The sequence below is a fragment of the Paralichthys olivaceus genome, chromosome 14 (genome assembly GCF_024713975.1).
Source record: "Paralichthys olivaceus isolate ysfri-2021 chromosome 14, ASM2471397v2, whole genome shotgun sequence".
Taxonomy (NCBI): domain Eukaryota; kingdom Metazoa; phylum Chordata; class Actinopteri; order Pleuronectiformes; family Paralichthyidae; genus Paralichthys; species Paralichthys olivaceus.
The window spans coordinates 5,202,238-5,440,000 of NC_091106.1; the positions used below are offsets into that span (position 1 = coordinate 5,202,238).

At 41.0% G+C, this 237,763-nt stretch overlaps 12 protein-coding genes across 15 annotated transcripts; 6 read left to right on the top strand and 6 right to left on the bottom strand.

Moving 5' to 3' along the window:
* The first annotated feature begins 817 nt into the window (after positions 1-817).
* On the top strand, positions 818-4,413 carry mcfd2 (multiple coagulation factor deficiency 2, ER cargo receptor complex subunit). The gene is made up of 4 exons (XM_020092140.2): positions 818-955; positions 1,549-1,758; positions 1,876-2,035; positions 2,777-4,413. Exons 2-4 carry the CDS (start codon positions 1,586-1,588, stop codon positions 2,906-2,908), a joined length of 465 nt encoding a protein of 154 aa, XP_019947699.1. The 5' UTR covers positions 818-955; positions 1,549-1,585; the 3' UTR covers positions 2,909-4,413.
* A 500-nt stretch (positions 4,414-4,913) lies between these two features.
* prop1 (PROP paired-like homeobox 1) lies at positions 4,914-6,311 on the bottom strand. The gene is made up of 2 exons (XM_020091260.2): positions 6,079-6,311; positions 4,914-5,376 (listed from the first exon to the last, which is right to left on the bottom strand). Exons 1-2 carry the CDS (start codon positions 6,262-6,264, stop codon positions 5,005-5,007), a joined length of 558 nt encoding a protein of 185 aa, XP_019946819.2. The 5' UTR covers positions 6,265-6,311; the 3' UTR covers positions 4,914-5,004.
* A 26,451-nt stretch (positions 6,312-32,762) lies between these two features.
* Positions 32,763-49,045, bottom strand: socs5b (suppressor of cytokine signaling 5b). Its single transcript, XM_020095720.2, has 2 exons — positions 48,590-49,045; positions 32,763-41,814 (listed from the first exon to the last, which is right to left on the bottom strand). The coding sequence occupies exon 2, from the start codon at positions 41,793-41,795 to the stop codon at positions 40,107-40,109; it is 1,689 nt and encodes a 562-aa protein (XP_019951279.2). The 5' UTR covers positions 41,796-41,814; positions 48,590-49,045; the 3' UTR covers positions 32,763-40,106.
* A 9,324-nt stretch (positions 49,046-58,369) lies between these two features.
* Positions 58,370-60,847, top strand: LOC109631189 (GTP cyclohydrolase 1-like). Its single transcript, XM_020089803.2, has 6 exons — positions 58,370-58,718; positions 58,964-59,073; positions 59,165-59,220; positions 59,323-59,354; positions 59,451-59,535; positions 60,055-60,847. The coding sequence occupies exons 1-6, from the start codon at positions 58,448-58,450 to the stop codon at positions 60,182-60,184; spliced, it is 684 nt and encodes a 227-aa protein (XP_019945362.1). The 5' UTR covers positions 58,370-58,447; the 3' UTR covers positions 60,185-60,847.
* Positions 60,848-61,311: 464 nt separating this feature from the next.
* On the bottom strand, positions 61,312-79,749 carry rhoq (ras homolog family member Q). The gene is made up of 5 exons (XM_020096104.2): positions 79,087-79,749; positions 78,620-78,678; positions 69,356-69,520; positions 66,875-66,970; positions 61,312-64,033 (listed from the first exon to the last, which is right to left on the bottom strand). The coding sequence occupies exons 1-5, from the start codon at positions 79,226-79,228 to the stop codon at positions 63,872-63,874; spliced, it is 624 nt and encodes a 207-aa protein (XP_019951663.1). The 5' UTR covers positions 79,229-79,749; the 3' UTR covers positions 61,312-63,871.
* Positions 79,750-86,763: 7,014 nt separating this feature from the next.
* mxtx1 (mix-type homeobox gene 1) lies at positions 86,764-88,802 on the bottom strand (the record flags this gene model as incomplete). Its single annotated transcript, XM_020088725.2, has 2 exons — positions 86,764-88,102; positions 88,572-88,802. Coding segments are annotated over 2 exons (990 nt in total), but the record flags the coding sequence as incomplete, so codon positions are not given.
* A 3,613-nt stretch (positions 88,803-92,415) lies between these two features.
* On the top strand, positions 92,416-97,638 carry tmem254 (transmembrane protein 254). Its single transcript, XM_020088118.2, has 4 exons — positions 92,416-92,598; positions 95,529-95,632; positions 96,230-96,289; positions 96,874-97,638. Exons 1-4 carry the CDS (start codon positions 92,512-92,514, stop codon positions 96,992-96,994), a joined length of 372 nt encoding a protein of 123 aa, XP_019943677.1. The 5' UTR covers positions 92,416-92,511; the 3' UTR covers positions 96,995-97,638.
* Positions 97,639-98,867: 1,229 nt separating this feature from the next.
* LOC109632013 (L-threonine ammonia-lyase-like) lies at positions 98,868-111,839 on the bottom strand. Its single transcript, XM_020091110.2, has 11 exons — positions 111,540-111,839; positions 107,805-108,132; positions 105,358-105,474; positions 103,788-104,029; positions 103,121-103,286; positions 101,656-101,755; positions 101,448-101,523; positions 101,030-101,155; positions 100,607-100,774; positions 100,450-100,507; positions 98,868-99,396 (listed from the first exon to the last, which is right to left on the bottom strand). Exons 1-11 carry the CDS (start codon positions 111,653-111,655, stop codon positions 99,298-99,300), a joined length of 1,596 nt encoding a protein of 531 aa, XP_019946669.2. The 5' UTR covers positions 111,656-111,839; the 3' UTR covers positions 98,868-99,297.
* A 5,158-nt stretch (positions 111,840-116,997) lies between these two features.
* On the top strand, positions 116,998-122,974 carry LOC109631881 (placenta associated 9). The gene is made up of 3 exons (XM_020090918.2): positions 116,998-117,248; positions 122,219-122,310; positions 122,678-122,974. The coding sequence occupies exons 1-3, from the start codon at positions 117,185-117,187 to the stop codon at positions 122,819-122,821; spliced, it is 300 nt and encodes a 99-aa protein (XP_019946477.1). The 5' UTR covers positions 116,998-117,184; the 3' UTR covers positions 122,822-122,974.
* Positions 122,975-123,367: 393 nt separating this feature from the next.
* On the bottom strand, positions 123,368-205,697 carry LOC109630503 (serine/threonine-protein kinase 32C). The gene is made up of 12 exons (XM_069538718.1): positions 205,240-205,697; positions 177,441-177,496; positions 154,083-154,234; positions 145,586-145,759; positions 140,323-140,360; positions 139,082-139,171; positions 137,353-137,456; positions 137,110-137,226; positions 133,646-133,771; positions 132,964-133,092; positions 129,505-129,572; positions 123,368-128,013 (listed from the first exon to the last, which is right to left on the bottom strand). The coding sequence occupies exons 1-12, from the start codon at positions 205,319-205,321 to the stop codon at positions 127,812-127,814; spliced, it is 1,338 nt and encodes a 445-aa protein (XP_069394819.1). The 5' UTR covers positions 205,322-205,697; the 3' UTR covers positions 123,368-127,811.
* A 1,245-nt stretch (positions 205,698-206,942) lies between these two features.
* On the top strand, positions 206,943-214,013 carry LOC109631793 (leucine-rich repeat-containing protein 27). 3 transcript variants are annotated; one of them, XM_020090780.2, is made up of 11 exons: positions 206,943-207,049; positions 207,790-208,080; positions 208,657-208,787; positions 209,115-209,173; positions 209,489-209,641; positions 210,483-210,672; positions 211,833-211,973; positions 212,428-212,533; positions 213,024-213,106; positions 213,578-213,698; positions 213,799-214,013. In XM_020090780.2, the coding sequence occupies exons 2-11, from the start codon at positions 207,865-207,867 to the stop codon at positions 213,913-213,915; spliced, it is 1,317 nt and encodes a 438-aa protein (XP_019946339.2). In that variant the 5' UTR covers positions 206,943-207,049; positions 207,790-207,864; the 3' UTR covers positions 213,916-214,013. The 3 variants fall into 3 exon arrangements, 2 of the variants coding, with proteins under 2 accessions (XP_019946339.2, XP_019946330.2); XR_011246070.1 differs by lacking the exon at positions 206,943-207,049 and adding an exon at positions 207,420-207,587 and having other exon boundaries at positions 213,024-213,096; XM_020090771.2 differs by lacking the exon at positions 206,943-207,049 and adding an exon at positions 207,421-207,587.
* A 614-nt stretch (positions 214,014-214,627) lies between these two features.
* On the top strand, positions 214,628-223,391 carry pwwp2b (PWWP domain containing 2B). 2 transcript variants are annotated; one of them, XM_069538891.1, is made up of 3 exons: positions 214,628-215,161; positions 217,301-219,028; positions 221,600-223,391. In XM_069538891.1, exons 1-3 carry the CDS (start codon positions 215,022-215,024, stop codon positions 221,604-221,606), a joined length of 1,875 nt encoding a protein of 624 aa, XP_069394992.1. In that variant the 5' UTR covers positions 214,628-215,021; the 3' UTR covers positions 221,607-223,391. The 2 variants fall into 2 exon arrangements, with proteins under 2 accessions (XP_069394992.1, XP_019951927.2); XM_020096368.2 differs by having other exon boundaries at positions 214,633-215,161; positions 217,301-219,032.
* Positions 223,392-237,763: the final 14,372 nt, after the last annotated feature.

The window sequence follows — 237,763 nt, forward strand, 5'->3', positions numbered from 1 at the left end:
TACCAAACCAGGCTGGTACATCAAGCAACAGATCTTAACACATTTCACAAGCAACAATTCTGGCTGACAGTCTGTCTGCAGTGGCAAGAGGAGAGGCCGCGGGGGGGGGGGGGGGGGGGGGCTGGAACCAATCAGCTCCCAGGAAACAAACCAGCACACTCACAGTCAATCATCCACTCAGTGGTCATTGAGTCAAACACACCTGCAACACAACACACACAGGGACCACAGCTGGGGGGGGGGGTATCCACAATATAGACACAGCAGATTCAAGTACATACACTGACGCACAGGACATCTCATACATCCTCAGGGTTGTAACACCCCCATCAGTATGACAAGTCTCAGAAGGTTTTACTGTAGACTTGAAAAACATTTAAGGCAAATTTGAATTCTTTTTATATTATGGCACTAACAACTTGCTCATAATAAATATATTTTTTTTGTCTATATACCAAGTTTCTGAAGATTTTACTGTAGAATTTCTGAGACAATAAATATGCAACTTTGCCTACTTTTTCATTATGGCACTAATTAATATGAAACATTAATTTAAAATAAATTCTGGCGAGACAGTCCAGTTCAGGAGGATTGTGGGTAGTGTAGTACTTCTCCCACACATAAAACTCGTTTTCCTCTAAATGTACTTGATATTATACACACTCGTGATATTATACACACTCGTGTCTTCTACGGGATCATACAACAGAATCATACACATGGAAACAGCGTCATTCTTCCCAGAAAGACAAACACCGGAAGTGTGTGTCTGGCAGTCAGCGCAGTGAACCCTCTCGCTCCCACTGCTTCCTCTCTGATAATATCAACCAATCATAATGAGCTGTCGTGTCCAAGAGGAACTACGGCAAGCGGCTGGGTCCCGAGGAGCTGTGACTCATCGTCATTAAAGCGAAGTAACGGTGTAGAGCCAGGTGGAGACTCGCGGCAGCTCCAGGTAGGTGCCGACATCACTTTAACAAAAACCACGCAAACACTAACGCGCCTCGTGATTTCAGTGCAGCGTTCAATTGCAGCTTCCTCCTCTAAAGTGTTAGCATAGCTGATGAGCTAATGTTTCCGTTCATTGCTGTGGCTGCACAGTGTCGTAAACTCCTGCAGTCTGTTTCTCTGCACATGTTCGTCTCTGGCTCTTTCACGATTCCTCTTCAGTCAGTGTTTACGAACACAATGATGATTTCTCAACGGAACAACACAGGATGTAGGTAGACTGTGTAGATCCATGGTTATTGTTTTAAATATTGGGAAAGTGAGAGAAAAACATACAATGTAAAAGATCAGTATTGTTAGACGAGTGGTTTTATCAGGATATGTGTCCTGCACCTTGATGTAGATTCAAAACGCAGCATTAAAGTTGTATTTGTAATATTTGTCCTGATGTCTTTGTCTCTGTGTGTCTGCCTTTCTGTGTTTGTCTGTCTGTCCTTGTGTGTGTCTTTCTGCCTGTCTGCCTGCCTTTGTGTTTGTGTGTCTGCCTGCCTTCCTGTGTGTTTGTCTGTGTCTCTTTCTACCTGCTTGTCCTCCTGTCAGTCCTCCTGTCTGTCTCTCTGTCTGTGTGTTCAGCAGTATGAGTGTCAGGTCTGCTGTGCACAGTGGGGGCGTGCTCGTCCTCCTGTCCTGCTGTTTGCTGTGTGTTTATTCTCAGGTGGATCAGCAGCCGCCGCCTGTCGTAGTGAGTGCAGCTCACATAACGGGCCACGGTCACGGTCGCCTGGACAAAAACATGGTGCAGGACAAAGAGTGAGTGATATCTCCCCTCATTGAAAAGGCTTATTTACACATGGTAATGGACTTTGGACTCAGCAGCGGCAGCGTTCACACACTGAATTCAAAATCTGTGTTTCTTGTTCTCTTCAGCCACATCATGGAGCATCTGGAGGGAGTGATAGACAAACCGGAGACGGACATGACACCCCAGGAGCTTCAGCTTCACTATTTCAAGATGCACGACTACGATGGAAACAACCTCCTGGACGGGCTGGAGTTAGCCACAGCGATCACACATGTACACAGAGAGGTAGGTGTTAGTGGTTGTGTATATTTGCCTTTATTCTTTTTGAACACATTTAATTGCTTTTGTCATCATTCCCAAAATGCACGTATTAGTTACTTTATTGTGATGCCTTTCTTTCTTTTTTTTACAATCCCACCATGCACCTGTCTTATGTGGAACAGGTTTCCCTCCTCTTATCGGATATCACGCCACCCACTTGTCTAAGTGCAATATCAAATTTCAGATTCCTTTCAATACCTGTTGGATCTGAAGTGTTTAAAAATGCACCTTTTAAATATCTTTATCACCCACATGGTTTGTTCCTTCTTATTTGTTTTGTCTAAATGTGACCTGAGATGAAAAAGACGCTTAAAACCAATGGATGCAGATAGAAACTGCATCAGAACTTTTATCTTTATATGGAAGAAGGAAGCTTTTCACTCCAACTCAGACTCCAAATGTCAGTTTGACAGTATGTGGGGGGAAAAACTACGATGCCCAGAAATCATACAACACACTGTAACATCAGCAAACCATGCATACCATGCTCATATTCCTCAACCTTGCCCGTCACAGTAAATGTAAATCAAGGTTTTGGTCTTCGACCAAAGATTTTCAGTGAAAATATATGAAACACAAAAAGCAGCAAAGCTTCACATGAGTTCCCCATTTTTAACTGATCGTCAAAATGGTTGCCAGTTTATTTTCTGTTGATCAGTTTACCAACACAGACATTTGTGGTTTTATGTTTCTTTCCTCGTCTAGGAGAGAGGGGAAGACAGCCAGCCAATGAAAGAGGAGGACCTCATCACGCTCATTGATGATGTTCTGAGGGACGATGACAAAAACAATGACGGTTACATCGATTACGCAGAGTTTGCGAAATCACTGGAGTAAACTGTCTCCATGTTTCCTCATGTCAACAACAACAGCAAAGGATCTGCAGAGAGGGTGTACGTAAACAGAGAAGCTGCACCGCTACGTGGAAGACCTTCGTTCAATCTGCTCTCTCTCTCACACGGGCAATCAATCAGGATTATTGGTAATTTATCATAGTTTTTTGATATTTTCTGAGCTTCTGACATGTTTTTTTTCTTAGTTGGAAATCAGGAGCAAATTAGTTCCTTTCATACCAGTAATTTAATAAGCAACAAAAAGGTGGAACACGTAATTCCACTTTTTTTGAAATGCACTCTTGGTGTATGCTTATAATTACATTTAAAAGGGCCAGTTCACCCAGTATCAGTAACAAATATTTATTGGATAATCTTATTGTTTTGTTGATCTGACCCTTGTATAGTAGCACTGTTGAGTGTCTACGTGTGTCCTTCTTTTCAGTGGTGCTACTTTAAATTCACTTGTAGCATCTAAACTGAATGTCATCACTTTAAATGAATGAGTTTTTTTTCCAAACTGTGTTGTGTAGATGGCGGACTTAAACTGACGCGCACTCCCTGTTTGGTACTCAACAAAATGGACCAAACGATTCGTCTGTGAATCAATTTCATTCGCTGTTTGTGATGAGGATGATGAGGCGAACAGGTCGTTCCCGTGACAACAGAAAGTGGCCTTAATCAGATTTTCAGTGATGATGTGTGTGTTTGTAGAGTAGAAAACCCTGTTGAGATGATGAGCTGACTTTTTGGTGAGGATCCTGTTAGATGCAGATCAACATGGATGTGAAGGTCTCCAGCAGACTGACACACTGTGTCGCATCAGCACCTCACGTTGAAGTGGTTCTTCATCATCCTCCTGTCGTCGCTCAGCTAGAAGATCCTCAACAATGACCTGTTGTCATAAAGTGAATGTAAATCAGCACGTTACTGTGACGTGCTGGTTCTTTATCACTGGATAAGCAAAGACTTGAAACACACTGGTCGATGCTGCTCCCACAGCAGCTTTTTTAAACTTCACAAGTTTCCAGCTCTGTTGCCGAAGATATAAGCTGCCTTTAAAATATACTGTAACTACGATTGTGCCCATTTAACATGCGCCTGTTGTGGCATTTCTACAGAAAGTAGATGGGTCTAATTTCCAAACTAACAAGGAATCATCATGTGACAGCAAGTTCAGTTTAAAATACACGGGTGGGGGGGGGGGTCCTGAAAACAGCTTGTAAAAAACATTTCACAAGCAACACTGCAGTTCCCATGATCCTCATAAATCCACCTCCTCAATCAGATCAGTCAAAACTCAAAAGAGGGAAGAATGGACAGAAACATCTGTGATTTCTTCATCAGTCTAATTTTCATGAAGATTCATTCTATATTTTTGCCATCCAGTGTTGATTCTTCAATCATCAGGTTGTTGAATGAAAATATTTAAAACCCAAAGTGAAAGCATAACAGATGCAACTGTGTTGTCTCTGGAATGTGAAATATTAAAAATTATATATAATCCAATCTTGTGTCTATTTTGTCTTTGAAGTGAATCATTGTGTAGAATTGGATGAAGATAATGAAATCAACTTTATTCTGCAGATGTACATTCATAAAATACATATTTAGGCTGAAAAGCAGTAAAAATGTTTTCATAGTCAACTAAAAATTAACAAAAAAAGTTCCTAAAACTGACACTGACACATCAACTGGCTTCAACTGATCATTTTTCAGGAAGATAATTAAATTGTCATGACAAAATTAAGTTTGCAACTTCAGTGAAAGCCATGAGATGGCGCTGCAGGCTCCACAACAACAAGTACAATTTAAGTTGATTAGTTAAGACAAAGAAAAACTTAATTGTCGTCTCACAAACTTATTCTTATTCTAAGAATGAAAAATAAGCTTCACACTCACTTAAAGAATATTTTTTTTAATATATGTGAACAAAGATAAATGACATAAACGTCACTACATACTCAAAGTATCAAAGTTGTAAAATGCAGGAGTGAAATCGTGGACTCGTTGTGTATGTGTGTAACAAGGTGTAGATAAGAAGGAAACAATTTCATGTATTTTATTTTGAAATACACAACATGTTTCCCTGGTTACATCTTAGCTCCAGTGACAGGTGGGGTCCAGAGGCTGCATGGAGGCCAGTGAGAACATGGGTGAGGGGAGGTTGCCCCTCAGGGGGCTGTACCAATCGTCATGCTGGCGCTGAGAAGCAGGCTGTGGGGCAACACTGGGACAGGGGCACTGGCTGACCGGGCCCGGGTGGCGGGCATACGCCCCAGAGGGCAACATAGGGGAGAGGCGGGGGATGTGAGCCAGGGGCTGGGTGTAGTACTGTCGAGCCAAGCTGGACGGCTGGACGTGCACGCCTCCCAGCAGAGCCCTGTGACCCGGCATTACACCCACAGGGAGCAGCTTCTGAGAGGCCCGCTCCTGCTTCCGCTGTTTGGCTCTTCTGTTCTGAAACCAAACCTGTGGAGACAAAGGTAAGAGACGAAGACAGATGAGGACATGTCAGGTCCACCTTCTGATATATATGTTATTCCGTTAGAGTCTGTTCAGCTAAAGAGAGACATTGAAGCTTTGCCTTGTTATGTCTTTACACCTAGAATACAGAATACAACAAGGTCATGTTTTCATTCGCTTGTGTGTCTTTAGTAAGATTTCATTACAACCACAGGACAGACTACCATGAAACATCATAGAAGGACGAGCCCACATAGAACCCATTTGCTTTAGGAGATCCAGATGAATGGAGGGATCTAGGATTATTATTTTTCTTTCTTTAACATTGTGAGAGAGACATTTTTTTAACATTTTCACTGATTTCTCAGAATAATTCATGGATGTTGATGAAAAACATCAGGCATTTTTAAGGAACTGATATTTCTAAGTGTGTGCAGTTTGGTGCATAAGGGGAATGTTGGGCCTCGGCCGAGGTATGTGCTCTGCTGAGGGCATTCTAGTCTTTATCCATGAAATCTTGCATCATCAACAATCAGAAGCCATGATGTTTTGAATCGTCAGTATTAGAAGACAGTTAACTGGGACACGTGAACACAGACGAGATGTTCATGTTCGAGGGACGCCTGCTTCTCCTGTTATGACAAGTCTAAACTTCTGTTGTGAAAAGTGAAGTTTATTATCCATAAGATAAATATCCCTTATCTGTACCTGTATGCGAGCCTCGTTGAGTTTGGTGATGCGGGCCAGCTCCTCTCTGTAGTAGATGTCAGGGTACTGGTTTTGTCCGAAGGCCACCTCCAGCTGTTCCAGCTGCTTGTGGCTAAAGGTGGTGCGGTGGCGTCTCCTGGTCGCGGAGGGGTACGCCCTGCTGCGGCGGCTGAGACCAGCAGCCATGGAGGTCCCACACAATGACCCCTTCCTCACAGACTCTCCTATATCTGTTTTCAGGAGGGGAAATAAAGGTTGAGGCTTTGCGTAACTGCTGAAAAGACTTCTACTTTTTTTTGCAGACAATTCTCCAGCTCTTGTTTCTTTTGGTCCTTGTGTTTCCCAGGTTGGCATGATAAAAAAAAAAGCGTCCTAAAATTGCAAGAGCGCATTTCACCAATGACAGTGTGAAAAAGGAGGGATTACACTGACTTAATGGTTCCCACTGCCGTCAGGCAACCTGAGAGCCAGAGAGCTTTAGCTGCCAAAGACAAGCTCGTGAGAAAGAGATACCAGAAACTGGAGGATTTGACCAAGATTAATGACACAATCACTAACAAAGTGACCAATCTGTGTAATTGGTGAACTGAGTTGACCTTGTCTATTCATATCATGGTGCCTGGAAAAGACAATAGACAGACTTGATGGTTGGTGAACATCTGGCACAATTTGTCTTTCCCCACATTTCCCCTCGTTCAAACGGCCTCAGAATGATTTGAAATAAGAGTTTACTTGCATTTCATATTACAAACAACTTTGAATAATGTAAAGAAAAATCATTTTATGTTGCTAACAGGAAACTTCAACAACTAATGCACGAGGGCCAGAAAGTTAAAGTTGAACCTGTTAAGAGACAATGCTGCTATTCAGCTTCTATTCATTGAATAAATCTGTTCTAAGAGACATTTTAAGTTTAAAGTGCGATTTCTCATTTTAGACGATGCAACATTAGAACTCTCATTGAATGGCATGTACAATTAACTACAGATGATAAAACATAGTTTTTGTAATCTAATAGCTTTACATCATATAATGTCTTTGGACTCACCTGCACTGGAGCTGACAGTCGCCATGTCAGAGTAAACCTCTGCACAGTCCTGGTGGCTCCTCGCCACTGCATCCCCTGCTACCTTTACCTGGGCCATAACCTCACCTCTGCTCTGTGACGGGATGGTCCGCACTGTCTGACACCCACCCCCCTCCATGTCCATGCCCATGTCCCACCCATCAGGTTTACCTTTAACAATACAGGTGTGCCTCAGAGACCAGAAGAGATAGATAGATAGATAGATAGATAGATAGATAGATAGATAGATAGATAGACGGATGGATAGATAGATAGATAGATAAATAGATAGATAAACAGATAGACGGATAGACAGATAGATAGATAGACTTTAAACAATTGTCATGTAAATGAACTACTGCCAGCCACCCTGCTGTACTGTATACTGTAAACCCGTAATAACACCATCTACTGAATTACAGTACATAGCTGTATTTTATTATTTTCACAGTAAACTGCAGGCAGCCAGGAATTTACCGTTTTCCTACTGTAACCTTTGTCTTCAGTTAAGTGCTGTTTAAATGCCACATACTAAAACACATGATGGTGCTGTATTTTCTTACATTTACACTATACTATCAGCATCAGCCTGAACAATATTGTTTTAAATGGAATTAAAACATAATCTCAAATACAGTTCAATGTAATCTAATGTAATCGCAGTATGAATGACAGTCAATTCTTGACAGTTTTACCAAACCTTTGGCTATTTTGATGTGTGTGTGTGTGTGTACAACTCAATGATTAAGGTAACTTAAATGCAGCAACCTAAATATTCTATAGAAAAGAAGAGACTTAGAAAATAGTAACCCAACATTTATTTATAACACCAATTGAAATTCTTACAGTTTTTTGTTAGAACAAAGATGTCGATTACAGTTGGAGATTTCAGCATGTATAACAGAACATGGTATAGCTATCAGTATGTTCATTAAACACTTTGACACTGCAAGTATTGCTGCTTTTTCAATAACAATGCACTTTTTTTAGTAGGACAAAAACATGAATCCTTCAAAAATAATCTATAACCAGAGAAACTGAAATACAAAAAGAAAAGATTTATGGTGATCCACTGCAGCATTCTAATGGATGCTTTCCTGACCCATACCACATCCTTCCACCAAGTTTCATGGTGACCCGTCCAGTACAACAAACTAACAAACAGACAGACGTGGGTGAAAACATAACCTCCTTGGTGGAGGTAATAACTTACGCTGCTTTTACTGTTCTCGATAAATTAAAAGTTTGCTTCAAATCTGGTGAGTTGCAGTTGCCTTTGTGACCACCAGGTGACGACAGTGACTCAGGCACAGAGACCGATTGAAAACTGAACTACAAAACCTTACATGTGCAAAAGGATCAATGCTCAGCCTTCGTGGACGCTGTGGAGTGTGGAGACCACCCAGCTGAGTACACACCCCAGTCCTCCAAAAACACAACCCCTCTCAGGTCAGTCCCTGCCTCTGGTTCGCTGCGTGGTGACTGACAGGGCACCCCGTCGGCTGGATTAACTCAGCTGAACTCCTCTGTAACCTCCCAGGACCCCAGCTGCTATCAGCAGTTCCCATGATGCTAAACTCAGTCCAGAGTCAGTGCGGAGGAATGGCCTTCTCACACTGCGCTGGATACTAGGAAGAGACCCGCTAATGTCCTACTCAGCACTGAGTCATGGCGGGCAGCACCGGAGGCCACTACATAGTTGGAGAGCGGCAGTTGGCTCCTTATCAGCGCTCAAACAAGACAGTAATTCATCATGTGCTATATTTGTTGGACAAAGCTGTTTGCCTGTGTGTGTGTGTGTCCATATAGTGGCAGTGATGTGGACTAACCCTGCACATGTTGGCCACATGCATCTTATACAGGGAGGGTGGTCACTATATCAAGTTCTTCTAGTAGTGAGTGTTTGATGGTGCTAAATTCTGAGCTGTCCCTCTCCTTCTTACAACTTGTCTGTCATATCATGAGCCATATGACCCGAGCGATCCATGCACTCCCGAGAACCAGTAAATCAGGGGTTCAAACGCAGACTGATGTTTCACACTGATATAGTAGATTGCAGCCCCCCCCCCCCCCCCCTGCCCCCCCTCCCTTGGCTGCAGGATCCTTGCCAGGAAAGTGCAACAGACAAAAAGCAGTGATTGAGTGATATGCTGTTGAAGCAGGTCTGCATGGTTGTCTGTAACATATGAATTCTCTGCTTGAATTACTCTTGAGATTGTACCAGATTTACAGAGTTATGGTTTGAGAGTCCCTCGCCTGCCTCTGCACTCTCTGCACAGCAACGTCTAATTTAATTCCCTGTGACACATCGTTTACAAGGGCCAAGTCCTCCATGTCCTGGAAGAGCTTCCATCTTCCCTGCATCCTGTGTGTGTGTGTGTGTGTGTGTGGTCTAGGTATTACTCATGCTGTGGGGACCTTAGTCTTTTTACACAGTCACGTTATAGGGACGTGCCCTATTTATTTGGACAAAAAACAAGGCCCCATAGTGTATATTTTAGGTGAAGACATGGTTAAAGGTTGGGGTGAGGTTTAAGTTTAAGGTTCGGGTAAGTATAGGTTTAGGTTGAGGGTGAAGTTAAAGTTAGAGTAAGATAAGTTTAGGTTTAGGTTAGTTAAAATTCAAGTTGAGGTTAAGATTTAAGTAAGTCTCACATAAGTCCGAAAAAGACTCAATGTAATGTCCACTGAGCCACAGACACGTGTGTGTGTGTGTATGTGTGTGTGTGTGTATTTGTGCCCAGCTGCCAAGTTCTCCTCAGATCCCATATTCAGCTCACATGTTTCCCGTCCCAGACAACGACTCAGCCACAAACCTCCCCAGCAAAGCACAGAGTCTGTCTGTGTTTTCTGTCTGAACCTCAAGTCGAGCATTGACTCAAAGTCAAATCACTGACTCCTGTCAAGCAAAACTCAAAGATTTAAGTGGGAATGGCTTCTGATTCTTAACAACAGTTTGGAGGAGGCAGATTTTGGAGAGTTTTTAAACCACTTGAGGTGAAATGAACAACAACCGTTTGTCGGTTTAATCTACAGAACATTTATATCATAAAAATAAAGCCCATATTTCATAAAACCCACAAACCTCCATGTCTCAAAGAGGATGTAACCATTCTCTTCTTTCCCTGTGAAGTCGGTCCACAGGGAGTTGAACTGACAAAAGACAAACTGAACTACATGTCATCAGAGTAGTGGACCTAAAGTAAAAATCTAAACTTGCTGAGCAAAATAAGTTTCTGTTTAATGTCAGAAAGTGTTTTTTTGTGCTATAAATCACAAAGAAAGATTTTTCCTGCCAAAACCTTGTGGTATGATGGAATGCAGAGATGAGCCTGACTTTGTTTTTTAAAGTTTGACTTGTGTTTACAGTTCCTGCTTATGATACATTACTTTGAAACTTCTGTTATCATTGTTTTACTCAACAATGGCTTCAGTTATTACACATCACTATATGAAAGGGGATGTCTGGTGCAAATAAAACACTTATAATAACCTCCTGACTCTGCAGCTTGTAACATTCACTGTCTTACAGCTGAACTGCCAGATATTCTCTGGCTGAGACCAAAAATAGAGCCAAAAACCAAAACAATCACCATATGGTCAGAAACATGATTTTATCAGTAAACACTTTCCCTTTAGAAATCCCTTACGCTCGCTAATGTTGGCAGATCTGGGTTCAGGTATTCTGCACCTTTTAAATGGAATGTGCTGCAATCTGCCCTATAACTGAAGTATTACATTCCCCTTAGTGATTTATAATCTGTATCTAATGTTTTTCATTATTCTCGTAATGGTTATGTTACTTTTATCTATTAACTCCTTGACTTATCTTTGTAAATGTCTCCTGTTACCAGGTCTCTCTTGAAAAAGAGAAAAGTTTAAATGAAAAACGTTTGTTGTTTGTGCGCACTACATGACGTGTGTGTAATGCAGCACAAATCAACAGCAAACAAAGAATTATAATGATTTGCCAATTTTCCTTTCACTGTAAGTTCATCTCTCCATCTGTAGCAAGACCAGATGACCTGGAATCTTCTGGAATCATTGATCAGTTGAATGTTGTTGATGTGTAGTGAGTAAGTGAACAGGGATTGCAGGAGGAGGCCTGCGCGACATGACAATATATATTGTGTGAAAAAAGATTAGCATTTCATATTAATGCTTTATTTTGATGTGTTTTCACTGCAACATTGTGCATCAATGTTAAGGAACTTTGCATTTTCCTACTTTGCAAATTATGCCATTGAATGATCCTGACAACACACTCAATACACCACCGACCGCTTGTACCACCTATGAAAGAATCATGCAAACAGTATATCCACCGATTAGAGCCACATAATTAAAGGAAACTGGCATGGCTGAGCGGTAAACACACACACACACACACACACATGAACACAGACAAACAGAGTTGCAGTGTACAGACAGACCTACACAATTTGATACAACACACACATGTACAACCACACCTCTCCTACAATATACTACTAAGATTATAACATGCAAGTCATACTACATTGGGTGCTCAGTTTCAAACATCACACACACACATACACATGTGCCCTGGGTGCACACAGGCCTCTGTATGTTTGCAGCCGTGTCCAGTATGGACACATTGAGGAAATTCTCCCCTCCCAATTTCCCGGGACTGAACTGGGAGTGACCTGGTTGGCAGACACACAGCCCCGATGGAAGGAATGTAACTTAACTCCCCCCTCATCACCCTCAACTACCCCCCTCCCATCTATCCTGCAGTCTGCTGGTCCAGCTGTGTGAGGAGAGTGAGGGAAACAGGGGTAAAGAGGGATGTATTTTATCTGCAACAAATTCATGAAACTCCTCACTATCGTTTGGTGAGTGTTGATCTGAGGTGAGGTGCTGCCATGTGTTTGTTGTGGCAAAGATTTATGTGTATGTGACTTCTGAACTGTTGTTTTTTTTCTAATTCAAGTCAGTAAATACTCCCAGTCCCCTCAAGACAACAACCATAAGAGCAGCAACAAGAATAACAATAGCAGTGCGACCAATATGTGTCACAACAAGAGCAAAAACAGCAACACGACATGAAAAAGTGAAAACAGAAGCAATAATAACAAGATACAAGAAAGGAGACTCCATAATGAGAACAGCCAAAACAAAGGGAACCAAAAGAAACCAAACATAATCATTCATAAGTCCTAACAGCAATAAACAGGAGCAGATACAGTAACGGACACCACATGTTAAAACCAAGCTACACCCAAAATAAAGTTCATGTTAATGTTAAAGCTCAAAGTAAAATTAAATGAGAGTTACCATGTAAACCAGCTGGCTTCAAAATACAGCTCACACTGTCAACCACGTGCTGCTGACTATCACAGATTTAGGTGACTATTTCATTTGCTTTGAATTTGGTGCCTGTTCCCTCATTTGAATTTAAATTTCTTTATTCACACGTCTCACAAGTCAGAGCTTGATCACTAGTTATGAATTGTATTATTACTTGCATACATCAGGAGGCCAGAATTATAACTAGTGAATGCTAATGTTTGTTGATCTGTCAATGAATTTGCTTGTTAGCATGTAACACCAATGACTGTAGATAAAAATGGACGACACAACAGAAAAAACATCTTGATCTCCCAGTGACTGGGGGTGAAAACCCTGCCTCTCCATGTTAGTGGTTTGGACATAAACCCAAATAAAAACACAAAGTGTTCATCAAATAAACCAAAAAGTTTTTAAAAAAAAATCATTTTAGGTACTTGTTATCACACTGATGCATGTGATCAAGTGTTCACTTTTCTGATAAGCTTGGTTTTCATTTCCTCCACAGAGGAGGTTATGTTCTCACTTTGTTCATCCGTCTGTTAGTTAGCAGGATTACACATAAACTATGGGACAGATTGCCATGAAATTCGGTGGAGGAATGTGTTGTGGGTCAGGAAAGAACCCCCACAAAATGCGTGGATCCAGGAATTTGTTTCACTTTCTTTGCAGCATTTCTCACCGAATTAATCTAATCTATTGTGGTAGCGGGGGTGCACATGTATGCACAAGAACTGCATTGAATGCCACTTGCAGGTACATGCACAACAGCAGCTGATACTATGAGGTCTGACTATCTGAGACCTCCTGATTCACACCTGAGACTAACTCGTGATAGCTGGGGTGGGTGTTCCCTTGGCTCCACTCCACGATCACTTCTGTGCAGGCTCTGGCTCCTAAACACATCATTAGCACAAGATGGCAGCGCCCGTGTCCTGAATGTTTTGGCTTCATTTTTGTACATTGGTTGGAAGAGGAGAAAGGTCGCCAACTGTTCTATTCAGTCATTGTGCATCACGGGCTACAGCCAAGGAGTGTGCTGTTTGAACCCTCATCACTGCTTATCATGCCATGTGACACAAATGCATCATAAGTTGGAAAAACAGCTGATTGATTAAAGTATAAAGATTAACAACATGGCTTTTCTGTTTGGCACCACTCTCGCTGTCCTTCATGTGTTTTCTGATCATTACAGTATCTTTGATGTGAGCTTTTTACTGCTTACATCTTTGAAATCTTCTTATCTTACATTGTAGTGTCTTTTCATCTTATTAACACTGATTTACAGTTTGTCAAACTTGGACAATACATATGTTTATTGAAGCAAGCATGCCTCTTCATCTCATTAAATCCTTTGGTAAATGATTTGTATTTATATAGCACTTTTCTAGTCTTGATGACCACTCAAAGCACTTTACACTACAATTTCCCATTCACCCACACATTCATACAGTGCATCTATTAGCAGCACTTTTTGTTCTATGAGGGGCAATTTGGGGTTCAGCATCTTGCCCAAGGACACTTCAGCATGCAGATGGGGAAGACTGGGGATTTATCTGCCAACCTTCTAGTTAGAGGATGACCATTCTACCCTTCAGCCACAGCCGCCCATTACTATTACAACCCAAATCATTCTGACCACTAGGCCAGTGTGCTGGCTGAAGTGGGAACCACTGCACCCACTATGACTCAGCAGATGGTGCGGTATGCAACACCACCCTCCCAGTGCCGTGTGCCTGCAGGAGCACTCTGTGCTCTCTAATGACATTTTACCCATCTAGGCCGTCATATTACCCTGCGCCTTGGGAATCTCATCTTTCCCAGACACAGATACAAAGCCAAGAATGCCAGGTTTGAACTGAACAGGTTGTCCTCGCTGCAAAGATGTCCTTTTCAGCGAGTAACACAATGCAGCTTTGAGTCAAACTCTAAAAATAAAGAACCTTTATGGCTGTAGCTGTAAATGTCGTTTCTACGCACACACATATATGTATATATTTTGCTGTTTCTGTCGCACTTCCACGAAAACGTCAGCTTTATTATAGAGTGATTGAGATAATGGTGGCGTGTGGCAGCTTGCCCTGCGTGAGGTTTTTGAGGTTCAGCTGTTTGGCAGGGAGGGCCGGTGGATTTGCAGAGCTGTTGTCTGGATGCCTGCTCCTGCTCCAGACTCCCTCAGTGGTGTCCTCTTTCCCCCCACCGTCAGCCTTTTATTGGCTCCACGGGCCTCCTGTGGTCCTCAAAGGCACTCCCCGAACTTATGCGTGATACTCTGCCCTCAAAACTGCCACCCCACACCTGACCTCGTGGACTGCCACAAGGGAAGGAAATAACCTGGAGGAGGTACAGAGTTGCATGGTATGATTATCGTCTTTCTACATCTCCCTCCTCACCTTGGTTTATTTACAACACATCGCATGCTACCTCTATGGCTGGACTCTGCACCTTAAACAGGGTGAGAATACTTAACAGGGGCAGAAACTCATTCAACTGTAAGCAAAGATGTACTGCAGTTTACCACCACTAAACCTGCTTATATCAAATGATCCACAGACAAATTAAAGCAGCAACTGACTGGCAGGATATTATTACTTAGGTGTAACTCCCACTACTAAGCTGTATTTGCCACACCTGTCATGCTCTATCCTTACTGTCACAATTTATCAAGCAACGAGTCCTTAATTTCAGACACAGGTGATCTCTATATGGAGACTCTGCGTGTGAATCCGTAGGTGACAGACACGATTATGAGGCTGGGATAGATTTAGGTTTCAGGCTCTGGTTGCCCTGCATGTAAACAGTCTGTTTGGAGAGCAAAATCGTCTGAACCCATTGACCAAAACACGTCGAATACATGCAGATAGCTGTTACTAGAGATTGGCCAAAATGTTGTTAGGACCTAAACATCTACAAACAGTATCACTGTTAGTTAACAATTTAATTTAAGCTTGATTTTAAGATCTTGATCAACCTTCTACAGAACCAAGATACTATAGCTCGTTATCCACAAAAGCTAATGTTTGTGGCTCACACAACCGCAGATTCAGTGAAAATGCTGTGGAATTATTTTCTTTTGCTCTTATTTTAGTTTTGGAAAGGCTAAAACAGACACCACCTCCCAAACGTTTTAAAAAAGGAACTTTTATTTTTCCCACAGTCCCATCATGCACACCACACAAACACAAGGAGACATCCACAAGTTGACAGGCCTGCTGTGCATTGTGATGGCTGCTGAGTTATGATGGGAGGGTTTAACAAATTATCTTTTAGACATAATCCACAACTGTAGCAGCCGAACTGGTTTATCAAAAATATTTTTGGCCTGCCACAAGGGCCGTTCCTTACAAGATACATTTTAGGCTCACCATGTCTTAAATAACATTCCTCCACAACCATCATTGTTATTCCTTTGTTGATTGTGCAACTTTGTTTATGAGCATCTATTTGATTGTGAAGTCTTTCTTCTTCTTGTGCAACAACTTTTCACAGACAGGGTGTGCCAGCATCTTGGTGGTTGTATCCATGGTGACTGCAGCTGGTCTCAAGGGGCTGCCTCCCCTGTATGCCTGTATTACACTATGCTTTATCATGGTCATTGGATCTAAGCCTGTTCTGACCCCCTGGCACACTACACTAACCTTGCTGGGCAGATGGCTGTTCATCACCAGCCTATCGTATACTGTAAGCCCCCCCCCCCCCCCCCCCCACACACACACACACTCAGACACACGTAGACATGCTTCCTGACTTAACACACGTGTAGGCTATATTTTACCTTGCAAACTCATGTGCTCTCTTATACCCAGCAGCACTTGCATGCACACTGCGTAACCTCTAAACTTACATGGGATAACTGCTGCTAATACGGCACATATTGTGGTCGAGTCTGCAGGCTATTCTTAGCACTGCAAGAGGATAAAACATGAGGAGCATAGTTGAAAGGTTTTTAAAGGCTGCATATGATATACACTTAAAACATCAATATATCAACAACTGAAATATGTGATGTAACAAGACAGAGGTACTCTTTATGCTGTCTCAGTCTGTTTCCGTTTTTGTCAAATACTTTCATGGTTTGCAGATTCTGACTGAAGTAATTCCAAGTCAGGGCGATATAACTGATTCCAACAATGCATAGTCTCCTATACTGTCATCATATTGCTGGGAGCTATAGCTCTCAAGCCACAGATGAGTGACAAATTAAAGGAAAACTTGAAACCGATGGGGTCACTGAATGGTTTGATGTTCATGAAAATGATGTGAATCATGTGTTGTTGTTGTCACAGTTGACTCAATCCAGTGAATCATCTACGGGAGATTTTAGAGTGATGTATCAGACCGCTCTTTCCACCGCCACCATCAAAACACAACATGATGGGTGTTGTGACGTGATGGTGTTCCGTCCCTCCACTAGAGTCTGGAGACTTGTAGGATTAATATCGAGGCACAGTGTTCTGGTGGCACATGGTGGCCCAGCACCTGAGACGCTTCATGCTAGTTTTTCCATTGATTTGGCACCTGTGTATATCATTGACATCATAACACAATCAAAAACAACAGGCTCCATTTGCAACTGAGTAAGCAGGAAGTAAAAGTATAAAAGTAGTGGCTGTGGAAGAGAGTGAATGTGTCTGAGGCAAATGGCCGATCCCAAGCTGAGAGCCATAAAGGTGAACCTAAAAATAAAAGAACAGATGTTAATCCAATGTATTAATGCCATTTATATGACCTGTATCTATACTGACTGCAAACAATGGAACTATTCTTTTGCACTGTAACTTTCACTCTGGCAGAGGAGAATCATATAAAACTGAATGAGCTGGATAGCTTCTGGCATTTTGGACTCTACAGTCTGACCACCCATTACGAGGTAGTCTTAAAGCAGTCAAAAGTATGAATTTGCATGAACAATGTTCACTGAAGCTGAGTTCAACATGAAAGCAGTGGTAGTTTCATTCAAATGACTGAATCTGATGTGAGGCATTGATGTCATAAATGCATGATGGGTCCTAAATAAAATCTGCGGTCCCTACGTGACTCTGCAGCTACATGTGTTTGAAATACACATGAATAAATATCACCATTCAAACGCCCCCCCTTTTTTGGTTGAAAACCAAAATGTCTGTAGAACTGAGAACAATCTGTTGAGTACAAAAAATTGGCAATGTCAGAATATATTTATCAGACCTTTATTGAGTCAATGCAAGCTTTCACATTAACAGCGGTATTTTGGCTTTTCATTTTTCAGACCAATGTTGATTTTTCCAAGGTTTTTCTTTCTACATGTGTTCATCTAACCAAGCAAACCCTGGGCTGTTGTCAATGTCACATTTTGAAACAGCAGTCGTTGCCAAATAAGCACAACTTCCTCCTCTATCCAGTCTGATATCAAGTATATCTGTCCATTTATTTAATACATTTGTCTTGAGCCATTGTTCACAGTTAGTTTAGTTTTTAAAATGATATGATAAAGGCTACTTGAAGCTTGGATCAAGCAGCAGGCGACAGAACTCCTACTTCATCAATATTGTCTAATATTTCTTTTTTTTCTTAAAGTAAAAGGAGCACCTGCTGGATGTCAATTCCATCTTTCTTTTCAAGAGGCACAATTTGAGTTTGTTGAGAGTTGCATCCAAATGATTTCCTATTTAGTGTTTTTTGTGTCACTGTTGATGTGCAAGGGCCTTTAGTCTAGTCATTTTTATTGTACTGTATATATTGTTTATTATTTCGGCAAATTCTCGAGCGAACAATTATCTGCAAACAGTTTCTTTGTTTAAAAAAAAAGGCTTCATGCTAATATGTTAGCAAACAACTGCCCATTAACACATCCACGGCAAAATAAAAGAACACTCTATTGCTACTTCATTCTTCTCCAAACTAGCTGCCAACTTTGTCTGTTGTCTTGTGGTGCTCAGTGGGGGTTGATAGCAGCAGCCTTGTTGATATTAACAGAATGATGAGTGAGGTTAAAACATTATATTCAAGTTTCTTGGTACTTCAATTTCTATATCATTACCCGACACCTACCTACAGTGGATTCGAATCCAAAACTAGGGTGTAATTTACAAGGGGGCTTTACAAATCGGCCTGCACAGCCTCCCAATAATGATGCTGTCGCGCTGAAGGAAAAAGTGTTACAGTTAGAGTTATATCAAACATAATGAAAGTGATTCGTTTTCTCGATTCAATTTATTCAGCAGCACAAACAAAGAATAACTTTTTTCTACTGTGTTTTCTATTTGTCTATCCCTGCCTCTCGATTTGCAGCCTCCTCTCTAGCAAGTTCCTCATGGTGCCAGCAGCGGCAACCACGCCCGAACAGCTGGAACGAGGACAGAAGCACACAGCTGGGAGGGAGGGAGGGAGGGAGAGGAACGAGTGTCATTGAAACCTAACGCTGTGAACGCCACCAGCACAAAAGGGCAGGGAGAGGGGCTAGAAAACATACAGCATATAGGCAGAGCAGCTAAAATGCACTGCTGATGTGGCTGAGTTTGGACTTTTAATACAGATTTGAGAGCACATTACGGGTGATTCAGAATAGTTATGGCATAAAAAGCCTTAGTGTGTGCACAAGTGTGTGTGTGAACAGGAACAATGCGACCATTTATATGAAGGGGGAGACGACTGCAGGGTTTAACAAGGGCCCTTAACACATTAACCATGTGACCTGCTCAAGCTCAGAAAATGTCTTGCAATAACCCCGGCTCTGCTCTGCTGTGATACTCCCATATCCCCAAATACAGACACACACGCACAAAGAAGCTTTGCATTTAGTGTTTTTACTCTGAAAGATTCTTTCTTTCGAAAATCAAGTTCTTAACCTTTAATGACTTTATCTGCCAACCCGTGACTCAAGCTAATTTCATTACGCATGCAAAAGTTTCATAATATTACAACAGGTCTAACGCAGTGTAAAATAGTTTGGATGCGCATGTGTGGACAGGCGGGGGAGCAGCCCTGACCTCTGACCTGCGGAGCAACCCGGCCGCCTTTGCCCCACTGAGGCTGTGATGTCACCCTCAAGTACAGGACAGGCAGTGCTGGAAACGAGGAGCCTGAAAAAAGAACCGAGAAACACGGTCCAGCAGAATAATTATATGAGAGAGGGAGTGAATCAGGAAATAGCTCTCGGTTTGGGAAACTCAAGAGCTTGAGGGAGCGCTGCCATGTGCTAAATGAAAACAGCATTTGAAAAAAAAAAGGAAAGAGCGAGAACGAGAAGAGTGAGAGGGAATGCAAAAGAAGCCAAATGTGCTTTTTTCTAACAGAGGGGTGACAGGGTAGCCAGTGGTCAGCACAGAGAATATCCCTCCACCTCCCGTTCCCTGATCTGTCTCTTCCCTGCAAGTTTTTTCAATCTCCCCCACTCCTCACCCCTTCATCCATCAAACACCTCCTCCTTTTCTCTGCTCTCTCTTTCTTCACTGGCTGCCAGGCTCCCCGGCTCGTTCCTCCTTCCTCACACATTTTAATGGGTATCTTCCCAATCACGTTTTTTATTGCAGGAAATTTCAGCACACCACATTGCGTGAGCCGAAGGAGTGCTCCATTCTTAGCTCGGCACCGCTGAGTGCTAGGGTGTGTTGAGCTTGCCAGTGTGTGCATATGCGTGTGTGCATGTGGCTGTGGGGTTAGAAAAAGGGGGAGGTGAAGTGGCGTTAGTGTCAGTTTGAAGCCAGTGTTATAGCCTCCACGCCCCCTCTCGCTCAACAATAGTGAAGTCAGGGTGGGAGGCGGAGGAAGCCGTTGGGAAAAGACGGGAAAAAACCACGCTGGTGTCTCTGAGTCAGAGCAGAGTGGCATAACATAAAAATATTACTCAGAATCAACTCACCCACCCACCCGTCACCACTAACACCCAACATTTAACTCCCATTTGTACAAGCTTCAACTCCTCACCTCTCCCTCTCCTCACTTTAGTTTCTCCCCTGGCAGCCACCTGGGTTTTTCTCTGAAAAGAAGGCCGTGGTTTTGGGCCTGCGGTTTAATTGAAATAATATTTGCTGTACTCCGCTGCCTCCCCGGCTCTGTTCTCCCTTAACAACGGGCATTATTTTTAGCCGCTGTGCCGAGTTCTGTCATTTCCTGTTGCAGGGCTCGCTGTACTCGCGACCACAAGCAGACTCAAACACTCGGTGCCTCTGTGCTTGGCTTCCAGCATCGCGCCATTATTCCTCACACTCCCAAAGCGCCCCGCGTCTCCAGTGACCTGTCCTCGTCTTTGTGCAACAGCCGCCACAGAGATATACCAAAGGCCACATGGTCTGTGGTTCGCAGCTGCATTTCATTGAGGATGACACCTAAAATCGTCAAAACAAGCAAAGTCAAGAGGCGGGTTAAATAATGTTCTTGTTGTAAATCAGCTAACAAAACAACACTGTTTTGATTTATTTTAACACAGAATTTCGCAGGGATCTAGCAAATCTTTTTTCTTTCAACAAATAAAGTACACATCATTCTCATTCATCAACTCTGTAACTTAGATCTTTTTAGACATTTTTTCCTTTCTACATTCAGAACAACACTAATAAATGTACAACAATCTGTCAACACTGTACAGAGACTTAACACAGAAGACACTATTCTGACTCAGGACCTCACACACAGTGCAAAGGCACAGTAGAGCTAAGACAAAATGTGGACAGTAGACTATACAGATCATTCCACAAATATACATTCTACAGGGAGCAGAATGGCTGCGTGCATTGAAGCAGCATGTTTAACAGCTCGGCTGCAGCTGCGGAGGGAAGTTCACTCACTGACCTGTGAATTGATCCACCAGATCCTCCGGGACTGAACACATCCTACAACACAATGAATACAGTGAAGTGAATGGAGAGTGTCCATGTTCGAGTGAAAGGCCACCTCTGGAATATTCTGTGAGGAGAACTGGAGCCTCTCAGCTCAGCCAAATGAAAACCGCATCACTAATGTCCTGCAATCAGTTAAATATGTATAAAAAAAAGAGAATAAATTGAAAATACAAAGGCAATACAATGTTCAACATCGTTCAACATCATAGATAATTTAGAGTTTAAATATTGCACAATAATAGATTAAATCTAAGTCTCAAACTTAGTTAGAAATGAATGCCTGTGAGAAGAAGTGGGTCTTTAGCAGAGATAAGATGCAGCTACTGTTAAGGCCCGGGCACCACTATTACTGAGCCTGGATCTCAGGTCATGAGAGGCAAGAGGTTGGTCGCCCTCAATGCTCAGGATGGTGAATGAATATGCAGTTCAGTTTAAAAAAGTGGTGCCGGTCCATTTAACATCTTATAAACAAACAATAATTGTCTGATTTGTTTGGATTAAATAGCGAATGGGTGATAAGTCGCATGAGCGCTGATGCAGCTGAACAGAAAAAGAAACAGCCCTTCACAAACTTCAAAAAAGTAATTAAAAGAAGGTGGAGACAGAATAAAATGACAAAGTTTTATTTTTATTGTTAAAATTAATTTTCCTTTTGGAACATGGGTCTTATTTCTTATTGTTTTGGTCATCAGTTGCCAACAGTTCTATCCTGTTTACCTTAACCATTTCTTTCTGAGGGTAGACAACAGTAACTCCTGTAATTATCCCTCACTGCTCTGGACTGTGACTAACTGTAAGTATGCAGCATTATTTTGAGTACAGAAGGTCAACGTGGACCCATAAAGTGTATTTGAATATATTGAGGGTTTAAAGGATACATCTGGCAATATTCTTCATATGTATTACTATCAACAAATCCTATGAAAAGACAAACTAATGCCCAACATTGTCTGAGTTCATGTCTCAGTACTTTCCAGTTTCCCCTGTTTGTGGCTCTCAGCCCGCTTGCTCTCTCACAAACCTTTAATAACAAAACATCACAAATAAACAGTTTCAACTTAAGAAAAGAAGAAACAGTTTCTTGCAGCTAGAGACTGTATCTTTTAGCAAGCATTACTCAGAGAGGCGCAAGGGCCACAGCACCGCAGTATACATGATACTGACTCAAAATACTTGGGTGTGTGTGTTTGTGTGTGTGAGTTCTTGGTACTAAAGGAACATGTCACTGATGTGTTAATAAAATCTGAACTCATATCAGGTTTTGGACACACACACACACACACACACACACACACACACACATAAACAGGTTTAAGCAGCTATCCTTATTAGGATTTGCCTTTCACTGTTTTGTTCTGTCAAACTTGACCATGACCAATTCATGCCTAACCTTAACCTACCCACAATTCACACCTGACCTCTAACCTTAACCAGGAGCTCAAACATGCTGTTTCTGCCTCATTAAGACTGAGCTTTGGTTCTCCTGACGTCCACTGGCTCTAACAAGTCAGTGTTTATGATGGAAAAGGCCATCAGGCAGTAACTCTCAGACTGAATGAAATGATTGGCTGCGTACCTGTCTGTCACTACCTGTCCTTCCTGCCTGTGTTCACCCTGTCCGTGCCCTCACATGACCAGAGTCTTCACAAGCCGGAGAGACACATAACTGAGGCAGAGACGATAGTTGCGAAGCTACCGAAAGTTTAGGCTATTTTTTCAATATCTTCTTGGATTACAAACCCGAGCTTTAATTTGTACAACTTCTCCCATGCTTGAGTAAGAATACTTTGGAATCGCTGTGCAGGTGGAGAAGTTGGAAGCAAGAGTTACAGGTTCACATCTGAAGACACCCTTGAGAAAGTTACCCAAAATGCAGCAGCTCCAGTGAAGCTGCTAAATGGCCTGTGTTGGTTTGGGAAGCTCACATTCAGCAGAGAGCTCCAAAACCCTTTTTCTCCAGGAACAAAGACTAGAAGAAAAATAGCAACTAAAATGATTGTTCTGAACTCAACGGAAATCCGATGCATAGGTACAGAACCGGAAGATCACAGGTTACAAAACTGATATGAATAAGGTAGTGTACAGATAATGGAGTCAAAGACTGAATAGACTCGTGAAGAAGGCCTATACCACAACTGTAGTTAGACACAGCATCAGCATCAACAACATCCACAGCCCATATGCAAATATTCAACAGCAGAGAAGCTCGTATATCAAGTCCATGTCCCAGGAGCAGAGAAACATGTGTCATAGTTGCAGAATCAGACGTGTCAGCATCATGTAAACAGCATACAGGGAGCTGTGAGTCATCCTGCCAGAGACAACATGTCATCACACTGACAACAATTGATCCTTCTACAGCCTGGGTGGGTTGTGGTCATATATACAGCCGGTGCCCAGTGGTGTGACAACAGCTGTGTGATTCACTGGAAAACAGAGAGAGAGGGGCCGGTGTGCTGCCGCCGCACCCCCCTCCGGACCCATTCTAGAAGAGATCGTGGGGACTTGATGAAAAGCTCTGTGGTCGCCCTGAGCTGATTCACTCTTCTGGGAAAGCCGGCTCACAGAGGAAACCGCAGAAGAGCCTTGTTTCTCTCTGTCCTCCTCATCTCTCCTCCTTCTCTTTGTCTTTTTTTCTCTCTCTTGCTGTTTGCTCCACGCCTTGAAGACATCAGAATAGTGAAGTGCTGCTGGTGCTTTGTGTTGTCATGGCTGAACACAATCTCTCTGCATTTTTTCACTGCGGTTACAGTTATTAAACTAGAATTGGCAAGAGCACATACCTCCGCCAAGGCCCCACAGTCCCCTTTGGAAACCACACTTAAATTCAATGCAGCCAGATTTTTATTTGGATCTGCACCAAATTGTAAACACTCATAAATATCAGTGATCCAGATCAACACCAAAATCGAATGGGTTCTTTACTGACTCATACCACGTCTTCCACCAGGTTTCTTGGAAATCCGTCTACTGGTTTTTAATTACATTGAAAAACCAACAAACAGAAAGACAGACAGAGACAGAGGAGTAAATCTCCTTTGCGGAGGTAAAAAATATTTTATTATGTTTTTCAGCACAGTCGGAAGAAGCAAGGCCTTAAATAATGTTTATTCAGTATGTTTAAAGCTGCTCTATACTTTATATTTGCTCTACAGAGCATTTTAGTGTCTTTCAGCTCAATGTTTTGGTTACATGGCTTTTCTATTTACTCTCACAGCTTTCTTCGATCGTACATATATGTGCTTGCTAGCCTGTGAGTTAGCAAGTTTGCGAGTTTGACCTTCTTGGCTAGAAGGGCAAGGATCAGAAACTCTAGAGGGGAATATCTCCGCGCTGCTGTCAGGCTCTTCAAAAAGTCTGGGTTTTTGACAGCACTTCTTCACATTAAGACATGTGATGTATATTCGCAGAAAGTGATTTTTAATTCTGGATTCTAAAAATCTGCTTTTCTGAAAAAACAGTAATTCTGTTATGACTACGCCTGATGTCTACACCACTCTGAAGTTTTAGAGCCACTAAACTGAGAACTTTGTCTTGTGTGGGTGCAGTTGACACCAAAACTTCGACTATATCATCATCACTGAGCTTTGTTTCTCATCACCTGAAAACCAGTGGCTGGAATGTCAAACGAGAACAAACAAACAGGGATCTAAATGTCAGAGCATTGCTTCATGGTCGTGGTCAAACACTCCCCAGGGTAGCTTAATGGGCGTACTTGAGGATTGTTCATTTTGAAAAGTGCTTTGCACTTTGCTGAGGCAGCTATGTGTGATTCTGATTGAAAAAGGAAGTTTCAGACAATTAAACAAACACTCATGGCATTTGTCCGAGTCATAAAGGTTTATTCACAATCATCAAATCAAGTAAATTTCATTTATTTTGCTGCATTTCAGAAATCATGTGACCTCTCCTAACATCTCCTCAACCTCATGTGGTAAACTACCTCCACCTAGGAGGTTATATTTTAATGCTGTCTATTAGTTTATTTGTTAGCAAGACCTGATTCAAGGATGGGGACTTGGCCTGGGAAGAACCAGTTCCATTTTGGTGCGATTGCGGATTTAGGGATGGAGACAGAAGTTTCTTTTCACTTTTTCAGATAGGGTACTTTTCAATATTTTTAAATTTAAGGGGATGGATGCAGATATTTTTAATTTTATATTTCTAATGTAATAACTAAATGATTGTGTGAAGGATTATTTGGCCTTGGCGGAGGTATTCACTCTACTCAATGTCATTCTAGTTACAATTGCAAATTGACCCCAGGTGTGTACAAACAAGTTTGTTACTGGACTGATTCATACTTCTAGCACTGTATGTGGTGTACCATTATGTGGGGTAACTTTTCAATGTATTTTTACCATGATGTGGGATGAGTCTAGATGACATAAAAGCAAACTCAGCCCCAGTTATTATTCTAACCTCTCCAGGAGACTGTAATACCCAGTGGAGAGGAGTAGATTCATCATAATTCAATTAATTACAAAGTGTCTGGTATTCCCAGTGCCAATGACCCAGCCAATACTCTGCCATAAGAAAATATAAACTCTACCACATATTCCAGAGCTCTACCACAAGGCCAATCTGAACCCATCGCTTTCCTGTCCTGCTGCCTCCATAATAGTGCACCCACCACCACAGAGGCCGTGGCTCCAGCTCCAAGCCCAGTCGCTCCTCCACCACACTAACTCTGCCTGCACGGGCAATGAGGGATTAAATATAATGCTTGCATGTCAAGTCTGCAATGCAAGAGAGGGAGCAAGGAGGAAGGAATTTGTCAGAACTCCCTAAACACATACATGGATCGGGTCTCGATGCCAGCGCTCAGCACAGGGAGAACTTTCCAGAGGCTGGCTGAGTGACGGAGAGGCCGAGGGTGAGAGCAAGCAGGGCTGCTGTACGGGCCCAGGGTTTATGCAGAGGCCAGCCAAGCAGCAATGATACACTGCAGTGGAGAAGAAGGACAGGGGAGAAAAGTGATGAAAAAAACGAGAGCAGAGAAGCAGAATGAAAGGGAAAGAAGAGGGTAGATAGGAAACTAAACCCCTGTACTCTGGGCTGGATATATTCAGACACAAAATATTCCCTTGATATGGATGCATGGACATACATAGAGAGACTGATATCAGAAAGGGAGACCGTCATGGAGAATGAGAAAGAGCAAAAAACAAAGGAGCGGGGGGGGGGGAGATGGAGGAATTAACAGGACATGCCCACTGAAATTTTCCAGTGTCTCTGCCAGAGAACAAAAAAAGAGGTCAGTCCAGATGCTGTTCACCAACTGTCCAACTTCTCTGGAGCAGAGGGGTGGAGGGATGTTTGAAGAAAACGGGGGTGTCGAAGCAGGAGGGTAAGTGTGGTTTGGATGGGGGGGGGGGTGGCTTTAATCAGATTATGTGAGGCAGAAACTGGACGTCTTCTTGTGAGCAGATGTTGAACAGGTGGGGAGTCAACTTTCTAAGAAACCGTGAGGAGAAAAGCTCCAAAGGAGAAGCTGCCACAAACTGCAACCTGCTCGGCTTTTGTAATAAAGGTCAAGCTGTGCCAGATCCAGTCAAAGCTAAGTTACTGGTCAGTAAATAAGCAAAGGAAGATAGAAAAAACTGAATTGATGAATCATCCTCGTTAAGCCCTCGTAGCTACCTCAGCTCTTGTGCACCAGATGATCGTGCGACTGGCCCTGTGTTGCTCTTGGCTCGGAAGAGGAGCAGCAGCCTACTGGCCGGGCCCTCCTCGGCCACGGGGAGGTGAGCCCTGCAGTGGGTGTAAAATACTGTCGGGCGGTTATATTTCTGCTATGAAATATGGATGCAAGCCTTGTGTGAGCGTGTGCCTGTCTGTGTATGTGCATCTGCATAAGGTTAACTGGAGGTCAACGCTCGCTCTGCCGCCACAGGCTTGGCAGAACTCCAGCGCTGGGAAAAGAAGCAGCAGTGTCTCTTTACTCTCCTCTCTGTCCGTACCCCTCTCTGTGCTCTTCCTCCTCATCCTCCTCTTCTTGCCACTGTGTCTGTAGTCTGTGTGCAGGCAACACACAGGGAGCCATGTGGTGTGTATCTGTGCTGAGCTCTGGGCTTAGCACTGTGTATGTGTGTGTAGGGGGGGGGGTGAAGGCAATGAAAAAGCCTAACTAGTTCTCAAGTGAGTCAGGAGTCAGATGAGCCAGAGTTTAACAGGAGGAAAGTTTTTCCCTGCAGTCTGCTGCTGATCTCAGAAAATAGCTGTAAAAGTGGTCTCACAGGCATCTCGGCCATAGTAAAAGCTAAAAATACTAAATAATACTCCATTACCAGAAATGCTGCAACTTAAAGAAATAGTTAAGCATGTTTTTGTAAATATGCTTATTTGCCTTCTTTGATGAGAGTTAGGTAAGAAGATTATTTGGCACCGTACTAATATTCGTATGATACAGTAGCAGACAAAAGCAAACACTCAGCAATGGTGTTTGCGGTTTTGTCTCATTTCTGCAGGCTGTGTGTTTATTTTGGCCTCACATTGCATGTTTTTTTATTTGCATTTGTTACCATTGTTGTATTTGGTTTGTGTTTTCATGTTTTTTTTGAATTAGCATTGTTTCTGAAATTGGAGCCTGTTTCTCTTTGCAGAAATGCATTGGGTCGTTGCAGCACAATCGCTCTTGTCAGTCATTATTACTGGATTATGCTAAACCAGAGCTGTGTCTCAATTCAGGGGTCGCATCATGTCATCATTTCGAAGGGTCCTTCAAATGCAGATAAACTTGTCCTGTCATCCATAAGAAACAAAGGATCCAATGGATGGATCTCTACCAGCCCAACCTATCCCAGGATTCACTGTGCTTTGGTTATTAACCGAGTTAATGGCCCCAGCAAGCAACGGAACATCCAATGCTTAAGTAACACACTTAAACTCAACAGCTAACGCTACACATGTTATAAAATGTAAACCATGTTTGAATTATTGTATTTGATGTCCTTGATTTTTTAGTTTGGTCCATGACCTATCCACTAATGCAGCAGAGTTGGGATTTATGACCTATACTGCAGCCAGTGGCGATTGATAAAATTTGGCTTTACTTTCGGGCAGCAGTCCCATAGTCCATCTTTATAGTCTATGGAGCTAAGCCTACACACTTGCTCATGAACTGAACTTTATAACCATGTCTCTTTATCTGTGCTGTTCTTGGGCTCAGGGGAATGTGGGCCTGGATTTAGAAGTGGGCAGGGGTGGGCAATGCCAACCCAAATTTCTATTCTGCCCATCAAACTGATCAACTCTATTCTGTTCCATTTGAATCTGCCAATCACGTTTATTATCAGAATTCCCTGAGTTCGGAATTGCTGGTTGGACATAGGACTGGGATTCAATAAACAAGAATTGATCTTCATTTGAATGATCTGATATAGTAAAAGCAGACCTGGCATTTTTGTAACATATTTTTAATTAATTTAACCTGTATCATTAGAAAAGAACCTTCAGTTTTTAATTGCATCGTCGTTTCTTCACAGCTTCCTTAATGGAACTCATCACCTGCATGTGGGTTTCAGCACAGATGTAATAAAGTTAAAAAGGGATGGTCTGTGTAAAAAAAATATAATAATAATAATTACTAGTATTATACCACAGCTTGGTTCATTTTCCTATTGTGAAACATTCCTTAAAACTTGGAAAAACTCTCAATGCTAAGTCTACTGTGTTAAAAGGTGCCCACCCTGAATTTCTAATTGCCGCCCCAATCTGAACAGTCAAGATCCAGGTCTGCTTAAATGATACTATAAAAACATACTGTGGCAATTGACCATGCCACTGGGCTCTCCCCCACACAGCCAGAGACGGTTCTGCTACTTTGCAACATATGAGCAAACATAAATTAAACTCAGCATAAAGTCCCAACACTTCCTGCTGGGGTCTGTCTTTGCAGCTCAGTGTCTCTCATGTCTCTGGTGTCTTCCAAGTGTCTTGTGTCCTGTGTGACTCCGCTCTGCTGCTGCCTATAAAGCTGAGGGTCAATCAGCTAACAGCTCTCACCTGCACTGATTGATCCTCTTGTACATGTGGGGGTGCTCTACCAGCCACCTCCACACATACATGCACATACGCAACTATTCGTTCAATTACTGCAGTATGTGATGTTCTTGAAATATTCTACCAAACCAAACCCCACTTTCCCACGCACCACAGCATAAAGTAAAGCATGGAGAGTGCTTCACATGTGACAACACTTGGAACCAGGCAGTTTAAGAGCATTATTATATACAGCTTACCCCAAAACGTCCTGTATTTTCAAGCGAACCCTGATTATAAAATGACATTAAAATACATAATGACGTTCTTGGCAAGGAACAGCAGATGAAAAACTTTTATCTTGATAGCAGCGTGATGGTTCTTACCCCCGACTTGTCTTTTGATGTAGCTGCCAACATCAACCGCTCGTTGCAGCTCAATGTGCAAACCAGAGATAGAGCCGTGTGCACAGTGGCGGCCGCATGGCACGCTGGGCCGATAAGGAGGCGTCTAGGACAGAGCTGAATGGGCTACGCAGAGATGAAATCTGCTGGGTTTGGCCGGCTGATAAGCTGACAAGACCTTCATCATATGCACTTTCCTCCTCCTCCTCCTCCTTTTGTCAGTGACCCACATCCAACTCCAGATTCCTCAACTTATTGCTGGAGAGCTGTTGCTCGGTTTCTATTCGGGCTGTGCCAGTAGGTTGAGCAGGGACTTGAGGCCATGTTTGGAGAGCATGGATATGAATGTACAGTCATAAGTTTTTATGAATTTATTTCTTTTTTGTCGGTTTCTTGTCCTCTGAGCCGACAGACAGTTTCCTACCCTGTGCGGTAGCTCACCCTCCTCCTGGGTGAGCGTCAATTATTCATAAGCCTTGGGTAGCTAACTTGAAACCGATAACCCACATGCTATTTATACTTCATTTCAAATGAACAAATACTTAACTGTGAAGTTCCAGGCAGCTTGGCCATGTCTGTCTGCAGAGCCACTGCTGCTGGGCACAGTGAGGGGAGTTTGGACTGTGAGCACGGCTGAGCGGTCAGGAGGGGTGAGGGGTGTGGGGGTTGTTGGTCTATTGGGGAGAACTGTTGAATCAGCAGCTGCATACTAAAGGTGAGACTACAGGGTGGAGCTCAGAATACTGCAGCACGTGTGAGTCTTTTCATTTGTTTTTCATGCTTCCTACTCGATTTGAATTGTCATCACCAATATCAGTCCAAATAAAGACTTAATCTTTAGATTAAATAAGTAAAGTGAGTATTAATCAATGTATTAAAAAATATAGGCTATTTTCATATTTTAGCATGCTCATAGTTCATTTAGACTCGTTTGAACTTTGCACCCAGAGAAACATCTGTTATCTGTATCAGTTTTTCTTTGCTCTCTGTGCTCTCCAGTAGACAGGTGGAGGCCCCCCACTGGTGAAGCTGTTCTTGCTTTTTTAGGGGGGGTCCAGACACATCACCCACTTCCATGTTGCTTTCCTTGTAGGACCTACGGTCCAGGTAACATTCCATTGACTCAAACAGTCTCTGCATGAGGTTTCATATCGGTAACCTTGGTTAGAAAAACAGCATCATGGCTTCCAAACTGCAACTGAGGCTTGCAGTACTGAATAGTGATGTTTTATGTATCGTAAAAGATAGGGCTGGTAAGTTGTTTCTGAATCACTTTTTATCTTATTTGTTGAAATCCTTTGTCTCGATAGCCATCATTAAATTAAGTTGTCTAGAAAAAAAAAGAAAGCTGATGTCTGTGGCCTTCACAGAACTGTAATAAACTGGTGTAGCTGGGGTCTAGCTTTAACTACAAAATAATTGTCTCGTGCAAGTGTAAACTCATGTTAAATTTGTGGAAGCAAGTAAAGAAAAATATTTGCATCCTTTAGGTATCTGAACTGAAAATAGACTATACTCTATGTGGTGACACTCAGCCGAAGGGAAGAGAACTTCATTGTTGGATTAGTGTTTCACAGCTTCTTGTGGCTCTTCACGCTTTGCTCTTCTCCTGAGGAGGTTGATTTTGTCACTCTGGAATCTTATGCAATATTTGATTTTGACTTATCATCTTATTAGTTTGTACATTGCCTCCAGCTGAACACTTAGAGTTGTCTAAAACTGAAACAGTCAACAGGGATGTTGTTGGACGTGACCTCTCAATAATTGTGTTTGTGTCATCCGGAGGAACAGCAATTTGAAATTAAATCAGGAAATCTTAAGCCTGTTATTCAATTTATTGTCAAGAGTAAAAAGGCCCTAAAAAGATTCAAATGTGTGGCCTGTCACACCAATGAACTACACCTCGCAGTCTGTCCTCAACCTAAGTCAGAGGTCACAACTGTAAATATGGTGCATGTTAAATGATTACCAATTAAGGTTTTGGATGTTTTAAGTGAATCTTTCTTTCTGAAATCATTCGTGATTTTCCCCACATGCCTCATGTACAACCTGCTACTTATGTGTATGAACCAGTACGGCTCCTCTGGTACGAATCCGTTAATCAGTCAGTGTCAGACATGAACCTTTGGTGAGGCAACCTTTAGCATTTATGCCTAATGCCGCTGGATGTTTCAACACAAGCTTTAAAACCTCTTTTTAAGGCTAGCTTTTTATTAATGGTTAATAGATTTTACTGCATCTTTGTTTAGAATTTCAGTAAATGTAATCTGTTAATAGTATGTTTTTAATTCCATTTTATTAACTTTTATTTCTTCTATTTATTGTACTTACCTTTACAGGTGCAAAGACGACAGTAATAAGTACTAAAATATAGTAATAAGGTAATAAGGAAACATTCAATATAACCACAAGGAAATATATAAATAGAACAGAAATAACATACATATGGTGTAAACAGAATATATAGTGTGAAAAGTTTTTAAAACAGTGTAAAATATATTTGATCTACTATCATTGTAAAGCACTTTGAACAGCACTAGCCTGTTTGAAAAAAAATTATACAAATAAAATTGATTGATTGGTTTATTAAGTGAATAACTTTAAAGGTCCAGTGTGTAAGTTTTAGGTGAAAGGGAACTATTGGCAGTAATTTAATGTAGAATAATCCTCATGATGTTTTCACTAGTTCATTTCATCTAAATTGTATGAATTGTAGTTTTCTTTACCCATTTATATTTAAATACTTTATATTTACATCAAGGGTGTCCTCTCTACGGAGGCCGCCGTGTTTTAGTCCAGACTGGACAAACTAAACATCTTTTGAGTTTTTATGAAAATTAACACAGGTTCTTTTTCACTTTTGGAAGGAGAGGGTGAGGTGAGGGGTGTTCAGCTGCAACATGCAATTTCAACACTAGATATCACAAAATTCTACACACTGTACCTTTAAGTGAAACATTTGACCTGATACCTCTACTCAATGAAATCTAGATTTTAGAATGATCTTATCAACACACGATCACACCTCAGTGTATTGGTTGAAGAGTAACACCAGTAGAAAGTGAACTGCAGCACAATGAAGGAAAACAAAAACATCTGTGATACTATATCATGGGCCAGTGTGGATTACACTTAACAGTTTTATTTGGAATATTAAGACAATGAAGCATAAGCCAAGCACCAAGAGTGACAGCTACAAGTGTCGCACCATACGGCTCTTAAAAATGAACAGGTTATACTGGAAAACAACTGTTTTTTTTTTTCATTGAATGGTGAAGCAGATACACAGAACAGACAGTGAGATGTGAACATGATTATGCCATTTACACGCTCCAAATCCTAACTGACAGCAGAAGAAGAGAAAAAGAAAGAAAAGATAAAAAAAAAGAAGAAAGCAAGGGAAAAGCAGAAGAAAATGGAACAGCGATATTCGTCTGACTACGGCTTGGTCAGCCCGTGGCAGTGGCTGCACCCCCTGGTTTTCAAAAAGGGCTCTTGTGAATGGTCAGAGCGAATAAGGCAGTCTGGGAACACGGCGGCGCTGCAGAGTGACAACCATTAGTTCCCATCATTGTCAAGTCCTGTTGCCTCAGCACCCACATCCACACAGCAACCAATGTGCACGTACAGCATTAAAGTGACAGAGGATTGCAACCATTGTTACACTACACTCCATTGCATATTAGGGAGAAGTAATAATGAAAAATAATTCTTTCATACATCTTTTCTGTTTGCATATAGCACTTAACTCAGCTTTCTAAAATATATATGGGAAGATGAAAAGAAATCTTTAAAACATCTTTTTGTCCTCAAAGGTCTGAAACCGTGAGTCGTACCGAGGTGGGTGGGGTAATCCTACATCCAGGGGTGTTGCTGTTGATCGTGACATAAACCAGCCTGTCCCTCATCCGGAGCAGACCCAGTGGTTTCTTGCAACAAACGAGGATCTCTTAGTGCAGCTAAATAGTGTCATGCTAATGACAATGTAAGGTCAAAATAGTTCAATTCATGGCATTTTTTTTTTTTATAACAACATAGAATATACACAGAAACACCCATCTTTGTTGTCCCTTTTTTGAGGGGGGGGGGGTCACTAAGAAAGGTGGTGCTGCTAAATGTGGTCCATACACATCCCTAGCTTAGGGTGGGGTAGTGGGGGTGTGTGTGTGTGTTTAGTGCAGGTGTTAGAAGAAGTGTTATGGTGTGTGACAGACAGCTGATGCACCACAGAAGAATAAAATGTCTTTTTTTTCAGGCTCTTATTACACATTTCTATCATTCATCATACATACAATGTTTTTTTTTCTTCTTCTACTAAAATCTATGGGTTATATGGCAAACATGTGCTACGCTTAATGTCAGATTATTTCCCATGGGGAAAACTGGGTTGAGAGGGTCCTGGGACTCTCCTTTGCGACGCGCCTGCCTGAGAATAAGAGGGGTGAGGGTGGGGGTGAAGGGGACGGGTCAGAGAGGCGTTCATTGGAGTCACTGTCGTCACCCCTCACATCCGACTCTGCATTCCCCTCCACCAGAACCCTCTGTGGCTCTGTCCATTCACTTATATACTACCACGTAACACACACACGCATTGTCTGCAGCGTTATTTCAGGACTGCCGGCTTTTTTCCTCACACTCACACAAGTCTCGCCATCTTGAGCTAAAACACACCCAGTGCCGGCTACAAGTATTTGGACAGTGAGACGATTTGAACTGCAGCGTACTGGTCATGAAACAATGACTATGAGGTTAAAGTGCTAACTCCCAGTTTCTTCCCCTCACGTTTCAGACTGTTCAAATCCATATTGGGTGAGCAGCGTGGGAACACATGGTTCTTTGCAATTTCAAGATAAAGCAGTCTAACAAGGATTATTATCATATGAACAAGGCAGCCAAGGAAACTTTATGTCCTTGACTGGCCAAGTCTTAACCTCAGTGCCATGGAGGACTTTTCACTTGTTGACAATCTGAGTGAAGTCAACAAGCTCCGACAACAAGCCAAAATGAAAATGGCTGCAGTTACATGTCTCACTGAACATCACCACAAAGTGTCTGCTCTTGTATAGCCATTTCAGACATGAATGATCTGTATTTAGATGCACTTTTCTAGTCTTGATGATCTTTCAAAGCGCTTTAGAGTACAGGTTTTTGTTTTTTGCCATTCAACCATTCACATTCATACAGTGCATCCATGGGCAGCACTTTTTCTATGAGAAGGGCACAGGCCAATTTGGGGTTCAGTATCCCGGCCAAATGGGCACAAATTCAGAGGACGGGTGTGCAGCAGGCAGCCAAAAGCATCTTCTACATGTATGGCACTTCATATGAGATATTTGTATTCTTTTTAGTGTGTTTCTTCAGTTTTGCATGTGTCATGTATTAGAAATGTCAACACACCAACTCGCTGGTGAAATCTCCTGCTGTGTTCTCACATGGACTTATTCGGACATTCTCCGAAGGGGCTGGCCAGAGAAACTCAAGAGAAAGTCTGGAGTCTCTCAAATTTGTGTTCCTAAATGCAGCCTCTTCGCAAAATGTCCAGATTATCCGGAGTTCAGTGCAACACAAAAACTGGCACAATTTCTACCATGTTCACCCAATATGATTTCAGTTCAAGCTGCAAGTCACTAAGCCCAACTCATCTCACATCAAACATGATGGAGTGAAGAGCCAACATAACAAAAACGTGTAACTGTCCCAACACTTGCAGACTGCACTGCAGAACACAAATTCACAATTAAAGTGCTATTTACTTCAACAGATCCCTCGCTGTCTCTGTGAGCATGTTGCCACAGCAGTCACCCAGCCCCATGTCTCCTCTTGCTCCTGAAGGTTAACTTGAGCCTAACATAGTCCCGAGCAGGGTTGGAGAAGAGTAGAGGACAGGACAAACAGGCCTTCAGTTCTCTATAAAACAAAGTCACGTCTATACAGTGATGTTAGGGATATGGCCAGATGAGAGTAGTAGGACACAATAAAACATGACATTAATCATACAACAGCCGTGAGGCAACACAGTGGCGCTTATAGCACCCACTTTATATCCAAACTTGGTAAAAACTTGCCTGTGATTAGTGTCTGCAGGTGGGGTGGGGTACAGTCAGAAGTAAATGCTACTGCTAAGCCCCAGCATTATAAGAAAGTGGCAGAGAGCAAGATGGAGGATAGTGTGATGTGTGCTGTTTGGGGTTTAAAACAGATGCAGAGGTCTCAAAGATAATTCAGAACTCTTAACTATTTGCACTTTGTTGTGTTGAAGATTGTATTTTAAATTGACAATGTTTACCCATCAACCTAGACTCAACAGCCCAAAGTCAGTGTTTTAGTCATTTTTGCAAATGAATTAAAATCATTTTATTAAAATACTGAAATGTAGCACTACAAACTGATATCAGGTACATCCTGTTTTAGATTTCTCTAGAACCTCACTGGAGTTCACCTGTGACAAAATGAAATGATTCCGCACTGTTTAAAAAGGCATTAGCTTACACTAAAAGATAAAATTGTGGTGACGCATAGATCAAAACAAGGAAATAAAAACAATTTGTAAAGCTTTGTGTGTTCACAAAAGCGCAGCGGCATTGGTAATTGTAAAATGTGAACTGAGCAGGACTCTTTCTATAGTTGGTCTTCTGGCCAACTTCTCTCCAAACTGAGAGACTGGGCAAGGGTGTCAGGGTGACATTAGTCATTCAAAGATCTCTCAAACAGAGCTTCAGAAATACTCAGAGATGGTAGAACCTGGTTGAAGGACGACCATCTCAGCAGTACTCCAATAGTTTCAAAGGCATATGACAGTCTGCCCTGAGTTTGTCAAAGAGCATTTTAAGAGGAGGGAAAAGAGAGCATAATCCCTTTGGGTAGAATGATGACGGTTCAGCTTTGAGTGAAAAAGCTTCTGAAGCTTTCTGACTGTCCTTGAGGCCCAGACTTGAACCCCGCAGAACATCTGAGAGACGTGAAGCTGCCGCTCACAGTTTCTCATCTAATCTGACAGATTTTGAGATTACAGGATGAACTGCCCAGATCCAGGTGTGCTAAACTGATATCAATTGAATTCAGAAGCTGTATTTGCTGTCAGGATGCTTCAACAAAACCCTAAAGTCAATGAAATAAGTGGCTAATATTTGTAAAATCATTCTCATTTGTCCTTATGGGTTACTGTGTAAATTGATGGGCAATTTTGTCAGTTTATAACACATCTACACCACATTTCTGACAAAGTTTAGGGCAGTGGAAAATGTTCCAGGCTTTATGTGAGGTAATGTTGATCAGTTCACAAAGCAGGTAAAACTTGAGATGGGAAATATGAACCTGCTTAACTACATCTAAATTACCACTTGCATAAAATATGTCTAATTGCTTATAAATATGTGAAAATTCATTTTGAGTTTCAGGGTGTAGATGAGGTGAACATGGCCAGTTATTTGCAAAAATATGTTAATGCAAAGAGGAGCAGCCTGAATTCCAATTAATGCTTCTGCGTCAAAGCTACGGCATAGCATATACGTAGACGTGTACACAGTGCCTGACACCTTACCCTGATGTGCACCTCCCCAAAAAATGTACAGCAAGAGCTGTTCGCCCACATGTGTAGACTACGTGGGTACATATGACGTAGCTTCAACGCAGGAGCATTAATTGGGCTTAAGTCTTACACAACTGTAGTATTAAACTAGCTTTCATTTATTTGTAAAGCTCAGCAGTTAATACACACGGCTGCTTCCAAGAGCTTAGATGGCTCATACTGAAATTTGTTCATGATTCATCCTCATTAATGAAAAAGAATATAACCTTTAACCTGTATATGTGGACTGATTAGACATATGAACACACATACACAGACTAGGAAAAGAACTTGCTTGAAAACATTTAGAGATTAACCTGTCCAGTGAAAATCAGCTTGTGTGTTTCAAAAACAATGTTTTTGTTTTAAACATTACCTGCAGGGTTTCATCTACATACTTTGTAGTTAGTTTGATTTACTTTAGGGAATCTGTTTTCTTCTCTGCACCCATCTCATTCTCCAATAGTCATGTGCACGTGATTTATTAAATTAAACCAGTGTTTCCCATTAATTATATAGACTTCAGCAGCCAACCATATTTAATTTGACCCACCTCATAATAAAAGAGATCTCTTACTTGTGTGCAGCATTATTTGCAGCCTGCTTACTCAGGCTGTCGCACTTCCATATGGTTGTGCGACCGCTTGTTCTCGCTGCAGTCCATAATGTTTTTACTGTTCATGCAGACACAGAACTCATAGTTTCAGCTACAGTTGAGGCATCAATGCAATTCTTTCACTCACGCGAGAACTTATGTTTCACGTACCTTTTACTTGGAATCTGTTAGAGTGACCTTCATGAACGTGAACCTCCTTTACCAACAAAATTGAAATATATCTGTGGGAAACACTGAGATAACTAATGTCAAACAAAAACTGCTGCTGATGGCTAACGTGGGCACTGTCATTAGAAGCTGAATTATTCTGATTAACATGTTCACAGTAAAGATTTGACCTTCTCGCCCTGTCATTGACATTTGTTGGGCAAGTTGTAGCTGAGACCCTACACATGTGAGGACCAGACAAACATGGATATCTATTACAGATATTTGCTACCGTAGGGCTGGCATTGGACCCTCTAGCGACCTAATACTACTTACCACACAAGCCATAATGTGGCGACTAATGCATGCATCTGTGAATGAGATGTAACTAATGTAAAACTTATATTTATAACCTGTCATGTCTTAATCAACATTGCAGTACTAATCTTTTTTCTGTTGCAGAGATTTTAACGAACATCAGAAGTGAGTGAGTTATTCAGTGTGATTCCAGAGCATCCATCTCTCCATGTTTGGACTTCAAAGCAACTGACTATGGAACGGGACAAATGGTTTTCTAAAAAAGGCACGTAGGTTACACGTGTTTCCTCCTTATGCTAAAACACAACTGAAATGACCAGCAGTGTTTTTCCCCCCCCGAGCCGCACAAACTAAAATCATTCTGCTTACATAACTAAAGCTCTCAAGTATATGCTAACCTCTTCCAGTTGAGTGGGGCCTGCACTCAATGCATGACTGTAAATGCAACCAGGCAGGGAGGGGAATTTCTTGGGGTTGAGACCTCATACTAATAAGTTGTGAGGTGGGGGGGAATCAACTCCCAACGAGTTTGAGCAGATTAAGTCAGTCACATTTAAAGGGACACTGGCATTTTGAATTTGTATTGATTGTCCTCACCTACAACTTGTCACACGCACCCTTGACTTCAACACCTGTTAGTATTCCTCACAGTAGTGCACAGCTAGCTGCACCAAGGTTACAAGAGTATGGTGAAAATAAAAGAATAACCAAATTGGATACAACCCTGTAAGGCCAGATTCCACTAAAAACTGTAGATTGAAGGAAACAGGTATAAAACTAAACCTTATAAAGCCTAAGTGCAATTCCATAAAGAAACCAGACTGCTCAAATGTTACACTAGGAGCTAACTTTCATACAGGAAGAAATGAACTGGGACTGGATGAACATGTGCACAGAGAGTTGAAGAGCCTGTGGCCAGGGAAGAACTGATGGACCACTATTGACGTCTGTAACAAGGTTTGAGTATTTCCTCAATCTGCCCATCTAGTTTCAAAAACAAATAGGGAAAAAAGTGGATCTCACTAAATAGAACACAGACTGATTTATTGTTTAAGAAGGAACTAGAGTTTCCAAGGACTTATCTATTATCCTTAGAAAGCACTTCATTTCCCTGATGTGCTGTCCTGAACTCTGTGGACCCCCTCAGAATCTGTTCCTGTCTCTGGCTTAGCTGATCCTCATGCGTGCAAAGAGATGGCAAAGAATGTGCCTAATGTAGCTTTATCCATGGGACAAGCTCTGACTGCAATTTACCAATAGCACCTCCAGATGCCCTGTCAACCCAAACACACCTTAAAACCATCCTGGGAAGGTGCTCCACTAGGTGCTTAAACAAGCTAAGGAAATAAAATAGGGAAAAAAAATAGAGAAAGCACAAAGTGAACTGTACAACGTTGCCATGTAGGCCTAAATAGTAATTTGGGATGAACATGGGAGACATGCAGGCAGGTCTACAGGGTGATGTTGTGGGATCAGGCAGACATTTAGCACAAGCGGAGAGAAATGACACAAAGCACTGATATTTGTGCTTTCCCTCCCTGTCAAAACAACCAGTTCAACACAAAAACATGTGCTTGCCAGACAGCATTATACTGAATATAATCATATGTATTTTCTGTGATGTAAGTAATAACTAAAACAAGGATTAGAATGAATCTTGTATAGCTTGTTACACTTAAATTCCATCCCTCACCAGAAAAAGAAGAGACATCAGTATAGCCTCTAATTGACTGATGAGGAATTTCTCAAGTTCTGTGATCCTCCTGCAGTGTGTGTACAGGCGATGGAGAAGCCCACCCTATTTGACCTTGAGTGGCGGTTCCCTCTCCAGCCAGCGTACTCGTACTTTTTGTTTATAGTGATACTCCTTGAGGAAGTCCTGCAGGGCAGGGGGCAGCGGCAAAGAGCCTACTCCATCGTACGTGGTCCAGCGGCAGATGGCAGCTCGTGCCAGGTGCTGCAGCCCAAAGGGGAAGGTTCGATGGAGAGGTGCTGTGAGCAGCGGTTCAAAAAACATGCAGGTGCTGGGGTCCTTGTAGTGCTCCAGCAGTCCTGTGACGGTGGAAGAGTGGAATACACAAGGGTCGTGAGCGTCAAAGCTGAAGTTGTGGTTCCATTGCTCGATGCGGGCGTGCAGTGAGCGGTTGTAACGGCGGAAGCTAACAGAGAAGAGGTAGTCCTCTTGGGCTGAGTCACGCAGCAGGAAGGTGCCCTCTGGCCGTCCATCCAGCAGCGCCTCAGCCTCATAGCGGTCCATCACACCCCAGTAACAGGGCAGAGCTGTGATCTGCAATAGGTCAGGCACCAGACAGTGGATGTAGTCTATCTGGGTGTGAACCTTCCAGGGCCCAGGTTGCTGCCGGCTCTGGTGACCATCCCCAGAGGCATGCCTCTGCTTGGGCCTCCTGGCCTGCAGACAGAGGGTGGTTGAATCCTCCTCAGAGTCACAGTCCTGAGATGATGCTGAAGCCCCCAGCACTGGCCCACAGGCCCCTGATGATCCAGCACCCAAGGAGCTGCCAGTCCCTGAGGCCCGGCCATCCCCAGAGGCCTCTCCTATGCCAGGAGCCATCTTTGGTCCCAGTTTGTAGAGAGAGGAGCCCGGCACTGAGGCCTCCAGGGTGTGGATCTGCGCATTAGGTGGTGGGTCCACACCTTCCTCAATGCTAAGTCGGCGGCGCTCACGTAGACGTTCCTCTTCATCCTCAGGAGAGGTCTGGGCCGGGTCAAAGGCATCAAGCAGGGCAGTGGAGGAATGCGGGCTGACAGGTGCTGTGTGTTGCTTGATCAAGTGCCACTTGTGAGCAAGGTCTGAGCCTGGTGGGAAGGGGCATGTCTCTAGCATGAGCTCTGTAAGGTGAATCTTACGTTTGGAGCTGACAGGGTTCTTTGATGAACGAGAGCGTCTACGAGCAGGGAGGGGTAAGCACAGTCCCACTGTATCACTTAGCCGTTGACGCAAAGACCGTGAATTTAGACTGCGTCCTCCAGATACAGAGTCGCTTATCTCCTGGAGGGAGCTGACTCCGTAACGCCTGTCCCTACGGTTCCCACTCCCCCGTAAACGCCCAGACCGCCTATCTGCTTCCAGAGAGCTCTGGGTTTTGGTGGAACATGAGTGTTTTTTCTTGCCCCCCCATGGAGCATGACGGGAATAGGAGTCTCTCCTGGCGAGGGGAACACCCCCCGACCCACCTCGCACATCCTCTGTGTCCTTGTCGATACTTATCTCTACTATCTGAGGGATTTCTGACACACAGTTGTGATGGCGGCGTCCTGCTGTTACCATTGGCACTGGTAGAAGGCTCCGTGATGGGCTGGAGGCTCCTGATGCATGCGCATCACCTGAGCTGCCTCCTTGGCCAAGATCCACAACAAAGTGGACAGCATCTGCCTCAACCCTGGTTTCACTGAGTCCTGAACTGTTGTGGAACAGCGTCTGGCATTTGTTCTTCAGGTTGCTCCACATGTTGCCCACTTTATTCATCAACAGGAGCCCCTGGGACCTGCAGGTGACAGCAGAAAAACTTAGTCACAGGTGGAGAAATCTTGCAACAGCGTCTACATTAAATACTGAGGTTCAAGTTATATAAAGAATGTCCTATATTTAAATTCCCCAGACTACTGTGTATCTAGTAATTAGACATGGTGTGAGTATAACGGGGCCAAAGTGTCTGAGAGGTGGGTGAGCTTGAGTAGTTGGAACAGCAGAGTTAGGAGTTGCCAGGCAGACGTGCAGGGACACAAGGCCACAGCTATAAATGAACCCTGGATCTGCTCACAGCTGATCTGCTGGTATGTACTGTATTACAGAGCCAGTCTAGACCTGACCAAAAACCTTCCCTGGAACAGCAGCAGACAGGGCACATGCACACACACTCATATATGCCATTAATTTATTACTCTACCAGAATTTGACAGAGATTTGGAAATAGTAGTACCTAACCTTGTTTGCATTTAACAGTGAGCAAAGTCGCCACAGGTGTGTGACCTGTCAAACGCAAAATCTCAAAGGCTTCAGAAACGCAGCATCTACTTCCCTGTTTCAGACATTTTTTTCTTGACTTCAGGGATTAATTAGGCTTCACATTTTAGTGCTGCTGCCAGAAAATGCAAAACACTGCAACTAACAGCCTGATACATGAAATAAATTGACAATATGGAAAATTTCCAAAACCAAACTCCTCACACTGAGGTTTTACATCTTTGCTGCTATAATCCTTAGTGTGTTTGGTTGTTCACTGTTAAAATATATTTTACTTCATTCTTAAGAAATGTAGGAAAACTGAAATAAACTGTGACTGACAAAATTATCCAACAATAACTTCATCCAGAAAAAAGCTGCAAGCAGTGCAAAGCACTTGTTATGAAAGTTCTCATTGAACATTTTAATTTCTAGCTCTGTCAGCGTTAGCTTCATGTGCTATTCCCTCTGTGACTTGTCTACCTCACATCTTCCCACCTCTAGTCTTTGATAAGCTCACTCAATATGCTTCTGGGCCAAAAGCAGCTGGCCAGCTACCTAGCATCATGTTGACCTGGAAGCAGACTTTGCCTCCTGATATTGATAAAGACATTATGGGTTTTTTTTGGTTCAGCTGTGACAGACAATGGTTCTGTGTTACACAGGAAACCAGACTTCAGCACATGACTGATTAAGTTGATTTGCTGAGGGCAGTTCTAAGGGCATCACTAACAAACTCATGACGTCTCTCCAGATGTGGCCATCTTTATCAAACCACATACAGACTTTCTTTGTACTCCACTTGACAGTCATTACATAGCTGTGATAACTATGAAAAAAATACTCAAACGAATACGTTCCATCATCAAATGTGAAATAACTGAATATGCAGTGATTTAACTCATTCTGTATGAAATGTGCATGCACACAATAACCCTGACAACATGCATTATCTGGTCCATGAGACGTCATCCTCCTATTTTTATAACTCCATAATAATTGGTTAAAACAGAGAATGGATACCTGGCTCTGACCCAGCAGGTTGGACTCAAACATTTTTAAATGATTTGGGTCATGGTGACATTGGCTTATCAGTAAGAAGTGAACACTTGAGTCCTGTGTGTTATAACGATCTACCTATAGTCTGTATAGAACAAAGTCTTTTGATAGTCATTTGACAAGGTTCCCACACATGTACTTGTAAACTGTGACTTTGTGGGAACCATGGTAAGGGCATGACAAGATAACACTAATTCAGTGCTCCTCCTTACATCAACTTAACTACCATCTCACCCATGTCAGTGCCACTGGCTTGAGATTTGCAGATTCAGCAAATGCAAGTTTGTTCAAAGTTTCCCTGACGGATGCCCATGTCATCAATCATCCACAAGACATTACATTTTCTCACATTCATTTCCTGGACCCCCGCCCCAACCACTGACAAAGAATTTACTTTTTCTCAATTGGGAACATGGATTTGTCCCCCATTTGACAAAGTGTCTCCCATTAACAGGTCTCAAGTCTGACATTTGTTCCCAAAAGTACATGGACACATACACACACATTGATTGAAGTGTGATGCTGTGTGTGTGCTGTTGCAGATCTTTATTAATAAATCATGCAGAGCTTCAGATCATTAATCAATAGTTGGCCCTTTTACCTGTTCATTAAAAGCTTGCAAACTATGTTTCTTATTGGAGTCTTAATTCAAGTGACATTGTTCATTTTCTTGCCAAACAACATTTAGATTACAAAACAATCTAAATGTTGTGCTAATTTACTCACCCTAACTCTTAAGAGCAAAACAAAATTAAATAGGGTTTTCTAATTTTCTAACACAATAATTACTTCTTAATGAATATGACTATATATTTATGCTGTGAAATGTGAATCCTTGTACACAGTGGCCACTACCTCATCAAAAATACTCTTCACTGATTCATCATTTCCCAGGGGATATTGAACAACATTAACAACACCGGTCACTAACCTTACACTGTTTTTTCCACATCAGATTGAAATCATTCTGATTGAGGATTAACAGTCAACTTTTTAAATGGGGTGTGATTTCATTCAATGTTATATTTTCGTGTGCCAACGCATCTGATCAGAACATACAGTATGTGCGACATGCACAAACGTGATAAATATGGCACAGATTCATCTTTCAACAGCTATCTTTTCTGTTTGGCATATGATCACGTGACATTAAGAAATGTACATCCCCACACATTTATGCCAAGACAGAAACAAGTGCAGCCAACTAGTGCTACAGTCTGCTCGGGTCCCAAGTAAAAATACATATTGTTAACTGGTTAGACAAAATGCTGCAGGTAAGCAGAGCTGGCTCCAGTTAAGGTGCACTCAAATCTGTGACATGTCACCGAGGCAATAATCACCTTTTAATGCCATTCCCGGTGTATGGTAAACCACTGGCACTTTACCCACAGCACAAGCTCTGGTTATGATTCCTCACAATATGGCAAGTCTTCGCACAGTGCATCATACAGCTGTCCAACAGATGCACAAATAATGACATGCCAACTAAGTAAATCTTGACTAATGATCTAAGCAATCAAAAGAAAATTATTTGCCAGCTATTTTGATAATGGATTCTTGGAAATTTACTTTAAGTTTCGAACAATGCAAATCATTACTTTTGGGCTGTCTGATGGTGTGATGGGCATTTTCTCAGTCAGATGATTAATTGAGAAAATTACTGTCAGTTTAATAAATGATGGAAATGATCATTGGTTGTAGCCCTATTCTTCATAGTAATCATTGATTTATAATAACATTGCTAGCAAAGTCTGTCAATCTATTCATTAGTTAAATTAGTCTGTCTAAAACTTCAAACTAACATTTGATGATTCAGATTTATTTAGCAAAACTAAAATGTGTCAGTAGAGTGGATACATCTGCTAGGGGCAAATAATCACTTTAAATTCTATCAAGCTGCATCAAATTTCACACACTCAAAGAAATCAAAGCCCTAAATATGTCATGCCATCAAGATCCGTAAATACATACATTTAAAAAACAAAGGAAAAATATTTTCAATGTGAAAGAAAGTAATAAAAAAAATTATGGTTCTTCTCTGACCCATACTACATCCTGCCACCAAATTTCGTGGTGTTCTTGCTTACAGACTGACAGTAGTCAAAACATAACCTCCTTGGCAAAGGAAAATATTCCTATAATTTGTGATCCCCGACCCACTACACCTGATTGATTAACACAAATTCTGACTTTCGGCAAGATATGAGTTTCAATAAATAATGTTTCTTTTAGTTTTGTTAAAAATGTGTAAATACAAAGTTTATTTTAGTGTGACTTCTACATGTTGGCTCAATAGTTAATAGCATACTTATAAATATTGACAATTCCTTGTACAACTATCTAGGTGGATAAGAGAAAATGCCTCAAAACTTACTTGAACATTTGTCCAACCAATCCCACTAGCTTTAGAAATCAGAAAATATGCCAACAATTACCCCTGGTTCATAAATTTTTGTGTTGGAGCACAAAGTCTTACTAACCACAGTCTAAATTTGACAGCATTTATCTTAATTCTGTAATTGTACCAGCAGCATGAATGCACTAATTCCTTAAGTACAACTACATGTTCCCACCCTGCTGAACTGGAATTGTGAGGCTCGTATTATATCAGTACCATCTTGAGAGGCTGGATTTTCCATCTGGGTTGGCGTGTTTCATAACTCAGCTAATCACTTGAAAAAATACAAACAATGAAAAGTTCCAGTGACCATTGGACAAGCCTATAAATTAACTATGACTCTCTGCACGATTTAATAGCACAACAGGCTTAGGGACATAAGTCTGGGAGTTTAACCATGAAAATGTTTTGAATCTGCAAGTATGTGCGCAACAATATTAGTTCACTAATCTACTCCATATTCTCTATATCTATAAATCTATAAATGGCTTTATCCTAAACATACAAGTATCAAGAGAGATGCTACACGGATGCTTCAAGTAGTTTTTAATATTCAATTTGTGCTAAAATCCAGAAATCTCAAGGGTGAATTTTAACAAAATGATGAAATCAATGTAATTAGACAATTATAGAAGTGGTGCAAGCCAGCAAAATGTCACAAATGAAAGTAGTGAGGAAAAACAACATGACTGCTTTGTTGTTCTGTTTAAAGACCGCGTGAGATGAATCATACACTTAGTTCATCATGAGAATGTTTGTATTGTGCATTTTATTCATTGTGCAATCAAAGTTCCAACATTTGTCCTCATTTCATCAGCTGTGGAGGAAACCATGTGAATCTTCTGGAGATAGCAGAAGATGTCATCAGTGGGTTTAATCAGGGTTGCTCAAAGGCCTCTTGAGTTATGAACAAAGATGTGATAAGCCATGCCTGCTTGCACCAATCAATAAGGCACTTCAGATTTTAATTAAGACTTGACTTAGAGACGAGGACACCTATTTTTGTGAAATTCTAACCTCTGGGTTTTGAGGTAAATGTAATTGGTATTTGTGGATCAAGATGAAATGCTGTTGGAGGCCTATTCTTAAAAAAAAGAAGATAATCTACAGAAATTTCTAAATGTTTGGACACATTCTCAAAAAGTTAAAGCAGGTTTTGGTTATGGTTTATGCTTTTAAACCATTCTTGGTCATTTACAATAGAAATGTGTGTTTCAGATGCCCATGTCTGTACAACAACAACTGATCTTACCTTTAACCAACTTTCCAATATTAATCCAAACTGGATTAAAACTGCCCGTTGTCGCTGTGACAGCCAGACTCTCGCCAACTAATACACCTGCCTTTACCGCATACTACAGTTGTAATAATGATATTGCACATGTCTGGTCAAACGAAAGTAAAATAACATCAATACCTATCAGGTCAGTGTATTATACTAATGCAAAAATGGTTTTGATGATTTAAACCATTGCATAACACAAAGTCCATGAAGCGACAACTTTACAACCAAGAAATTGAATAGTATGTCTGCAGCAGGATGCTAATGCTAAGGCATCTCATGTAGCTGATTTCTGTCCAGCATCAACTCTGCTCAGCTAATTCACAAGCGTATTACTTAAACCATCATTGTCTTATATAATTCTCTTGGACAGTCGCCACTGATAACAATGGCCACACCAATAGGGCAATTCAGTCCACAACCATTTTAAGTCGCCCTGACACAGAACTAGGCTACTTCTGCTCTCTGGCAGCCCAACACACCCATTCTCCTGGGATCACACGCTGATCTAAGAGAGGGCTGGAGAGAAGACAAGATTATGGGAGGGCGCCTTCTCTGCTGAGATCAGACCAGAGTTAATAAGATATCTGTAGCAACTCACATTTTTGAAGATATCTGGGGGGGGGGGGGTCTGCAGCCACACAGGGTCTGCAAATGACTGATAACACACTTTGATTCTTCCTATTAGATCTCAATGAATATAACTAAAATGTGGATGTGATATTCCTCAAAACAGAGGCAGAAAGTATATGCACATATGAAATGAAGTCCTGCAGCTCACCATTGCACTGTTATTAACATAGTACAAGCATTAGATTTATTCTGCTCTCATGTAGATCTGTTAGCTGTTTTAAAAAAAGCAATTCATGAAGGAAGCATTTAAAGCAGATTAAAAATAACTTGTAGTAAACTGCTATTGTGTAAAAAAAAACGTGTATGTAAATGTCAACCCTGCATCATCTAAGTTGCCTTCGTTACAATGTGATATTTTCATACAGATTTAAATGGGCAGCCCTATGTAATATGTGCATGTATATCAATACAATAACCGATCTATAACGTTACTATAGCTGGTCTATCGAAATGATTGGAAGGCCTTTAGGTTCTGGAGGCCCCACTTTACCCAGGTCCCAGCCAAGTTAGCTGACATGCTAACACGTTAACCATCCAAAGCCAGACCCAGTGCACCGCTAAATGTGGCTTCAGCCTCGGAGAGAACATTAGCCGGGCTGATATGTTCCAATGTAGCTGAGCAGCTTAGCTCGGGTATACATCATTTATTCTTAAGAAAACCAGAAACGGATTTTAAACAGTTTACTAAAAGACGGCTAATTTACAGCTCGGGCTTACGAGCTGTCAAAAAATGCTAACGGTTAGCATTCACCAGAATAGGGGTTTCTGGCGTTTTAGCTAGCTCTGGCTAAGCAGCCAGCTAGCGGGGGTTAGCGTGTTAGCATGTGAAAAAAAGATCGACAGATAAAATGATATGGATGAACCGAGCGGTGCTGTGCTGGTTAAACATGCAGCGCAGACACGTGTCGAACGGGTCGTGGTTAGTTTCCAGAAGTCCGATCTTACCCGGGTGCCTTGTGGAAGCCTATTCAACAGCTCTCTTTGTCTGCAGAAAATGGCTATTAAGAGAAGTCAGGCACATATCCCCTCTGCGGACCACGGTGTCGGATGAAAGCACTAGAGGTACGCGGATACTTGGAGGTACCATCCCGAATATTTCCACTCTAATCAGTTCAATACTAATCCAAAGTATTTCAGAGGATTTAGTTGTTCTTTGAGTGCCGCAAAAGCCCGTTCCTCGCCATGGTGGGGGTCTCTGCTCCTGCCGTGGTCGCAGCTGCCTCTAGCAGCCAATATGACGGAGGTCTCGGCAGACAGAGAGCCGGAGAGGAGGACGGTGTTCAGCGTGAGTGAGCCCGACTGACAGCGGCTCAGTCCAATGGAGGAGAGGGAGAGGGCGGCCACTTCCGACCCAGCACGCGGATGGGGAATAGCCAGGAGTTGGCTCCTCCTGACGGGCGTCCCGCGTCTCCAATGAGCGGCCAGAGGAGGCCGGGGCTCTCCGCTGGCAGCGACTTGGAAACGTGGAGAGGTGAAGTGATGCTGATGGTGTCCCGGCCCAGGCCGAGACAGGCCGGGCCGGGCCGGACTACTGAATCACTGATGTCATCCAGGTAAAAGGCAGAGGCTCTGCCTGAGCTCTGAGCGACAGGAGGGAACAGCTTCATTTCACAATTAAGATTGAAGAGTGTCACAGGTAATGAATGTGTAATAATACCTACACTAATCATATTAGTCCCACTAATATGCCTTCTTCATCATTATCAGCATCATCGTCCACTGAGACTTGGTACCCATCAAAACTTAATCCTGGTTTGTATTCATTTTAATTTCCAGATGTTTTTGGGAATATGCACTTCTATACAACAATATTCACTGATATGACAAAGCAGTTTGGTTTATAAAGCACATTTTATAGACATATTCAAGGGGCTGTACAGAAACATACTGAGGCAAAATGATAAGAAATCAGATACAAATCAGAAAGGACAGTCTAAAAGAATTTACAAGCAAAATAAAACTGATGAAAAAGATTAGAATTAAGGATTAGGTAAAAAAGAGAAAACGTTTCTTCTGTGAAACCTGGATAAAAATGGAAAAGTAAGTTAAAGGAGAAAAATAATACCAATAAAGTAAATAGAAATGTTTAAAATAATACAAATAAGGAATAAAACGTAGTTTTTTTTTTTATCTTGCTTTCAAACCAACCAACCAACCAACAAATGGACAGGCATCCTATGCAGAGGTAATTATTTTGTAATGAATCTAATAACCAGCTAACTGGTGACGAGGCTCAGAAGCTCCAAACCTGGACATACAAGGTTTCCTGGACACATCAGCTGATCTTTAAATATAAAGATATGTATTCATGAAAATGACAGGATGGTGAAAAAACCAACAGTCCCCCTGAGTGACATAAAGTCAAACACTTGTTAAAGCCACCATCTCAAACCTCTAGTGCTGTGGAATTACATGTGGCATTGTATATCCCTCGCCAGTGAAAATGTGTCATAGCTTGTACCAAAGTAAATATTAGAACAATTAGAGCCTCTGAATAGAAGCATTCATAGTCACTCACACCCACACATGAGGTCATCTCCTGGAGTCGGATCATTCATGTGCACATGACACGAGGTGTAATGGGAAGTGGAAGTGGTGTGAGTATTGCAGTAGTGAGCTGGGGCTGAGTTCAGGGGAAATCACCGGCAGCCTGAACACATTAGCGTTTACATCTCCGAGATGCTGATCTAATTTGTGCTCATGAAAGGAAATGAAAGGGGATTGCATTAGCGCCGATTCCTCTGCCAGCAGTGATTCACACGGTTTTAGTCAGCGACGACCTCTCCTACCATGTCTATGCTGTGTCATCTGCAAGCAATCCACAGACTCCCTGCTGTGTCCACGCTGAATGAGTGATACAGATGGATCAAAGAGAGAAATGTCTGATGACAATACCACATTCTCAATTCTACTACAAATGAGAAACTGTAGAAAGTACAGAGACAAAAGTGTCCCAGCCTCTTGACCCTACTATTCATGATATGGATGGTTTGTATTTTTGTACATTTAGACTATTTTCAGATGATAGAGGGAGTAGGAGATGTTTTTTATTATACTGGGATCATTTTAAAAGAATACAGCCATACAGTTGTTAAAGTGTACAGTAAACATTAATTCTCTCCAGCAAGCTACAGGTCTGACATTAACTCATATAAATCACAAGTGCTGACAGTGAATGTTAGTAATAATTGACACTATTAGCCATTGATTGTATAACTATTTAAATTCTTATAATCCTATCCTCTCTGGGGTTTTTGTATCTGACCTTATTGCATCACTTAATATTTTGCATTGTTATTGCACAGAGGTGTAAGGCAACATGTATAAAACTAGGTCAATGTAAAATAAAATATCAACAGACTGTTTATCACGTCACACATGTTGAAACCTGAAAACCCTTGATAATACATTAATATCATATGATGGGGATCAAAGCAGGAAGTGTACTTTAAAAAATCCATATGCATGTATTATACTAAAGCAGATGTATTTCTGTATGGAGTGAAACTGGAATTCTCTGGACAGGGAAAAAATGGAACTTATTCAGGAACATCTATGTTACGAGGATGGCTATTGATAAATGAATTGATTTGTCATGTGATTTGTGAAAAGACAAGGGTAACACTTTAGTTTAGGGAACACAATATTAGTCATTAATACATAACTAATAAGGATATCTATTAGTGCTTAGTAAGGTTTTTATTAAGCATCTGCATACATGTATTAGGTTTTAATTGAACACTTTCTTATTTTTGCTTAAAAACTGGTTTATTCTTGGTAAATCCTTAGAAGGCCACTAGTTGGCCATGATCATAAGTTATTAGTATTTAGTATGGGTCAAAATAAAGAGGCTATAGACTCCTTACACACTGTCTTAATATACTACCAATTGAGACAGAGTATTGCGACAATGTATTAGGAGTCTACTTTGATCCATACTATATATCAGCAACTTAACCTCAAGACTAACTAGCTGCTTATTAAGGGTTTGTCAAGAATAAATGACCTATTCAGTAAGAATAAGAAATTGTTGAATAAATACCTAATAAATATGTAGTGATGCTTAATGCAGATCTTATTGATCATTAACACATACACTTATTACTCATGTATTAGTGGGTAACATTGGGTTCCCTTAACTAAAGTGTTACCAAGACAAGAAATCAAAAAAGGGGCTGCCATCTGTATTTATCTGTATTCATGTTATTTATATGAAAAGGTTAATATACGATTTCTCCTTATATCTCTCTTGCTCCTTTTTCCATTCATGGAATGTGCATATGTGTATTATTTGGTTTGCTAAAATAATTTTGGATAAAATGAATAAACTAAACTCAATCTAACTGTAAATCGATGTTTAGTTTGCCTATTGTTTCATTGTTGTGTAATGACATATACACTAGTTTTTGATCATGTGTTGTCTTATAATTGTAACTGCTTGTATTTGCATTGCTTTGAGTATAACATAAACATAATTCAATAAATTCAAGACAGAACTGATTGACATAAAAAGACGTACATTATATTCAGAGACAAGACATTGTTCAAAGTAAAAGCAATGTGCACGGACTGAAATGAAAACCCACATAAAGCCAATCTGGATTTAAGTATGAATCTTAATGTGGAGTGTATGGGAGTTGTTCATTTGACAGACAGAACAGGGTTGCCATCTTGTGGCAACAGTTGGGAAAAACAAAATTGCATCAACCCTAAAATTCGATTTATTTGATCCCTGGTGAGTGTATTCTCTTTATTTATTATTCTCTTTATAAATTTAGATTGGGGTCAGTCAGTTAAGATTCATTTTACACTTGATGCCTCTAAGATCAAAATGTAGGCTACTCGTTTTGCTGTAGCACTTACTATCAAACACTGCCTAATAGCATCCAGAGATGTTATAAGAATTCAAATCTTTGGAATAGTCTTGCTTGCATCTGCTATATTTATTCAATGCTAAAAACACAAAATCATGAATTCATTTCTGAAATCATTTTATTTTTACATTTCCACAGAGTGATGTCAAATCAATACGGTTATTTGAGTACTATTGCAGTGTTTTAGCATCTACACCTTGAGTGACTGTCATCAGCAATGTGCAGTGACTTTTTAAAAGTTGGTCTTTTTTTATCCAGTACACATGTGTATAAAAATCTATACGAATTGTGAAAAATCAAATGTGAACACCAAGGAAATGTCTGTGGAAACATGGGAATACGACGGCACGCAGAGGAAGGGAAAGTTTAGGACAGACAGTGTTGAATATTTAAAAAGGACATCATTTCCCATATATGAAAAAAAAAAGCTTCCATCTTAAAGCAGCAGCCAGACAGGAGACTTAAGAACCACAGAGCTCCAAGGCTCTGGAAGATCACTGTCTGTGCTTCACCTCATGAATTTGGGCAACTGCTCAGTCGCCAGAGGGAAGAAATGAAAGAATCCGGAAGCGAAGAAGGAGAATTTATGTTCAGATGGTTTAGTGATATGTTAGATGTTCACCGGAGAGTAAAGCACAGACACTAAAAACAGTATATAGTATGGGCAAATATGGGATTGCTGCAACATCTACTGACCAGTGAGCAACTAAAGGAATCCGCTGGATCTAATGAAGATCTTGTGCCTTGTCAAATTCTTATGTTTGTGATGGCAGTCACAGTTCAAAATATGTCAATAAAACACAACAATATATGTCACCAAATGAATTTTTAAGCACCATTTGATAAGCAAAGGCATGCATGAAGTATTTAATGAATTTGCCGCATCATTAGACATGGCAGCATTGTGACAGTCAGCCCTCCATGCTGCCTGCACACTCACGTCTAACAAGATCACTTTGTTAAAAAGCTTCACGATTTAAAAAACAAAACAATTCAAAGCTCAACAATGTTTTCCTTGTGTGAGAGTGTAATTTGTCATAATTTTCTTTTTCCCAGGAAAGTCACAACTCAGGATTAGCTCCAGGGCAGCATCACTACATCACTAATATCAAGAATTATGAAACTTCAGCACGAACTTTTATAAAACTGAGAGGGATTGATTTCACAGTCAATTAGAAGTTTTGGTTATCTCCTATGCAGCATTATATGCTACATAAAAGATAGAGATAAATATTACAGCCAACGTAACATGGGGCATCAAACGCTTCACCAGATGTTGAAAAACCAGAATGTATATACATCACTGGTTAATTATAGATATTATGGCTTTACCAGATTCGTTTGAATGGATGTGCTGTAAGTGAACCCAGATGTAGATTCCATATTCCCTTTGAAGCACAAGAGAGTCAGCTGCGTGAGGTTTGATCTTGTGCTGAAGAGGATGCAAAATCTAAATTTGATGCTCTGGTTTTCACTACCCAGCATCAGCAGGTGAAGGCAGACACACACGGTTGCATATCTGGAGGATGAGGCAATTACTGTTGTTATATGTTCAATAGCTTTAAAACGTACCATGTTTCTATTTGTCATTCACTAAATGCTCTTATGATTTAGAAAGAGTAAAAAAAAAAAGGGGGACAGTGGAAATGTCCCAAACTGACATGCTGTGGGTGTTTTGGTTAATCAGTTAAGGGCTAAACGGTTCTTTGAGGTCTCATTAAAGTGTCCTTTTGTGGAATCAGTTCAGTCTTTTATTCTGTCTGAAAAGTCAAGGGCTCAAAATCCAAAAGGGCAAAATTGTGTGTGTGTGTGTGTGTGTGTGTGTGTGTGTGTGTGTGTGTGTGTGTGTGAGTGTGATGGTGGGGGGAATGTGGAAAAAAACTTTCATGACACAAACCGTGTAAGGTGTGGAAAATGGGTAAATGAAATCTTTCTAGCACACAACTCATGACGTCACGTGGACGACCCAGTCAGGGCTTACGCTGAAAGTCTTTGTTCAGCTGGCTTCACCCCACCAAAGGACGTGTTTCACGTCACATGTTTCAGTGTGATTCGTTTTCATGCTAAATGCTAATTTCAGAGTCCAGACCTGAACGGCTCAATATGTCAGAACTAACTGATTTATTGAGAAATGACCTTAAATTTGACTGAACAAAAGACACTGGTGGATGAAGGTGGATCATATAAGCTAAGACTGCAAGTTAACATTTTGATGACCAATACAACACAGATGACCTGAGACGTCTGTGTTTTGAAGGCAGGGTTTATAGTCATGATTTCCAGGACTTTTTCTCTTTAGGCTATTTTTCTGAATTTTTGTTGATGTCCACGCTCTAATACAGACAATGTTGTTTATTTTAGTTGATGTGGAACCATATTAAACAAGCCTGAACAGCTACATGTGTCAAAATTAAGGCAGGGTCATAGCACCACCTATTGATTCGTCTCAATTGGCCTCAAATTGGTCACGCTTAATTAGAGCCCCAACCTGAATGGATTTATTAGTCTGATGTATTGACAGCCCCACCTGCTGGCAACAGGAAGTAAGCCTTGTTTTACAACTTTAATTCGATTTACCTTGTGGTCTGCACTTGATGGCATGGAATATGATGCGTGATTGGTGGGCGTGGTTTGGCGTTGCTTGAAGGATGCAGGAAGTGAAGCGTTTATACCTTCCCATGGTGCACAACACCTTTCGCCCGGTCCCCAAAGCACCCTCCCCTGCGACTGTATCAGGTCCCGAGTTAGCAAATGCTCAGGCTCGCTCAGTGCTGCCTCGCAGCCCTAGTTTTACTTTATTACCATTCACATGTGTGGTATATATATACATATGTTTAAAGAAATTACTTAACTAGTGTTGTTACCCAAATTCACATCTTTTCAAAATGAAAGCTCTGTAATTCAGCTCAATATTGGCCCACAAGCTGAACGCACAATCAACGTGTCTACTTCCAATGGACTGGTCATACAGGATATGGAGAGATAAATATTCCATCACATGTTATTATTTTGTCAAGCATGAGACACAACACTTGCAATGCAATGGTGTTAACGTAATTAACGATACTTTATTTCATTTGTCTGTTCATGAAAACAAGTCAGTTATGGTCAAGTATACTGTGAGATTCCTTTAATTAGCTGTGTTTACACTAGTTATCAGTCAATTAGTATTCTATAGCTGTGTCTCAATTCAAGGGCTGCATCCTTTGGAGGACGTGGCCTACTACACAAAGTAGTAGAACTGTATTCTTTCATGAGCTTGCCTCGACTAGAAGGCCGAACCAAAATGAAACAACAGATGATGATTTCCGTGGTCGGCATTGCCAGTTCATCGCACTGTAAATGCTGTTGCCTAGCAACAGAGCTGAAGTTGGACAGAATAAGAAAGTTTTCATGCCTCTTGGTTTTTTAATATGTGTAGTTTTAGCTGTTCAGTTGAGTTGAAGCATGATATTCGTGTCACTTGCCAGTCTTTGAAAAGCGCTTCGTCAATGAAGTGCAGTGAATCTTGGAATAGGTTGGGAAGGATCCACTCCATTGGAGTTCTTTGGGGATGGAAAGACGCATTTGACGGCAGCATTTGAAAGAGCCTTGGAAAAGAAACAGCCTAGTTGCGCCGCTGTGGTGTAATCAGTCTCAAAATGTCACCTAAAGGATGCAGCCCCTGAATAGAGACACAGCTAATGTTTTATTGGGAGCCTTAAACTGGAACAGGTTATCGAGAACATCTGTGACACGCTAACTCTTCAACTTGGTTGGACTAAAAAAATCAGGGTATGTCTATATTGCTTGATGTTACTGAGAGGAGTTACCTAATACAGCTTAGCATCTTTTGAAGAGGTTGAGTGTCGGTGTCCACGTTTTCCTATTATTGCTATAAAAACAAAATTTGCCATATTGTTTCTGTTAGCATTAGATTTGGAGTGTATGTATTTTCATCTCTGTTATGTGGATAGTGTCAATCATGCTTCTTTGTGGTTTGTAACTGGTGTAAGTATCTGTACACATTATTGTAACTGGTATATTTCCGCAGTGCACATGTAGTTTGCTCACCTATTGCTCCAGTAGCTATAACACTAGGTCAGAGAAAAGTCCCCTAAAAAGGTTCCAATCACTGGAACAGAGCTAGATGAACCTGCATTTTCCCTTCACTGCAATATTTTGCAGTTTTTAACATGTGCCATTATTTTTCATGATTCTTTTTAGCCCCTGAGTCCTTTATACTTTATGTCAGTCTGGTGTATATTGATGAGTTTCTCTGGTGTTACATGTCCCCATTTCTGCTTTTATTGATTATTTTTTATAGATTTAATGAAACATTTTAACTCAATGGGACCTTCCTGCTTAAATAAATAAGTGAATAAATATTGTCATGTTCATTAAATAATAATAGATTCAGCAAAAACAGAACTATTATAACCTTCATGACCTTAGGGTGCACAGTGAATGCATACATTAAACACTATTAGACTGCAAGTGCTTATTACATAATTCTTGTTTTTTAAACTCAAAGTAATGTCAGTACTCAGGAGATAAACATTTCTTGCTTCTTTCTACATTTCTTGGTAATATAGAAGCTGGACAATGTCTGATTAGATCTGGAGCTGAACAAGTTGTACAGATAATGAGATTCCTCAGAACTGTGCTTTCAATGTGACCCATGCTACTAAAAGACATAATACTTACTTTGATTTCATTACATATATATATTTTTGTAATATAGCGATTGCATTATTTGATGTTAGACCTTTTTGTGCCAGGAAAGTGAAAGTGTCTTTGGAGTGAGAGTTGCTTCCAAATCTTGTCTGCATAGTCCATGGTGACCTTAGCTCAGATCATGAGACCCTCGATTATCTCCACTGATGTCACAGGATCAGCTGGCGCTTGGCATCAGCTGTTAGATAATTTGGAATTGATTTGCATGTTGATCAGATGCTCTGTCAGACATTTAAGGATTTTTCAAATAATTCCACATCTCTGTCTACCAGTAGTTATACAGTCACATGGAGGAGATTAACCACAATACAAGAAACAAAAAACTTAACTTGACAAACTTGACGGCACTTGGAAACACTAAGTGCCAGACTACCAGAGTGAATACCATCGGACATAGCACTCCATTTTGGGCCACTCACACTTTTCTTATGCAAAACCACTTTCTCCACTAATGCAGCTCCACTGCTGCTGATGCACCTATAAAAAACTGAACAATTATACTTTGCTGTGCAACTGTCAATGGTGAAGCTACATTTTATTAGTTGAAGTAAAAGGGAACCTAAAGGAAGTCTGATGAGGAGAAATTCAGGTAGAAAGAACAGAAAACTTCTACTACTATGAGTTCCACGACTACTTTTACAACTACTACTACTACTACTAATAATAATGATAATTATAATAATAATAATTACAAAAAAAACCTGTTTCTGACAAAGTCAATCATAATTTTCTATCAGTTCAATTTCATAAAGTGTGCAATAATGTGACTCTGCATATACTTAATTTCAATTGTACATATTTCAATTTTTTTGTTCCCTTTCTTTTTATTGTATTTTTCACTGATTTATTGTCTTCACTGAATGTGTATTTAGTCCCTCTTTGCTGTTGTAAGACAGTTAATGTCTCCATAGCAAAGGAATATCTTATCTTCTCTTCACACCCCATTTTGACCTCTGTCCAGTGCCATAACATTCATATTTGTGCCGCCCCATGGTGGGCACTGGCCACCCCTACGAAAAAGGTCTGACTCCGCTACTGTCCAATGGGAACGTGTGCTTGATAGTTTGACTGAAAAGGTTTCGACAGTGCCTGAGGGCTTCTCATCGGCTTTAAAAACCAGCAACACTCCCCTCCCCTGACCACTGATCCTACAACTCACAGCAGAGTCTAAACCAACTGTGTCCTGCAGCATCTCTCCTTGCAAGCAGTCAGAATGGAGTTTCACTACGCCACCGAGATGAACGGAAATGTGGCCAAGGTCTCTAGATTGAGCAAGTGCATTGAGTCTAAACAGGGTGATTTAGAGGAGAAAGCCTCAAAAGAATCTGAAGTTTTAACCAAGACGTCTTGCATAGAGAAAGCTTACTGCACGATACTGAGCGAGCTTGGAGAGAACACTGAGCGGGAGGGGCTTTTACGCACACCGTTACGCGCAGCCAAAGCCATGCAGTTCTTCACGACAGGCTACCAGCTGACGATCAAAGGTGAGTACGCAAAGGACAGCGTTCAGTAGCGGTGTACATTTTAGATGTCGATGTAACAAATCGTTGCAATTATATCTTGTTAAGGCGAGTTTAACATGTATGCGCAACTTTACGCAAAGGCTCGACACCATGCCCATAATTAAAAGTGAGAAACATTTAATAGCGAAAGAGAACAGTCCTTGTCTCAGTGAATTTAATCAAGAATTGAAGACATTTCAAGTGTAACGAGTATTTCTATCACACAGATATCTTGAACGACGCAATCTTTGATGAAAACCACGATGAGATGGTGATTGTCAGGGACATCGATTTGTTCTCTCTGTGTGAACATCACCTGGTGCCCTTCTTTGGAAAGGTAACAGAGCTTTTCAGGCTCTTGGGGAAGTGGGGGGATTTTCGTGCTTACTCTTTTTGTTCTTACAGTGCGCTTTGTTTCATTCTGTCAGGCTCACATAGCATATCTCCCAAACAAGAAGGTGGTGGGTCTGAGCAAGCTCGCACGGTGAGTGATGACTAAAAACACACTCTCTCATTCTCTCCCTCTCTCTCTCTCTCACACACACACACAGAAACACATTATTCACTTTGGTTTCTTCATTTCCAGAGTTGTAGAGATCTTCAGCAGGAGGCTTCAAGGTAAAACACATCATGTCTGACTCTACTTTTGTTTTCATGATCTTTCCATGTCTTTTATTTCTGTGTTGCTTAAGCTGTGTTGTTTCCTCTCCACAGTTCAGGAGCGTCTAACCAAACAGATTGCAGCAGCTATACATGAGGCCCTGGAGCCTGCTGGAGTGGCAGTGGTGATTGAAGCCGCGTGAGTTTGAACTCTTTCAGCCCAATACACCTGCTTGTCATTTTCCCCGTCCATACCTTTTGCTAATGTAAAAATGGATTTGGACAGATCCTAATTGTAGTTCATCTCATTTGTTAAAATAGAACCCTGTTTTGAGCCTAACACACTCCACACTTGTTTTCATTTGGAGACAATCCTCCAGAACTTTCATCACACATATAAGGGGGTTTTACTGAATCATTCCTATTCATATTATATGATTATGCAAAAAATCTGTAATTCTGAGTTAATAGCCAAATGAGGACATATAAGTAATGGAATGACCCTTGACAGTTCAGATCTAAAACTACTGTATAATTTTGAGTTTTAGAACAATCTGTTTGAAACTATATACAATACAAAATGTCATATAGCCACTGAGAGGATTAGATTAGATTAGTGACCTACACTCCTGTAAAAGTGTTGCAACACAAAGTCCTTCAGTATAAATCATGTGCTTTGGAATTTAACGCTAAATTAAACTGTCTCTTTCATTTTCAGTCACATGTGCATGGTGATGAGAGGTGTGCAGAAGATGAACGCCAAGACTGTAACAAGTGTCATGCTGGGAGCATTCCAAACAAATGCAGAGACCCGGGAGGAGTTTCTGTCCCTGGCTCTGGGGAAATGAATGCTTCTGATCTCAGAGAGCAAGTCCTCAGGGGATAAGTCCACTTTTATTTTGTTTTACCGTGCAACACCGCTACAGTTAGTTTTAAAAACCTACATTCACTGACCTTAGCTCAGAGACTGACAGATGTACAATCCGTTTTACCATTATGCACGGCAGCTAGCTGTTTTTTTCTTTGGCTCCTCTCTGCACAGAATAACTTGATCCAGTTGGTTTCTGGTTGTGTTCAGGTGCCACTTTTACTGGTCTTTGCAACCCCCATAGACTGAATAGGCAACACCTTGAAGATGGAGGGAGGGGGAGGTGTCTGTGGTGAAACATTTGTTTGGGTCTGTGATGCTAGTGCAACATCTAGTTGCAGTGAATATCATATAAATAACTTTTAAAGTGATGTGTAATTGGTGTTTCAATCATATTTCACACTGTTAGAATTAAGATTTTATTACAATGATTTAAGTTTGAAAAATTTTAATTTGTTTTATGCTGGAATGTGGAATAATATACTTATTATTTGCTGAAGAAACAATATGAACCTATGCTATGGTGCTATATGGTGCTATGTTTGATCACGATGAATTGTATTTTCAAAACATTTTGAGATATTTATCTGTCTGTACAGTCAAATTACACAGATCAATAAAAATGATAACTTTCTGCCTATTACTTTCTATATAGTTTGTTTTTTGATTTGTCTTTTTTCATTGAGTGTTTATGGCTCAGAGTGAATGGTTTTAAACCCAGTTTTAAACCCATGGGCATAAACACGCATCTTATTTTACCTTACTTTAAATAGCTGTGTGGTGTTAAAGTGTTCCTTTTAGTATCCAAGTAAAAGAGGTGAGGGACATTGAATAAACACAAATCTGCCAGCAAGTGGCGCTAATGCTCCACAACTCCCCTGTACATCCTGGGCAGCAGTATAAAGAGTGATTGAAAAAATGTCATTAACTTGAAAAGGCTGAAAATAAAAATAAACCTTCTAAGACCTGCTCAGAGGATAAACAGCATAAATCAACACAGAGGACGAGTGCACTCAAAAACACCTGAGCTGAATTCTGTTGACCTGCTTATCAAGTCAAACCTGTGATGTCTGACCCATTGTCCAAGTTAAACCCTCCGAGCCGACGTATTAACACAGTAAACACATTTATTGAGAGGAGGGGAGCATCAACGGGAGAATGCATTGGTGGCTGCGGCACTTCGGTCCTGGATCCTGAGGGTGGACCTTCACACAACATAAGCAAGCAAAACTGTCTGAGAGGAAGGGAGGGCCGTTCACCCTGCAATCCACTGTTCGGTTCAGAGAGACAGTTACACATCGCAGGCTGGGACAGAGAAGAGGAGCACCATGTACATTAAAGCTTTTAATCAATCATCATGTCTGACTTTGAAAAGAGAATGAACAGAAGTCATTTCGCAAGAGTTGGCACCTTTAATTAATATGTTTTTTAAGTAAAAAAAAAAAGACTAATAGCAAATGCACATACACAAGCAGAACTGATAGTTTGGAAGTGTGGTTTGCAAGAAAAGCTTCATCCTGACCTCAAGTGTGATAAACATGTAGGCCACAAACCTTTGTTGCATAAAACTGATGTTTTAACCTCCTCTCTAAATCTTGTAAAATGTCATACAGTATATCGTCTCCATTTCTGTTTGAAAAGTTGTAGAATGTGACTTTATTCCAAAGATCAATGAATTCTTATGGAATCTACATGTTCCTAAAACTGAATTGGGACATGGGACTTTATAACTCCGAATGTAATTGGTTCAAATGGTTTATACAAACTAAGTTGCATCAGCTGCTCATAAATATATCTTTTTAAGTTGTTAGATAGTTCTTGTTAAGTTCTTTGTAATTACTAGATAGGTTCAGTTGCAAGGCTAAATTACAAACTATATATTATAATGTTATGAAGCTACTGTTACAATGGGAGATATAATGAAGCTGCCAAAGGTTACAGTCTAATGTGACCAAGGGGTTTATTAAAATTGTCCAATTCACTGTAAATGTAGGTGTGTAAAAGGCACGTCAGATTAAAACTTATACAGTTTAGTGACTTTTGATTTATGCTATTATACATTCATCAAATACTCCATCTAGATTATTCTGTGGTGTATTGTGTTGTTTTTGTGCAGTTTGGTTTAAAATCTTCTCAATTTATGTGACTATTTCAAATAAATCAATATTTAAGTATCAGGTCAGATGTCAACCGTATGAAATATTTACAACTTGTACTCCAGAGTAAACATAGTGTAAATATTCAGTGACAACTATTCTGTATGTAAGTATCCACTACAATGGTTTCTGTTCAGATCTAGTGATGTGTAAATGCCCACAGGAAAATTTGAATTCACAAACAGCTGATGCTACCGACTGAAACTGCTCCTTGTTCCCTTTCAAAACTATTTATATGTGTTTTCCAGTTTGCAGGATTTGATGGTGAGGTTGTGTGCTATACTTTACTTTTGCCTGTTGGACCAGTGTGCGGTCATCTGTGCTTCAATCAGTCTTTTTTTTACTGGGAGAGGGACTTTGTGCAAAAGCAGAGGAATGTGCTTCGTTGTGCTGGGAGATTGAGAAGTGGCGTAGCTGTGCTTCATGATGTGCATTCCATTTACAGTACTGGGTCATTTTAGCCACTTGATTTTGATCAAAGTGTGTGCATTTGATTCTTTGGATGTTGGATATGAATAAGTTTCATTTCTAAAACAAGATCTCTCTTCTTCTCTCTTCTGAAATTTCTTAAAGGCGATTAAAGGATAACACATTATTGCAAAATAACAAAAGATAATATTTGCACATACTGGATGATCTCTAGTTTAGAGAGAATCATAAACTCTGGATAATATATGTTTTAGAAATGGATAATAAACCTTTTTCATTTTCTGATGAAGCGCTCAGCCCCAGTCTTATGTTACAGTATGATTTGGCATGCCACACTATAAAATGATGGGCTTTTCATAAGGCAAAAAAACACAAGACTCTTAAACTTTAAAATATTAAAGTTCTAGGTCCAACATCTGTTGTTTGAATAAAACAGAACTTCTGTCCCCTACACACTGCAAAATATGGAGTGGTTTAAATTGCAGGTCCATGAATGACATATAGTTGGAGCCAGACCCCAACATGTAGGAAGATAAAAATGTAGAATCTGGGCCCTTATGTCCAGAAACATTTCCTGGGCACCGTCACAGTGTCAACTCATTTATATCAGCTGCAGTTTTCCTCTCAGATTCTATCTTATCAAATTCACAAATCAATAATCAAACTTTCAAAACGATAAAAATCATATGAACTCAATAAATGTAGCATTTTCACTAAAAACTGAAGAGCCATTTTGTAGTTTTTTTTGTATGACAGCATACAACAATTTTGTACAGGAAAAATGATTAAAAATGGTTATAAAAGAAGGTACTTTAGAGGCTAAAAGTCTTTAAGAAGAGACCGACTTGGGTTTTGTGCTCCTTTGGTTGTAAAACTGCATCCTCAACCCCAGTGGTGGAAAGCAGGAGAGAGAGTTAGGGCCTGCCAAGAGCACTGCAGCTTAAATGTAGCTCTTGCTTTGTCCGTTTCAGTCGTCTCTTATGTCTCACTGTGCTGTCGGTGCATTTTACTTCTGTCTGTCTTTTGCCTTCAGTCCAGGTTTGGTTTGTGGTTGGCTGCTGAATGATCTCTGTGTTTATGCATCACGTGATCAGACAGCAGTTGATGCAGCGAGGTCCCAGTCTTCTCTTCAGAGTTCCCTTCTTTCTCTTGGGAGCCAGAATGGCGATGATAGCCTCGTCGAACACCGTCTTCAGGCCCTTCTGGGTCAGTGCTGAACATTCCACATAGCAACATGCACCGATCTGATGACAGAGGACAGACCATCAGTTAGAAAACAATTTATCATGCAGTGGTCAACTAGCAGCTATTTTAAGTTACTTAAAGGTACAGTGTGTAGAATTTAGTGATATCTAGTGTTGAAGCTGCATATTGCAGCTGAACACCCCTCACCTCACCCTCTCCTTCCAAACATGAAAAAGAACCTGTGGTAGCTTCAGTTGTCATAAAAACTCAAAAGGTGTTTAGTTTGTCCAGTCTGGACTAATGTAAAAAACATGGCGGCCTCCGTAGAGAGGGTCCCCTCCATGTAAATATAAAGTATTTAAATATAAAGGACCTTTTCTGGGGTCAAGAAAACTACAGTTCATACAATTTAGATTAGACGAACTAGTGAAAACATCATGAAGATTATTCTATATTAAATATCTGCCAATAGTTCCCTTTCACCTAAATCTTACACACTGGACATTTAAGTCACGTATGTGTCGGACAAAAACCTGGGAGCAGTTGTCAGGCAACTGTAGTTACTGGTACCTACCAAGAAATAGTCTGACATAACAACACTGCGGCAGTGGACCATGCCACAGGGCTCTCACCGCAGCAGCCAGAGACAAACCACTCTGGTTTAAGCATTTTTATTAAATCAAAACTAAAGTCACAAAACACTTAAAGAGTCCAGCACTTTTCCGCTGGTGTCTGGATTTTCAGCTCAGACTCTCTCCCACGTGTCTCTGTTCTCTGCTCAACTGCTGCCTTTTAAACCTGAGGGTCAATCAGCGAACAGCTCTCACCTGCACTGATTGATCCTCTGCTGCAGGTGAAGGTGCTCTCCCTGCACCCTCACCTCCACAAACTCAAAGTGCACCACAGGTTTTACATTTTATATAGACTAAATAAATATATGTTATTTGGTGAATGTTTCAATCATAGACTCTATATATATAAATGAACTCACTTCCTCCCTCTGTCAGGAAATAAAGTAAAAATGTCCTGAATGCCAACATGTTTTCGCATCAGTGATCAAGTGATGTAGCCGTGGTAGCGAGGTCACATTGATACATGCGCTCGACCAATCCTGAGTTAGTCTCAACTGTCAATCATATAGTTTTACATGAATTCTAATATCAAGTCGAGTTAATTCATAAAGGGCATTTAAAAACAACCACAGCTGACCAGTGTTTAAGATTCCTTAAATATCAGTATGAGTATCAATATGAGAAACAACATCTGTTACCTATCATAACATCAAAGCAGCCACTGGAAAAACTTACAGGAAAATATCTCTGTGATAACTACCTTGATTTTTGAGTTTGGTCCATGTCCCATCCACTAACATGAAGGAGGCAGAGTTTATGACCTATACTGCAGCCAGCCACCAGGGGTCAATCTAGATCCATATTTATCTTAATTTCGGTTCTTATTTTCGTAGTAAGTAACATGTTAATTAAGTTTGTCTCTCTGTTCACTTGTCAGTCAGCAGGATTACACAGAAAAAATTTGATGGATTCCAGGAAACCTGGTGGAACATTTCCTTTTTCTTCAGATTGTGAGATTGGGAATTTTACATTTTTGTTGATTTCACAGAGAATAATTCATGGGTCTATTTCGGGGACCTATATTTATGCCTATATGCAATTGGGTGATATCTAAATAAAAATCTGGATCCAGTGAATTTGAATATTGTTTCATGAGAGGATTACTGGGTCTTGGCCTAACAATGCGGAACAGTTTTCCAGTACATTTGATTAATAAGAAATTAAATCTGATTTGCAGATGCATGTAATTAGCCATCCGATTTTAGGCTTTCCCCATCTGCAGAGTGCAGTTCAATAGATATGACACGTAGACAACATGATAGTTTAGCTCATCTGACGGAAATAGGGGGACTATATTCCTAGGCAAGAAATAGTCTGGGAGTGGTTTTTACATTTTTGGCACAAGTTAAACAGATATAAATCAGATGTGATGTGTAAAATCAGGGAGCTTTAGAAGTGCTTGTACGTGGATTTTCTGTCCTTTGGACAAAGCCAAACTAGCAGTTTCCCCGTTTCTGTTCTTTATGCAAAGCCAAGCTAAAGCGCAACTGGCTCTAGCTACAGTGCACATTTACTTTACAGATCCAACTCACAGCAATCAAGAATAAGCATAAGTGTATCTAAAAAATATAATTCCCTAGAAAAATTTTGAAAAACATTGAAAAACTCCCAATGCTGAGGAAAGTGAAAAAAAACTCCAGTTCTCTATTCCACATGCAAACAAACAAACAAACAAATAGACGGGGTTTAAAATATGACCTCCTGGTGGAGGTATTAATACATGAGAGGCACGAACCTGGGCTTGTATCACTTTCAGGACTTCTAATCTTAATATAGATTTAAATAGAAGACAGTGTCCTCCATGGTGACAACATAAGATGAAATGACACTTGCATTTAATCTAATTACTTTAGGAATTGTCAGATTATTGTACATGGACCCACGTGGCCTTAGAAAACTCAAGACCCTCATGAGACACTAAATCCATCCAAATCCTCTTCTGTGCTTCCAACACTTCATGGATATTTGCCTTGCAATGACTGGACTGTAATTTTTGAAGGGTTGACTCATATATTCATGGTTTCTGTTCTGACAGGAACCATTAATCACACACTGGACTCTGCTGGACATCCCTGTGGACCCAGCATGTATTCCCGGACCATTCCAGGCAGAATAATCTACAACTACAATCTAACATTCCAGCAAAGACAATTCCTGCATCAAGTCAACTAACAAATAACTGGACTTGACACCTCAATTCTACAACACTCACAGTGAAGATAGAAACTTCTCCTCTGTTTCTCTAGCTACGTAAACAAACGTACAAACCTCCTTTGCCAGTTTCTGTCCTTGCTCAGTAGCTATGGGCTTCTCCTTCATGTCGTTCAGTTTGGCAATGGTCTTGGGGTCATCACGAAGGTCAATCTGAAAGAGATCAATCAATCAATCAAAACTTTATTCATAAAGCACCCTTCAAACAAATCAATTTTAGTTCAAAGTGCATTACAAGCGATTGACAAAATGTAATACTAATGTAATAATAATGTACTACATTTAGAGACCAATGCACTCATACATTGTAAAAGATTACAAAGTAACTGATGGTAAACAAATAAAATGTTAATAAAACAAGAGAGAGAGAAACAATAATTCGAAGAAAGAGATTGAAATAGATATTAAAAAGAATAACAAATAAGATCATAATAAATAAAACCAGTGTAAATTCAAAATTTGAAGCAATTACAATTCTACAAATTATAAAATGAGATGAGGGATTAAAGTCAAAACTGCTACAGTTTTAATATGAATTATGATAAAATACTGGTTGTTTCCATGTCTAATGTATTAACATGAAATCAGTTATTGCAAAACACACAAACAACCATGAGTTGAGTCAAAGAGCTTCACTGTATAACTGACATTGCTTCTCATTTTGAAACAAAACCACGTTGGCCCACACTTCCTGCTCTGATGCAAAGCCATTTCACCACACACAAGGTTCCTCACTCTTCTTTTATTCCCTGCAATGCCGAGCAACAAACAACCTTTCAGTAATAACCCGTTGTGCTGAATGCATCCATCTGCTCAGTGCCACCAGGAGGAAACCTGCAGTAAACAGTATCCTAATTGGTGTGATCTGTGTTAGCAAGGCTCACTGTTAGGAAGTAACAGCAGCATCCACCCCGAACAGCGGTGAGTGAGTTATGACCAGAGCTGATAAAAGAGCAGTAAACATCAGCTGACACAAGATAGATCAGACACCCACTGCATCCTCCTCACCACCACTGGGCCTCGCCTGCACTGGCATTTGGTTGCCAGGGAACACAGAACAAAACTCACCCACAAGTCAGCTCTGGTTTTTAAGAGGACGTGTTGCTTTTAAGGCTTCAGAAATCAGCTTTCTCTCTAAGTTTAATAATGCAGCCTTTGAAAACCATTAGGCCATCAGCATTTTTGCACGATTGACTTGCTGGTTTAAAAAAGAGAAGATAAGGGAAAAGCATTCAAAACATTTCAATATATCTCTAATAGAGCCTGACCAATTTATCAATTTATCTTGTCTTGATACAAGTTCTGCATATTTAGATATCAACCCTCAGTTACATTCCTTTGTCTTAAGAGTTTGATAACAACATCTTAAGAATAATTTATTAACCAATATATCAGTATCGAAAATCTTTTATGATCTAATTTCAGTATCGGCAACAGACAATCCATCTTGGTTGGGCTCTGATATTGATATGATGCTCATGCATAGAGAAGGCATGTCTGATTTGACCTTTACTGTGATAATCAATTAATTCAAATTTGTATTGTGACTACATATTTATTACCATATGTCCAAACCCTGTTGTTTATTAAAAACAATTTACTTTAGTAAATCAACTCTTCCTCGCCATGGCTAAGAGGCAAATCTGATTTGTTGCTCTTTCTTAATTGCACAATGAGAGAATGATTCACATTTTTAAATTTGAAATCATAAAAAGTGATCAGGAAATTTGCAACCAGGAAATTGCTGCCTACCTCTACAGTTCCCCTCAGGTCTGGAGCATTTTATCACCTCTCAGGTAATTGCTTTGAGTTTACGGCACATCTGCTCATTGGATTCAGTCTCACAGCTCTGCTCAAACAAGTAGCAGCTGCAGGAAGTTATTTTCAACATAAAACTCCGACGAACCCACTGTACACTATTCCTGCTCAACCCAAAACAACACACAAGGTCTGCAACCAGCCGGTGAGCTTGGTGGAACATTTAGCATCTAAAGAGTCAGATGTTTCCCTCAGGAGTTGCTGGACTGTGAGTGGAAGAAGAGGGAATATTAGACTTATACCCTCCAGGTGGCCAGAAACATGACTTTAAAATAAAGCTAATGTTGCATCCGCATCTGTTGGATGTTATAACAGGCTGTTCACCAATGCATGAGCCATAACAATTTGGAGATGTGCATCAGTGTCACAGTTTGTTCCCAAATAAGCCAACAATCAATCAATGCCTTTTGAATATCAACTTGCCAATACACGGATTATCAATAGTAGTACCATCATCAGCAGTAGCAGTAGTACTGTAGTTTGGGACAATGACAGTAATAAAACCACTTATAAATTGTAGAGATACAAAAATTCAGTACAACATACACACAACATGCAAATGGATGGAATGTTGATGGCTATTTCATCAGTTCAACTTCAAACTAAATTGTTTTCGGACGCTAATGTAAACATGCTCCCACGTACCAATACATACATTGATGCTCACATACCAGCAGCAATTTGAGGACCTGTGTTGCTAACTGTGTGTCAGGGACTAACCTGGGTGCCAATGAGCAGGTAGGGGACACTGGGTGCATACTCCTGCAGCTCGGGCACCCATTCCTCTCGCACATTCTGGAAACTGGCAGGGTTAACCACAGAGAAGCAGATGAGGAAGACATCGGTCATCGGGTAGGACAGCGGCCTGAGGCGGTCGTAGTCCTCCTGCAGGGAAACAGGACACTAATGGTTAACACTGACAGCAGAGAGAGGATGAGAGGTCAGGATGGAGGGGGGGGGGGACAAAAGAGCCAATGAGAAGATATAATTCATTTCCTTTTGTTAACATCTGAGAAATTATTATTCATGAATTATTAAAGCGTATTAAAGAAAATGAGCTCCAAACGCAGCCAGGCTGTTCCTCCTCAGAGGAGCTGAAAGAGCTAACTTTACACTGTGTGCACTTAGGTAGCTCTTTGGTTGTTTAATGCAAATGACCTGGACTACTGTAATATTACACATAAACAAACCGCCCTTGGAAAAGGGTTATGAAGAGGAAGAATGTGAAGATGACCTTCATACTAGCGCTCCATTCCTAACGAAAAGAATTTTTTTCTTACATCTGCAGTCCACTGAGGCGAGCTGAGTACAAGGCATCGCCACAAGACTCTGGCGACACACTGCCATCTCTGATATTTGTGTGGCGTAAATGGATAGTTCACAGTTTCGAGACTGCCCTTTGTGCGTCAGATCAAGCGCGGCCTTGTCCCCGCCAAAGATAAACCCTTCTGACAGAGTCTCCAACTCGCACACATATGAATATTCATGACCCGTCTCACTTCTTCATCTGATGGTGACATAGTTTTCTGCTGCAAGCTGGGAGACATAGGAATCCATGAATCTCAAGTAATCAGACATGACTCAGGCGGACTTACCCGGACCACGAGAATCAATCTCACTCTCATGTCTTGGATATTTATCGTCCACATCCCTGAAAACAAAGCAAAGTGGATACAACGTCCCACTGTGCCAGAGATGCTTGTAATTGGACAGCTCAGAGCTGGCATGGCAGTGTTTCACTCTGATGCCTTCAGCCAAACACACACGTCATCACACTGCTATACCCACAGAGGCCTTCTCACAGAAATGATTCAAGTCAAATAGTCAGAAGATTCTGCAAACAACAGAGGATCAACCAAGTAAAGGTGTCACCTTCTCATTGCACAGCACCAATCTTCACGCCTGTGCTTGTATCGGAGATGACTCAAGTACACCTCACTGGAGTGGGTCAAGTGGATGATGTGGCTAAAAAATGTATGAGTTGCTCATCCTCTTAGTTCCAAATGAGTGAAGTATTCCACAGCGTCCGGAGCGGCCTCATGCACTACAGCTGCTTTCAGGCATGTACTGAACAACTAATCTCCGGAGGGTCTGCATGTGAGTACGCAAAATGTCAGAGTGAGAGACAGACAGACTTTCACCAGAGCTTCTTCAGCCAGCTCCCTTGGAAAAACTCAGAGGAATGTCCTAAAGAGCCAGAGTGAGAAACCTAGTGCTCGTGCGTGTTAATGGTGTTTCGAATACGCGACATACACATAACTGAAAAGAACAAAATGCATACAAATGCCTAAGGATAAAAAAAAAAGATGTAAAGAGAGCTCTTGGTGATAAGGACCAACACCAGTGTTGATGTGCCTTAAAGAGAACTTGCGATCACATGTGATCAGTATTAATATGTTACCTCCTGCCTCTGCCTGCTGCACCACCCCTCACCTGAACACTCTGGAGATTTCTGTGCCGTTGTAAGTGTCAGAGAATCTCCTGCCGATTTCTTCATGCGTGAAAGGCAAACTCCAGGGAAGGTCTACCCCCAATTGTGCAGAAATTCTGCAGAGTTCATGTCTGAAAACAGCTTATCTCTACTTCCTGATGTGATAATGCAGAATCAGAATTAAAAACCGTCTGATGCTTCAAACAAGCTGAGAGGATTTCCATATTCCATGATTACTGTGGTAATTTGGTTTGCACTTTAACAGCATGAGCAGCTAGTGCTGTCGACATACTTTGTTCATCAACATTGTGTCTTTAATATTCACATTTATTTGACCTTTTCACCATTGTTAAAGTTTCACATTTGGTATAGTGTTGGTGCTATATCTATATATATATATAAACATGAACATTTTAAGCACATCATGCCGTGATAATATTGATAGATAATTTATAATTTATAATCATGATACATTTTTCACATTGTTTCATCTCTAGTTTGAAGTGAGCCGATTCCGATTTTGCCATACAATATACCATGTACAATATGATGTCATGGATTTAACTTGAGACATGACTGTAAGAAATGTGGGACTCACCCATAACAGGGAATAAAGTCAAAATATCTCAGCCTCCACTGCACTTCTATTATATTTTCATTTATAATTTCAGAGAGTATAGGTAATCGTAGCCAATGCTGCAAATTGTATGTACTCTGGTTGCCAACAGTGTTACATACTGTAGCTGCCTCATCTGAATTAAAGAGGACCTCTGCTTATAATATAAGATCCATCATTAGGATTATGAAGCTGCAGTGAAACCACAGAGTCGTGTTGCATCACAGAGCAAAGATGGCAGATTGTCTGTGTGATTCAGCTCAGCAGCTGATATTCATCGATCACATTCTACATTTGCGTCACAGTAATGAATTGGAGCGGGGTTAGTGTATGGAAAAACTATATATACATATATATATATATATAGACACAAACACAGGTTTGAACAACTATTCTTATTAGGACTTTTTATTGACCATCATTCATTGTGGACAGCCTAAAAGAAACCTTATCTCCAAGCATAACCATCACCTGTTCATGCCTAACCCAGACCCTGACCTAACCACAACCACAACCGTAACCAGGAGCTCAAAAAGGAAGTTTTGCTTCATTGGGACCAGTCTTTGCAATAACGAATTGCAGTAGAGCTGCAGTTCACATTTGTCCTGCTCAAACATCATTCTCTTCTCAGTATAACATAATACTGACCACCCCTGTCAAATACGAATGCACTTTTTCTCATTACATTTTGTAGTCCAGGCTCACACCTATACTACTGCAACTCCCCCCTGGCTGGTCTACCTGCTAATGCCATCCAACCTCTGCAGCTCACCCAGAATGCAGCAGCTCAACTGGTCTTCAACCCACCTTAGTTCACTCACACTACTCCGCTCCCTTCACTGGTTACCAGTGGCTCTCATCTGTTTCAAAACACTAGTACTTGCCTACCATGCTGTGAACGGATCAGTGCCCAGTGTACATCCAGGACACATAAACCTTACACCCCAGCCCGTCCACTCTGCTCTGCATCTGCCAATCGTCTTGCTGCTCCCTCGCTGCGAGCAAACCACTCAACAAAATCACAACTGTTTGCTGTCCTGGCTCTCAAATCGTGAAACGATCTCCCCACTGACATCAGGAGAGCAGAAAGTCTACACATCTTCCTCCGCAGACTAAAGACACATCTCTTCCGACTACACCTTGGTTGAGAAGATGTCTAACAACTATCGTCAACAATTCTTAACTTTAGTTACTTATATATTGCACCTACATGTAGCACTAGTAGTTTGACTAATTGTACTTACATGATTCGTGTTGTACTGGGTTTGTACCCTCATGGTTGAATACACTTATTGGAAGTCGCTTTGGATAAAAGCATCAGCTAAATTATATGTAATGTAATAATGTATTTCAATTTCTTTGGAAGAGCATGTATGTATCACACCATGCATTTACAAACACAATGTGACTTCCTATGAATATATATATATAAAATTATTATCTGTCACATGGATCAACTCCTCTGTGTGTTAATGTGTCTGAATTCATGACCTTTGCTTGCACAAGTGAATCCTCTGATTCCCCAATGAGCCCCAGACATAAAGGAACACAGTGTAAGCCACTCAGCAGTTTACTGTAAACAGGCCTCTCTGCCTCTCACACTGTTTTCTCAGTGCACCCCTGACACATTACCATAGACAGTAAGCCCGTCAGCCACACAGAGTGGATTCACTGAGGCACAGACTGAGTTTATCCTCCTACGTAGCTCCAGTCTTAAATTTGATTAGCACCCCACAAATGTTTGCACTCTTGCTGTTTCAGTGCTTGGGATGAAAGTTTGCACCAGAAGCACGGCCTGCTATTCAACAGTTTGTGTGCACATCACTGACACATTGCATAACAGTCTCTCCAAGGCAGTCAGGAGTGTAGAGTAAATATTTTGGCCAGTGAAGAAAGGACTGACAGAGACTAAATGAAATGAGAGACGGTGTAGTGTGTGTTTGCTGGAATCCTAAACACTAACCTCTCTACATACATTTACATCATGCAGGGTAAGACTCAGCGTCTTCATTTGGACACTGTGTGCGCTCCACTGTGTGACTGTGTTGACTCAGTGACATATGAGTGCTATAATATCAGTGAGTCATTCCTGACTCCATCACCCCCCCCATCTCTCTCTTTCTTCTATCTCTTTCTCTCTCTCCTTTTCTTCCCCTATCTCGTCCTCAGGGCTCTATAAACTGGCTATGTCAACAGAGTCAGAGACACCGTCTGTAACATGGCCGCCGTTGGGAACGCAGGCTCAGAAATAGACGCTTCATATCTCAAAGGTCTGTCACTGATCTAATATCTGAATTTTGCGAAACTGCATTTAACCACAGGAGTGAAAATATCTATGCATGCTTGTTTCTTCTTTACAGGCTCATTAATGGTAATTGATAATCATTAATGACAGCACCTGCACAGATACAGTGCAATTATTCGTGCCTTAGTTACATCCAGTCATGCTCTATTCAAAAATCAAAAAGTTTAACATTGCCTTTAATGGCAGTGGCATACACATTACAGAAATAAAGAGAGGATCTAGACGTTTCCAAATTTTCAATGATGAATTAATTAAAGCATTTTGAGAAATATTTAAAAGAATAATTTCACTCATTTTACCTGCAAAGCTTCGATTATTCATCATAAAATGTGCCAACAGTCCCTGATTATGTCGTTTGGACTTATTTCAGCTTCAGCTCAGACCACATGTTGTCAAATGATGAGGCTGCGATGTGCTGTATTTCATTTCCTCATGACAAGACTAAAAACCACAATTAACTGATCCCACTAACAAGTATAGTCTGTGTAGCTGAAGCCTGAATCATCATAATCCTCTGTGCCGCAGAGCTCTGTGAAATCAGTGAGTCAGTGTTTCTTCTGATTGTCTTACACACATACGTCCTTTCTCCAAATACTCCAGTTTGAGCAACGTCTGTGAAAAACTAGTACCCACTAGTATATATATATGTGTGTGTGTGTGTGTGTGTGTGTGTGTGTGTGTGTGTGTGTGTGTGTTTTTTATCGGCTAAATGTAAAAACTAAAGAACAAATATTAATGAAACCCATAACATATTTGAGTGGAGGTTGGTGGGAATACAGAATGTGTTCTCCAAGCATCCTTAATAATTTAGAAATATAAACCATATAACCACAATGTTAAATTAAATAATAATGGTATTCAAGTTTTCACACAGAGACTTTTTACAAGAAATGGTTTTAAAAAAAAGGGCAGAAGCCTCTATAAGAGTTTATCTTGTCTTTTGTCTAACTAAGTGCCACAAAATATCCCTGGGGCCAGTGGACCCCTGAGCAATGGGGCAATTGGCCACTTGGCCTTGGTCTCAAAGAGAGTGACATTTTTTCACTGTTCTGAACATTTTTACACAAAAAGATGAATCAATTAACTGAAACACTCATTAACTCATTACATGAGTAAAATACTCACTTGCAGTACTGAAATGGTTCCTACTACCAAACAAACGGACTGAGGGCTGCTCTGAAGTGTAAAGTGTTATGTTGAACGTGTGAGCTGAGGCCTGTTGAAAGTGTTCCTGTTCCTCTGTGTCTGAGTAGCAGAGTGGTGACATGCTGCCAGCTGAGTAAACCCATTTCCAGTCTCCACCTTCCAACCCTCACCCCTAAATCCACCTGCCCACCCTCTCATGCCCACTGGGACATCTGAGGGGTGCTGAGAGATTCTGTACCAAACACAGAAGGGAGAGTGTGACGGTCGAGTGAGAGAATTTGAGGGGCCGAGGAAATGAAGAACAGTCCGGCTACAGAGAGTCTGTACTTAAAGTGTTTCCATGGCTACAACAGATCTGAGCATCCACTTCCTGTTTCCTCCTGCACCTCCTCAGGCAGCCGCGCTGGATTTCCTTGAGTGCAGCAGGAGCAGCAGCAGCAGGAGAATGGATGAATAAGTAAAGACTTTCCCCTCTGTTCCTTCATCAGATTCAGCCAAACAGACTTTGCAGACCTTCCATATGGAATAATTTAATAGGCAGCGGCTGGCGGAGCGACGTGGCAGCGTACAGACAATAGCAGGCGGGGGGAGGCCGTAACTGCGGCAGACAAAGCTGGCTAAATGCAGAGTCGTGATTATGTGGCCTGACATGTAACACCGGCGTGACGGCATGAAGGAGCATCCGATGAGAGCATGACGGCAGCGAGTATCTGTAAAGCTGCTAACGTTCTTGTGGAGCAGCAAAGCACTGTGGGAGATGGTGCAGGGAGATATTTAAATTAAGGAAAGCGAAAGAGATAGTAAAATGAAAGTAAGACGTCTGACTTTATCCAGTTTCTGAGCAATGCCCCCCCCCATCTGTCTCTCCCTCTCTTCCTCTTTCTGTCTTCCTCTCACTCTCTCTCACTCTCTCCCCCCTCTCTCTTTGGGGCGCCAGGTCTTTGATCAGATGCTGCAGCTATAAACATTACCAGCTGGCCTTGTGCTCCACATAAAGAGGTCAGCCGAGTTGGAGGCGGAGGGTGGAGGGGCTGCATTTTCAAGAGCAGTAACTCTACCCTCAGCGGCCGGCAGCACCCGCAGAAGACATCTGGGAGAACTTCTCCATTTCAGAGCCGTTCTGAATCAGCTAAAAACAAACCATGCTCTGACACACACACACACACGGTATCAAACACACCAGAATAGACAATAAGGTTGTGTTCCTCCTTCCTTTTTTTTACAAACGAGTAGTAACACTTCTACCATCTGTTTTCTGCCACAGGTAGCTGCGTGGCTGGGAAAGACGGAGGATAACAGTGATTTGCTATTCATGGACTTTGTGCATTCAGGCTTCATAAATGAACAGACGAGACAAACGGCTGAATATTCCCCAGTTGACCTTCCAGTGCTCGGCTTTCTTTTCCGAGCAGCTGCTAACATTTCAGATTGTGACTCATTCTGACTTCACACAGTTAAACCTGGTCCTGAGGAAAGTGTTAACTATTCAACATGGAGGTTGCTGGAAAGGTTGATGGTCTCGAGGCTGAGAACGGGTGCAGTATAGAGGAGTCCAAACGTAAAGGTGTAAACAAATAAAAGTCATAATTACATTACAGCGTTTCTCGTCAAAACACACTTTTGCATCATGAGGTAAATAAAATGTGCTGAATCCATTTCCTTCCTCATACATTTTTGGGAAAGTTGATTTTTAAAAATATTTTGAGTTGTGCAATGTTTACATCCAGCTCTTTGCTAGCTTGTAGTCTTCTCTCTTTTTGCATGTTACTGCTTTCAAATGTCAATCAGCGAAATCAGCACTACACAGCAGTACAAGTGGCCAAAACTCCACAAAGTGCCTTTAATGTTCATGTTTCAGGTTGAAATACAGGAAAATCTTCTTTTCAGAAGACACCTGATATGGGCATGCAGACTAATGTACCTCTGAAAGTTGTGAATTAATGATTACAAGTTACATCTAATATAGGGCTCCTTAAACCTGCAACTTAAAGTCCTAGACTTAAAGATATTCTATCACGTATGATCATGAAAATCAGCAAATACTCCCATTTGAAAACCTGAAAGTCGTCAATTTTGCAATTTTTGCTTAAAAATGACGTTAAAAAATTTAAAAACTTTACAAAGCTTTGGAACATTTTCATTTTCCACTTGACATTTACATTTTGTGATGGAATCTTCAAGTCTAAAGTGAATCAAAATGTTTCAGTCATTCAGCAGCCAAACACTTGTGACCTTCTCTCAATTAGAATGGAACACTGTCCAGAAAGTTTGTCCCAACACTGTTACACAAGTTCCCATAAATGTGCTGCACTTGTTTTTTGCTTTCTTTGACCTTCAGTCCAGTTCACCCCAAACCAGCTGAGCTTCCCTTCATCATGTGGAGCCTCTGACTATTTGTCTTATGTTTTGGGTCATTTTGCGACTGTAGGACGAAGCTTTGACCAACCATGCGTCTTCCACTGCCTTTTTCTCATCATAGAAAAAGAAACCAAAGTTCTACTTCCTGTTTTTCTGGCTAACAATACATCAGAGAGTGCAGTAACACAGTTTAATCTAACACCGGGGGTTTGCAAGTCATCGACACATGCAGGAATTGTTGCTTTAACTTTCAAGGCTTCATTTAATTCCACTAGTGCAGAAAAGCTTGAATTTAATTCTTAATCCCTGAACAGGCCTGGTTCTTTCAAATTTGCATAATTTGTGAGTTTTTGGTGACTTTTGATTTCACCTTGGCAGATTACCACTGTCATTTTTACCATTCCAGGCTACTCACTGGATTTGAACTGTTCAATTCAAGGACAACTTCTGTTTGTGACCACGCAAAGCTCTTCACATTAATCATTCCTACAGTTTATATAAGTGCACTTTCTCTACTGTCAACTTTTTGACCCAACTTTAATGGGCTGTTTCAGGGTTAACACTTGGTTTTAGGGTTAGTGTTACAGTTAGGTTTAGGTTACGGGCTAGGCAATGCATTATGTCAATGAGTTTCCTCACTAAGATAGATGCACAAACACGTGTGTGTGTGTACATGTATGCAAGGGCTCATCTGCTGAGTGGAAGCACTATTGTGTGAGTGTAGCACAGTGCATATGCAGTTTTAACTCTTGCCCGCTGAATGGCACATTGTAAAGTAAAAGCCCAGGCATTAGCCGGCCCTGTTAACAAACCTGTGACATCACTACTGGACATAGGAGCCCTGTTCTCCACATAATAGAACTATTGAAACCCCTCCACTACCATAACTGTCCATGGCACACCAGACCGTAGCAGCAAAGTCACAAACCATCACCTGTTGCAGCTTAGCGTCTGGCCTGAATGTGAAGCCTGTGGGCGTGTTGGGTAGTTACTGGTCCCAGGAGCACATGGGGAGGCCGGGATAGAGATAGAGTGGGATACGGAGTGTGTGTGCGGGCATGTGCGTGCATGTGTGGTGCGTGTCCTTGACATGCTTGGCACCCGGCCAGAGTAGAAAATAAACTGTACCTGACCGGCTGTGTCATACAGTCCCAGCAAGTACTGTTTTCCACCGACGTTGACGCTCACTGCAGGAGAGAAATGACAAAGAGCAGTTGAGAGGAGGAATGAGAAGGGGTGAGGTTGGGGTGGGGGTGAACAGGGAAGGAAAGAGAAGACGAAGAGAGGGAGAGAGAGAGGAGAGGGGGTGGATCAGGGTCCCCCAACCCCTCTCTCTCTCTCCCTCCCTCCCTCTCTCTGCTGTGAAGAAGGCAAACAAGTGGTTTTGATTATAGCAACAGATGCAAGCCAATGCAGTTGGAGTAAGACACTCAGGCATTTTGTTTATGAATCCTCTGATGAGAATGACTCCAGAGGAAATCATTAGACAACAGCAGCTCAGCACATCACGGTGTTATAATCACCATCATCATCATCATCATCATTATTATTATTATTATTGTACAAGGAGGATCAGAGAAGAAATGAATTCATACCTGCATAATGATCAAACACTGTGGGGACATACTCCTCTGGAAAGGCGTCATTGGCATAGCTCATCAGAAGACACGTTTTGCCCACAGCACCGTCTCCCACCACGACGCATTTCAACATGATAGTGCCGGTTCCGTTTGCCATGATGATCCCGACCTTACCACCACCATCATCATCCCCGGCCCCCTACGCCCTGTTGTCCCGACCTCCTCTTCCTCCTGCTGCTGTTGCTGCTGCTGCTGCTGGGCGGTGATCCCGGCGCGGCGGGCGGGCATCACCAGCTCCGGAGGTGGACTGCGCGGCGCTCGGAGTCGCGCTGGAACCGCATCCTTCTCCCCACCTCCTCCTCCCCGCGGTACTCCCAGAAATTCGCCGTGCAGGAGTTCCCTCTTTTTCACGGCTGGCGAAGCGAGCCGGGGGAGCCCTCGGTCGTAGGAAGGTGTCGATAGGGTTCCCACGAAACAAGGGACAAGTGGCGCTATCTGCGCGTCGTGCCTGCTCCCCGGTGCGTCCCCCGCGCCTGTGCGCTCTCTCTCTCTGGCGCACCGTGCTGCTGCTGCTGCTGGAGGACAAGGTGGGTGCACTTGGTGGAGAGGCGGAGCTTGGGTTTGAAACCAAGGGGCTCTGGATAAAGTACACCCCGCCTGGTGGGGACGTTCTGGACCAAGGACTGAAATTACATCACTGATGCGAGAAAGATGATAGACACACATAAGAATTATGTTAGTCCCTCTATCAACTCATATAAACTCACATTAAGACACAGTGTGATAGCAGAGGAGATACAATCATATTCTTTATATATAAGTATAAACCAATGCATTTACCAGTGAATAGGGCACAACACAGGGCTGATATACTGATGTAATCTGAAGTTGTAATAAATCCATACAGGAATATCCTCGCTAAATTAACAGGAGGTCATTTTAAAGTCATGTCCTAGTAGGAGTAGGAGTAGTAGGAGTAGTAGGCCTACTGCAGTCTCACTCATTCCCCATGTATATTGATTTAACTTTGACTAGATGTGCATCTGTCTCATACAGTCTTGCCTATAAGTATAAACTCCACCTGTTAGTTTAGTGTTGTAACTTAAGTCTAACTCTGATTCTAAAATTAGGGAACTCTGCTTTTCACATGACTTTGTGGTCGAGGAGACGAACAGATGATCCATTCTTACTGTGCAAGTGTTTGTGTGTGTGTGTGTGTGTGTGTGTGTGTGTGTGTGTGTGTGTGTGTACAGGATGGATGGGATATGTGAGATGGGAGCGGGTGGGGAGCTGCAGATGGAGACGCCACAGGAGGAGGGAGGTATGTGTTTATGAAGGAAGGAGGAGGGTGGGGTACGGGGAGTTGACCTCTGCGGAGCTCTGCAGGCCAGGTGTGGGCTGTCTCCTTGAATTAGCACACTCGTAGCCATCTTAATAAAGCACGTCCTTCTGCAAACAGAGGGGGAGCGAGCATGCACATGCCACACGTGGCTATCATTTTTCTCTCTGTCTTAATGGCTCCGCTCTCGAGGCCAAATGTTCCTGAAGTGCGAGTCACGAACTCCGGAAAGCTCCAGGGGATCCCTAAGCCAGCCAACAAGTACTTCATGTAACAAGGAAACAGGGGTAAATCTTACTGAGCATGACTCAGCTTCGTAATACACATCTGCTCATAAGCCCTGTAGTTAAAGTAAGAACATGTAAATCTTCAAGTAAATGCCATCCTTTATTTTTTATCCACCTTTCTAACAAAACGTGGTGATTAAAATACTGTTGAAAAGACAAGTTATAAGATATTCTTGTGTTCATAGATGACTCATACTTATTCACCAGCCATCCATTATAACAATAGCAAAACAAAGAAAAATACAAATGTCAAGTAAATTCACGACCATGAAAATGCCAAATTCGAAACAAGTCTTAGAGGACAAGACATCATAATTATACTCCTGTTTGTGTTTAGTTTTCTTCTCCCTGTCTCAGTGTCTCCTAGTTAAAACTACTCTCTGTGCCCCCCCCCCATACAGATTCTGATGGAGCTCAGGGTTGATGGTCCCTAAACATTTGTGAACTGTCCAATCAGCTACAGGGGGGCGGGGTCGAGGATTCTCCTGCTATCATCACATTTGACAGCTGCTGCAGCAGCTCACATGACCAAACAACAATTACCTCATACATGTAGTACTCCTGCTGAAGGTGTTGCACTGGAGACATGGCTCCCTGTGCTGGGCAGGGATGGGCAGGCGAGCAGCCAGGGGCGGGTGGGTGAATGGTTGGGGGGCTTTGAGCTGAAATGACAAAACTCATTTTCCCTGATGGATGCTATGCACTGTTCTGTCACTCCAGGATTAGTGAAGAGATAAGATATAGGCTTCAATCAATGCTCAGTGCAAAGGAAACAACCACCAGTGTGCTGTATTTATAGCATCACAGAGCTTTATATATAACCACATGTGTGATACTGTTTTTTACATGAGTCAAGACTGGACAAACTAAACACCTTTTGAGGTTTTATGACTGAAGACTACCACAGTTTCTTTTCATGTTCGGAAGGGGAGAGTGAGGTGAGGGGTGTTCAGCTGCAACATGAAAGTTCAACACTAGATATCACAAAAGTCTACACACTGTACCTTGAAATCATCCTAATTTACTGTCTTCAGTCTAATCTATATCTCCATTTAGGAAGTCAATTAAAAAATGTTTCTGAATGATCTCATACTTTTGTGTTAATACTAAAAGTTGTATTTTGTGGTCCTTGATAATAAGTTTCCAATGTCACTTTTACCATCCACACATTTTCCCTCCTATGCTATCTCAAGAACATTCCTGTTAGATTCTTGTGAGAAGTTACACGTCTCAGAACTCTGCTTGTGAAGGGCAGATATTGCATTCACGTGGTGTATCAGGTTTATTATCTTGCTATAGAGTAGGTTAGCTCTGGCAGGTACCAGAAGACGCTGCCGCCCAGGAGTTCATTAATGAGCCGCTGACCTTATTTCCCATGTGGTTGACATTTAATATCAACTGTCTATTTCTGTATGGAGCTGCATTTAAAGGTGGAGCTTCAATAAAATGTAATGGTTTGCAGCATTGTGCATTTCAGCATATTCACATGTAAGCAAGAAATGTAAACACGAGACATCCCTGTTCCCTTTATGTATTCGCAACAGAGACAATGGAGTTTGTTTGAATAATAAATTGGGTTTAGGTGCATTTTATGCATATTGAATGAATGTGAATAAAATTACACATATTCAATAGTATAGTATTACATCAGTCTATTAGTAGGAGGAATGTAGTCTGGCCTGCAAGTGCTTCTATTTTGGGAAAAGCAAACAAATGCAAGAGCCGCTCACTCACATGTCGCCTATCCAGTTTCCAGATACTATCTTCCTGATCGTGTCACATGCACGTACGGTCACACATGTACACACATACGCTTCCTCCTTGTCTCAGACCAACATCAATCACTGTCTTGCAAGCAGGGGATTAGGCTGTGGACGGGAGAGAGTGTCGCAGTGCAATCACAAAGCTCTCAGATGAGCTCCTAAATTAGAGCGTGTGGCTAACGTGGACTCCCAGGGATGGTTTGGTTAAATTACAGGCCATATTTTTAGTGAAGGTCTGGGCTTCATCCCTGTATCTGCCAACAGCTGAGGACCATCACTCACACGCCTGTCTGCCCCCGGTTTGTTCAACACCGGGGCTGTTAACACTTGTGTATGTCTGAGTGTGTTTGGTGAGCAGGGGTAAAATGAAACCATTCCTCAGAAACAGTGGTTTGAGAGCTGTATTTGCATGTAACAACAAATAATAATTGACGAAGGATTGTTATTATTATTCTTTGGATCATTGTGTAACCGTCAGGCTGAAGGATGATAGGAGTGTGTAAATGTTGTCTGCAGCAGAATGTGGGTCATGTCAGGATGTCACGAGACACCTCGGACCACAAACACACACAACCCCTCATTACATGAGCAGCTCAGCTGATTACAAGCGTAAGACAACATGTCCAGAAGAAGGCTAATCGGGGACAAGGATGGCCCCTTATATCATTTTACAGCAATTAGAGACGGCTGATTAGCAGCATGAATATTTCTCTCATGCACATACAGTTTAGAGGAGAAGGTCCCTCTCACACTGACATCTCAAGGTCTGGTGGATAATAACGTTTTCATGGTTACTCTCATGCACACACACTCTTCATTGTGAGCACGTCACACTGGGCTTAGTTTTCTCATAAAGGTAAATAGACTTCATGGCTATTTTTCACTTGTGTTTTCATATGAATCAAGATGGCAACCATTACATCTCGTATGTTTCTAAGAAAGATTGTTCAACAGTATTCCAAGAGTTGTTGACGGCTTGAAGAGGGATTGGGAAACAGATCAGAGTAACAGTGTGTCCCCTCAGACTCTGAGTCATCTGCTTTAGTTTTTTTATGACGTTAGTGTGTGTGTCTAGGGGGTGGGGGTGGGGGTGGGGGGGTTGTTGTTAGTCAACTTGTGTTGTTCACTGTCTTTAATTGAAATTATTCATGTAATTGCCAGAAATGATCACCTGTTGTATCAGATACATATGTGTGTGTGTGTGTGTGTGTGTGTGTTTCCTTCGCTCTGTGGACTCGAGCAGTCAACAATCCAATAAGTATAATGTCCAGGTACATAAAGCCAACCTTTTTTTGTTTGCTGCTATTGGATGAGCTGATAGTGCTCATGTTTTAGTTGAAGTAAATTTGATAAATCATTCAGGTGAGCATGGCAACTAGTTTTCACTTTGGAGAGGCAAGACACGACAGTCTTCCGGAGGCCCTTTCTCATAATTTGATAATAATTTGCTGTACAATATTTTCCCAATGACTTGACTTCAAATATATACCCAAGACATTTTCCTTAGCATGTTAGCATGATGATGGAAACTGTTTACATCTGCAAAACATCTATTTTAGAATTGTAATTGAATGCATGTTGGGTGAGCATTTATCTCAAATTACTACTGTGTTAACCTGCAGCCTCAGAGCTACTGGCCTTTCTATGTAATGTACAGTAACTACTCATTTGGCTTTCAAAGCAGATTTAGCATGAATGTGTGTGTGGCCACAAAACAAATACAAGCCCAATGTTCAACCTGTGTTTAGTTTAGTTTTTGGTCTCTGGGGGTGGAAACTGAGCTGATGAGAGCACACAGATGTGCTGTGGATATCAAAAAACCCAAATCAATGAGTTGAAAGATGCAAAAACCTCTGCAGATCAGGATGAGCTGGAGAGTCCTGTGAAAACTCATGTGGTCCGTTGTTGATAGTTGTTGATACTCATTTATTAAGATTTATGTAAATTCATGTACTAATTCATGATTGAGCATCACTTAATCTTGTCATCAATCTTTAAAAAGTCTGATGCACTCCTCCATACATTTGTTTAAGCATAAAATAATTTATTGCTGTGTTTGGCTTAATTCTGAGACTTTTGCCACTCCACAGAATTTCACCTTGTTGATATAATGATATACATCTCTGGAAGAGACCACTGCAAGATTGTCTCTGATTTTACTATTTACATTAACAGTTTCATAGTTCATTTGTGTTTAAAGAACTGACATCAGTTCTCCCAAAGTCGATGGACAGTAGAATTAAATGGCTGCCAAACATGTTGAGATGAGGATGACAAGACAAAACTGCAGTTGTCTCTTGAGTTTTTCTGGAGCTGTACATAATAATACATTTTATTTATTGACAAGGTTACATTTTGTAGAAAAAAAAGAACAGCAATCGAAACAGAAAGTTGATCAGAGGGGAATAAAACCACTAAATAAAACACAATATGCCAAACATTAATACAAGTTTTGGGGGATACCTTAGTTTGGCAAAACATGTTTGAAGAGGACATTTGAAATACGCTATAGATGTTCTCTGACATATCTCAATAGAAGAAACTGTTTCGGATCTGGAAACATGAAAAAGAACCTGTGGTAAACTTCAGTTGTCATAAAACCTCAAAAGGTGTTTAGTTTGTCCAGTCTGGGCTACTATAAAAAACATGGCGGTGTCACGGTTATGGTTTTATTTGGTCATGGTTATGGTGTTTTCTGTCACTGGTATTGTATTCTGTCACGTTATGGTGTATTTTGTCACGGTTATGTATTTTTCTACGTTCCTCTCATGTTCCCTCCTGTGTTCCTCTCATGTTCCCTTCTGCCTTCCTCTGTGCTCCACCCTGTGATTCTCCTGTGTTGTTCTCTGTGTCCCTCTCCTGTGTTCCCCTCCTTGTCCCTCGCTATGTTTCACCCTGTGCCTCTCCAGTGTTCATCCCTGTCTTGGTTATTGAATTTTGTTCTCGTAGATAAGTTTGTTCAGTGTTTCCTGTTTTATTTTGTAGTCCTTGCTCCCTGTGTGTTTTCACCATTGACTTCCTGCCCTCATCAGGTTCACCTGTTTGTCTTGAGCCACCTGTCCCCAGTTACTCATTAGTTCAAGTGTGTATTTAAGTCTTTGTGTTCCCCCCATGTGATGGTTGGTTCGTCGATTCTTGTCATGTCCTGTTCGTCATCCAATCTAGTCATGTTCATGTGTCCCGTCACGTTTCCCCGTAAATGGTTTCCTGTCCTTACTTGTTCCACTCCTGTTTTTTGAGTGCGTCTTTTGTTTAGTGAAGATTTATTTTGTTACTTTTACCTTTTTTAAATAAAAGACACTTTTTGTTAAACCATATTTAGTTTCTGCGTTTTGGTCCTTCCCTTTTTTCCTACCACGTTCGTCTCCTCCCCACGCACCTCCAAACCTGACAGGCGGCCTCCGTAGAGAGGGTCCCCTCAATGTATGTCAATATAAAGAGCCTTTTCTGGGTTAAAGAAAACTACAATTCATACAATTTAAATGAAACGAACTAGTGAAAACATCATGAGGATTATTCTACATTAAATTTCTGCCAATAGTTCCCTTTCACCTAAATCTTACACACTGGAGCTTGAGAAGAAAACACTTGATCAGTTTTCCCCACAGTTGTCTGCATCTGGTCGATGGAGCATCTTGTTGGCGAACACCTGCCCGACACACGTCAGATGGCGACAGTCTGCGACACATCCTCTGCTGAGCTATCTTTAGTGCATACAGAGAGCTGAAGAGGCTATTGTGTGTGTGTTTTCTGGGGGGCAGGAACCTACGCCAGACACTGACAAAAGGACAACACCCTTCCTTGCTTGCTGAGGATGACGGCAGGAGGCCAAATCATTGTTAACAACATGAGCACATTTCTCTGTTGTGGGAAACAACATGAAGCCTCAGGCCCAACATCCTGTGAACTGTCTTGGGCTTTTTTCCATTGCGTGTTTGATAAAGAAATGTGTGTTGGAGTAACGAGTTCAGGTCAAAACTGTGGGCTGATACACTCCGGGGCTTTGGCAGATCGTGAAAAGATGATGTTGTTCATCTTGAAAGAAAACTTTTACCCTGTGTGTCTTATAGTGGCCAAACTCAAACTAAGTGTGGTAGAGTGAAAAGGGAAAATAAATGAGAGGGGCCTTTTCCATTAAGTGCCAAATTACAGAATAACTCCAGCTCTCCAACAAAACCAGCAATTGAAATAAATACAGAATAATTCATGAAATCTCAAATTTGTGTTTCCCTATTGTCCCTATATTGTTTGTTAAATTAACTATAACATATATTTTCATGAAAACAATGTGACAATCTGAATGGGGGTCACTCGGAATGATGACCCTACATAGAGTCATCACTTCAATCTGCAGCTTCCCTCAACTTAACAAAGTTAAATGATGAGTTTCAGATCATTGTTGAGTTTTGAAAAGCTTTTGCTGTATCTTCCTTCTCTCAACTCACAGGCACCATCTCCTGGTTGTAGTGTGTCATCTACTTTTAAATCCATCACATCTGGACACCAGAGGAATTCACACAATGGATTTGGTTCAGTTGACATCAACAAACAACAGTCAAATCGTATTTTGGCTGTAAAGTGACTCAAAAATATTGGTTGAATAAAAAAAGGAAACATGCTATGCTTTATTACTAATGATTTATTTGTATAAAAGTGCAGAAAATCTTATAATACAAGTTATAAATAGTGAATAGATGAATAAATACATTAACAGTGGTCAGTGTGGAATGAATACAAAGGCATGTTGGGTTGTAGACTTTTGAAAACATGCGTCCAATATTTCGGCTGAGTTTTTGATATATACAAATGGCAGAAGCAATACCCAAATGACTCAAATCAAAATAATACATATGATTTCTCAGTGTCCATTGTAAACAGAGTCATCAGCAGAAAGCCATTTTTTCCACGGAGGCGTGGCTCTCCAGTCCTTCTCCTCCCAGCCAGTCCTCGTGTAACTCGCCCAGGATCTCCTGCAGGGACAACTCAGGCAGGGGGGCGAGCTGACCCACCCCCAGATGTCTGGACTCCCCACAGCCTTCCAGAGCGAGCCCGCTCCACGACTCCTCCAGCTGTGAGTACTGGCCGTCCTGCGGTGGGCTGTTCTCCAGACTGACATCCCAATATCCAGAGTCAGGGGTGTCTGGGGTGGAGGAGTGAGAGGTGGAGGAGGTCATGTACGCCTGCTGATCTGCTGATCCTGGATACATGAAGGCTGCGGCCTGGTTGGAGCTGGAAACATAGTTTCTCATCTCCAGGGGAGAGTGGCACCACAGTGGCGTGGCAGGGGGGGTTTGGCTGCCTGTCTGGGACCAGTAGCCTCTGCCCATGTGGGGGCTTGAGTTGCTGCCCAGCAATCTGCCCTGCTGGAACCCAGGCATGGAGCTGTAATGTCCATGCTCCTCGCTGGTGGAGTACGCCGGAGGACACTGTCCATAGTAGCAGGCTTCCTCCATCTCCTCCTTCACCTGGGTTGTGTAGGCTGGTGGGGGGCCCTGACGTGGCAGAGGGATGGGGCCAACCTGCGGCCTCCTGTTGGCGACAACATGAGGGATAGCATCCTGACCGGGGGGGTCAGTCTGCCACAGCGCTTTCTTGGCCCCTTTGCACTTCAGGGTGCGAGCTCGTCTGTTCTGAAACCACACCTGGACAGGAAGGAGAGAAACAAGGGGCTTAGATTCAAAGCTGGACAGATAAAGTAAAACACACTGTGCTCTGTTAATGATTCGCTGGGCAAAGCACATCTAGTAGTAGTCAGCTGTCAGAGCTTGTTGTACGGTCTATGTGTGCTGTCAAACAAGATGCTGATAAAAGCAGCTTGTGTCATCTCTGTGATAAAGAAATGAAGAGATAGAGTGATAGCGGTATCTACAATTCTGTGCAGGATGAATTTGAAAACAGAGGCTTTGTTTGATAAGAAGCCACAGTGCAATGTGTAAAGCACACATCTGGGAACAACACTAGTATCAAACTTCTTAAATAAAGACTATAAAAACTTATCTGAACTCACAGTTTCCCTTACTCCAAACAACTCAATTTAATTTATTTCATCTTCATATCTATTCCACAGATAAGGCTTTCGGTTGTATACAGTGTTCTGTGGTGACTGCTTACCTGGATGCGTGATTCTGGCAGGCCGGTGGTCTGGGAGAGGCTCTCCCTGAGGCTGATGCCTGGGTACGGGTCGGTTTCGAAGGTGGCGCGCAGCAGCTCCACGTGCTCCTTGGAGAAGCTGGTCCTCTTTCTGCGGCTAGCGCTGCGAGAGGAGCCGCCACTGGAGCCTGCAGGCCTGGCATCATCTGAGGGGAGAGAGGGGAGCAGGTTCCACGTCAGAAAACAAATATTTTGATATTATTATGAATTGATGTTATTGTATAAGAAGCATTGTCTCGTCTCCTCAGGCTTCTCAGTATGGCCACGGCAGAATGTTGAATTTGCACGGTGCAGCGGTACACATTATTAACTGCCTTTCATTTGCTGTTTGCATGGTTCTGTTGCTGTAATACCTGAAGTTGTTTATGTTGAACTTAAATTTTAAGTTTATGGACTAAGCAAAGCGAGGATGGAGGTAGTGTTCAGCCCCTTATCCGAAACATGCTTTTAATGACTAAAGATGCAGTTTCTGGGGTTAGGGTTACTATCATTTCTGCTGTGGGTATTTATTTTCACATCATACCAAACCTAGTTGTAATATTTGCAGATTCTTGAAGATTTTTTATAGCCCACCTAGGGAGTAAGATGGTATGTTTTGCCTTCTGATCCGTGCCAGCATGTCTGCACAATGAATCTAAAATTCTGCCACTGTCTGAAACTAACTACAAGTCTCCCTGGTGCAGGAAAACACATCCACCTGGTGAAGCTCAAATACACACTGAACTATTTCATCTATGATTATAAGATATAAAAAGTTTACATAGTTTACAATGTGGATTAGCAAAACAGATTTAAAGCAGATTTCTTTCTTGTAAAATCCCTTGAGAACAGATTAGAAAACGTCTCTTACCATTGCTGGAGTCCTTCCACATGGCAGCAGTTGAAGGAATGAAGCTCTGGACAGTATGTTCCTTCACTGAGAGTCTGTGGAGTGTGTCTCCTGGCTGGTTCAGGGTACCTTTTATATTGATCACCTGAGGCCTCAGAAGGCCAGGGTGACAGAGGGATGTGGGGTGTGGGTGATGGGTCATTGACAGAGGTGCTCTCACCTGAGCGGGGCCTTTCCAGCCCTGTTGTCACCTAATCACTATCAAAGTAGCAGCAAGGTCAATGGCAAATATAACATAACATGGAGGATTAGGGGTATAACCAAAGAGGGTCTTTCATGAGTCATCGATACCACTTTACTATAAGACAGCAAACATGTGACTAGCTGTGTTTTTGTGCAGATGAATATGTTGCATCAAATTGAAATCCCACAAGACAAGGCCCAAAGACAGACATTTATTTATGAAACTTATTATTTATATATATAAAAATATATACCCTATGAAAAGTGACATACAAAGTCTGATTGATTGATTATTTTGATTATGAAGTTCTGTGTCTGTTAATAAGTCAATTCATTATTATTATTATAACAGTTGCTTATTTTAATGACAAAGATGTTCTCAAATATAAAATGTCAGGTTAAAACGAATGACTCGAGACATATCTTTTAATATTTCAAAGCTTCCCTTTAATTTAAATTTGGGCCCTGGTAGTCATCTGATCAGTGTCAAACACAAACACGGGTCGCTTTGCAAACTGTTGAACATTGATCAACCAACAAAAGCCTCCGAGAAATATTTAACTCACACTTCAGCTAAAACACAAAATAGCCGCCTGAGCTGAAGCCTATCAGCGGCTCCTGTTGTCTTTTCATGTGCAGAGTAGCTCCCTGCAATCACCAGGAGAAAAACAAAGCTGGCTAATTATTCAGTGATTAATTGGAGCAGCTACTCCGTCCCACACATCGGCCTCATTTCAGCCAATGAATGCATCAAAGTGAATGTCAAGCTTGTCAAATGGCTTGACATGTCCAGGCCATGGCCGAGCTGTTGCAATCGCTGTGACTTTTAACCTAAATATGTCTAATTTTTCTTTCAGACGTGCTGCCAGAAAAAAATGAGATTAGCTAAAGAAAAAAGAAAAAATCTTCTTATATCTGTATTTACACATGCAGCATACAATATCTCAACCATGCCTTAATAATCTCTGAGCTCCAGTTATATGTCAAATGCATTGAAAATGTAAATACAAACATAGAGAGGCAGAAGTCAAACAGCCACTACAGGGCAAAGTGCTGCAACAGATTTACAGTGTTATTATGTGCATTACAACACAGTGCAGCTTGAAGTCTAGCAGAGTTATCTGATGCTCCAACCATTTCTTTTTATCTTTATCTGGACAACCAGCACAATCAATGTCTCCATATGTGGAGACGGCTCCTGAAAGTCCACCAACTCTCCCTGTGCTTTATCCAAATCCTATCACACAGCATGTGAATTATTGTGCCTAAAGGACATTGTCACATAATAATGATTTGAATTTTTTTCATATATAAAAAAACGTACACCAAATCTTCACTATCTAAAATTAGTCTGATAATATGATAATATGGGAAGACTCTTATCAATGCAGCATTTCAGCAGATCAAATAGGCGCCTTGGCCAAGTTTACATACAATGATCGAGTGATAAAAGCTGAAGCTGCTGCAGCCCGCAGGCTATTCAGCTGATGCAAAACCACAGTGAAGAGCTTACTTAAGTTTTGTCTTGACTCTATAGAGATGTGTAAGTTAGATAAACAAAATGCCACGTGATCAGCTTATCGCTTCATGTTAATTTAAGAGTATAATCCTCTGAACAGGAAAACAGTGATGCTGTCTGTCTGTGATTGTCAAAGACTTACATTGTGCACAAACAAACTAACTTCGAGGCCACAGTTTGAATATATAATATTTTGTATAATCATGTTTATCATATTTGGTGTTTTTCCTGATTAAATATGCCTTTCACTTGAAATAGACTATATTTTTAATTATGCAAAATTACATAACGAAAGGTAGTCATATTGTTGTAAAACTATCTGTATGAAACCAAAATTAATCACATTACTGCTGAGGATACATTGCAAATAAACATAATATTTTATTTTATTAGTGACAATATTCATCAGTTTTCAATACAAACATGTGGTGATAATATTTGTTTTTAAGTAAAACTCAAACAGTCTGTGATAGATCATCCTTTCCACTTCCTGTTCACAGTTATGCACCCCCACACATCCTTGTCCAAACCTATGTCATGAAGTTTTTTGGAGAAGTTAAAACTGTATGGGTGTTTTTGGACGTTGGAAGTATTGTTAGGTCTCTGTGAATCACTGGCTTTTTAACATATACCAGGAATTTAGAAGTAAAAGTCTAAATTCATATCTCCACATAATGACTCGAGTTAGCCTGTCTTCAAACTGGGGAAAGTACAGGACAAATAAGTAGCTTTAATCAGTATGTGTCAGTATTTGTATTTTCAGCTTGACACATATGAACAAAAACAACCCAAAACTAAACTAGAGGAGCTGCTCACAGAGGGAGATCATGGAGAATAGGTTGTGTGGTGAAACAGCTCCAGATGTGTTACAGAAAAGAACAAACAGACACTGATTTAAGCATTTTGAAACTGGCAATATGTGTCATTAATCACAACTGGACCACTTTATGTAACTTTAATATTCTCACATGTATTTGTAGTCGCAGGTTCACATTTGTTTTCTGTTTCCTCTGTAACACACAGGTAACACAGCACACAGCAGCTGCAGGAGACAGGCCCAGCAAAGAGTCACAAGATGGCAGCATTGTTCGTATTGCTGTCGTCTAATGTTGAGTATATTATTAAACATGCATCTTAAATAGCAAGAAGAAACCCGATCACAGGATTGTTCACGCTACGATTTTCCATTTACGTAACATCCATGAAGACACAGACAGAACGCTCCCTGCTGTCACACTCCTCGCCAGCGTTTCCACACGGTCGCATTAGAGAGCTGGACCAGAGCGGAGCAGCGGCTGACAGCAGCAGTCATGGCTACAAGTGATGGAGGAGACTACTTTAAAAGAACCAGCCTGTTCTGGATCGTCTCGGTGACACTCGCGATGTCGTATTTCACCGTAAGTCAACCGAACGCATGGCATTAGAAGAAATGCGGAATTAAGTTAGATTGAGTGGTTGCCATTTCTTTTTTTTAAATGCCAACGTGTTGTGTTGCGCAAAATGTCCTCCGGGTCGAGTTATTATTCTCTGTTACATCATGTCTTTGGTCTTTATACATTTCTGATGTCTGGGGACATTTAGCTCCATGTTATTCTTTCTTTTTTTCTTTTTTTCACTCAACACGTGATAATAATAATATTCTTGTATCCACAGGGTCTCTGTGGTTTATGTTGAATCTTATCTGGAGTCGATCAGGTCAAACACACTTGTACAAAGTCCACTGGGCAACTTGGATATCCACTGTAGGACACTGTTGTTAGACAACACTAGTGTGTCCGATGTCTTATAAAAGAAGCAGCGTTTTTAATATGTTAGCAGCTGTTTATCAGTGGTTAATATTTACTTATTAACCTCTGTAAATGTCCGCGGGGACCGTGAAGCTAACACCTAGTCAGTCAGTATTGGGACATGGTTGGGACTAATATATTATATATTATATATTTATTTAATTAAGCACCGTTTACAGAAGAGAGTCACAAAGGGCCTCACAGAAGTAAAAAAGAGCTGTTAAAAATAAATATAGAGCCGAAACAAAACTAAAGCACAAACACTAGACGTTGCAAGGTGACACAAAGGTACGTTTGAGAAGTCTTCAGCTGCTTTTTAAAGGCGTCAACGGACACTGCAGAACATATGTCCGAGCTCCGCAATGTCGGAGCTACATCCATCACCTTACGTTCTCAGGCAAGTGCCGGGGACAACCTGTCTTCCTGATCCGATGACCTAAGCGACCTCCTGGTGATGGGAGCAGGTCAGAGATGTATTCAGCTGCCCGATGTCTTGTTATGCTGGTCAAAATTCATGGCCTGTTCAAATATGACTCCGAGATTTCTGATATCAGCTCGAGAAAGGGAGCCAGTACAGTGAGTAACCTTTGGGACCATGCTGTCTGGGGCAAGAACCCACCCACTGCCTGAGCCTTTCAATCAGGATACTATGACCCACAGTAACATACGCTCGGACCAATACAGAACATTCACCCACAACAACTCATCAAAGATGTTATTGACAGACAAGGCAGCAGTGAGCTGTTTGGCAACAACCTTCTCTAAAATCTTTGAAATAAAAGGCAGCTGAGCTATCGGCCTGTAGTCAAGAGGAAGGGATGGATCGAGATTAGTCATTTAATGTCTAATGTTTTGTGGCTGATCAATAAAAACAAATCGAGAAAATATATTTGTAAAATGTCTTTAGAGTAGTCCTGAATGTAATCCATTTCTGTTTTGTGAATTGTCCACATAAATAGTTAGTTATCGTGTACAGGCTCGTTTTAACGTTCACCACCACTTGCCTTGTGTACAGTTGTTTAGACAAACACCAAACATTTGTACAACCTGGTTAAATGTGTCACATGTAATAACTGAAAACATAATAGTTTAGTGTTTGGACGTGTGTTTGACAGTTTAACCAAAGATGACCTGCAGCCTCTGGGCCCTTCCAACAAAAGCCCTTTGTCTCATCCACCATCTATAGTCCAGGGACACATACCTGACATGACACTGTTGGACAGAGGAGGACAATAGCAGCATGACACAATGCAACATGTTTGTTGGACTTCCCTGTGATTCATGGTTTGTTGTATGTAACCATGTGTGTTTGACTCTCATGTTTATTTGTGCTGAAGAATATTAGGTGTGTGTGGTAAATTACTCATTTTTAGGAAAGTCTTATATTACATATTGGTCATACTAACTCACCTGGACCTCCTGGTTCTTAAATACATTAATAAATGAATGGTACCTTGCAACTTTCTCACATAAGGGTTCAAGGAAATTAAAATAATCTTTCAGAAAACTTACAGTCAAAGTCCAAAACGATTTACTTGAATGAATGAATTTGACTACTATTAAAACCTTCAGCATCGCTAATGCATGTTGCAAATCACCTCAAAGATTCTTGGAAGCTCAGTACAAAATTCAATCCAATTAAGCAGCTGGTGAGGCTGAGAACACACAAACAATTTGCTGTAGAGCTATTGGACTTTGCAAAGTCAATTTATTATCCCCATGAATTTCTTGAAGAAAATTACTGACATGAAATTGAAAAAAGTTGTGAATTCTGGCTGATTTGGCCTGAAATGACATTAAAATGAATCTAGCAGGCATTGACCCTTATCTTTTGATATAATACAGAAAATTGACAGAGCAAAATTCAATATAGAAATAAATCAGATTGGTTTCCAAATAAAAATATTGATTTCAGTGGTTTTCAGTTTGCATGACGGTGAAGAAACGTTATGGAGTTCACAGATTTAGAACTGAAAACCTCCTCTGGGTTCACATGATAAAACAAAAATACCAAGCCTCACCAAAAAACCCAACATGATGCAGAAATAATCCTCCTCCAGAACTGTGAAAAATAAATTAAAATGACATTTCACTCAACAAGGATGCCCTTTGCGGCACATACAGCGGCTGCACTTATGATCCAAGCAGCTGTAAAGCTCATTAGTGTCACAGTGGTTTTTTTTCACATGAAGACAATCGCTCATTCTGTAAAGAGCAGACAGATGATAGTTATCATCAGCTAACCATGGACTTTCCCATATTAAAATCTAAATGGACCAGAACCATTAGGGCACCACAGAGTCAGCTGTCATTATTATTATTATAATATCACCACAAAAAGTCCATTCAGGAGACAAGTCTAATGTAGAGAAGCTCTGTGAAGTGTTAAACACTCAGATGTGTGCTTACAAAATGACAAACGCTTTGATTTTTAAAGGTTTTCTCTCAAAATGTTCAGTACACGTGTTTGTTTTATGCTATTTATAGTTAATATTGTTAATGTGGTTTGATGCTGATATACCATGTCTTGTGTTTTGCAGTGCACCGTGTTTGCACCAGAAAAAATCCCATTTGAGAGCCTTGGTGTGTTTGGCAGCTTCTGCAAACACCTTGTGGATAATTATGCGAACATCATGTACAAAGGGTGAGTGATGAAGCTTTCACTGTATTGCTAGTACATAGAACATACATCCAATTCTATCCTGTGAATAATCACAGCCACAGTTTTCCTTCTCTGAAGAGCTTGATGTGGTCGACACTAATTCGGTCGCTCTCATTAGCTCTGCGGAAATGTAAAGATATCCCTCATTAAAAACAAAGACAATCACCTCCTCAGATTCTGTTGAGCAGCATCAGTGACTGTCACATGATGTAAACTCACAGGGGCTGAAATACACAGTTTCACTGACTTAAGCCTTAATGCTCTTCACCGTTAACAGATCGTTACAGCTGGTTGCGAGCTCATTGTTGACTCTTGCAGCGGCGGGGCGTTAAAGACGACATTCACACGAGGATGTTCTGTTGGGGTCTAAGTCATGTGATGCATGGCACGGCCCTGAGTGTTTAAGGAGGATGGTTGAAGTGGAAGTCGTTGAGACTGTGAAACATGTGAAGTGGTTGATCTTTTAGGTTTGTCATGTGACTCCTGTTAATTCAACACTCAGCTGGTGCAGGAGGGAGATTTCAAAACATGGTGAATAATGTGGGTCTGTGGAGATGAACTCATGTTTGTCTGTTACAGGTGGTTGGCATCCTGGGTGATTCATTTATTCGAAGCCATTACTGCTCTGAGGGTGTGCAGGTAAGAATGACAAGAACCTTTTTGTCCACTAGATGGCAGTGTGATTTAAAGGTTTTGAATAAACTGGCTCCCCTCAAACTTCTGTGATCAAACAGGGCCTCTGTTAAAGCTAAACACTCTTAGAGTCTAAACACTCACACACATTCTTCACACCATGTTAGTATAAACAAACATCAGCTGCCTCTCATGGGTTTTTACTAGAATAAAACTATTTAGTTATCATATAAGTGTAAAAATATGAGATTATTATGTCTGGCTTTTGATAAGGTAAGATTCATAGAAATATTTTACTACATCTATGCTTTTATCTGTTTTTAACTTTACCTGTTATTAAAGTTACATTACTTTATTTTTTTTTATCTCAGTTTATTGACTTTCTCTCTTCCATTTATTTAGCTTTTTTTATTTTACCTTTTAAAATCTATTCAATGGTATTTCAGTATCCACATTTGTATGTCTGATCTTATTCTTGGCTCATCAGTCAGTTGTGAAGAGCCTGTTGAACTGCACCAACCTGTATGACAGAGGCTAAGCAAATAAAGATTATTGACTGAGTAAATCATTTCTTCTCCACATCTCTGCAGCAACAAAGGTATCAACAACCCAGCCACTCGCTGCCTGTGGTTCATTCAGACCTTCCTGTTTGGCTTTGCCTCCCTCGGCCTGCTCCTCAAGTACAACCCTGAGCGTCCCAAACAGAACTGAAAGCAGCAACAGGAGCCGACGGGATAACACTGCGTATGCTGAATTTAACAAAACGGTTACTTCCTCTTGTGCCTCTTCTTCTTCCTCCCTGTCCTTTCTCTGCAGAATGAAATCATGCAGAAGGGACAACAATCGGAGGGAGACACCTGAGCCTTGTCTAGTGTTAACACTAACATTCTGAAGTGGAGATATTACTCTGATGAATATGCTGCGTATATTTCTTACTTTCTTGTGATATCATGATCGACAGACATTTTATTCCATAGATTTTCTATACATGGTACCATACAGATAATATTTTTAATGCATTATACTGATCATGTTATTAACAGAATTTATTTAATCATCAGAGATTGTCTTGATGAATCTTCCCTTAGATATTCAGAGATTATATTCGGTGCAATACAAGAGGAATCTTTAAATGCATTTTCTTCCTACTCATGTTGTTTACATCCAGCCTGGATAGATGGTGGCATTAGGGCTATTTTCTTCAGGTTGGCAGCAGATGGTTCTCTACCACCAGCCTCAGACCTGAGAGCTGCTGCATGAAAATTCACATTCCTTACACGGAGGTGCTTGGTTTTTAAAATCAGACTTAAAGTTCTTAATATTAACTGCAAAATTAAAAGTCGACTTACAAACTACTTGAAATGTGTTTTGCTGAGTTTTGTTTACTCATGTGTCTGTTTCCACTGCTGAAGGAGATATGCTCCTTTCCTTATCGTTAAGAGAATTCAAACTGTTCTTATTGTGGCAGCCACTGACGTTCCTCCAGGTCATCTCACTCAGTTAGGAACCTTCCAGAGCCAGATGGCCTATCGAAGGCACCCTATGAACAGCAGCTGCTTGTTAGTTAATGTTGCCCTGGTAAATGCACATGAGTGTGTGAGGAGCAGGAAGACTTTATTTCTAGTTGCTGCTCAGGCCAACAGTGGCTAGCTAATGCTAAAACTACTGTCTCCTCACGTTGATGCAGCATAATAATCAACTAAGGAGTAAGCTAGTTATCTGTCTAGCCCTTAGACTGTCTATAAAGATGGACAACATGTACGCTCCCTTGAAGTGTCTCAATTGCAAGTAAAAATACACAAAGGAAGTTTTCTCAAAGATGTTTTTTAGAATACTCTGTTCAGTACTAATCAAAAGCCTCATTGTTCCAGAAAGTTTGATTGTAATTGGTTATTTAATGATGTAAAAACAGGATGGAACACGATTGATACCTGAGGCTAACTCGCGATTACTGCAGTCCAATTCCCAGACTGCAACTGTGCAGAATCTTGCCCCAAATGACATCATCCATGCAAAATGACAGCATTTGTATCTGGGATATTTTGGCTGCATTTCTTGGCACTGGGAGGAAGTGGAGACACGCTGTCCATATTTATATCCAGTTTCTGGTTTCATCCTGAGCACCACACTGTAGGTGTGTGAACCAAATTTGACGGCAACTCCGCTAATAGCCTTTGAAATGAGTGTTAAGTGATTATTCTCTCTCCATCACTGTAACTACTGTTAAATGACACAGCAATGTTTTGATCCACTGTTCCACTTCCAGCAGATGACGATGTTTGTGTCCCTCCACACGTACAGTGTGACGTCGTCTGACTGAGGCTGAGGCAGTAGCATGGGGTCACGTTGTCCTCTGCTTATGAACTTAAGAGCATTAGCCCTTCTTAAACAGCCCAGTCTAGAGCTGTCTTCAGCCATTAATCAGGGATTGATAGTATAGAAATGGCGTATACTCTCACATCCTGTGTCTCACGGTAGATTCTCTGTACTGATGCCAAACACTTATTTGACCCACTTATGAAACAAAAGCCTCCAGGTTTTTCCCTTTGCTTTCATCCGACCATCAACAAAGAATCACAGTGGGTTGTGGAGTTTGTCTAGTTTTATTTATCATTAACCTGTTTACTTGGATTGACACTATATACCACATCAAGACAGTATAAATACATATGTACAACAGTTTAAAAAGAATATGGATTTGGAAAATGGATTTGTTTAATGCTGCTGTTTTTAGGGAGTGTTATCAGTGTTATATTTGTGATTAATGTTCAACAATGAGAACTTAATTCTATTCACACGGTGCAGAAAGCACAAAGCAGCAGCAGAATTAATAAAAGCAGGACGGGTAATATTCACTATAATCTCAAGGCTTCTTGTATTAGGGTTTGCTGATCAGCTCTTTTCTTATTGTTGTATTTCACACAGTTTAATAATGACGATAGTGTTTGCAAGTGATCTTACGAGTAAGTCATGTCCTTTTCTATCATGAATATAGTTTGTGTTGTTGTGATCAATCACCGGTCCAGCCAGCATATAGAAGGGTAGCGCTCAGTCAGCATCTTACGCAGCTGAGCGCTCTGTGTCTTATCCCTGGTCTCCACCACACACTCCACCTGTGAACACACACACACACACACACACAGTTAGCCCTGTGATGTCACACACACGCCAGAAGTAGGGCAGCGAGTGTGTTGCCAGTTAATTACGCAGCACTTCTCAACTTTTGACACTGCTGGTGAATAAAGCCAATTTGTCAGTGTGGACTGCAGAGGTAATAATGCAGAGCCACAAGATAATGAGACAATTCTATTTATTTCCGATGCAATTTAATAGTTTCATTAAGTTATGATAAGAGTTAAGTTTCTTAAACAAGGTAAGTCAAGGCCATTGTAGTGTCCAAAGAGAAAAACTGTGGGTTCATGAAGTCATGAATCAAGTTTATTTGCATCAGAGACTGAACTTTACAACAAAGTTTAATTCTTTAAAGGGAATAATTCGTTTTTGAATGCAAGTTCAGATGAAATTACATGAATTCATGAATAAATCACCATTCATAAAACTTATGTTACCTTTACCCATGTTTAATATATTTATAAATTGGGCCTTGGTGGAGGTATGTGCTCTACAGAGTGACATTGTAATCGATAAATGGATTTAAGATCATTCTTAAATTTGGTGTCTTCCAGCAGCAGACAGGATAGTACAAATAAGTAGCGTCAGTAAAAAGATAACACAATATAGAAATAGCAAATGTAAAAATGACTGCACATGGAAAGATTGTGAAGTGAGTTAGAAAAATTGAAATCTCTGCTGCTTGTTTCTGTTGATCCGATTCCAACCAGGCAAAGAGAAATTTCACAATCTGGCAACATAATCCATGAAATAAATGATTGAAAAATAATATTTGATTAATAATCAAACCTTAAGTTTAAAGGGTGCCTTATTAAAATATGTTTAATAATCTTTCTTGTTATGTAAGCAAGGTTCTTGCAAATACGTACTGTACAAAAATAATTTTAATTTATTTCCATTTTTAGCTCACTAACATTAGTGTGGATGTAGCCTCCGCATTTCAAAGACCAGAGCTCCATGGTAATGAAGGAAATGTAAGTGAGGGAACTGGAGTGGAGGAGGAAGAATAATGAGGGAAGAGATTAGTCGCCTACCTTTGCATTGAAGAGATCGGACTTGTCACCGTGTCTCCGATGGCAGACGTCCAACAACCTGAAGGAGCAAATAAATTAAAGGTGGCATCAAACATACAGGTTGGATTTATGCACCAACACAACCGAAGATCTGTGAATGGACAGGTGTTGACTCTACCTGACGTCTGCTCTGGACAGGACGTCCAGAAGCTTGGCCATGTCTCCCGGCCACTCGCCCAGCTGCACTGAGAACTTACTGACCCGCTCGTCCAGCACCAGGGCTCGGTCCACACACTGCCTCACCAGCTCCAGCTCCATGTTGGCACTGCTCACCACCACAGCCACCCTGCAGCACAAACACAGAGGAGCGGGAGTCATCCTTCATCTGGAGCACTGCTGAAATCACCTCACAGGCCAGAAGGAAAATGTCTTTACTCTCATAAGAGATTTCAAAAAAATCTGTCTCATGAACAAAAAACAATTTTGGTCAGTAAATACGAGCAGATGAGTTTATCTTATGTTGGCCTCTGTCCCACGTCTCTGTCCTCTTGATATGATAACACTAAATCAATATTATACACTATGATCTAGTGTGCCGTACTTTTTTCCTTTAAGTTCTGGCAGTTGACCGGCCAAGATGGCAGCCAGTCCCATGGCTCCCTCTGTGTCCACAGTGGAGCGTTCAAACTCCTGAAACCGCAGCATAGCCACCAGAGAGTCCTCCTCACTGTGAGTCAGAGGACGAAGGAAGAAGAAAAGGTCGGCCTTGACAAATTAGTTATCATTCCTAATTATTCAGTATTCATAAATACAGAGAGGATTTAACTGTTTTAAAAAGGACATCTCATGAGATTATTTTCAGGCCAAAGTCAATTTATGACATATAATAAAAATACAGCTGTAAATACTTTCAACAGGCAAAACGTTAAGATGGATCATAGCAGAAAATCCTAAATCACACTGTGAATCTCTTCCACACAAATTCTAACAAGGGTAAACATGTCATGATGAAGCGTTACCTGACAGTGATGACTTTATTTACTAGTTTCTTTGCCAGGTGGAAGGTGTTATCACCGAGCGAGTGCTCCACAAGATCTGTGGACACACAGAAGATCAACGTGTATCTTCAGTTACTGCAGGAGGGAAACTAAGAGGCTTCCAACAGGAACCATGTGCAGATAATGATCACTGATGCAACACACCCAGGACACTTTGTTCTGGTCTCACCTCTGTAGAGTTTCTTGTTGGGGCTGCTGTGCATGTCTTTGACTGGACTGTCTGTTTTCAGAGATTGTAACAGCAGAGGGAAACCTTCTGGTTCAATTCCCTGTGGAGGGAGGATACAGCTGGTTTTAAACTAGAGCTCTATACATGACAGAGTTATACAGCCCTGCCAACTTTGTCACAATGGAGCTTTGAATGCTATCATACAAATGTTTAACATATATATACCATGTTCTCAAACATGAAAAAGAACCTGTGGTAGCTTCAGATGTACTAAAAACTCAAAAGGTGTTTAGTTTGTCCAGTCTGGACTACTGTAAAAAACATGGCGGCCTCCCTAAAGAGGGTCCCCTTGATGTAAATATAAAGTATTTAAATATAAAGAGCCTTTTCTGGGGTAAAGAAAACTACAATTCATACAATTTAGATGAAACAAACTAGTGAAATCATCATGAGGATTATTCTACATTCGATTTCTGCCAATAGATCCCTTTCACCTAAATCTTACACACTGGACCTTTAATAGTATTACCATGTTACCATGTGTTATTCTATACTACACACAGGATTCAGCAGGGCCTGATGGGATGCTCATTAGATTTGTTCTGAAGTGACTGAAACTGAATCTCAGGCCTTTATCTGCTAGACTTTAAAATGTTCAGTCTCATTATGTTCATCCGATTCAAGACGTTAAATGTGAAATATTTGCCTCCACTAAGGAGGTCATCTTTCTATCATCATTAGCAGGATCATGCAAAAACTACCTTACAGATTATCATGAAACTTGGTGGAAGGATCCAGTGTGGGTCAGAGAAAATTACATTTTAATGTGGATCCAAATCACACACAGTTTTTCCACTTTCACCGACATTGTGAGAAAGGACGCTTTTTTCAACCTTATCCATGATTTTTCAGAGAATAATTCATGGGTCTTGATGAAAAAAATCAGGATCTAGTGAATTTAAATGTGGTTTTATAAGGGTGGGTATTTATGAGCTCTACTCAGGGTCATTTCATATAATTTGAATTCACCTTGTCGTGCAGATATTTGATATACTCTGTCTACATCATGTCATTCCAATGATAACAGGCTCATCCAAAAGAACTGGTCACCACAATTATCTTCTATGTTGCATTGTGCTCACTACTGGATCCAACTTGACAGTGAATTTGATTGATTGTCTTATTGTGCACAGATATTTCAAGAGGGCAGTCCTTTTCCTCTGGTGTAAATAATAACAGCTATGGGTAGAAAGTGGAACATGGAATAATGCATTTATCCACTGAAGCATAATCAGAAAGCACTTGGATATTCAGAGAGATGTAGGTTTAATGAGATGTGACCTCATTTTAATACACAACACTGATGTGAGACAGAGGCAACAACAAGGTAGGCCTAGTGAAACAGTGTTATGTTTATAAATGCTTCCATTAATCTCTAAAATCAAACATCCCTGCATCAACCTACTATGACAAGAATTTGTGAGTTGAGGTGTTTGATGGCGGCCGCGGTGCCGGCCAGCAGACCGTACTGTCCAGCTGCAGGAACAACCACTGCGTCCAGTTTGGGCACTTGTTCATAGATTTCCATGCCCACGGTGCCCAGTCCTGCCAGGTACGCTGCACTTTCATCTCTGCAAGACAGAAAGTGGGAGAACGACAAGAAGAACTGATGAGGAGGAGAAATGCAGAGCCGATGATCAGGATTCATACATTTTACTTCCACAATTACCCCCCCTCAGCATTCACATGTGACTACAGGAAAAGCACAAGAGTGATTACAGGGACACGGTGCTAAGTGGGAAAAGATTTCATGTCAAAAGTTACTCCTGAGCTTTTTTCTGCCCAGACAAGTCAACATGTCTCCCATGAGAGAGGAGAATCTGAAATATTTCACATGAAGGTTGCATGCTGTGCTGTCTGTGGCTGCTGGACTCTGACCATGAGCCAACTTACTGCAAAATAACTTCTCTTACCACATTTATGAATCATACACCTGTTTAAAGCATGTCTGTAAGTTGTAAATAAACATTTGATCTGATTCCATTCAAAAGGGAGAGATATAAATTTGAGACTATGAATTTTAAACCTCTCTGCTACGTCACATGTCACTGGTTCATATTAGTGGGACTGACTCTTCCATATAGAGGTATCCGTTCTCTTTGGCCAGATGGCGGGCGTGGTTCCGGGAGTCGTGGCCCATGCTGCCGTAGGAGATGACCATGGCGCCGTAGTCTCTGTAGATCCTGAGGCGAGCTGAGGAGCAGCACGACGGCATGATGACGAACACCGGGATCTTCAGCTCCACTGCGTGATGAGCCACAGCCATGGAGAAGTTACAGTCAGTGGCCACGATCACACCCTTCCTCTGCTGCTCCTGCACAGACATCAACACACACTTGATAGATACACTCACATATATCTAACAAGTATGTATGTATGGCAAATATAGAACTCCATCCATCATCTTTACCACTTATCCTTTGAGGGTACCAGGGGGAGCCTGAGTAAATAACTTTATACAAACTAAAAATGATTTGTTCTTATATTTTTCAATCCAAAGTATAAAAATACACATTGTTCTCCAGGTATTCACAGATTTCTCCACAGTACCACAATATGATGCATTGAGCCAGGACGAATCCCTTTAACTTCATCATCATGATTCATTTTTTTACCTCAAGAGCCAAATGAGACTTTCCAACACCATCAATAAATGCTTATAAATAACTAAACAAAAAAATCAATGAATAACAGCAACATAACTCATTTATGTATTGTGAGAGCGTTTGTCTTGAGTCAACATTGTTATAGAGTTTCTAAAAAAATGCTGACATATCCTATACTCCCTGAAGCTTCCTGTCACAAAGAGGATCTCCACATGGCTTCACTGAAGAGGACACACACGTTGAGTGCAAGAGTAATTTTCTTCGCCTGTGCTCAGTCAATCACCACTTGACCTCGACAGCAACTGAAACTAACCATCCATTATCTGTACCACTTATCTTAAGAGGGGTTTCAGGGCAATCTGGAGCATCTCTAATTTAAAACAAATATAATTAAATTAAATGTAATTATTATTATTGCAACATATCTTGCAGTTTGTGCAGTTGATGTTTGTGGTAGTGGGGGGTGGTTAGTGTCGGTGGCAGGAGGGAGAGAGTGGGCAGGTGGCTCAGGGATTGGTTCCAGGGAGAGAGTGATTGTGTACAGGTGTACTGCGTTGGCTAATGACTCTCTCCCCCCTTATATCAGCAGTAGCGTGCTGGGTCACGAGGTCCCACACACACGAGAAGAAGCTGGAGGCAACCCGGAGAAGCCCAGCTGAAGGACATTGAGATGTGTATGTGTGTGCAAAAGCAATAAAAGAAGTTAACCGACTACTGACTTGAATTGTCTGTGACGAGGAACCCGTGGTGGCACGAGCCTGCTGCAATGTTGTTTAATTGAATGTGACTTATCTCATTTGTCTGAGATAAATCACACGTGTACTTGTACACACACAGAACTGTACAGCGTACGTGCAAACGGACACATTCCCACGCTCTTGTGCATTAAAGCTGCACTTTTGTCACCGGTCAGCATTGGTACAGTACGTCTGCACGAACACACACAGAGTAGATCACTGTAGCTGTGACCTGACCGACTTGACAGAGGGGGATCATCCTGTGACACACACCCACACACACACACACACAGTCTTACCTGAGAGAGGGAGGTGAGCAGGTAGAGCACTCCTCTCTCCTTCACAGAGCCTGTGTAGTGCAGATGCTCTTTCTTCAGGTAGATCTCCATCCCGTACTGTTTGGACAGTCTGGAGTACTGAACACACAAAGAAGCAGCATTCTTAGAGCAGTGTTGGATCTAAGGAGTGAATTCAGCTGCACCGTGGGTTCATCCCACAGAGCACATACCGATGTGGGCCACCTCAGGCAACGAAGCAGCACTTCTGTACTTCTTGTGGCCCACAAAAAAGGGATGCAAGTCTATCGTGGCCCACTTGTAAAATAACAAATGTGGGCCTTTTTGGCTTCAAGTGGCCCTTTGCGGTACATGGTAAATATGGCCTAAATAGCACAAAACTAATTTGGGCCACATTTGGCACCTTTGGTTGACATGCATTGTTTCTATGGCTTACTTTTGGACCAGGAGTATCATCCCACGTGGTATGTGGGCTAGATGTGGGGCTTTTGGGATGTGGGTCAAATCTGGGCAGATACAATGAACCCTGTTATCTACCCTGTTCATTTCCCCCTTGTCTGTTTGTTGGTTGGTTTATTTTCCAGCAGGATTATGTAAAACAAAAAAACTTGGTGCAAGGACAGGATATGGGTCAAGATAGTCCCCATTGAATTCTGGTGTAGGTCTGGATAAATTGGCAGATGCAGGGATTCTTTCTGTCACTTCTTTGACAGTGTGAAATAGTGGGGGTTTTGTTTGTTTGTGTGCTTGTTTTATTTGCATTGTCACCAGGGAATAATTCCTGGATCTTTATGAATTATGACATGACATGTTTAGGGTATTGATATCTATACATGTGCGTACAATCTGGTGCAGCTTGATTGAATTTAAGAGGACTGTTGGGACTTGGTGGAGGAATGTTCTCTCTATGCAATTCTACTTTCGTATATCAATCTACATTCTCTGTGGAAATGTTCTACCAAATGTAATTTGAGGAAACTTGCTATCGAGATGTGTTCTCGCATTTTAGAAAAGAACATGAGTGAAAGGAAACATGCAAAGTGATAATCAACATGATCATTAGAAACATACAACAGGATGCTAAAGACTGCATACATGTGGAATGAGTAAATACATATAATATATAGAGAATTAAACAGAATAAAGATCTATTAATATATGTGAAGACTTTCTCTCCCACTCACACACACACACACACACACACTGTGAGGGTGCTGTGAAAACCAGGCCACTGGTTCGTCTTCAAGGTCGAACAAACTATTAAACAGCCTCGCCCGTCACAATGTGATTCAGATAATTAAACCTGGTTAAATAATATTAAACCTGAAGGCCGTTATTCTCCGAGCTCACAAGGCCATTTTCAAATTCTAACAGCTGTGACACAGTACAAACAGCAGGGATGAATGAAAGTGCCACCAGGTTGTTTTACACAAAGGGTCTAGTGGTAGCTGTTCTCAAAGCTGCCGTAGCTGGAATGAATATTTTTTCAAAAGCAAACTCAGGTGATTCACTTCTATTCAAGACTGAAAGGGATTCTTTTTTTGTCAAGAACTAGTCTTAAAAACTTTTTCTCAACTGACCCTTACAGTAAACTTGTGTCATTTACCCTGAGGAATCAAGAAACTCGTGATAAAAGCACAGCTCGGATAATTGCAGCCCAAGTCTGACTGAAACTAAAACAAAGTTCAAGATGAAATAACTTTAACGAGTTACTGAGGCCCTTCCCCTGGCTGCTCAGGTAGGTCAGACAGCAGGTCTACAAAGAATTCTTCTTCTGGGAACCTTTTTATGCAATAGATATTTTAACTTGAAGATCTGTACCTCGACACAACTCTGTCTCTTAGCTCTGCAGGCGGCTCCTTCCACCTCCTGACCTGGTTTTTACTGTGATAAACATGTTCAGCTGTGAGACCATGAACAGACAGATGTGTGTCTTGTCAAATCATGTCGTCAGTGGACTTCACCACAGGCTGACTCTAGTCAAGGTGTAGAAACAAGTCACAGAGTATCAAGAGAAATGGGAGTATCTGAGATGTAGCAATGGATCTGAATACTTATGTTGATGTGACACCACAGACTGGAAAATTGAGGAAAGTGAGGATTGTCTTTTCCTGATGATGGGTGATCGTATGAGACTGTTTGGTATTTGCCTTGATAATGATCAATACAGAAACATCTGTAAATCAACCATTTGTTTTCATCTTCACAATGATGTTATCACCAGCACCTAATTTTTGTCGTCCATTTTCCATGTGACAAATACAGATTCATTATTTTTATTCCAATAAAATAAATAATAAAAATTACATTTAATATAATATAATATAATACATAATAAATCAATGTATGAATACCTAATAGACAAACTTCTAACAGAGGTCAGACGTCACCCACTTCTTTCTCTTCCACCAAATTACTGTATATTTTCTGGTCATGCTATGCTAGCGTACCGTGCAGGGCGTCTTCTGTATCCCTGACTGGATCTTGAACGCTGCCGCACTGATGTCCTCAAAGCGGAGGTAATGGATTGGAGGTCTGGGGACGATACGGAACTCGCTGACTCTTCTGGTTTTTGGTGGCTCCTGGAGGAAGAACTCAGGAGCCCCAACCTCCTTGGTGTCAAAGACCTTCACATCCCCATTGAAAAGCTCCTCCTCACCAAAGTCCTTCAGCCTCTCCGGTTCAATGAGGGTGAGTCTGCGGCATGCGGAGCCATTACTGACAGGGCCGCATTTGTGAGAGGCACCGGGATGACTGGGTCCCAGACGCAGCTCCTCTCTGGGTGATAAAAGGAAAGACAAATGTTTAATTATCCCCTGACTAGACCTTTTAGATTAGAATAGACAAGAAGTAAATGATTACTTTCCTAGCCTAATGCTTTTACATACTAGACATCTTGCATCCTGGGAAACTGTTCTCACAATGAGATCTCGGAACTCAGACGGAGTTCACACAACTCTACTACTTGGTACTTTCCTCACATCATTAATCCACAATGATAAACTACATGTGTGGTTTTATTTAACTTAAACATATGTTTTTGTTTCAAGCTAATGCATGCTATATGAAAAGTTTTTAACTGTATTCTACAGATGTGTGTGTGTCAGTAATTGTTTTTAACCATGTTTTCCAAAAAAACAAGCATTATAATCCAGACCGAAGACATAGAGTTATATGTGCTATGTTGAATTACTAATTTATAACTGGTTTCATGTTGATTTTTACAACCTAATGGAAGAAAGCTTTCCTTGAATGTTAGACATTTTACAATGAAAAAGTTACACTAGACATTGCATAACTATGTTAAAACATTAATATTAATAGCATTCAGAGAGAGAGAAACATTGAAACACAAGTAGATCTGAGCAGAGAGACCAAGGGAGACTCAACTTAACTCAACTAAAAGGTTTATGTAGGTCAATTAACAAATGATTGGAAAATTCTTCATTTTTAATAAGTGTCTGACATCATATAATATTTTCTTCATTTTATTTTCCCCTGTTTTATGCACTAATTATCCCTCCCTCATTTTAGATGCTGTTCTTTCCATTTCTATACACCTGGTGACACACAAAATAATTAACTAGTTTCAAACTGAAGTTAACAATTGTATCAGTTTAGTGTTTGAAATTAAAGTTTAACAAATTTATTTAATTTGGGTGTTACCCCTTGAATTATTTTTGTAATTACAACAATTACAACTTATTTATATGGATAAGATCCAGACTTTAAAGATGTCTTCACTCTTCACACAGCCCATCAGCTGCTTTATTCCCTGGGAATCCGTTTTTGATAAAAACCAACAAGTGTAATCAATGTAGAAATTTACAACGTTGGAGTATAGGAACCATAATCAATCCAAACACACACACAAGTTTTTGAAGAATTCACTAATTGAATTATACACTGACACTGCATTTCAGACCTCACTGTTAGAGCCACCAGCCTCTTTAACATGTGTCTTTCTACAGTGAATTCTACAGTCTAAATCTAGATATATTTCCAGAACTGGGCAAAATGTAATTAAACTGACCTCGACCCTGGTGGTACATGCACGTGCCCACACACCACCCCAATCCTTCATATAAGATGAATCGATTCACCTTTCATGTCAACCCAGCTTCCACTCACTGTGACAGATTACTTCTATTAGTCAACTTATGATTCATTGGGTCGTTCAGCTTCTCTTTTCCAGGGACACAAGCGTTAAAAAGTGGTAACGTAGGCCCAAAGCCAGGACAGGGTGATTTATAACCGCTCTGTAAATGGACATTGTGTAAAATCAAAGCGAATAATTCATTTAAAAGGTTAAATTTCTTCCTGAATCAACAGACTATACTTCCTTTATTTTGATCTCAAATGACTTTGTTCAAAACCAGATTAAACATCAGATTTCTTTCTTCTTTCCATTGGTTGTTTCTCTAAAGGCCTCTGCGCAGTAGAAATATAATAATAGGATTACACCCATTGGAGATTAACCCTGTCCCTTAGCCACTAAAGCAGATCACAAATGGTTAACAGCTAAGTTTGAAACTTTGAATAAGGTTGTTGGTGCAGCCAGGCCAGTTGTATTTGGATCTACAGTGTTAGTAAAAAGTTGCCGTTGACAGACAGGTGGGGTTAGCTGCAGTCCACATGGAGCTGAGCAACTTTTTGACAGAGAATAGTAAAATAAAGAAGTCGGGGAGGAGAGTGCGAAAGTGAGCCAATGGGATCAAAAGGCCACCAGGTGGAGCAGCTTTCTCAAACAACCTCTGAATTCTCCTCAGTGCTGCCAGAGCTCCACACAGAACAGTCTATTTATATCACAATGATCTGCCATAAACATCACCATAACCTTTCACCTCATCCCCTGGGTCCATTAATGCCCTCTGGCCCACTTGTCCGTCACTCTCAGTCCATTATTCAGCCACAGAATGTGCTCTTAACACGACTGTGAGTAGAAAAGCCCAGGGCTGCACCTGTGATTTGGTTCAAAAGCAGTTCAAAAACAAGATCAAAGAGGTAAAAGAGCAACACGACAGCGAGTCTACGAAGCCTCAAGAAGAGGAGATGAAGAGCTGAGACTGTAAAAATAGGCTCTTGTAATTTAAAATGGTGTAACAGAACGACAAGTAAGGAGAAAGCAAAAAGCAAAGGAGACATTTCAGCCCACCAAGCTTTCATCATTGCACCATCTCAGCGTCTTTTAAAGACTAAATGCCCGAATCGGCTGCTTGTACCGCTTCCTTTTCCGACTGAATCAATGTTCATTTGGGAAAAGAAATTGCCTCCTAGCACCGTGTGACCCCAATTGTTGGTGTTGCATCACTGTAAGTGCTATTCTGTATCACTCTGTCATTCAGGTTTTATCTGGTTTGTTTTAGTCTTTTTAAACACCATAAGTAGCGCCTGAGGGGGTTGGATACAAAGAACAAAAATTGACTCTCTTTCATTTGTCTGCGATCGAAGATGTTGCCCAAAATTGTGATGTATTGAATCCCAATAATCATGTTGTTCCATGCAGACAAACAGAGCAAGTACTTGCAACCTCTGTTTGACCCTGGATGTGATGTCATTTCAATATTGCACTAAGCAGTGGTACAGTGTTGTACTAAAATTACAAACACTTTCCCAACAATACAACAATAACTTTTGATTTCTCTTAGTCTTTCTCTTACTCTGTCTCAATTACCTGGGAACAAAGAGGAGAACACGGTAGAGCACCAGGTGAAGAAATAAGTCTACCAGGGCATGGAACAAGAGTAGCTCTCCTCTGAGAGAAGTTCTAATAGAAGGAAGCAAGGAAGAGGAGGAACTAGAAGATGGGGAGATAAAAGATAGAAGAGGGAATTCCAGCTGGGGACCTAGATGGAGTAAAAAAGTTTTGGGGGAAAACTGTTAGAGGAGAAGGAATTGGTGTAGAATTGGTGACTACAGCAGCCAAAGTGTGGTTGGTGTGAGCAATAATGTGGCATATGAAGAAACTGAAGATTTGAGGGTGTGTTTGCTATGGGTACAGGTTGTAAACAGAGTAGATGAAGAGGAGAAGTGGAGGTAATGGATGACAAAGGCACTGTCCACTGAGGAAGTTGGACCTACCTCCAAACGAAGGGCAGAAAGTAAATCTGTCACTACAAGGTTGATCTGGATAGGGAGAGGTCTGGGGGATCCAGGGAGTTACAGTGCATGTTGTGAATTCCCACCTCTGCCAGAAGGGGTCATTCTCCTCGCTGTCTTTAATTGCAGGTCTAGGTGAGTACAACCGCTCAAGTCGCTCGCTCAAGTACCTCGAGTAGAAAAATTGGGCAGCAAAGTTCATCCTGGTTGAAAACCGTCCTCCTATAGTCTAAAAAGTATCTGTCTGTGAATCCCTCTCCTGTTCCAGCCGGTGTGGTGTGTCCAGCAGGACACTGACCAGTGTTTCTCCCACGGTATAACGTCCCCTGACCCAGCTCCCTCTCTTTCTCCCTGCCCACTGGCTATTTAAGAAGGGATTACCCAGGGACACATGCACTGTGGCTCTGGAGCATCTCTCCTGTGGCCTGTCCCCAGCCAGGTCTCTATTCCTGGGCCCAGACTGGGATTACTTCCCCTTTCAGTGACGTAGCGCTAATCAGACGGTCTAAGGAGATAGATGTAGACTTAGGGTTTATCTAGGGAGCAGTGATCTGGAGGCTCAACCACATTGAGGAAACGACTGAAGATGGAGGATCAGAAATTAAGGATTGTGGGGGTGAGCGGAGTTAAGAGGTTAGAGGAGGTTTGAACACAGCCAGACCAGATTTCTGGGTCACTGAAATCTATGAAAAAAAGAGTTTCATCCTTGTTTTCCATAGAGTTGTTTCTTATTGTTTTCTTCTTATTATTATTATATTTCTTAGATGCCAGTGCTTGCATGTGTATATAAACTGAAGGAGGGTGTTGCTGTATAAGTGCAAGGCTACTCTAGATGACCATGACACAACCTGTATGTGTGTATATATATATATAACGATACTGTACAGAGGGGCAGGCTGCCAGACAGACTTTATGGAAAGTGGAGAAGAGGTAAATTGGCTGCTGCCAGCACTCATCACCTCGTCCAGATGCTATTCAGCTCTGATTGGATGTCCAACGTGTCTCACAAATCTGAGCTGAGGAGCGACAGTGATGGCAGTGTTCACTGGACAGAATGTAATGAGTGTGTCCCAACTGTGCTCATGACAGGAATGTGTATAATCAAAGATAATCCTTTCAGCAGACATGGCTCAAAGAGTCCTGCAGGTAAACCTGAGTTTAGAGAATGGAGTGTTGATGGGCAGAGTTAACAGCCTCATCTCAGAGCTGAGAGTCAAGTAAAGTGTTAGTCACACGGGGATAAACTAATGTTCAGAGGTGACTAAAATCTTTAGTCGTGATGTGTTATCTAATTAAAGCTGCTTAGAGACATGCACTGAACTATAGATGTGTTCCTGAAATATTCCAGGCTGTACGTGAGAACTGTCCAAGACAGTTGCCCCCTGGTAAATGTCACAGCGAGTGAGTGGGCATGTTGCTAATGACGCACACGTAAAATGCATTGACAAAGATGTCAAAGTGAAGATTTGAGAGCTTCTGGTGGTAACGACTGACACCAGTGTCGATGTGCTGTAAATAAAAACATTCATGTCTGACAAAGGCTTAATAGAATCCACTACAGACCTGCCAAAGCAGATCTGGTGGCAGCCTGTAGACTTGTTTCCTTTCCCTGCATGATTCTCTAGAGGTTACATGTCAGAGCATAACAGACAGAAATTGAAACCCCAGATTCTTTGCATGTCCACTGACTGATGTCTATGATGAGCAGAAATTGACAATGTCCAACTATTTTTGTCACATTCTGATTATTAAGCCCACAAGCACAGCTGTGTCATAGTTGGCCATGTGTGCAAGGGTGAGGAAAAAAAGCAGAATTTGAACTTTTTCTCTCAAGTTCTATTTTTTGACTATTCACACAACCACTTGCCTCACTGTGTTTGTACAAGAGTGTGAGTGCAGCACCATGAATGCCTTCAAGCAGAGACTGTATGAAAATGTAGGACATTATTTCCATTTGTACAGTTCTTCTACAACAGTCGACTGTATGCAGCACCACATTTCAGCGTGGCCCTTTCATTAGTATTAATCCGCCATAAATAACCATTGCATCACCTCTGTGAAAGCTACAGATATGTAAATGATCAGCAGTGTCGGGCAGCAACACTTAAACATGTATCAGTGTTTTTTTCTTGTTACAATAATGAGTAGCAAGGGATTGAGTTTTGAAATACAGAGATTATCTTCAGCAACAGTTAAACCCAGATAACAGAGAACAATATTCCACTCTCTATCAACACTGAATTAGAGAGGACGAGCGTGAAATCATTGTTTGCATTGCTGCATTCATCCAAAGTCACAGAGGGTTTGCAGTGTCATCACTTTGTTAGATGTTATAGAAAGGAGAGGAATACATTGTGATCACTTCAGTGTTGGCTTCACTCAACAAACGCCACTACATGTGCCACCCTGTAGTTTAAGTTTTAAATTATATGTTTTAAAGGGCTGCATATCAGCTGCAGTAAAGTCTGCAGTAACCCTGGAACCCATTCATATATCTGCCATAGGTACAACAAAGCTTTTTAATAGGAGTTTAACTCTTTGACCTTCCTTCAAACAATCATACATACTGGTTGAATTTCAAGATACTGGACTAAAGAATGGATACAAGACCTAAGCCCTTCAGGACCCGATGGACCAGGCCGGGTTTGGTCAAACATTTTGAAAATACATTCCAGTTTGAGTTGGGTTGTGTCACATGGACTCTACTTGATTTTTTACAAGACAAATGCTTGTTATTGGGGAAAATGTTGGGTTCGGACAAAAAATAAAAGAATGCTTGTTGGGTTCAGGTCAAGCTTGGTTAGTTTTCTCTTGGGTTTGAGCCTGAGCCACACTGGACCCTTTACATGTATTGGTATGGCAGAACCTAAAGCAGGCTAAGTCACAAAGCAGGTACAATGGGAAGCATCTAATGAAAATAGCAAAAAAATAAAAGTCCACATTAAAACAACTACATAGAACAAAATAAAACAAACCAAAAGAAAGAGACCAACCCATCAAAACCAACACACAAGAAAATAAATGGATGTTAAAGAGACAATCGGACAGAGCAGCGTGTCAAGCTCAGAGACTTTATACACAAAAGAGACAATTGAACTCAGATGAGACACATTAGGGAAGGTGCACATAATCACAGGAGAGGGCAAATCAGACAGGAAGTCTAGTGATCTGTAATGAGAAACACAGGGAAGTACAAAATAAAACAGGAAGTAATAAACTGAAAGTACAAATAAGTGACACTGAGGCCAAAGTCCAGATAAATCAAAAAGTCCCACAGTCTCAAAGTAACATTCCAAGGAGACAGAAATAATCAGAAAATTGGATGATATGGATTTAATGTGGAGGTTTTTTCTATTTTTCTCAATGATTTAAAATGAAAGTGTATTTGTGTAGAGATGAACTAAGGTAAGCCAGATAGCTGAGGTTTTATTTAGAGACGTATAAAAAGTCAAGAACATGGAAATAAAACTCAAAACAACATTGAAAAGCTAAAATGTCTATGTTCATACTTTGGAAAATAAAAAGTACATGTGATGTGTGGTTAATTCTACCAGGTTGGCGTCACATTGACTGAATATGTAATGCTGTCCTTTCGGTGAAGCTGCTGATAGTTTGTGTAAGTACAGCAAATCTACAATAGGATTAGGACACAAGAGAAACCAGAGGTCAACTAATGCTTGTCTTAAAAGAAGAGGGAGGAGCTTTGTTTCTCTAATGGAAACACACACACACACACACACACACACACACACACAAATAAATTAGATTCAGCTCCTTAAAAGTGACAGGAAGTCGGTGTGGACAGCAGACAGGTCCAGAGCTGAGTTGCTTCCTGGCAACAACAAGGTTCAGTATAAAACAGTGGGCAGGTGAGGGTCTCCCTGGTCTGTCCATGCTTGTGAGGACATTTGGCTGGTACAGACACTGCACTGAAGGAAGGCAGCGGGCTCACAGACAGCGGAGAGAAGACAACTGGCCAGAAATAGACGAAGGGGTGAGAAGGTGACCCTGCCTCGAGCAGTCTGTCACACCACACACCAGCGTGACGCCATGATCCTTTGGCTCTGTGAACGTGAAGACGCTCTGGGCTTTAGCATGTGCTTGCCGGCAAGACTTGAACCATGAACATAAAGGGTCACGGGATGAACACTCTTACATATAAATTGATATGAATCTTTTAAGGTTCTCTACGGAGATTCCTCTGACTGATTTATATGCTGTTGACATTTGTAGGGTACATTTCTGTGTGATTAAGTTTGAACGCTCCATATGCAAGAGGGCAAGATGATTTAAGGACCGGGAAACAGTAATGTAGAGTAAAAAAATATGATGTTAAGGATTATAATTAGTCAGAATAATACACTCATTATAAAAACAATTAAAAAAAAAACAAGTTATTTATGCAGTAAATTATGGGAAATGTAAGTTATGCTACTGTATGTAAATGTATATTATGTAACATTAATACCCATTAATATCGCCATTTTTAATCTAGCATAATGCTGACTTGATATCTTTACTTATTCATCCCATCCCTTTTTTTTATTGCTCTGCATGATTATAAAAAAATAATTTGATGGATAAAATCTTTGCAGTAAATGTTTCTTTGTATGTAAATAAGTCATAACACACAACGCGACAGTGAAATAGCAGTCTGCATTTTGAATCCTTTCACTGTGGGAAGGTTTAGCGAATCAAATCCATTCTGACAGAATGATAATTTATTATTCTTTTATTTATCTTGTGTCTCCTAAACTATCTTTATTGTAGTTTTTTCACGTCTCATCTCTCCATTGATCCTGTCACTTTTCCTCCAATTTTCTGCTGCTTAACCCATAGATCAGCTTAAGAGGCCAGACGAGCGAGCAGAGCACGAGGCTGAAAGACGGTCTGGCTTAATGCAGATGACCATGTTTACTGCGTAACTGTCTTGGCTGTCTGAGTGTGTGTGTGCGTGTGTGTATTTGTGTGTGTTTGTGTGTGTGTGTGTGAAGGTGTGTGAGTCACTCAGATGTAGAGAGAGAGAGAGAGAGAGCGAGCGAGCAGTGGGAATAACAGGAACCAATCAATACGATTATAAAGGGCATTCTCTGCTGCTGAATTGATTTTGATTTGTCAGACTTCCTGCTGAACAGAAACACCGTCTGATTTTCCCAGAAAATAAGCTTGGCAGCCTCCAGACCTTTTTATTATTCTTCTGACTGGATAGAAAAACACACTCCTCAACAAACGAGAGCTTGTGCATCAGTCCAACCTGAAATAAATTTTCTTTGATGCAGCACAGAATTTCCTCTCTTCTTTGTTGTAAGCCCCAAGATTTTGAGTGTAATGCAGTACAATCTTATCAGTGAAAAGGGAAGAGGCTCCTTATTTCATGTTTTCTCTCTACTACACAAAGCTTGCAGCACATGATAAGCTCAAACCCTCTTAAAAAGTCTGTCTGCAGCTACTCTGAGATCTGAGTCCCCTCCCCAGTACGTCCCTCCCTCCCCTTCCCAGATTCTCAGTTTTTTGTCCTGCATCTAATGTTTTCATTAGGAAACTGGGCGCAACCAAGGGAAGGAGGGAAAGGAGCAGAGAGCGAGAGAGTGAACACAGGAAGAACACAGGGAGATTTGTAGAGGAGAAGAAATCGTTTGGTTTTTCGAGATTCAGGGCTCTCCGTCTTTTTCGTCTCTCACACACTCATCAGTCTCTGTCGTCAGCTGTTCACCAGGTCTCCCTCTTCACCATGATCCAGTCCCCCACGTCCTCGATTGGACTCCTCCTCCTCCTGATTGGCTACGCTGCCGCAGGTAAGGGCGATGACTCGGGTCTGGACAAGGAGGGTAGAGTGGAGGGGTCAGAGGTCAGACAGGGAGGGCCGAGGGACACGCAGTTGAGCGGATCAGTGTGTTGATTGACTAGAAGAGATGATTTAACCATCGGTGTGGTGAAAATATATTTACATGTCTGTCTTACACATTATGTCTTAGTTGCATGGCAGAATACATATTTCACAGAGTGTGTAGATGAGGCTGAGCTGACATCATGGGTGCACACACACACACACACACACACACACACACACACACACACACACACACACACACACACTCATGTAGGTCTGTGTGTGTTCAGGGTTTTGCCAGCACATCTGTTACTAATTTAACTGCAGCTCTGGCAACACTTAATCTAATACACTGTCAGCAGAGTTTCAAACAGTCACTCTTCTCCTCATCTATTACGATCATCTGCTCCACGGCTCTGTGCACAGAGAGCTTTGTTTACCAGCGTTACTACAATCAGTGGAAATTCACAAAAATGTGCGTCAATCCTCCACAGTCAGATCTGTGAGTGACAGCCTCAAGTGTGATCTACACTGACTTCATACTGCAAGAATGACCAACCACAGGAAGTACACACACACAAGCATAACTAAGCAACTACGTAAACGCAGAAAAAGTATTTAGCATTGTTTCATTTTATTTGCACCAGTTTAATTTTGGATTGAATGCTACAGTTTGTAAATGTAATGTATTTTATGTAACATCAGAATTCTGAATTATTTATATATTTACTAACATTACAGTTCTTTTTTATTGCTTAGCAATTCTGGTCATCTTTGTAGTAATACCACAAGTAAATGCAGTTGCTTTAAATAGCAGTATGTGTTTTAAAGTGTTTTGAGGTGTTTATTTTTCCTTTAAATATGATATTTACATTACATCTACATTTTTCATTTTATTGATAGCAATTTTGGATATAAAATATTAAAAAGAAGTGTAAAATTAAAAGATACTCAGTTTGAGTATATTATAATGGGAGGATATGAATCTAAAAACTAATTATGAATCATGTAATCCAAAAAATGGACTTGAATGGAAAGAAAACAAATGAAGAAGAAAAAAAGAAAAGAAAAGATCAGTTATAAAACCCAGTAAATGGGTTTAAATGTTCCTAAACCTGAAATGTTTGCCTGTGCCATGTACCAGAGTGATAGACGAAGAGGAACAGAAGCTGTTGAGCTGTCAGGTGAAATGAAAAAGATAAAATGAGTTGATGTGTCAGCTGAAGGTAAAAGAGCTGAACTGTGAGTGACAGAATCTTTAAAATCGCTCAGTGCAGCTGAATTGTCAGTCAGTGTGTGAACCATTTCAAATGAATGGTAAAGTTGAAGCCCTGGAGAGAGCTGCAGTGTGTGTGCAGGTAATGCGGTTGATGCAGTTGATGTGGGAGGACTCATGCACATATTGCATATGGAGGTTTCGCTATATATTCAGGGATCCATGCAGCACACAGATGTTGATACAAGTTTTTTTTTTAGCTCCATGGGTTCATGGGGATGAAGGAGAGTGAAAAGAGTCCCACATGGAGCTCCAGGGGCTCCTGCTGGGGGTTGACCATGTAACCTTAATGTTTTTCTAAAGCTAAGCAATAAGGGCAAAAAAATAGTCTTGATATAAAAAACTGACATGACAAATGTTCATCATTTTTGTCTTTCAAGCTTAAAGACAGATTTTTGCAATTAAAGCAGACTTGACAGAGCATGTGAGGTGCATTATTACCTCCACCAAGGAGGTTATGTTTTGGTCTGTGTTTGTTTGTGAGCAAGATTACGCAAAAACTAACATGGTTACCATGGAACTCAGTGGAAGGATGTGGTATGCATCAGGGGAAAGCCCATTCAATTTTGGCACAGATACACACCAGGGAATGGATCCAGGAATTTATTTTGAGACAGTGTTTTTCAACATTCCACATTAACTCATGGATGCTGATGATGAAAACAATCAGGCATGTTTAGGGGACTGACCTTTATAAGAGTGTGTGCAATGGAGTGTAGATCCAATTAAAAAATCCAGATCTAGTGAATTTAAATAAGTTTCATTTGAAGACTGTTGGGCCTTGCTGGAGGTATGAGCTCTCCTAGTATCAATACATTTTAAAATGTGTCTGTAATGCTACAGATTAGTTTGTATGAACACATGTTGGGAACTATGTTCTAAATATCTCGACTGAACGCCTACAACTGCACACACACATGCATGTCTCTCTATAGTTGTGAGGACACTCATTTAAATAGTGCCTAACCCGTACCATAACTCTAACATAAACCTAATCCTAACCCTAAAACCAAGTGTTAACCCTCAAACAGCACATTAAATGTCCTCACAATGATGGTATTGAGCCAAAATTGGCCCTAGATAGACATGCACGCGTGCACGCACACACACACACATACACAGTCAGCCGTTCACCTCAGGTGGGGCCGGGGAATCAGATAATCATATCTATGTTTGCTTTCCCTGTGGTGTGTTTTGCCGGATGAGTGCAGAGTGGGGGTTTGGGCTGGGGGTTATTTTATGATTTGTCAATCACCCGGAACAGGTCTGACAGAGGGGAGAAAAAAAAATTCTTCATGTGAGCCAAACACAAACACAAATGTTTTGTCACTGTCAGAAAACACAGTGGAGATCATATAACATGTCAGCCACACATTAGCCCATACTGCGTCAGCCATGTTATTCACATCTGTAGTTTATTACATACAACAAACTTGTCTTTATTTTTTAACTTAACAGCTCTGTTAGACTCACCGGGTGAGACGTTCATCACCAACATCAGTGTGTAACCCTCTGTTGCACAGTTTCTCCTCCTGAAGAGGAGGCCGTGCTGTGTACATGCACTGATCACACAAACACACACCGACACTTGGATGGAAGCACCGCTGTGGTTTTTCTGAAGCAGTTTTATGCTGATCTGGAAACCAGCAGCACGTTCTGTTACAGCTGAAGACTGATGTTGTTGTTGTTAGATGCAACACCAAAAAAATATATAATTATGATTGCTTAAAAATCCAGATCCTGTGGAGGAAAGGGCTCATGTGTTTTGCAGACTCCTGATAATTCATGTGCTGCTGTCAAACCAAAGCAGGGGAGCTCTGCCAGGTCTTCATGTGCACGAGTGATTTCAGCTAAAAAAAGAAAAGAAAGAGGAAGCCTACATCAGTGAGGACACACCGGGGCAGACATCTGCTCCATGAGAAAACCTGATGATGTTGCGGTGCCCTTCTCATTCATCTGTCGCTCATTCTTGGTCTGTATCCTGCATGTTCTGCAGCTGGCACCCCTCCAGCCTGTGTAATGGAGCTCAAAAATGTTTCCATGGGGTATCGTTGCGAAATCAAGGCAGCCTGATGCTCAGGCACGGCCGCACATGCGAGGACAGTGTGCAGAATGAGATATGAGAATCATTTGTGGCTGCTTCTGCTGTTTATTGCTCAAGGAACAAATGGGTCTGAGGTGGACGTAATGACTCATAAAGGTGGATGATGTTTGCAGCAGGAAATCTAAATTATTTTTAGTTCAGATGTGAGTATGGAGAAGTTAAAAAGCTGTGAACTTGAACAAACCTCAGACTGAATACCTGCTGTTTTTTGCTCTAAAATGAATATTTCCATGAGCTTGCCCATGTGAAGCTCCACTTTCCAACAGGAATTGGAAAACACCCTGGAGTGGACAAGCTGAGTAATACAGAGGTATGAGATGGAAGGAAAAGCTTTAAACAGAAATCTTAAAAGTTGATCTTTGTCATTGTGCTCAAACATGAATCTCAAGAAAACCAAAGGAGGCAGTTTGAGGTTAGGTTATAGCTCCTTGTTGAATGTTGTCTATAAAAGAAAACTTCGAGGTGCACATCCTCAAGTGTTTTTGCAAAGATTGAACTCCTGGTCGGTACCTGTATATTGTATTTTTGTATATTATTTTCCAGTAGAAAAGGTGAGAGCACATCTTTGTTTGGTCATTGGCAGGCAGCCACAGTGTGAGTGGAATGATACAGACAGAACCCGCTCTGCAGAGAGCCTGAACATCAGTAATGCTCAGTAACTACACCCCCCAATAACAAGACTCCAAATGTTTAATCTAAATAACAGCGACAGCATCGCCGCCAGCGTTTGTTAAATGAATGAGAAGTCGGCTCGTTTATGAAGTTCAAATGCCATCAATGGGAGCTTGGTCTCTTAGGAGGTGATGGAAAAATGGAAGCCGAGTTTTGTGGGAGAAAGTGGCCTCGCCTCGAAATGACTCGGCTTCAAAGAGAAACAGATAATTGGAAACATAACTGTGTGCATGTGCTGCCCTCCATCCGGCTCCACATCACTGAGGCAGATCACACGCCTGCTGTTGCAAGAAAAATATCGCTTCATTCAAGAAATATAAAATTGAAATGATTGTTTCAAATAGGAGTATTATTCTGATACATAATGTTACTTCTCACATTTGGTCCATTGATGCCACATGCTGTAGCTCAGGGGCGACAGTGATTCTTTCAGAACATCAGCAGTTCGATCCCCGTCTCCCTCAATCAGTATCCTTGGGCAAGTCACTGGACCCAAAATTGCCCCTGACCGCTGCGGCAACAGTGTACGAGTGATGTGTGTGGATGTGTGAACAAAACTGTCATGTAAAGCACTTTAAGTGGACGTCAAGTCTAGAAAAACACTAAATAAAGACAGATCATTGACTGTTTACATGTGTATTTGCCATCTAAAGATGTGAGATGCATTATTGTCTTAACTGTGCTCTGTTTCCACCAAACGTTACATCTTCTGATATAGGAAAGAATAATTCTGGCTATTACAACTGTTTATATGTGGATGTAAAGGGAAATGGAAGTGTTAAAGAAAATATGTTTTTGTTCCTTTTATAGGTGAAATCATGTTGTTTGCTTCTGGCTCTGTTCTCTACCTCCAATCAGATGTATGCATTGATTCTGTTTTCAGGTCCCGAGCCTGACCTGCGGCCCCGGGCGGTGCGTTCAAGTGCCTGTCAGGAGCATACAAACCTTCACAACCGGCTGGATGTAGTGGAGAAGGTGCTGTTTCCAGACCAACCTCACATTCAGCCCTTTTTGGTTTGAAACCATGTGGTTCTTTCCATATATGAAGTTGCTCAGCATTTCCCTAAACCAAACCAACACACTTATAGTGTTCCACTTATTGTGCGTCTGATTTCTAAGTTATTTCCAAATCTCTGGTCAAGTTACTTAACGTCTCCACATTTATCTCATCTGACAAACCCCAGTCTCACGCTGACCTCACCTTACACTAGCTGTTTTGGGCAACTGGAATACTCCCATGAATAAGTGATTGTATTATTCATGAGCAATGGTTCTATTATTCATACTACAACTTATTAATGTATTATTTATATCAACTTGACAAATCTTGTGTCTCCTGTAGAAAGTGGAGGACACCGTGGAGAAGTTGGAGGTTGAGCTTGCTGCTCTTCTGGACACTATTGAAGCACCAAACTGGCACCCCCTGTTGGACAATGCAGGACAGACAACAGTGGACATCCTGGAAGAACCGGTGCAGAGGGGCTAGGCCAAAACTAACCACACATCCACAGGGGAGGGTCTCAACAAGGCTCTTGATTCGGACTTTGAAGGATTTAATCTACTCCCATGACATAATGCAACAAGTTTTATACATTGTGTGGATACATATACTGTATCTGTAAATAAAAATTTTGTTTTTTATCTTAAACGAGGAGGCAGTTCTATACAGAGCCAAGTCTGCATTATTTATTCTCACTAAAGCTTTGACATGCTCATCTCTTTTCCAGGCTAAGGTCCAGTCACAGACTCTAACCTGCTGCAGTCAATAGTATCGGAGATGTTTGCAATCCCATTCAAAGAGATAAGTTCACTTTGGACATCACTGCGCAGTCAACTCCCACCCCTGCTCAATACACTCTACTGTTTCATTAATACATTGTACCTTATAAAGGGATAGTTCACTGTTTTGTGGACAAACACTTCCCCCACCCCTCCATCGGGATAGTGGTGAGTGGATAGTTCGTGAATTAGTGAATTTTCATCTTTTGGGTGAACTATCCCTTTAATTTAGTGAATGACAAATACACAGATGTAAAATTACTGGAAGGAGTTTTATTTCTTTATCAAAGCATTTAAAGCAGCATGTTTTTAAACACACAGAGCATTTTCAGTTGGTACAGTAACAAGGCTTTCACTGACTCCCTGTGAAACAAAATCCTACAGCACAAGAACATTATGCAAAATAGGATCACAAGGAGGAAAAGAGAAGCTTAAATCACGTTTTCTTCTGGATTTGTTTCCTCACCAGGGCACTGAGTTTCAAACTGTATCCACAGAGGTTAAGACATCTACAGTATGGTACGTCTTTAGAGCATCGATCATAGAAGACATGCTGCTGCTGGTCAAACACTAGCACAATGCCTTTTTTTTAAAACACCTAACAGCATCCAGAACATTAACACACAAAGAAACATGTCAGGAGGGTTTGCAAGCACGGTCCAATTAGGAATGATCACTGATATCAAGGAACAAATGTCAAAACCGTAGATTAGGATTGTAACTTAGAGAAAAGCTACACTTAAATTAACCGTCAAAGTCAGTTTTTTAATCCATTTACAAATGACGAACATATAATTACACATCCATTTCACGCCTGTGCCGACTCTGATGGTGTGTATACTCATTTAAAGAGTCTTACAAATGATTGAACTTTGTTTTTCACGAATGGAGAAATTCAGTGATTTTAATAATGCAGCAAATTCTGTATCGGGGTGAAGCGAAATCCTGCCCCAGTTCCAATTTCTTCTTACTGCACAAACAATAACGCAACACTTAACCCACAACAGAGCATCACACAGAGCTGCTGACCTCAACTTACTCATACAGCGAGGGGACGAGCCTGTATGCTCGAACAGAGCATCAAGACAACCTACAGGATGCCAAAGGTACTGCATATCATCTAAAAATATCATGCCGTCCATATAACACTGGGATTACAAGATTTTGTACAGTTTAAAGTTCACAAAACTCACTGTCCGGGAACAGTGACGCAGGTCAGTTACACTCTGATTTGGACTGTGTCGATAATGCGGTGAGTACCAAGGTAAGCTATTACCAAAAGCTTGTGCATGCACGAATCAGCCAGTAAAGGCTCAAGCTCAAGGCTTTGGCAGGAACAGGCTTATACTGTAAAGGTACATGCAAAAATAAAGCACAGGGCTTGATAGTATTAAACTCATCATATATTTTGCCAAACTTGGAGGATGCCACTTTTATCTCCCTTTAAAGAAGCTTCTTAATTTAATCATAATGTATAGTCTTTATAGAAATAGTTCTACATTTGGGAAGTACGCTTATTTGCCTTCTTTGTGAGGGTGAGATGAGAAGATTGTTACCGCTAATGCAAGCAAGCTGATCTGCAATGTTGACTGTTGCTGACCATCACAGCATGGCCTTAATTACTTGGTAGTAATTACTGGTATAGTGTAGAGATCAATAATTTCCCAATCAACTTTTACAAAAATGTTGTAACACAGAGTTCTTGTTAAACAGTTTCAACCTGGAGTCTTCTGCCTCTTTTAGTAAACTGCCTCCACCAGTGGTGCTATGCTAACATAGTGTAGCAGTCTGTCAACTACTACCATTGTTGGGCAAGTACAACAATATATCTATTATAAATCAATTAGTGCTCTTCACAAAAAACGTTAGAAAGAGGATTAAACTGAATGTTGGTTCACCAGTGGCTAACGATAGCAAGCATCAAAGAACATACCACGTTATTTGTAAAATGAAATATCAATCTAGGATTATTTATGTTGTTGATTATCTATAACTATAAAACAAATGTATTTATATTTTACCTTGAAATAAACTTAACTGAACTAAACTTTGAAGAATTAATGAGACGTTCATTGAGAGTTTTAGCCGCTGAGACAATATGTTGTAAAAATGTCACATTTACCTACACTTACAGAAATGTAACAACACATAGTTCTTCATCATGTGCTATGGACTTTTACTCCATGTTAAACCTACCCGACAGGGAGTCCTCTTTTAGTAGAGTTAAACTGTGTCCGCCCATGGTGTAACGTAGCGGCCTTTCAACTGAACCCTGGGACTGATATGAATCCACCTCCTCAAATTACCATCTGGACAACTAACAAGCCACAGCAGTGCTACAGTGTAAAGACAGTTATTCCCTACACTATGAAATGATTGTTAACATCACCCATCCATTACTTTACTGGCCAGCTCTCGTCTTTAACACTGAGTGAAAATGACACTGGATCCAGACATGAAGGCCGTTGAAATGATACATAAATGTGGTTTTTAAAACAGTATAAGGTTTCTCAGTACATGCAGCCAGTTAGAAAAAACACCATGTAAATTTAGCCTCCTGATGTCTTCTGCTGCCTCGTTGTCCCTTGAGAGTCTCCTGAAGGGCTAGACTGGCTCCCTGCAAAATTCAGTCTCTCCACCTACCATATCACTTTAGCTCCAAACTGAACACACTATTTCTCACTTTTAAATATGTACATGCATTTAAAGATATATATATATATTTTGTTGGTTTAAGTAAAATGATCTGGTGTTGCTGCGACTTTTTTTCCAACCAATCAGAACCTCTATGCAACATGTCTGGAATGTCCTGTTCCTGGCTGTAGTACTAACCAAACAGAGCATGTCAATTAACTGTAGTTGATTATTTGGATATTGATTTAACACACACGATACAACATGATAATTTTGGTGCCTGTTAACAGGTTTTTAAACTTTGAACAGAGCCATGTGTCCTACTTTCCCCTGTTTCCAGTCTTTATGTTAAGCTCGGCTAAGCTAAGCCAAGATAAGATAAGTTAGGCTAATTACCTCTCAGCTCTAGTGGTAGCATCAATCTTCTCATTTCATCCTTGTGAAAAAAGCTAATTGACACACTTCCCAAAACTCCCTCACCCCCTTACCTGAAATATATACTTTATACACAATATGATTGTATAAATGATAGTATTTTTTTCACTTGCAGAAGGAACGCTGACTTTATGTTGTACTGGGAAAAAGAGACATACATTCACACACTTTAAGTTCCTTAGAAATGGTTATGCAAATGGTAGAAAAGCTTTGGCATATTTTGCCTACAAGTTGTGCCTGCACACTTGGAAAGAGGAGCAGAATGAAGCAGTACGAAGCTTCACGCAGCTCTTCCTTAAGTTTATATGTCGAGTTCGAAGTCCCACATAAAACTGTGGTGAGTTTAATAACCTACACTGTATGCTATTTACACATTTTATTAGGCCTTAGGGTTTTAAGGTGGACTTTTGCTACATGTTCCCAGGTGTTCAGACTGAGATGGATGGTGCCACCTTAAATGTAACACTATCATGATGACAGTTATAGCATATCTCATCTATACAATTTGAAGTACCAACAGGACACAGCTACACATTTAAGTACAGCCCCAAAATAAACTCTAGACGGACATGATCTTTATACTAACCAAGCACTTAAAGAGATGATGGTGTCAAGTGAAGCAAATAGAGCTTTCTAATTGATTATTAAAGGATGTGACTGTTGCTTGTTTATATTTATTCCCCACAGAACAGTTTCTGGATGCTCTCTGAATGGGAGCATGAGCTAAAATACTACATCATGGGAACCATAGCAGTGACAAGTGAAACCTTTTATTTTGATTGCTGAACTAATTTCCCATAAATTCCTGTGCGACGTCATCCTAAAAAAGCTCGGAGAAACAAGTTGGTTAACACTTAAGGAGGCAAAATCAAACAAGCATTCTTATCCGTAACACTTCCATGGCTACACTGTTATCAACAAATACTGATTATCATCAACAGGCACCACTTTAAACAGGTTTACAACATGAAACCAGCAACACTGTTTGCTCGACTGAAAACAGCCATTAACACTTACTGTGTCTCATAAAGGTGTAACGATAGAAGGAAGGCGCTCCAGGAGAAAAACGACTTTTCTGAATTAGGGCACACGAACAGGGCAGAGGGAAGAAGACACAGGCAATAACATAAACTTGAGTGCCTGCGTGTGCTGAATAATTCAGTCGTCCCCATCAGATTTTGAACAGGAAGGCTGAAGGGGGGGGGGGGGGGGGGGGGGGCAGAACCACCAACCCCACTAAAACTGAGCACTCCTATTGCTCGGGATGTCATCATACTCGTGGGGCTCGCTGCTCCTGAACAACACCGCCCAGTAGGTGATACCTTATTTGTCATGCTATACTGTAACATTGCATAGAAGTTAGAGCTAACTCTAGGGTGGGCGGATACAGAAGGTGGGGACTCTCTGGGACTCTGCTTCATTCATGCCTTACCAAAAGTATGCTACAGAAAAAAAAGATAAGGGAAATGGTGGGGGCCATTTTAGGTCCTGCTGTGCTTCAAGTTGCCCTGCTGTGCGTTTCCTCCACCCCTAGCTACAATAGAGAGGTGAGAGCGTATCTACTGGTATGGCACAAACACTGCAGCGGCCAGAGAGACCTGCAATCGTCACTGTGAGGCGATGTGGTGCTAGCAGCTGCCGGGGGAGGAACACACCGAGCCGCACATGCTCAGCTTGGAGGAGGACTCGGGCTCCGGCTCAGGACCGGGATCAGGTTCAGGCTCAGGCGCATCATCGTCGGTGGCCCCTGCTTCGGCCTCCCTCTCCACATCTCCACTGGCATCATCGCCCCCGGCCTCTGACTGACCCTCGTCCTGACGCCTTTTCAACCTGAGGGGGGGGAACAGAGATAAAAACATATGTAATGTAACAACATGTACATGAATATAAACAGTTATACACCATACATAAGCCTCTTAAATTATTTTTAATGCTTTCTTAATTTCTCAGTTTAGTTAAATCAACCATACACACAGAAACAAGCAGCCTGTAGTTGAATGTAAAGAACGGCCTTGAGCTTATTGTATAGTGCTCTTCTCTGCTCTGTAGTTTCAGATATTACGGCCTCCATTATAAATAGAGGAAGACTGCAATTAATTAGAGCAATAGGATATAATAAGACTTTTCCCACACAGAAGGGTTTCAGTAATGTTGCAGTGGCAGGAGCTGGTCAATAATAAATGAGGCAATAATTCAGAGCAGCGCTGAACTGATATTCCTCCTCTCACACTGCAGATACACACCAGTCTGTGATACATGGACCTCGTGCTCTTTATCTAGGACGTACTGTATATTTGGCTTCACAGCAAGGAGGTTCTGGGTTTGAACCTAACTGCCAAACTTTCTGTGTAGAGTTGGCATGTTCTCATGTCTGCGTGCTACTTTGGCTTTCTCCCAAAACATGCATCTTAGATTAATTTGAGACTGAATTGTGTGTAGGTGTGTGGATGTGTGTGTGAATGGTTGTTTGTCTCTAAATGTTGACCCTTCTCCCCCAATGTCAGCTGGAATTAGCTCCAGCTCCCCCTGTGACTCTTATTAGATAAGTGGTATAGATGATGCATAGCTGGATGATTTATAAACCAATGTCATGGCATGAATGAGTCCTGTTATAAAGTGTAGAGTAATATACATGCTCTCCTCGAGTGACTTCCTATACCAGTAACTTAATTAAAATGTTATGGTTTTGATTTATCATGGTCATAAATTAGTAGTTTGTGCACCTCTTCACAAACTGCAGCTGATATAAGTCAGTGTTCCCTCTTCTATTCTACACAGCAGTGATGCTTCAGGCTATGTTCACTGTTAGCTCCACTTTAATCAATGTTTTAAGTCCCAGTCATGGTTTAAGTGCAGGTGACAGTGAGGCAAATGTTTCCTTTTTCTTCAATTATCAAAGTAGAACTACAGTTTCTTCTACATGTTATGATATGATTTAAATTTATTTAGAAGTTACTATAATATTGTACCTGCCAGGATAATTGCAGTAGTAGAAGTCAGGAAACACAATTGGTCAGACAACTGCATGGGTTGTTATCAAATAATGGAAAATAACATTATTACACAGTCCACAGTAAACCTCCACCTCTGACTTTGACCCAATGTTCTTAGCAGAGTATTGTGTTTGGTACTCATCATTGTGTGGTTCTAAAAGGAGCTGCATATATTTGTTTAAGTGCAAATCAAGCAGAGTAATTTTTCCCTTTGCATTAGGTCTAAAAGGATAATAATGTTCTGGCCTTGATACTGTTAAATGACTGAACAGGGAAGTCTGCATTTAGCCCACGTTATATCTGGTCTGCTGCTCCTCTGCTCTCTTACCTCTCTCGGTTGAAGATCATGAACTCTTGCTGCACCACTTCAAGGCACTCCTGTAAGTAGTCATTCTCCTGCAGGCAGTCAAAACAACAGACATCATCGTCATCCCCACCATCATCTTCTTCCACATCAACATCGACCTCATCGTCCCAAACTACAAATAAAACTCAATCAGTCAACTGTGTAACCTTTGAGGCCTCTGAAATGTCTTCTTACTCATTTCCTTGTTTTTCCTTCCTTCGTTGCTCTTTTTAAACAAGTCATGAATTGTTTGTGAGCCCTCCTCAAATTGGATGTTTGGCCCGAGACAAAAATAGAAGCTCATATTTCCAAAAGCACTTGAGGCCATGACAACAGCACTGAAGGCTTCATAATTTAATAATCTGGGTAATAACGCAGTATGAGCACACACAAAGTTTCATAACCCTGCTATTGTTAGAGGTACACACTCCCTGCACACGCTGATCCATACAGATAACACTCACGCACACACACCACTGACGTTAATAACACTGATGTCATGATGACTGCCAGATGGGAACAGGCTGTTTCTCATAAATACGGAGGGGATATCTCTTGTCTGTGGTAAATAATTTCTCAATCACACATTAGAAATGCAGCAGAGGGACACAAGTTCTGTGTGTGCACAACAATTCTGCTCTTAGCACACACAGGGGATATGAAAACAAGATCTAGATAAATCATGACTTGTCTTTTATTTGATTAGTGTTTTATTTCACAAATCCTTTATTTACGAACTTACTGTCATATTCTTTTTCTCTTTTTCAAGGTTAAAACTAACCATTGTTTCTGTAGCATTTTCGGTCAGATGAAGAGTCCAAAGCACGTTAATAAATCTACATCAAACTGAGTCACTGTGAGTCTAAAAACCAGACTACTTTTTCCACATGGAACAGACAATGTTTGGAAATATGTCTGTTGCTGAGAATCATGTCAGAAACCACTATGTGTCACGGTTATGGTTTTATTTGGTCACGTTTTGGTGTATTTTGTCACGGTTATGTATTTTTCTACGTTCCTCTCATGTTCCCTCCTGCCTTTCTCTGTGCTCCACCCTGTGATTCTCCTGTGTTGTTCTCTGTGTCCCTCTCCTGTGTTCCCCTCCTTGTCCCTCGCTATGTTTCACCCTGTGCCTCTCCCGTGTTCATCCCTGTCTTGGTTATTGTATTGGTGTTCTCGTTGATAAGTTTGTTCAGTGTTTCCTGTTTTATTTTGTAGTCCTTGCTCCCTGTGTGTTTTCACCGTTGACTTCCTGCCCTCATCAGGTTCACCTGTTTGTCTTGTGCCACCTGTCCCCAGTTACTCATTAGTTCCAGTGTGTATTTAAGTCTTTGTGTTCCCCCCATGTGGTTGTTGGTTCGTCATCTTCGTTTCTGGTCAGGTCCTGTTAGTCATCTCGATTCTAGTCCTGTTCATGCGTCCCGTCAGCTCTCGTCACGTTTCCCCGTAAGTTTGTTTCCTGTCCTTCCTGTGTTCCACTCCTCTTTTTGAGTGCGACTTTTGTTTCCTGAAGATTTCTTTTGTTACGTTTACCCCCTGTTAAATAAAATACACTTTTTGTTAAACCATATTTAGTTTCTGCGTTTTGGTCCTTCCCTTCCCTTTTTTCCTACCACGTCCGTTCCCACCTCACGCACCTCCTCAAAAACCTGACACTATGTTGTACACCTGTTGTTGGTGGTGATGCTGGTTGCAGCTTTCTTTCTGAAACTGTAAGAGTGACCCTCAGTAATTGAGCAGAATAGCAATAGCAAGTAAAGAACAGAACCCTGAACAGGAGAATTGGTTGTTTCCATCATTTTGAACGTGGCCATTAATTTGTTCAACAACATCACTTACATTAATGAGTCCAAGCCGCCACTGCTACAGAGCACGGGCTGCCTGATAATTCAACGTTTATTAGTATTAAACATGTCGCGTTCACTTCCTCTGGCTTTTGGCAAAACACATGCAAAGTGTGAATCTGATACTATAAACAGTTCTTGAGATGTGTGAGCCACAGACAGACAGAGATTTCTGGAAATAGTCGATCGATATTAAGTTGGACTCTGCAGGTGGTTAGCTTAGCAAAAGCTTTAAGCATTAAAATGTTGAAATAGTAAACATGGTTCTGTCTAAAGGAACAAATAAGTCAACTACCAGCAACCATCTAAGTTCATTTATTATCACATTACACCATCTGCTATCTGTGGCTAAATATATTTACTGTACAGACATGAGAATGGCATCAATCCTCTCATTTTATTCTCAGCGAAAATAAGGGAATAAGCTTATTTTCAAAACTATTCCTTTAATTTTAAAATCCATTTGTTGTGGTAATAACATGATGCTTCACCTTGTTCTGTGGCCTGTTCAGGATGGAGTTTATTTTTATTTCAAAGGATCACAAATAATCAGGGTACTTGCCAGTTAGCTCACATGAACAGGAAGTCTCTCTTTATGCCCACCACCAAAGTATTATTCACTCTCAGCTGAGATAATTCACTATAGCGGAGGAAAAGCAGATGCTGGGATTTGGCCCACCGCCAAATCTAAAAATATGCAGTTTTGACGAGAAGTGACAGAGCGGAGACCGGGGTAAACCTGAGTTGCATTGTTATCTCCACGTGCGTGGCATCTCTGAGTAATCCTACTGTGCAGCAGGTAATGGTTTGCTCAGACACATGTGCATGTGCTGGTGTCCTCCACATGTTAATTTATTTTGTAGCAGCTAGATGTTAAAAAATTATACACTAATCTGATCTGCACAAGGAGACCAAAGATTAAATAAACAGAGACACAGCAAACCAAGGCATGGCATACAGGCAAATAACCCTTTCACATGTGAGCAAAGCTAAACATAGCCCTTTTTATCATCAAAGGGAATAAAGGGCTTTTAACAGATGCAGCAACATCTTGAATTCTGCCTTCATCCTCACAGCTGCTAAAACCTCCTTCTCAACCCAACATAATGCTTTTCATTCTGAGGTTATGACATATTTCAGTACTTTATCTATTGTATCCAGTGCTAATGTATAAAAGATGGTGCAGGTTAGTAGCTAAACTAAGCAATGAAAGCGTGTCTTTCAAAATAATCCTTTAAAAGACATGCACACAGAGCCTTTGTCTTTTGGAAAACACATTTTCTTTGAATTTCTGCCAACTGATCAGACAAAGCAGGTAATATGTTGGGCTCTGTGGTGACATTTTAAAAATTGTAGTGGGTGTTTTTCCACCATCCTCTTGAACAACTTTCTCTTATATGCAAAACAATTAATGAAAAACAAGACATTTATCTGTTCTATTCATCACTGAAGATACCATATTATGTTTCAGCCACGTTGTTGATATTAGAATTGGAATTTCCATCTCGGTAACAGGTAATGGGTGATGGCAACACCAGGGACAATAAAATAAATTAATCAAGAACTTTAATTTACAAGAGCGTGCCATGTCACTCACAGACTGTGAATCCTTGCTGTTGTCTCGAGACCGGTTCTTGGCCAGCCTCTTCTTTTTCTTGTGAAGGGGACGCGACTCCAGGATCATCTCCTCCAGTTCAAAGGTAGGGTCGCAGTGGAGGCGACCTTTCTGTAGGCGGCAGATGCATGACATAATTATCAGATGATTATAAACGCACACATGCATGAAGGATCATAAATCAGCCTCAGAGCCACAGAGTGCACAAATGTAAAGTTCACACTGAAGTCAATGCACTGAACAACACATTAATACACTTGCATGAACACACAAATGCACAGTGAGTGCATGTGCACACACACTATAGTGAGATTCCATAAAGAAGCCGTATTCAATTTCCTTTGCATTATTTAGTTGCTACACATCCTCATTATGTTCAACAAACACGAGGAAGTGCCTAAGTGTGCTTGTGTTTAATGTGCATGTTGTGTGTGTGTGTGTGTGTGTGTGTGTGTAGCTGTGCTGCGATAGTTAAGGATGGTATAAGGGGATAGGAATGGCAGGTTCTCCACCAATATAGTACGATTTTACATATATATGTAAGATGTATGTATGTGTGTTTCTGTGTGTGTGTGTGTGTGTGTGTGTGTGTGCGTGTGTGTGTGTGTGGGTGTGTGTGCGTGTGTGTGTTTGTGTGTGCACGAGTTGATCTCTACAAACTAACATTAGGGACAAATCCGGCCTCCATCTTCTTCTCATACACAGCGTCCCAGTTGACGTCAGCGAGGTAGGGAGATGTCTGCATGTCGGACACACTGGAGAAACGATGCTCTGGGTTCACTGTCAGTAGCTAGAAGCAAAGGACACACACACACACATGCAGCAATGTCACCTAAATCATGTCACCTCCCAAGTAGCTGTATCACCTTCACAACTTCTCTCCTCAGTCACAGCCAGACTCTTCTCACTGGGAGCTGAAATAAACTCGACTGTGAGTGTAAAATAAAAATCTATTTGTTGGTTTATTTCCCTTTTATTGTGCAGTCTCAAATAGTATGTGCCTGGGCTATTTCAAATGAAAAAGAAAGGGGCTGAAAATATTCTTTTAAATCTTTACTCCTTCCTGGCTTCTCTGAAAGTTTTTTTTTTTTTTACCATATATGAATTCAGAGTTTTTTAGAATGAAGATAGATAGTTCTTGACATTAAATGGACTGACTGGGCTGTATTTATACAACACTTTTCTAGTGTGATCGACTACTCAAAGCAAAACATATTTTTTACCCATTTACCCAAATATTCAGAGCACTTCTATAAACAGCACTTTTTCTATAACACACCATTTACACACTGCCAGCCCAGTTCAGTGGCATCCCTTTTGACACATCATGCAGACTGGAGGAGCTAGAGACTGAATCACCAACCTTATGGTTAGTGGACGACCCACTCTACCTCCTGCGTCAAAGCTGCAATTATGAGTGTTTGTCGTTCAGTTGTTTTTGTTAAGCATCAAGAAAATGAACTAAAAATGATAGAACGAATATTTGACAAAAATTATTTAATTTATACTGTCACTTTTTATTTTGGTCCTGTCCCATCCACTAACATGGAGGATGCAGGATTTATGAGTAATACTGCACGCAGCCACCAGGTGGCGATTGAGATGCTTTGGCCTCACTTTTAAGGAGCGGTCATGCCGTCCATCTTTATATTCAGTCCATGAGCTGCCCATCAAAATCAGGAGACTTTAGTTTTAGCTCTAGAAATACTGTTGCTTTCCACAGAGTTGTTTGTCTTTCTCAGAGGAACATTAACTAGCTGATGCGGTTAATAGTCTCTTTACTTTAAATTCAAGCCCATAACCTTGCCGTGCTAGTTAGCCTGTTAGGGAGACAGCATCTGCAGCGTTCAGCTAGATAAATGAGAGATTAGTCACAGTGCTGTGTCTGCGTACAGGGTTTATTTACAGCTGCGAAAGCACGAGGAGCAAATGGAAACAAACCATGGTTCGTTTCCATGTGTGAGCCCTGTCAGTGGGGCAGCGTACTGGAAACAGCTCACCTAAGTGACATGCAGGGGATTTTAATGCAGTGGATTCTGTCTGAGCTTTTCCTGCCAGAGGAGCAGTCACAGTGTCAGCTGTGAAAAAAGTCCTCAGTCTGACACTGTTGCTGCTCCAGCTGATGGGAGACGTGGACACATTCATGAGCTCGCTCCGTAAAATTGGTCAGCAGTTGTCGGGCACGCTTGCATGTGATTGGCTGAAAGCTGTCACGAAAACTGAAATAAAATGTCACATATATATAAATATATATATATGTATGTATACTTGTGAAATGAAACAAAACACGTTTTTAAAAGACTTGTTTCTATACTTAATAAAATATTTCATATTTTAGGATGAAGTTAAGTTTACACTTTTTATTTACTATAGATTTTTTTTAAATTAATGGTTCTTTAATTAACTTCATAAAACAAACTGCATAATTAAACAGGAAGAAGACTGATACATTCAAAGCCCCTAGTGGTAAACCAACCAACAGGGGGCACTGTTCATCAATCATCTCATCAGGCTTGAAACTAAATTGTTGCACTGATCAAGTTAGATGAATGCCACACATAAGCGGAGCCATTTCATCCTGGCAGGAAAGAAAAGCTGGTGCTTATACAGTTGTGTTTTGAATGGAATAGCATCTGTTTGGTTCTGCACCTCAGGGTAAACACTGGAAATGAAAATAGGACGTGGTGTGGGTTTTGTTGTCGGGCTAATTCTCTTCCTGTGCTTTTATTCCTTCCTTAGGTCACAAGCTGATTCGGTTTTCTCCTGCAGGGCTGGTAAGGTCTGTCTGGGTGGAGTCCAGACGAGGTAATCGATCAGCAGCAGAGCGGAAGAGATCAACGCTCCGTCCAGAACACTCAGACACAGAGCACATGCACGCACTCATGCTCACATGCACACTCTGCCAAACAGAAAAAACAAGCCTTGTGTTCTCTTACCCACTCCAAAATCTTAATATGACTAAAGAAAAAGAGCAAAATAATTTGTTTCCACCACAGTGTCACTTGATAACATTAAGATACAAAGTAGATTTGATTTGAGAAAGTGTTGAGCAGATTTATTTCCATTTTTTACGTAAATGGAATCATCTCATCCAACTGGCACAACATTTGAGCCTCAATATGAGGTCAAATTACTTGTTATGACAGACACACACACACACACCTATCTCCTTTCACCCACTTGCTCTGTTTCAGTGCTTCCATCCCTCAGATTCCCATCTGTCGTTTTTCTTCTCCTTTGCCCCGAGGGGTCTCAGCTCATCCTCCCTCCCTCCAGCTCCAGTCCCCCCACAGTACCTGCATCCTCTGTTCCTGTGGTTTTACTATATATCTCGATACCACCCTTATATCCCAGCCCTCCTTCCCTCCTGCTCCTCTTTCATCTGGGTTCACTTGAAATCAATCAGTTCTTCATGCTCATTGCTATCTCCCTGTCTTGATGAATTTATTGATCATTCAATCAGTAAATTGTCAGAAATGATGGAAATTCACAACACGACTAACCACAGTCCAAAGTTACATCTTCAGATTGTTTCCCTCCACCAACAGAAACCCAAACTACACACTTTGATATCACATGACACCAAGCAAAGCAGTAAACAACTAACTGAAGCTGAGGTTTGGGAGTTTGGACTTTGAATCTTCTATGTGATTAATTTATTATCAAAACTGTTGCAGTTGCTCTGTTTATTGAGTAAGTAATAAAGTTTTAATTTTGGTATTTGAGGTAAATACATCTGGTTTTACCACAGTAACTCAAAAATGATTAGCTTATGAATAAAAAACAGAAAATGTGCACACTTCTACAAACTACTTCTTAAATAAAGCAGGAGCTGGAGGGAAAAAAATGATCTTCATCATCAAACTTCTTCCAAAACCAGATTATTATGAGTCAGAAAAAAAGAGAGAAAGAACATGTCCAATTATTTTCATTAATCTAAGCAGCTTTCCATTATCAGTGACATTTGTATCAGTGATGTAAAACATCAAAATCCCTCATCTCTGCCCCAATTCATGATAATGGAATCTCTCAGCAGGAGAAGATTTCTGAGTTTTGAAACAAGAAGCAAATCCTAGTATTTAACTGACAGAGCTGAAAGTAAATGACGTCCCACTGAGTCCGGCTCACCTTCCTCAAGAGGGAAACCAGGTCCTTGGGCCAGGCCGGGCTGTACTGCACGCTGACTGTGCTGAAGAGCTGAATCAGTGACTCCACTGAGTTACTGGCATGTATATCATAGGGCCTCTGGTGTGGAGACAGGGTGAGACAAAGAGGGAAAGTAGAAAAATCAGGAAAAAGAGGGTCAGATAAGCAAGCTCAGCTTCTGCAATCTTTTGCAACATGAAATATCAAATTGCCATAATTTCTCACCCATCCACGCAACACTTCAAAGATTGTCACCCCTAGTGACCACCAGTCGACTTCAAAGGCGTAGCCCGTCCCTCCGCTTACAAAGGACTGGAAGATCTCTGGGGCTGAAAGCACAGGCAGAGAATCTCTTGTGGAGCAGAACAGGCTTTTGGACCATTGATCAAAAAAAAAACACACATTCTTTTGCCAAATAGGGTGAATTTGGATAATCTGGGACATTTTTGGTAATTTTGATTACTGCGACTAATTCCGACATCTGTTTCACACATTAGATGAACATATTATACCTTTCTGTAATCCATGACAACAGAAGAAAGAATGGAGATATCATATACAAAGCATGACACAGCTCTTAGTGTTCCTCATAAAACTTTGATAATCTGGGACAGGTCCCTTTGTAATCTGGGACACTTGTAATAGTCATTAAAAAAGACTAAATCACCTTGCTTTATGCATGACAAGCTCAATATTAACAATTTTCAAAAAGCCTTATCAAAAAATAACTAAGAAAATGTATTATATTCCTAGAAATGTCATCAATTCATATTGATTAATGAATGTCATATTTTTCATAAAGAACCTTATCCCAAATAAAGAAAATATAATATAAATTTAAAAGATTCTATTAAAGGTGTATCACATTTTAAACAATCAATTCCAATTAAATCAATAGCCAAGCAAACATTATAATAACTTGTCATTTATTATTCATTTGGTAATTCACCATTCTATTGGGACGACTCAGGGAGCAAACAGTCCTTACACGTGAGAGACCCTCATCATCATCATCATCATCATCCATCAGCACATTGTCTTCTCCACAGACTCTTCTGTGCTCTTTAGATCATCTCTATAGAGATCTAACTGATAATGAGCTCGTTAACTAACCAGACAACCAGTTTAAACAGACAGGGACACACTGTATATTCACCATTAACTCCTGTCTGACAATATGCTACTTCTCTTTAGTTTATCATTGTATTACTTCAGGAAGAACCTTAAAGCATATTTCCCCATTTAGAGAACTTAAATGACTGTCCTAGATTACCCACAGCATGGTGTCCCACATTATCAATCATGTCTGATAAAGTGGGACACAGTTAACACATTTTCAACAACTCAATGCAAATTTTGCTTGAGTACATCACAAACATATTTTGATAACAACTAGGTTCATTGTCTTATTTACGATAGATTTACATCCTAAACATTAATCTTGTCAGAACCCTATGACAGTGACTGTGTCATGCAATTCCAAGGGGGAACTTCTGTTTTAAACTTGCCCCGCCCCTTTCTGTGACATCACCCCATGTGATATCAGTCCATGCAAAAGTCCTGTTGACTAGATTTTGTTAGAACAGAAAATAAACAGACTGGAGCTTAGGTGTCCCACATTACCCCAATGTCCCAGATTACCCAAATTCACCCTATCAACAGAAGCTGCTCGTTCTCTCTTCAGCAAATACAAGACAGGACATTACAGTCATGCATGTTTGTCTCAGCTTCCAACAAATAGACAAAGGATCTCCAATGTCTATCACTTAATTCACATAAGTGACGACGAGTGTGCAAGAAATGTAGTCTAGCACCTTCCAGCAGCACTAATTTTAACCTGCTTCTGCTCCTTCTTACAGTATGGATATTTATTTGTAGAAACAAATGAGACCTCCACGATGACACCAGACACATTTGAGGAGATGGCTGTGGTGCAACTGTTAATCAAAGTTACCCATGTAGGGCTTGGTCCCAGCTAAGGCCGTGGCTCTCTCTCCATCCTTTATTATTGTTGCTATGTTGAAGTCCGTCAAGTGAACGTGACCTGAGAAGATGCAAGCACAAAAAACAAAATCCATCTGAACTTGATCATTTTTAAATGACTGTCTCTGATCACATGAAGAGGAAACATGTCGATGTGTAATGTAAAACCTGATATTTCAGTAAACTGGACTAATGTGTCCTCATGGTTTTGTGTGTCAGATAAACATCCCTGGCTCCTCTGACCTTGTTACTGCTGTGATTCATTAGAAGCCTGCAGGGTCATTACTGTTTGTCTTACTTGTCAGGATGGACTCAACCTCGCTGCTGTCTGTATACTATGCATTTTGTTTCGGCATTGTACACTATGAAGAACATATAACAGATGCATTATACATATATCTGTATGAATGAGCTTTTTTAATCTGGTAATCTCACTGAGCTCAGCATCTGTTTTGCACAAAAATCTGATTACAGCAGGGGAAATAAGAAAACATGAAGACACACAGCAAGTCAATAATAAGCACATGCAAACAGCATCAGAAGAAAGGCAATGTCCTTTAAGTCCTTTGTAATTTTCTTTACGTATATGGTGCAATGTACTAGGAGTCAGCCAGTCCATGTTCAGCATCGACTGGCGGCGTATACAGAGGTACGCAGTCCTCAGATCTGCTGTGATGGACAGTAGGTTTAAATCTGACAGATTTGATATATTGAGGTACCTTGAAAAGTTGATTTGCTTACAGAATGCATTATTGGTGATTCATAAATGACACAGTGGTAAACTGCATCAAGCTGGTTGTTGAGAATTGAATACATTTTTATCAGTATTCAGTTTGTGGTTAAACAGAGACACGTGAAGAATGTATACATTTGTTAAAGTACACAAGGCTAGAGGTACAGAACAGACCATTTAAAAAGAAATTAGTTTTATCATCTGCATAGAAATTTATATTTTAGGACGTAAATAATGATGGGCCAAGCACAGAACCTTGAGGTACGCCCTTAGTTATGAAACAAGTGGTCGAACACAGATTCGATTCGCAAGGATTCGATCAGACAAATATGACTGATTAGTAGAGTATATATAAAATTACTGATAATGAATATATATGAAATATGAAAACAGTTCTGACAGAGGGACAGATATGTCTATTATCCCTCCCTGTCCAAAAAAACGCAGACACACACAAAGATAACAGTTAACATCTTTACCTTGCTCATCCAGCAGAATATTGTCTGGCTTGACATCTCTGAAAAAGACAATCAGAAACATGCACACTCATCACCAAATATCACCTTAACAGCCCTGAGAGGAGTATTTCTGTTAAACAGTAAATATGTACAGCAGGTTAACCAACAATTCAAGTTTAACATTTTACGTTTTGTTCATTTAGAAATTCAAACTTAAAAAAACTGTTTATCTGCCTGAGATCAGACTTGGCTGATGACTTCAGGTAACATCCCCACAACTGTCATTAAACTTTGATTAAGATTTATTGTGTCTTGGTGTCTGGAGATGTGTGACACAATATTTTATTTAACAGAGCCCCGCTCACGTCAAACCGGAGACGAGCCTAAACAAAACAGTGCAGACATGAAATCAACAAGAATGTTCTAAGTCGAACATTGTGTTCATGCAGGAGCCTACAGGTCAAAGCAAGAAGCTTAAAATCTGTAATCACAGTTTTTAAAGTACGAAAACAGTAAAATCTTATATTATCATACTGTACTAATAAGCTGTTATTGTAAGTTACACTCAAACACCTAATTGTATTTATGTAATTCTTAGTGAAGTCGGACACAATGACTCAAGCCATTATAGTTTGTGGGAAGACAGGGATATGATGTGTACTGTATGGATGTGAAAGTCAGTAGGAGGTGTTTGTAGACTGATGCATGTGTGAATAACATGTTGGAGCAACATGTTGTTTGTGTGTGTGTGTGAGAGAGAGAGAGAGAGAGAGAAAGATAGAGGGGGAGAAAGTACTAATTCCCTATTTCAAACGTTGCCTGAGCACATGAGAACACAAGCATCACCAATCCCCCTGGAGGCTCTATCTTTGTCTTCACACACTTTTACACTGGGCATCCATGCAACATATATTCAGGTACACACTCACACCCGTGCACACACATCTCAACATTTCCCAGCCCCTCCACAGGCAATTAACGGAGTGCACACAGCTTATTTAATTATGCTGCACGTCACACTGGTGTGGAGAATACCCAGGGTCCGCAGAGAGCATCGGTACACCCCATAGACACACGTGTTCGCTGCCGCTCTGCAACGCTGAGCTGATGCTCATATTGTCTGCCAAAACTCTTGCAGGGAAGTGGTGGAGGTGGAGGTGGCGGGGAGGACGGATCAGGCAGCACAGGGCTGGAGGGAAATGCATACATGTTCACAGGAGGAATCCTGATTCAACTGCCAGCTACAGCTCCGTGCCATTCTGTTTGAAGTACAAAATTCACTTAACGTTTAATTCATTTTGCAGCGAGCACGGAAACACTAATCCAACATGAAACAGCATGTAAAGTGAATTCTTATTTTGTACAGGAACAAACCTCCTGTGTGAGGTGATCTCACAAGTAAAGCTTTTAACATGTTAAGTGTAGAAGAGAAGAGATGAGAAGAGATGAGAAGAGATGAGAAGACGAGAAGAGAAGATAAGAAGAGGGACTCCACTTTACTCTTCTCGTAGGACTAATTTTACCTCCTTGGGCATGGTGGCAGCTGACTGTTGCTAGGAGACCAGAGACCTTTCTTCCTTCAGTTGGTGCAACAAAATAATTGTATAGTATTCTCCTGCCAAAAACTTACAGGGTGGAACTAAATTGTAGAGAAGGGGATGACCATGGATACCCAGGGATTACATCACACAACTGTGTCAAAGGCTCAACAGTCGATGTCAAGGAGAGGATGAAAAAACACAAAAAGGCAGAGACACAGTAATTATCTATCACTAAACTCTAAATTATGAACATATTGAAAAAAAAGATAGACAATAGCTGCTTGTTGTGTGGTAAAACAAGGGTGAGTCATTTGTTTAACCTTATTTATCTGTAAAGTTATATACTATACTGAAGCCTATATGAGAATTATTATATACATGAATCTTTATGCAGCACACAAACCTTTATATGGATAAACACTTGTTCTGCAATAATGCTACAATCTTGCTTTTAGTTAAAGAAACAGTGTAACATTTTGGAACTTGCACAATAAATTTAATAAGAAGAACAACAACATTAATTATCAGTGAATCTTGATGTCTGAGCATCACCCTCTGGTTGCTAGGCAACCACAAGAGGCTCTGAATACACTGCTCTAAAATTGTGAAGAAATTGTTGGTAGATAATCCTGTGTCAAAAAATGGGACTCGTCATCTTTACACTTGTCCTTTTTGCTTTAGCTCTGAACTGAGCATGGCTAGCTGTTTCTTCCTGTTTTCAGTCTTTATGCTAAGCTAAGTTAACCATCTCCTGGACCCAGCTTTATGTTGAACACACACATAAACAAGATTTTGTCCTTTAACAAGCTTAGCAAAAAGGCATGTGTATTCATGTCCTATAATGTCTGACTAGTTATTAGGTTTGAAAGCTAAGCTTATTTATGTAGTCCTGATTTATTCCGGTTTTTTTTGTATTTCTTGCAGGGTAAATCAGAAAATACAGGAATGATTCACATTCCACAGACGCACAAGTTGGCAGAGCGACAATCAAACGCTCTCTCTCTCTCTCTCTGTTGTTTGAGGGATGAAATGTAGCCCAAAGGAGGTTTTGAACAAGGTTCAAACAGTTTTTTAGCCATCTGTGGCACTAAATCTGCAGTCTGCAGGGATCCGGCTCTTTCACTTAGTGGACTGCACAGACACTTACTGCTGCACTCAGCATATTTGGACAAAAAGCAAGTACACCGTGGTTGCAGATGATGGATGGAAACAATTACGGGAACACACATGAGGGCTATGTTTAGATATGTAAAGTAGCATAAATAAAAGCCTTAAGTAAGGCGATAACTTCAGGCCACAACAAGACTAGACGAGAAACTGAATTCATACCAAAAGACAATTTGCTAACTTTTGCTTATTTTTTTAGATCTACTTAATTATAAGAGCAGCATAATTAATAAAATTAAGAATTCAAAATAGGAGATAACAAAATCATTCTTTCCAATACAGTGGCCATGATTTTATGGATATAGAAGTAAGCCAGATACAGAGAAAGTAAAGGGTACAGTTTGGAGTTCTGTTTGCATCCCTCTGGAAGAATAATGTTGTGTCAGCTGATTGCGTATGATCCTGACCGGTCAGGTCAAAGCGAGAGCAGGTGAGATTTGTCGACAGGACATGATAAAGGTGGGAATAAAAAGGATATATTTATAAATAGACACATGAATTATGACTATAGCTGTAAGAACTGCATATAGAGCAAAGTTAGAAAGACATTGTGACTTTGTGGTTCTGATAAACAAAGTGTGCTCGCACAAAGATTACAAAGTTCCGCCCCTCTGGAAAAGAGAGGAGATAATGCACTTGCTAAAGTTTCTGCACAGAAAAGATATTTGACTTTGCTGAAATGTATTTTGTTGTTTTGAGTTAATCATTGCATTCATATATCACCAATAATGTTGCTGCAGGCTGCAGGAGCTGAATACAGAAGCAACCTTGAGCTGATCGTCACAGTTATTTCAATGCAGGAAAACTTCAGTGGTTAAAGTTGAAAACTGAGGCTTTTCGATGAAACCAAATGTAATAATACTGTAATGATGCTGATGCTGATACTGATGCTTTGTCTTGCTCATTTGCTGATTAGAAGGTTGAATTGCTGGCCTGCACTCAGGTATTTTGTTGCCTGGAAAGATTTGTTTCTTTTTCCCTGTGTACTTTATGGGAACAGGATCAAGAAGCAAAAGTAAACAGTTACACAATAGAGTGAAAAGGCAAATTCAACTAACACACCTACACCTGGCATTCTATTCTTGGGAAATGTTGACAGACTTGTTGTACAAATAATTAGACCAGAGGAGAAATCCAAGAGCAGATGTTTCACGAAGAGAACAAAATATCTGAGTGCAAGCACAGGTCGAGCACAATATGAGCAAATATAAGCACAAGCAGGGGCTATTTGAGTGCATTCCAAAAAAGTGGAAAGTGAAATCTAGTCTCTCTCTTAAACTGAAAGTTCACATTCTTGAATAACCATAAGAACTAAATTCCATAATCACTACTAGGAAAATGAGACATCTAATCAAACATTGGGTTGAGGTTGTTTTATTCAGTATGTAAACAGGGCAACTAATATAATTCTTGCTACAATGCACTGTTTGATGGTGAAGAATTTTCTGGTTTTCAATTTGTGTATTTATTCATATTGGACAAATTACTGCAAGTATAATGAGACAATGCGTAGCTTGTGTTTTACCCTTTTTTCAGCCAAATGCAAAAGAAGAGTGATCCATCAGACTTATGTTTCTCAGTTGGACAGAAACAGGATACAAAGGAATTCTTCAATCTAAAATATCATCAAAGGGCTGATATATGTTAATGTCGAGCATTTTCTGCTGCCCAAAATCAACCAGCGCTGCTTTAATATCTGCTTTACAAAATGGCATCAACTTGTTCTTCATATTTTAGAAATACTCATTCAAATCTAAGTTTATTGTACAGTACAATAACATGGCAGCTTCTGTAGAGAGCAGCTCCCGATATAAAGTAGTGAAATATAAAGGGCCCATTCTAGGCTGGCGAAAACAACAATTTGTACGATTTAGAGGATTGCACATTCATGAAAATATCACTAGAATTATGTTATATTCTAATTCTGACAATAGATCCCTTTCACCTAAATCTTACACACTGGACCTTTAAGATTCATTTAAAAAGTCATTACAATTTTACGGTTTACACACACACACACACACACAAATAGACAAACACACAAATAGACCAAATATAAATAATTAGAAGCTACATAAATGAGTGGTTTGTTATTCTTGATATAATAAATGACCCAATGGATACCAGTATATTGAATTTTGAAATATGTTTATACCACCATAATTCTGTGGTAAATAATTATGCAATAGTGTATAACCATCATAAATCTGAGGGAGGCATGATGAGCAGAATCCAAGGGCTTAAGAATGGAGGCAGCAGCATATCTGTAGATTACATCTCCATAATCCAAGACAGACATGAAAACTGCCTCAATAACCCACTTTCTGCTAATCATTGAAAATCTGGATGTGTTCCTACACAGTCACCAGTTTGTTTTTGTTTTTCATCAAATCAGACACAATCATTTATCTCAGTTATTTCCCTATTGAAGATATGTTCCCTGTGGTAATATGCAATTCATTGTATGAATTAATTCATATTATTAAATGAGTAAATAAATGTACCTAAGGCAAATGCATTCTTTACACAATTCAAGTAAAAATGACAAAGAAAAGGAGAAAAGGCTGAATTTGTACCTATGGATGATGTGCTGGCTCTGCAGGTAGTCCAGCGCCAGTGTCATCTCACAGAGGTAGAGTTTGACAGCGTCCTCGCTGAACTGAACGCTCTGCTGCAGGTGGTAGCGCAGGTCTCCTCCCAGCAGGAGGTCCACCACCATGAACATGTCCTCCTCATCCTGAAACGAGTACCTGGGACCAATGGGGAGGGGGCACACACACAGCACTAAGTCACTGTCCAGTGTGGAAAGGAAACACTACAAAACAAAAGCAAAGACTGAGCACACAAACAACACATTATAGTCCAGAGGCAGCTTGTATGCTAATGCATGCAGTGCACACAATACATCACACGACACACATGGACGAACATGGTAGAATGCCATAGACCATAGGAAAACACCATATTCATGCATTTTTCTCTGCCTTGTAAAAAATCTGCAACCTTGATGCATAATGCATGTTTATGTACATCAATCCATACTTAAGTGGATGTACAGCTGCTGCTGCTGGCAGGCTCTGAACATAAACACTGTATTGTAATTGTAATATTGTTATCTTGATAACATATTTAAAGGATGCTAGAAAAGAGGACGTGAATTAAGATTAAAGCTTGAATCTGCTCAATGCGATTCAACTGGAGGCTGCTCGTGGTCCGCTAAACATTTTTTGTCAATCAGGCTTACAAATCATGCGCATCAAATTAAAACACAGCCTCTCAGTGATCTGGGAGGGGATTTGTAGCACTCAACTCCACAGACGCAGAACAAAACATTAAGCCACACGGGCAAACAAACTGTTTTTGTACAACAGAATCCAATTTTTCATCTAAAAGAAATTAATGCAGAATAATATCTTAATAGGCCCCCCATGTCAATGTTACAGCAGAGGAGGGAAACAAACTTAGCCTTGATGAGTTCCTCTATTTAACGTGGTTTACATGTGGCTGCTGCTGAGCCAGTTCTTTACTCTCCCATCAAAGCTCTGATGTTGTGGTGGTATTGCTTCTTTTTATAGCTGCAGGTTCTCTCTGTATCCTCACGCTTGGCCCTAAACACTCAGGGGGACATTCTGATTGGTCCTCTTTAGGTGCAATTTCCTTTCTCTCTGTAAGTGAGAAATGGGGCCTGTGTTCGCTGCGGAGCGAAAATCATTCCATCTCATCCACAGATTGGTGGCTCTGCCACAGAGAATAAAGCCCATTTGTAGAAGTGTTGGGTCTTCTGCTTCTGCTAAAATGCTGCGTAGATTGGTTGATGAACGGACCTCGCCTTTAACGTGATAGGATGAATGATGGGCTGAAAGCACACTCGTGACTCAATGAACACAAAAGAAACACATGAAGTAGTTTCCTTAAGAGCATCACCATTTAATTAAGAAAAATACTTCAATGTTAACACCAAAGTGTAGCTGTGTCTATCTATTAAAAAAGTAATTCTTTAAGTTTTAGGCTGATGCGATTTTGAGAATAATAATATTACAACAATTATGTCCTAATTTTAAGAAAATAAAGTTGTAATTTTAGGAGAATTAAGTCATAATGTTAGGCTACCTCGTTGGTTGGTTTGGATTCAGAGGGACTGAAAGTGATACTTTATTATTACGACTTAACTCTTGTAATACTATGACTTTATTCTGATAAAAATGATCAGTTCCATCTCAATTACAACTTAATTCTCTTAATATTACAACTTTATTCTCCAGATTTTTATTTGATCTTTAACATGGCTCTAATTCTCCGTCCTACTCATTACACACCCTGCCTCCACCACAACACTGCACTCAACAGAAAATGACAGAAGAGCCACCTCCATTAGATATAGTGAAGCAACCCGTCCTGACCCTTCACAGCTCAGACACAACACTGAAACACATGGTGGCCTCGGCAGATGGCCGGCCCCAGGTTGTTGTTTGCTGTTGGCAGGGAATCCTCGCTGTCACCTTTTTATCACCTCATTGTCACAGTCTGATTCCTGGGACCCAGTTGACGGATGAGCTTCCTCTGAGGCCACACTTGCTATCTCGGCGTTCCACAGAACACTTCCCAATCCAACACCAAAATATCTGGGCTCTTAAAAGGGGAGGACTGCAGCGGCTCTGGCTGTCACTACCCCCCCCCCCCCCCCCCCGGCCACCTTTATTGAGGTGACAAGGAGATGTCAGATACGGGCCGACAACTGGAGCATATGAAAACTCCAGCGCTGACAAGACCTGTCACCTTGAAGTCTCGCGCTAAGCATGGGACAAAAGAGATCCAAACAATTTTACTCTCCACTTATTTTAGAGCACTTCACTCTGAATAAACACGATGTGAAGTCCACAAATTTGACAGTCCTAAAAAACAATTGAAGGTGTTTTCTGTTGGGAGTGGGAAAGGAAATGAAAAGTGACAAGTATTAAGCTCTTTTCAGCATGAACTCCGGGAAAACGTCCCCACGATGGGGTTCAGACATTGTCTGGAGTTTGCCCTTTTGATATGAAGAATGCAAAGGAGATTTTATGGTCAGACGAGTTCACAACAGAAAGATAATCAGGTAATAATCAAGGTGTTTTTGTTTACAGCACATCAACACAGGAGTTGGCCCATATCTCTAAAAGCTCTTGAATCTCACAGCTTTATTAGATGGACTTCCCCTTGCTTTCTCTAGGACTCGCTGAACTAAAAGGACAGGGGAAGTTCATCTAATAAAGCCTTGGACGGTGGAGAGCAGGAGTGGATGAACCCGGTTAGAGATTAACCGCCCGCAAATCGTTCATTTCATTGGTTGACCAGTGGTCAACACCTCACCTGGCATTCTATGGGTTGGGGAATTTTGACAAGGTTGTAACTCAAAAAGAGCTGAGGAGAAATCTGAGAGCAGACGATTCACGTGCACACAGAAAGCAGCCAGAGTGCAGAGAAGGGCTGAAGCTGGAGAGCAGGAAATCCATGCAAGCAACAATATATCTGAGTGCACACAGTTTGAACAGAAGCGAAGCAATTTAAGTACAAACAGGAGCTATTTTAGTGCAAGGGCAGGGTTTGGATGAAAAGTAATACACAATCTAAATTCAACAAGTCATGCGCTCGACCTGAAAGACCACGCGCTCGAATAAAGATAGGAAAAAACCTCCATAGTTATAAACGTCATCAATATGCCCACTCACTCACTGTGAATCCTCCGGATAATCTCCTGTGTATTCTCACATGGGCTCACTCCACAGTTTTTCGTGGGAGCTGGCAGGAAAATTCGAGAATGTCCAGAGTGTCTGACTTGACAACCCATCCAGCTTGGTCTACCCCTGGTCTCCTCAAAGGACAGCATGTCCAGAATACTTTCAATAACAAAGGATGTATTTATGTAGAAACTTTACATAGAGCCCGGTCTGGATGTCCAAACTCATCGTCTTGCAACTAAGGGTATGGAAACATACATTGAGACTGAATAAAACAGCAAAGCTGTGCAAAACTTACAAAGATCTGAAAGAAGCTGTAGTGGGTGAATTTCTTTCTGTGAGTTTCTCAAAGCCCTGCACATTCCAAACTGCCATTTCATCGATTGTCGCCATATAAAAATATTGATTAGTACAGAGAGAGTTTATATCACTGGGACAATGGAATGGGTCAAAATAATGTTTTACCACAAATCTCATTCAATGTGCCCTCTGCTTCACTTCATATAATTTATTATGTCGCTCTTTATAATGAGCACAAAGGAGTCTCGGGTCAGACCCTCAAGTCTGAACGAGTGCCTGGCAGTAATCTGGGGGCCTGGGGAGAGCTGTTACTGTCCAAGACCAGGAGGAGGCCATGTGGAAAGGCCAGGACAGGACAAGGCTGCGACAGTCACAGTGACTATACGAGAGGAAGGTTAGCCGGCTGGAAGGAGTACAAGGAACAGGCTGAAATAATCAGGCCACAATGACAAATGAGCCCGGGGAGGCAGGGAGGAGAGAGGAAAATAAAGGGACAGCGGAAGAGGAGAACAGTTTTTAGGAAAAGGCGAGAGAGAGAAACATGAGTTTGTGATTCTGTTGGCTCGAGTTGCTCTGCAAAGTTTCAGTGGCCTACATAAAGTTGATGATCGAGATGGGCTAGCAGGAGCTGGCTGCATGACTCAATCACAAGACACTTGCTTGCTCCGCTGAGGATTCCTGCAACAATGGTTTGAGTGAACGCTGCCTCTCCTGTCCGCCGTAAGACACAGCACCTCCCGATTTCCCCAAAAGCACATTGAAAACCTTGTCCTACAAAAAAGTTATTCTTTAAAAAGTAGTGTACGGGACAGTTTTACTAAAAGCCCTTCAAGACTGCAAGTCCAGGGGAAAATAATCTGTGGATGCTCGATGCTGTATTACAGAAACAGACTCCTGAGTCTTTTGGGACTGATCCCATATTTCGCCTTTTATGAGGATGATTTAAAGCTAAGCCCCCTCATAGGGCTTGTTATAACTGCTGACTCGGGGTGTAGCGGCTAATTTGCTCCAGTCTCCAAAGGCCTTGTTCCATCCCGCCTGAAATCAATATTGCTAATGGAGGCTGAACAGGACGCGGCACATCCATCCTCACAACTGTGCTTGCTTTGCTTTCCGACTCTGATGAAAGGATGGACTGGAAGAGGGCCGCACCGCACAACGCTTCCTCGGATGACTCACCCCTGTTTTGGTTTGAAATCCTTTAAGATGAGACCGTGCTTAAAGCTTCAACTCTATGATGACAGTTGTTCCCACAATCCCGGCTGCCCCTTGCCACTCTGTTTTCAGCAGCACAGTGGTTGTGTCCATTTGGTCATGATTCACTGCCATGTCTCTGAGCCCTAAGGGAGAGTTGTGTTGGAGAGTGATTTGTTGTGATGTAACACTTTACAATGATGTTCTATACCCCATAAAACAGGGGATCAAATTCAACGCTTAGCACTGGTTATTCGCTGCCTCTGGATGGGGAGAGGTAACCCCAGCACTTAGCTTTTTTTTAAAATATGCAAGGGAAAGAGGCAGTCAGCGTCTTCTCATGTGTCACAAATCCGTACAAGGATTTGTGTGCATTTGCCGTGTGCAGCAAATGATAGTTCATTTTTCCTCCTCCAAGGTAATCCATTCAGTGTAGCCTGGACTCCTACACATCATATCCGTGCAGCAAGGGAATGGTCGCAGCGATTGCTGTGAGCTGAAAACTTGACATCCGACCGGCTTAAAGCAGCCTTTTCCCGGCTGATGGGATTCAGTGTGGGCTTTCACAAGGTTGCTTCCTAATGAATTTCCTCTGAAGCTGCGGACGGAGCCATTCAAAAGAACAGCACAACTCAGGATTTCTCAGTGAAAGCAAAACTGCTTTCTGCTTCAAGACAGAACGTGTTTGTGTCTTTGTGTGTGTGTGTGTGTATGCGTACGTTTGCGTGTGTGTGCAGGTAAAAGGTGAAGGAGACCTATCCTCTTACTCTGCACATTTTTTTTTTTGACAAAACAATTCAAGGCCAAATACTTCCTTTATGCTGTCTCGTGCACCTCTCCTCTCCCACTTGATTCGCCCCCCCCTCCTCAAGATGATTGCAGGAATCTTGACTTCCTCTGACAGCTATTTGGTGTGTTTTCCTGCATTCTCTCTGACTGTGGCTGACTGTCTCTTTGGCTCCCTACTGGCACTGTATCAATAAAACACTCCTACGAAGCCCTATCAAAGCAGGCAATTCTTGTGAACTGCATTTTTTTTGTGTTTGCTTTTGAGAATAGGCAATTCCGACAAATCCCAGCTGGTGTATTGCACATAAGCAATAACGCTCCAGTTTGGTCTGATTGAAAAGTCTAGGGATACTGTCTGATCTACAGGGAATTGGTTAAACAGCATAACCACGTAGTTAACCAATTAGGCAATGAGTTGTTATACAGTAAGAAAGAAGATGGAGAGATGAAGCAGAATTCTCATCTGTCCTGTCTCATTACCTGCCCGGCTGAGAATCCGTCTCCAGCAGCAGCTAAATGAAGCAGACAGTTTATGCGATGCATACAGGTGCAACACATAACAATGCTGTCACGCACAGATGCTCGTAAAGTGTCGGCGTAAACTGGGGCAGAAATAAAAAGCACACCATAGACTTGAGCTATAAATTGATTTCCTTCATCTCTCGCAGAGAAAGCTTCACACAACACAAGAGGATGATGATTTATAACAGCAGTTCTATATGAATCCAGATATTTGATGAGGATGGAACCAATCACACAAGTTCCGTCACTACCAAAAGTAGTATTCAAGAGCGAAATCAAAAAACACTTTTCATTACTCTTTCTTGTGGCTCTACATGGACAATTTCAGAAACATCAATGTAGCTGCAGGGTCAGTGAGTGTGTGTGTGTTATGCCAACAGACTCATGTGGTACCAGCTGCATCCAGACGCTATCACACAGCTGGTTTTATGTGCCGTCTCTCTCTCTGCGACACATTCTGATGGTAACGGCTCATTGAGAACGCACCATATGATGCCTCGTACGTTATGCAGATTTGACAGCTTCCCTGTGCTTTTCGATTGGGCCAGTCAGGTTCAAGCAGGAAAAAGGAAATGATGGATAAGGACAATTTTTCCCTCCTACAGTACACTCCTCAATAACTTTTGCTAGATTTATATAAACAACAGGAGCTCAAGAATTCACACATTTGGCATTTTCTCTACACATACTGGGCAGCTGTGGCTCAGGAGTTAGAGTGGGTCGTCCACTAACCAGAAGGTCTGTTGTTCGATCCCCTGCTCCTCCAGTCTGCATTCTGAAGTGTCCTTGGGTAAGATCCTGTCCCTGACAGCTGTGCCAGAAGTACATGAATGGTGGGCGAATGTGTGAATGCGACTTTAAAGTGCTTTGAGTGTTTGATAAGAATTGAACATCTCCATATAAATGTAGTCCACTTACTGTTCTAAAGAAATCAACTTTCCTTCTTTAAAGAGTTGGTTTATCTTAAATATCAAAACTTGGGCCCAAGTAGCGAAAAATATTGCTAAAAAAAATTGTATTAGCTATGATTCTATGCACAAAAATGACTAGATCCCTATGCAAAATGAACTGTTACTGAATTTTTTCGATTACATTTTTCAATAATGTAAGCAAGTGATCCCCTTAAATTCAATCTAGCTGCACCAAATTACACTTATTCATAGATGCAGTCCCCTAAGTCCAGGCAGAACAAATGCAGATGAAAACATAACCTCCTTGGCTGAGGTAATTAGATCCATTGTATGAGGCAGGTAGATATTTCAAATCCTTGGCAAATAAAACCAACCTCTCTGCATTCTTGGATATCAATAGAAGCTTTGTAATTAGTGGGAACTGCCCATTTAATGTTTATGGAATTTCCGTTCCTCATTGTTATTCTGGTACATGAAGATGAGCCTGAGAGCTATACATACGTTGGGTAATATACCGTTATACATATGGTATAATGGTCCTATCCAAGTGCATATGGATTATCCAGATTAAAGGTAATTGCTGAGAATAGGACGAAGAATGGAAACACTGAGACGGCCGGGCCCTGTTAGGAGCTTCTCTTTGAGGCTGAAGTAGAAGGTGTGGAACTACTCATTCCCACATAGATGCAACAATACAGTTTAGCATCTTTGTCTCTAATTGGCATTTGAAACAGTGCAGGATGCAGAGTCAGAGATAGAGAGAGAACAGCAAAGCAGTAGGAAAACTAGAACACAGAAAAGCTTTGGCAGCCATATACTCCTGCAGGGAATTATTCTATAAAAAATACACAGGCCAGCTACTGTACGCTCATTAAAATACCCTCAGTTTGTTCTAGAGTGGCTTCTCTGGCAGGAAAAAAAAAAAACTTGTAGATTCAACTTAAATCATTCACAACTTGAAGAGGGAACGAGCCCAGGACATGACTTTGTTGTGAATCATCTACTCACTGCCGTCACATAATCGATCTATATCGTGGAATGGGTGAAAAGCTTAATATTCTGGCAGCGATCGCTTAGAGAAGATAGGCACGTGCACTATCATTCTACCAATTACAGAGGAGTAAAGTGCTTTGTGTAATATGCCGTGAATGCCGTGCCAGGTCCCCAATTACATTTAGAAATGTGTCCCACTCGGAGATGAGCGTTGAATAATGAAAGCAGCCTCCATTCACCCACATATCAGACTCAAGGGAAGAGTAAGGTCATTTCAAACCACAGTAATTATCAAATGTGTGCTTCATGGGCTCAGAGTCAAAATTAATATCCCAAAAATATCTCTCCTGTGCAAATGCTTTCTTAAGCTAATAGCTGTTGGTTTCTGGAGGAAGACTTGTTTCAAACCTTAATGAAAGTAAGACTTTCTTCCCACTAAGTGAACAAATGCAGAATATGAAGTTCATGCAACACTGGGGACGTAATATCTAAAGAGCACATCTATTTTAGGGGCTGCAGCAGTTCTTAGAGTGCATGCACTATTAAGGATCACTTCGGGTAAACACACAAAACAAAGAGACAAGGCAAAGCAGATGAGAGACACAGGCAGAGCCGAGCACATATAAAGTGTAAAAACGTGGAATAGTCACCAGAGATTTACTAAAAAAACATGTTCAATTTCCTGTAGGATCTCAAGCTCTCTAAAGACGTTTCGGACCTCATCTCTCTCTATGCACTGCTGCTTGTTCATGTATTTCATGGCGTACATCTTCTCCGTGTCCCTCTTTTGCACAATGCATACCTGCAGCAGGAAAGAGCAGAAAGGGGAGAGAGAAACAAATGTAAGCACATTAGTATGAGATAAACATGTATTCAGGCAGTTTGTATTTTTAATCTGAACGTGAATTTATAAAAACACATGTACTGATGATGATCTATGACCCTTTTCAAACCTGTTTTTAACATCTGTTCTGACAGAACTGATCAAAGTGTATAGTGTTAAGTTGAATGTGTCTCCTGTGATCGCTTGTAATCAGGTCTCACTGCAAATGAACATGTATGTCATTTGTGTTAGTTTGGACCAAACAATGTTGTTTTGAGTCGGCACGAGCGAGCGAAAGAGAGGTAGTCAGGAGAGTCTGAATTACTCTTGTGCTGATGTGAATATAGATTTTACCAATTTATTGAAAGTACCGATCTATATGTGGTGATTAATGTTGATATTGTGGCGGTGGTTACAAACAAATGGACAAGAAGAAAATAAATATGCTTGATTCATAGTGAAACTGCAGCAGGTCAGAGGACGTCAGCTGAGAAGGACGTCCTTCATATGTGGCCCAGGATGGATTTGCGTTCACACTGTTAAAAACCACCTCTGAATGTGGTCTGGTGATCAGACCGCTATCCGATCAGAGTGTGTTCACACCTGTACTTAGTTGACCATTTATGATAAGATCACTCAGGACGGATGATTCCAGGTCTGAACTCAGAGATGTGAAAAAAAATTACATCAATGCTAACGTTTCTAGGTCACAGCTTCACAAATGTGCCTGGCCGCCATGCAAATACTGTTTTCAAAATAGCACTGAGAATCTTTTTAGCTCTTGATGAATGTGATTGTTGTGACCTACACCGAAGAATGACAAGCTGTGACGCTGAGCAGCTCTAATGAACTTCATTTCCAAACAGAAGTTTGTGGCAGAGACCACTTCCCAACAAATCACCTCGTTACTTATTCATCATAGGTTCGTGGTTTTGTCAGGAAGTGACTGCAAAAGATCAGAGGCGGGATTTGACTCCAGAGGTCAGAGTCATTACAGTAACATTAGTGTCCGACCACAGTCATTAAACAGATCATGGATCCTGAAGACAAACATTGTATTCAATTCTTAAAGTTGCGCCTCTGTCTTCACTTAGTCTTTTTTTTTCTTTCAGTGTGTTACTTTTAGAGTAAATACTTGTGCATTTTTAATCATGATAACATAGTGTGGACATATACTAATATGAAGATGGTTGAAGCCTCTCCACTTCTTCCCACTATCCTGAAGTGAAGTTACTGGAGTCTGCAGAGAGGCAATCAAGGGATGGAGCTGTAGTTGCGAGGTCCCATCAATTCATGTTCTCATCCAATCTTATTAAAACTCAAATATCTTATTAAAACCAAAAAAAAAAATACATTAACATAAATTAGTGTGATAAGAATGAAAAAACAAATTATTCAACATGTGTTTTGACTTAAAGTTTTAGTTCATGTCCCATCCACTACCATGGAGGAGGCAGGGTTAGAACCTATCCTGCAGCCAGCCACTCGGTGGAGATTGAGATGCTTTGCCTTTACTTTTGGGGAGAAGTCATGGAGTTCATCTGGCGTCTTGTCTAGAAAAACTCATTTCTTAAACTTGATTTGTCCAATATTATGTGCAAAAGAAACCTGACTACCTTTGGAGAAAGGGGAACTCTGGTAAGAGTGCAAGACAAAAATCACTGTAGCAGCAGTGAAGCAGGAAACATTGCTCCTCATCCATGTAATACACTTAGTGGGGGTCGAGGTACAATCCGATTACTGACCACCTGCATGTAAGTGCAGTCTCTGATTTTCCTCCTTAACTTGATTTCTGCCTGTATCCTGGCTTCTTGTGTGCACGTAAACACAGTGAATGCGAATCCCTCAAAGAAGGACAGGCGATTCTCACCATAATGCAAAGTGCATCAGGAACAAAATGTGAGCAGCTGTTTTAGCCTTTCAAAGTCTCCAACTTTGTCCTGAGTGTAGCACTTCACCACCAGCAAGGTAATTTTCAGTTGTAGACAGATGACTCAAGCAGGATGGAGTTGTCTACCAAGACATAGGTCTCCTCATTATAGTCTGGGCGAGACAAATGGCTGCTCTACACCACATTCTGGCCCTGATGCACCACAAAAAACATCTCACTGAGTCATTTCCTCATTTGTTCAGTCTTTAAGTATCACAAAAGAGAGAGAAAATACCAACTTGATTCAAGGCATATGGTGTTTGTGCAGCCGTGCATGGTAGTGTATACTTGCTGATACCATCTTAAAACGAATTCACCAGAAATGAATTTCTTTTCTATATTCAAATTACCTGCATCATTTTTTCAGGTTATTGGCAGGTTTTAAAATGGACATTTTCTAGTGAAACACTATCTATTCACCTGTACCAATACAAACAGAGACAGCAGTCGGAAGCACCAGGACATTTCTCAGAATCCACTTAATTTTTTTTTTTAAATCCACCATCCGTTAAAAAATAGTCATGCACATTGAGTCAGATGCTTTTATTTTTCTATTTGTACCAAAAATTCACATTAGGAGATAAGATGGAGTCGAGCAATGAGGATGATTTCGTGGTCCTCTCACTTCTTAAAAAAAGAAAACATTGGGTCCATCCAATCCTGGGAAGCCGTCAGCAACAAGGAGAATTTCATCTTCTAATCAAGGAGCTGTGAAATTATCCCGATTGCTTCCAACTCTAATTCAGGATGTCAGATGTCCAGTTTGATATGCTATAGCAACACTGGGCCCACACATTAAACAGAAGAAAACTAATTTATGTGTTCAAATTGATCCCAAACTGCTCCAACAACTCGGATGCAAAAAACACAGTAAAATGAACCTGTTCTAAAAACGTAGAAATGGGTGTGTACACAATATATATTGTTATCATACAAAATAGAATAAAAATAGAAACAATTATCTGATTGTACAGAAATACAATCACACAGGACAGGAATAGTATTATATTATATGATATGACTGCTATGACTGGTGTATTCCTAGTTTATTTTGAAAACTCAGAGAAAACTCTGAGATAATCTACTTGTTGGTCAGTCCCAAATTTAAATATAAGATACAGTAATTGATCCACACACCAGGGAAATTCTATTTCTGTTACCTCACAGATGACCATAGAAGACAAATTTCTCCTTAGTCGTGCCTGTTACATCAAAAAATAGCATTCTGGTTTGCTTGAACAGGAGCGATCTGTGATGGAGTCAAAATCTCAGGCTGAATATTTGTTAAGTCCGCCCCTGTTCTCCTGGTTTCCCCTCAAGCATGGAGCTCATGGGTGCCAGGTCTGACTTGGCTGTCTCTCCACTTTCCTCCAACTGGATCTCCTCCAAGCTCAGATTTCCCTGACTTCTGTCACTTTCAGTAGCTCATCGCAGCTAAAATGCATCAAACCTATTCCTCCTCCTCCATCAAGTGTCAGATTAAACTAACAGAGTGTCCACGAGTCGGTTTAATTGACCTCTCCTTCTTTTTTTCAATTAATGATATTAAATATCAGCAGAAAATATTCACAAATCCTGCCACTGGACTTCCAAGTGTCCCTATCAGTTCATCTAAACCACATTTCCTTCTACATTTTTTTTCCGCCCTCAGCCTGATAACACACAGCTCCAGGCCCTCCCTTTTCCCATCTCCCTCGTTGGGCTGAATTCAGACCCAGTTTCTGTTTGCTCTCAGCCAGGTCAGTCTGTACCATCTGCACTGTGCTGGAAGGTAAACTAGATAGACTGAATTGCACATTCATCCATCTTTTACAATTAAGACAAATACTCCTCTTTTCCACAGGCACATAGAAAAGAAGAGTTGGTTGATTCTGAGAGGCTCTACTGACAAAGAAAGCACTGAGATGCATGGGGAGACCATGCTAAAGGTTGACAGGCTCCTCCACACAGAAACCATGAGACTACATAGCCATTTTCAGCAATGAACTCCGGAAAATGTCCAGACAACGAGGTCTGGAGTTTACCTTTAAATGTAGAAGATTCTCCTGTCGACACATTCATAACGACCGAACATTTTTCGCAGTGTTTAGGCGACGCAGGGACACAGCCTGCAGGAGGCAGGTGGTAATGTATGAATTCCGCTGTGGAGGTCATCTGTCTTTGGCCCTTATCACATAAAGCTTGTCTTGACATGTCTGGTTGACCGATTCTCTGACGTACTCTAGTCAATCTGAGATATTCTATTCTCGGAGGTATTTTGTGTCTTTTTCACTTATTCTCACATGAGCTAACTTGGACTTTATCCAGAGCTTTTTCTCGGGGACTGTCAGGAAAAAATTGCAGAAATTGTCCGGAGCCTCAGTGATTTTGTCTTCCCCTCAGTTTTAATGCACATCTGAAAATGCATATCAAGTGACAGCTCACGCACACCTGCACAACAGGTGTTTGCAAAGACAACATGGTCAACAACACTTAGAATTGAGCATACATACTACATACAAATTAACTAAGCGGTTATGACTGTCTCCTTCATTGCTTCCAAACATTTGTTTCTGGCTAGAATGCAGCATCAGACCTCCCTGTTATACCGTCTAAACCTCCAGAATGGTGTGATTCCAGGCGTATCATTGCAGAGTCAATGCATTTTCATATGAAAACATAGTGGTATGGATGTAGCCTCTGATTAAGAAATGTGTTTATCTAGAGTTCAGTGCATGTCTGACAGCAGCTCATGTAACATCTAAACACCTAACACCTAATCCTGTTCAAGTGAGAAATAGGTATCGTGTCTGGGAACTAACTTAAGGTAGAAGTTCCTGTGTGAGGCCCATGAGTGATATCACAATCACAACAAACTGTAAACTAGAACTGTGCTCACAGTCCAGCGCTCAGTGGACATAACATTTATTTTCTATTATTGATACAGAACACAATTTTCCAAGAGATGCAATCTGTTAAGTTGAAAGCACCACCGAGTAGTGATTTAAAAAATGGTCCCTGCTCACAGCTCCATTACTGCATGAGCGTAATGCAACTTAAAAAAGAGAGAAATGTTCACTAGGCTGATTTATTTATTCTGAGTAAGCTGCAAGCCATCACACACTGAGACCAATGACATGAAAAGAACCTAATATCTACTGTTACACTTTAGAAACTGTTGGTAATAATGTAAAGCATATGGATGTATGCATGGGCTCAGTATTCACCAGGCTCCATCTTTGAGATTTCTTATCCTTTGCATTTCTCCTCTGGCTTCATTCAGATGCAGGAATGTGCACAGTGCGGTGGCTATTACCTTTCAATCTGCTGACCCTTGACCCATTTTATGTTGGTGCAACTCTCTGGACCAGATGAAAATAATTACTACCAGTCGTATCGTTGTTCATGCTGCTGCTGCTGCTGCTTCTTAAAATCACTGTTGTGAGAGAGCCTGCGAGGATCCAATTCAACAAGTCGTCTTCTCTACAGTCAGCATATCCTTTGAAGATTAAGTTGAGAGAGGGCCTCCGCACCTTTCTTCTTCTTTCTTTGTAAATTTGTTCTCATTCCTTACGTGGAGGTTTGCGATTGATCTAAATGTTTATTTGAAACTGACAGTCAATGATTGGCAGGGCTTTATCCAGTGAAAATCTAAGAGTTTTAAGTTATTTATTTTTTACATTAAGGTAATTCTGCTCACGTTTGCAAGACTGAATGTTATTGAATTGATCATGGAGCATTTGATACCTTGGAGTTCAAAGTTTGTTGTTTAGCATGTAGGTAAAAGACTTACTGTTACGTCTCGTCAATTATGTTTTAAGTTATGTCATGCCTGAGTTTAGTTCATGTTTAGTCTTGTGTGTTTTGAGCACTCTGTGTTAAGTAAAACTTCACTCATGTCTAGTCTCGTCGTGCACTTCCTGTTTTATTTTCTACTCACCTTTTCCCTCTCGTTTCAGACCCTGACTTCCTCTCTTTGTGTGATTTTCCCGCCTTGGTGATCGTTTTCCCCGCCCCTGATTGGTTTCACCTGTTTTCCCCTTCCTCATGTATAAATAGTCCTCGTCTCTCTTTGTCCTGAGCCAGTTCGTCTCGTTCTGTCTGTGAGAGTTGAGAGAGTTTCGCAGCCAAGTTTGTGTGCTTCTTCATGTTTATGATCTGTTGTTTGATTCATAGTTTTGCAAGTGTTTTATTTTGTTACTTTTTGATCCTCCATGAGAGTGCCTTTTGTTGATGCACCTTTTTTGACTTAAAAAATGAACCTTTGTTATATTCACTGCCAGCATTCGAGTCGTGCATTTGAGTCCACCAGCATTCGTGTCTGAGGTCATAACACTTACTGGTTAATGTGGTCATTAAGGATTTACTTAATACATGCACATTAAAATGTATCATTCTGATACTGAAATCTGATAAAAGTCAGATAATAAAGTAAAAAGCTGGTATGAATCGGGCCAATCATTTTTATTCAATTTAATGTCATTCTACATTTTGGTGTATGTGCTCATACTACTTTCTGCCATGCATCTTCCATGTGCCATTAGACTCCTACACTTTGCTAAAAGCAGAACTTACACTCAAAATGGAATTCCTTTAAATTTTGAATATTGATTTTAGACGAAGCTGCTGGTGCATAATTAGTCATAGAGTACAGAGTAGTGTAGAGTAGAGTCACTTAAATGTCCCAAGAGGCAATTTGCTTTGCAGAAAATTGTCCAACATAATACATACAATAAATCATGCACAGATCCATCATACCTTCACTGTCAACTTGAATCATTATAGGCATTGTTATAATTTATTTATTTAAACATCTGTATCTGTTGGTAGTACCTTTAAGACTGAACATCTATCCAGATAGGAGCTTCCTGTAGACTCAACATTCAATGCAGGTGCATGAGTCACACTGCTCTTCTAGAGCATCGAGGTCTCATCTATTTTCTCTGTGCACCACGAACAGGTCACAGCAGAATAGAAAGAGAAAAATTATCTTTCCCCACAGTTCCAACGTTTATCTGTTGAATGTCACAAACATTTTGTGTATAGCTGTTCTTTTATTAGAGGGAACATAGCAGTCATATCAGAAAACCTGTGTAGCCGCTCCGCTGCAGAATCGCAGCAGACACACTCCCTGCTTGAAAAACTGACGCCTGTGAGAAGCAACGGATCTGCGGAGCAGCCATTACGCGCAACTTGCACAGCCAGTGTGGCCCAGCTGTTGTATATGTCTGACTTTGTTTTATCAATATCTCTTGTTATTTCTTGAGCAATTCACATGAAGGAATATTGTTCAGGACCAAAAAGAACTGGTGCATCCCTAGTTGTCCATTGATGCAGTAACTCAAAAAAGAGCAGCCAGAGGCAGAGAAAGAGATGAGGAAGGCAGCTTAAGCCTTTTATCAAAACTGATTTCAAAGCAGCAGTCAGCAAACAGGTGAATTTTTACAATGAAATATCCCATTGTTGTTGTGAATTATTTCCACTGGCTGGTAAAATACCTGTGATCCTCCCTTGTGTGTTCTAATTTGTCAGGTTCACCTCTGTAGTTTTCAATAGTTTTCATATTCATGTGTTCAGATGCAATTCTACTTTTGTATCATACACAACTATTAATAGAGTTTCTTTTTAACAGAGACTCTCATGATTGCAGCAGATGTGCAGAATGTAAAACCCACAGTTTCTCAACCAATCACACATCAGACTGTCAGTCATTCCCCACCGGCCCCGTCTTATCTGGAGTCCCCAGGGGCCGGTCAGGGGACTGAAATGATGACTTTTAAAAAGGATTTATTCATATATTCATAGAGCATATTAGCAATTCAATGCATTAGACTAGTTTTGTACCAGCAGGAAAAAAAGTAACAGTTTTGAGGTGAGAGGTGAGAGGCAGAATGTTTTGCAATGAATTTGCATATGAATGGAGACATTTTCACCAAGACTGAGATGGAAGATTCTTTCTATCGCTGTAACTGAAGACTGAGGCATCGACCAAGCCATGGTTTCTGAGAGAGCAATTCTCAACAAGCAATAATGGACACTAAAGTGTCCCTAATTAATTCTGTAACATTATCTCCAAAATGCTAATGGTCAGCACGATCCATCCTATTACTATGACATCGCTGGTGAGCTTTTCATTCCTCAATTCTAATTTAGCAGCACCTGCTATTCCAATTGCCTCGGAATATTTGCCAGAGATAAAGGTCATTTTGTTTTTTTCGAGCAGGCGGGGGTGGAAGCTAGAGGGCCGAGTATGGTGCCAAATTTCTCTGCTGACTGGCTGCCGGTGCATCTGGGAAGAGAGCTGGCTAACAAGCTGGGCACGTTCACCAGAGCAGGCTCTGGATTTTACAGTTCGAGCCAACATGAGACATCCAACTAATGGAACTCAGGGTGCTGGCCACTGGACAACTTCAAGCACTTAAATACCTGGCTTCGAAATAAACTAAATAAGTGGATATCAAATCAGGATTTATATTATTTGTATTGTATTTTTTTAGGTGAACAGTTGGGTGCCATTAAACCACTGCAGAAGAAAAGGGCAAAAGGTGCTGATGCCAGCCACAACTTTAATGGTAGAAATCTGTAGAACATGTTTGTTAATGTCTCCTCATGAATCATTCAGATCTGCTGTTTCAATTTTTCTTCAGTCTTCGATTTGGTTGTAAAGAGAGGATTATTCAGGATAGCAAATGTGGGATCAATTGTAAACAGTGTGACTTACTGGTGTGAGTAGAGTTCATTGGTACAGAGGAATAAGATCATTGACGCTTTGGACACACTAGTGTGCAGAGTGCGTTCTAAACTTCCCTGTTTAGAGTCATCAGTGAGTCCTCCTCAAACAGTTCTACATAAAAATGTCACTTTTAATTGTTTGTGTACTGGACGAGATGTATATTAACAGTTTACAGTACAGACTGAAGTTACAAAACTTTCATTGTGTTTGTCTTTCCTTTTTTCTGGCACTTAAGAAAAATCTAAACTGGAATGACAGTAGAGCACAGTCTCCTTATGAAACCACATTAAAATTCACGGTCATTGAGGCTTGGTTTTCCATGAAGACATGAATTATTCTCTGAGAAATTCACACCAATGTTAAAAAGTGCCCTATTTCACAATGTTAAACAAAAATGCCTGGATCCACCCCTTGATCTAGATCAACACCAAAATCTAACAGGTTCTTCCCTGACGCAGACTGCATCCCTCCACCTGGTTCGTGGTTATCCATCGAGCAGTTTTCGTGGGATCCTACAAACTAACAGTGCCTTTGAAAACATAACCTTCTTGGTGGTAAATATTTCCTGTTTGTTTCGCTGATATTCACTTGTTTATAACCACTTGAATTCAAATGGAGCTTTGTGTGAAACTGAATGTAAACCAGTGTTCTGACTATTTACATACAGCCTGCGAGGAACAAAAAAATCACTTTTCCAGTCCAGGAGACAAAGAATTTAACACTTTAGCCGTCAGACTGGCTGGAGTCTCATGCAACAGAGGACTTGAATTGCATTGCAGCTAATGAGCAAATACGATCGAGGAAGAAAAAGGTCATTTATATGGGCTTTGTCCCAGGTTTTTACACTTGGCTCCAGCATCCACATCTTCGAGCAGCGGGCAGGATGACAGCTCTGGCCCAGGGTGAGATGGTGTCACAATGCTGGCTGTAATCTGTGACCACCAGCTGCACATAGCACCTGCTTATCTCTCCTGCAGAGATCCTTTTAGAGGTGGTCAGACATCACACACACACACACACACACACACACACACACAAACACAGAGTAAATGTAAAGCAGGACCTATCGAATCCTCACTAGCCATTGTTGGAGGCGCAGTCATTTGATGTGGAGGAATTCAAAGGATGATGCACGTGAAGGAACGCAACACATGACAGCTCCTGTCTTTCTCATCCTCAAAGTCAGTAGCCCATGGAACCCCCCTGCTTTGCATCACAACAGCATGCACCATTTTAATAGTTTTGAGCTCTGAAGCGTGAAACGAACTTGTTTTTTTGTTTTCGTTTTTCAGCACAATCATTATTTAATCTGTGCTAAGAAAGGCACTAATAACGAGCAGCTCAGTGGGCTGTTTCCTGGAGTTAATTTCCATAGGGTCAGCCAGGGGCGCCTGGCAGCCACAGAGACACGTTCCTGCTATTGAACAACACATTAAAAAACATCCACCGTTCTAAATAAAGCCACGGCAGTTATTCACCCATATGTTCTAAAAAACTTTTGAGGACCCCTAATGAGGCAATATGAGCAGCAATTACAGAATAACACTGCCAGGTCTTCTATAGCTTGTGATGGGAGCGCAGCTACTTGTAAACTCCAATTTAGAAGCAGCAGTAATCCATTAAAAAGGCAACAGTACTTATTAATAATTCAGCATTTCATATTCAACGGATCATCAGAGATCACGCAGTTAAAAGTGCAGATTGCATGCAGCCAACTGAAAGGCTAACGGTGATGCTGTAATGGATACTGCTGCAAAACAGGAGCAGTACAGGAGCTACTGACCTAATGCCACCTGCTCAGTTTTTAAGCTTTTAATGTAAATGTCCAGTTTCTATCATTAGTTAGAGTAAATACAGGTCAACCACAAAGTTATCAATGCTCCCCAAAAGTGAAGCCAAAGTGGCTTGATCCCCAACTGGTGGCTGGCTGCAGTATAGGTTATAAAATCTGCAGCCTCCATGTTAGTGGATGGGACATGAACCAAAAATAATGTAATTACATGTCACGAATTGGTTTCTGCCTTTATCTGTTGTTTGTTCAAGGTTTCATGTTTCTGATGAGTATGGTTTGAATTAGTTAATTGATTCATGTATCGCAGAGGCCTTGCTGCCACGACACTCCGGCTCCATATATGAGATGGCAGCGTTTGTCTCAGAGATATTTTGGCTTAATTTCTGCAAAGTAGGAGGAAGTGGAGATGTGTCGTTTATCTTTATTTACAGTCTATGGCTGTCACTAATAAGTTATTAAGAGTATTTGCAGTTCCCACAAATTATCACTCAACTTTCTAATTTCGTCGCTTTGTTGGTCAAGATGCTTATTGACGAATGTGAATTACACTTATCCCCTAATGCATAATAATGTATACTTTACTGATAATGTCATTTTGAGTCTTACACAGTAATAAGCCCATGTCAAAGAAAAACGGGGTCGTTCAATAGTGTTGTTTAAGTGAGTCTCCATAGTGACTCTTATTTTGTATTAACACACAAGTCAAACTGCCACACAACCTCTTACACATTATGATACTGTTTGAAACACATTCCCAATTCAGGTGTCAACCGATAATCACTGAATTACAGCAGATTGTTGTTTCTGAAACAAATAAGGTCAAATTATAGTGTCTAAAAGTTTTGAAATGGATATACAAACCATATATACACATTCATATCTCACATAGCAACAGATTTATCTATTCCTTTATTTGTCTTCATAAATTTGCTGGAAAGAAATCCCCCTGAGACTCGCTGTGACCTATCTGTTAGTGTGACCCATCTACTGCAGATCATGAGACTAATTATATATTCCACTGAGATGCTCTGTCCAGCTCCAGCTTCTTTCACCAGGCTGCTGATGGCCGTGTGATGTTAATTTGGGAGGTCACAGGATAATGACTCCACAGGGCATTGCAAGACTCACAATAAAATAATCATTATTCATCCTCTTGGAATAAAAGAATAATATTTAGTGGAGGGAACAGGAGGGTTTTTTTAAAGTAACAGCATGTTGAAAGAAAAACAATTATTAGGTAAAAGGTAATCTCTTTGCTTTGCTTTATTAAGCCCAAGAGGCGTTTTCTCCCTCAGTTTGTATTAAAACTTTATCTGGACTTGAGGCACCAGTGCTTCTCAAACATAAAAAGTTCTGTGCGACGAACAGCTCTTTGAATATTCTTTTATTAACTGAGGGATACATAACAATTTAGTGTAATGCTGCCAGAGTTAAGAGGTGTGGGTGGTGCTGAAGTAGAGTTTGACTGATAGACCTATAGGAAGTTCATTACTCTGCTTCAATAACGTCTTTCATCTATCACAGAGGAGAAATGAAATCTCCATCACTCATGGGCTTTATGATATACATAAAGTATATGTATGTCAACTGTATATACTTGAGATCTCACAGTTATGTCCCTAAGAACCCAACAGGTCAGACTGTAATGGCTTAGAAAAGAACAGAAACAGAAACTGAAGAGCTGCAGTGGTTATAAAAATCGGCATGATGAGTTCTAAGGGCATTACAAGAAGATGTATGGCAGAGAGCTGGATGAGATATTATTGTATGAGCTTGCTTTTATTTCCATGTCTCACTTTTCTGCGGCTTTATCTGATTGTTTTAGTTTATAATCATATTAGTGCTGCTCATATTTTTCTACCTTAAATCCTCATAATGTCATGTTTTCATTAGTTTAATCACCTTAAACTAAGACAGTTTTTACATTACATTAAGGGGGCCGTAGATTCTCCTCCAAGTTTGGAAGTGTGAGGAGTTTTCAGTGTGCAGCAATCTGCACCCTCACCACAAGGTGACACTAAGTCCTGCGCACTTAACCGTTAAATATCTCCTGAAAGTCACAATAAAATACAGCTGCATTATACCAATATAAAGTAATGGCTCTATACAAAATGTTGAATTTGTTTCATTGGTCACTCATTCCTTCTGATTGATGAAATCAGTACTACAGCAGTTTATGTAAGAAATGTTAACCTTTGTGATTTTAACAAAAAGCACAGAAAGCTGCTGCAAAACAACAACAACACAGTTTTACAGGTGTACATGTTCTTCTTGTTGGTTTTGTTTATACAACTCACTAATGCTGGCTTCTAACTAATTGTTGTTTGCATGCTCATGTTTAAATCTTAATAAAAAACATTTTCAGAAACATGTCTGATGCCTCGACTCACTCATGCACATCGTCTCTCGCGCTGTGAGCTTCACCCTGCTAATGTGTCTGCTTCATGGGAAATGTTTGAACGGTGTTTGTTAAAGGCCCACACACCAAGTTCTCAGTACCGCAACAAACTAGCAAAAATTAGAGACCTAGAGGTCACACACGATGTCTTGGGGCAGACTAAATACCACTATCACATAGTATTTTGATATCATATCTCCTATAAGATATCAGAGGAGGTGATCCGTGGTCTTTATCTGTCCTCGTGTGCCAGACCTTGAGGCATGTGATTCCCGGCTGCTCTTAATGTTTCATAAGTTAAAAAATAGTGATGTAGGTCTGCAGCCCAGCTCCTGCTTCAGTCTCTCTCCTCTCTGTCTACCCAGACCTCCCTCTGGTTAAACTCAATGGTTAAACTGTGTGCTCCTTGAACGCATGCACTTATTAAATGCTTATTAGCAGAATATATCACTTGTATACACACACACAAAAAGATCTTTCATGTCGTTCTTCAAAGGGAAGCGTCACTGTTAAATCCCAGGGACGGTTTAATGTTGTTTACCTTTACAATCCGCCTTCTTCCTCCTCCTCATCCCCTCCACTGTTCTGCTATAGTTAGCAGTCCCAATCAATTGTTGTCAGAAGGTCTAAAGCTCCTGGGACAATAAGGATTGCAGAGAGATTGGGTGTTAAATTTAGTGGCCTCAGTCGGGAAGCTGCGGATTTTCTGTTTTCTAGGTCAGGTAAGTGCCAAGTCGGCCAGAAGCCTCTGACTGAGAGAGTTGGGGAAACATTAACAGATGTTAACAGAAGACCACTGTCTGAGTTTGAGAGAAAAAGAGGGAGAATCTTCTGTTTCTCTTCTCTTTAAATTCAGCCGAAATAACTTGAAGTCATTCATTTCCTCAGATTACGTCTCGGCTTGTGCATTGTCTTTGGGATGGTTTAACGCTCGTCGTTAGCGAGCAGTGATTGATAAGAGTTGTATAAGTAGAGGATAACCTGAAAAAACATGCAAACACGCACACACCCTCTCACAAACGCACTCTCTTGCAAATGTGCAAAAGTGCTTTGAGAGGGGCGAGCGAGGCAACACATTTTCAGGGTCTGATGAACATGTCATCCAGGGAGAAGAAGGAATAATTTGCTCTTTCATTTGGTTCATTGATGCTGGCTGTCTTCAGCTCCACAGAGGCTGCTGTCAGCCTGCAGGAAATGAAAGTGTTTACTGGGTTTGGCCATCCATTTGCACAGCTCCAGGATGCACGATTAAGGAAGGCATAACCATTAATAAGCGCAGTCGTGGATCAGACTTCTCCGAGAGGGAGCCGGTAAGGATTTGTAGAACAAAAAGAAGAAAGGGAGGTGGTTTTTGTAAAAGCGTGACCGTCATCTCAGTAACAGATGAATAAAAACTTCATAATGTTATGATTTAACACAGTCAATGTGAGCACACCGGGACTTCACACACACTCTAACACTCTGATATCCTGTGAGTGCTCCAGTATCTGAAGCCATCTCTTCTAACAATCAATGACGATGTGGTGGAATACAGGAAATGGTCTGAGTAGTGGCTTTAAATACACTTTTTTTGCTCATATTCAGTTGTATAGTTTTATTTTTGGGTTATTACTTGAAAAGGTTTACATGCTCAAAAGTTCAGAAACCATCACTTTCCTCATGCCGTCCATCACTACAGCTCTTCTTTTCAGCCCGTCTGAAACATTTGGCTTGAGCTCCTGTCGCTTTAAGGTCCCCCTCCTTACAAAGCCAGTCTGTTCTGATTGGCCGGCTGGCTGACTCTGTTGTGGTTGGTCAACTGCTTCCAGCGCATGCAGGAAATGTTGACCTCTACTCTCGCTTCACCTGACTTTGTTAGGGGATGTTCCAGACTATGGCCTGTAGGCATACATTATGCAGTATAATTTAATTTAATGCAAAAACTCAAAAGATTAATAACAGTGATGCACCAATGCACTCTTTCTCTCCAAATACCTTAATTAAGCCATTTTCAGATACGACCTGCGGGTAAAATGCGGAGAATTAGCTACAGAGTTTACCTGCAATTTGACTCTCAAACATGCACAACACAGAAGGAGGTTTTCTGCACAGACACGTTCGCAACAGCATTATTCAGGCGAGAGCTGGTGCAGCAGACTGAAAAAGGAAGCTACGTATTAAAGCCAACTCATGCACTGCGTCCAAGTGTACTCTACGCAGAGCCTAACCTCCCCAGAAATGTAACCACGCTTTAAGGCTACGCGGTCAACAAGAGCTGTGATTGGTCCGCTTGGACGTACCCAACTAATTTCATTCAATGCAGTTCTCTCTCACATGTGAGAACTTTTCCTTCACTCTCATTCTCACACTCAGACTCTGTAATGCATGAAAGCAAACTGTGTTTGCACCTGCACCACCACCACACACTGAATCAATTCTGAGGGAAACACTGAATACTGAGAACCAATCAAACACCTCTTTGCCCCTATTTAAAAATCTGTGTGATATTTTTTATGCAAGGTTAAGGATTGCTCCAGGATTGCTGTGACTCGAGCTACAGCTGTTATTTTCGTCAATGTTTAATCTCTCAGTAATTTTCTCAATTCTTTTTTAAAACTATTTTGTCAAAAAAAAGTTTGAAATGGCAGATATAACTTATCACAGAACGGATCAGATCACAGAGCAGGCTGACGTCTTTAAATGGATTCTTTTGACCAGAACAAAAACTAAAGATGTTCAGTTAACTGTCATATTTGAACCACTGCAATCTATTCTCCAATATGAAAAGCTGGAACCAGTGAATTGTTTTCGTTTAATAAACATGGGTGATTTCTGACAGTTTATTTAATTCTGTATTTTATTTAAATTTTGTAAATTATATTTCTATTCTGTTTGGTTCAGTTACCTATGGGCACATGATGATTGATATAGCTTTTTTCTTAGTTCTGTTTTGTGTTGTTTTATTTAGTGCTGTATTCAGTCCTTGCTTTGTGTATGTGCATATGTGTGTACTTGGGGGAGTCGGATTTATGTGCAGCACATTGTGTTACATTTTGCTTGTATGAGACGCGCAAGTTGCTTTTAGCATCAGCTGAAACAGTGAACTGCTGTGACTGACTGAGTTGAGCTGATTAAATCACTGAGCTTTAATGAGGTTAGGTCACGTCATGTACAATACCCAATCAGTTTCATGTGGTCAACAGGCAGCCCGACAGTGATCCTGTGAATCGGACTAATGTGTTTGACTGATAATCTATTAATAACTTTCATTTTAAACTAATGATTGTTCTTGTCTCATACAACTAAAAAGTTTCCTCAGAGGGAAAAGAGAGGAAAGTAGAGTTCTACGTATTGTACTGAACAGTACAAAAGAAACTTAAATACACATGATTTGACTGATGTAAAATAAGAAAATCCCAAATTCCTTCTGGGCAGAGACACCACATTAAAATCAATTACTCACAAAGCACTTATGTACATACAAGCTTGCCTCAAGACTGTGCTTACCTCCAATTTACATAAAGCACACAGAGAGACCTTGAAGCCACTCATGTACGAAGTTGGAGAAAGATAGAATAACAAGGATTACATGCATCAGAGAATTTAAAGGCGACTCAAGATGCAGAGAAAGGCCTAAAGGCTCATCTAAACTTGAATCTCTTCGCTTTACTGAGGTGTTAAAGGTGTACTAGCATGTATCATTCAAGGTGGAATACCTCATACATATTTATCAGCATGATAGAATTTGTGGTCATCTGGGATCTTGTTCTCTATCATTATGCTTTGATAACTCATGGTTGCTGTATAAAATAACATGGACTTTATTTTAATATACCTTTATAAATATAAATCAGTGACTGGTGATTGACACCCTGCCTGTTACCTTGATCCCAGTCTTGTTAACTCAGTCATGGTATTTCCAGCGTCTCACAGTTTGCAGCCCTAGTCCTTTCTCTGTTTGAAGCTTTGAATCCCTGAGCTCTCTGTTTAAGTAAATTTCACTCATACTGCTTTCTGACATGAACGCTTGAAAATGACTGGAAAATTGGATCTGGACAATTTACAGAGTTTGCCTTTCACATATGCAAAATGCAGCAAGACATTGTGCGGGGCCGATGTGGTTCCATTGCGTCACTTTGCTTGTGCTGCAAATGACAGAAGTTGAGCAGAGCTTAACCTTTAATGTGGCAAGGGACGCAACAACCAATCATATTGTGTTTAAACAACACCCAAGTGTAGGTGCTAGTCAATCAAATCATATTAATGCAAAGGAGGAGGCCGCTTCGATTTAGCATTGTACATTACGTTACATTACATTTCATTGTACTGATGGCTAGCATGAAACATTACCAGGAAAGCCATGTCGAGTGTCCCAAGCATGAGAGTGATTATTATGATTGTGAAGATCATGCTGGCATCAAGCGTCAGGCCGACCCACCGTTAAGTGTTAATGCAACGCATATGTAAGTCCAGCATTTCAAACACCACTACGCCCACTCGCTGGCTGTGAATGTTCCAAACATTTTCCCGCTGCATTTTCAGACAATGTCCAGCACATCTGACATGGACATTTAATTCTCACACACAATGCCTCCAGAAAATGTAAGGAAACTGCCTGCACTGAATGCAGCTTCAGTTTCCCATTTAAATCCCTGTGGGAGCAAGCACAACACTGACATACGCAGGGCTTTGTCTTACCTTTTGAGTGCCATATTCAAAGCCTTGTTTTAAGTCATCTATTGGGTTCAATGAGCATAGAGAGTATTGCTCCAACATAGGTAAATGGACATGTGACTTTTTTAATGGAAACATGCTTTTCTAATAAATTCCTCACGACTTTCCTTGTCAATGCTTCCACTGATTTTGGTTTTGGGAGTGTTAAAAGAAAATACACCCTCCAAACTACATGCAGAATAAAATGTTTGCTCTCTCAATAACCCCGTTATACCCAGCTTCGGGCTAGTTTGTGGTTAGACAATCCAGGACAGTTGACTAATGCAGCCACACTGACCTAAAATGACAATTTATAGTTTCTTCGAATACCTTAAAAAATCTCTTCTCCGCCCTGATGTCCAGCCTGAGCAGCTGGACTGATGATGATGAAAGACACAGAGTGTGTGGGCTGATGGGATTCTTATCTGAACTTTTAAAGCCAAAGTTAAACCATTTCATCAAAGTTCACTGTCAGATTTTAATCACATAATATAACCTTTTCCTTAGAGAGATGCTAGATAAAGTTTTGCAATTTAGTCTTCATGGAGCTGCCGATATCAAGAATGTGGAGGAGGAAGAAAAGTTTTCCTCTCGTTTCTGGCACAGAGGAGTTAAGTGATATTACAGTACATGTGAATACAGAGTTCTCTGGGGAAGAATGTGAATACAGGGAACAATTTTAATTATGTTATTAGTGGAAATGCTACAATACTCCTAATTAACACGCACAGATATGTCTACATACAGAGGAGCTTTGGCATATACTTGGACGATGATAAAATTAGATTTCTGGCTCCAAGCATTTTTGCCATGTCATTTTTTTTTAACCATGGACATGACTTTATTTTTGTTGGCAGGAATGTTAATATGAACGCCTCCAAATGGCCTATTTTCTTCTGGAATCTGAATCTGCCAGCCATTTTGTTAACAAACATAAAGATGGGCAAAATGATAAAAAAAACTCAACTCAACAAATGAGCATAAGGCATTTCAAAGATCTCTGAGCGCTCTGGATGTTGTGCTCAAACAGTATTTCAAGTCCTGAAGCTATTTCATCCATATGGTCCCTGCTTCTTTTAGTAGCTACGCAGCAGAGCTTTGTACTGTGAAACCTATCGAGGTGCAGTGTAATGGAAGAGCATACATTTCTGGGCTAATAGGTTGCTGTGGGCTATGCTGCGGCTGTGCTGTGCACTCTGCAAAACCAACTCCGGTCCGTGCCTCTTCACACCTAAAGCTAGAAGATAAAATACGAGGGAGAGGTCTTTACAGAACGAGAACAGGCTGTCAGTATTGAAAGGCACGAGAACTCGCAGTATGCTGCCTGGGAGCCCTGCGGGGCTAATGGAGGGAGAAAATGCTAACAAAGGCTCCATCATCTCCTGACCTTTCCACAGATGCTGGCACATTCCCCGATACGAAGGTGCCACCGCCCCTCTCACTGTCCTTTCCCCTATTTATCTCCTTCCCTCCTTCCAGTACAACGTATTTCTCTGTTTTTGTTCTTCCACCTCTTTTTCTGTCCGTCCATCACACCGGGTCCTAATGAGGGTTTTCATGCCACTGAGGTGTGTGCACAGTGCAGGGGTTGAGGATGTAAGAACCACCAGCTGAGCTCCTGCATCACCTCTGACCCGACTCGTCTGTCTCTATATGCCTCCCTTTGCGCTCTCCTGTCTTTATTTAGATGTTTACCTGTCCGTCTGACTGTTGGCATTAAGGAGCTGTCACTAAACTCCTGCCAATGACTGTCATGTCCCCCACGAGTGTCATCTCCCCCACTCGAGCTCTCAAAGCACAGATGCCTTAATGAGCCCTGTGGTGGAATCTGCAGTCTTCTGTGCAGTCTGAGATGAGAAGATGGAGTGACAAAAGGGGGTTAAAGTGTGACGCTCATGGGGAAAAAGCAGGAGTGAGGGAGCAACAGGGGAGCAGGCAATTATCTTTATTCTGCTGCTGTATATGGCCATCCAGCCCTGTGGCAGGCACATTACAAGTGAGCTATATATCCTCCACCCCTGTGGAAATAATCACACCTACCTACCATCACTCTACACCCCCACCTAGCAGGAGACAGATGCTCCCAAACATCAGAGAGATAGGTAAAGAGAGACTGCGCTTAGAGTGGGATTTCAAACAGTATTAATGCCATATTTTATTTTCAATAACACTATATTGCTCTGCCAACACACGTTTCTTTACTGTAGTGCCCATAAAACGCACTTGAATTAAATTGTGAGAGGAGCAGAGGGGGATGATAGAGAGAGGATCCAAGCCTTATGTATCAAAAGGAGAGAGAGAGGGGAGGAGAGAAATACCTGCAATGATATATCAAGAGGCAGAATGGAGGGATGATGTCTCACAACAAGGGTAAGGAGGGAGAGAGAGATTCTTAGTGACAGAGAAGTGCACACACGACTTTCACTTTTCCAGACATCTTTTGACGATCTAACCCTTGTATGAAATCCGTATCAATCAGTACTCCTGGGTTCAACTGTTAGAAACAAATGTTTTCTGATGAAGACCAAATATAAAATGGCTTTATAGCTGGAGCCACTGAGTATTTGTTCTGGTGTAGGAAAAGCCTTTAAATAGCGTAACTAGAAATGCACTCGCCATGTTTTTATTTACAGAATGCAAAACCAGAAATCTATATATACACAAGGTTTTGTGAACAATTACACTCACAACGAATCTGGCAGTCTGTGCGACCTGTGGCTAAAGAGGAAGTATATTTATATATTTATATAAAATAAATGTGTGCCACAATGTTATCCAAGGTTTTAATCAATTTTCAATCATGGATGTTATTGATTGACAAAGTAATAATAATAATAACTTAGAGGAAAATAATATCTCTATATTAATAATGTCACTGTTAAAGGAGATATTAAGGCCTTAGAAGAAAATTTTTGTATTTGTTGTCTTATGTATTCTGTGCCTACTAATATCAATCAATCAATCAATATTTTGAATAACAACATATCACAATTTGCCTCATTGCTTCATCACACTGTATTGTTTTAAAATATATTATGTGGATTCCTGTATTTCATCACTTTACTATTAACACAGCCCCTTTCGTTTTAACATCAGGCTGTTCTCAGTCTGATTCCCCAATGCTCAATTATCTTTCAAGTGAAGAGTTTAACCCACTAATTAGCCCACATTCATAGTTCAAACAACTATAACCAGCAGCACTAATGCACTATGCATTCCGATTAACAGTGGATTCTGGATAACTTTAGCCATCTTCATGTCCTGCGTAGTCTCTCCAGAGATTTGGATGTGGACTTTCTCCACAGCTTCTTTTCGCACATGAATAACGCAGCAGGAGGTTCTCTGCTCAAACGCGTTTAGAACATCAACCAATTCAGTCAGGTGAAGGGCCGTGCAGCAGGCCGAGGCAGGACGTAACCAATGAATTCCACTGCAGAATTCACATCTTTTTTGTTTGCATCACATCGACAATGGCGTCAGCTCTTATCACCACAACTCTCTTGACATCTTGGCATCATATATACAGATATATATATATATATATATATATATATATATATTTGTTTTTTTCATTTATGCATCTGTCACGTGTTAGAAGTGTCATCTGTGTACTGTTATAAGTTAATATGACAACAGCTTGTGAGACAAACTCTTGCAGTCTGAGCAGGCTTTAAAACTGAGGGAGCGGACACAGAGAGAAGCTCTTGTGTTGTAAGAGTGACAGAAAGAGGAGTGGTAGTGAGAAGACATGAACACTAAAACTGTATGTGCATTAAAAAAGGGAGACTGACAGAGAAAGGCAGAAGGAGAGATGAAGAGCAGAGTAAACCTGCGGTTAGCCATGTTTGCAGAGAGGAGGTTTCCTCGGCTTCCCCTCTAACTGCCTCTGCTTTCTCAGCTCCAACCCACCGCACGACTCCCTGCTGTGCGAGAACGAGCCCCGCAACACACATTCTCTCACTTTCACAAACACACACCGACGTAACACTGTTACACACATCTGTAGTACTTCACACCAAAGAACCCATTTTCTTGGAGCACCTACATGCTGGGTTTTACAGATCATGTTTCCCAGTGTTAGAGTGTGAGATAAATACCTCTCTCTACCTCTCTCTCTACATTTGTGACTGATCCTGTTCTTCTTCTTTATATTTTTCTTGTCTATTTACATTAATATAAATCATTTTAACCAGATGATGTGATTGTTTTTTTGGAAGGAATGCCAACTAGAGGTCAAGGTTTCTCATCGTACATCTCCACTCACACACACACCAGCAGACTTTAGTGTATTCAGTGGGAAACTAACGTCTCATGCTGTTAGGTATTCAGAAACAGCAGAAACACAGGGTGAGGCCGCAAATGAGCCAAATAATACTGAAAAGATGACCTCCAACAAGGACACCCTTAATTGGGACGTCTGTGTGAGCTTCACGTATGTGAACATGACTGTGTTACAGATATCGTGGAAGTGGAAGCCAGGTCTCAGAAAAGGACCGTCTCTATTCCCCTACCACTTAGATGAAGCAGTTGGCTTCCCCTGTCCTGGAAGTATCCTCAATGAAATAACACCATTCCTGTTTTTCCTTCTTGCTTATTTGAATTTTAAAAACAAAAGCCTGAATGCATTTGTTTACATGTGAAAAAAAGAAAGAAACAGGACTAGTGTAAATCACTATTCAAAACAACAGGGTTGTCCTGCTTCAGTCTCTGAACCCCGGCCGGCACGCTGTGTATTTCCCAGCTTACTGCAGCTTCCCTTTGTATCATAAGGGAAGTGACAGCAGCTTGAGGGAACAAAGCAATAAGTTAAAATTAACATAAATTCACATGGTAATGTATTCAGGATTGGGCAATGACTTTCCATATAAGAGAGAGACATGTTTTTGAAAAATAAAAAGGTTGTGTTTTAAGAAGAGCAAAGCTGCGAGAGTTTACAAAGGCGTGCACAGACACAAGTGTAATGAATAAATATTAGCCATGATATTTGGGATTCAAAGTGAAGATAAACTAGTCCAATCTCATGAGCCCAGTTGTTATCTACACACTCAAATACACACACAGTGCCCTAAATTCATTACTGAAGTCTTATACAGGCATTCAACAGTTACACAAAGGACTTCCTCAACTGACAAATGCCCCAAGAGTTCATCTAAAATATCAGTTTCATCAACAATTGCCACCAAAGATGATATTTAAACCTGAGAAAAGGTTGAGTAGAAGCACAGTGATTTGGTTTAAGTTGGTTTTATGCAGCACACACAGATGTCTAAGTTGTGCCTCCCATGTATTCAGCTCAACCGCTGAGCATGATGACAGCTGAAGCCACAGTATTGTGCTTCTCTGTAATTGAATGGAGACGTGGGGTCAGAACTCCAAAGAGGTTCACTGGCTTGAGATAAAAATAAATTGGTTTTCCTCATACACAACTTTTTTAGAAATGATTATTAAAAGAGAAAAGTTATATAATATATCTTGTAAGCACCATAATGTGATGACAACTTGTGTGCACTGCCCATTGCGCCTGGCCTTCTCTGATTCTTTAGCAGAGATAATCATTGTGCTGGCTAATTGAAAGTACAGAGCACACAAACACACACACACACACACACACACACACACACACACACACACACACTGCATGAAAAATGGAGGTTACATTACCTTTCCAAAACTCCCCTTCCCAATGGCCCGCAATATCTGGAAGTGATCAAAGTTCACTGTGAAGAAAAAGAAGGAGAAGGAGAAAGAACCCGTCAGTATGACTCCAAATAGAGGAGAAGGATCACATGAAATCATAAAATATTAGCACAGTGACATCTTTGCTGTTGTTTTAGCTCTGTACTCCATTGCATCATATTTAAACCGAAACTAAAATTACTACCCTCGCCTCTTCCAGTGAGGGTAGTTTCGGTCTAAATACATTTTTTGACGGACTCATGGGACTCCTGTCCACTGAAATGTAATCAGTTCATCTTTGAGTCCAAGTGAGGACTGGTAAAAATTTGGAGAAATTTACTTCAGGCCGACTTGAGATGTCCAAGAGGAACAAAAACATGTTTCATGATGCCACCATGACCTTGAATCTAATCAGTTAATGTGTGAGTGTAAGTGAACATTTTTTCCAAAAATGGAAGGATTCTCTTAAGGTGTTCTTAAGATAACATGTTCACAAAGCAAAAAAATGACTTTGACCTTAAACCACCACATTTTAATCAGTTCACCCTTAAGTCAAAGTGAATGTTTCTGCCAAATTTTAAGAAATCTCCTGAAGCTTTCTGTGCAAGACCAAAAGTATGTTTTGTGAGGTCATAGTGACCTTGATCTTTGAGCTTTGGCTACCAAAATCAAATAAATTCATACTTAAGTTACACCGAGCCTTTGTTCTAATTTTGAATAAATTCCCCAAAAGGACTTTTGAGATATTATGTTCACAAGAAAGGGACAGATGGACAACCTGATTACATCATACCTCCGGCCATTTGCTGTTGCCTGCGTGGAGGCATAACAATGACTGTGAGGTTTAAGTAATGCTCATCTACATGTGAAGTGTATACAGTGGATGTGCTGCTGCCTTTTTTTTCCAGCCTCCTGATTTAATTTGACAGACAGTCCATGAAAAAGTTTACAGAAAGTCACCACATATAATGGTTGGTTGAAAATCCTTTGAAATCTATAACTGGTTGAGGTTTCCAACATGCAACAGAGCAGCAGACAGTTCCCTGATGATGCTCTGCCAGGCATTCTTGCTTTGCTTTTGAGTCTGGTCTTTAGCAAAGCATGCTCAGCTGGATTGAGGTCAGGTGACTAAGTTGCCCTGTCAAGAACATTCTGTTTGGCCTCAAAAGGAAGCCTTGCTTGTCTGTTGGTATAAAATCTTGGTCTCCTGCATCATCCTAAACAACAGGACTGAGAGCCCGCTGCCATGTTCAGTGGAGCTGTGTGTAGACACAAACTGACATTAGCATGCTCACAGTAACAAAGCTAATTCGCTGATCTAAATGTATAATGCTTGCCAAGTTCATCATATTAGTTTAGCATTATAGCATGCAAATAATTGCTAATTAATATTAAACACGAAGCACAGCAAAGGCTGGTGGGAATGTCATTATTTTGTTTTTTTTAGACATATACTAAATTTTGACCTGATGGTAGCACTAAAGGACAAGTCATTCATGAATAAAGTTAAATATAATTGTCATTAGAATGACAACTAGCTGATCTAAAACCTGCTTGTATGGAAAGTCTGAAGGATGAAAAGTCCTTCTTCACAACACAAGATGTGAAATAGTTTTTAAAAATCAAATACAAGGGCTGAACCAGTGACATTTATGAAACTGTTATATTTTAAAGACTTTCTATATTTGTCTTATCAGATCATCACAATTAAAAAACAAAGCATTAAACATTGCTAAAATGTTTTTTTAATGACTGAGCTATATCACACTGAATAGGACATTTTATAGAAAGTCACTGAAATTCTTATTAAGATCAGCTACTAAAAATACAAGGAAATAAAACAGGCCTCTAACCTCTAAAGGAAAATGCTTAATTTGGAGTTCCAGGGTGATCAGGCAGAGGCAGACAAGTCTTACTATAGAAAAACACCAGGCTCACAGCACTGCAATCATTCATCTTGTTTTATGTTGCTTAATCAATATGTGTAATGGCACAGTAGATGTTTTGGCTCATTGCCTTCCTCAGTAGATGTGTGTACTGGCTGATTGATTGGTTTGGAGTTTGAAGTAAGTCCTAAGGGAGGGAGGGCGGTAGACTGGGAGGAGTAAGGAACAGTTTGAAAGACTGCAAAAGGGAATTAATCTCAGGGAAAAAAAAGAAACTCTGTGTATAATATAAATCGATGGAAAAGCCCTGCAATAAATACTTTTTTGATTATGTAATGTTTTGTTTTTGTTGAGAAATTGTCAGAGGTGTTGAGAGGCTGAACAGTTTGAGGAAAAATAATTAGTTTTTCTGATCAATACTGCAGTGCAATTTATTTTATTTAATAGGTCTGTATTTGTATGGCCATAATGAACAAAATACAGCTTGCACTATCATTCACTTATGTATTACATTACTATTTAATTTACATTAATGCTATTGGATTGGATTTTTTTGCATTTTGACTCAGGATCCTGTCGAGTGCTACATCAGCAGAGCCAAACAACCATACCCTGACCAATCCTGTGCAGACACTGGCTCCAAATGAGCGAGATGGCAGTGTTCATATCTGGGATAGTTTGGCTTCATTTCTGGATAGTGGGAAGAAGAGACACCTTTTCTGACTTATATCCGATTCAGAATCATGTATGTGTACACATACTAGGAATATGACTTTGGTGTTAATTGATACAGTAAAAAAAATATATATACAAAAAAGCTAACATTACAAACATTACTACTCTGTGAAAATAGAAGCCGACAACAGTGCAATGGTGCAGAGTGCAAAGATGCTTGAACAGATAGGGATTATTTATGTATATATACATGAGGATACAAAAATACATACATATGTGTACTGTATATATATACATTGTATGGTATAAACACTCAAGGTTTGCTTGTGTTATCCATTTGAAATTATAATATAATGGGCTCAGAAGTAAAACTAGGAAAATGTGACAACGTTCAGACTGTCTTCCTTTTCCTTTGAAGAACTACCAGGCTAATTAGCTGCTGGCTAACAGTATAAAACTGGCATGAAGCAATCACCCAGACCACGTAGAAAAGACTTGCCACTCTGCTGGTCTTTTAACAACAAAAAGACATAGCCCATTTCATACTCCTTTGAACATCAAAATAAGACAGCGTGGTGTTCCTTCTTTGACGGAACCATTGTCGGCCAAGTGTAAATCGTGCAGATGCCGAGAGCTTATTAACCAGCAAGCATCCAAAGTTTCGTTGTTGTTGTTGTTGTTGTTTTACCAACCCACAGAAGAACTGCAATTAGCTACAGCTGAGTAAACCCGCCAAAAGACAGTTGGCGGTGTAGTCGGTGGAATCAACTTTCACTTGTTAAAGCTTGTTGAGACACTTCTGTTGACTTGAGGTTTAATTAAAACACAGTGGTAGTTAGAATTAAAAGGCTTAGAATTGTATTGAAAAGGTTTTTTGCAAATGCATTGATACTGATTGGATCGGAGGAAAAGTCAGTTGCCTTTTCAATACGCACAGCACGTACTATGATGCAGGCATGTGGGCTGATGAGCTGATGGGCTACCCCTGACCGGCATCCTCGTCATCTGTCTTACTGATTGAGACTTGCCTCTGTTCAGTGTGTCCATGTGTATGTGCGTGTATGTGTGTGCAGTGCCCCAGGCAGATGTGAGCGCAGCAGGCATGTAGCTAACTCATGTGGCTCCTCCTTAAAAGTCAGTCACTTCTGAAGCTCACATCTGATCTGCTCGACCCCCTGTCCGTGCAGACAAAGGGTGATCATGAGAGAAGAAAGCTCATGCTGGGCTCCTCCAGGCAGATCCACTGCCAGCTGACCTATGCAACACAGTGCTGAATCAAGAGGTAACCCCACACAATGTAGTTAGTTCCAAACAAAAGACACAAGGTGTGGTGTGCATGCGTTGTCTGGGAGATAGACTAATCCAGTGTGGATTCTCCTCGCTCATTCTTTTGTACATGGCTAATCCTTCATATGGGGTGGCTCTGGCTTCGCTCTGGTGCAGACACGCACAGACTATGTACCATGAATATAGCTTTCAATGTGGTATTAAAAAGGATAAGGGCACATGTATATAACAAAAGGAAAAGCTAATTTATATAACATGGTGGGTTCATAAACCCGTGATTCTGGTTCCAGATGAAAATACATTCATTTATGTAGGTTATGTTGAGCAATCTGAAACTCATGTCTGATATGACAGCAGTATAATATGCAAAACTGAGAGGGTTCAATGGATGTTGCTTAAATCAGTGTTTCCCAGAGAGATCAATCTGTGGTAGTAGATACACATGGGGAGAGGACTTATGCACAAGAGCATGAAGTTCGCTCTGCGCAACAGAGGCCAAGTGACAAATAAGAGAGCAGTCTCCACGCCTGCTATTATGACGAACACCTGCAGCAGAAACATTGACAAGGTCTGGCTGTCTGCAAGGAACAATAAAAACTTTATGGATGTTTTGAAGGCCCAAACAACATGAGAATTCTCCCAGTGTTGCCAAAATAGAGAGGGAGGGAGAACAACAGAGACAGAGAGGGCAAGCGACCAAGACAGGGAGAGAGAGAGATGCAATGAACCAATGAATTAAAACAAAAAATAAAAAACAATTATGGTGTTATAAGTGTGTAAAAACATTATCATGAAACTGTGTTGGAAGAATTAGACTACAGTGGGCCGAAATACATGGGAGACACTGCTTAACTATCTTAGTGTCCAACCTGTTTAAGCTTTTGTCACATTATAGCAAAATATAATACTTTACAGTCCTGATAATGATTTATAATGTTAATTGCATATTAAACCATGCAATATTATGAAACATTTGTCAGAGGGTAGAGTGTTACTGAGGGGGACTTGTGAAATTTTATTTTGATTTCTGGGTATGTGGTTTCTTGCCAGTATGAGCTGGTGATATGTGATGGTGGGAAGACCAGCAGTGGGTGTGCAAAGTCGGCAGTAACACAACTGAAAAGGTGGCGCTAATTAAAAATAATGACCTGTGTGAGTTATAGCTTTACCGGCCAAATCCACTAATGATGTCACAAATCTGATCACAGTTTTATAGAACTTCTATAAAAATGGTTTATCAGCCAGATCCATCAGCCTCCAAACACACACTTAATGCAACTTCTGACTCAAATTGGAGGAAAAACACACAGTACATCATCTAAAAAATAAGGGTAAGTACTTTGTTGTGTCTCACTTCATTAAGTGTCTTATGTAACAACCCAATTCAGTAAGATATCAAGCCAAAGAGAAATGTGTTATTGAGTACATCTTATATATCTAAAAAAGGAAGCGTAAATGTCTTACATTATCCAGCAACCCACCATGGGAAATGAAAGCAGTATCAAGTTCTGCAACATTAAGCACAGGTTTACTTTTATTTTCATTTCAGGTCCTGTATAATACCCGTATGGAATCATACAGATAGATGTCAAATAAAGCACAGCTTTCCATGTGGTATCTTATTAAGGAAAAAAAAGCTAAACCTTAGAAAATATAAAAATTGAAATAAAAGGGGTAAAACAGGTTGACAATGTCATCCATAGGGTGCTGGTATAGAATGTAAATAAAGACATGACAGATCCCCAAAAGTGAAGCCAAATCTCTTGATCGTCCCCTGGTAGTATATGTCAGAAACCTCCACATAATCTATGTTAGTGGATGGGGCATGGACCAAACTAAATAGTCAAAGTACATGTTAAATAAATGTACAAAGCTAGTACTTATCACAATGATCTAGGTCCAGATGTTATTTTTCGAGTAAGTTGGTTGGTTTTAATTCGTTATTTGATGCAATACAAAGAGGGTGATTGAAACCTGAGACTGACTCGCGACTGGTCAAGCACATGTATCTGCAGGACATCACTACTGCAGTTCCACAACACAATCACTACTGCACAGCTACAAATTATGTTTGTTTCATGATGGTGGAATCTTTATCTGAGCTTCATTTTTGTACAACAGGAGGAAGTGGGGTTGTGTCATCCATCCTCATTGACAGTCTAGGGATCAAGGGATCCCTGAATGATTTAAGGAGTTTGAAATCTATGTGAATCATGCATTATGGCCTTCACAGTCACCAGAGCTCAACCCAGTTAGACACCTAATGGAGATTTAAGAACTGTTAGGCCGATATTAATGGTGTTCATCTAGTAGTGTTCAGAGACATGTGGGTTCAACGACAAGTAGCACTGAAGTCGTTCTGGCTGCTCATGGTGGCCTAACACCGCTATCAGACATATCCTCCACAGGAGCTCCTGAGAATTAGGTCCAGACATTTTCCTGAAGCTTCCTTTCACACATGAACAATGCAGCTGGAGATTCTCTGCTCAGACATGTTCACAATGACAACACATTCTCTGGTTGGATTCAGGTGAGAGGATGTAACTATTAACTTGTTTGTTTACAGCTCATTGACATTGGCCCTTATCACCATCTTCCCATCATCTTCTATGTCTTCGTTTATGGCTGAGCTTTTTCAATTTGTTTTTCTTTTTAATGTTCATCTGTGTTAGAAGCGGACTGTCACTCAGAAGTGTGCATTCACACATACACCTTCAGTGCATCTCTGAAAGCAGCTCATGAAACAAACATTTTAAACTGGTATTCTAATTAAGACTCTTAAAATGATTTATCCCAGTAGACTGACTTTCTCCGATGCTGACCTGACTTTAATATGAGGAGGACAACTGTCAAACAGCACTGAGACGCACCATATCTGTCAGATAGTATAAATCTAAGCCTAAATGTTGGAATATTAACAAAGGAAGGCCCATAAATGTCATATTATTCTCTATCAAATTTGTGAAAATGATAGTACAATTACTTATCAGCCTCATATTGTCTTTTGTTAACCATCGATCGATGTCCCCTGTATCAGAGCTCTTCCTCGAAGTATGAGTCATCTGGTAATGGGAAGCAAAACAAAAGCACCCCTCACCCACCCACTATGCACCTCCTCCCTCCCTTTCACTGGCCTGGTGAAAGGAGCTGCTCTTCAGATTCAGGCGTAAAAAGAGGTTTTGGGTCTTATTCCAAGCTAAAGGGATAATTAGTGCGGACACTGCATTTCCTGTAACCATCACTTCAGCATCAGAGAGACCCTGTCTGGCTCCCACATGCTGTGAGGAGGAATAAAGTGGGAGGCCGTGTACTGGTCTTTCATGTCATCCAAGCTTTACGCTGACTTTAATCACAACATAGACCATCACAGAACTGACTCACCAGTGAGGTAGCAGAGCTGAAGCAGTTCTTGCAGCCTGGTCGTATTATGGGTTCACGCAGCAGCACGAATCTTTAAAATGTTTATTGACTGACCTTGGCAGTGCTCATCTGAAAGTGTACATTTTTCTCTTTAACTTCTGACTGCATTGCAAAAAACAGTTGTCAGGTTTTCAACGAATGTTTTTCTACAGCTGTCAATAGGTGTTCGTAGTCATTGAGTTTTTCCTTTCATAGCTTCCAGTGGTTGCTTTCTGCATCGCTGCTGCAGCAGATGTTGAGCCAAATGATTTAAGGACAGGGGGCATCCTTTGGTTTAACTACAGATGAGCTCGACAATACAAACTTCAATAAACTTGAGGCTCTTCTGATAAATCAATGGAACGCTGCTGACAGTATTTATAACTTGTGTCGTTTCATGGTTAAGTGGTGCTTCAAAGAAACCAACAAGTAGATGGTGAATGAGGCTGGATAGAAAAACAGTGTCTGCACTGACTGTGTTGGCCCCATCCTCTGCTCTCAGATTACAGTTGATGTTGCACAAAAGACTAGAGGTAAAACCCTGCATACGACTGCAGCAAGTGTGAGTGAATTCGATCCAGCCAAAGAACAGTGCGAGAACGACAACATCCTTCCCTCTCTAAGGGCTGGAAGCTGCTGACACTGCAGGATGTTCTGATGAGTAGGCTGCACAGGGGTCCTCAGTGGGTGATTGGCTCCTGTGGAGGAGCTGATACAAGCATAAAGCCCATGTCAAGGGGCATGGAAAGTGGATATCGAAAGGGTCTGAAAGTGTGTGTATGTGTGTGTTCTTGTACTCATTACCTCTAACTGACCCAAAAGACTATTCAAAGCAGGAATGTAGCACCTTTATTCTGCCTAACTGCTCTGTGTTAAAGGTTTGAGCCATAAACCGTTTACAAAGATGGGCCACATGACAGTTCCCTAAAAGTGAAAGGAAAGAATCTCCCATCACCCCCTGGTGGCTGGCTTATAAGTAGGTTATTGATGCTATAAAAACAGGGTAAGACATCATGATTGACAGCAGAGACTGATTCGGGATTGGTTGAGGACCTCAGACCCTGAATTATGTGGGACCTCTATATAAAAGGAGCGCACAATACCAAAAAACACCAAAACAAAAATTGCTCTTAAAATCTCAGTGAAATACTGCGCTGCTACTTCAAATTCTTGTTGGTCAAAAGTGCATTTTCCTTTCACAGCCTCAAGATGCGATGTGCCAGCACTGCACCTGACCACCACTCGTTTTAAGATTGACACAAAATATGACTATGAGTGCATGTGCTATTTGTAAAAACATGGCCAATGAAGAGGAATAAACAAGTGTCAGTCGGTCACTAACAAAGACACATGCATTGCGCTGGGGAGTGAGCTGCTTTGCACCAGGTTTAAGATGCAGTGGTAGCATTGGGGGGACAGCAATTAATAAAAATCGAGTCCAATATAATACAGTGGATGGTAGGAGAGAGAAGAGAGGAGGCCAGAAAAGGTGAAACAATTAGAGGACACTTTCAAGAAAATGAAAAATACATTATGCAACAGGATCATTAAACTTACAAATTCTTCCCTGGGAAATACTGCATTTCAGGGTCTGGAAAGAAAAGACTTCAAAGTGTTTCTCTATAACTGGATAAAGGACCGGGTGGTAATGATTCTTCAAACATGAAGAGAAATGGGAGTACAGCATGTCAGAGCAGATATTAGTAAAATAGAAAAGATTGCCTGAAACCACAAATAGAGGCATAACATGTTGACACATACAAAAGAGCAAATACATGTGTAAAAATCAATATCAATTTAGTTTGTGGGACTAAGTTTCTATAGTCATATTATGGTATTAATTATGAATCCTGAGATAATGTAATTTTCATGAGACGTTCTTTATTAATCACCATCACAGTCGCTGCTTGCGGCACAAAGAGGGTTGTGTGAGGGGCGGAGGGGTGGCAATTTATCAAGAACGCAGATGCTTATCAATTATGAGTTCAACTCACATACAAGTATCTGCAGTTTGGATAGCTGAGGCAGGGTTCACTGTGAACAGACACTCGGTTCTTCAAGGTTTATGTTCAGTATTTTTAAGATGTTGAAATCACATGAAAGTGTGATGAAGCACACCAAAGTTGCAAAATGGTCCAGTACACAAACAAAAACAACACCTTGTTCAACCAATAAAAATGCCATCTTGTTTTCAGTATTAGCTGTAGTATAATTTGGGGGGCAAGCACGGTGGTGCAGTGGTGAGCACTGCTCCATCACAGCAAGATTTTCCACGGTTTTATGGAGTCTGTCAATGTTGAGTTTGCATATTTACTCTGTCTGCGTGGCTTTTCTCCTGCTTCATCCCACAGTGCAAAGACATGCAAATTTGGGTAGAGTGATATGGGTTACTTTACTATTAACCCCAAGCACAACCAAAGTTTTTTGATAGGAATCTCTTAAAATTTGTTAATCAAATTATGACCAAAGTAGAGATGTCGCGAGAACCGACTTCAGTACCAACTTAATGCCAAACTTCTTATTCTTCACTTGTGTATATAGGTGTGTGTGTGTGTGTATGTGTGTGTGTGTGTGTTAGTACTTTCAAATATTTGTATAAGGACTGTGAGTTGAAGTAAATTGGGATTTATTCGTTTTGGTTTATCGACTAACACATTTTTTGGTATAGTCACATCCCTAGAAAAAAGTATGTACTAATCAGGATATGACATCAGGCAGAGGTCTGGTTACTGGACAGTGCGCCAGTCTATCATAAGGCTGAGAGAAGGAGATAAACAACATTTAACTTCATATTTACACCTTTATTTAGACCTGCATGTCTTTCATTTCATTTCAGTCATTTCTCATGAGACTTAAGACAAGAAGCATTTGCTTTTTGTCACTAATGATAAAATAAACTTCAGGTAAGGAGCCTGAGGCGTGATGCTTAATTAGCCCTTTTCAGAGGCAGAACTTTGGACTTGGTCATATATATGTGTAGGCAACAGGTCATTTACTACTATAGCGTTGACCTTTTCACCCAACCCTTATTTCGTCTGTTAATACATGTGTTTGTACTAGAAACACAGAGTGGTTTTAAAATATAACCTACTTGGAATGAAGCACATGCTGCTAATGATGCTAATGATGATGACTCGTCACCATGACTGCTGGTGGAAACCAGATTACCTGGAGGAAGCCCACTAAAAAAGTCTCAATGTGATCTGGACTGGTGGACATAATATTATATATAATGGATTAGGATCAGGTCTTCATGCCATTTCTGGACTGTATTAAATTGTAACTTAGCAGCAGATGTGAAGCTTGTACTGGCCTGCAGACTTACTGTTAAGCCTCTAGTCCACACATGATTTTCAGTAGTCCTCACCCCCTCAGGAAACTATCTCTATTGGCATAATTGTTCACAAAAGCTGATTGTGCACTTCTGTCAATTGCAAAATGGCAGAGAGCCAATTCAGTGTGTGGTAAAGAAAATCTTCTGATCCACAAGGCAGAGGAAGACAGATATTTCCCTCCCTTAAACCTAGAATAATTTCAATGAACAATAGTAGCTGCTCTGTTTCAACTGAATGTTTTTGTATATTTACAGGAGCCATACTGTATTATGCTCATCTTCAGGTTCAATTTGGGTAATTACTTGAAAATATTTACATGCTCTAATGTTCAGAAAGAAAACTCACTTTTCTCATTCTGGCCAACCAATGAATTAGTTGGTTAATCAATGAGTCTGTCGAATCAGAATTAATTGGTATTCAATTCACAGAGGAAACACTATAGTTACCGATCGATACTGATCGATAACTGACAACAACTCTGCCATTACACACAGATTTTGAATGTTGCTGTGTTCAGCACGGCTTCCTCCATTACTTTAACACTATCATCGAGTATCCATGTTAAAATGTGTGAGGAAGCATGAAAGCAACACCACGTTTATGGTCGTGCTTCATGTATTAATTAAAGTCAACTGGCCGATGATGATGTCAGTGCTGCCATAACAGAGCTTTTGTACATCTAGTACCATCCACCAGATGGAAACACAGTTTGAACAAAGCCCTGCATAACTGGCACCAAATCAATCATTATTTCGATAATGGTGAAATGACGACCTGATTCCGAGTGTAATAATTAATAAATATCAAAGTGAGGCTCAATCCTTTTTAAAAGTGAACTCTGAAATGTTAATGCAGACTACATTTAGAATACAACTCAGCCATCAAATCACACTAAGTGAATGCACCCTGTGTGGACAAGCCCATTGGACCAGGATCAAAAAACCTCCTAGCATCGATCCCTTCCTGTTCTGCCTTTTGAGAATACGCCTCTGCTTCTAATCCAATCCTTTGCAGTCTGCCTCTGTATTATGTTATCAGCCTGTGCACAAGCTAGTGCTCAGATTTTGCTGACAAGTTTCCATTTGCATACACAGTGCACATAACCACTACGCCGTATCCTTGGCAGCTTTATAGCATCAGCAGCAGGCACCACTAGATATGATGGGGACTATGTACTTTGCTGAAGTTCTCATGGCGGCACTTTAGCATCTCGCCACAGACGCTGGCTGAGGGATCAGAGTCGAGGAGCATGTGACACTTCACTATGCAACTAGGATCATAGTAAGAACTGCCCTAAAAAAACAGTTTGCTTTACAGCAGCATCTTCTCCCACATGATTACTGAATATTTCATTGCAGTAGTAAGCCATATTTCATGGTCTGTAGTAGTCGGGCTGCTCGAGCACATCAGAGCCTTAAATATTGAACATCAAATCAAATGCATCGACAGGCAGATGCACAAAGGCACTGGACTCCACAGATCCTCTGTATTTTCTCCAAAGAAGGTGCATGTGTGAATGTAAATGTACACGAGAGGCGCTCCCCAGTTAGGACTTTGGGATAGAATCCACCTGACCTCTTAGTATAAAGTCCATAGAAATCCAGGAGAAGTCGATGCAGCGGGGGGGGGGGGGGCCTGTGCAGAAAACCCCCTGGTAACTCTGGGTAAACCCTGAAGCCAATTCTCAAGATTTTACCCAGAGGTCATGTCTAAAAACAGCTTTACTGTAAAATTCAACTCACTGTAAATCCAACATATTCTGATTGATAGACTCCATCTCTGGAGCTCTCTCGCAGCCTGTGGAGCTGGTTATGAAGGCAATCTTGATCTTGACCTTGCACTGGTTGTCTTTGATCCGTATTGATGGGACTCTCATTAAAGCATAGGGGGAGAGGACTCACACGTTCTTTGATGAGCACAGGGAAGGCTGCATGTGCCTCGGATGATGATAAAGCGGAGTATGGTGACGAGTCATCATCATTAGCATCATTAGCAGCATGTGCTTCATTCCAAGTAGGTTATATTTTAAAACCACTCTGTGTTTCTAGTACAAATACATGTATTAACAGACGAAATAAGGGTTGGGTGAAAAGGTCAACGCTATAGTAGTAAATGACCTGTTGCCTACACATATATATGACCAAGTCCAAAGTGCTGCCTCTGAAAAGGGCTAATTAAGCATCACGCCTCAGGCTCCTTACCTGAAGTTTATTTTATCATTAGTGAAAAAAAGCAAATGCTTGTTGTCTTAAGTCTCAAAGTGGCTTTGCAGGAAAGTGCCTCTGCAGTGCACTGAAGGCCACAGCTGATGAATCTGTTTACTTAAATCACTATCATCATTGAACAGCCATCATCATCATTTTCTCCTTGTACACTAGAGCACTAATACAGCCTAATTGCGGGCTCTCTAAACAGAGCGCCTCATGAATATTCATGAGCACTACAGAGCTCATTGTCTTTACAGGCATGGCAGTTTCAGCTATGGATCTCAACTGATAATTGGACAAGGATAGGGAGATACGCACAGAGGGTGTGCGGATGCAGTGCTGCGTTCAATTCCAGTGGTGATTCGACGGACCCCACGGGCGGACTGTCATGTGGTTATTCCGTCTTTGAGTCTCCTTGCATGTGCATTAATTACCCTGAGAGTGTTCTTTTGATCTTCATCTGCTGGATGACTTCTATGATAAAACTAAAGAATCATACCGCTGGAAAAGTAAAGCAGCCATTAAGGCTTGATCTGGATGCTGTTTTTTCCCAGGCTGTGTTTGTACGCCTTACTAATGTGATGAATCTCATGCGTGTGATTCATACGTGGTACTATATCTCTACGGTAAGTCATCAAATTAGAATGAACTTGAACTGGTGCTGCCTTGATATCAACAGAGGATGTAGATCAGGGATGTGCAGCTATAGCAAACCTAGTTTTGCCTCTCTGATTTTATACCCGTGCAGCACAGTCATGCCTCTTAATTTCAACATCCATTACTCACCTCTTACTATCTGCCCCCAGCCTTAGATACAGGCCAGTAATCTGGTTTTTCAATCAGGTATACTTACAGTAATCAATATCTCTTTACCTCATCTTTCCCTTTTTAGATTTTTCACCCTTTTGTGATCAAGGACTTTGATCAAGAACCTGTGAACAACTGATATCTTCAGACACCTGGAGGTCTTTCACTTTTCCCTGTGACAATATATAAAGATGTATAATTTGATCAGCTTTTCTCACTCTGCTCTGTACTGTCGGGGGTGGCATCTGGGTAGAGCATGCAGAGGGTGGGAGATGATTTTTGAAATTTTGAAAAACGTATGGCTCCTCATTTTTATCCTGAGATATTTGTATTATTTAATTTTTTTCAGTTTTGCAGCTATTGCGCGTCATAAACGTGCCTACTTGCTCACTGTGAATTCACTGGATGTAATTATGCTGTAATCTCACATGGGCTCACTCGGACATTCTCCAGGGTTTTTACAAGGGCGATGGCAGGTATTCCATCCACGCAAAGTTTAAATTCTTAGTTTCAATACTGACAATACAGTTTATGCCGCTTTGGGTTCGGAAGTGAAACATAAAATGTAGAATTTTTATTAGAACATAGAGAAAAACTTTAATTTCATAACTATTATGAAATGCCTTTTTCAATAAATGCACTTGCACAGAAAAAGCTTCCCACAACCATCGCATTATATACGTTGCAACATTCAAGGCGTGAATGTTAGGTAGGTTTAGGTGATCCACATTCAATACTTACTAGACTTATTATTCTGAATAAGGTCAGTAACAGCACAATGTGAATCAAACAGTGTGATGGACAATGCATTCAGTCATTCATTTGTCAGGTAAATTCTGAGTATGTAGAAATGCACTCCCCGTGCATTTAGACAAACTCAAACATATGCACAGTGGAAATGCAGTGGCAATATCATTAAATCAGTTATATTAAACATTTCTAACACCAAATGTAATGTACAGTGTGTGTGACTGTGTGAAATATCTCCACAGATGTCAAGTAAATCCTCACAAACAGGGAGCCACGTCAGACAGAATGAAAGAGGGGATGTGAAATTGGACCTCTACACACAGAGGAATCACTACGGTAGGCTGTATCGTACATCTAAAGGCTGTCAAGACGAAGAGCCAGCAAGATGAGAACACTTCAGAGGATAATTCTGCACTGCAGCATGGGGACTCTCTCGCATGCACAGCACTGTCACAAAGAAACATCATCTGGACTGTGTGAAAACTTCTGAGGTTACCATGGTAATAATGTGTCCCTTTGTGTGTGTCTGTGTGTGTGCGGGTGTCTGTGTGCATGTGTGTTAAGTTACAGTGCCGCCACATCATTCCCTAGTCCCTTCTTTGGCATAATTCATTCACCGTGATTCACAACTCCTGGCCCAGAATTGGCACATTGTGTATTCATCACAATTTGGCTCAATTAAACACAGGAAAGACATTGTGGACTGGACTTTTAGTGAACTACTGTTTGTCAGTGTGCGTGAAAGCTGCTCCTGCGGCAGAGTGTTGAGTTTCTCTGGAAAAAATACAATGGATTTATTGAACAGCCCTGCTGCTTCTTTAAAGGTCATCATTCCATACCAGCATTATGAGACCAGGTCAGCGTCTGCATAATCATTACAGCTTAAGATGCAGCAAAAGCTTCATCTCCATCACCACTGTTATAGCATATTTTATAGGTATATTATAACAAATACAATAAATGTGTAACATATTATGAGTAAAGTCTGATGCTGAAAGTACTGTGAACAGAGAACAAATAGTCATGTTGAATTTATGAACACACCCATAAATAAAGTTTATTTTTGCTTAATTGGTTTTCTTGTAAAAAAAAAAAAAGAACGTACAAGAATACTGTTAAAGTACCAAATCAATGTACCAATAAGAGTAGTAGAGTTATGACAATCTTATACCAATTGCTCATACTGTCCAAGTAATAATAGAAGATGTTTGGGATGAGCACATTAATAATATAGCTTTAAAGTTATTCAAATGAAATGCTCCCAAACAAAGATGCAAGCTTATGCAGAGAGGAATTTGCTGATCGTAGAAAATTAATTGACAAACTTGATTGTTTCAGTCGATTTTAAAAGCAAAAATGCAAAACATTTGCTAAAACCATCTTGTCAATGAGTGTATGTTCTGCTTTTTTCTGCCCATATCATTTAAAACTCTTTTGTCATTCATCATAAGCTGAGGAAAACATGAAAATATCCACGTTCTCTGTCTCTGCCTGCACAAGATAAATGTACACTGTTCTCCATTTGTTTTTAATTGAGTCAGACTTGCACTAGCTTTATGAAAAACACAGTGCTGCAGAAATGCAAATATGGCAACACCTCAGAGAGCGAGCTTCCACCATATTGTTAACACCAAACACAAGCATTGACTCACGCATAACCAACCATGGAGACAGCCGCTGAGTGGGTCCGAACTCCCTGCTGCGTATACACTGCATCTGAAACAAGTTCTTCTAAAGTAAAATCTGATCTCAATACTCAACTCTAAATGCTACCACCATCCCTGTGCATCTTCAGTAGGACCTGGTTTCATAAAGCACTGGGCTGTGACACATTGCAAAGTGGACCATGCTCCAGGGTTAAAATGCCATACTAACCTTTCAACTGTTCACAGAGGGATACATTATGGATCTATTTAGAGCCTGGTGGGAGGTGGTGCGAGGGAATGTGGTAGGGAAAGGAGGAGGAAAAACAGTCGCAGGCTCTACAGAAAAGCATTGTATACTGTAAATACGCAGTCCTGAAAAGTTATATTTATTTATCTTGTAAAAACAACTTGCTTTTCAGGACTTACCGGGTTCAGTAAAATGGAGTTCTATACTGTCCAGTGCAGTGTGAGTAAAAACTAAACAAAAGAAGGTTCTGAGGTGACTCAGGTACTGAGAAGAAAAAAATAGCACTCTTTATTTTCAGCCGCACAAAGGTGAAAAGTACACTGAGGGCTAAATAATGCATCTTCACTTCCAACACCGTTGATCTACACAAAACAGTGGAGTGCAGTGTGTGCTTCAGTGCGAAGACGTGGATAGTCCAAAAGCTATAGACACAATAACCTCTCCAATTCTAATCTGGCGTCAATCTCTGGAAATATTTACTAGGTAACCACATATGTTGTCTGCACTAACCAGAAGAGGAATAGTTTACATCAGAGGTGGAGAACCTCCTGCCTCCAAGCAGTATACGGCCGATGCGTGGAGACAATATGGTCCAACCTGCAAGACAGTTCATGCTGGGGATAACACAGTAGGACACTGCAGGAAATCTCATTATTTCCCTCTTTTCTGTGAGGAAGCAGAGATAACAAACATCAACCAACTTGTCATGTTTTATGCAGGATCACTGTCGAGTTTGATATGAGTGTTCTGTCTTCCATGCATTTATCAAAGGTGAGGATTTGATCGTGCAAGTTGTTCCGGCTAAAACAAGCTATGAGTAGAATCATCATCATCATCTGACATCAGACTCCTCTCGAACAAGAAGCAGTTCCAGCCATCTCATCAGAGAACTGTGATTAATGCATTCAATAATTTAATATGGCCCTCGAAGGATGTTATAAAAATTGAAATGGCCCTTGAAAGGAAAAGAGGTTCCCAACCCTTATATCATCGGTACCTCACTGTACACAAATACAGTGGGCTTAAAAGAATGCAGAGCCCCACTAGCCATGTGTAAAACCTAATTCATCAATTTAAAAGACTTTATTCTGCAAGTTTTGGAGGAAAAAACATAACATTGCAACATGAAAGCTGTGAAACATCCAATGCAAATACAATACAGCATTAAAACCACTCTGAAATCTCGATACAGTAAAGTGGACTCCTTTGGAAAATGCCATTGAAATGCTCGATTCCTTGTTCCCTGAAGAAAGTAGTTGTTTAGAATATGTGCACACGGATTTGTGTGCAAGGTTTACAAATCTGTGGGCACAGATTACGAATCCAAGAGCACAATTTAAATACCATGGGCAAAGAGAACATATTTACAAATGGCTCTTCTTTTCTTTTTCCTGAGCTGACCCTGAGGGGGGCTTCGTAAAAAGGAAAACAGCTTCTTGTACATACCACTGTTTTGTTCTCCGACCATAGGAATAGATATAATTGAATATATAACTCTTTACAAACTGAGGCCGAGCTGAAGCACGCTATGTATGACACTGCATTTAAATGTGTGTTTAAGGCGCAAGGAAAGGGACACTGTGGCCTCATTCTTTCCCCCTTAACGGGCAGAGGCAGGACACGTTGTGTTCTGGCCTACATACACCTGACTTCTGTTCGTCCTCACAGGTATTTAGGGCAGAGCTGTATATTCAGTTCATCAGGTGACCACTCCAGATATGGCTCAGCCCAAACTCAGTTCTCGAAAACCACTGCATTGTTAAAACACTTACACTCTTTGAAACTCAAAAAACAGATGCTCCGACGAAAGACAGAGTATCGGATCAGTACATAGATTTGCATACTCACCAATGCCCGACCCAGCATTTGGCTCAACCTGTCATTTTAGATGCCGTTATCAGTATCATAACATCTCTTCTTACATCCATACAACTAAGTTTTCATTTTAAAATGCATCACCTTTGCCACGGATACACACGCTACAATGGTGAAGTTTGGAAATGCTGCAGGACCCGTTCTAGTTTGAAAACTACGGGGCAGCGTTTTCATCTAGTCAGGCAGAAACAGAGATGTTTGGAAACTATGACGTACACACTCACACCCACTCGCTGATTAGGTCATCATTCACAACGTGACCTTTGCTGATTCATCAGGCTCACATGACCCCCTTCTGAGAGATAATAACCAGCATTAGCCTCGACTGCCGGTGTAGAATGCCACATGGAAAATCAAATGTTGACCCTGTATATAGCTGTTGTGCAGTTAAATTCTGTATTTTACAATGATGCAACTCCTTACATGCATAGGAGACAAACTTTAATTCCAGCAAAGAAGGATGCACATGCCTAGTGTACGTGAGTGGTTGTGTGTTGGTACGGACTGGGATCAAAAGGCTTGTTTGGACAGAAATTGTTTTTTGAACCAGTTTTGAACCAGTTTTCAAATGAAAACGTAGTAGAACGGATGTAGCTAGTATCTAGAATCGTGGTTTATAAAATTGTAAATATGGATTTGTAAACCAAGTTTTTTTCAGCAGACCCTGGGTGGGGTGCTGCAATACTTTCAACACCTGTGAGTAGCAGAGTGATTGTTTGCACAGACCTCTGGTCTATGAAATGTAGGAGATGTTTTTGCATACACAGTACACCCCCCTGAGGGTGTGATGGGCAGCTGGAAAGGAGGAGTGTCTGTCACATTCAATGAAATCATATTTATGTGGCCATTCACTGTGGAGCACTGCAGGAATGACAATATGGATGTGTGTGTTTGTGTGCAACCAGTGAGCCTGTGTATTTGCATACCTCATAAGTAACTTGATTACTGTTCACTGTCTGTAGTAATCAGATTTCTTAAATGTCATGTAAATGAGAAACTAAGTTTTCTCAAGGGAGGCGAGGGATTATGGGAAATCTGGTAAACGTGGCAGGATTTCTGCTGGAAAGACTGACTTTCACTTAACAGTCACTGGGTTTCTTGCAGGATTTTTAATAAAAGCGTGAGAAAGACTTCAGACAGAGAAGATATTGCCAGCTGGATGACAGGTTAAAGTGTGGTATCTTGGATGGTACATCCTAGTGTCCAAAATAATTCAATAAACCTCAAATATGTTGATGGGTAGAGGAGGAATCTGATTACTGTCCTGCATGTCAACACTGTTTTACAGTAACATGGCTGTGATCATATGTTTCCGGCTTTAACCTGAATTCTCTAAATAACATTCTGTGCGTGAAACACAACACAAGTGAGTTAAAGGCTCTGAATAAAGAAGTACAGTGGTTATGGTGCTGTCCTGTCCTCTTCCAGCAGTGAAGAACAGAGTCACCTTACTTCAACCTCATTCTCTCAGTTACAAATAGCCTCCCAAAAAAAAATCCAATCCCCGACGGACGGCCATAACAAACAGTGATTGTCCAATCATAGCTCAGTAGCCAGACATGGCAGGTCTTTGGGATATCTGTCGTACCCTGACGTGCACCTCCCCAAAAATGTAACTATGCCTTGAGGCTATGCAGACCATAAGAGCTGTAATTGGTCTGCTTGGTGGCATCGCATTTCCAGAAGACTTGAGAAGAGAATTGAGTTGAAGGAACGAACATGGGCGACATCTTTCTTTTTTTTGTTACAGTTCTTTAAGAAAAAGTATTTGGTATTTGGTTCAGCTGCAATGACATTGATCTGCCAGGAAATGAGAACACCATTTGGGACAGTAAAAGTACCAACAACAGTATTTATGATATTAAGTTTTTCCACTGTTATCTGTGCGAGAATGAAAAGCTTGACTTGCATAGCAACAGTAACAGAGGAGGTTGATTTAGGCGAATGGTCAATAATCCTCCTGAAACTTTTGTTTTTAATTAACTGAAGCTAAATAAGTACTTAACCAAAGAGGCAACCAACCAGCCAGAATGCTGTTCTTAAAAAATGCTAATACATTTGACACAGAAACAATGCAGGGACACTGAGAGTATCTGAAAACTGGCTTTAATTAGTTTCTATGGGCAATAATGTTTGGGCTGCCAGCTAAATGAAGCGTAGCAGCCCAGGGTTTGTCTCACTGCACCGAGGCCACCCCACAAATACAGTCACTCCACACGCCCTGCATATTGAATGGGATTATAAACTACAGAGAGTTTACATCTGTCAGTCTGTCAGGCAACTTGTGTTGACTTTGTGATTTGCAACCCGAGTCTTTATCCTCTCCAATCCTCCTTATTTGCTGCGAGGTTGCCTGAGCATGGGCACATTGAGAATATACTTAAAAGTCTCATTCAGGTTCCCACAGGCACCAGGCTCAGCAAAAGCACTGAGTCGCTTCTCTTTGTCATGAATTCTAGCTCAGCAAACGAGGCAGTGCGAATAAGCAGAGTGTGGGCCGAACACAGTAATGCATTTCTCCTTAAAATGAACAGTGCGACCACAGAGCCAAATATGTAAGTAACCCAACTGCTGCTGCAAGGGTTACACTTTAGTTTGCTTTATTAGATGCTCCTCTTATCACTTCTAGGCTTTCATTTCCCACAGACAAAGACGAGTGGATTTATGGTTCACAATAAAGCTCTGTGTGCTCATTCCCTTTGTCGAGGTCAGGAGAGGGAACAAGCAACCGGGAAAAATGGCAAAAATGAAAGACAACACAATCAGCAGGTGCGAGAAAATCCGTGCAGTCGCTCCTCCGCCCTACCAGCCCACATCAATTGCATTCTCCTTGTCCTAATCCCTTCCTACCTGCACAGAACGAGGCGCTGAAACAAACACCTCAACGAGCAAGAGCGACCTTTCTTCTCTCTGTTGTCACCACCACATCAAGCTGAGCACATCTCTTTGAAGACTCTTTCGCTCTATCACCGGGGCTGCTACAACTGTCATCACCTGCACATCACCTGGAGCCAACACGGTTATGTAAGACGAAAATTACACTTCAGGCATTGGGAGCTGCTGGATCAAAATCAAAAACGTGACTGAATGCACACAAGATTACTTGTTCATTTAGCTTCTTCAGTTTTAGGCTGCTGGCATCGTTCAGGCTGGATCACAATGACAAGTCAGCATGTGTGTGTAGATCCAATCACAAGTAGACAGCTTTGAGTTTGTCTGTTCACACCTGGTATTAGACTGTGTCTCCACTTTAGGAGTGCAGCTCTGTTCACAATTGTTTGTCCGTATTCGACTGAGCCTGTGAAAAACTTAACTGACCCTGACCCAAGCCCGACAGGCATTCTGCTTTTTGTATCAGAAGCCCAATGTTTTTGCTGTATACAGGCACGTACAACATTCAAAAACTAAGTACATAACCTAGCCAAGTGACCAATCCCGACTCAAGCCTGGATATCTTTTCACATTATTTTTTTCGAAACTTGTCCCAAGCTGTTTGGTCCTGTCCGGTCCTGTTCTAACGGGGTCGGGTCGGGTAGCCACACTCTATTTCACATGCATCTCATGTGACCACCTGTGATCAGATCTGACTTCCTCGCTCTGTATGCAAATAAACATGTCCATCATTGCTGTTTACAAAGACCAAATGATGTTGTTTTTACCCAGTCTGAGTTCACAGATGGGTCCTTTGTCAGTGTGTTTGTGGGTGTATGTTGCGGTGTGTGTGTTTGTGTGTGTGTGTGTGGAAGAGAGAGAGAGTCAGTATAACAGGGAAAGAGAGAGCGCAGGACCAGGAGAAGATGAGCTAATCAATGTACTGCACGCAGCTGAACAAATCCGATTTTACTCATTTGAAACAGTGACGTTAACGGTCAGGGTTAATACTGTAGCAGTGGCCACAAATGAATCGATGTATGGGAAGCACTGAGAAATGTAAAAATACTTTTACCAGAAGGCATCAGTCAGACTTTGAATGTGGCCCAGCATTTGTGTTTACAGGACACGTGTGGTCACGTGTCTCATTTTAATTTGATTAGAATTAAAATGTATTCTCAGAGTGTCCTAGAGCTGTCCACTCATTATTGGATCAGCTGAGACAGATGTAAACACCAGGGGAATCATTTATGGAGATCATATACGCACAAAGTGGAGTCTTAAGAGGCGTACGCCATTTATCGAGCAAAAGTGGGGATCTATTAAGAAAAGCTTGGATTGAGAATTCTGACCCATTCGTATGAACATATTAGAGAGGGAAAATTGGCAAGGCAGATGTGAGGCAGTGATTTGAAGCCATATTATAGATCCACTTTATCATGAACCTTCAAACCAGCATTATTTTTTGTGCTTGTGAGGCAGAACTGTTCCATTAGCACCCTTCAATTAAGAGAAAAAGTAAAAGACAATTTACAGCAAATTACTCTAAAATAACTTCAGAACCCACTGATAATTTTCAATATTGTCTTACTTTGTGCATACATCACAAGGTACACAGAAAAAAGTTGCTTTAATTTATTTTTCTTTAACTGAGAGTTAATCTGCTTTCAGCAATTACACTCAAACTTACACATCAACTCCTTTTAATGCTTGAAGTTCAAATAACCATTTAAACACTAAAGTAACTGTTCACACAAGTTTTTTCTTTACTTATAATTAATTGGCTTTTTATTCAGTTTTCTACTTTATTGCTACTTACCAAGTAGACCCCGACCTACAGTTCAACGTCTTTCAGTGCTTTGGTGCTCTTCAGTTGCTTCCAGTTTTGAATGAGGATCACTCAAAGCTTCGACAGACACTTCAGCTCAGCTCAGGACTCACCTCAATTGACTATATTTCACTACTCAACACGTAAACAGAAACTTCTTTCAGCATTTCCACCTCAATTCAACTTCATCCAGAGATTATAACAACCACTTCAAGTTCTCATTATTTCATTTGTTTGAAGTGAACTGTTCAGTATATTTAAAAGTATATTTAAAAAATAGAATGGATACTTCATTTTGAGGTCTGTAGATTTATTTATAGAAAATAATTACATTAAATCATACTTTTCTCTTAAAACCCTGAGTGAATATTACATATTCCTGAGATTGATGAACTGTTACAATACATTTGATTACAGTGTTACAAGTGTTAAGTTTCTACACTGTAACGACTCAGCAGTGTGAACTGTGACCATGCTCTGCGATCAGATGATATGCAATACGACCAGGACAGCACTCAGTCCACCTATTGTGTTACTGCTAAGGCCATTACAGTGGACCACCGCTGCAGGCAGCTGTGAAGTGGGGATGAATAGATTGTGAAGAGAGTGAGAGAAACCAAGAGTGGAGATGAAAGACAGTGAACGCCTCTGTATTCAGCGCAAGTAATCAGCCATCTCTCCCTCTGCATCTATCTTTATCCTCAACCAAATCATCTCACTGCCTCACACGCTCATTGTTGTGAAGAGCAGTCACGCGCACACACGCAAAGAGAGAACAGAAGTTTATTGCCCACAGAACTACATTTCCCTTTGGTTTAACTTGGACGATCATATGCATGCGACAATACAAGAGTGAAATTAACAGCATCAACTGCAACACAATCACATTCATGTTTGCCCACTTTTGGAGCAAAAAATAACAAGTAGACCACCCTTGCTCTATTAAAGCAGGCAGTTTTCCATTCAGCACTCTCTTTCCTGAATACTATAGCACATTCACAACAAGTTCCCGCTGTTCACGAGAACCTGGAGTGAAGTGCTCCTTTGTCTTGAACTCGGCTAACATTCAACTGAACACTCTGCCATTCACCTCCTACTATGGGAAGAACTTGTAGAGTAAAATGACTAATTTTCTATGAGTGGTTGCTTTCCTTATTGGCTAATCTATCGATAGGATTGATTTGCTATTTTGTTAATAGATTCTGAAAAATACCCAGCTAAGGTCAAAGTTATGCACTCCACAGACTGCAAATAAAGATGGACGATGCATCTCCACTTCCTCTCACTATAAAATGGAGCTAAGATATCCTGGACGTGAACACTGCCATCTTGTGCCAAAAATATTGTTTGCAGGCAGCATCTGCACAGTAGCGATAATGAAATGGAGCTGTACTGCCGGTGTACACACTCGACCAATCGCACGTCTGTCTCAGCTTTCTATCATGACATTTCACTATGTTTTTATAGCATCAAATAACTAATCCAACCACACTTAATGAAAAAAAAAGAGCATTTGAACATACATTTGATTGATAAAAACTACCTAAAATGAAAGAAAGGATCTTTGAGAAAAATATTTTGATGAGCACTTTGACTTTTGGTCCATGTCCCATCCACTAACATGGAGGAGGCGGGGTTAATGACCTATACAGCAGCCAGCCACCAGAGGGCAATCAAACGGTTTCTTGCTTCTTTTTCAGTGACACCATCTTTATAAACAGTCTATGGTTTACTCTGCCCAGCAGCCAAGGAAAATATTCCTTTTAAGGAGGCTGCGGCAATTGTTTGATATTATATCAGCTTAAAAAAGACACTGAACTGAGGAGCAGAGGAACCAATAGAGATGAAACAGTGAACATTCTGTATCATGACTATAGTGACTAAAATTGTCATGCTTCAGTATCATCTTGATATATTTAGATTGTGCTGTAAATGTTTAAAAAGCTACTGATAGACAAATGATAATAATTTCACCAAGTTCTATACTGACATAAAATCATAAAAAATGATGATAGTATTTTCATTATCCAGGATCGACAACTTGTTATGTTAAGTGCAGACACTGACCCCAAATGTCAGAGTCGGGGGAAAATGTCAGTGTTTGTTAAAGTAATGCAATTGTCGACAGTGGATGTTAGCATTTATTAGACCACCCTGCATATCCTGCAGCAAGATTATGCTTCTTTCTGATTTTCCTTCCTTCCTCCTTTCATTCTTTTAAAACTAGCCTCTGGTGGTAACTTACATAATTACCTATATTATCAATTACCTAAAAGCAAGCAAGTTATCAGATTCCCCAAAATTTCCAATGAATTCTTTGAGGGAGCACAAGCCAAAAAGTTTTGATACAGCTGCACGGGGTGCTGTACTTTCTGAAATGTAACAAGTCATGTTCACTGGTGTAGCGACCATAGAGGAAAAAAAAGAGGCCACGGCTTCTACATCACTTATCTACCACTGACTGTTTATTTATTTCTCACCTTGAATGCTGTCGTCAAAGAGTTTCAGTGAGAAAAGCAATGCAGAAATGATCAGGACGCGCGCCTCAATCAATTCCACAGCCTTCCTCTGCTAATCAAGCTATCTGCCAAAAAAGCTCTTTTGGCAGCTACGCTTGAACATCAACCTGACCGCTTGATTACGTGTGCGTCCTCTCGAGCCAAACGCTGCTCTAATATTTCTGCCTGGTGTAGGCCATATGTTGTTTTCCAAGAAGCCACAATGTACTGTTTCTAGGAGACCTGACAGGCGACAAGAGACATCTAGAGTCGAAGTCAGCATCCACAGCGCAGTGCAGCACCATTCGCTCACACTGTTATCAGCTCTTTGAAAGATGAACAACGTGAAAGAGTGGCAGTTGCTTTACAAAGACTGTAGAATCGGCACCTCACAAATGCTCATGGTGACATTAGCAGATGTCTACGTTGAATGCATACATGCCCTCCTCATCTGGAGTGTTTTTATTGTTGCATAAAGCCCTGATCTCTGGAGTACAACCTTGTATCATTACATCAAGTGCACCTTTGCACCAGGGAACATATCCAATCTCAGTTTAAAGGCAGGTATCATGAGTGAGATGATGCTCATGATGATGATGAAACTGACTCGGGACTCTGGCCAAGAACCTCTCTCTCAAGCTCAGTACATCAGCGATGCCTTCGATCAACTGCTCAATGAATGGATGAGAGCACACCACTCAGGCCAGTAGGACCACTCCTGTTATCTTCAATAACCACTCCCCTTGACGGTTGTCTGAATCAGCCACTGGACACTTTTCTTGAAGGCTATTGACAAAAAAGCTGTGAGCTAAATTGGGTTATCCTTGTATAGTGTGTACAAGGATAGAGTGTGTCCTAAACACACACACATACACACTCTCACACACACAAGCCATATGACCATGCCCCTGCGGAGAAATGACCTTGTTTACTTAAGTTTTTGCATGTAACTTGGCCAAGCACACTGACGATAGCGCAGTAGCGACACAGGATTTATGCGGTCTATACTACAGATTCAGTGATCCTATTGGGTTCACTTCCGAGAGGCTTATTCCCCTTCATACACTGACAAGAGACCATGATTTAACCTTACTTCCATGCAAGACACTAATCTGGTCCTAATTGTGCAATTAACTCTCTGTCTTCAAACGGTCCATATTTCAAAGCCTTCATTCAGGCACTAATGTATTTTCTCACACAGTATGAGCAGTAGATTTTTTTTTCTTTTTCTGGGTGGTAATGCTGCACTTTGTGCTTTGAGGGAGAGATATTCACATTATCTGCACATAAGCTTATTTGAAGCAGAAACTTTGTATGCTGTCAGTGTTCGTTGGGTCGTTAGTGAGTGTGAGGAAAATGTAAATTTTAAGGTAACATGGCAGTTTCATTGTCGCCTGTGGATAATTAAACTGACAGAAGTACGAACTTGGACTTGTTGCCTCAGACATAGGGCTGCATGGACGGTAGAGAGATAACTATATTTATTAGATTTTCACCAATATCAATATAACAAATATTCATATATATATATATATATATATATATATATATATGTTAAAATATTGCCTCTGTATTGTGGAAGCATGGTGAGGAGATATGTACATAAATGGCTTGATGTTCTACTTCAGAATCGTAAAATGTTCTGCTGTTCACTGAGTCATTCTCTGCCCATAAAGAAGAGTTAAAAAACACATAATTCTCAACCTTGAATGATTAACACTTGACAAACAGCAAAATATCTTGCTACTAAATCGACAAACGTTTGTCGGTCTGTGGAACGCATATCTCTCGACCACCCATCTAATCACCTTTAGAATTGCCATGTGTGTTGTTAATGGCCCTAGGAAGAGCAGTGCAGAGTTTGGTGCGATGTCAGTACAAATGAGAATTTAAAGAAAACAAGTGGCCAGCGCTCTGTGGCAGTCAGTTGGGACTGCATCTTTATTGCATGTAAACCAGGTAGGATGAACACAAGTTTTCTGACTTCACTCTGCACCATAGACTTTTAATGACCAGCTCTGCACACAACATCCAGCACACAAACAATAGCACACAAACAAAAGTGTCAGTATATTGTAGAACTGTTTGAGGAGGACAGACCATTCCAAACAGACGGGCACTGCGATAGTTTTACAAATCTGAGGTGGAACATTAAAGACGATTATGTGTTATTTTATCTTGATAACATTTTGGACTCTGTCGCCCTCAAACAAGACAGAAGAACTGCCTTAGTAAAATGTCAAGGAACAATCTTGCACTGATCAGCTACAGCGTTCCTCTGTGAACAGCTTTTAATAGAAACTTTCACAACTTCAGCAGCTTTAGTTTCACATGTTAGTGCTAACTTCAAACACAACTTCTCATTAAAGCAACAACAACAGTTAGACTCCTACACGAGTTTATTATTATTACCATCATCATCATTATTATTATTATTATGTCCCCGTCTTTTACTTTCCCCACCATCACTCACCATCTTCCTTCTCGTCGAACACGGGTCTCTTTGAAGAACTGTTGGCCCCCATCCTCTTCTTCCACTTGCCCCAGTGAAACATTGATGCTCAGATTGCATTCCTCGCCTCTGGGAAGAGAAACTACAGCTCTGTGTCGGACCCCCTCCTCACAAGACACCGACACGAGCCGCACATTTCAACCCCCCGAGAGCGAGTCCGTTGTTTGTTTCCTGTTTATTTCTCCGGTGTTTGGTTCTGACGAAAATCTGAGCAGCTCGAGTTAAAGTCTGCAAAAACACCAGCACGGGGGAGAGAGGAGAGGAGAGGGGGGGGAGAGGAGCAGGAGGCGACGAGCTGTGCGGTGTTTAGAAAAGAGAAAGAGTTGAGTTAGTTACAGCTGCAGCTTCGTGTCATCACCGAGCTCTGCTGTTGTTCAGCTGTCTTCCGGAGCTGCTGCTGCTGCCAGCCAAACCCACAGACTCGTGTTTGTCGGTGCTGAGCGCGAGAGCCGCGTCCACCTCCACACTCACACACGATCAGGCCGGAAGACACAGCTGCTTTACAAAATAAAAGCACCGACGTGTTTCAGGAGCACTGTCAAATCGAATTAGCTCCCAATGGTAGCAGGGATCAGCGTGGGAATTGAGTATGTAAACTGTATGTGAATACAGAGTTATATACAGATAGATAAAAAGATGGACAGATAGATACTTTACTGATTCCAATGGAAGTTAAGGCCTCCAGTTGCTTAAACAGACATACAGCACCAGAATTAAGCCTGAGGTGTGAAGCACTAAGGTGAAAGGATTTTGCAAATAGTCAATAAATTGTGAGCAAAATTATTATACTTAGCTTAAGAGAGGAGAACATGGCATAAAACCAGAGTCTGTGAATAGTCCAGCTAGATTACAGGTTTGAGTTTGTGTTGCTTTTTTGTGTTCAACAATTTTAAAGAATTATTTTGTGATCAACTGCTTCATTTTAGATCTGACAAGACAACAAACAATACCACCAACATCTGACAAGAAAACAAACAACAACAACAATAGTGTGGCGCACAGAACATATATTTAAAAAGGAAAAAAAAAAGTCAAGATAAATAAATAGCAATAAAAGCAATAATGGGGCAAGACACAGTTGCAGTAAAAAACGATAATAAGAGGCAGATTGCGAATTATGTTTATAATTATGTGTCAACAACAAGAACTTTTGGATGTGCAGGTCTTTTCTTATTCTCAAGCTTAAGTTATATTTTTGTTTGGTACCCACTGAAAAATATTAGTGGATGTGCATGATTTACACATATTTTTGGCTTAGTGGATCAAAACCACAGCAAAAGGACATGCACAAATTAATTTAAGAGTGTGTGCGTGTGTGTGTGTCTGTGTGTGTGCGTGAGTGTGTGTTATATGGAATGAGAACTATCAGACTAATTGTGATTTGTGAATACGGGCTATACAAATACAGTTTGATTGATTGATTGTGTTTAAATAAAATGTATTACTAATAAAAAAATATAATATTTTCATACTGTGGTGTCTAATCATTAATTGTAAGATGTAGAAGAAGGTCGACTTTACTGGACCAGAAAAAAAACAAAGAAGTAAATGGTTTAAATCCTCTAACATTATCTGGTGTGGTGTCATGATTTGGGTGCCAGAAGGTAGTTTTATACTGGAAGTATTCACCGGAAGCCTCTTCCTCAGCCTCCTGGCTGACTTGACGGTCGTGAGAGTAGTGTGACAGTTGCTGGCCAGTGACTGTAGTCGACGTAGCAGTGGATCACAGACTGTCATGCATATCAACATTCAGCAGCAGCAGACTGTGCAGGTGAAGCCAGGATAGCTGGGAACCGACTGAGGCTGTGTCCCTGTCAGAGGCACAGACACACTGATCACCATCATCCTGCAGCTCACATCCACCTCAGTGAATTATTCCACAATCTCATTAGTAGATGGATGGATGGGTGGTGGCGGATCACTGAGGAAGCACAGGGTTTAACACTTTGCCTTCAACCTGCTCACAGACGCTGGTCCCACTGCACAGCATGAATGTAGATACTGTTCGGTGTAGTTTTAGTCTGCGAACTGCACATACCTATATGTATTAATGCGTTTTACACATTTAAATACACAACATCTGGAGTTGATCCATCATGAATGCGCTTCGCCTTGTTTGCACGTGGACAGCTGCCGTAGTTTGTGTTAGCCGCGTTGCCATGGCGACGTCGTCAAACTCCAGAGGCGCCGTGTAGCTGCAACTTAGCCCCAACATTTATTTAACAGTGTTTTTCTTCTATTCAGTGTTAGTGTTAAAAACACACCCAGTGCGGTTCACGGGTTTAACAGTATGTTCACGCAGAGAGCAGGTGAGCTAACACGGTGGTGGAGCTGCAGTTTAAATAGGGTGGTTAGTAAGTGGTTGTAACTGTTAGCTAATGTGAGCTAATGTTTGGTAGCAGCAGGGAGTGAATGGCTAACACCTGCTTCTAAAGTAAAGTTCAGATCTCAGGTAGAAGCTTTCTGCAGGTTAGTTTACACCAGCACTGACCATTGAATCTGATTCTTAAGGGAACACGATGAGGGACATGCCAGTGGAAACACACACTTGAACACCCAGGGTATCATCTCTGCACCTCCTCTACAATGTCTGGTCCAGAGGAGGAGGAGGAGGGCGCTCAGGACCTGCAGCCCAGCTTTGTCTTTGGGAACAGTGTCATCGGACCTCTGACCCCCCTCCTTCTGCCTGAGGATGCTGAGCCACAGGAGCAGCATGAGTATTATCCCACAGAGGCGCTGAGTCTGAGCAGAACAATGCTGAAACATGTTCCTGAAAGGATTTTGAGAAGCAGCACACTGAAGGTCGGTTTGGACGTGCATCGGCCTGTCTCCACACATCCAGCTGCACTCTGTAATGATAATGTTAATAAACTGTAGTGTCTATAAAAACACAGTTACAAGGTGATTTATGAGTCCAAAAATTAAAATTAATTTATTATCTACTCACCAATCTGAGGATGGAGGGGTGGATAAAGTGTTCGAGTCCATAAAACACTTTAGCACAAAAACATCATGAAATGATTAAAATAGTCCATAAAATCAGAGCTAAAATAAAAGTAAAAAGTGGAATGTGAATTAGACCCCAAATCCTAGGAGAGTTGTTTGTTTGTTTGTTTCAAAGAGTGGCGTCACCTTCGGTCCTCAGCCAGAACTGTGGAAGGGGGCCTTCACTGAGGACCTTAGCTTATGACTGGACACATGGTATCAAAAGATCTGAAATGTACTTTGGTGCAGAACAGGTTTAAAATAGTTTGCTGCAACCAGACAACGTAAATACTATTTACAAATCGACATTCCATCCAGTATAATATCAGGCCAACAATGTGATATCTCTGTGTGATGTATTCTTATTCTAACTGCACGTTGCATCGCCTTCAGTATTTATATCTTGAAGGTAACCAGATATGCAGTATCCCAGATTCCCTGTTTGTCAGCCTGCCCAGCCTGCAGTGGCTGGACCTCAGAAATAACCTAATTGTGAGGCTCCCTGCTGAAATTGGCTTGCACAGGTAGGCTACTTATGCAACTGCTTTTTCTCTTTTGCTGATTGATTCCAAATGTCCCACCATGCCTGCACCACCAACAGAGTACAGCATGCTCATTTGTCAAATTTTAGAACCGATGTTTAATTAGATTTTTCTTTTAGTATAGAGTTTTTTAAAGCCACATTTGTGACTCCAAGCTATGGCAAATGAGATTCACATTATTATAAAGATGTCTGGTTTCCTTAATGACTTATGGCATACATTCCCCGGTTCATCTGAGGACTAAACATGCGTCACGATCAAGACATTTACATAACAGTCGTCTAATAATCTATGATTTGGTTCATGCAGGTATCTGAAAACATTGTTATTAGAAGGGAATCCTATCTCAGAACTTCCACCAGAGTTGGGTGAGTTGATATCTGTCTCTTTGAAATAAGAAGCTGTGTGTCTGTTTCATTACTTTCAATAAGCAGTGCTGGCAGGAAATTTAGTCTAAATTAACTGCAATGAATGAAAAGCAGTTACGAACAGAAAGGAAATACAATGTGGTTTAAAATATTTTACCTCCCTCATAGCTGTTATGGCTTAAACATATTACTGCCCTGTTGCTTGCATTAAGTTAATGAGGATAATGGAAGAATGTACATTATGTGAAAATTTTGCATTAATATCGATAAGAGTGTCATCTTTAATAAAGGATTATTTATTGTCTTTTTTCCCAGGAAATGTGATTACCCTCAAAGGTCTGAACCTTAGGAACTGCCCGATCACTTTTCCCCCACAAGATATTGTGCACCAGGGGGTCCAGGGCATCCTTCAGTACCTGAGGAGCATCATGGCTGAGCATCAAGTTAGCACAAGGAAGGCCCCTCCAGGTGAATCAAAGTCACCTTAACTTTAAACAATGCAGCAGCAAGGTGTTCAGCCATGTGCACGTGCATCCGAGCCATCTGCTCTTTTCTCAAAGATAGGACGCCCGGCCACAAAAATAGATCCCTGCCCTGATACCACTTCACTGGTGTGACTCTTGTTCCCTTGGAGATGCCAGGCAGCTGACCCTTTTTTTTTCACCCCCACCCTGTTCCAGCTCCGCAATATTTTTAGCTATATGGAATTGATCGATAACCTACAGGCTCTAAATAGGAGCTCTCTGTCACTAAGCACTGTCTGGAGGTAATCACTCTGAGAAGCCCAAGACAACCCTCCACAAGAGAGGCTACTGCTGCACACTGAGCTGAGCCGAACCCTTCAATCACACAATTTATCTCCCTGCCTACAAGCCTATTAACAAAGACAGGCCTCTGGTCTCCGGGGGAAAATCTCCTTTTGTTTAATTGGCACTAAGTGTGGCAGATTTGAAGATAAATCATTTAATTACACAATGCAATGTCATCAACCCTTTTTGAGATAGCATGGAATACTTATATGTTTGAATTTAATTTTATCCTACATGAGGGTAAAAGTTGCATTTAGCCACTTACTGTTTAATTCACTAAAAGAATAGCTGAACACAAACTCACTCTAAAATCCACACAGATTTTTCAAAAATAATATTTTGCCTGCCTATTAGTGGTTTTGCGATTTTGCTCCTAAAATGCTGGTAAATCTTATCTGCAGTTGGAAAATAACTCTGTATCCTATAAGTAATTATTGATATCCAAATATTAACTATGTTGCACATTACACTTCTATCTGCCATGGTTGTTTCTTTGGTAGAGCTGCCTATGGTGGAGAAGCTCCAGCTGTCAGAGCTGAGGGAGTCCAGTGTGGAGGAGCAGGATGAGGACGAGCTGCAGAAGTTCAAGGAACTAAAAGATAAGATGATCCTGCTGGACAGAGCTGAGTGGGGTTCAATGGTTCAGGGTGATAGAAACCCAAAGTCACATCTTCATCCTATTATCAAGGGGTAAGTAACGTTAAGGTGGTGGGGTTGAAGGAGGTTAAAGAGAAGTGAAAATCATCACATGTTGGAGCATGAGATTTGAGAGGAAGATTGATACCATTACCAGCTGCCAGTTACCTTAGCTTAGCATAAAAACTGGTAATGGAAACAGCTTGCTTTCTCTAAAGGTTGCAAAATCTGCCTACCAGCACCTCTAAACCTCAGTAATGGAATTATATGAAGAGAAAAAATAAATATAGCTATATATAGCTATATAATAAAGCTATATATATATCATATATAGTCATCTTTACACTTACACATAAGGCCATAATATCACTTACGAGAATGAAGTCTTAATTGAGAGGAAAGTGGTAATATTATCAGAATAGATTTGATAATTAAATTAGTATACAGTCATAATATTTTGAGAATAAGAAAACAAAATCAAATCAAGATCCAACATCTTGAACCAGTCTCCTCTTCAGAAACTATGACACCCTTTTGAATACCACACAGATGTCACCCACCACATAAAAAATGTCCTCCAGGTCTGTGTGGCTCTTTCTTCAGAGTACATAAAGTCTTGATACTTATAACAATGCGGTGCTGATTTGTAAAAATGTTTTTAAAGATTTAGACATTTGTAAAAACAAGATGCTCCTCGTACATCATTTGAGGACAGGTGACAAGCTGATATTCTGATATTCCTTCTCTAAAACGACACATAGCCTGAAATTACAAAGATATTCTCATAATACTACAGCTGATTTCTCTTAATACTCTCAATGGTTTAACTTTTAAGTGGCCCTAACAGTATATTTTACTGCCCACAGAAAGATGAAAGCAACATGGTATCTAATTGCTCCTGCTATTGTTTTCGTACAATGAATCCATCATCTGCTCAGAGGTTTTGTACAGTGAAAATGTTGGGGACTATCTGAAAGTAGGACAGAGGAGGGGAATGTGTTTTCTCTCAGAAGATAACTGCTAAGATGTGGAGTTATGAGGGAGGACTAAGTATTATAACATGGAGCCTTGGAGAAAGGAAAGCACAACACTTTTTAATGACTTTCTCTGCAGAGGAGACCAAGCGATCAAAATCTCCCGAGCTGTCTCCGCTGGGACTCGGAGCCCGGGAGAGCAATAAAAATAAAGCGTTTTGTTTCAATTTATTTTGTCAGAAAAAAGGCAACAACCCAGGCCGGCATGATTCCCAGGCTCCTCCTGTTTGACACTCCGACCTGGAAGAGGCCAGAGGAGAGGAGACAGGCTGCAATGAAAGAGATGAATGAGAAACAGGCCATTGTGGAACAAAGAATAAAGTAAGTGGATTTCTGCTTGATGTATTGTTGTATAGAAAATACTCTATTGCCTGTCCTACTATATTTTAACTACTGAATTGTTGCTTCACAAAGCTGGGCTATACTGTGTCTAACTGGCACTTGTCCAAGTAACCAGCAGTAAGTGATCAATAGTATGTCCACTATGTAACAACCAGAGGGATAGTCAATGTTTACAGCCTCTTTTGCAACCTTAATATAAGACAAGTTAAGATCTTCCTTTATTAGTCCCACCACTGGGACATTTGTAGTATTACAGCAACAACAGTCAAAAAAAGGCATTAGAAAGTCTTAATAAGTAACATGCAATAATAATAAGTGTAAGGAAAATGTAAAAGAATATAGAAAATTATAAATGGAATAAAAACTAATATATACAGTGTAAAAAAATGTACATCACTATATTACAGTGCATCGTTATCTGGGTCTTTCTTAGAAGCCGAAGTGCTCTTCAGAAGTGGCAAACACAAGCGAGGATCACACAGGTGAAGAACATGTCAGCGCAAATGCTGCAGAAGAATGAACGACAAAAAAAGCAGAAGGTATGTGTGAAGGATCGCCTCAGTTTCCACTTGTCAACCACAAGGAGGCAGTAGAGCACTACCTCAGTCACGCTGGAGGGAATGAAACAAAAGGTATGAAATCAGCACAAGATAAATCATTTTGATGCTCGTGCACAGGTTTTCAGGGAGCAGCATGGCAGGAATCAGTGTCAGTGATCCTTAACAAAGTGGTTGATGCTGTTGAAGGCAGCAACAGATGTCAGGGCCTGTGATGGAGCGCACTGGATCTGTGATAATGCAGCAGCACATAGGCAGATGGATTATTTTCAATGATTTGACTCAGACACATGTAGCTGTAATGTTTGCATTCAAGCAGCAACATCAAATATATTTAATGTTAACCTCATTCATGTGAATTACCACAATGGGGCTGTTGGGTTGTGGCACAGCTGCATCATCATGTATATAGATAAAAATATACAATGCTGTTGTATATAATTATAACAAGCAACTGCTCTATCTGTTATAGGGAGCAGAAGCTGGTGGGAAGGACAGCAGTGATGTTCCACAGAGACAGACATCCCACATGTCCATCACAGACTGTGAGGAGAGGTACATCCACAACATCCTGAACCAGTATAACATACGTTATGTTTATCATATATCTCCATCCTCATTTGGATGCCCTTTCTTATCAGGGTGCTCATTGAAGAATAATGGTTTGTGAATATATTCATCAATTTGCGTCATGAAAATCTTACTGCATATGTTTAAAGTATCAACCAAATTGTATTTTGCATGGTTTAAAATTGAGAGCCATGTTGATTCAGGTGGACAGTTAGAGACATTTAGTGGACAAAGTCCGGCTGTACACTCATCGTAGAACATCAGCAGTTTCTTTGTTCCTCTGAAACAACATTTTTGTCTTTAACAGATAAACCAAACTCAGAGGCACAATTTATTCTCTTCTGTTTTCAGTGACTAATCTCAACCAGCGTCATCCATAAAGACTTTGATACCAGTGGACTTACATGAGCATCTAAATGTTCAGCCACTCACTTTGACATTTTGACCTGTGCACAGATCATCCCGTGAGCTAGAGCGGCAGATCCGTGCCCGTGCTGAGAAGATACAGGAGAGACACAAGAATCCCAGGGGCGCAGCCAGCGAGCAGATGGCAGCAGCGGAGCAAGATCTGAAGGAGGTCAGGCCCATACTTCATCATTCACACGACTCATCTGTATTGAACTCCAATGATATTGATCTGAATTTGTTTATTGTTTCGTCCTGCCTTTTAATCACAGCTCACAAAGATACAGACTCAGCTGCGGGTGGAGCAGAACAGAAATCGGCCAAAAGATCTTGAAAAATGTTTCACCATCTACACCAGAGACACATTGTTGAGTTACCTCGATAAGTGACGGGGACATCGCATCCATTCTGTTTGAGTGTTGTGGTATTGATTTCATACTCAAGTCACTGTGAGATGGATTCCTTGTAAATAAAAATCACAAAGCTATTGCAGGATTCTTTTTTGTTTCCCTTTTTCTTATGAAATTCTGCCAGACACTCACTATTATACAAACCAGTGGTATTTACATCTCCTTCACCTCATGTACACTTAGTGCCCTAAATGTGTATGAAATAAATACGATCTTTCTTATTTAATGTGTGAAATAAGTTGTACATTATCAGTGAGTTTGTTTTTTAGTTTCTTATGGTGTTTGAGTCACACTCTATTGTACAAACCAGTCGTCCTTACATTTACTTCACCTTATTTACATTTAGTACCCCCAATCATGCATAATATATTGAAGATCTTAAGATTGAATGTGTTAAATTGAGCTGTTTAATTGTTAAATTGTACATTAGCCCAATATACACAAGAGCACAAGAGATATATACATAATGATGTACCTTTGTGCTAATTATAAAAGCCACCTTCCACCTCACACTGTTAACTAAAGCTTAAAATATAAGTATTCTTAAAGGGGATGAATGTGAATTATTATAATAAAGGGAAATAATGCAAATATGCATTTAATGTTCATGTAAAAGTATAAATAAAAGCTGCTGATGTCTTAGGGTGGTTTGTTAAAACAGGCCATAATTCTTTGTCTTCAGTAAATATGTGGCACGGTTTGCTCCATGAGCAAACGAATCCATATTTATCATTAATCCAGTGTAAAGACGTGCAGAACAACCCGCCATCGGTCTCTCGCTGCTGAAACAGAGACATTCCCGAGATAAAGTCGGGAGTGATGAATGGCGTCAAAGCAGCCGGAGTGAGCCGGGGAAAGGGTCGGCCTTGTCTTGGGAGCTTTTCTGCTCCTCCAGCACAGAGAGCGTGATGTCAGCGGTGGCAGTGCTGTTGTAATTGACTTGGTGGGGGTGATGGCGTCATTTTATGCCCTGGTGTAGCCTCCTGCTTCAATAGCGAAGGGGAGACGGATCTTTGGCCGACGCGACCGTGGCTCCCTTGGCCGGGATCGAGCACCGCCGAGCCGGACACCTCACCCAGGGAAACATGGAGGCTGCGGCCGAGGAGCTGCGGGCCGGCTCTCGGGTACCTGTCACTATCGATCAAATAGTTAACGATACACTGGTGGTGACGCTGACCTACCGAGAGAGGAGCTACACGGGGATATTACTCGACTGCGGCAAAAAGTGAGCGTTGTTCCCTTTATTCCTTTTATACATTTACATCTGAAATTAATTAGCTAAACTCTGCTAGTGGCTAATGTAGCTCTGATGCTAACATGGCCGAGCTAGCTTGCTAGCTAGCTGTTAGCCAGCCGGGCCTCCATACAAAAGACCTATGGGTTATTGTAGCTGACAAGGTAGCTTCTGTTAGCTTGCTGGCTAATGGCAAACTCTTCTCATTTTAGTCCACAATAAGGCGATAAGACGCGTTGTTTGACTGTGGTGTGAAAGTGTATGTGAAGATAGAGACTGTGTCTACACAGGTTTTTAATGTCTTCTTTTAAACAGTAGCTAATGGCACTGAGTTCCTCTCTAGCTTATTGTTAGCCTAATAAAACTCAGGGCAGCTAAAACGTATAGAGTAAAAGGGTAGGCCCTGCATGAACAGTATTCTGTACATGAGGGACGTTTTGAAGTATTTGTACATGCTGCTCGATGTGCATTGTGTACAACAATTATGTACAGTGATACTCTCATTAACTACTGTGGAATACAGTTGTAGTTCTGAGAGGTGGATTGATTGCATTGATTTCCAGTCACCCCTGATGTATAGAAACAATAGAAAATGTCATGTGAGATTTGATACATCACATCTGTTGTGTTGTATCTCAACACTTTTCCTGATCAGATCCAGGGACCATGTTAAACTGTGTTTGACAGGAGCAGCTCCTTTCTTTCCCTTTAAATAAAATGATAAAACCTGTAGAAGTGTAATTTTAACATAGATCCGTGTCTTCTCTGCCTCTTTTGGTGAGTGCCTCATGTATAAGCCTTGTGTTGCTCTTAGTGTTGTTCACCTTAAAAGCCATTGGCTTTGGACTATTTATAGACGAGCAGAATCAGAATCTGACCAGCTTTGCCCCTTAGTATGCTTAAATGGTTTTTCATGTGAGAGCTCGTACTCGTCCTGAAAATAACTTGGCCTAATGGGAAAAGGCAGGCCTTAGAATAACTTAATATAGGCCTAAATATTTCAGGCCTAGTCACTAACACAAATCTGACTACTTTTCAGCCCATGGAAATACATTTCCTGTTATTGTCTCCCACAGGTTTGTTAGGCCTATCACTCAGATGGTTAAACTGTACACATCGTGAAATGGCATCAGTGGGGTGAATCATTGCTGGTCGTATGCTGTGTCCTTACACTGAGCTTAACAAGCACTTTGTGTTCCCTGTCACAGGCTGCACTGTTTGTGCCATGTCAGTCAGAGTGAAGGCTAATATTCTGTGGCTTTAGGGGCACATATAAAAAAGGTGAGAGGAACAAGCTTCACCAAGAGACTATTATTCCTGCCAGTTACTTCTCCTGGGGAGGAAAATAAGCTCCCCAAATGTACACTAATTAATAATTTTGCCGCACATAAGCCCTGAGTAGACGCGGATGCAAAAACAAACTGAAATCTCCTGGCTCCTTCACTACCTCTCTGAATCCCGAGTGATTCATGGGATTGTTTTTGTTCAGTCAGATGTTGGGGAGGGTGGGGGGGCTCCTGGGCATCCTGTAGTCTCTTTGTCTGCTGTCTCCTGACTAAAGCAGCACAGCCATGTTACTGTTGCCTGCCAGGCACCTCTCAAAGACTACTTGGCAGTCGGGCCTTCTCTGGACATGTTTGCAGGTCCCAGAGAACGAAAAAGAACACGTAAAATCACTCAGAGAGAGTCAGTGATACTATTGCTCCATTTTGGCTTGAGGCAGCAGGATGCCTGCTTGTAAAGCGTACCCCAACCCCCACACGAAAAGAATTTTCAGCATACAGGTGACAAGGAGAGTGGCGTCAGTGTGTCCAGTCAAAGTAAAACAAAGTGGGACACTTAGGAAAAGCTCTGAACCGCTCCGGGTTCTCATTTCCTAATTGAAAAAGTGAGGTATTTGATTTGTGTTTTCCCAACGGACTAGTTATCAAACATGGAGAAACACCAGCGCTGCATTACAGTATCATTCTTCAAGAGCAAATCACCTAACATAAAAATTCAAGAAATGCTTGTCATGTGTAACAAGAAACTTTATGCTGTCTACATGAACTTCACTGTAGAACTGTTATAAAGCAGAATGAAACACTCAGTTATTAACATATTGTTTTGTCCTTTTTTTGTTCATCTCAGGACTGGGCTCTTCTGTCTACCAGATTTCACAGCAAAACTCGGGGACTGCCCAATATCCAAACCAGGTTGTGAAATCCCAGAAGTTCTGAGTGAGGAGCTGGTTTCCAATTCTCCCAGCGAGACTTCACAAAGACCAAAGGATGAGGAGACTCTCCCCGAAAGCAGCATACCTACTGCACCTCCTCCCTGCCCCGTCCCCACACCAGTTCCAGCTGGACCGGCTCCTTACCCTCCTTATTTTGAAGGAGCCCCCTTCCCTCAGCCTTTATGGGTGCGCCACAGCTACAGCCAATGGGTACCTCAACCCCCTCCGCGACCAATCAAGAGAAAGAAGAGGCGGACGCGAGAGCCTGGCCGCATGACCATGAGCACTATCCGTTTGCGGCCACGGCAGGTACTCTGTGAAAAGTGCAAAAACACACTGAATAGTGATGAAGACAGCAAAGATGGCATGAGCAACACTAAGACGTCTAGAAAAGAAAATTCACTACATAGTGACGACGATGGTGATGACAAAGATATCCCCTCTAAGCTGTTGAGAAAAGAGGATGTCGTTGCAGCCAAGGACAATAAACGACGGGAAAATGTCCCCAGCCTTGACAGCAAGCGCCTTAGGAAGGACAAAAAGGGGGAAGCCGACGGGGAGAAGTTCCCCGGAGGTGACGTGATTATCCCCCACAGTCCTGTCATAAAGATCTCGTACAGTACTCCACAGGGTAAGGGGGAGGTCATCAAGATCCCCTCACGTGTCCACGGTTCAGTGAAACCATTTTGCCCCAAACAGCTGGTGCAGAATGGCGTGGGTGAGAACGGCAAGGCGCTTTCTGATCCCACCAAGGAACAACGGCACATTCTAGATGCCACTAGGTCTGGCCTCACTGTGTCCATTCCCAAACTCAAACTTACTAGACCTTTCACAACTGTGGGTCAGGACTTGCCCTCTCCAAAGATCTGCTTAAGAACCCCTCAGAGAGAGGGTGAGGAGAGTGTGGTCGAGTATGAGGCAGAACTTGTAGACGGCAATAGGAGACGAAGCCCTAGAGTCACTGGCCCCTGCCTCCCCCACTCTGAAGACTCGGGGGAAGGCAAGAATTCTCTGGAGTTGTGGTCAGGGAGTTCTGGAGAGGAGGCTGAGCGGGGCCACAGTGACCTTACCCTTCTCATTAATTTCCGCAAACGTAAAGCAGATTCTTCTAGTCTGTCAGTCTGCAGCAGCGACAGTCTAGATGAGTCCAAGTCCTTCAGCTCTGATGGCACCTCACCTGAGCTGTGTGATCTCGCACCAGGTGAAGACCTCTCTGTAACCTCATCCTCCGTTCCTTCACGAGAGGACTGCAAGACTGTGCCACCGCTTACGGTGCGGCTGCACACGCGCAGCATGACAAAGTGTGTAACAGAGGAGGGTCACGCTGTGGCGGTGGGAGACATTGTGTGGGGGAAGATCCACGGCTTCCCCTGGTGGCCGGCGCGCGTCCTCAGCATCAGCGGTACCCGCAAACAGGAGACGGCCAGCTGCGAGGCGCAATGGCCCCAGGCGAAAGTGTCATGGTTCGGTTCACCCACAACCTCCCAGCTCTCCGTTGCCAAACTGTCGCCCTTCAGACAGTTCTTCAGGTCCCGCTTCAACCGCAAGAAGAAAGGGATGTACAGGAGAGCCATCCTGGAGGCAGCCAAAGCTGTGGGTCACATGAGCCCAGAGATTACGTCACTGCTTTCCCACTGCGACACGTAGGTTAGTTCACAGCTTTTGTATGTTGGTTCATCACATCTACCATTATAGTTTGAACAGAGGTGTTCAGTCATTGCTCCAACAAGTAGTTCTGAGATCAACAATGTGTGTCAGAGAAAAGACCAGAAATGGAAGAGCTCCTCTAATTATTAGATGCACGAGGGGTTTTCGTCCTCTGAAAAATAAACAAACTATACAATATGAAGAGTGTACGAACAAGAGGAAAAAGACCAAATTGGCCTTTTAAAATCTGAATCCATGCAAGTTTGGTATCTTTAGGTTTAGTGATCAAATGTTGAATTATTTAGTTTGAAGACACAGAAAGGAAAGAGGCTGTTTAAGTTACAGTTCAACTGAAATGTGGAAGCAGCTACTTAATACATGTTCAAATTACAATGAAATTATTCAGATAATATCTTTTTGTGCCAAATATGCTTCAAAATGTAGGAATCAAACAAAGATATAGCAGCAGAAGATATGAAATGTAGATCAAACTTTTTTCTGACACATTGAAATATCCTGACTTTTACAACATCCTTTTCATGATCTGAATATGGACGTCCTGTTTCAAAACTATCAAGCTGCTCAGCTTTAACAATTGATTTGATATGAATGAAGCTTAACTGGAAGATTCTGGCACTTGACACACCAAACTGAGTCAACTGTGACGCAGTCTTGACAAAAGAAGATATATCATTCTGTTGCAGTTACTGCGCTACAGAATGAATCACAGTTGCACGGTGGTGTCACACAGAGTGAGAGTCTGTTTCCTCACAAATTTTCTTTGGCAAAGTGCAGACGCTGGTTGAGCAAAGAGCTCACAGCTCAACCAGAATTTAATTTTGGCCTGTTATCTAGTTGCACACTAAATTAGCATTAATTAGCAGCAGATTATATGACCTGATCACTGCGAGTGGAAAGATTGTTTCACTTGCTCTTTGATCAGTAAAGCTGCTTTCAGACCTGCACTGATCTCCAGATATTTTAGAGAGGGCTGTATGTGAGCAAATAAAAGCAGCTGCTCCAGACATTTTCCTGTAAAATGTATGGAAAACGTCACATTGAGCCCATGTGAAAACACAGCAGGAAAATGTCACTACGAGGAAGTGGGCGTGGTGGTGATGGACACAAAACTCAAAAAACCCCAAAGAGAATACAAATATCTCAGGATGAAAAAGAGGTGCCAAACACATGCAGACAAAGATATACAATTCAAAGGATAAGAAGATTCAAGAGCTTTTGCATATAGGGACGATGCTTGTGGCAATGAGCAGAAAACAGTAGTTGCCACGTTCTTCATATTAGAAAGGCAAACTGCAGAAAAGACTGCTAAAGACGTTTTTTTGAATTCACATCTGAAAATTACATCTCATTAGTAAGCGTAGAGAGAGAGAGCAACATTTGTTTGAACAAATTTCCAGTCATCCTATTTGTCACAGATGTCATATGCCTGAAATTAGAGCCCTGTAGAATACTTTGGAACACTGAATAGCCTCTAGCACTGCATACTCTATCTAAAATATCCAGTATATGGAATTAGAAGACATGAAGATATTTTTCCAATCTACTTGCACGGTTTGTCACTTTGGGAGACGCAAAGAGGCCGTCAGTAATATTTTTTTCTCATTATATTGAATTCCTCAGATGTTCACATGAGAAAGGAGGATCTTGTGCTACAGTGTTTTTGTAAAGGTATCCTTGTCATTACTGAATAAATGTCTGTCAGCCCATCCTTAAATTTCTATAAACGATCCCATTCGATGATATTCGTGTGTGAACTCCGGGGGGAAATTTGTGCTGAGTGAAAACGACTCTGCGGGCAACCTGCTTATTTAACAAACACTTGTAAGGTCTGCCGTGACTGCTGCATGCATGCCGTGGAGCAGTGGCTGTGTTGAAAGGGGCAAAACAAACATTAGGGCCAGCTTTAATGAAGGCACAGGCTGTGCTGCTGACTCCTCAATAGGAATCGCTTGTTAAAAGTGCTAATTTCAGAAAATTAGTCGCAACAAACGCAGAGTGATCTAAAGTGAAAGGAATTTAAAGACACTGCTTCCATAGACATATGATTTCTGTCTCAGCGGCAGTTGATATGGCGTTTCCAACCCCCTGGTTTCTGAGTTCAGTGAACCTGCGTCACCTTGGCACACACTCAAAGGTTAAATATTGTCTTTTGAGTGATATGAGAGGGAGACAGGCAGCTACCAGCTCTTCTGTTAACTCTGCTAACGGCCTCATTAGCAAAGAGGAGCAGTAGTTGAGAATATTCAGTGAGGGGTTAAGACAAGTCTATGTTTGGTCCTTTTACCAGAGCTCATAAGGGAAGCTTTTTTTTTTTCTTGCTCTGTCAGCTACACAGAGGTTTGTGCCGGCTGGAAAGTAGCCTACGTTCACTTCGTTCTGCTCCATAATCTGAACATGACCAACTCGACATATTGTGAAGCACATATCTGTCTTTGTTGAGCCGTTTATATGGTGAAAAAGAATTGCCAAGCTTTGTTTGCTCCTTGTGACTTTGCCTTTGCTCTCCCCCTTTTTCTTCTTCCTTCTCTTCTTTCTCTCTTGTATAGGGGCTGAGGACTGCAGAGAGGTCTCCGAGGTTTTTCTGCCGAATTCTCAGACTCTGTCATCAAGACCCAGGAGGGAGTACGTGCGGTTGCCACGGCTACTATTTATATGCCGTTTTTTTTTTTTTTTTTTTCTCTCTCAAGGCTTGTGGAAAATGGCCGCCAAGGTGGAGTGTCGTTGAGACTGGATAAGGGAGCAAAAGGAAAAAGGCCAGGCATCTCATGGCCCCACATGAACTAAACTATTCCCACTTTTTTCTAGATTTAATCATATTCAATAGAGCCGAATAATGACACTACAAAGACCCGAATGTATTTATTATCTGTTATCGTTTTATTATGATCTGTTAAGTACACCTTTCTACTAAAGTCTCGCAAAAACCTGCCGGTCTGCTGCTGCTCTTATCACGGTCCTCAACCACAAACGAGTCACGAGGTCCATCTCGTCCAGCCAGAGGACGCCGGTGGTATCTTCAAAGAACCCCACCCTGGACCATGACACATTTTACGATGATTTAAAAAGTCTTACCCTGAATCCTCTTTACTTGTCAAACTGTGAATGGCTCCATCCAGAGACAGTAGTGACTGTTCCAGCTCTCCTTGCGATCACAGTGTTCCATCCTTGTAGCCTACATTTGTGGATGTATTTATACTGTCTCCTTTTCCATTTCATTTTCATTAACTTTTAGTGAGTGTCACATCGGCGTACTTACCCCTCTTATACCTGAGAACCATTTTTACATCACTTTAATTATTTAAAGCATCATGTTTAAGAGAAAAAAAGCACTTTATCTGTACCTTGGTGGCCTGCTGTAAGCTCACTGTCTGAAACACTATTGAGAGATACAGCCCTGATAAGCAGCAGGGGGAGTTCAGACATCTTTGTGGTTGACTATCCATGGCCTTGGAGATACATGAGATACAATTTTTTTTGTTTTTATTTTTTTCTATTGTACGATTTTTGGGGACACCAGACACAGATGGTTGTGTACACTGTATTCTCGCATTTGACTTGGGTGTGTTTCTCTCTCAGCTTTTCCACCACACGAACACACACACTACAAAAATCCACATTTCCACTGGAGAAACATGGGTGAACAAATGTGTCAAAGCCCCCTATGCATTATCAGTTAAAGCTTTATGAGTGACTTTGGGAGAAAAAGAAATTACATGCTGTAAGAATACTGTGAATTCAACTGCTGAGTGTGCTGAAGACATTTGCCGTCGTTTGCTACTAGCCTGCAGTTACTTTTGAGTCATATGGCAAAAAGCAGACTGCGGTGCTGACCTTTAGTGACCTTTATGTTGAAAGCAGCACTATTGGAATAGGGGGAGGGAGGAGGTGAAGGCGAGAGTCGAGCACAGCCAGGTCTGTATTAAAAACTTAACTGAAGATTGCACACAGTCGGTCACGCTCAGCCAACCAGCCCGTCTCCTCCCTGCCTGCCTGGGAGCTGTTTGTTCAGATGGAGGCTGAAGAACAGGCTAAAAACAAGATTGTCAATGATAGAGGTGTGCTTATTAGGGGAGCAGATATCGCACTCCTCCCGTTTTGATAATCTGCGGTTTGACTGTTTGCTATCAAGCCCTGCTGGTGTCCAGGCAGCCTTACACAATGAGGAGTGGGGGAGTCGACATCTCTGTAATCCCTGAGGGGGAAACGCTCGTCAGGATTTTCCCTGTGTATGCGCAACATGGCTATCTACTGTTGCCCACGTTGGTCAATGTTATTGGCCACTTTTTTGTTTTCTTTTTTTACATGTACTGTACATAAAAATAAAATATACAAGCAATACCTGTGCTGTTGTGGATCAGCCTCTGATATTACTTTTTTCTAAAGGGATACTACATTCTTATGTGGACAATTGTGGGTTTGGGTCACGAGGAGGGTTTCCCATAAAGAGAAGTAATCCTGATAGGTCAAGGGGATTTCAGTATGTGACTTTTAATTTTCAATGTGCAAGGGCATTGCAACAGCGTGACAAGGCAGGTAATCCCCTTGGGCTCCAAGCTTTAAGAGCCCCTGAGAAGACCTGAGTGAGTCCACAGCAACAACAATTGTTGTAACTTAAAGGTTTGATGGAAGATAATTTCACAGACTTTTGCCTAAAGTCTCTTGAAACACTCCTGTAAAGATTTTATCCAGTTGCATTTTAGAAAATGTACAATCCCACTATTAAGCACCAGCCTCACGAGTGGGCTCTTGGGTTTGTTTCAGGTTGTAACTCAACCTCTCCGCCTCTGATTTCTCTGTGGTCACATGTTTGCTTTCAGCCAATCACATGCACTCAGGTTTAGTCAGGTCTCGGGGTGGGGGGTTTCTGGTTCGCTGAAATGGAGCAGCTGCTTTTGCTCTTTTCTGATCTTACACAACCATTGACAAGCTGCAGGCTCCTATGAGAGGTTACAGTGACTGCTCACCTGTGGAGTGGAAGTGGAGATTAAACTAGCCTGGTTAGTAACAACCCCAAAAATCCACTATGCTCATCAGTGTATAAGAGGCTCTCTCTCTCCCCCCCTGCCTCCTGGCCTCCTCATCTGTCATCCAGTCTCCTCAGCTGTACATGTTGATTCGTAGCCTCCGTGTCATAAATAGGAGCGGTTAAATATGTCTGTTGCATAACTGGAATGCAGTTCAGAGGGTTAGGCCGGTCAAGGTGAGATGACCCCCCTCATCTGGCTATCTCCTGTTCAGATCATTTTACCGTAGAGGCTTGCTCAGCTGTAGATCGGCCTCAGCCCCACCCCCGTGCCTGCTCTCGTTTCAAACCTCTGACCTGACTGTGTCTGCTGGCTGTCAGGTCATAACTCTCCGCTCACATGAACTGGTGTAACGGACCGGTCGCTAAAAAGGTGTTCGGTATTAAACAGATAGTAACAGTCACTGCTAATACCTGTGAGTAATTCAGTACTTTACAAGGTGCCTTATGCTGTCTTTGTGGAGCTGATGAGCCAAAAGATGGAGTATTTTGTGATTGGTGAAACATAAAGATAGTATAACTGAACAAGATGCTCCACATTATTTATTTGAACATAGGCAGCAGGCTGATCTTGGTATATTCCCTCACCAAAAAGGTCCATGGCCTAAAGATACAACTATATTCCTCAAAATCACAGATTTTGTTTCTCTTTAAGAGAATCTTATACCCCACTGTGCAAAGATATTTTCCTTTTGCACAAACAAATTATTATTTCTTCATTTAGCCACATGAAACGAATAGAAAGGGAAGGGCCTCATACTGTTCAGACCTGAAGTCCAGTTGAGCCTCATCTTCTCTGTATCGGTGATAAAAATCTTTTAGAGTGATTGATTAATTGTATTGTGTACACATTGAAACATTTACATCTGAACGTTCAGCTTCAGCTCAGTGATTCAACGTTTCCATAACGCCGTCTGTTTCTCCATTGTTCACAGCTGTACAGTCCATGTTGATTTTCCCAACTCAAGTCAGGCCTGCTCTCGCCACCTGAGGCTTTTGCTAAGTGTCAACCCACTGCGTTGTGCAGGTGAGACTGGGGGGTGGGGCTCTGCACACAGAATGACACTCACGCCACATTTTATCAACCTATAGCTGTGCAGCCACACACAAATAGACTGATCACTGTGGAGAGATTTGTCCGTCCTCTGTGGATCATAGAGTAAAAATTACCGGTCAAATGTATTCATTTATATGACAATGCAATGTGCATGATATGAAATAAGATTATTTTTTATTCATAAGTTTTTAGATAGTCATGAATATACCAATCTCTTATCTGCCACTTGAGGAATAGGAGCTCAGTGCACTTCTGCATTTGGTAATGTTATCTGCACGTTTTCTTTATGCAACATGTGTCATTATATGTTTCTCACTTTTTCTATTCTTTATCTCTGTGCACCATTTCTTTCTAAATGCTGTATTTCCTCTGTTGAGTTGACGAAGATGCTTTCTTCTTTTCTCGTGTTTTGTCTATCAGCTCGTTTTCTTTTGTTGCAGTGTGCTGAGCTCTTGCAGAAACAGGCTTATTGCTCATTTGGATTCAAAAATGTACAGTTCATGGTTCAACGTGCACCAAACCAGTTCCACAACCGAGGAGGAGGGAACAACTGTCCCACTGTTGATATGAAAACACATACACCTACACACATGAACATGCTTACACAACAAACACACTGTGCTTCTCAGTAATCCCCGTATTTCCTGAAGTTGCCATGGAGCTGCAGCACAAGTCCACATGGGCCTGTTTTTACCCCGGCCCTCTTTGAAACCCACTCCCAGGCTTAGACCCTGATTTCCTCCAGTTGATAGATGAGAACACATGCTCGCACGTGGAGGGTCTGCAGTTGCATCACTCCTTCCTCTCCATACACCACGTTCCCCTCCGCAGAACAGAGCAGATCATTGGTCCTCCATGGATGAGTGAGGCGTAAATTTGGGACAAAAAGAAAAAAAGGGAGGCACATGGCGATGGGATGCTGTGTGCAATTACTGCTAATGATATGCCTCCGTGCAAGCTGTGGCCGTAATTAAGTGTGGAGGAAGCCTGGCCTGTCTGAGGTCTGTGTGAGGGGATGCTCAGGAACAGGCCTAGCACAGAGAGCCAAGGCTAAGAAAGCAAACCTGACATTGTTCAGACAACATGTCTGCTCCCCCAGATTAAACACATTGGGTGGTCCCAGAGGTAACATGATGCGGATGTTAATGGAGCTGTCCTCCGGAACTTCACTGACAAAAAGGCTTATGCAGCGAAGGTGTGGTAAGGAAGATTGGTTGAAGTGAAGGTCAGCAAGTTATTGTATAACTGGATGTTGACAAGTCTGACTGCCCTGTCCAGGAAAATCTGTACAGCAGTAAACGGGAATGAGTAAGAAGTCCAACAAACAATTGTTAGCTTTTTCAATTTGATATGTTTCTGTGTTTTTATCTTAGTTGTTGTTCAGCCCAGTTCAGACAATGAAAAAAGAAATCATGATACAAACAGATTCACATTAAAAAACAGGTATTTTCTTTATTTTAATGTAGTTTTATAGGATAGGAAAATATCCTTATGATATTGAATAAGAATGAAAAGTAAAACATTTCTTTATTTTGATATTTTTATCTATAATTCTGTGATTATATCTTATTTTTTATGACTTTTTAGTCTGTGATTTCCTTTTTATTTTCTTGCCATGACAAGGTTTTTCTGTCGACCAGAAAAAGAAAATCATTGAAAAAAAAGTTGGGATACAAACAGATTTTTATTTTTGTCATGTGTAACAAATGACAAAATTAAAAATCTTGATATTTTATCTCAGTGATTTCAAGCCTTTTTATTTTTGTATCATGATAAGGTTCAAAAATGTGCTTCTAGCTGGGAAACCTTTCACTAACACAATATCCTCTTCACTTGGATGGACTAGATATATAGAAACTTAAATGACAGACACAGACACTCATTGTCCTCAGAAATAGTTTCCACTTTATCTTTCACAGAGGACACCTTTGTTCATAGTGTGTAAAAACCCCTCTGAGCTTCACTGTCATGATGAAAATGAAAACCATCCCGCCCAACGTGTCTGTGTTTATCTGTCGTGCTCCGCCTGTCCCCAGAGTCGCTGGGCAAATGGTGCGGTGGCTTCAAAAACAGGCCTTTTGGAACGTCTCCAGGGCCGTGCATGCCAGAGCCGTCTCCTCCTTTGTCCTTGATGCCTCGAAGTTGTTTCTCGCTCCTGTCATCTGCATCGACAGCCCAAGTTAGCCAGTCATTTTTATTTTGGTCTAGGTTATTCATTTGAGGTTTCATCACATCTCTTTGACCCTTTTTCGATGTGTTATCTGGTTTGAAGGTGAAAACAAGTATTTTAACTGAAATATCTGAATGCTGACTGATGACGTGATATTCCTGTAGCATTGATATGTTCCTCAACAATAGTCACCTTCTGGCTTTCTCTTGCCAAGTATGCAGCCTTTCCCAACCTGGCCTCATGTGAGTCTAAGGAAGCGACAAGCTACAGTTTATTTCTCATGGATTTGGGTGCGGTTCCACTCGACAATTTACATGACAGTCTTGGGGTCGAGCTATGCGACCTGGCTAATAGCAGTTAAAGTCAGTTATGATGGACTTTAAACCCTTTACACACAGTTCACTTATGCATGTGTGCCATATTTCTCTCCTCATCCCGTGCAGCCACACTGGGATTCCTCAAATATTAACACAGGCGGATAGACTGAGTAAACACGCAGGACGTCTTTGTCAAGGCCGTCTTTATTTCAGGTTGCTCCAGTTTGCCGCCGTCTGTGGCCGTGAGCATGCATGACTTCTCCGGCGAATCTTTCCAGGATGTGGCTGTGGCTGAGCCCAGTCGTAGCCAGCAGCCCCAGGCCTCCCAGAGCAGCTGTCAGCGGGCTCCAGAGAAAGAGAGAGAGAGAGAGAGAGTGTTGCCCTGCCCCCCAACTTCACCAGCCTGCCTGCTCTCGCTGCAGGGACTAGAGGGGGGATGGGCATACGCATACAGAGATAAAACATGGAGAAATCATGAGCAATTCCTCAGCATCTCTTCATAAAAGCTTAACCGTAAACATCACGTTGATTTATTCGCATTTTCCTGAACAGATTTACAAATTGTTGGCCCTTTGTCTCGGCCCATCTGGCCTCCTCTTTCGTCTCTTTCTCAACCTCCTGTTTGCCACCTCCTCCATTGTCCTCCTCACTGTACCGGTGCTCTCTGTTCAAACCACAGTTAGGCGAAACATCCTCAAGGGTTTTAGAATCACCAGTGTGTCAGGGAGGAAGAGAGTCTGTGGCGTCTGTGTGTAAAAAAAACAAAAAAAATGACAGTATAACGTCGACTAAGCTGACTCGATGGTTGCGTAACAGCCTGTTGTGGCAGACGCACGTGTGAAGAACACTCATGCATTTTGTCGAGGAGCTGCGGCACATGAAGTCGAGTAAAGGTTGGGTTTGTGGGTAGTTCTCTGCATCTTAGATGTAAAAATGTAAGCGGATCGAGCCCGAGTGATGGCGCTGAGGAAGGCTGTAAGTGAATCCTCCATCGCTGAGACTCGAGCTTGATCTAAAATCTTGTCATGTCGTCAAACCTCTGTCTTTGGGAACCTGTGTATGATTGTTTCTTTAAGGCCGTTTTACATAACGTGTTGTTAGAGGTGAATGGAGAACGGAGGAGGGCTCAGGTGTGCTGGTGCTTATGAGACACAGTTGAAGTAAAGAGGCAATAAAACCTAAGATTACAGCCTTTGTTTTACAGACGAGGTCTATTTATTTATTGCATGTGGGTATTGATAATGATCATAAAACTGTATCAGGACAGATACAGAACGAAAGAACATGGATGGAAGATAAACTGGAAAAATGTGACTTAAAGTTACTTATAATTATGTAAGGAAGCTTTTGATGTCAAGGAGAACTTTTACTATTTTTTTCCTAGGGTACAGTAGCATAGCACAAGAAAATGGACAAGAAGGGTTGAAAGTGCCAGTTTTACAAAAATTTTGAAATAATAAATAAGGTAATTATAAGATAATCTTACACTCTATATATAAAATAGTCATGTGTCTAGAATGAAGGTAAAATACCAAACTGATGTTTCAGGGATCGGGTCGTCATGTTTCCATCAGTGCCGATCAGCCGACTAAAACCTCTACTGCAGAGTCATGTGATCCGGGACTGAATGCTGACTGTATCAATAGGCTTTATACTGCATATTAACATGTTTAACATGTGTTAGAAAATTCTAAGTACTTGCAATCAAATGTATAGTTACTTCTTTATTACCTATGTACTACTCTAGTGAGCTCCTCAAGAGCATTGTGTTGGTACCCAGTGTGTGCATCTCTTCTCAATATAAATACCCCCCCCAAAAAACTAAACAAAAGATATATAGATTCCTTTGCACTTACTTAATATTGTAGCACTTTGTAGTTTGGCTTTTTGAAGCATATAGTACTTACTTGATTCTTGTTGTTCTGGGTTTGTTCCCAGTGGTTGATGCACTTATTGTAACTCGCTTTGGATAAAAGCGTCAGCTAAATGTAATGTCATGTGATGTAGTGAAGTGCCACAACAATCACACGGAGATATGGCAAGACCAAGAAATTCAGGCTACATCCATACTACGACAAGGTCTGTCCTCACAAGTGTTTTAGCATTGTACCAGTTTTAATACCCATCTATACTAACACACTTTTAAAATACATATCATGTGACCACTCACATACACTGGGCATGTGCATTGCTCAAATAATAGCTCGTCTCCTACGCATAAGTGTATCATTGTAAAAATGTAAAATACTGAATTTATCTGCACAACAGCTGTTAGCAAGGACAACAGGGTCAGTAACATTTGTAATTGATTTTCCATTCCATTAGTGCTCTGGGAGCCGAGGCTAATGCTGGTTGTTTTCTTCCGGAAGGGGGTCATGTGATAGCAGCCGAGTCAGCGGAGGTAACGTCGTAATCGAAAGGACCCAATCAGCAAGAGGTTGAGAGTGTTTACGTGTCTAAAATGCTGCCCATGAGTTTCCAGACTGAAATGTGTCCAGCAGTGTTTCCAAATGTCTCTGTTTTATCAGCTGTAAAACTCTGGATGAGTGTGAATCCAAGGTGTGCCTGTTGCAGGTTCTATGATGCATTTGTTCCTGTTACTTCTTTGTTGGTGTTACTGTTACCAGACAATAAGATTCAAGATTAACAATGGAAATTTTGTCTTGGGCTCTTCACCCATGCTGCAGCCATAAAAATACACATAAACATGTACGCATGCACAAATCCCCATTATACAACAAACATCATAGCAATTGCTCTAGAGATATGTTGATACAACATGGTACTATACAGTGCGTACCTGACCATGTTGCAAATACATGTACGTATACATGTACTAAGATATGAACAATAATCATAATAATAATAATAACAGAAATAATCAAACAATCCAACCACAACCACCTCTTTTTAAACTATTATAGTTTTTAACGTCCTGTAAACATGTTTTTTTTATTATTTTATTTCTTTTTCACTAAATGCACCTTTCAGTGGTAGCTGCTATAATTTCGCCATGCTTCATTGTGTGATGACATTAAAGGCATTCTATTCTATTCTATTCTCAATATGAGCAGAAATTCCTTTTGTAATTGATTCAAACACTTGATAAAAAAAAAAGCTCAAACTAAACATTTGTGGTATTCTGTAGAAAGGAGCCACTGACAGAGCCGGTAATGTGAGCACATAAACCCCCTAAAAGCTCTTTTGTGAATACTTTTCAACCCGTGTCTGCGTTTGATTGTGTATTCACGTATTAACGGGATGACATTCAATTTCGCCCCTCACCTCTTTTGAAGTGCGTGTGCCAATCAAACTATTCTCTGGAGAGCTACATCAGCACTGTAACAGGTTGACACTTATATTAACTCAATGTGAGTGGGAAGGTGTTGTGTACATGGGGGGGGGGGTTCTTTGCATACGCTCCGAGCAGGCTGTGTAAATGTTTTAATATGACACCTATGTAACCATCTGCCATCTCTCATCTTTCTCCTCTTCCTTGTCTGCAATCGCACACACATTCTTTACATGTGGGGGCATTCTCTGCACAGCTTATCCCTTCAGCATCTCTCTTTTCTGGCTCCTCTAATTCATCCTTCATCCTGCGTTCGCTCGCCCTCCTGCTCCTCTGCTCCTTCCTTACATAGATTATTCTCAACCGCAGCATGTTGCCAACATCAAACGCATCAGGCAAGAGGAAGAGGACATTCCAAGATCATCACTCACACACCCACTCAGTCACACACACACACACACACTCACACATCAGGAATTGTAATCTGATTTAAAAGTCGGAAATGTGTCTTGGATTCTGCGATGTGATGATGTGACTTGCCAATGTGTATTTGTGTGTCTGTGTGAAAGAGAGAGAGGGAGATTGGTAAGTAATCATCTGTGATTGTGCAATGCAATAGATACCATTATTCTTATGGTGAAGAAAAGTAAGAACGTGTATTTGTGTTGTATATCTGCACATACACACACACACAGTGGGTCCGTAATCTGTGGCCCTTTTTTAATTCTCCACTGTGTATGTAGATTTCTGCACATGTGTGGTGACTCCTTTGCACATGTGTGTGTGTGTGTGTGTGTGTGTGTGTGTGTGTGTGTGTGTGTGTGTGTGTGTGTGTGTGTGTGTGCCCGACCCTGCAGCTATGCTGATCCCATCTGTGAACCCTGCCTCCTCACAGCTTGATCCCAACACCACCTCCATTGTCTCACTAATCCAGGACTATTAACATTGCAGCTCCCAAAACTCTCTGCTCTGAACAGACTGCAATCTAATTATCCTGGTGGAGGGGGGAGGGGCTATAGGGGTTTCTGTGCATGTGTGGGTGTGTGTGTGATGTTAGCAGGAGCCAGTGGATTAGCACCTTTTGAAGATGGGGTGTAGGCCGGGCTGCTACAGGTGCCAAAAGTCAAACTGGTCTGTCGGGATCACCACATCATGTTGTCACTGTAGATCTGAGTGTCCATATCCTGTTACTGTTCACATGATACACACTGACTTTACCACAGTTTATGTAACACCCTGGTTAACCAGAGTTAATGATTCAGCACCTGATCCTCTTATTCATGTCTGTGAAGATGTGCTGAAGACAATAGGAAACTGAAAAGAAAAAGAGACTGAAAAGAAGGAGAGAACTTAATAATTTATGTTTATGGAAAACAAATCAATTCCACCACCAGCAATGATCCTGTTTGTTTACTTCATGCTGATGTCTGAAAACCCATCTTCACCACTGGTTCACTCTGGAGCAAGTCTCATAAATTAGGTTGCACTTAGTCATTTGATCTTACGTCTACATTAATAACCATGTTAATGTATATTTATAACATTGTTTTGATGTGGTAGGAATTGAATGACTAGCATGCATGAGAGCGTCTTTCATTACCTCCATCAAGGAGGTTATGTTTTCATCCACGTCTGTCTGACTGTCATCAGGATTACATAAAAAAGACAAAACGGTTCCCACAGAAACTTTCCACAGGGGTGGGGCATGACTCAATTCTGGATTGGATCCAGATCAGCGGGCGGATCCAGGAATGTTCTTTAGTATATCGAGATAAAGCATTAGTCTTTGCACTCCATGACCTATAGGGCTGTGTGTGAGAACGCAAATGTCAGAGCGAGAGGCTCCATACGTTCTCCCGAGTTTCTCTGCAGGAGAACAGCACGATTCACCTTGAGTATGGGTGTGATGATGACTTTCTAACACGCAAAACTGCAAAAGACAGAAAAAATACAAATATGTCAGGATGAAAAAGCGGTGCCATGCACGCAGAAGATGCAGATGAAGACGTTAAGAGGTTTTATCATTAAGGGCAGATGCCAGTGCTTCAAACAAAAACGTGCTCTCACACGTTACGTCCTGCCTCAGCCTGCTGTGCCACCGCTTCATCGAAAGTCTAGGACGAATTCTGTTGAGATTCTGTGGAGCTGTCTGAAAACAGCTGAAAAGTGTTTGTGAATTTGTCAGAGTTGAGATCCGAAGTCCTTGTTTTGAGAACACTGTCACGTCTTTTGGTTTCCCAGAGCAAGTTCTTTCCCCATTTACCGTCTATAGCATCAGGTCAATGGAACAAGACAAACCAAACACTAAGTAATTATGATGTAACAACAGACCTTTACATGTTTTGACACTGTTTGTGCCAGAAAGTGACACACCTGTTATCCTGGGAAACATCTGGTGCTATGAAGTTTGTGAGAGGTTATTTATGCTGAGCTTGTGCTAACCAGTCAGTGTCAACACTGATAGAAGATAAGGTTATAAGTGTGTACCACTGAAAAACATCCAGCTCCTCCAACAGATCCTGAGTCTCAAAGCAGTCATCTTCTTGAGTGCTTCAAGATTTGAAGGTTTGCATGAGGCTTTGTGAATAAACTGAATCAAATGGGAATGTTACACTTCAGTGTTTTAAGGTTGTCCCTTGTGTTCCTATCTTGGTTTGATTCAGTTCAGCAGATTATCAAGAGAACGCTATCACATAATTTTACTCTCAAAAGATCATATATATACATATATATATTTCTTTTAATATCTTTTAAAGCCCCTTTTCCACTGGTCAAATGTGAATGTGGTAATTTCTTCTTCTTCTTCATTTAGATGCTTGTGTTGAACTTCCAGGTGTGTCAATAGCCATGAATATTTGTGTTTATTATGTTATTTTTTCAGTATTGGTTGTCTCATGTAGCCTGCTTGTTTTATTCCATATTTTGTATATTCCATATCAACTTGCAAGAGATTTTTTTTTCTTAGTTTCATATTGGTCTCATGTCTTCATGAGCACCCAGGTCTCACAACAGCAACCTTAGGTCAGACCCATTAACATTTCCAGGACACTTGGAATATAGAAACAAGTCGGGTTGAATGTCCTGTCATGAACGTGAAGGCAGCAGCAGGAGCATAATGTAAAACCTGCAGTTCTTGTTCCCTTTGTGTATTGATTGTGCTAATAATAAATAAATAAATAAAACTCAACACTGTTAGTGAGGGGGAGCTCACCAAGGTTGTTAAAGCTTCAGCGTTGCAGCCTGAGATGGAACATACAACACCATTCTTCCCCTTTTAACTCACTGCTGCAGACTAGGTGCCAAATGATTCAGTTCTGTCGTGTATATAGAGCAGGAGTCACAGCTGCTATTTGCAGACATTAACTCCGACAATACAGAAATCTGACACGTGTTAGAAGTGTCATCAACCCACCAATTCACTCGCTGTGAAACCTCTGGAGGGTCTCCTGAAGTTCTTTCTCATGGGCTCATTCAGAGTTTTTACAAGGGGGCTCGCAGGAGGAGCTCCCGCCCCTCATTCTGACATTCGCGTTCTCAGCTCCAGCGAAGAATGTCCAGAGATTACCCAGAGTTCAGTGCATATATCAGAAAGCATCTAATACTGTATGTTGTCATGACAGAGTGTCATTGAAGACCATTATGGTGTTACATGTCTGTTGGACTTTTGATGTATTCACTTTCCAGGTACTTGAAACTTGTTTTGTGTTTTGGGATTTCTGGATTTGTGTTCTGCGTTTGAGCCTTGAATTCTTAATTTCCTGTTTTATTTTGAAACTTCATTCCATGTGTGTGATTCCTGCTGTCTGTCCAGTTCTGTTCAGTTCTGTTCCTGTGTCTTGTTCTGTTTTGAGTTTGAGTTTCTGGATTACCTGAGTTCTTTTATCAGCATTCTGAGTGAAAGCCACTTGATTTAAAACATTTTTCTTTCATTTCCTGTTTTTTTGCACATGTCTGCTTCTTGGCCTAGTTCTACAACAGAAGTCACAGGATCCTTTCATGACCAGTATGAACTGAGGGGATTATTACAGAAACTATGTATGGACTTGGGGGGGAAAAAAAGCTGATATGGCAGCAAAATTCCTTCACCTCAGCGAGTGAATTCACTGATCTCAGCCGATTTCTGTGTGAACTTGTGGTCACAACTGCTGCTGAGACTTACCCTCACTCTGTGTCCACCTCTCTCTGCAACATCTCTGTCAGCTCATGTTTATGTTGATATGAAAAGCTTTCCCTGACGGCCTGAGGGCCCTTTGTTTTTGGTGCTGACATAAATAGTTTGTGCAGATAAAAATCACATTTTAAGACATGGGACAAGCACAAGGGAGTTTACCTCCCGTGCTTGGGGGTCTGTGCAGATGGTCTCAGCTCTGTGGAGGAAAAGAAAACAGATCCGTGCTCAGGTTGTGGTTAAGCTGATGAGCTTACTTGCTTACTGGAAGCCAGAGCAGCTGAGTTTGCATAGCCTCCACCTCCATGAGCCCTGGGAACTGTTGATTCTTCAATAATTCCCTATGTCTGTGAGCTTACGACCATGCACGTAAAGTAAATGTGCACGTCCTGAGATGCAAAAGCGAGCGAGCTTGCTTCATACACTCCTTGCCCTCCCTCATATTTAACATTCTTTGGCCTTGTATGGCAGATCAGCATCAGATGGTGCTCCAGAGGAGAATAATAACCACGGCTTGCTGAGACTTCTGCACGCCACCGCCCTTGTATCCTCAGCGGGTGAAAGAAGCTGCTCGGGTCATTCCACAACTCTCATGTTCAGTCCCACAGCTGGAAACACACATCGATATCTGCACCAGGGGCCACGTTAAACTCTGTGAAATACTCTCATTGAGGTAACAAGTGACAAGTGACACTTGAGTAAAAGTGCAGAACAAGTTCTGTCTCTTCCTTCTCCTCCTTTTTATCTTTTAATTCATTCCCTCTCTTCTTATGTGTCCCTGCAGTGTGTGTCACGATGAGTCACAGTTTCAGGCTGTGATTGCAGACCGTGTTCCCAGAGGGAGGAAATGCCAATGTGTGCATTCATAACCAGAGCTGTACACTCATTACCTCTGTCTGTCCTTGTGAAATGCACATGCATTTCAATCATGAAGGACGCTCTCGCTTCTATGAATCAACATCATGATTTCAGCCAAAAGGAAAGGAGAAGTGCATTTTTGCGATAACCTTAATTATACTGCTCAAAGCCTCAGAGATTATTTGGAGGTTTCACTTCCTCTGGTGTGCTCTAGGATATGTCTACAGTAAATCTGGATGGACGTCAGATATGATAATACAGCAACAAAAAGACCTATTATCTGATTTCAAAATAAAATACACCACACAAGTCAGTCATTTACTTTAACTGTTTCAGATATAATTCTTCTAATTCTGTTGAAAACCACTTGCTTTATATAACATCCTTCAAAAACAAGATTAAACTAAGATGGATACTGGGATAATTGACACATGTTCATCAAAGTTGATAATATTAATTGAAAATAATTAAAATTTTCATTCCAAGACTGAAACAGCCAGCGACTGTACTTGTTTCCTTTTTAATGCTGCCTCTTGGTATCTATAAAAAATGTGTTCTTTTCCATTCATTAAACAGGAAGTATGGGTGTTGATATGTTCTAACACAGTATCAAATCCATGGACTGGAACCTGTACAGTCATTTCGAATTTGAAAAAGGACAATGAAGACCAGACTTTATCCTAAACACCACAACTTCAATAAAAACCTGATTACACCAAATTCTGCAAGCCATCAGATTCTGATATGCCCCTGCAAATGCTTTTAATCTTAGATTAGCACATATTCTGAGATAGTAAAGATGGTTGCCCCATGATGCACATGGTGCAAACATTTGCAGCAATATCACTAAGATGTCTGTTCCAGCAAAAAGAATTTCATCACCGATGTAAGACAAACAACACTCTCTTGACTAGCTTTGTGAGACTATTCCGAATACGAAGCAGCAGTTTGAAGTGTTTGTTTCAAAACTTGTAAAATTGGACTGACGCTGGTTGAGGGAGGATCTGAGGTTCGGTTCTGGACAGTGGTTCATGCAGGTGAGCAGAGCTTGGCATGCCTCTGTTTACAGAGCTGGTTTTCTGTTTCTCAGTGGATTGATGCCGATCCAGGGTTCAGACAAGCTGGATGTGGCAGGCAGACAGATGAGTGGTGAACCTGGAGCACTGGGAAACAAGTATTAGTACAAATTGTGCCGAGGTGCTCAAAAAGGTGTAAAAAGTGGATTGGCCACATTATTTCTACCACAAAAGGTGACGGGTGGTATTCTCAACCTTGCACCTCTGAGTTTTCTAAAACCTCACAGCTTATTAGTTGTTACATGTTTGTCTGAGGCCATGGAGGTTCAGTCTTTGTTCAGTGGAAAGTTAATGCATCATAATTGTAGTTTTTCTTCAGGTTTTTAGTCTGAGTTGAGGTCTTGTCATCTTGTCCCTCTGTTATCACACCTTTGCTTTACCTGTTTTACGTTACAGCCTGCTAGCTTGCCTAAGTGTTTGCAGCTTCAGCGTCTTGACACAGACAGTAAGGTTAAGCTTAGATAGTTGGATATTTGACACATGTCGCCTAGCAACAAAGCTAGCTTGAAAATTGTCTTGTTGGTTAAATATGTTGAAACACTCACACTGGAAGCAGTGCGCAGATTTGGCTTTTTTCAGGAGGGGGGCCTTAAAGAGACAGGACCTAAAACCAAATGTTATGGACAGAGGCTGAAAAGAGGAGCTGCAGCAGGGACCTGTTTTTCGATTTAACAATCGAGCACGTAAACCTTTTCAATTGATGACACAAATTAAGAATTATGATCCTGAATCTCCTTTGAGTTGGAATA

Bases quoted from the DNA above. Each gene is read 5' to 3' on its own strand.
- mcfd2 (XM_020092140.2), top strand. From the start codon at position 1,586: ATGAGTGTCAGGTCTGCTGTGCACAGTGGGGGCGTGCTCGTCCTCCTG. The intron at 1,759-1,875 runs GTGAGTGATATC...TGTTCTCTTCAG, and splicing joins AACATGGTGCAGGACAAAGA to CCACATCATGGAGCATCTGG. The intron at 2,036-2,776 runs GTAGGTGTTAGT...TTCCTCGTCTAG, and splicing joins TCACACATGTACACAGAGAG to GAGAGAGGGGAAGACAGCCA.
- prop1 (XM_020091260.2), bottom strand. From the start codon at position 6,264: ATGGCTGCTGGTCTCAGCCGCCGCAGCAGGGCGTACCCCTCCGCGACC. The intron at 5,377-6,078 runs GTACAGATAAGG...TTGTCTCCACAG, and splicing joins TCAACGAGGCTCGCATACAG to GTTTGGTTTCAGAACAGAAG.
- socs5b (XM_020095720.2), bottom strand. From the start codon at position 41,795: ATGAATAAAGTGGGCAACATGTGGAGCAACCTGAAGAACAAATGCCAG.
- LOC109631189 (XM_020089803.2), top strand. From the start codon at position 58,448: ATGGAGTTTCACTACGCCACCGAGATGAACGGAAATGTGGCCAAGGTC. The intron at 59,074-59,164 runs GTAACAGAGCTT...TCATTCTGTCAG, and splicing joins TGGTGCCCTTCTTTGGAAAG to GCTCACATAGCATATCTCCC. The intron at 59,536-60,054 runs GTGAGTTTGAAC...TTTCATTTTCAG, and splicing joins GCAGTGGTGATTGAAGCCGC to TCACATGTGCATGGTGATGA.
- rhoq (XM_020096104.2), bottom strand. From the start codon at position 79,228: ATGGCAAACGGAACCGGCACTATCATGTTGAAATGCGTCGTGGTGGGA. The intron at 69,521-78,619 runs GTACAGTTTATT...GTTTCCCTGCAG, and splicing joins TGTATGACACAGCCGGTCAG to GAGGACTACGACCGCCTCAG. The intron at 66,971-69,355 runs GTTAGTCCCTGA...GATCTCTTTCAG, and splicing joins ACCTGCTCATTGGCACCCAG to ATTGACCTTCGTGATGACCC.
- tmem254 (XM_020088118.2), top strand. From the start codon at position 92,512: ATGGCTACAAGTGATGGAGGAGACTACTTTAAAAGAACCAGCCTGTTC. The intron at 92,599-95,528 runs GTAAGTCAACCG...TGTGTTTTGCAG, and splicing joins TCGCGATGTCGTATTTCACC to TGCACCGTGTTTGCACCAGA. The intron at 95,633-96,229 runs GTGAGTGATGAA...TGTCTGTTACAG, and splicing joins GCGAACATCATGTACAAAGG to GTGGTTGGCATCCTGGGTGA.
- LOC109632013 (XM_020091110.2), bottom strand. From the start codon at position 111,655: ATGAACTTTGCTGCCCAATTTTTCTACTCGAGGTACTTGAGCGAGCGA. The intron at 104,030-105,357 runs GTAAGACTGTGT...ATGTCTGTGCAG, and splicing joins TGCTCACCTCCCTCTCTCAG to GAGCAGCAGAGGAAGGGTGT. The intron at 100,775-101,029 runs GTACGGCACACT...TTTGTGCTGCAG, and splicing joins CCAGAACTTAAAGGAAAAAA to GGTGGCTGTGGTGGTGAGCA.
- LOC109631881 (XM_020090918.2), top strand. From the start codon at position 117,185: ATGATCCAGTCCCCCACGTCCTCGATTGGACTCCTCCTCCTCCTGATT. The intron at 117,249-122,218 runs GTAAGGGCGATG...TTCTGTTTTCAG, and splicing joins GATTGGCTACGCTGCCGCAG to GTCCCGAGCCTGACCTGCGG. The intron at 122,311-122,677 runs GTGCTGTTTCCA...TGTCTCCTGTAG, and splicing joins GGCTGGATGTAGTGGAGAAG to AAAGTGGAGGACACCGTGGA.
- LOC109630503 (XM_069538718.1), bottom strand. From the start codon at position 205,321: ATGTTTCACTGGGGCAAGTGGAAGAAGAGGATGGGGGCCAACAGTTCT. The intron at 140,361-145,585 runs GTACAAATTCAG...TGTCTTTTTCAG, and splicing joins AGCCAGCACATCATCCATAG to AGATGTCAAGCCAGACAATA. The intron at 133,772-137,109 runs GTGAGCCGGACT...CTTTGCTTCTAG, and splicing joins TGGTTTCCCTCTTGAGGAAG to CTACTGACAGTGAACCCAGA.
- LOC109631793 (XM_020090780.2), top strand. From the start codon at position 207,865: ATGTCTGGTCCAGAGGAGGAGGAGGAGGGCGCTCAGGACCTGCAGCCC. The intron at 209,174-209,488 runs GTGAGTTGATAT...CTTTTTTCCCAG, and splicing joins AGAACTTCCACCAGAGTTGG to GAAATGTGATTACCCTCAAA. The intron at 213,699-213,798 runs GTCAGGCCCATA...TTTTAATCACAG, and splicing joins CGGAGCAAGATCTGAAGGAG to CTCACAAAGATACAGACTCA.
- pwwp2b (XM_069538891.1), top strand. From the start codon at position 215,022: ATGGAGGCTGCGGCCGAGGAGCTGCGGGCCGGCTCTCGGGTACCTGTC. The intron at 215,162-217,300 runs GTGAGCGTTGTT...TGTTCATCTCAG, and splicing joins TTACTCGACTGCGGCAAAAA to GACTGGGCTCTTCTGTCTAC.